Raw genomic sequence first — 274,507 nt, forward strand, 5'->3', positions numbered from 1 at the left:
CTCTTGAACTCTCTACCACAACATATCAGACTCTCGCCTACCATCGAAACCTTCAAAAAGAACCTGAAGACCCACCTCTTCCGACAAGCCTATAACCTGCAGTAACCACCGATCAACCAAACCACTGCACGACCAGCTCTATCCTCACCTACTGTATCCTCATCCATCCCTTGTAGATTGTGAGCCCTCGCGGGCAGGGTCCCCTCTCCTCCTGTACCAGTTATGACTTGTATTGTTCAAGATTATTGTACTTATTTTTATTATGTATACCAGTGGCATATCTAGGGGGGCAGCCGGGGCATGTGCCCCGGGCGCAGCCGGCAGGGGGGCGCAGTCGGGCCACCTAATGTGGCGGTCCGCAATGTCTTCCCCTTGTGGCTGCATTCTGCTGCCCCAGTCTGGAAGTCAGCTGTTCTCTGTGCCGACTGTCAAGTTGACAGCCAGCACAGAGAAGCTGCAGAGCGCTGGCTCCCAACATGTGCGGAGATGGAGGGGGCCCCCTGCAGGCAGGCAGGGAGCTGCAGTGATCTGTCTTCCTGCCTCCTGCCTCTTCCTCTCACACAGACGAGCCACTGGATGATGTCATCATTCAGCGGCCGGCCGTGTCAGAGGAAGGCGATGGAGATGCTGCAGAAGAGCATGAGGAGAGGTGAGAGGGGTGTGTGTGTGTGTGTGCATGCGTGCGTGCATGCTTGTGTGTGGCGCGCTGCAGGGGAATGTGCAGAGAAGTTAATGGTGTGTGTGTGTAAGGGGAGGAGAGGGCCATGATGGGGCTGACGGGGAGAGGGCAATGATGGGAATGGTGGGGAGGAGAGGGCAATGATGGGGCTGATGGGGAGAGGGCAATGATGGGGATGTGGGGGAGGAGAGGGCAATGATGGGGCTGACAGGGGGAGAGCAATGTTGGGGATGGTGGGGGAGGAGGAAATGATGGAAGTGGTGGAATGGGCAAGGATGGGAATGGTGGGGGAGGAGGAAATGATGGAAGTGGTGGAATGGGCAAGGATGGGATTGGGGAGGAAATGCTGGAGGTGGTGAAATGAGCAATGATGGGCATGACGGAGAAGGCAATGATGGAGGTGGTGAAGAGAGCAATGATGGGGTGGGGTAGAGGACAATAATATGTGTGTGGACAATTTGAGTGGGGATAGGAGGATTTATGTGTGGGGAGAATTTGGGGATGGGGGAATATTTTATGTATGGGGTGAGATTTCGAGGGGATGGGGGATTTAATGTGCGGGGGAGATTTAGGGACACAAAATGAGGAGCAAAAGGGGAGATGGGGGCATATATGAGGAAACAGTACAGGGGAATGAGGGCATGTATGAGGAAACAGTATGAGGGAATTAGGGCATGTATGAGGAAACAGTACGGGGAATGGGGGGCATGTTTGAGGAAACAGTATGGGGGAATGGGGGGCATGTTTCAGGAAACAGTATGGGGGAATTGGGGGCATGTTTGAGGAAACAGTATGGGGGAATAGGGGGCATGTATGAGGAAACAGTATGAGGGAATGGGGGCATGTATGAGGAAACAATATGGGAGAATGAGGGCACAGTATGAGGAGCGATGTGAAAAATGTCTACTTTGAAATTATGTCTTATATTCTAGGTTCTTCAGTTGTTTCACACTTTTTTGTTAAGTATATAATTCCACATGTGTTCATTCATAGTTTTGATGCCTTCAGTCTGAATGTACAATTTTCATAGTCATGAAAATACAGAAAAATCTTTAAATGAGAAGGTGTGTTCAAACTTTTGGTCTTTACTGTATATGAGAAGACAGTATGGTGAACAGGTGGATGTGAGAGGAGACAGTATGAGGAGGGAGGGGAATAGTGTGAGGAGACAGTATGGGGGGACAAAAGTCAGTGGGCACGAAATAGAAACTGAATAGTGGGGGTGTAGCATGGAGGGACAGTGTGAGGGCACAGCCAGGAGGGGATACTATACCAAGGAGAGGGAGTGTGATGATAGAGTACAGTATAAATACTAGGCCCTATAGGGGGACACAGTATGAGAGGACAGTGTTAAGAGGGGGCCGGTATGGAAAGGAGAGGTCAGTGTGAAGAGCATGTACCATTAGAGGGACAGGGTGGGGGTCATATTTTGTGCAGACAATATAGTGAGGGGCAATTTTTTATTCAGGAGCATTTTAATGAAACTTGTATCTTTAAGGACATCACTGTGGAGAATGACTCCAGAGACGACGTCATCTATAAGGTACCTCGATGTAAATGTTATGTGTGATGCTAGCTAGCTCTCATGTTTTTATTTATGTTAGGAGCTTTAAAGAGGATGTCCAGGTTTGTAATGAGTCTGCAGTTATTCTTTGTGACTGCAGACTTCTGACTTCTCACAGTGCGCCCTGCACGCTGTCAGGATTCTCTCGTGCTGGCGATTTAGATACATGTGGTCACATGCTGACTAGATACGTGTAGCCTCACTCAATGAAAATGAACTGAGTGAGGCCGGGCACGTCTAGTAAGAATGTGGCCAGAAGTATACAAATCACATGCTTGTGCTGACATGACTGTCCACAGGCAAGGGAGAACCCTAAAAGTGTGCAGTGCATTCGTTGTGAGAATTCAGAAGCTGCGATGTCAGGATTCAGCTCTGCAGGTTCCAGCAGTCGTCACATGGACACTTCACTCATATGCGACTTTCATACTTGTGGTTCTGTGACAGCGAGCTTCTCGTCCTGTTTCTCTCTGTTTTTCACTGATCAATGAGAGCATTAGGGAGAGGAGTTCGTCTGTACTTGACTAAGTGTGAAGATCGCATATGTCCTTGGTGGGGGAGGGTGGGGCGTCAAAATGAATTCTTGCCCCGGGTGCCAGAAACCCTAGATACACCTCTGATGTATACCCCTCCTCACATGTAAAGCGCCATGGAATAAATGACGCTATAATAATAAATAGTAATAATGAATAATAAAATTCACCAGTGGGAAGTTTCTTTTTAAGATAGGCTGTGCGGCTGGATGAACAGTTCTTGTTGCTGTAGAAGTAAAAAAGGTTTTATTTAACTATGCGTTTCAATGTTGAACTGGCTTATTTTACAGGTTAGAAAAAACAAAACAACAATATGTGAATGTACCAGATGATTTTAACATTTTTAATGAGACCAGGATGAATTAGTAAACATGTATTTTAATGGACCAAACACAAAGCACTATTGAGTTTATTGGTTAGATATAAAGAAAAAGCAATTTTTGCCTCAAACTTCAAAAGCTCTGAACCATAAAGTTATAAAACCTGCTCAGACAGGATGTAGCGATGACCGAAAATGTATTGGCTGGGAGCCATCTTGCAGGTGTACACATTCCGTTAAATGCCTGCCAGCAACAGGCTGAGGGCATTTAGCAAAATGCGCGTGCTGCCTCTTTAAGAGCAGTGGAGCGCACGCACTTGTGCGCTAGGTGTGCCACCGGGAGCTGCAGCATGCACACACAGACCAGGGGGTAACAGGAAACAGGAGCACGCCAAGGGCCGGGGCGGTGAGTAAGCGGGCATCAATGCATGGAGAAGGAAGGAGACACACCATAGCGCTACAGTAACTCTGCAATATATTAACAGCGCTACTCATGTACAGTCGGTACAGAAAATATTCATACCATACCCCTTTAAATTTTTCACTCTTTGTTTCATTGCAGCCAATTGATAAATTCAAAAAAGTTCATTTTTTTCTCATTAAGGCTATGTGCACACATTCAGGATTTTTCGCGCTTTTTTCGCGTTTTTTTTCAGCTGTTTTCCACTGAAAAAATGTTTAAAAAGAGCTTACATTAAGCATCCCATCATTTTAATGCATTCTGCAATTTCTGTGCACATGCTGCGTTTTTTTCTGCGAAAAAAACACATCGCGGTAAAAAGCACAGCATGTTCATTAATTTTGTGGATTTTTCGTGTTTTTGCTGCTATATTATTGTATTGGGAAGCTCCTGAAAAAAACGTGGAAAATCTGCAAAAAAAACACGATACAAACGCGAAAAAAAACGTGAGCCGATTTCCTGCAGAAAAAGTCCGGTTTTGGTCAGGAAAATTCTGCTGACTTTCCTGAATGTGTGCACATAGCCTAAGGTTCACTCTGCACCCCATGTTGACAGAAGCAAAACAGAAATGTAGACATTTTTGCAAATTTAATAAAAAAGGAAAACTTAAATATCACACGGTCATAAGTATTCAGACCCTTTGATCAGTATTGAGTAGAAGCACCCTTTTGAGCTAGTACAGCCATAAGTATTGGGAATGATGCAACAAGTTTTTCACAACTGGATTTGCCATTCTTCCTCTCCAGTTCCGTCAGGTTGGATGGTGAATGTTGGTGGACAGCCAATGTCTCTCCAGAGATGCTCAATTGGGATTAGGTCAGGGCTCTGGCTGGGCCAGTCAAGAATGGTCACAGTTCTGAAGCCACTGCTTTATTGCTGTGTGCTTATGGTCATTGTCTTGTTGGAAGGTGAACCTTTGGCCAAGTCTGAGGTCCAGAGCACTCTGGAAGAGGTTTTCATCCAGGATATCTCTGTACTTGGCCGCATTCATATTTACTTCGATGACAACCAGTCATCCTGTCCCTGCAGATGAAAAACACCCCCATAACATGATGCTGCCACCACCATGTTTCACTGTTGGGATTGTATTGGGCAGGTGACGAGCAGTGCCTGGTTTTCTCCACACATACCACTTAGAATTATCACCAAAAAGGTCTATCTTCTACTCATCAGACCAGAGAATCTTTTTTCTCATAGTCTGAGTGTCCTTCATGTGTTTTTTTTAGCAAACTCGATGCGGGCTTTGATATGTCTTGCACTGAGTAGAGGCTTCCATCGGGCCACTCTGCCATAATAGCCCAACTGGTGCAGGGCTGCAGTGATAGTTGACTTTGTGGAACTTTCTCCCATCTCCCTACTGCATCTCTGGAGCTCAGCCACAGTGATCTTGGGGTTCTTCTTTACCTCTCTCACCAAGGCTCTTCTCCCACAATTGCTCAGTTAGACTGGACGGCCAGGTTTAGGAAGACTTCTGGTGGTCCCAAACTTCTTCCATTTAAGGATTATGGAGGTTACTGTGCTCTTAGGCACCTTGAGTACTGCAGAAATTCTGTTGTAGCGTAACCTTGGCCAGATCTGTGCCTTGACACATTTCTGTCTCTAAGCTCCTTGGCCATTTCCTTTGTCCTCATGATACTCATTTGGTCTGACATGCACTGTGAGCTGTGAGGTCTTATATAGTCAGGTATGTGCCTTTCCAAATCAAGTCCTATCAGTTTAATTAAACACTGCTGGACTCCAATGAAGGAGTAGAACCATCTCAAGGAGGATGACAAGGAAATGGACAGCATGTGACTTAAATATGAGGGTCTGAGCAAAGAGTCTGAATACTTATGACCATGTGATATTTCAGTTTTTCTTTTTTAATAAATTTGCAAAAATTTCTACATTTGTTTTTTTTCAGTCAAGATGGGGTGCAGAGCATACGTTAATGAGAAAAAAATGAACTTCTTTGAATTTACCAAATGGCTGCAATGAAACAAATAGTGAAAATTTTAAAGGGGTATGAATACTTTCCATACCTACTGTACTTTTACAGACTTTATATGAAAAATGTAGACATGTCCAAAAGTTTAACCAACAGTTTCCTTTGCATAAAATTATGAAACCCGTCTTCAGGAATCCTGGGATTTATTATTATAAAACTATATTATCATATCATATCCAAGACTTCTCTCGTGCTGCGCCAATCCTCTGGAATGCTCTACCCCAAGATATTAGGACCATCTGCAATTTGCATAGTTTTAGGCGCTCCCTCAAAACACATTTGTTCAGAGCGGCCTATCACGTTCACTGATCAAAGTCATTTTATGTTTGTGTGTAGGTGTGTGTAGCCCATTCGCTATCCCCATCTATCCCCCACCCCCTGAAGATGACAGGACCATCAATGCAAATACATCATTGTAAATACACACCTGTACTTTGTATCTCCCCTACCTCATTGTAGATTGTAAGCGCTCATGAGCAGGTTCGTCTTATTTTGCTTTAATTATTGTTTTGTTAACGTTGTTACTTATGACTGTTGTGTTTGAAACTGTTAAACTGTAAAGCGCTGCAGAATATGTTGACGTTATATAAATAAAGATTATTGTTACATCTGAAATAATGTAAAAGAGACTTGTGGTTAAAATATTTGATGAAAGATTGGAAACGTGTTCGGTGAAGGTGGGAATGACATAATACAAGTTATTATGAGCAAAAAGGTAAATTACTCATGGACTTTGCTAGCAGCTTGTGAGCATAAATTGCGTGCTTTCATACCAGAGATCGGTCTTAGCTTCTACTTTGCATGAATGACAAGTCACGCAAATATACGTGGCAGTACACATTAGTCTGGTAAAAACAGAGGTGTTGTCTGTTTACATACTTATTTTCTCTTTAAAGGCTAGGTACACTTTTGGAACAATTTTTATTGCTCCAATGCATCTACAATAAATAATGAAACAATTTTTGAAATGGTATTAATGCTAAATTTCCGCCCTATTTGTAATCAGATAAAAAATTGGATACTGTCGCGCTAGACACTGATACAGTTTCAGATTGTAAACTGCATACATACAGTTATGCTCGAAAGTTTACATACCTTTTGCTTTCTTGGCCTTTTTTCTGAGAACATTAATGATGCTAAAACTTTTTTGATGCTAAAACTTTTTCTTCACTCATGGTTAATGGTTGGGTGACGCCATTTATTGCCAAACTGCTGTTTTCTTTTTTTAAATCATAATGACAACCCAAAATATCCAAATGACCCTGATCAAAAGTCAACATACCCTGGTGATTTGGGCCTGATAATATGCACAGAAGTTGACACAAGTTGGTATGAATGGCTACTAAAGATAACATCCTCACCTGAGACATGTTAGCTTGTAATCAGTGTGTGCATAAAAGCTGAATGAGTTTCCGAGATCCAGACAGACAGGGCCGTATTTAGAGTTTCTGCTGCCCTAGGCACTTTTAGTGCTGCCTCCCACTTTGGTGAGTAAGACACTATCGGCAGTCGCCTTTTGCATCAGATCGGCAGTTTTTCCTCATCTGCCGCGTACCGGATCACTTACGGCAACACTGCTTTCAACCTCATTCATTCCCTATGGGATTTGCGGCACTTGCCATGATCTGGCAAATGCGGTACCATACCTCCCAACTTTTGAAAAAGGGAAGGAGTTATGAAGTTTGCGGCGCACGTAGTGCGCCGCGGCAAATTATAGGCCACGCCTCTGACCACACCCATTTCACAACTAGTCACACCCATATCCACGTCCCAACCACAGCCATTTAGCACTGCTGATCACACTGTTTTATATACAATAATTATAAACAAAAAAAATATGGCCACACATGATGCTCAATACTGTATAATGGCCATTGGCCACACATGATGCTCCATCCTGTATAACGGCCACACATGATGCTCCATCCTGTATAACGGCCACACATGATGCTCCATCCTGTATAACGGCCACACATGATGCTCCACACTGTATAATGGTCACACATGCTCCATACTGTATAATGACCGCACATGATGCTCCATACTGTATATAGGCAGCACATGATGCTCCATACTGTATAACGGCCACACATGATGCTCCATACTGTATAACGGCCACACATGATGCTCCATACTGTATAACGGCCACACATGATGCTCCATACTGTATAACGGCCACACATGATGCTCCATACTGTATAACGGCCACACATGATGCTCCATACTGTATAACGGCCACACATGATGCTCCATACTGTATAATGGCCACACACTGCTCCATACTGTATAATGGCCGCACAAGATGCTCCATACTGTATAATGGCCACACAATGCTCCATACTGTATAACGGCCACACATGATGCTCCATACTGTATAATGGCCACACATGATGCTCCATCCTGTATAATGGCCACACATGATGCTCCATCCTGTATAATGGCCACACAATGCTCCATACTGTATAATGGCTCCACATGATGCTCAATACTGTATAATGGCCACACAATGCTCCATACTGTATAACGGCCACACATGATGCTCCATACTGTATAATGGCCACACATGATGCTCAATACTGTATTATGGCCACACACAGTTCTCCATACTGTATAATGACCCCCCCTCTGGTATGCATGGCTCATATTCCCCACCCCCCTGTATGCATGGCTCATATTCCCCACCCCCCTGTATGAATGGCTCATATTCCACCCCCCCCTGTATGCATGGCTCATATTCCACCCCCCCCCTGTATGCATGGCTCATATTCCACCCCCCCTGTATGCATGGCTCATATTCCACTCCCCCCCCGTATGCATGGCTCACATTCCACCCCCCCCTGTATGCATGGCTCATATTCCTCAGCTCCCCCCCCCGTGTGCATGGCTCATATTCCTCCACCCCCCACACCTGTATGCATGGCTCATATTCCTCCACCCCCCATCTTGAATGGCGCGGCTTACCGTCCTCCTTCTTCCCCCCTCCCCTGTCCCCCCATCCCTCATACTCACCTGCTCCTCACCACGCGGCCGCGACGTCCCTCTGGCTGTCCCGACTCCCGGCGCGCTGCACCTTCTTCCTGCGTGAGCGGTCAGGTGATACCGCTCTGCTCATTAAGGTCATTAATATGCGCATATTCATGACCTTAATTAGCTGTACCACGTGACCGCTCATTAAGGACGAGCTCCAGACGCCGAGACCAGGCATCACTGGAGCAGCAGGGTGAGTATTGTCTTCAAGGAGGGCGGGTGGGAGGCGGGAGGGAGGGAGGGAGGGTGGGCGGCCAGTTGGGGCGGGGGGGTGGGGTCGTTCGGGAGGTGACCCAGCTTTAAAAAAAAAAAAACCTTGCTCAGGTGCCGCCCCCTGCATTGTCCCCGCCCTAGGCACGTGCCCTCACGTGCCTAGTGGCAAATACGGCCCTGCAGACAGATTATTGCATCTTTCATCCAGCCACAGATATTTCTGGATTGTGAGTCATGGGGAAAGCAAAAGAATTGTCAACAGATCTACGGGAAAAGGTAGTTGAATTGTATAAAACAGGAAAGGGATACAAAAAGATATCCAAGGAATTGATATTGGCAGTCAGCAGCATTCAAACTGTGGATAACTAATGGAAAATCAGGGGCTCTGTAAAAACAAAACCATGGTCAGGTAAACCAACAAAAATGTTGTCCACAACTGCCAGGAAAATTGTTTGGGATGCAAAGAAAACCCCACAAATAACATCACCTGAAATACAGGACTCTCTGTAAACTAGCGGTTTGGCTGTTTCAACATGCACAATAAGGAGGCACTTGAAGAAAAATGGGATGCATGGTCAAGTCGCCAGAGAAGCCATTACTGCACAAATGCCACAAAAGTTACGTTACCATAAATAAAACCATAAATGTTTGAAGGACGTAGATCTGGGGATTTATTTTGATGGAATATAGACTGAACTGGATGTACAAATGTATTTTTTCCACCTTGCTAACTATGGTACTATGTTACATTTGCAGAGAGGTCAACAAGGCTTATGATGAAAGAAACACCATTTCGGCTATAAAGCACGGAGGTGGATCGCTGATGTTTTAGGGATGTGTAAAGCAGGTAAATGGATGCAGTAACGCAGAGGTGCAGAGCAAGGGTTAACAAGAGTGCGCTATAATGACCAATAATAAACTCCTTGCAGGGAGATTACAGCAAGGGAGGAAACAGGTGGCAACAGTGTAATTATTATTCAATGGAACAGTCTATCAAATGTAACTTATCGTGACTCCGCTGTCCTTTAGTCGCTTGCAGTCCGATGAATGATGAAATGATGGCGGAGAACAACACTGTGTCTTCAGGCTTTCCCGCCCAACACATGGTCTCGCTTCTGGCCGCAGCGGGCGGTCACAGGTTTTGCCCGCTTAACCCGTACTCCATTAATCTGCAGAGCGAAGTGTGGAGCTCTTCATAAGTCTCTGCTCAGCGTGTGCCCCACTGCGCACCCGTCGATAACTGAATGCACGCACCACAATAGTTCTTTTGGTGCTCGTCCCTCGATGTACCCGCTGGCTCCTGGATACTCGCGCCATGCTGTTTCCCTTGGCGCTTGTCTCTTTGCGCACCCACCAGTACTCGGGAGCCCTCACTGAACCCTTCTCAGGTCCCTGCTCCACACCTCAGCTCCCCTCGCAGAGCGCAGCTGATCCCTGCCTTCTCTCTCCTCCGGCGGGAACTCTCTGGCTTTTCCCATACTAGACTCTCTGTCTTCCTCTTGCTTACCACGCCCCCACTCTCCAGATTGTGGGTCCTGTCCGGTTCCCATAATCTTCCCCCCTGCAACATTGGACACAGCCTCAGCAGTTATGGACCTGGTGTCTCAGAGGTGCCCACAGCCTGGTCTGCTTCCTTACACCCCCGTTCTCCTTTATCTCATCATTTCACGGGCAAGATCTTCTTCACTAGATGTTCGCATTCTTTCACTCCTTGAATGATTCCCTACCAGATGAATTGATGTTGTTCATAATGGGTGGGGGGCACTCCAGCTGTTGTCTGCTCCGATCGGCATAATCCTGGTTGACTGGTAAAAGTCAAGGAGATATTTTGGCATTTGATGAGTCTGCTGGTTCTGTTGCTTCGAGCATTGGCACTTCGGTGCTCACTTCCCTGGGGGTCTGGGGGCAAGGCTGGTATCTCTTCTTTGTCACAGTCGAGAACTGTTGAAGTAGGCGTATTGGTGATGTTCGGCACTCCTTTTCCTTTTTCAGGACTCTGGGACAAACAGGGCCGCAACATGCTACGATGAACTATCCGGGTAGTCGCTCCGTCTTCTCGTTCAGGCTGGACTTCATATGCTGGCCTGTCAGAAACAACTCAGCTTGTCACCCAATGTGGGGGTCTTCTTCCATCGGTGTTCCAGTTTTCCCTGAGGCCGCTTGTTCAAGATCAACACCTGATCTCCTGCTCTCAGAGCTGTCCCTCGAGTAGGCGTCGTTTCATGGTGCTGGAGTTCTCGGAACTTCGTCTGCACCAGCCAGTGAAGAGTCTCTAGTCGATGTCGGTGTTCCTGAACCCAGAAAGACACCCCCGTCGGTAGTCTTCTTCTGGGTTTAACTCGAGCTTGGTGATTTCTCATCCCTTTCGCCTGAACAGCAAGGTATATGGGGTGTATCCTGTTGTACTGAACTCAGACCACCGTGTCTTCTGATCTTCCTCCAATGTTTGGAGCATCTAGGTCAACATCCGATTGAAGTGCTCACGAGCTCCATTCCCCTGAAAATGATAGGGTGAAGTCCTTGACTTCTCCAACCGGTTCAAATGATGTAACTCCTCCATCACTCGACCGTGGAAGCAAGCACCTTGGTCTTAATGGATCATTTTCGGGCAACTGTACACCCAGATGAAGTCTCGGCAAATGGCCTATGGAGCTGACTCAGTATTCTGGTCCTGGGTCAGAGTCACTACAGCGAACTTGGTGAAGTGGTCGGTTATCACCAGACAATGTTCATAACCAAGATGTGCCGCTCCTACGGCTAAGTAGTCAATCATCAATAGCTCTAAGGGGGTAGAAGTCATGATGGTCTTGTAAGATTGCTCTCACTAAGTGTATTGGGGGACACTCGCTTGGCACGGGATTAACGTAGTCAGGCACGATTTTTGAACACAAAACAGTCCATGCGGTTTATTAAAGTGTCATAAACGGGTTATGCACAGTTCATATTATACATTCCATAGAACACAATAGGCACCAACTGGTGATATTAACTTGCAGCTTTGTCTTAACACTTCATTTACGGCTTTGTCTCACAGACACTAAACATGCTGGGCCTCTCACTTCGCCCAGTTACCATGGGTGTCTGTACGCTGTACACATCACCAATGTCCCAAGTCACATACAGCGCATATGACACTGGGTCGCGGTCTCTAAACACGCCGAACCTCACTCCGTTCAGTCACCGTGGGAGACCACACAGTTCATGGAACATCACAAGCACCAACAGTCCATGGTACCTTATGGGAGCTCCTGCTCCACCTGCTGACTCCTCGTCAGTCCACTCCTCCAGGAAAGCTGCCTCACAGGGATCACCAACTTGCCTGGGCGGCATATCTTAGTCAATCCAGACCCACCGAAGGACGGTAGCTTCCCCACATGAACCGCACATGTGACCTGCACAGGTGCTATTCAGGACCACTGTCCAACACCCCAGGCTACCAGGTCCAAAGCCCCACCATGTGCTATTCAGGACTCCTACTCCCAGGAGATCCAACACAGATGGTTCAGTGTGCTATTCAGGGATCCGGTTCTACTTCCAGGACCTCCCAACACACAGGCTCTCCAGGACCTTCCACTGGAACCATACAGAAACCCACAGGTCACTCACAGCGACCATACACAGGAACCATGTGACCCACACCCTGGTCACATTATATACCCTTAACCACTCCCTTGAATGGGAGTGTGGATGTGTGGCTAGTTTGTCCCACCCATCTCACACAACTAGCCTAGTAAGTCTCCCTTACAGCTACACCATACATATACACACTTGAGGGACTACAGGTCCCAGAACAACAACATTGCATCAGACTTACTACGCAGACTCCCTCTGCGACACATATTGGCCATTCACAACACAGCCAGTCACTGTTTCACCACGATTATCACAATAGATATGCCTCCATGCACATACCAAAGAGCACTCACAGTGCCCCCTAGCTGTCACAGGGGTCACTGCATCACAGTCTGTATCGGGACCCTCTGCTCTGGAGCTAGTTCACAGCTCCGACATCTTTGACCGGCCTCCGCTAATGCAGTCCTCAATCGGTGGTGATACACCAGCTTCTGTAACCACTGGAATGTCTTCTCCGGACCAAAGTGAGCCCCTCTCTCATGGGCCTCCATAGCCATCACACGGATCAACTTTTCTGGGATCACTACTGGAGCCTCTCCCAGTCTCAGAATCGGCAGAGCCCCTGGGGACAGAGATTTTCAGAGGTACTCCATGTTCTTGGTAATTGCCCTGCTATTTAGGTGAGCTGTCTGGCCCAGATCATTGCCAGTCTAAAGCTTGTTCTAAGCTTGTGCTCTCTGGTCTGTTCGCCTGTATCCTGTGCTGTAAGTTCTGATCTTCTTCTGCTGCTGACCTTTGGACCGTGTTCAGACTGCCCATTTGTTAGTGCCCCTTTGCATCTGATATTCCATTGCAGACCTTTGGACCATGTTCAGACTACCTGTTTGTTATTGCCCCTTTGCATATCCGCTACTTCTCTGGTATTCTGACCCTGGCATGTGATCTGACTTACAACTTTGTGTTTTCCCTTGGTTTACTACGTGATCTTTTGGTATAGACCCTGAAACGTCTGACTGCGCTGATTCACGACATAGCCATTGGTTGTGACTAGCGTCACATCACCTTTCCTAAAACCTTCCCTTCTCTTGATTCTTCCTGATCCTGGGCAGCTCTAATCAGTTAATGAAATACCTTTCTTTGAGGAGTTTGCAGGCTCCAATGGTCCATAAAGGCCTCTTGCGGCTCACTGATCTGGAGAGATCCGATTTCTTTCAGTACGTTCATCCTGAGAGTCACCACAGGCCCACAGCCAACATGCCCGGTTACCAACATGACCCATTTTCGGCCTCCATTCTTTCCACACACTCTAATCACCATCCAGACCACCCCTGCGACCAGGATGGGTAACTGGTTGGCTGCCGTCAGTCTGATCACCGGGCCCCACTCCGGTAGCCCAACTTCTGGAAAATGATGCCTAAAGTAAGCGGTCACTTGCAATCCGTGGTCACTTGCAATCTGGTATCAATTAAACAATGAACTGCTCATCCATTCACTTCAGCTAAGATGGTAGAGCTTCTCCGAGATGACCACTGTTTCCAGTCCCCTTTGAGTTAACAACCTTGGTTCCGGATGACGAGGTTCCTCCTCTTGGCACTGCAACGCTGGCTCCGCACACAAAGACTCCAACCTCCGGGAAGAAGATGACTCCTCCAACCTCCGACTCTGTGCCTGGAACTTCACCAAGAGAGGGTGAGTGGGGATCTCCTCGGTGTCTTCCCACGGTCTACCGGACTGTGTTCTTTCATCTTCCTGCCGCCACCTCCATTCAATGTGGCCTAGGCTGCCGCAGTTACACACAACATTTTCTTCCAGGCCCCACCTGTTCTAAGGTGGGGTCGCTTCCAGCCGCTAAACCCATTTCACTTTTCATCCGAGCCCACATGGGCAGACCAGGGGGCGTTGCCAGGCAGATTTTCACGCCATACCTTGATCAGAATGCCCACGAAGGGTGTCATCATGGTTGTTGTTCTTCTTTTTGACGCCAAACTCCACCATCTTCATGGCCGCCATCTTGGCCATCACACTGTCAGTATCTTTCACAATATAAGACAAGTCCAGTTTGCCAGTCACCTCTGACACTTCAAAGGCACCTTCAAAATCTTAATCACTGTTTTCTCCAGTTACAACAGTGACACTCAAATCATCATCAACATCTTTCTTCGTGGGTCCTCCACATTGTGAAGTAGTCGCATCCTGCCGACTGCGCCAAATGTAAGGTTCGACCAGGGCAGTAATCATGGCCGAGGACACCTGAGTTTCTGTGCCCTGGCCTCCCTTCACAGGAAAATTATCACCATTAGTCAGCATACCTGTGTCTTCTGGTCCAGCTTCTTCTGGGTCTCCCCTAAGCTTCGGGGAGCCCCCTCTAGGCAAATTTGCATTAATTGAGACACCACCCATTTTAACTTCAACAAGAACATCTTTACTGGGTTCTGTAAACAGCACAGCATCAATAGACTTCACAGCAATTACAACAGGCTTCATAAAACAAAGTTCTTTTCCTTTCCCTGCACTTCTCTCATGGTCACATTGCATGGACTCGGACCGGACCATCTCATATGGTCCCTCAGCATCTTCCCTGGCCAATTCTGCTATGGTTAGGCTCTCTTGAGTCTGTTTCGTCCCAGACACCAGAACTTCAGCCCCCAACGGCAGCTTCCACCTTGTGAGCAACCTGCCCTCTTGCACTGTTCTGTATTCTCCTGCAGTACTTCCTACGGCCTCCAGTACATTATGGGGATATACAGCCTCCTTTAACGGTAACACAGCATCCTCTCTGCTTTAACTCACTGTGGTTGGGGGATACCTCAGCCGTTTCGCCCCGGATATGAGGGTATCGGCCCATACAATAAGTTGCCACATCATGGAGTCTCCTGCATCCCTGTACTCTCCTGGCCTTTCCTTCAGCCCTTCTGTTCCAATGCTGCTGTAGACCGCTGCTTTTCTAGCCTGCTGCTGTGGATGGCTGGGCTCCTGCTTTAGAACGTTACGTGGTCACTGTGTAGTCCTGGGCATTAAGCCCGTCTGGACTGTCAGGGCACTCCAGCCCCCCTGAGCTCGCAGACCACACTATACTCAAAAACAGGAAGCTCTCTATTTTATCCCACAGTGGCCCCTCCTATCATGACTATGCACAATGCTATGACTAACAGTATACTGTACTCCATCTTGTGGCTAAATTTAGGTACTATGCTTTCCTTATGAAAACTATACACATAGCAGCAATAATGAATAATACGCATAACATGAAGCATACATAGTATAACATTACACATAAATATCTATAGATATATAGCAAGTTGGAAAACTGCTGGCACTGGGCCCCGTCGCCTGCTCAGGGGCCCCATAGCGGCCGTGCGGCAGTGCAGGGAGATTGAGATGTGTTCACCCTTTGCCGTGTTCCCACGTGTGGAAACCCTGTGCTTTTTCCACTGCATTTTCTCTGCATGATTTTCTAAATTGTACCAAAATATGCAATAGAAGTCTGCATAGTTTATTTCATTTTGTTGCTTAATTTTTTTCACTAATTTTGTTTTTATTATTTGTTAATGGTGTTGACCGACACAATAGTTTTATTACATTTTTAACTGCAGAAACTTTTCTATTCCACACTTAGAAAATTAAGTATGACTTTACTTTTTGTTTTTCTGGCTCCCAAGACAAGTCTTTGGAGAAACAAATGCAGACAAAATAAAGCACAGCGTAGGTAGGCTCGGTTCACAAGTTGGAAACCGAAAAAAACATTGGAGATGGATTCTAGCGAAAGAAATAAAAAAATATATATTATAAAATTAATAAAAAGTAGGAACATGGATACTAGCATAAGTAATATAAATTGTATTTATTACAAGTGAATTGGCAAAATATTGGCACTATGTACAAGAGTGCCCGCACAGATAGTGAAAAAAAAGAACAATTAAAAGTAGGGTTGAGCGACTTTTGTTTTTATAGGATCGGGTCGGATTTCACGAAACCCGACTTTTTCAAAAGTTGGGTCGAGTGAAATCGGCTGATCCTATAGAAAAGTCGGGGTCGGCCGAAACACGAAACCCAATGCAGTGCATTGGGTTTCTAATGGTTCCCAGGGTCTGAAGGAGAGAAAACTCGGACGCGCCCTATTGCTATCCTCACCCTCGGACGCGCCCTGGTTGTAACCGGGAGCCTTCCTTCCTAAGAATCAGCGCTTGTAGGACCTTTCGATGACGTCGCGGCTTGTGATTGGTCGCGTGAGCGGTCACATGGGCGTCACGCGACCAATCAGAAGCCGTGACGTCATCGAAAGGTCTTTCAAGCGCTGATTCTTAGGAAGGAAGGCTGCGGGTTACAACCAGGGCGCGTCCGAGGGTGAGTATATTCCTAATAGGTATATACTCACCCTCGGACGCGCCCTGGTTGTAACCCGCAGACTTCCTTCCTAAGAATCAGCGCTTGAAGGACCTTTCGATGACGTCACGGCTTCTGATTGGTCGCGTGAGCGGTCACATGGGCGTCACGCGACCAATCAGAAGCCGTGATGTCATCGAAAGGTCCTTCAAGCGCTGATTCTTAGGAAGGAAGGCTCCCGGTTACAACCAGGGCGCGTCCGAGGGTGAGTATAGCAATATTTTTTATTTTTATTCTTTATTTTACACTTAAATCTGAATTCCGATACCAATTCCCGATATCTTAAACATATCGGGAATCGGTATCGGAATTCTGATTCCAGATTCAGAAGATCGCCGACTTCATGGCCGACCCCACACAGGGGTCGGGTTTCATGAAACCCGACTTTGCCAAAAGTCGGCGACTTCTGAAAATGGCCGACCCGTTTCGCTCAACCCTAATTAAAAGAGAAAAAAAGTTATGTACAACATACAATTAATATAATCGAAACAGGGACCACGTAGAAGTCCTGGGTTCAAATCCCACCAAGGACAATATCTGCAAGGAGTTTGCACGTTCTCCCCATGTTTGCGTGGGTTTCCTCCGGGTACTCCGGCTTCCTCCCACATTCCAAAGACATACAGATAGGGAATATAGATTGTGAGACCAATCAGGGACATCGATGATAATGTGTGCAAATTATAAAGCGCTGCGGAATATGTTAGCGCTATTCAAAAATATGAGATTATTATTATTATGTTATTAAAGACATGCTGGTTTTGAAATGTAAATTGACTCTATTCCCATAAGAATAAATCCAACTATAATAATAATAATAATAATTTTTATTTATATAGCGCCAACATATTCCGCAGCACTTTACAATTAAGAAGAAACAGAATAAACAAAAATTCATAACAATGTGCCCAACATAGTCTGCATCTCAACCAGTTAAAGCAGTGATAATGCTACTCAGCAATAATCCCCATGTCACCAAAAAGCGTGCTTTAATAAGAAATATTGATTGTCATAGTATATATAGCAATAAAGACATGGATAAGGATGGTATATAGGGAAGATAAATATTACCAGGTCGTGGTCTAAATTCACAGAATGTCCATTTCTGTTGCAGAAATGCCATAAGTTTTTGGAGAGGACTTTATTTAATAATTTCAATAGGGATCCTAAATCAGTAAGTTAATTGACCGTCCTGGCATTGTTTTGTTGTATTTTTTGGGGGGGTTAGCTTTCATAGGAAAAAAACACACATAAAATACATGAATAAGTGCAGAATACACAATGCATTACATCGTGTTGTCACATCTCCACCAGGCCCTTCTCCTACGACATCTTCTTCTGTGACCAAGAGCTGCTGTGTTCATTTTTGCGGGCTGCGTTGATGTGAGGAGAAACATTGGAACCAGAAGCTCAGGATGACACAGGCTCTGTCCAGCCATTTAGATTTGAGTGGCTGGGACCTGCAATGCCGTCTGAAAGTATGGGTGTGTGTGCTGTCCAACTGGAATTATCATCTCCCTACTCCAGCCAATTGGAGAGCACCACACTCTACTTAAACTTCCAGCTTACTGCTGGAAGCTGCCAGATATAGTTTTGTGCGTCCCTGGTTCAGTCCTGGCTAGTTAGCGCCTTGTTCTTATCATTGGTCATTTTTTTTACCTTGGCTTGTGTTCTTGACTATTCTTACAGATTCTGATTTTGTACTTTTCATGGTTTTGACCTGGCTATCTGACAAACTTTTGCCAGCCTACACCACGGAACAGCAGCTTTTTCCTGGTCCCAGCCCAGGAGCCCCTGTTTAGATTCAGATACCTGTACAGGAGTTAAAGGATGAAGGCCAAGGCAACTCCTGGGACATGGTAAGCGCAATGGCTTGCACTAAGCTTCTCTGTGGTAGCCATCTTAGAGATGCCAAGCGACCACTGACAGAACATCCTTACATGTGAAAAGTGCAAATATAAGGAGAGGAGATTATTGTTTTGCATCTAAACTGACACCTCTTCAGAGGAGGCGCCACTCTAGATGCAAAACATCCGTTGCCTAGTACGCCTCTCCCTAAATTTGCGCATTACATAATGTACACAATGGCATTTTTAGGTCTCAAACTCTGTTCAAATGAATTTATCTATTAATTTAACTTAATCGGATGCGCAAAGATACCAGTGGTAGAGAAATATTCCACTCCATGGAACCCCATACACAATAGATAGCTGTCTGCCAATGTTAGTCTAATGTGTATATGGGCCTTTAGGGTCCCATGGGGTAGTTGGTCTATCCAGTTCTAGAGATCAAGGGGCCTGCTCACTTTTCTTAACTAAGGAGTTTGCTCCTTTTTTCCCTATCCAGTAAAAGAATTGCCTGTTCCTAAGAGATATAAATGTAAAATATGCCAACTAAACAATTATGACATATAACTATGTCAGCTGTGTGGACAAAGTACACAAGTGTCTGATACTTTGTTTGCTAGACATAGTTCAGTTTCCCAACAGCAATATTTGGTATTAATATAATGAGATAACAGCGGACAATGAATTTCAGAGTAGAGACTTGCTTGTTGTGGGCTAGGCAGTTACTGTGTTAATGGTTTCCACACTAGAGACATTGAGGGCAATGAAACAAAGCCCCATGGGGGAATCATGCACACATAAACCTTTCCTAGGTTTAGTACTGTAGTGTTAAAGGGAAGGTGCCATAAAAAAATAACAAACATTTTTTTTACAACTATTGAAAAAATGTAAAGTATTAATGTTTTAGCTTTTAAAAAATATTATCACTTGTTTTTAATGAAGTAGAATCTGAAAAATATTTTTAAAACATTTGGCATTTCTTCTTTTGAACACTAGGGGGAGCAGTTGCTAAAATTTGTGTGTGTGTGTGTGTGTGTGTGTGTGTGTGTGTGTGTGTGTGTGTGTGTGTGTGTGTGTGTGATGTCACCCCCTCCCCTTCTGGGTGTTTGTAAAAGGATGAGAGAGGATGAAGTTTAGAATCACAGTCAGGAGCCATTTTGTTGGGGACTGCCAGTGATGCTGACAAGTTCAGTGTCACTGAGGAAGGCTGGCAGCACCGATTCTGTTAGTGCTGCTCGCTGTATCGTAAGCTTTGGTTAGATACGTGGAGTGTAGCACGTGCACTTTTAGATAGGCTTAGAGTAACACGTGCTGAGATTAGATACAGGACTAAGTGCATTATACTATATGGAGGCCTATGGGGAGTGAATTTTACTGAATGGAGGTCTATGGTTATACAATATGGAGGTCTATGGGGAGTGCATTATACTATATGTAGACCTATGGGGTGCATTATACTATATGTAGACCTATGGGGTGCACATTTTACCGTATGGAGGCCTATGTGGAGTGCACTATATTACATGGAGGCCTATGGGAAGTGCATTATACTGCATGGAGGCCTATGTAGAGTGCATTATACTGTATGGAGGCCTATGTGGAGTGCACTATATTACATGGAGGCCTATGGGAAGTGCATTATACTGCATGGAGGCCTATGTAGAGTGCATTATACTATATGGAGGCCTATGGTGTGTACATTTTAATGTATGAAGGCCTATGGGGAGTGCATTATACTGTATGGAGGCCTATGGTGAGTACATAATACTATATGGAGACCTATGGGGAGTGCATTATACTGCATGGACGTCTGTGGGGAGTACATTATACTGCATGGACGCCAAAGGAGATTGCTCTATACTGCATGGAGGCCTATGGGGAGTGCATTATATTGCATGGAGGCCTATGGGGAGTGCATTATACTGTATGGAGGCATGTGACAAGGTACAACAACATTTTGGGTGAATATTTGCGGCACAAAGTAAGCTAACTAATGGTATAAAGTTAGAATGGGCAGTCTCAAGGTGTGCTAGATTCATCAAACAGCATAAACTTTCTATAATAACTCCAGTTAATTCTTAAGTCTGTTAAGTGCATGTTTGCACTTTCTGACAATTAAAGGATTATTCTCTAAACATCAAGCTATATCCTTCCTATAGGAAAGGGGATACATTGCTGAACGCTGTGGGTCCAACCGCTGGGACCCCCAACAATCCTGAGAACAGGGACTCCAACAATCCTGAAAACAGGGTTCCAGAACTCTTAAAAAGGGACTCATCAACATTCTCCTGAATGGAGTGTAGGTGCACATACTTGACCGCTGCTCCATTCTTTGCCTATGGGACTGCCAAACACAATGTTTGGCTATTTCCCTCAGTTTTATAGACATTGAACAGAGTAGAGATGTGCACCTCAACTCCATTCTGGACAAACCTGTTGAGCCTCATTCTAGGGGAAACTGAGGATCCCAGTGTTTTGTCCCCCAGCAATCAGTAATTTATATCTTGTCCTATGGATAGGTGATAACTTGATTTTTTGGGAATAACCATTTAAATGATAGTAATAAAAATGACCTGTTGTATATAAGCAGTTTCAGAATAGAACATCTTCAGGGAAAACATGAAGCCATGGTCCCCTGGCTGTTGCAGTACTCCCCACTGACCAAGACAGTAGAAGGGCTGAAAACAGTGTCCCATGGGCTATACCATGCCCACGGCCACACATATTCTGCTTTCAGATATCACCGCTATCTGCATGTGCAGATAACGTGAATACATTGGTGGAGGATGGAACCTCCAATTGCATCTTCTGTGTGGAGAGTCAGTGCATTGGAGACCGGAGCAGAGCGCTGGAGGAACGAAAGCAAGGTGAGTATGTGTTGGGGTTTTTTCTACACTCATCCTTAGCGCCCATCTCCTCCTTCTTCTGTTCAGACTTAGCACTGTCACACTACAGTAATACATTACAGAGTACCCTGGATGAAGCAGCACCTGCTACATTCAGAAATACCTGCCACAGATGACAGCAACTCTGGCACACAATATAAACACGTTTTGATGCGCTTAGCATCAGTGGAGAAAATCACATTTAGCAGAGGGTTTCATCCACAAGAAGTTCATGCTCAAAACTTAGCACTTTGCCCTTCATCTGGCCAATCAATCATACTTCCCTTCACTAGCTAACAAACAGAATCAACTTTTCGAAACCTTACCCTCCCTCCTGAGCCCTTAAGACAGGCCCTGCTCACCAACCTCAGTGGTGAGGATCTGGTAGCTTATTTCCTAGAAAAAGTAAACCAGATCCATCAGGACATTTCTGCCCAATCTCCTCAGTGCCTGAATCCCCTTCCCTCTCACACTTCAAGCTCACTTGGTAACTTTGAGCCTGTTATGGAAGAAGTTACCTGGCTCCTCACTTCTTCTTGGGCTACAACTTGCACCAGTGACCCTATTCCCTCACATCTCCTTCAATCTCTTTCGTTTGTCAATACTCACCAAACTAAAATATTTAACCTCTCTTTCTTCTGGTATCATTATCTCCTCATTTAAACACACCATTATAACCATAACCCCTTTACATTAAAAAAAATCCCTCAACCAGAAATGCACTGCTAACTATAGACCTGTCTCTAATCTTCCATCTCTAAACTCCTGGAACACTTGGTCTACTCACGTCTAATCCGCCATCTCTCGGATCATTCTCTTCTTGACCCCCTACAATCTGGTTTCCACTCTTTACTCAAACTGCCCTCACTACAGACTCTAACAATCTATTAATAGTTAAATCTAATGGTCACTGCTCCCTGCTGATTCTCCTGGATCTCTCTGCAGCATTTGTCACTGTGGATTACCAGCTCCTCCTCACTATACTCTGCTCTATGGGTCTCAAAGACACCACGCTCTTCTGATTCTCCTCCTAACTCTCTGAACTCTGTCACTTTATCGTTTGTCGGCTCTTACTCCTCTCATCTTCCCCTTACTATCTTTGCACATCATGGCTCAGTCCTAGGCCCCCTCCTCTTCTCTCTATACACTGCCCCTATTGGACAAACAATAAGATTTGGGTTCCAGTATCATCCCTATGCTGACGACACTCAATTATACACTTTTTCCCCTGACATCACCCTCACCCTAATATAAAATATCATGGATTGTTTGTCCGCTATGTCTAACGACATGTTCTTCCAACCTGAAACGGTATCTCTTAAAAACTGACCTTCTTGTGTTTCCCCCCTCTCCTAACCTAACTCTACCTGACAATGAACTTACTTTGGAGGGTTCAACCATAACTCCCAAGCAGCACACCCGCTGTCTGGGGGTTATATTTGTCACAGAACTTTCTTTTATTCCCTATATCCAATCGCTCACTCACTCATGTCACCTGCATCTTAAAAACATCTCCAGAATCCGACCGTTTCTCACCTTTCAAACTGCTTAAACTCTTACTGTCACTTTTATTCATTCTCGTCTAGACTACTGCAACTCTCCATTGATCAGTTTCCCTCTAATGAAACTTTCTCCTCTCCAATCAGTTCTGAAAGAAGCAGTGCCCGATCATTTTTGTGTCTAGCCGCTTCACCAATGCCTCCACCTTGTGCCAGTCATTACACTGGTTGCCCATTCACTACAGAATACAATATAAACTTACCTCTCTCACCCACAAAGCTCTCAAAAGTGCTGCAGAATATGTTGGCGCTAGATAAATAAAATTATTATAAATACATTGTGTGGCTGTATATAGGGGGCTACGTGGGGGTTCATACTGCATATAGAGGCTATGTAAGTGCTCATACTGTATATAGGGAGCTATTTGAGGTCTTATACTGTATATAGGGTGCTATGTGGGGGTTATGTGAGGGTTCATTCATATGTATGGGCTTTATAGGCACCTATATGGGGACTATGTTGGGGACTATGTGGGGATCACACTGTATATAGGGGGCTATGTGTGGGCTCATACTGTATATAGGTGCTATATGGGGACTGATAATCTATATAGGGGCTAATATTGTATACAGGGGGACTGTGCGGGGACTCATACTGTATATAGGGGGACTGTGTGGGAGCTCATATTGTATATAGATGGTGTTGACATACTTATTTATTTTCAACATTAAGTGATACAATTAATATAAAATAATGATAACTAATATGTTTATATTATTATTGAGCAGAATTCATTTCAGCCTATTGGTTCAGCAACAGTCAGTCTCTCATGTGACCCCTCTGGAAAATTAATTGCCCGCCCCTGGCTAAAACTTTGGTCATACAAAAACACTTTCAAGGCCCCTTTACAGCTATTTAAATATGGAATTCTGTGATCCAAAAGAGCTACCAATAAATATCTGCGGTTCTGTTTAATGCAAATTTGGGCATGTGGTGAGTGGTGTGAAAATTTCTGAACAAAGCTACCACATGTGGCATGAGCAGGCAACTTCAACCTTTGTCAAAGTGAAAAATAAAATGTTTTCATGTCAATGACAACTTAGCAAGAAATTAATGGTTTTGACACACTAATTAATATCAGAATACAATTTAGCCAAATTCTAACAAAAAAATGTCAGTGTTGTTCATGGTAAACATCCAGGTGATTCTTTCAATTCTGAAGCTGGAATCTGTTTGCTTGCGGTGGGTAACAATTATGCTTAATAAAGCAGATTGATTGCTTGAAGCCAATGTTTAATCAGGAGATAAATATCTGGACACTAAACCAAACAGTGCCAGTCAGCAGTCAAATATTTATATGTGGCAACCGAACAAAAACAATACCAAGCTACACAAAAAGGTACCATGTCTGGACAGGTGGGGTTGGGATCTGGAAATTATTTACATTCTCATGACTCATGATAGCTCATTACCATTATAAACCATTGTTAGGGTATGTGCACACGTTAAGTATTTGCTGCAGATATTTCTCACAAATGTCTCCTGGCAGGAAAAACGTTAGATTAAAAAATGCATTTTCAATGCCTTTCTTGCCCATTCATTAGAATAGTTGAAAACACTGTAAAAACGCTGAAAGAATTGACATGCTGCAGATAGGAAACTACTTCAAATATGCAAGGAAAAAAAATAAGCAACATGTGCATTGTTAGGAGTCGAGTTTCCTCTGCTGCACATGGGGAATCTCGATCCGTGTCTGCTGCGATCTCCCATTCTGCATCGGCCGCAGTGGAGCCTGCTCAGCAGAGACGACGGTCCCAGCGTCTTGCTGGGACTGATACTGTGCAAAGGGTTACTACTGCCTCTCCAGGCTCTGCTATTGTACCCTGCACTGATCTGCGGCGAGCAGGCTTTTCTGGGACTAAGTCCTGCTTTGCACACACTGAGCATGCCCAGGGTAAGATCTCTCAGTGGAGATCAAGGGTCACATGCTCAGGTACTGCAGCCACTTCCATTGGTCCTTCTTGGAAGGTCCTGTAGGTGCTAGGACTAAGTCCTGCTGTGCACACACTGAGCATGCCCAGGGCAAGATCTCTCAGTGGAGATCTAGGGTCACATGCTCAGTACTGCAGCAACTTCCATTGGTCCTTCTAGGAAGGTCCTGTACGTGCTGCAACTATTTAAGGCTTGCATGGCCGCACGGCCAAGCGCTAGTATCTTCCTAAGTTATGTGCTTTGCGCCAGTGTGGTCATGTGTTTGTATGTGTTCAGGGACCCGGCTGAAATAAGCCCCTAGAATGCTGGCACCTCCGGCGAGGAGATTGTGTTTGTGTGTATTCAGGGACCTGGCTGAAATAAGCCCCTATAATGCTGGCATCTCCGGCGAGGAGTTTCGTGTGCATGCATGACCACTGACTGCTCTCGTTTGGGTAGTTAGCCTGTGCCTCTGTGAAAGTCTAACAGGGCACAGAGCTTTCCTTTCTTGGCTGCTCTGTGAAGCTAACAGAGCTGGTTCTTACCGCCATATAGTGCAGCCATTTACTTAGCAGCAGGTTCTTTCCTGCACGGTGGATCCCGGGTTGCGAACGCACCAATCCCATCTAATAAATATTTTCAGTGCGTTCCGACAACCCTAACATGCATAAGATTTGATTTCAGAAATCTTCACTTTCATGGGACAGTAAATTGCTGCATTTTTTGTGTCAAAAAGAGGTGGAAAACACATGGGAAAATATAGGTTATGTTCACACGTTTCATTTTTGCTAAGGGCAAATGCTCACCAGTTATAATGAGACATAATATGACGGTAATCTTATCCTAAGGGATTTACTATATCGCAATTTGACACTCTATGCTGTCGCCCAGAAACAAATTAAAAATGGTGCCATATGCCAATTTTCCACTGTCTGAATGGAGCCAGAAAATATTGGATTCCATACAAAGTACCCTTTTCTTCAATAAATTACTGCTTAGGAGGACTGTTTATAAAGATGAAACTTTTATATACCTCTTCCTGTGATGAACCTTCTTAGGCTATATGCACACGCTGCGGATTTTGCTGCGGATCCGCAGCATTTCCGCAGCCGTTTCCCATGCGCTTACAGGACAATGTAAACCTATGGGAAACGCAATCCGCAGTGCACGTTGCGGAAAAAAAGCGCGGAAACGCAGTGGTTTACATTCCGCAGCATGTCAATTCTTTGTGTGGAATCCGCAGCGGTTTTACACCTGCTCCATAATAGAAAACTGCAGGTGTAAAACCGCAGTGGAATCCGAACAAAAAATGCAGTAAATCCGCGGTAATTCCGCAGGAAATCCGCAGGTAAAATGCAGTGCCTTTTACCTGCGGTTTTCACAAATCCGCTGCGGAAAAATCCACAGACCTCAAGAATACGTGTGCACATACCCTTAGGTCTCTGTGGCTCATGTTGACAGGAAGATGCCTCCTCTATCAACTGGCTCCATCATGAGCAACTGTTCTCATTTACTGGGCCATAGTATAATAGCTATGTCATCACAGCAGCAATGGATGCTGAATTAACTGACACCCAAAGATTGTGTGAGCCCCTGGTGCTTATTTGAAGGGTACTCCAGTTTTCTGCCCTCGACTGTGTAAGGCATTATCCTTGACAGGTTATTTGTTCCAGCAATATTGTTTCGGTTCCTGACTCCTGATCTTCAGCTTAGCTGTGTTTCCGTCTCTTCCTCCAGTCCTAACTCCTGGTTCTTGTGATTCTTCTCTTTGTATGCCTCCTGGCAATGATTCAGTCTCATTCTCTGACTTATTGCATCTCGCTATTCTTTTATGACTATTGGCTATGTAGTTGACTAATCAGAAACTATTCTGGCGACCACAACCTGCCACAATCTCGGAATCCAACCAGGAAAACCCATCCCCTCTGCTGGGGCTACGAAGAAAGAAATTCCTCTTCACCCTAATCTATCTATTCTCAAACAAATTGTGGTTTAGAAGATCCACTTCTTTTGTAAAAAGCATAATTTCAACTACAACTGTACACATTCAGTACTGCGCAAAAGTTTTCGTAAGGTTGCAAAGACTACTGCCAAGTAAGAATACTTTTAAAAATACAAGTTTATATGTATCAATTAACCCCTTCCTGACATTTGCAATATATACAGCTCTGGCAAAAATTAAAAGACCACCACATCAAAACCCTGTCATGGGCAGCCCAATCTGCAGACCTGAACCCCATTGAAAACCTCTGGAATGTAATCAAGAGGATGATGGATAGTCACAAGCCATCAAACAAAGAAGAACTGCTTACATATTTGCTCCAGTAGCAGTGTGAAAGACTGGTGGAAAGCATGCCAAGACACATGAAAGCTGTGATTAAAAATCATGGTCATTCCACAAAATATTGATTTCTGAACTCTTCCTGAGTTAAAACATTAGTATTATTTGAGGTCTGAAAGCACTGGTAATTTTTTTTAATTTTGACCATTTCTCCTTTTCGGAAAAAAAATGCAAATGTTATTGCTTGGAAATTCGGAGACATGTTGTTAGAAGTTTATAGAATAAAAGAACAATGTACAATTTACTCAAAAATATGCATTTAAAGAGAAAAATCAGACTCGCGGAATTGCATTAAATCCGCAGTGTAGTGCACAAGCAATGTTAATCAATGTGAAATTGACATTTGGTGTGCACATTCTGCCGAAAAAAAAGTGCGGAATTGCAGTGTTTTTTTTTCTGCAGCATGTCAATTATTTTTGCGGATCTGCAGCGTTTTTGCACCCATTGACTTCCATTGTTTCATGCCAATACACAGCAAAACCGCAGGTTTAAAAAATATGCGGATGTGCCTTCGAGAAATGCTGCAGATCGGGAGACAAGATCTGAATCTGAGCATGCGCCGCTTCCAGCGGCCATTTTCCCAGAGGCCACTGCATCGCAGCAATGAAACTGCGGGGGCCTCCGAGCTTTGACAAAATGCCAGTGGAGCACCGCCGCTAAGGCACAGCTAGTCGCTGCCACAGCACAGAGCACCACCGTCGCCCCAGCACAGAGCACCACCGTCGCCCCAGCACAGAGCACCGCTGCAGCCCCAGCACAGAGTGCCGTTGCCATAACAGCACAGAGCACTGCTGCCACACTGGCCAGGGATGAGATTTCCCAGAGTCCACCTCACCAGCCTAGACCACCGAACAATCCCTGTGACCACTCCTGCACCTGTGCCTATCCCCCCCGGTAAGCAGAATTCAGACTGTAAGACAGACCCCCATTTGACACATTATTTATTTATTTCCCTATTTTCCTTTTGAAAATTTGGGGTGTGTCTTATGGTCCGCTGCATCTTATAGTCCGAAAAATATGGTAAATTAAATTATAAGAACAAAAACATGACAAAAGGTGGGAAAGAAGGAGAAGCAGATACTGGAGGACTAAGGCTGGTTTCACGTTTGCGTTTTTTGCCGCAGCGTTTGTACCGCATATAAACGCATGCGTCGTGTTTTTCTATATTTAACATTAAAAACGCATGCATTTTTTTTGTTTGCGTTTTGCCGCGTTTGACAACGCATGCGTCTTTTTGTCGCTTGCAGCTTGGCGTGGAAATGCAACATGTAGTAATTTTAAAGGCGTCTATTTGCCGCCAGGAAACCCATGCGTTCGATTGCGCATGGTTTGCATAACAAAAAAGCATTGCTGTCTATGTAAACGCATGCGTTTTTAAGCACATGCGTTCGGTTGAGTTTTTGAACACATGCGTTTCAATAGAGAAAAACAAGTCTGGACACTTATAAGCCTCACCCCACCATCAAGGTGATAAAGGGATCCAAACCCTAATCCTAAGCCACCATCAAGGTGATAAAGGGATCCAAACCCTAACCCTAACCCTAACCCTAGCCCTAACCCTCACCCTAACCCTAGCCCTAACCTAACCCTAGTCCTAACCCTAAACCTAACCCTAGCCCTTATGGGAAAATGGAAATAAATACTTTTTTTAATTTTTTAATTTTTCCCTAACTAAGGAGTTGATGAAGGGGGTTTTATTTCTATTTATAAGGGGTTTTCTAGTGGATTTTTATGATTGACAGCTGTCACACACTGAAAGACGCTTTTTATTTCAAAAAATATTTTTTGCGTTACCACATTTTGAGAGCTACAATTTTTCCATATTTTGGTCCACAGAGTCATGTGAGGTCTTGTTTTTTGCGGGACGAGTTGACATTTTTCTTGGTAACATTTTCGGGCACGTGACATTTTTGATTGCTTGTTATTCCGATTTTTGTGAAGCAGAATGAACAAAAACCAGCTTGTGAAATTTCTCATCATGCGTACCAAAAGCGCAAACGCAGGAAAAAACGCATGTAAACGCGTACAAACGCGGCGTTTTTTTAACCGCATGCGACAACGCATGCATCTAAAAAACGCAGCGTTTGTACGTGTTTACATGCGTTTTTTTCACCACTTGCAGATGCGTTTTAAACGCTGCGGATTTAAACGCAAATGTGAAACCAGCCTAAGAGTTTTACAGCTTGAAATGCGGAGACCTACAGTTAGGGCCAGAAATATTTGGACAGTGACACAAGTTTTGTTATTTTAGCTGTTTACAAAAACATGTTCAGAAATACAATTATATATAATATGGGCTGAAAGTGCACACTCCCAGCTGCAATATGATAGTTTCCACATCCAAATCGGAGAAAGGGTTTAGGAATCATAGCTCTGTAATGCATAGCGTCCTCTTTTTCAAGGGACCAAAAGTAATTGGACAATGGACTCTAAGGGCTGCAATTAACTCTGAAGGCGTCTCCCTCGTTAACCTGTAATCAATGAAGTAGTTAAAAGGTCAGGGGTGGATTCCAGGTGTGTGGTTTTGCATTTAGAAGCTGTTGCTGTGAGCAGACAACATGCGGTCAAAGGAACACTCAATTGAGGTGAAGCAGAACATCCTGAGGCTGAAAAAAAGAAAAAATCCGTCAGAGAGATAGCAGACATGCTTGGAGTAGCTAAATCAACAGTTGGGTACATTCTGAGAAAAAAGGAATTGACTGGTGAGCTTGGGAACTCAAAAAGGCCTGGGCGTCCACGGATGACAACAGTGGTGGATGATCGCCGCATACTTAATTTGGTGAAGAAGAACCCGTTCACAACATCAACTGAAGTCCAGAACACTCTCAGTGAAGTAGGTGTATCTGTCTCTATGTCAACAGTAAATAGAAGACTCCATGACAGTAAATACAAAGGGTTCACATCTAGATGCAAACCATTCATCAATACCAAAAATAGACAGGCCAGAGTTAAATTTGCAGAAAAACACCTCAAGAAGCCAGCTCAGTTCTGGAAAAGTATTCTATGGACAGATGAGACAAAGATCAACCTGTACCAGAATGATGGGAAGAAAAAAGTTTGGAGAAGAAAGGTAACGGCACATGATCCAAGGCACACCACATCCTCTGTAAAACATGGTGGAGGCAACGTGATGGCATGGGCATGCATGGCTTTCAATGGCACTGGGTCACTTGTGTTTATTGATGACATAAGAGCAGACAAGAGTAGCCGGATGAATTCTGAAGTGTACCGGGATATACTTTCAGCCCAGATTCAGCCAAATGCTGCAAAGTTGATTGGACGGCGCTTCATAGTACAGATGGACAATGACCCCAAGCATACAGCCAAAGCTACCCAGGAGTTCATGAGTGCCAAAAAGTGGAACATTCTGCAATGGCCAAGTCAATCTCCAGATCTAAACCCAATTGAGCATGCATTTCACTTGCTGAAATCCAGACTTAAGACGGAAAGACCCACAAACAAGCAAGACCTGAAGGCTGCGGCTGTAAAGGCCTGGCAAAGCATTAAGGAGGAGGAAACCCAGCGTTTGGTGATGTCCATGGGTTCCAGACTTAAGGCAGTGATTGCCTCCAAAGGATTTGCAACAAAATATTGAAAATAAAAATATTTTGTTTGGGTTATGTTTATTTGTCCAATTACTTTTGACCTCCTAAAATGTGGAGTGTTTGTAAAGAAATGTGTACAATTCCTACATTTTCTATCAGATATTTTTGTTCAACCCTTCAAATTAAACGTTACAATCTGCACTTGAATTCTGTTGTAGAGGTTTCATTTCAAATCCAATGTGGTGGCATGCAGAGCCCAACTCGCGAAAATTGTGTCACTGTCCAAATATTTCTGGCCCTAACTGTATGTCCTTTTATCTTTCACCACAAATCTAGAGAAATTCATTGAGGGGTCTAATTTCCAAAATGGGGTCACGTTTGGGTTGAATTTCCACTATTTAGGCACATCAGAAGCTTTCCAAAAACAAGACTCCCGCAGACCATTCCATTAAAGTCTACATTCCAAAACGACACTCCTTCGCTTCTGAGCCCTGCCATGCACCCAAACAGTAGTTTTCCCACATATATAGGGTATTGATGTACTTAAGAGAAATTGCATAACAAAATGTATGGTGCAATATCTCCTTTTACCCTTGCAAAAATAAAAAAAACTGGGGCTAAAAACATTTTTGTGGGAAAAATATGATTTTTTTTATTTTCACAGCTCTATGTTATAAACTTCTGTGAAGCACCTGGGGGTTCAAGGTGCTCACCACACATCTAGATACATTCCTTAATGGGTCTAGTTTCCAAAATAGGGTCACTTGTGAAGCGCTTCCACTGTTTAGCCACATCAGAGGATTGCCAAATTCGACTTGGCATCCACTAATTATTCCAGCAAATTTTGTGCTCAAAAAGTCAATTGGCACTCCCTCGTTTCCAAGCCCTGGAATGCACCCAAACAGTAGTTTTCCCCCAGCGTATTGGCGTGCTCAGGAGAAATGGCTCAACAAATTTTGGTGTCCATTTTTTCCTGTTGTCTTTCTGAATATAAAAAAAGCCACCACACACTGACGTATCGAAGATATGGGCTACAAGTGTCGCATTCCTTGTATCAAGCCACACATGACCAATAGACAGCGCCAGAAGCATCTTACCTGGGCCAAGGAGAAAAAGAACTGGACTGTTGGTCAGTGGTCCAAGGTGTTGTTTTCAGATGAAAGTAAATTTTGCATTTCATTTGGAAATCGAGGTCCCAGAGACTGATGGAAGAGTGGAGAGGCTCACAATCTAAGCTGCTTGAGGTCTAGTGTGAAGTTTCCACAATCAGTGATGGTTTGGGGAGGTATGTCATCTGCTGGTGTAGGTACACACTGTGTTTTAGCAAGACCAAAGTCAGCACAGCCGTCAACCAGAAAATGTTGGAGCACTTAATGCTTCCCTCTGCTGACAATATTTTTGGAGATGTAAATTTCATTCTCCAACATGACTTGGCACCAATACCTGGTTTAAAAACAACATTATCACTGTGCTTGATTGGGCAGCAAACTCACCTGACCATAGATTCTCTATGGGGTATTGTCAAGAGTAAGATGAGAGACAATAGACCCAACAAAGAAGATGAGCTGAAGGCTGCTATCAAAGCAACCTGGGTTTCCATAACACCTCAGCAGTGCCACCGGCAGAACGCCTCCATACCACGCCACATTGATGCAGTTATTGATGCAAAATGAGCTTCAACCAAGTATTGAGTGCATTTATGGAACATACATTTGAGTAGGCCAACATTTCAGATTTTAAAATCCCTTTTCAAGCTGGTGTTTTGAAGTATTCTAATCTACTGAGATAATGACTTTTGAGGTTGCATTGGCTGTAAGCTATAATCATCAACATTAAAAGAAATAAACAGTTGAAATAGATCATGCTGTTTGTTATAGCTCTATATAATACATGAGTTGCACTTTTTGTATTGAAAAAATGAAATAAATTAACTTTATGATGATATTCTAATTTTGTGAGAAGCGCCTGTAACTCGCTGACTTGAGGGCATAAAAATTAAAACTTTGAAAACTGCGAAATTTTCAAAATGTTTGCCATACTACTGTCATGAATAGTGTTGAGCGATACCTTCCGATATTTGAAAGTATCGGTATCGGATGGTATCGGCTGATACCGTCAAAATATCGGATCTCGCCGATACCGATACCCGATACCAATACAAGTCAATGGGACACAAATATCGGAATGTATCCTGGATGGTTCCCAGGGTCTGAAGGAGAGGAAACTCTCCTTCAGACCCTGGGATCCATATTAATGTAAAAAATAAAGAATAAAAATAAAAAATATGGCTATACTCACCCCTCCGAAGAACCCTGGATGTCACCGCTGCAAGCGTCCGCCTCCGTTCCTGAGAATTGCAGAGAGTGAAGGACCTTCGATGACGTCGCTGACCGCTCACGTGACCGCTCACCTGACCGTGACGTCACCGAAGGTCCTTCACTCACTACAGTCTCAGAAACGGAGGCAGACGCTCGCAGCAGTGACAGCCAGGGTTCTTCGGATGGGTGAGTATAGCCATATTTTTTATTTGTATTCTTTATTTTTTACATTAATATGGATCCCAGGGCCTGAAGGAGTTTCCTCTCCTCCAGACCCTTGGAACCATATGCACCGCACACTCCGATACCGATTTCCGATATCACAAAAATATCGGAACTCGGTATCGGAATTCCAATACAGCAAATATCGGCCGATACCCGATACTTGCAGTATCGGAATGCTCAACACTAGTCATGAATTGTAATATGTCCCAAAAAACAATCTCAGAATCAATAGGATCCGTTCAAGTGTTCCAGAGTTGTGGCCAAATAAAGTGACAATGGTCAGAATTGTAAAATTTGGCCTGGTCATGAAGGTGAAAACAGGCTCATGGGTGAAGGAGCTAACAAAACGCAAAGTGAATGAACAGAAGAGAAATCTTAATCAATATTTGGTGTGACCACCCATTGACAAAACAGCCTTACATTTATCTTGGTACAGGTGTATACAGGTTTTTATGGAGGTTGTTGGTAGGTTGTTCCAAACATCTTGGGGAACTAACCAGACCTGAACCCAATAGAAAATCTTTGGTGAGAGCTGATGCTCAATGTTGCCCAGCAGCAGCCCCAAAACCTGAAAGATCTGGAGAAGATCTGTATAGATGACTGGGCCAAAATCCTTGCTGCAGTGTGTGCAAGCCTGGTCAAGAACTACAGGAAATGTCTGACAAACAAAGGTGTCAGTACCAAATATTAAGTTCTGTTTTTCTATTGTATGAAATACATATTTCATTCAATAAAATGCAAATTAATTATCTAAAAATCATCCAATGTGATTTTCTGGTTTTTATTTTCAGAATCTGTCTCTCTCAGCTGAAGTGTACCAAAGATAAAAATTACAGACCAGAGTTACAGTGGAAATTATCACCGGCAGATAACCAAAGCACTATTCCATACATTTCAATGGGTTGCAGTCAACTAACTGCAGTGAGTCATCGACTAATCACAGTGCAGATTAGCAGATCAGACAATATGGCTGCCCCAGCAATCATAATCAGAAGTAAAATTAAAAAATATATAATATTTTCATATGAAAACAGATGACTAATTTCTGTTCAACAGAAATTAGTAGAACAAACATTAAAAATTAGTATAGCCAAACACTTTATACTAATAGATTTAATAAATTTACACATTTCATTTCCTTCATAAACTGTTATACATAGATAAATATTGGTTTACTCGGATACAGTACATTAGATAATTTGAAGGCGTGTGCTTCTCTGGGCTGATTTCTTGTTACAGCACAATCATAGGAAATATGGTCGCAATTTCAGTGATTTGCCTTTAATTTTAATGTAGTCACATACAAGACATGGAGTAGCCTCATACAAGGATGGGTAAAAATTCAGGAGCTGTTCAGCACGTTGTCATACAGAAGATAAACAGATGATCTTATACTATCATAGTTATTAAGGGTCACAGTACAAACCGTTTTCAGCCTAGTTCATTACATTATGGATGTCCCGGTTTGGGGCCAAAAACCCATTTTGCCCTATGATCTCGGATAACTAAGAATAAAGGAATACTTTGTTTATCACATTCGTGAAGGATCATCTCTTTATCCTTCCGATGACAACATTTTGAACTCCTGAATTTTTACCCATCCCTGTATTAGCTATCTCATGGTCAACGGAACACGAGACCAGTAAAGGAGTATCTGCAACAAGATGGCTAGATCTGGGATGCTTTTGTGAGTTCTGTTTTTGGGCTCCCTCTGGTGGTTACTGATGGTACTGGGTGACTTGTCTTTCCTGGGTCTCTGGGTTCCACCTGTTCCATCAGGATATGGGAGTTTCCTATTTAACCTGGCTTTGCTGGCATTTCCTCGCCGGTTATCAATGTATCCAGTGTGTCTTGTTACCTCTGCTCCCTGCTCCTAGAATCTTCTGGTCAAGCTAAGTTTGGATTTTCCTGTTTTGGTGTTTTGCTTTATTTGGTTTTTAGTCCAGCCTGCAGATATGTGATTATTGCTGCTGGTTGCTCTAGTGGGCTGAAATTGCTCCTCATGTACCATGAGTTGGCACATGAGTTCAAGTAATTTCAGGATGGTTTTTTGAAGGGTTTTTCGCTGACCGCGCAGTTCACTTTTGTATCCTCTGCTATCTAGCTTTAGCGGGCCTCATTTTGCTGAAACTGTTTTCATACTGCGTATGTGCTTTCCTCTCATTTCACCGTCATTATATGTGGGGGGCTGCTATTTCTGTGGGGTATTTCTCTGGAGGCAAGAGAGGTCTGTGTTTCTTCTAATAGGGGAAGTTAGATCTTCGGCTGGAGCGAGACGTCTAGGATCATCGTAGGCACGTTCCCCGGCTACTTTTATTTGTGTGTTAGGTTCAGGGTCGCGGTCAGCTCAGGTTCCATCGCCCTAGAGCTTGTTTGTATCTGTGCTTGTCCTTTAGTGATCCCCTGCCATTGGGATCATGACAGGATGCTTCGAAAGCAGGAAGTGGTGCGTTTCTGAAGATTCATGTTGAGAAAACCCCTTTTTTTTTCAAAAACCTGACCGTCACATCCAAACATAGACTAAGTGTGAACAGGTGCTGAACCTAGAGTCACCAACTCGTATGCAGTCAAGTAAATAAGGCAGCACACTGCAGCGCTAAAACATGCAGACATGAAACACGAAAATTGAGCTGCATTACTGCACTGGAAATATGAAAAATGAGAGTGTTTAGCGCATAAAAATGGCCAATTTTATGTGTACCTGGTAGCCACTTTACGGCATCTCTCTTATACCAGGTCCTACACTTGCCTTTCCTCGCTGAGAATAAACGTCTCCATCTGAATGGGTACCTGTGAAACCTCTTCTTAGACTAAAATTCTCTCTCTCTGTGGAGGGGTATTGGACCTGCTGTAATTAAAACACCTGTGGCTAGGAGGCGGAGTGCTCGATCAGAAGGCTAAAGAATACATTTTCAAAAACCTGACCATCACATCCAAACATAGACTAAGTGTGAACAGGTGCTGAACCTAGAGTCGCCAACTCGTATACAGTCAAGTAAATAAGGCAGCACACTGCAGTGCTAAAACATGCAGACATGAAACACGAAAATTGAATAAAGGAATACTTTGTTTATCACATTCGTGAAGGATCATCTCTTTATCCTTCTGATAACAACATTTTGAACTCCTGAATTTTTACCCATCCCTGTATTAGCTATCTCATGGTCAACGGAACACGAGACCAGTCAAGGAGTATCTGCAACAGGATGGCTAGATCTGGGATGCTTCGAAAGCAGGAAGTGGTGCGTTTCTGAAGATTCATGTTGAAAAAAGCCCTTTTTTTTTTCAAAAACCTGACCGTCACATCCAAACATAGACTAAGTGTGAACAGGTGCTGAACCTAGAGTCGCCAACTCGTATACAGTCAAGTAAATAAAGCAGCACACTGCAGCGCTAAAACATGCAGACATGAAACACGAAAATTGAACTGCATTACTGCACTGGAAATATGAAAAATGAGAGCGTTTAGCGCATAAAAATGGCCAATTTTATGTGTACCTGCAGTAATGCAGTTCAATTTTCGTGTTTCATGTCTGCATGTTTTAGCGCTGCAGTGTGCTGCCTTATTTAATTGACTGTATCTCTCCACAGAGAGAGAGAATTTTAGTCTAAGAAGAGGTTTCACAGGTACCCATTCAGATGGAGACGTTTATTCTCAGCGAGGAAAGGCAAGTGTAGGACCTGGTATAAGAGAGATGCCGTAAAGTGGCTACCAGGTACACATAAAATTGGCCATTTTTATGCGCTAAACGCTCTCATTTTTCATATTTTCAGTGCAGTAATGCAGTTCAATTTTCGTGTTTCATGTCTGCATGTTTTAGCGCTGCAGTGTGCTGCCTTATTTACTTGACTGTATACGAGTTGGCAACTCTGGGTTCAGCACCTGTTCACACTTAGTCTATGTTTGGATGTGACGGTCAGGTTTTTGAAAATGTATTCTTTAGCCTTCTGATCGTGCACTCCGCCTCCTAGCCACAGGTGTTTTAATTACAGCAGGTCCAATACCCCTCCACAGAGAGAGAGAATTTTAGTCTAAGAAGAGGTTTCACAGGTACCCATTCAGATGGAGACGTTTATTCTCAGCGAGGAAAGGCAAGTGTAGGACCTGGTATAAGAGAGATGCCGTAAAGTGGCTACCAGGTACACATAAAATTGGCCATTTTTATGCGCTAAACGCTCTCATTTTTCATATTTCCAGTGCAGTAATGCAGTTCAATTTTCGTGTTTCATATCTGCATGTTTTAGCGCTGCAGTGTGCTGCCTTATTTACTTGAGAAAACCCCTTTAACTTCTTAATAACGAGGCTTTTAGTTTTGCTTTTGCGATTTTGTTTTCTACTCTCCTTCTTCCAGTCATCGGGTTTCTTTATATTTCAGTAAACATCGATGAATCACTGCTTGGTTTATTTTTTTCAGAATGAGCTATAGTTTTGAATTACACCATTCATTTAACCATATAATGTCTGTCCTGAAAATTTCAAAATAGGTTGAATTTGTGAATGAAACGCAATTCTGCCATTGTTTTTTTGGTTTTAGTTTTTTCTACATTCATGGTCGCTTGGAGCCCCCGATAGTCGTCAGAAGTAACACTCACCCTTCTGAAGCCTGTTAAATACTTCACAGTAACATTTAGGAGGGTAAACTGATGCTATAGGTGCTAGCTATGGTCAAATCAGTTTCTGTTCAGTCACATAATGTTATACTGCATAGAGTGGGCTTAGCTCATGAGCCCGAGCGATATACATGAATGGTGGCCATGATTAAAGGATTACTCCCAAATAGTGATTGTCTCTGGGACCAACTTCTACTGTATGTAGAGATAGGGGGATGTCCGATTTATCCTTGGTGAGATGCACTGCACCCAAGTGGAGCATGAGTGGGAGAATCGGCCATACGTTAGCTCTTTCTCCATTAACTTCTATGGAATTTATGGAAACATCAGACAACCATCACATATTTATGGCATATCTTGTAGGACAAAGCATGCGATTCTCCGCTCCATTCATTGTCAATGGGACTACAGGAGATACGGTGTAGTGCTTGTCCTCTTTGAATATTTTATTTTGTTAGCATGGTCCCTGACAATAAACGGGTCACAAGATGTCCCACTGCAGCAAAAATTCCCTGTAGCGCCATGGTTGAAATAAACTATTATAAAAGTTCATACATGGGCTGTGTAATATACAAATTTGCAGGGTTCCTCAAAAGAAGAGATGTTTTTGTCCATTTTTTGCTCTGTATTATAAATAAGGGTTTGGAAACAGAATATCTTCCACAATTCACTATGAGTTCTCCCGGATATAGATTAGAAAGTAAATTCTGGGTGTAATTTCCTCTATAAATTAAAGTGATATATCATAACATTGATCCTTTCAGCGGATACAACCTTAGGTGTTACCGTATTTGAAAGAACAACTATGGTTTGTTGCTTCACTTCCTAAAATCGGGACAAATTTGTGAAACAGAACTTACTAGGTTGATTCTATATGCTAAATTGATGTTGAGTGGAAATGTGTGAACGTTGGTGCGAAAACCTTTAGATCTATATCATAAAAATAGAAACAAAGCAGAAAAAAAGGGGCAAAAAGGACAAATGGCCAATAAATAGCACTCGTATGAAAGGCTGCCTGCTAATCCAAGTCTCAGTGGGGCTTGGAGAATGAGAGATTCCTTTCAGTGTAGGAAGAATACAGTCCTCGAATTATCACCTAGCAACTCCTGGAAGCCACGGTCCTCCCTATGAAGAAAGGGGAGAGGGGATGCCGTGCAAAAAGAATGACGCCCCTGTAAAAGTTGGACTGTGTTAACACTTTAATTGCCAAAAATAACCCTTGCTTACCCCGCTACTTGTTTAACCCCTTAAGAACATGCCCTTTTTGGTCTTTTAAGATGAAAACTTTTTTTTGCTTTTTCATTATCACTTTCCAGGACCATAGTGTTTTAATTTTTTGGTCGACGTAGCTGTATGTCAGATTTTTTTTTTTTGGGGGGGATGAGTTGCATTGGTCTGTGGTAGAATTTTGGGGTAGATATAACTTGTTCTGAAAATTTTATTACCTCGTTATGAGGAGAAATAGAAAACAAACAAAAGAACAGCTGCTTTTTTCTGTTTTATATTTTCTGCTATTCACAAGCTGAGCAAATAAGGTATTAACTTAATTCTATGAGTCAGCCAGATTATGGCGATACCAAATTTATACAGTTTTACGTTTTACTATGTTTGTACAATAAATAGTGTTTGAAAAAAAATAATCATTTGTTTTTGTGTTTACATAGTCCTATAGCCAGAAGTTTTACAATTTTCTGTCGATAGAACTGAAGCAGTGCTTATTTTTTGTGTGCCATTTTGTATTAGATACCACTTTTTGATTACTTTTTATTACACTTTTTTGAGGTAGAGTGTACAGAAGAATCAAAAATTCTGGATTTAAAAAAAAAAAAACATTGTTCACTATAAAGTTTAATTTATATAATAATTTTATTTTGCAGGTCGATTCATCAATCCCAATACAAATTTATATATTTTATGTTATTTGTTTTACTACTCCCTTAAAAAAATCAATATTGAAAAAAAAATATTTTGGGGGGTAATCACCATATTTAAAGACCAATATTTCTTTTCATTTTTCAGTAGTCAAAGCTGTACGAGGGATAATTTTTTGCAGGACAAACTGTAGTTTTCACTGGTGCCATTTTTGGGTACGTACATTTTGTTGTCACTTTTTCATTCATTTTTATGTGATGTTGCATGTGCAAAATGCAGCAATTCTGTTATTGTATTTTTTATATTTTGTGATATAGTATGCTCCATACAGGATGAATAATTATATCTTTTTATAATGTTGGTCAATATATTTACAGTGATATTCAACTTATAGCATTTTTATTGGGTGGCGAGCATTTTTATTGGTACATTTCCGGTGCCATTTTTTTAAAAACACTGTGTCTGCGAATACAGTGTCTTCAATAAAATATTATGTATCAAAAAGCTTGGCACTCAAAATTGCTTGTAGAAAATAGTCATTTATTTTACATCTGGACAAACAGATCACCGGTAGCTCGTTTCTTGTTTCAATAAAATAGTGCCAGAGATGGCAGTATGTGCACGCGGTGACTCCAGCGCCATTTTATTGAAGTAATGTATTACAATGTCAACATAACAGTGCGCACGCACCGCCTATTGCCAGTATCCGTATGTCCGACGCATGCGTACTGCTATGTTGACATTGTAGTACATTACTTCAAAAAAATGGCCGTGGAGTCAGCGCGAGTGCATACAGCAATCTCCAGCGCCATGTTATTGAAGTATTGTACTATAAAATTAAAAAGAACCTCCCCGCCAGCATTTGGTTTCAGTCATGGGTGCGGGGGCACCACGGTTTCAATCACTGTTGAGTACACTGGCTCCACATTGAGGCCAGCTATCAGTCAGAGCAGGGCCGGCGTCAGCACCCAGCATACCCAGGCAAGTGCCGGGGCCCTGGCAAGACAGGGGGGCCCATTCAGGGCCGGTGTTAGGGGCAGGCAGCTGCCAGTGCCTAGGACCACCGGGAGGGGGAGCGGCTGGGGGCTGTCTAATTATACTCACCTACCTACTCCTGGCGGCTGGCGTGGTCCCTGCAGGTCCCGGCTCCCCAGCTTCTTCCTGTACTGAGCGGTCACATGGTACCGCTCATTACAGTAATGAATATGCGGCTCCACCACCCATAAGGGTAACGGTGACCGCTCAATACAGGAAGAAGTTGCCGCGCCGAGAAGAAGGAAATGCACAGTGCCAGGAGCAGGTAAGTATAACGGGGAGGGGAGCACTGCGCTGCGTGATAGTCACCTGCTCCTCGTTCCAGCCGCTGCTCTGCCTCCGTCTTCAGCGTCTCCTGCAGTGACGCTGAGGTCAGAGGGCGTGGTGACGTGGTTAGTGCGTGCCCTCTGCCTGGCGTCAGTGCAGAAGACGCTGAAGAAGATGGAGCGGTGGCTGGAACAAGAACAGGTGAATATTGAAAGTGCCGGGGGCCTGAGCAACGGAGAGGTGAGTATGTGATTTTTTTTATCGCAGCAACAGCAAATGGGGCAAGTGTCTGTATGGAGAATCTTATGGGGCCATAACGTTTGTGCAGCATTATATGGGGCAAGTGTCTGTATGGGGCCTGTTGTGAATTCTGTGGCAGAGCTCCCTCCTGTGGTCACAAGTGGTACTTCGGCTGATTCTCTCTGTGAGCTTCCGTTGGTGGAGGAGAGTGGTACTGCGGCTTCTGAGTTTCCTTCCTCAGGTGATGTGGTGAAGTCGTTAGGTGCTGCTCTATTTAACTCCACCTAGTGCTTTGATCCTGGCCTCCAGTCAATGTTCTAGTATTGGACCTGTTTCCTCCTGGATCATTCCTGTGGCCTGCTGCTCTGCATAGCTAAGTTCCGCTTTTGCTATTTGTTTGCTGTTTTTTTCTGTCCAGCTTGCTTATTTATTTTTTTCTTGCTTGCTGGAAGATCTGGGACGCAGAGGGTGTACCTCCGTGCCGTTAGTTCGGTACGGAGGGTCTTTTTGCCCCCTTTGCGTGGTTGTTTGTAGGGTTTTGTGTTGACCGCATAGTTACCTTTCCTATCCTCGCTCTGTTCAGAAAGTCGGGCCTCACTTTGCTAAATCTATTTCATCTCTACGTTTGTCTTTTCATCTTAACTCACAGTCATTATATGTGGGGGCTGCCTTTTCCTTTGGGGTATTTCTCTGAGGCAAGGTAGGCTTATTTTCTATCTTCAGGCTAGCTAGTTTCTCAGGCTGTGCCGAGTTGCATAGGGAGCGTTAGGCACAATCCACGGCTGCCTCTAGTGTGGTTGGAGAGGATTAGGGATTGCGGTCGGCAGAGTTCCCACGTCTCAGAGCTCATTCTATGTTTTTGGGTTATTGTCAGGTCACTGTATGTGCTCTGACTTCTATGTCCATTGCGGTACTGAATTACCAGATCATAACAGGGGCCATAATGTTTGTGCTTCATTATATGGGGCAAGTGTCTATATGGGGCCATAACGTTTGTGCAGCACTATATGGGGCAAGTGTCTGTATGGGGCCATAACGTTTGTGCAGCATTATATGGGGCAATTGTCTATATTGGGCCATAACGTTTGTGCAGCACTATATGGGGCAAATGTCTATATGGTGCCATAACGTTTGTGCAGCACTATATGGGGCAAATGTCTATATGGTGCCATAACGTTTGTGCAGCATTATATGGGGCAAGTGTCTATATGGTGCCATAACGTTTGTGCAGCATTATATGGGGCAAGTGTCTATATGGGGCCATAACGTTTGTACAGCACTATATAGGGCAAGTGTCTGTATGGGGCCATAATGATTGTGCAGCACTATATGGGGCAAGTGTCTATATGGGGCCATAACGTTTGTGCAGCACTATATGGGGCAAATGTCTCTATATACTACATGGCTGTTCTATATACTACGTGGGCTGTTATATGCTACGTAGGCCGTGTTATATACTATGTGGCTGTGCTATATACTATATGGGCTGTTATATGCTATGTGGGCTGTGCTATATACTACGTGGCTGTGTTTATATGCGATCATGAATCGTGGTATGTGTTAAAGGGGGGGCCCACTGAGACTCTTTCGCCCAGGGCCCTCAAAAACCTGGAGCCGGCCCTGAGTCAGAGCCAGGAGCGCGGTTACAGTGGTCGCTCTTTATGTTCAGAGCAGTGAATGAATCTGTGGCATGACTGAAATTGACAGGTTCCCTTTAATTTTGTAGTATATTACTTCCATAAAATGGCACCAGAGTCAGCACATGGGTATACCGCGATCTCCGGTGCCATTTTATTGAATACATTGTATATTTGAATACACACACCACACACACTACTTCCTGGTGCTTGTGCTATCCGGTGTGAACCGTGACTGGAGGCCAGGAGATACAGTCTCGATATCTCGCTGGCACTGCAGCACACACTGGTCTCCTCATCGCTGCTGGTGAAGCATCTGCCACAGAGCCGACATCATGGAGATGGCCCCAATCACATCAGACATGATTTGCTTTGCATCATGTCCTGGGAGCCTTAAAGGGAATCTGTCACCCCCTCCAGCCATTATAAACTAAAAGAGTTTTTGGTGCAGTTATTGCCAAAATAAAGCGTTTTATAATTTCACCAAAATACCTTTCTTTAGACAGCGAGGCAGGTCTTAACCCCCCTGCTGGAAATGCCACACTGCCGTCACTCAAATCTTCTGGGGCGCCAGGCGCCGCCCCCTCTGCGCTGTTTTCCCATGAAATCCGGCGCCTGCGCTGTTTAGTACTGGCTAGGGCAGGCGCAGTGAGCTCTGGCCGTTTGACGTCACATGCAGTCTTGCAGACTGCGCCTGTGCGGCCAGTACTAAGCAGCGCAGGCGCCGAATTTCATGGGAAAACAGCGCAGAGGGGGCGGCGCCCGGCGCCCCAGAAGTTTTGAGTGATGGCAGTGTGGCATGTGCAGCAGGGGGGTTAAGACCTGCCTCCCTGTCTAAAGAAAGGTATTTTGGCGAAATTATAAAACGCTTTATTTTGGCAATAACTGCACCAAAAACTAAAAGAGCCACCTTGTTAGAATGCAGCATTACTGCTGCATAAGGTGGCTCTTTTAGTTTATAACGGCTGGAGGGGGTGACAGAGTCCCTTTAACCTCTGTATTTTTCATAGGCCTGCGTGGGGGCTTGTTTTTTTGCATACCAATTTGTAGTATTTATTGGTATCTTTTTTAATGCAACTTTTGATTAATTTTCTTTGTTTAGTTTTCAGCAAGCATCAAACTTGGCAGTTTTAGCATAGATTTGTCCCTCTATATTTTTTGAGGGGAGGGTGTTATTCCTTTTTTTTTTTAACTTAATTTTTTTCAACAATAATTATTGGTCCCCAAGAGGACTTTAACATTCAATCTCATGATCACATTATAAATATATAGCACTACCTTAGTGATGTTGTGTATTACTCTACACTGTCAGTGCTTGACTGATAGTTGGACTAACAGGCACCACCATGGTAAGATCTGATTGGCTATAGTGTATAGAAGACCCAGAGGCATTGTGACATGTACTCATGACTGATATATACATCATATAGTTCTAAATAGTTACAATATTTAAATAGAATATGAAATATATGAATAATAGCTCCAAAACTGTGAAAAGATTCGCCTGTCACTAGGATGAAGTTAGCGTTTTTCTTGGTCACACAGAGGTCAGTGTCATGATTTCTCGATGTGGTCCAAATCCTATAGTCCTTTGGTTCTCTTGAAAAGTTTGATGATATTTTCCTCATGTAGACGAGCCCATAAGTCTTTCTCCAACATAAAATCATGATTTATATAAAAATCAACTTTCGTCTTCATCTTGTCATAATAATGATTGGCATATTCTTTGAAATCATCTGTCATGAAACCATAGGCATTGATCTTCAAGGTAAGAAAACAGAGGTTAAAGAGGCATACTAATGTATTAAAGGCAGTTACAGTGTATAATAGGTGATCGCAGGGATTTTAAGGTCAGCATGCTGATGTATTTTGACTTACCCGTATATACTCGAGTATAAGCCGACCCGAGTATAAGCCGACCCCCCTAATTTTGCCACAAAAAACTGCGAAAACTTATTGACTCGAGTATAAGCCTAGGGTAGAAAATGCAGCAGCTACCGGTGAATTTCAAAAATAAAAATAGATGCTCCATACCGTTCATTATTGCCCCATAGATGCTCCATATACAACTGTGCTATATAGAATGCTCTGCACCTTTGATTATGGCCCCATAAATGCTCCTTATAATGTTGTGCCATATATGCTCTGCACCTTTGATTATGGCCCCATAGGTGCTCCTTATAATGCTGTGCCCCATATATGCTCTGCACCTTTGATTATGGCCCCATAGATGCTCCTTATAATGCTGTGCCCCATATATGCTCTGCACCTTTATAGCCCCATAGATGCTCCTTATAATGCTGTGCCCCATATATTGCTCTGCACCTTTATAGCCCCATAGATGCTCCTTATAATGCTGTGCCCCATATATGCTCTGCACCTTTATGGCCCCATAGGTGCTCCTTATAATGCTGTGCCCCATATATGCTCTGCACCTTTATGGCCCCATAGGTGCTCCTTATAATGCTGTGCCCCATATATGCTCTGCACCTTTATGGCCCCATAGGTGCTCCTTATAATGCTGTGCCCCATATATGCTCTGCACCTTTGATTATGGCCCCATAGGTGCTCCTTATAATGCTGTGCCCCATATATGCTCTGCACCTTTATGGCCCCATAGGTGCTCCTTATAATGCTGTGCCCCATATATGCTCTGCACCTTTATGGCCCCATAGGTGCTCCTTATAATGCTGTGCCCCATATATGCTCTGCACCTTTGATTATGGCCCCATAGGTGCTCCTTATAATGCTGTGCCCCATATATGCTCTGCACCTTTATGGCCCCATAGGTGCTCCTTATAATGCTGTGCCCCATATATGCTCTGCACCTTTATGGCCCCATAGATGCTCCTTATAATGCTGTGCCCCATATATGCTCTGCACCTTTATGGCCCCATAGGTGCTCCTTATAATGCTGTGCCCCATATATGCTCTGCACCTTTATGGCCCCATAGGTGCTCCTTATAATGCTGTGCCCCATATATGCTCTGCACCTTTATGGCCCCATAGGTGCTCCTTATAATGCTGTGCCCCATATATGCTCTGCACCTTTATGGCCCCATAGATGCTCCTTATAATGCTGTGCCCCATATATGCTCTGCACCTTTATGGCCCCATAGGTGCTCCTTATAATGCTGTGCCCCTTATATGCTCTGCACCTTTATGGCCCCATAGGTGCTCCTTATAATGCTGTGCCCCTTATATGCTCTGCACCTTTATGGCCCCATAGGTGCTCCTTATAATGCTGTGCCCCATATATGCTCTGCACCTTTATGGCCCCATAGATGCTCCTTATAATGCTGTGCCCCTTATATGCTCTGCACCTTTATGGCCCCATAGATGCTCCTTATAATGCTGTGCCCCATATATGCTCTGCACCTTTATGGCCCCATAGATGCTCCTTATAATGCTGTGCCCCTTATATGCTCTGCACCTTTATGGCCCCATAGGTGCTCCTTATAATGCTGTGCCCCATATATGCTCTGCACCTTTATGGCCCCATAGGTGCTCCTTATAATGCTGTGCCCCATATATGCTCTGCACCTTTATGGCCCCATAGATGCTCCTTATAATGCTGTGCCCCATATATGCTCTGCACCTTTATGGCCCCATAGATGCTCCTTATAATGCTGTGCCCCTTATATGCTCTGCACCTTTATGGCCCCATAGGTGCTCCTTATAATGCTGTGCCCCATATATGCTCTGCACCTTTATGGCCCCATAGGTGCTCCTTATAATGCTGTGCCCCATATATGCTCTGCACCTTTATGGCCCCATAGGTGCTCCTTATAATGCTGTGCCCCATATATGCTCTGCACCTTTATGGCCCCATAGATGTTCCTTATAATGCTGTGCCCCATATATGCTCTGCACCTTTATGGCCCCATAGGTGCTCCTTATAATGCTGTGCCCCATATATGCTCTGCACCTTTATGGCCCCATAGGTGCTCCTTATAATGCTGTGCCCCATATATGCTCTGCACCTTTATGGCCCCATAGGTGCTCCTTATAATGCTGTGCCCCATATATGCTCTGCACCTTTATGGCCACATAGGTGCTCCTTATAATGCTGTGCCCCTTATATGCTCTGCACCTTTATGGCCCCATAGGTGCTCCTTATAATGCTGTGCCCCATTTATGCTCTGCACCTTTATGGCCCCATAGATGCTCCTTATAATGCTGTGCCCCATATATGCTCTGCACCTTTATGGCCCCATAGGTGCTCCTTATAATGCTGTGCCCCTTATATGCTCTGCACCTTTATGGCCCCATAGGTGCTCCTTATAATGCTGTGCCCCATATATGCTCTGCACCTTTATGGCCCCATAGGTGCTCCTTATAATGCTGTGCCCCATATATGCTCTGCACCTTTATGGCCCCATAGGTGCTCCTTAGAATGCTGCTGGTGCTGCCATAAAAAAAAAAAAAATCACATACTCACCTCTCTTCTCAGGACGCCGGCGCTTTCAATAATTACCTGCTCCTCTGCGGCTCCGTCTCCAGCACTGACGCTCAGCAGAGGGCGCGCACTGACTACGTCACAGCGCCCTCTAACCTGAGCGTCACTGCTAGAGGACGCTGCAGACGGAGCCGGAGCGAGGAGCAGGTAATTATAGCGCTGCGCTCCCCTTACCTGCTGCGGCGCGGTCCCTGCAGTCCCTGGCTTCTCCGCCGCTGCAGCTTCTTCCTGTAATTGAGCGGTCACATGGCACCGATCATTACAGAAATGAAGATGCGGCTCCTCCCCTATGGGGGTGGAGCTGCCTATTCATTTCTGTAATGAGCGGTGCCATGTGACCGCTCAGTACAGGAAGAATCTGCAGCGCCGGAGAAGCCAGGGACTGCAGGGACCGCGCTGGGAGCAGGTAAGTATGATTACACAGCCCCCGCTCCCCCTCCCCTGCCGACACCCGGGTATATGACTCGAGTATAAGCCGAGAGGGGGACTTTCAGCCCAAAAAAATGGGCTGAAAATCTCGGCTTATACTCGAGTATATACGGTATATAAGAATGAGAGTCCACATTAATATGTTCAGTATTTGATCAGTATTTGACATCAGTATGTGTAAGCCAAAATCAGGAATGGAATCAGGAATACTTCTGTATTTTTCACTAACTCCTGGTTTTCATTTACAAATACTCATGCAAAATATTAACCAAATACTGAATGTGTGAACATGGTCAAAATGTCTTTGCAGGAATAGACAGCCTAGCTTGGTCTCTAGTCTGTATAATAAGCATTGATGGAGACAAAGGAAAAATTAGCTGTAATTCAGTGTAAAACTGCAGCCAAATGAATGCAGAAGAACACATATGTGTATATTACATAATAGCCTCTCTGTTGGGCCACATGGGCAGGGAGCACAGGATGGAAGGTAAGCAAAGTAAGTGGGTGTAGGAAAGAAGCAGTATGTAGATGAGTTTCTGGAGCCCAGCAATATACTGCTAACTGCCCATATGGGACCATGTCTAGAAAGTTATCACACTCACCTGGTCACAGAGGTGTAGTGCTGTAAGTAGAACCAAGGCCCCTGTGCTTGGCCTGTAAAATTTCCAATATTTCCCATCAAGTGTGGTTGATCTCAAGAACCTATAAAATACACAGGAAAATGTTAAGAACCCGATCTCAGTTCTATTCTCACAAATATTGGGAAATGTAACATATTATGAGCACAGGTTTACCTCTATACAGATGACTAATTAGGCTACATACTTGGATTATTGAGTATATTCTTGCATACCAGTGAATATTATGAGAAAGACATGGCAGAGTTTCTGCGATAACAGAGCGGGAACAAACTAATAAATAACGTGAGTGTGCTACAGTACACAAAAAGATTCATCAATGTTAAGGTTATTTTTTTGGAAAAGATGGCTGAGGGGTGACTGAATTTCTTTGGATAAATATAAGTATATATGTGCCTTTTATGAGCTAACTAAACGGGTTGTCCAGTCTTCTGGTGAAAGTCTGCAGTCACTTTACTTGATTGCAGACTTTTAAATCCTTACAGTGTGTGCAGAGCAGGCTGCCAGAATTCCCGAATATTGCTGGTGAGAGCAGGCGATCACGTGACAAGTACAGGAGCATCTCACAAAATTAGAATATTATCAAAAACTTAATTTATTTCATCTTCAGTACTGAAAGTGAAACTCATATATTATATAGACATTACAAACAGAGTGATGTATTTAAAGTGTTTATTTCTGTTAATGTTGATGATTATGGCTTACTGCCAATGAAAATCCAGTGTAGGTCCACTGTGTTTTATCAAGACCAAAGTCAGCACAGCCATCTACCAGGAAATTTGAGAGCACTTCATGATTCCCTCTGCCAATAAGCTTTTTGGAGATGGAAATTTCATTCTCCAGCAGGACTTGGCACCTGTCCCCACTGCCAAAAGTACCAATACCTGGTTTACAAACAACAATATCACTGAGCTTGATTGACCAGCAAACTCGTCTGACCTTAACCCCATAGAGAATCTATGGGGTATTGTCAAGAAGAAGATAAGAGGCACCAGACCCAACAATGTAGATGAGCTGAAGGCTGCTATCCAAGCAACCTGGGCTTCCATAACACCTCAGCAGTGCCGCAGACTGATCGCCTCCAAGCCACGCCGCATTGATGCAGTAATTGATGCAAAAGAAGCCCAGACCAAGTATTGAGTGCATATACTGAATATGCATTACAGGAGGCCAACATTTTGGATGTTAAAATCATTTTTTTCAAGCTGGTGTTATAAAGTATTCGAATTTAATGAGATAATGACTTTTGGGTTTTCATTGGCTGTAAGCCATAATCATCAACATTAACAGAAATAAACACTTGAAATACATCACTCTATTTGTATTGACTCTATCTAATATATGAGTTTCACTTTTTGTATTGAAGAACTGAAATTAACTTTTGATGATATTCTAATTTTGTGAGATTCACCTGTATATGGTCACATGCGGACCAGACATGCTTGGCCTTGTTCACCTGAATTGAGCAAGGCTGAGAAGACTAGTCGAAATGGGGCTGGAAGTATGCAAATTGCATAATTGCGATAACGTGACCACCTGCTCTCACCGGCAATACCAGAGAATCCTGACAACATTTAGATTCAGAAATCTACAGTGACATAAGGTGACTGCAGTGACTTTTATTAGAACGATAATCTTAAAAGATTTTCTCAACTGCTGGACTACACATCTAATATCCTACAGTATTTATACTCAGGAGTATAACTACACTGCTCAAAAAAATAAAGGGAACACTTAGAATATAATTCCAAGTAAATCAAACTTCTGTGAAATCAAACTGTTCACTTAGTAAGCAACACTGTTTGACAATCAAATTCACATGCTGTTGTGCAAATGGAATATACAACAGATGGAAATTATTGGCAATTATCAAGACACCCTCAATAAAGGAGTGGTTCTGCAGGTGGAGACCACAGACCACACATCTCAGTACCAATGCTTTCTGGCTGATGTTTTGGTCACTTTTGAATGTTGGTTGTGCTTTCACACTCATGGTAGCATGAGATGGACTCTACAACTCACACAAGTGGCTCAGGTAGTGCAGCTCATCCAGGATGGCACATCAATGTGAGCTGTGGCAAGAAGGTTTGCTGTGTCTGTCAGCGTAGTGTCCAGAGGCTAGAGGCGCTACCAGGAGACAGGCCAGTACACCAGGAGATGTGGAGGAGGCGGTAGGAGGACAATAACTCAGCAGCAGGACCGCTACCTCAGCCTTTGTGCAAGGAGGAACAGGAGGAGCACTGCCAGAGCCCTGCAAAAAGACCTCCAGCAGGTCTCAAATGTGCATGTGTCTGCACAAATGGTTAGAAACCGACTCCATGAGGATGTCTGAGTGCCCGACGTCCACAGATGGGGGTTGTGCTCACAGCCCAACACCGTGCAGGACGCTTGGCATTTGCCACAGAACGCCAAGATTGGCAAATTTGCCACTGGCGCCCTGTGCTCTTGACAGGTGAAAGCAGGTTCACCCTGAGCACATGTGACAGACGTGACAGAGTCTGGAAACTTCGTGGAGAGTGATCTGCTGCCTGCAACATCCTTCAGCATGACCGGTTAGGCAGTGGGTCAGTAATGGTGTGGGGTGGTATTTCTTTGGAGGGCCGAAACAGCCCTCCATGTGCTTGCCAGAGGTAGCCTGACTGCCATTAGGTACCGAGATGAGATCCTCAGACCCCTTGTGAGACCATATTCTGGTGCGGTTGGCCCTGAGTTTCTCCTAATGCAGGACAATGCCAGACCTCATGTGGATGGAGTGTGTAAGCAGTTCCTGCAAGATGAAGGCATTGAAGCTATGGACTGGCCCGCCCATTCCCCAGACCTGAATCCGAGTGAACACATCTGGGACATCATGTCTCGCACCATCCACCAATGTCACATTGCACCACAGACTGCCCAGGAGTTGACGGATGCTTTCGTCCAGGTCTGGGAGGAGATCCCTCAGAAGACCATCCGCCGCCTCATCAGGAGCATGCCCAGGCATTGTAGGGAGGTCATACAGGCACGTGGAGGCCACACACACTACTGAGCATCATTTCCTTGTCTTGAGGCATTTCCACTGAAGTTGGATCAGCCTGTAACTTCATTTTTTACTTTGATTTTGAGCTTCCTTCCAACTCCAGACCTCCGTGGGATATTAGTTGTGATTTACGTTGACAATTTTTAGGTTTTATTGTTCTCAACGCATTCTACTATATACCGTATTTTTCGTACTATAAGACGCACCGGACCATAAGACGCACCCCAAATTTGGGGTGAAAATTGCAGAAAAAGAGATTTTTTATAAGATGGGGGTCCGTCTTATTGTCCGAATGTACAGTATCTTACCTGATGGATGGCGGTGGCAGAGCAGGGTCACAGGAGGCATGGTGTCGGCAGAGATAGGGTGATGCGGTGTGGCGTGCACCTGAGCAGGGTCCCTTCCTGCTTAGGTGGGCGATGCCACGGCCTGGTGTCCATGGGAGGGTTGCAGCAGTGATTACCGGCAGAGGTGCTGGGCTGAGGAGGTGCTGGGCTGAGGAGGTGCTGGGCTGAGGAGGTGCTGTGAGAGGGGTTCCGGGCTGAGGAGGTGCTGGTCTGAGGAGGTGCTGGGCTGAGGAGATGCTGTGAGAGGGGTCCCAGGCTGAGGAGGTGCTGGGCTGAGGAGGTGCTGAGCAGAGGAGGTGCTGTGAGAGGGGTCCCGGGCTGAGGAGGTGCTGTGAGAGGGGTCCCTTTCCCCGGTGAGGTGATGCAGCAGCCCGGTAAGCAGCAGAGCCGGGTGAATCCTGTTGTTATCAGTGGGGGCGGCCATCTTCCTGAAGCCGCGCGTGCGCAGATGAAGCGCTCTGCTTCCCGGGGCTTCAGGAAAATGGCCACGGGAGGCCGCGCGTGCGCAGATGGAGATTGCGGCGGCCATTTTCCTGAAGCCCCGGGAAGCAGAGCGCTTCATCTGCGCACGCGCGGCTTCAGGAAGATGGCCGCCCCCACCGATAACAACAGGATTCACCCGGCTCTGCTGCTTACCGGGCTGCTACATCACCTCACCGGAGAAAGGGACCCCGCTTACTGCGCCTCTTCATCCCCGCACCTCTGCCGCCATGGTAAGCCTGCATTGCGATTATTTGACGCACCCCCAATTTCCCCCCCTTTTTTTTGGGGAAAAAAAGTGCGTCTTGTAGTCCGAAAAATACGGTAATGAATAAAGATTTACAACTGGAATATTTCATTCAGTGATATCTATGATGTGGGATTTTAGTGTTCCCTTTACTTTTTTGAGCAGCGTATAATATGTGCACATGCACTAGGACTAGATGAAGCAAGATTTCAAAGTAATTTTCGGCAATAGAATGTCATGATAGATAATTTCATGAAAGTGTTCTGGATGCTTTACCAAAGGCTAAGTTCACGTGAGCATATAAAAAACTGTACAATTTTCATTCAGATAAAAACAGACAATACATCATCTGTATCGTCAACTTTATGGCATCCGTTAACTTCAGTAGGGTATGGAATTTCCAAGACCAAATACAGTAGATTAGGTTAATGATAGCATTTGGATGCTATTCAGTTGACCCAGGTGGGATTTGATTTTGTCTCTTTGCGCCCCCATAGACATCAATAGTCAAGCCTTATCCAAAATATGGAAGAAACTAGTGCATGCTGTAATTTTTTTTTATTCTGATTAAAAAAAAAAAAATCATCTGGATAGCTCTATTGAATAACATTGGTTCAAGCACTGTCAGTTTTTTTTCACAGACAGCACTCGGACCAAAGATAAAATCGTATGAACTTATCCTTATATTATAAGTTACATAAACTCAATTACCCTGGAGGGTACATTAATTGATTGTTTCTGCCTCATAGTGTGTTTTTTAAACATTTTTCTGAAAACATTTTTTTTAATAAAATGTTGGTGAGTCTTATAGTCCACTTTTGCGGACCACTGGTGTGGGTGGGGCGGGTGCGGTGGAGCAGGGTTCGCTGCCTCAAGAAGCTGGCGGCAACGGCAGGAGTTTGGCAATGCTATGAGCCCTGGGCAGGGAGGCTGTGGCAGGCTCCAGGCTTTCATAAAATCCCGTCGGAATCCCCACACGTCCCATAGTTTTCACTGCGGTGGGCTTTGGGAAAATGGCTGCCGAAGGAGGTGCATAATTTTTTTTTTATATATCTCAGGTTTCTGTGGTCTTGATTGTCTAGTACATACAGTTATGTCCAGAAATATTTCGACAGTGACCCAAGTTTGAGTATTTTAGTTGTTTACTAAAACATATTCAAGATACAGTTATATAATCAATACAGACTTAAAGTGCAGACTATCAGCAATAATTTGAGGGTATTCACATCGTAACTAGAGCAAGTGTTTAAAAATTATAGTTCTTTACCATGTAGGTGACTCCTTTTAAATGGACCAAAAGTAATAGGACAATTATCTAAAAAGTTCTTTAATTTGCTTGGTTATTCCCTCATTAATCTATGAGAGGCAGGACCAAGGCTGTAGTCATGATTGAGCATTGCGATGTCTCTATGCTCTGGCCTCCTGTCACATGTAAATAATGTCCATAGATCAACGTACTTGTGTCTTCATGTTCTGCACTATCAGGATCTTCTCTACTTTGCTGAAGATTCTCTCCACACGGTTTTGCACAGAATGACACACAGTCCATTTCAACCTTTATAAGAACATCTTTACTAACTTTGTTACACATTGTTACCACATTTGTAGCAGGTTTCTCAAAGCACTTTCCTTTACTTTTCTCTGTAATCCTTTCTCTGTCAGACAGCATGATACTGGGATCACACAGTTCCTCAGCATCCTTCCTGTACAGCTTTGCTTTGATTTGGCGTACCTTCGTCTGTTTCGCAGACTTAAGGTCTTTAGCCCCCGAAGTCAGCTGCCCCAAGGTGAGCGAACTACCCGGCTGCACTATCCCTTGCGGTAACACACAGATCTCTTTTTTCATACTCACTATGTATGGGGTCCTCCTCAGCCATTTCACCCCGGATGTGAATATATCGGCCCATGGAATGAGCTGCCACATACTGGAGCCACCTGTGTGTCTGTTTTGTCCTGTCTATGTCCTCAATCTGCATTACAAAGCTGCTGAGGCCTAAGGCTGTCCAGGCCTGCTTCTATGGATGGCTGGGCTCCCACTTGCACAGCGTTGCGAGGCCACTGGGGAACTTGGGCTCAGACTCCCACCCAAGCTGTATGGGCACCCTGGCCCCAACTATCTCAATTCAGGAAGCTACTCCTGCCTTATACCAGTAAACCCCTCCTATGTTTTATCTATCTATAGTGTGGAAATCATCTAGTGGCCAAAAATGGGCTCTCCCTCACACAAATATTAATACAATACATTACATACAATATACTGTATATATACATATAGCAGCCTAGAAACTTAAAGGAGTGGACTTTACATCCCCTTACACTCCCCCTCCCTTTAAGAATGGGACCATTAATCTGATCATTTACCCTTAAACTTTATTATTTAAAGTGCATACTCCACACAGGGAGGCACAATAAATATACATATATTGCTCAACGTGAGGAAAGTCCTTTTTAACGTAAATGTCCACATCTTATGCCAGGTGCCTGACACAGTCTTTCAGGTAACACCCACAATATGTACAATAAAGTGTCCACAGGTACATGACCTCTTTACAAGGTCAGCAGTCCCGCAGTCCATTATTTTCAGTTTCTAGAGGAAGGGGTCCCTGCACCATTTAAGGATGCCACTGCTTTCAGAGACTAAATAGCCCATAGGCCAGTCCTCCTTAATGAAAGAGACCCAGTCCCCTTCGAATAAAGGTCTCCTATGTTTCACAGAGGCAGCATTTATGTAGATCTTGTCATCAGTGCCTACCTCCCATATAAAGCCGTACCCATGTTCGACCTTGGTGTAAGCAAACTGTCCATGAGAGCGGCACCCGGTCATAACGCCCTTTCCGTGCTGATGTAGCTGAGCCCAAATCTCCTTTTTGCACTGCATCTTTTTGACAATGATGAACGCTATCCATATCCATACGGACTGCACAGGGGTTGGAGATGGGCCCCGTGCTCTTTGGTGGGCCTGAGGAGAACCCAGAGCTGCACCCGCGCCTTGCATGGGCCCGACCTTCTGTTCCTGAGAACTGTGGGACAACTTATGTAGCTCGCTTCCTGGAACAGAGAGCCGCGAGGGAGTATGGCCCGGCGGGGTAGAAGGCCGCGGCAAGGCCCAACCTTCCGGTGTTAAGGGTCGTGGTTGACTCACCGCTGATGATGCCCATCTTGAAAGTGTTGGATCTTTCCACGGACGCCGCTGTGCACTCCAGCTCCCGATGTTGAAGTTCCTGCTTGGCCTTCACATCCGGTGTGGGCTTTTCTGAAGCTGTCGCTGTTTTGGGTCCCCGATAGCGTGAAAACACTGGTTCCGAATGAAGAGGTTCCATCTCCAGGTGCTGATGTTCAAGCTCTGGCAGCCGCCGGCAGCTCTTCTTCGCATGTGGAGTCTTGACGTGCCCGCCGACCACACTGGAAATGCAAAAAGTTGCTTTCCCGTGCGGTCGATGGGCATGTCAAAATACGCATCCGCATACAACGCATGTCCCTGTGTACCCAATGTTAAGATAGGTACGCAGAACGACGCAGGATGCATGCGGAAGTAGGCGCAGCATAGGCAGAGCTTAAGGGAGGATGTACGCAGCCATTTGCAGACCAGCCAAATGCAAGTGTGAAACCAGCCTTATACCAGTAAACCCTTCCTATGTTTTAACCATCTATAGTGTGGAAACCTATCTTTACTAAACATACTAGTGGCCAAAAATGGGTATGACGCTCTCCCTAACACAAAAATTAATACATTACATACAAATTTATATATATTATTATATTATATATATATATATATATATATATATATATATATATATATATATATATATATATATATAAAGCAGCCTAGAAAGCTTAAAGGGGTAGACTTTACATCCCCTTACAAATCCATCATCAATTAAGTGGGTAAAAGGCCTGGAGCTGATTCGAGGTGTGGCATGCGCATTTTTAAGCTGTTGCTGCAAACCCACAAAATGAGGTCAAAGAAGCTGTCAATGGAAGAGAAACAAACCATAATTAGACTGAAAAAAAATCAATCAGAGAGATAATAGAAATGTTATGAGTGGCCAAATCAACAGTTTGGTACATTCTACAAAAAAAGAGCAAAGAGTGCAGTGGGAAGTTTGGGAACACAAAAATGCCGGGACATCCACAGAAGACACAACATTCACCCTAGTGAAAAACACTCTCCAAGAAGTAGATGTCTCAACATCTAAATCTGTAAAAAAGAGAAAAATTCATGAAAGCAAATACACCACAAAGTACTAACCATTGCTAAGCCTTGAAATTGGAAAGGCCAGATTAGACTTTGACAAAAAAATATATAAAGAAGCCTGCCCAGTTCTGGAAGAACATTCATTGGACAGATAAAACCAATATCATCCTGTGCCATAATGATGGCAAGAAGAAAATATGGAGAAGGCTTGGAACAGCTCATGTTCCAAAGCACACCACATCCTCTGTAAAACATGGTGGAAGCAGTGTGATGGCATGGGAATGCATGGCTTCCAATGGCACTGGGTCAATAGTGTTTATTGATGATGTGACTGAACACAGAAGCAGCGGGATGAATTCTGAAGTGTACAGGGCTATACGTCTGCTCAGATTCGACCAAATGCAGCAAGGTTGATTGGACGGCGCTTCACAGTACAGATGGTCACTGTAAACATTTTGCAGATACAACCCAGGAGTTTAAGGCAAAGAAGTGTGATATTCTGCAGTGGCTGAGGCAATCACCAGATCTAACCCCATCGAGCAAGCATTTCACATGCTTAAGACAAAACTTAAGGCAGAAAGATCCACAAACAAGCTGCAACTGAATTTAACTGCAGGAAAGGCTTCAAGATGTCCATGGCTTCAAGATTACAAAGTATTAAAAATGAGCATTTTATTTATGGTAAAGTTAATTTGTCAAATTACTTTTGAGCCCCTGAAATTAAGGAGGCTTTTTAGAAAAATGGTTGCTGTTCCTAAACATTTCTCCGGATATTAGTGAGATGCCAATCCCAAATTAAGAAAATTTGGTCACTGTCCAAATATTTCTGGACCTAACTGTAACTGATAATTGATAGTCTTCAGAGGTTGATACCTTTTTTAATAGTTAAATAAAAAGGTGATTAATATAAAGCAAGATTTCAAGACTAGTTTAAAGGAAATTATTATTATTGTCAATAGGATTTTATGCCCCAAACTATTGATGGTGTATAACCATGTAGCTCTTTCAAAAATAAGTCCAGCAATATCTTTACAGAGCCAGTCCATTCCTCCGTTACTGAGAATTCAGCGTTTGAATTGATATGCAAATAAGACTGAAATATTGTGGTAGCTTTTTCACTCCAGCTCTATTTCCCGCCCAGCACCTTCTTCTCCTGCGTGACTGACAACTTTTTTGCTGTGTGACTTTAGGCAAAGGAGCAGTCAGTTAAGCAGGAGGAGGCGGCGCTGGGTGGGGAATAGAGATGGACTGACAAAGCTGCCACAAACGTTCAGCCTCATTTGCATATCAATTCAAACACTGAATTTTAGTAATGGAGGCGCAGACTGGCCATATAAAGGTGTTGGACTTAGCTTTAAAATAGCTACAGTACATGTATTATTATTATTATTATTATTATATAAATATATTGGGGTGTGAAATCCTGCTGACAGATTCCCTTTAAAGTATTTTTTTATTTCAGCACCATACTGACATCCTTAATATCCGTTTCCTATATGTAGTACAATACTTACCAGTTGCCATCTTCTACTGGTGCCAGCACTGCTTCGATCCCTGTCCGTCAGTTGCGATTGTCCAGAAGTCAGCGGTAACAGTCATTAGCTCTCCAAGTAAAAGTGTATGAGAGCCTCGCTCTGAATCTCAGACTTACATTGAAAAATGGCTCCGGGTCTCCCAGCCAACATGGGAGCAGAAGACCGTGACCAGTAAGTATTTTACTACACATTGGCATCACTATTGTCTGTTCCCTTTCTAATGCTGAATATAAAAAAGGTGGTGCTTTAATACAACATCTGAATAGTCTGATATTTATATTCAACAGTAAATAGCAATGGCCAAGTAAATGAGACAAAATATGGGAAGCAGTAACATTTACATAATTCTCTATGCCACATTTTCAAAAATAAATTTCTTGACTACAGTATGTATATGATAAGAGCAACAATAAAACTAATCTAGAGGCTAATCTAGAGAGATTACAATATAAGTGATCTTTATTTCTTGTTCGCCAGGTTTTTGCATTACAAATGGAGAACATGGTGTAAGAACCGGATTGTAACTTTATGTAGATTTACTGTAACCTTAATATTTGAGCTGATCTTACCTGTTTTTCAAGTACCGTGAAAAATCTGGATGTACAACTAATAAATTCTTCAAGTCGAAGCTGTTACCAAAGTCATCGCGGGGACGAAGTCTAAAGAAATATATGACACATAATTACTTTACAAAAAAAATACATAAGTACTCTGTCCCCTCTACACATGATACTAAGGTTGCTGTAGCATGTACTGTACTATAAAGCAATTCATGTTTTATCTCGAGTTGCCTACAAGAGGGCTTCTCCATCTAGAACACGGTAATGCATGACTTAACTTTTGGTAAGAATCGCTGGCAAAATAAAAAGCTAATTTCAGTTTTTTTTTGGCTCATTTCATTGAGATTTTCATTGTGTCGCCAGTCTGAATGATCGGGCTTAATGGAGCATCTTGTGCCTTACTCATTAAGCGATGCACATCGCATAATGCATTAATTGAATAAAATTATGCTTGAAAAATATGCCTGAGGAAGGGGCTGGACCAGTTGCGAAACATGTAGCTTTAATAAAATTCAGTTAATTTTTATCCTCGTTTCTCTTTTTCATCTGCATTGCTTTTATGGAGCCCAAAGAATTATTATTATTATTATTTATTGTTATAGCGCCATTTATTCCATGGCGCTTTACATGTAAGGAGGGGTATACATAATAAAAACAAGTACAATAATCTTAAACAATACAAGTCATAACTGGTACAGGAGGAAAGAGGGCCCTGCCCACGAAGGCTCACAATCTACAAGGGATGGGTGAGAATACAGTAGGCAAGGGAATGTTGTAAGAATGTTTTCTTACACAGATATGGGCTTAATGCATTAGGCATGTCTCTTAACTGGTGCGTGCCCCTGCAAGACATATAGTCCAGTTAGTTACTGGAGTAAATTTCTGGAAGAAGATACATCACTAAAGTGGCATCATTTTTCATGTATTTCAAAGGCAGGTATAACCACATCCTGTTCCACCCATATCGGCATAGCTGGCCGAGAAGAGAGAGTAAACACCAGATGTCACAATATATTTGAGCAATTTCCAAGTTGCGCAAATACATTGCAACTTATTAAGGTGTTTTAAGCCATAATTGTAACGCAAACACCTTAATGAAAAAGCTCCTGTCCTATTTTGATCTAAAGGCACCTTCACACATAACGATATTGTTAACGATATCGTTGCTTTTTCTGACGTAGCAACGATATCGTTAATAAAATCGTTATGTGTGACAGCGACCAACGATCAGGCCCCTGCTGGGAGATCGTTGGTCGCTGAAGAAAGTCCAGAACTTTATTTCGTCGCTGGATCTCCCGTGGACATCGCTGGATCGGCGTGTGTGACACCGATCCAGCGATGTCTTCACTGGTAACCAGGGTAAACATCGGGTAACTAAGCGCAGGGCCGCGCTTAGTAACCCGATGTTTACCCTGGTTACCATCCTAAAAGTAAAAAAAACAAACAGTACATACTTACCTAACGCTGTCTGTCCTCCAGCGCTGTGCTCTGCACTCCTCCTGTACTGGCTGCGAGCGTCGGTCAGCCGGAAAGCAGAGCGGTGATGTCACCGCTCTGCTTTCCGGCCGCTGTGCTCACACAGACAGTACAGGAGGAGTGCAGAGCACAGCGCTGGAGGACAGACAGCGGTAGGTAAGTATGTACTGTTTGTTTTTTTTACTTTTAGGATGGTAACCAGGGTAAACATCGGGTTACTAAGCGCGGCCCTGCGCTTAGTTACCCGATGTTTACCATGGTTACCGGCATCGTTGGTCGCTGGAGAGCGGTCTGTGTGACAGCTCTCCAGCGACCAAACAGCGACGCTGCAGCGATCCGGATCGTTGTCGGTATCGCTGCAGCGTCGCTTACTGTGAAGGGGCCTTAAGTCATGGACCAAACTCACCAATGCAAATCTAAATCAAACAGCACTCAAAGCCATCTATGTTTTACAGACTTTTTCATAAGAAAAGCTTGAGAAACCTTCATGTTCTTTTTATTGTATGAGAAAATCTGATGAAACTCTGATGGAAAAACTGACATATTGACCGAACACTGATGAAAATATGATTAAAATCAGTGATGAAACTCGGGTCACTTTTTGCATATGAGAAAAATCACTGTCATCTGAATGAGCCCTTTTGTTGCCTTTCTTCCTAGCTGATCCACAGAATCAACTTTTTGGAAACCCTCTTGGTATTGGCGCTTTCAGTGTCCCAATACCCCAAGGAAAGTTAAAGAAAAAATGTGGTCCTATTGGTAAATTCTGTCATCCATTTTGTGTATCTCTATGACCTTGAAACTTACATATTATACAGAAATTAGATCATAAAAAGACCACTGTTAATATTTCTGGCACATGGCAAAAAAATCAGCGCGTCCTAAAGAAGAAAATTGAATGTTTTTGTAAAGTATGTCTACAGTTGTGCTCAAAAGTTTACATACTATGCTTTCTTAGCTTTTTTTCAGAGAATATGAATGATAACACCAAAACTTTTTGTCCGCTCATGGTTAGTGGTTAGGTGAAGCCATTTATTGTCAAACTACTGTGTTTTCTCTTTTAAATCATAATGACAACCCAAAACATCCAAATGACCCTGATCAAAAGTTCACATACCCTATTTCTTAATACTGTGTACTGCTTGATGTCTTTTGTGGCAGTTGTGAATAAGGTTCTTTATTTTCTCAGATGGTAAAGCTGCCGACTTTTCTTGGCAAAAGGTCTCCAGTTCCTGTAAATTCCTGGGCTGTCTAGCATGAACTGCACACTTGAGATCTCCCCAGAGTGGCTCAAAGATATTGAGGTTAAGAGACTGAGATGGCCACTCCAGAACCTTCACTTTTTTCTGCTGTAACCAATGACAGGTCGACTTGGCCTTGTGTTTTGGATCAATGTCATGTTGGAACGTCCAAGTACATCCCATGTGCAGTTTATGGGCTGATGAGTGCAAATTTGCTTTCAGTATTTGCTGATAACGTGCTGCACTCATCTTTCCTTCAATTTTGACCAAGTTTCCTGTGCCTTTGTAGCTCACACATTTCCAAAACATCAACGATCCACCTCCGTGCTTTACAGTAGGAATGGTGTTCCATTCATAATAGGCCTTGTTGTTGTGTTTCCAAATGTAACATTTATGGTTGTGGCCAAAAAGTTCAATTTTGGTCTCATCACTCCAAACTACCTTGTTCCAGAAGTTTTGAGTCTTGTCTTTGTGCTGTTTTGTGCACTTTAGGCAAGATACTTTGTGGCATTTGCACAGCAATGGCTTTCTTCTGGAGACTCGACCATGCAGACCATTTTTCTTCAAGTGCCTCCTTACTGTGCATCTTGAAACAGCCACATCGCTAGTTTTCAGAGAGTCCTGTATTTCAGCTGATGTTATTTGGGGATTTTTCTTTGCATCCCGAACAATTTTCCTGGCAGTTGTAGACGACATTTTTGTTGGTCTACCTGTTAGGGCTAGCGGAACGCACCAAATAATAGGACAGATAGAGTATGGTGCGTTCGCAGCCCGGTGTCCACCGTGCAGAGATGGAACCTGCTGCCAAGTAATGACGGACTATATGGCGGTACTCATAAGTGTACACACGTGGGTTAAACTTCACCCAGCGTGAAGGAAGCGATCCTGTTGCGTCACAGATTCGCGGTACCGCACATAGAGCGCGAGCAAGTAGTCAGCGAACTCAACCCCAACTAGGATTGAAGTCCGATTAGACCCTTGCTGGCACAACACCGCAACTGGTTGCGTAAGGAAGCTGAATAACAGTATTAAAGCACAAGAGTGCAAGCGGTGCCGCACTGATGAACGCCACTAACCACCCAGGCTTGGGTAAGGAAAGCACAGAGGAAGTGCACGGCGCCGTACTGGCGGTCACAGCAACTGGACGCTGTAATGTGTGATTCGTGCTGTAGGCTAAGTCGGGCGCTAGATAGCAACCATACACCTTCCGCGAACAGACATTCAATAGGGTAGGGGTATCCAAGGACGACTTGCACTCACAACATACACACATTAACAATTGTACACTAGCGCATGGCCGTGCGGTCATGCGCAGTTTATATAGTTGCAGCACAGGAAGTGGCCACAGAAACTTTGCCCTTCCAAGACCTGCCAAGAGGACCAATGGAATGTGCTGCAGAGCCTGAGCACATGACCCTCGATCTCCAACGGGAGATCTTGCCCTGGGCATGCTCAGTGTGTGCAGACAAGGACTTAGTCCCAGAGAAGTCCGCTCGCTGCTGACCAGCACTGGCTTTAATGGCAGAAGCTGAAGAAGCAGCAGTAACTCTCTGTACAGAGTGAGACTGAGCAAGACCCTGGGACCGACGTCCCTGCTGAGCAGACTCCACTGCGGCTGGATAAGAATGGGAGACCGCAGCGGAGATGGCTCGAGATTCCCCCTGTGCAGAAGCGGGAACTCGAGACCTAACATTACCCCCCCTCCTAGGGCCCCCCCCCCTCCTTGGGCCTCGCTACGCTCGAAGGCAGCAATGAGCTGTGGGGCCCGAATGTTTTCAGCAGGCTCCCATGACCTGTCCTCTGGGCCATAACCCTTCCAATCCACCAGATAGAACTTTTTGGCGCGTACCACCTTGCACCCCAAAATAGCGTTCACCTCGTAATCGTCCGTAGATGAACCCGATGTCCCGGCAGATGACTCGGAAAACCGGGACATGTATACGGGTTTCAAGAGGGACACATGAAAGGTGTCGGTGATACCCAAGCGTGGAGGAAGAGCCAAACGGTAGACCACAGGATTAACCCGTTCGAGAACCTTGAAGGGACCCAAGTAGCGAGGAGCAAACTTAGTGGACTCAACTCGCAGCCTGATGTTACGGGCGGAGAGCCACACCAAGTCGCCAGGAGCAAAGGACGGAGCGGGGCGCCGATGAACATCGGCGGAGGACCTCATTCTCTCCTTGGAGGCCCGAATGGCATCCTGCATGCGGTCCCAAATGTCCCGTGCCTCCACAGCCCAGTCTGCCACCCTGGAGTCAGCAGAAGACACAGGCATGAGCACAGGAACACGCGGATGCTGGCCGTAATTCAGGAGGAATGGAGTCTGACCGGTGGAGTCGGCTACGGCATTGTTAAGTGCAAACTCTGCCCATGGTAGCAAGGATGCCCAGTCATCCTGCCTGGCAGAAACAAAATGTCGTAAATATGTGACCAAGGTCTGGTTGGCCCTCTCTACCAACCCATTCGTCTCGGGATGATATGCCGAAGAGAGATTCAACTCAATACTGAGTAGACGACAAAGCTCTCTCCATAATCGAGACGCAAACTGGGGACCCCGGTCACTAACAATTTTGTCTGGCATACCGTGTAGGCGAAAGATATGCTTGACGAACAAGGCAGCCAACGCCCGTGCAGAAGGTAGCCATGGAAGAGGCACCAAGTGCACCATTTTGGAAAAATGGTCGGTGATCACCCAGATAATGGTGCAGTTACGAGACTTGGGTAAGCCCACCACAAAGTCCATCCCGACCATCTCCCAGGGCCTGTCCGCCACCGGCAGAGGATAAAGCAAACCAGCTGGCCGTTGCCGAGGAGTCTTGTTCTTGGCGCAAGAGACACACGCCCGAACATACTCTGCGACATTACGAGCCATATGCGGCCACCAGTATGTCCTCGCCAGTAACTCAGATGTCCTTTTGGTACCAAAATGTCCACCCACCCTGGACGAGTGTGCCCAAGAGAGAACCTCCGGTCGCAAACTGGATGGTACAAAAGTCTTGCCCGGAGGCACAGACTCTAGCGAAAGCGGGGCCACAGTTCTCAAGCTCTCGGTGGGGACAATAAGCCGGGGCTCCTCCTCTTCCTCCGCAGATGACACAACGGAGCGAGAGAGAGCGTCGGCCCGAATGTTCTTCTCCCCAGAAAGAAAATGGAGGGTGAAATGAAACCGGGAGAAGAATAAGGACCATCTGGCCTGGCGAGAATTCAACCGCTGGGCTGTCTGCAGGTAGACCAAATTTTTATGGTCTGTGAAGACTTGGAAGGGAAAACGTGCTCCCTCCAAGAGATGTCTCCACTCCGAGAAAGCCAACTTCATGGCTAGCAACTCCCTGTCCCCGATGGAATAATTCCTCTCTGCTGGTGAGAAGGTCTTGGAGAAAAAGAAGCAAGGATGCTTCCGACCTTGAGCATCCTTTTGGAAGAGGACTGCTCCAACACCAACAGAAGAGGCATCCACCTCCATGATAAATGGCTTATCAACATCGGGGCGATGTAGGATGGGAGCGCTAGCGAAGTGTGACTTTATAGAGTTAAAGGCCTTGGAGACCTCCTCAGACCACAATTTGGGATACGCCCCCTTCTTGGTGAGGGCAACCAAGGGAGCTACCAAAGTTGAGAAGTGCGGAATGAACTGGCGATAATAATTAATGAACCCCATAAAGCGCTGCACCACTTTAAGAGAATGGGGTTCCTGCCAGTCCATCACAGCCTGTAGTTTGGCAGGATCCATAGCCAATCCCTGGGCAGAGATGATGTAGCCTAGGAAAGGTAAGGACTCCTGCTCAAACATACACTTCTCCAACTTGGCATAGAGGGAGTTTGCCCGTAGGAGGTCGAAGACTTTGCAAACATCTCTCCGGTGGGAGTCAATATCTGGAGAGTAGATGAGAATATCATCCAGATAGACTACGACCGAGGTGGAAAGCATATCCCGGAAGATATCGTTCACAAAGTCTTGGAAAACGGCTGGGGCATTACAGAGCCCAAAGGGCATCACCAGATATTCATAGTGCCCATCCCTGGTGTTAAAAGCCGTCTTCCATTCGTCCCCCTCACGGATGCGAATCAGGTTGTAAGCACCCCGCAGATCTAGTTTAGTAAATACCCTTGCTCCCCGAAGCCTATCGAAGAGCTCAGATATCAAGGGCAAAGGATACTTATTTTTGACGGTGATGGCATTAAGACCCCTGTAGTCTATGCATGGACGCAATTCCCCATTCTTCTTCTGCACGAAGAAGAACCCTGCCCCAGCAGGTGACACTGACTTCCCAATGAATCCTCTTGCCAGATATTCCTGGATGTACTGTGACATTGCCTCCGTCTCCGGGAGAGATAGCGGATAGACTCGACCCCGGGGAGGCTCAGCACCAGGCAAGAGATCAATAGGACAGTCATAGGGGCGATGGGGCGGAAGGATCTCCGCCGCCTTTTTGGAGAACACGTCTGCATAAGACCAATACTGCTTGGGGAGAGAGGAAAGATCTGCGGGTACCTCTGTAGTAGCAACCTGAACGCACTCCCTCTGACACCTACCCCCACAAGATTCGCCCCATCCCAGGATTCTGCCAGAGGACCACTCGATATGAGGAGAGTGGTACCGTAGCCAAGGTATTCCCAACAGGACCTCATCAATTCCCTCAGGAATGACGAGCAGAGATATAATCTCCTGATGAGATGGCGACATGGACAGAGTAAAAGGGATGGTCTGGTGTGTTATCTGTGAGGGCAGTGTCGACCCATTCACCACTCGTACCGTTACTGGTGGAGCTAGCATAACCAGGGGTATTGCGTGACGTTGGGCGTAGGCAGAAGACATAAAATTGCCCTCCGCCCCAGAATCCACGCAGAGCTCTACCGAGTGGGAGAATGAGCCTATAGTAATTGTCCCCTTAAAGGACAATTTAGAGGCAAACGTCGCCGTGTCTAGTGTACCTCCACCTACTACCACTAGATGCTGACGTTTCCTCGACCGCTGAGAACATCTGGTGGCTAGATGTCCTGACTGCTGGCAAACATGACAGACCTTGAGTGCACAAGCGGTCTGGGACTTAGATCCCGCTTGTGACACTTCCCTGGCCTCATGTGACTCGGGAACCAGGACCGGAGATTCCAGAGGTTTGGCGAAGGTAGGAGCCAGCCGAAACCTCTGCCTACACTGGGCTCGCTCTAACCTCCGCTCGTTAAAACGGAGGTCAATTCGAGTGGAGACAGTTATTAACTCCTCCAGTGTGGCAGGAATCTCCCTAGTGGCCAGAGCGTCCTTAACGTGGTCAGCCAGGCCCCTCCAAAATATGGGGATAAGAGCTTTATCCGACCAATCCAGCTCAGAAGCTAAAGTGCGGAATTGGATGGCAAAATGACTGACCAAGGACTCACCCTGAGTTAATGCCAGCAGTTGGAGCGCAGTATCATGGGTGACTTGAGGTCCTAAAAAGACCTGTTTCAGAGCGCTCAGAAACAGCGGAGCACTCTGCACCACATGATCGCCACGCTCCCACAGCGGCGTAGCCCATTCCAACGCCCTGTCCGACAAGAGAGACACTATAAATCCCACCTTAGCCCGCTCTGTGGGAAAACGTGCAGCCAGGAGCTCGAGGTGAATAGAGCACTGACTCACGAATCCCCTACAAAATTTGCTATCACCAGAAAATTTTTCTGGCAGCGGGAGGCGAGAAAATGTCGGAGCAGGGGTGGCAATGGACAGGGTTGCTGCAGCCACGCTAGCAGCCTGTACAGCAACTGCGGTAACATCCACAGCTGAGGTTGCGCTCTCAAGAGCCGCCAACCTACCCTCCAGCTGCTGGATATACCGCAAGGATTGCTGTTTGTCCGTCATTACTAGCCAGACCCGGGCGCTAGTGTAATGTTAGGGCTAGCGGAACGCACCAAATAATAGGACAGATAGAGTATGGTGCGTTCGCAGCCCTGGGTCCACCGTGCAGAGATGGAACCTGCTGCCAAGTAATGACGGACTATATGGCGGTACTCATAAGTGTACACACGTGGGTTAAACTTCACCCAGCGTGAAGGAAGCGATCCTGTTGCGTCACAGGATCGCGGTACCGCACATAGAGCGCGAGCAAGTAGTCAGCGAACTCAACCCCAACTAGGATTGAAGTCCGATTAGACCCTTGCTGGCACAACACCGCAACTGGGTGTGTAAGGAAGCTGAATAACAGTATTAAGGCACAAGAGTGCATGCGGTGCCGCACTGACGAACGCCACTAACCACCCAGGCTTGGGTAAGGAAAGCACAGAGGAAGTGCACGGCGCCGTACTGGCGGTCACAGCAACTGGACGCTGTAATGTGTGATTCGTGCTGTAGGCTAAGTCGGGCGCTAGATAGCAACCATACACCTTCCGCGAACAGACATTCAATAGGGTAGGGGTATCCAAGGACGACTTGCACTCACAACATACACACATTAACAATTGTACACTAGCGCATGGCCGTGCGGTCATGCGCAGTTTATATAGTTGCAGCACAGGAAGTGGCCACAGAAACTTTGCCCTTCCAAGACCTGCCAAGAGGACCAATGGAATGTGCTGCAGAGCCTGAGCACATGACCCTCGATCTCCAACGGGAGATCTTGCCCTGGGCATGCTCAGTGTGTGCAGACAAGGACTTAGTCCCAGAGAAGTCCGCTCGCTGCTGACCAGCACTGGCTTTAATGGCAGAAGCTGAAGAAGCAGCAGTAACTCTCTGTACAGAGTGAGACTGAGCAAGACGCTGGGACCGACGTCCCTGCTGAGCAGACTCCACTGCGGCTGGATAAGAATGGGAGACCGCAGCGGAGATGGCTCGAGATTCCCCCTGTGCAGAAGCGGGAACTCGAGACCTAACACTACCTGACCGTGGTTTTGTTTTTACAGAGCCCCTGATTTTTCATTTGTTAATCACAATTTGAATACTGCTGACGGGCATTATCAATTCCTTGGATATCTTTTTGTATCCCTTTCCTGTTTTATACAGTTCAACTACCTTTTCCCGTAGATCCATTGACAATTCTTTTGCTTTCCCCATGACTAACAATGCAGAAATGTCAGTGACTGGATAAAAGATGCAAGAGTCTGTCTGGATCCCAGAAACTCACTCAGCTTTTATGCACATACACTGATTACAAGCACAGGTTACCTTTAGTAGCCATTCAAACCCATTTTTGTCAACTTCTGTGCATGTTATCAGGCCAAAATCACCAGGGTATGTAAACTTTTGATCATTGTCATTTGGATGTTTTGGGTTGTCATTATGATTTAAAAAAGAAAAAACATACCGTAGTAGTTTGACAATAAATAGCTGCACACAATCACTAACCATGAGTGGAGAAAAAATGTTGGTGCTATCCTTCAAATGCTCTGAAAAAAGGCCAAAAAAGCAAAAATTATGCCGGGGTATATAAACTTTTGAGCACAACTGTAAGTATCAGATCTAAGGGGTGACGTTTCTCCTTGTGGAGAGTGGCATGCTCCTCTGGGAAATTAAATATGCAAATTGTCTCTTCAGAGAGGAAGAATATTTGATCTCTAATGCCACCTATTGGAAACAACAATCCTAAAAGTCAATATGGATTCTCTTTACCGAGCCTTGCCACATGACTTGGCATAAAAGCCAAACCAGAAACTCAAATAAAGACACAGTGTTTTGTGGTGTGGCCCCTCATTAGTGCAAAGCATGAGAGGTGATTTGACTAGGTGATTTGGCTATGTTTCTACTTGTGGAAAGTGATATGCCTGGCCTGACAAACTGATATTCTGGTTTTGCTTTTCCCCTAAGCCATATGGCAAGGCAATTTGCATATTTAAGCACCAGGAGAATTCTGCTGCATTTCAGTGTTTGTTTTCCAGTGGGCACCACGGGCAATTTTAGTAAAACTACCTTGGATAGTTAAAAATAATAATAATAATAATTTTTTTCTCGCTATGCCGTTCAGCGATCAGGTTAATCCTTTTCTTTTATTGATAGATCGGGCGGCGATACCAAATATGTGTAGGTTTGATTTTTTTTTTTTATTGTTTTATTTTGAATGGGGCGAAAGGGGGGGTCATTTAAACTTTTATATTTTTTTTTATTTTTTTCATATTTTTTAAAACATTTTTTTTTACTTTTTCCATGCTGCAATAGCCTCCATGGGAAGCTAGAAGCTGGCACCACTCAATCGCCTCTGCTGCATAGCAGCGATCATCAGATCGCTGCTATGCAGCAGAAATGCAGGTGTGCTATGAGCGCCGACCACAGGGTGGTGACAACAGCTAGCCGGGATCAGTAACCAAAGAGGTCTCAAGGACCTCTATGGTTACTTTGCAGTAGCATCGCTGACCCCCGATCATGTGACGGGGGTCAGCGATGCGATCATTTCCGGCCGCACGGCCGGAAGCACCGGTTAAATGCTGCTGTCAGCTTTTGACAGCGGCATTTAACTGTTCAAAACAGCTGACATGTCCCGGCTTTGATGCGGGCTCAGCGCCGGAGGCCACATCAAAGCAAGGGACCCGACCTCCACAGTAATAGTACAGTAAAAAAAATAATAAATTCCCAATTTTTCAAAGTGATCCTTTGAGTAATGTTGCCATGTTTTTCTCTGGCCATCTCATCAGCAATCCTTAACATACATGACATATAAGATACACACCAGGCTATTTCTATACGTTTGTGCAAGCACTGATATCTAGTTTCAGTCGCAGTTAAATTAATGTGGGAAGCTGAAACTGCAGATTTTCAGAAAACGTAACCATATCCATGTATCGTAGGTGATAGATCAGACATTCTATTGTACAGAGTAGGGGATGAATACGATCACTGGGAGAATGTTGTATGGATGGCTAGTCCCACAGAAAGCATTTGATGGGTAACAAGCTATATACCTGTATTGCTTCAGAATACTGTTGGTGATCTCTTTGTTCTGCTGTAATGCTTTCAGCCACTCAAAGTCTCTTTGTCCTTCGGTGAAAAGGATGTACTTTGTCTCCTGGGAAACTCACAAAGGAACATGTTATTATCCAATCTACCTAATTGCCCTCATTAAGTATGTATTAGGGCAGGTGGTATTCCTAATAAATGTGCCATTGATTGTATAAGTCTGGGAGTTTTGAACACAGCAGGTTCTTGAGAATTTAGTTAAAGATTACTGACAAGTTATTCTGACAGCCTGATGCTAAGTGGTTAAATATAAATCATTGAATTATTCTGTTCTCTTATTATTATTAGTATTATTGATTATTATTATTATTATAGCACCATTTATTCCATGGCGTTTTACATATTAAAAAAAAGTACAATAATAAGTACAATAATCAGGAACAATACAAGTTACTGACTGGTACAGGAAGAGAGAGGGCTCACAATTCACAAGGGCTGGGTTAAATTACAGTAGGTGAGGGCAGAGCTGGTAATGCAGTGGTAAAGTGGAGCAAGGGTTACTGCAGGTTGTAAGCTTGTTGGCAGAGGTGAGTCTTCAAGTTCCCTTTGAAGATTTCCACAGTAGGCAAGAGTCTGATATGTTGGGGTAGAGAGTTCCAGAGTAGGGGGATGCACAGGAAAAATTTTGTATGAGGAGATAAGAGGAGATTAGAGAAGGAGATCTTGTGAGGATCAGAGGTTGCGTGTAGGTAAGTATCGGGAGACTAGGCCACAGATGTATGGAGGAGACAAGTTGCGGATGGCTTTGTATGTCATGGATAGGGTTTTGGACTGGAGTCTCAGAGTAATGGGGAGCCAATGAAGGGATTGGCAGAGAGGAGAGGCTGGGGAATAGTGGGGAACAGGTGGATTAATTGGGTAGCAGAGTTTAGGATAAATTGGAGGGGTGTGAGAGCGTTAGTAGGGAGGCAATAGAGCAAGAGGTTGCTTTAGTCAATGCGTGAGATAATGAGGGCATGCACAAGTGTTTTTGCAGATTCTAGGTTAAGAAATGTACTGATCTAGGAAATGTTTTTTAGTTAGAGTCGTCAGGAAGTGGAAAGGGCTTGGATATGTGGTCTATCACAATAAAGTTGCTTCAATACTTTTATGTTAGCTACTTATCTTTAACCCCTTCATGGCCTTGGATGTCCTGGTTGGGAAGGAGTTCATGACTTGGATGTATGGATATGTCCTGACGATTGTGCAAGCACATAAGCTGTGCCAGCACAATTGCTGCTGAGAGTTCAGCTAACGTCACAGCTGACACACAGCTCTCACAGCCAGGTCCGATGCCCCCCCCTCCCCGAGCTATTTAAGCCCTTAAATGCCATGACCGATATTGATCGCAACATTTCAGAGGCTAGGAGAGGTAGAGAGCCCTATGACTGCAATGGTGATCCAAGGTCATCTTGATGACATCTGGGTCACCAGGCTACAAAAATCTTCAGAGCATGGTCTAAGAGGCAATCTGTCAGTGCAGCACTGACAGGTATAAAACATTGCAATGTTAGTGCATTGCACTGCATTATACCAGCAATCAAAGTGATAAAAGTTAAAGCTCCAAAGAGGGACTAAGTAAGAAAGTAAAAAAAAGGAAAACAAGAATTGAAAAAATATTTAAAAAAAAAAGACATTTCAGTAGTGATGAGAGCCCACCTAATTTACAGGTGCGTGTCTCTAGAAGCACAAGCTGGGCATAATGTTCTGGGCACTATAACGTACTGGGCACAACAACGTACAGACACTGCAATGTATGGGCTGCAATAGCAGATTTGCAATTTTCACTCAGCAACATCCCCCGCTGAGAAAACACACATGGAGTCAAATCATCACTACATTTGTAAATAAATTGTCAAAGGGCTATAATTTCTAAAATGGGGTCAATTGAGGTGGAGTATTCTCTGTTCTTCTAGCACTTAGACTTTGAATATGGAGTCTACTCGAGCCTGGGAACTTTTCAGAATATTTTCCCACGCTCAAGTTCATATGAGGACATCCAGCAGAGGGTGCATCACCGCGACTGAAGGTAACTACAGGTCATAGACCTACATTCCATTCATTCCACGGGGTTTTACAGGCAGGAGCACAGCTGCATTAGCAGAGCTTCTGCTTGTAAAATTAGTTAACCCCTTCAGAAGGATTTACAGCGTGGGACGAGACTGATCATCGGAAGCTATGGGATATTGTTGTTTTTTTATTTTACCTTTTTTACAGAACGAGGGTCTTCAGGTGGATTACCAGGATAATAAAATATTACAAAAACCTGTGTCTTTATTTCATTAAAATACTTTGTAATAATGTGTGTGTGTGTGTGTTTTTTAACCATTTCATACAATTGGATTAATAATGGATAGGTGTCATAATTGACGCCTCTCCATTATTAATCTGGCTTAATGTCACCTTACAATAGCAAGGTTACATTAACCCTTCAATACCCCATATGCCACCACTACATGGGAATGGGAAGAGAGTGGCCAAATGCCAGAATAGGCGCATCTTCCAGATGTGCCATTTCTGAGGTGGCTGGGGGCAGATGTTTTTAGCCGGGGGGGGAGCAAAAACCATGGACCCTCTCCAGGCTATTAATATCTGCCCTCAGTCACTGGCTTTACCACTCTGGCGAAGAAAATTGCGCGGGAGCCCACGCCATTTTTTTCCGCGATTTAACCCTTAAATATAATAGCTAGAGCGCCCAAATTTTGCACATACACACTACTAACATTAGTAGTGTGGAATATGCAAAAAAAGGGGGATATGACATGGTTTATTGTATGTAAACCATGTCACAAATCATGTCGGGTTTAGGAAGGAGAGAGCAAAAGCCGGTAATTGAATTACCGGCTTTTAAGCTATCTAGCGCTGTATTAAATATAAATATATATATATAGGTGTCTCCCTGACAAATATATATATATATATATATATATGTATATATACCTATTCTATGTGTATATATCTACTCTAATCTAACCTGTCAGTGTGATTTTACTGTACACTGTGCTGAATTGCCGGCTTTTCAAAGGACACCGGTGCGTAAAAATCGGACAGCACTCGCATGGTGCGAATGCTGTGCGTTTTTTTCTCGCACCCATTGACTTGCATTGGCGAGTCTCGTCCGAGAATCGCAGCAATACGCAGCATGCTGCGATTTTTTTCTCAGTCCGATTTCGGCTGAGAAAAAAATTGCAAATGGAATGTCACCTATTGAATAACATTGGTCCGAGTGCAATCCGATTTTTTATCGGATTGCACTCATCCGTTTTCCTCGCAAGTGGAAAGGAGCCCTAACTTTCTATAAAAAAAATTAGGTTTAAAAAATGATGCTTATGTAAAGTAGACATGTGGTAAATGTCATTTCTTTATTATTTTGCGTGATACAACTCTGGTTTAAGGGTATAAAGGTTAAAAGTTTGAAAATTGTAACATTTTCAATAATTTCACCAAAATTCTGATATTTGCACAAATAAACACACAAAATATTGGCCTAAATTTACCACTAACATGAAGTACAATGTGCCATGAAAAAAAGAGTGTCAGAATCTCTGAGATATATTGAAGCATTCCAGAGTTATTACCACTAGTGTTGAGCATTCCGATACCGCAAGTATCGGGTATCGGCCGATACTTGCGGTATCGGAATTCCGATACCGAGTTCCGATATTTTTGTGATATCGGGAATCGGTATCGGATCCATATTAATGTGTAAAATAAAGAATTAAAATAAAAAATATTGACATACTTACCTCTCCGGAGGCCCCTGGACATCACCGCTGGTAACCGGCAGCCTTCTTTGTTTAAAATGAGCGCGTTTAGGGACTTCCATGACGTCACGGCTTCTGATTGGTCGCGTGCTGCTCATGTGACCGCCACGCAACCAATCACAAGCCGCGACGTCATTCTCAGGCCCTAAACTCCTCATTCTAGGAATTTAGGACCTGAGAATGACGTTGCGGCTTCTGATTGGTCGCGTGGCGGTCACATGAGCGGCACGCGACCAATCAGAAGCCGCGACGTCATTCCCAGGTCCTAAACGCGCTCATTTTAAGCAAAGAAGGCTGCCGGTTACCAGCGGTGATGTCCAGGGGCCTCCGGAGAGGTAAGTATATCAATATTTTTTTATTTTAATTCTTTATTTTACACATTAATATGGATCCCAGGGCCTGAAGGAGAGTTTTCTCTCCTTCAGACCCTGGGAACCATCAGGATACCTTCCGATACTTGGTGTCCCATTGACTTGTATTGGTATCGGGTATCGGTATCGGCGATATCCGATACTTTTCGGGTATCGGCCGATACTATCCGATACCGATACTTTCAAGTATCGGACGGTATCGCTCAACACTAATTACCACATAAAGTGACAGTGGTTAGAATTGTTAAATTTGGCCTAGTCAGGAAGGTGAAAACAGTCTCAGGAGTGAAGGTGTTAAATATTACACTATTCTACAAGTCATACAAATATAGTGTTAAATTAATTCTGTGGGTCAGTATGATCCACTAATACTAAATACTAAATTTAGATAGTTATATTATTTGTAAGCAATTTGTCATGATTGCTTGACATGTTATCTTTATTCTTGGGGCTAAATATGATGATAAAAAAATTATGTATTTTTCTACTCCTTTTTTTTTACCCATTTACCCCCAAGGTGGTTTGCACGTTAATAACCAGGCCACTTTTTACAATTCTGACCATTGTCACTTTATGAGGTAATAACTCTGGAACACTTCAATGGATACCACTGATTCTGAGAATGTTTTTTATGACATATTGTACTTCATGATAATAGTAAAATTATTTGTGAAAAAAATGGAAACTTGGCAAAAATTTGTAAAATTTAGCAATTTTCAAACTTTGAATTCTTATGCCTTCAAATCAGAGAGATATATCACAAAAAATAGTTAATAAATAACATTTCCCACATGTCTACGTTACATCACCACAATTGTTGAAACAAACATTTTTTTGTTTGTTTGTTTGGAAGTTATAAGGGTTAAAAGTTGGCCAGCAAATTCTCATTTTTCCAACCAAATTTACAAACCCATTTTTTTAAGGACCACCTCACATTGGAAGTGACTTTAAGGGGTCTATATGATAGAAAATACCCAAAAATGACATCATTCTAAAAATTACACCCCTCAAGCTGCTGAAAACCACATTTAAGAAGTTTATTAACCCTTCAAGTGATTCACAGGAATTTTTGGAATGTGGAAAAAAAGAACATTTATTTTTTTTTCACAAGAAATGTACTTTAGACCCCAAGTTTTGTATTTTCACACGGGTAAGGGTAGGGTTCCACGTTGCAGATTGCCGGCGCTTTGGACGGAGCGGAAAACTCGCTCAGCCCAAAGCGCCATCCCCTTCTGTTCATTGCACACATCCGGAACCTCTGCACCTCATACATAGGGCCCTGTGATTTACCTTGCAGCGACGCAGCGTCGCCGCAAGGTAAACGGACATGTTGCATTCTAAAAAGACGCGCCACATGTCCGGAAACGCAGGGCCGCCGGATGCGTGTTTGCACGCATAGTGGAGACGGGATTTCATAAAATCTCCTCCACTATGCTGTAACATCTGGATGCTGCGGATTGAACGCTGTGGTTGTACGCAGCATTCAATCCGCACCTAATCCGGATGTAATCCGGTACGTGGACACGCACCCTAACAGTAAAAAATGGACCACAAAATTTGTTGTGAAATTTCTTCTGAGCATGCCGATACCCTATATGTGGGGGAAAACTACTGTTTTGGCGTACGGCAGAGCTCAAAATGTAAGGAATGCCATTTGACTTTTTTAATGCAAATTTTGCTGGAACGACTAGAGGACACCATGTCATATTTGGAGAGCCCCTGATGTGCCTAAACAGTAAAAATCCCCCACAAGCGACACAATTTTGGAAATTAGACCCCTCAGGAAACTTATCTAGATGTATGGTAAGCACATTGAACCTCCAGGTGCTTCACAGAAATTTATAACGTTAAAGAAGTTGTCCAATACAATAAAAAAAAATTTTCATAACTCTTGCTATTATGTGCCACTGAAAACATCCACTGTGTTTATTTTAGCAATATTACCTGTTATCATGCTGTAGCAGCACATCTTCAGTGCTCGATCCACCTCTCATGGGGTTAATCGACAACTTCCTTTCTCCTGAGTTATTGTGCTCTAATACGACATGTTCCATGATGCATTGCACTGGCCACTAAGCCCGAACCTACCACACCCACTCCAAAACACACCCAAACCCATCCCTCCTCTCCCTCCTCTCTCTTCAAAAAGATTTGTGATGTCATTTCTGTCCAACCTCCTCTTTTACATTTGTCCAACCCACATTCCATTACACACAGATAGATGGATGGATGGATGGATAGATAGATAGATACAGTAGATAGATAGATAGATAGATAGATAGATAGATAGATAGATATGTATCTATGTCTATTTACACAGATATGTCCATATCCATGTTTCTAAACCCCTTCACCCCTGGAGCTTTTTTCGTTTATCGCTCCCCTTCTTTCCAGAACCATAATTTTTCTGTCAATATGGCCATGTGAGGGCTTGTCTTTTGCGGGACAAGTTCTACATTTGAACAACACCATTGGATTTACCATGTCGTGTAACAGAAAATGTTAAAAAAAATTCTAAGTGCGATGAAATTGCAAAAAAAGTGCAATCCCACACTTGTTTTTTGCTTGGCTTTTTTGCTAGGTTCACTAAATGCTAAGGCTGTGTGCACACGTTGCAGATTTGATTGCAGATCCACAGGGTTTTTTGCTGCACCGAATTGCATCAAATCCGCAGTGTAGTGCACAACCAATGTAAGTGGGAGCCGCAGACTTGTTGTGCACATGCTGCGGAAAAAGCCGCACCGAAACGCAGCTTTTTTTCTGCAGCATGTCACTTCTTTTGTGCTGAACTGCAGCGGTTCTGCACCCTTAGGCGTTCACATCCACAGCAAAACTGCAGATGTGAAAAAGATCTGCAGTTTTGCTGCAGATGTGGGTCCGAGAAACGCTGCAGTTCGGGAGGAGGGAAGTGTGTGGGCGGTGACTGTGTGTGTGTATGTGTGTTCGGGGTCTGCGGGCTGTTCGGATGTGTGCCGGACTGTTCAGGTGTGTGCGGGTGGGGTCTGCGGGCTGTTCAGATGTGTGCGGTGCTGTGCGGGACTGTTTAGGTGTGTGTGGGGTCTGCGGGCTATTCGGATGTGTGCGGGTGTGTGCGGGACTGTTCGGATGTGTGTGGGGCTGTGCGGGTGTGTGCCTGGCTGCTCGGGTGTGTGCGGGACTGTTCGGGTGTGTGCGGGGCTGTTCGGATGTGTGCGGGGCTGTGTGGGTGTGTGCCTGGCTGTTCGGGTGTGTGCGGGACTGTTCGGGTGTGTGCGTGACTGTTCGGGTGTGTGCGGGGGGTCTTTTGGGGTATGTGTGTACGCAGTATCCAATCTGCAGCTAATTCGGATGTAATCCGGACAGTGGACACACACCCTACACTAGCAATACATCTATCAACAGATATATCTATCCAGATATATCTATAGATAGATATATGAATAGATAGATTTATGCATCTATAGATCTAACTATATGTAGATCTGTCTATTCATTTCATTTATCATCTGTCTGTGTGTAATTGAGTGTGGGTTGGACAAATGTAAAAGAGGAGGTTGGACAATAATGACATCACAAATCTTTTTTTTTGTTGTTCAATAATACATCTTTATTTAGATTTCAAAAACGCATGCAAAAACGCACAAAACCTGCATCAAAAAATAAAAAATGCATCAAAACCGTGCAAAAAATGCATCAAAAACGCACCACAAACTGCATCAAAACTGCACCAAAAACTGCATCAAAACCGAACCAAAAACTGCACCAAAAATTGCATCAAAACTGCACCAAAATCGCTGCAAAAACTGCATCAAAAACGAATTAAAACCGCACCAAAAACTGCATTAAAACTGCACCAAAAACTGCATCAAAGCCGCACCAAAAACTGCATCAAAACCGCACCAAAAACTGCATCAAAACTACACCAAAAACTGCATCAAAACCACACCATAAATTGCATCAAAACAGCACCAAAAACTGCATCAAAACTGCACCAAAAATGCATCAAAACTGCACCAAAAACTGCATCAAAACCACGCAAAAATGCACCAAAAACCGCACCAAGAACTGCATCAAAACCGCACAAAAAACCCTGCATCAAAACCATGAAAAAAAAAAAACGTGAAAAAAATGCATCAAAAACGCAGCTGCGTTTTCTGTAAGGAGATGCAGATTTTGTGCAGAAAATTCTGCACCCAAATCTGCAACGTGTGCACACAGCATAAAACTGACCTACCATTATGATTCTCCAGGTCACTACGAGTTCATAGACACCAAACACATCTAGGTTTTTTTTATCTAAGTGGTGAAAAAACATTCCAAACTTTGCTAAAAATAAATAAAATAATTGCACCATTTTCCGATACCCGTAGCGTCTATATTTTCTGAGATATTGGGTCGGGTGAGCGCTAATTTTTTGTGTGCTGACGTTTTTAATGATACCACTTTTGTGCAGATATGTTCTTTTGATCCAAAAAAACATAATTTTGGCTTTTGATTTTTTTTTCTCGCTACGCCGTTTAGCGAACATGCAAATTTTTTTTGTATTGAAAACAGCTGACATGTTGCGGCTTTGAAGTGGGCTCACTGCCGAAGCCCACCTCAAAGCGGGGTATACTGCCAGCTGACGTACTATTCCGTCAGCTGTCAGAAAGGGGTTAATGAACAATATGTTTCAGTAAAAAAAAAAAAACTTAAAAAAAATGTCGTGGGCTCCCGGGCAATTTTCTGCGCCAGTGACTGCTGTCTGTGGAGGCTGGTCACGCCTGCTGCTGATGTCACGTCAATTTCCAGAGTCTGGAAATTGACGTGATGTCGGCGGAAGTTAGCGGCGGCTGCAGCCTGGGGGTCACGTGACCCGGACTCAGCCGCTGCCATAGCGCCGCTCACAGGCGAATCCGGCAACAGAAGGTTTTTATAAATTCATTAGGGGCCCTGGGGGGATACATTGGGGGGGTTAACTGAAAGTAGTGGACAACCTCTTTAAGCCGTGAAAATATTTGAAAAAAAAAAATCACATTTTCCCCACAAAAATGTATTTTAGCCCCAAAGTTAGCACTTTCATAAGGGTAGCAGGACAAATTGCATCATACAATTTGTCGTGCCTCATATGTGTGAGAAAATTACTGTTTGGGCGCACCGCAGGGTTCGGAAGGGAAGGAGCATTAATTGACTTTTTGAATGTAAAATTTGCTGGAATCATGAGCGGACGCCATATCCCGTGCCATGTCCCGTTTGGAGAGCCCCTGATGTACTTAAACAATGAAAACCCCCCATTTTGGAAACTAGGCCACTCAAGGAATGTATTTAGATGGGTGGTAAGCACATTAAACCTCTAGGTGCTTCAAAGAATTTTATAACGTTGACCTGTGAAAATAAAAAAAAATCACATTTTCCCCACAAATATGTTATTCTAGCCTTAATTTCTTTTATTTTCACAAGTGTGATAGGAGAAATTGCACCATACAATTTGTTGTGCAATTTCTCGCTGATACCTCATATGTGGGGAAATACTACTTTTGAGGCCCAGCGCAAAGCTCAGAAGGGAAGAAGCACCATATTGCAGTTTAGATTTTGCTGGAATGGTTTGAGGAGCTCCCCCATATGTGAACTAATTTTACAAACTACATTCACCAATTAATTCCACTAGGGGTGTGGTGTAGTGATCATATTGACACCACAGAATGCGTGCCTCACAGAATTTTATACCATTGAGCGGTGAAGAAAGAATAAATTACATTTTTACTACTAAAATTTTGTTTTAGCCCCAAGATTTTAATTTTTCTAGGAGCTAATTGGAATTTTTTTTTACAACACACTAAGGTCCATTTTATCCCAATACCCTACATGTAATTGGGAAATATTTTTTAGACACAGTGCAAAGCTCAGAGAGCCCCTGAGTTGCCAGAACAACAGAAACCCCCATAAGTGACCACAAACTACACCTCTCAACATATTCATCTAGGCATGCAGTGTTCAAATTGACACCAAAGATGTGTCACAGAATTCTATACCATTGGGCATTGAAGAAAAATTAATTACATTTTTACCACCAAAATTTAGTTTTAGCCCCAGATTTTGCATTTTCACACAAGAAGTGGGTAAAAAGGACACCGTAATTTTTCCCACAATTTCTACTGAACGTGAAAATACGTGACTGTACAGTACTACTTAGCCATATGGAGAGACTTGGGAGGGTCGGAGCGCTCATTGCCTCCTGGAGCACAGATTTTCCTATAATAGTTTGCAGACTCCATATACAGAGCCCCTAAGTGCTATAAGAGGAGAATCCCTCCTTTCCATTTTGGAACCTATACACCTTCGGGAATTTATCTACAGTTGTAGTGAGGATTTTGACTTCATGGGTGTTAACCAGAAACAAGCAGCAAATACCAAACATGTGAACACTAAATGTGGTTTACATACACTGTGGGGCTCAGAAGGTGGGGCATTTAGATTTGGGAGCGCAGAATTTGCTGAATTGTTTTGAGGAGTGAGGCGCCATTTCGCTTTTCCACAGCCTTTTTGTTACCAGTAACATGGAAGTCACTATATTTCCATTAGCAGATGACAGACCTGAGCGGGGACTTGCTTTTTTTTGTGGATTGAGTTGAAGCTTTTGTTAGGAATATTTTACATAACGTTTGAGATCACATTTATCCAGCACTCTACGTTGAGCACTTACATCGGGGTTTCCATCTAAATCTCTGGGTGACGTGATTGAGATGAAAGCCCCGAGGGATCCATTCACTATAATGAGACAGTGGAGTTACGCTGGACTCCGTCTGACCGCTGTTGAGCAGTGTCTTCTTTTCAGAAGTGCACAAAACTGTGGCTGACGGCACTTTTAGGCACTCCTAAAAAGACGGACACCGCCAGATCTTGGGTCAGATTGCGTTCACAGGGCCTCTATCTGCCTCACTATAGGAAATCTTCCAACGACGGTTTCATCTGAATCTCATATTTCATAGCTTTGCACGGAAACCCCGAGGTAAGCGCTCAGTGCAGAGCACAGGATAAATGTGCGTCGGGCCTTACTACAATCTTTAGTATGTAGTATAACAAACACATGTAGTATAAGTGATATGGCAAATTTATTCTTCGGGTTGGGGGATTACAACGATTCCAGATTTATATATTTTTTATATTTGGCTGCTGTCGCACAGTAAAATACGCTTTTTATTGCAAAATCTATTTTTTGGGTCGCCATATTTTGAGAGCTATACAGTGGGTACGGAAAGTATTCATACCTCTTTTAAAAAAATCACTCTTTGTTTCATTGCAGCCATTTGGTAAGTTCAAAAAAGTTCATTTTTTTTCATTAATGTACACTCTGCTCCCCATCTTGACTGAAAAAAAACAAAAATGTAGTAATTTTTGCAAATTTATTAAAAAAGAAAAACTGAAATATAAACAGCGCCCCAGGGTCCTGGTCATTGCTGTAATGTCATTTCCCTCTAGGGGAGTGATGGTACGTTTGGAGGCAAAGAAGGACAACTGAAATCCAGGTATCACAAACATGCAACACATTTCGCCCTCCAGGCCACCAGGGGGAGCTTTGCTCCTATTTATTAGGGCACTCTTCACACTTTGGTAAAACTGGTGACCTGGGGAGGAAGTTAGGCAGATGCTGGTTGAGCTTCGCTCAGGCAGTTGGTCACTGACAGGGGTGGGAGCCTGTCAGAGGCGGAGACAGAAGGATACAGGGCTGTGCCTGCCCTAAGTGCAGCAGTTCCTAAGAAAGGACATGAAAAGAGAACTGTATTGTAGAGAGGGTGAAGAAGTCATAGCAAAGGAGTGGATACCAGGAGGAGTTCTGCCCTACACAGGCTGCCTCCTTCTGAGGCGCAGGAACCCAGTAGCCAGAACACTGAGGGAGCAACAGTCTTTTATGCCTTGCTCCAGAGACCGGTAGGATGGCTAATTTCACGTTACTGATCCACCCCTACACCCAGGAGGCAAGGTGGCACTGCTTAGAGGCTGGGGCATGATAGAGTCCCTGTAAAACGCCTCAAGCCACCGGTCATACGGGTTTGTCCTATCCATCTGGGGAACAGAGAGAGAGAGACATAACATCTACAACATCTGTGAGGACCTTATGAGAGGCTTAACAGCAAGGTACTACAACACCTCGGTGCTAGAGGAAGGCTACTGATTTCTATCTGGACAAGGGGACTCTTGATTTGCCTCCAAAGTGGCCAGACCCTGCCAGCCCTGTGATCTGTTCTTTGGACTGTGGATGCTGAAGCCTTCAGTAAAAGGTAAAGAGACTGCAACCTTGTGTCCTCGTTCTTCACTGCGCCTCACACCATCCACCATTTACACACCGGGAAGCCCTGGGGACATACTTCACCTGTGGGAAGGTCTACCCTCTAGCTGCCATAACATCACCCCAGTGGACCCTTTAAAGCAGCGTCGGTCACCCTGACCAAATACCACAGGTGGCTTCATGAACATATCCCTTTAAAGACCTTTTCCTTTAACTCGGATGTCCCGAGGGCCACGGACCGGGTCAGCCACCGTGACATTCCCCCTGAGAACCGGGGGGCGCTCCAATCAAATGGTCATAAGTAGTCAGACCTTTTGCTCAGTATTGAGTAGAAGCACCCTTTTGAGCTAGTACAGCCATGAGTCTTCTTGGGAATGATGCAACAAGTTTGTCTCACCTGGATTTGGGGACCCTCTGCAATTCTTCCTTGCAGATCCTCTCCAGTTCCGTCAGGTTGGATGGTGAACGCTGGTGGACAGCCATTTTCAGGTCTCTCCAGAGATGCTCAATTGGGTTTAGGTCAAGGCTCTGGCCGGGCCAGTCAAGAAAGGTCACAGAGTTGTTCTGAAGCCACTCCTTTGCTATTTTAGCTGTGAGCTTAGGGTCATTGTCTTGATGGAAAGTGAAACTTTGGCCAAGTCTAAGGTCCAGAGCACTCTGGAAGAGATTTTCATCCAGGATATCTCTGTACTCGGCCACATTCATGTTTCCTTCAATGACAACCAGTCGTCCTGTCCCTGCAGCTGAAAAACATCCCCATAGTATGATGCTGCCACCACTATATTTCACTGTTGGGATTGTATTGGACAGGTGATGAGCAATGCCTGTTTTTTCCACCTCTCGCTTTGAATTATCACTAAAAAGATCTATCTTCATCTCATCAAACCAGAGAATCTTATTTCTCATTGCCTGGGTGCCCTCCATGTAAATTTTAGCAAATTTTATGCGGGCTTTCATATGTCTTGCACTGAGAAGAAGCTTCCATTGGGCCACTCTGCCATAAAGGCAAAACTGGTGGAGGGCTGCAGTGATAGTTGACTTTGTGGAACTTTATCCCATCTCCCTACTGCATCTCTGGAGCTCAGCCACAGTGATCTTGGGGTTCTTCTTTACCTCTCTCACCAAGGCTCTTCTCCCACGATTGCTCAGTTTGGCTGGACGGTCAGGTCTAGGAAGTCTTCTGGTGGTCCCAAACTTCTTTCATTTAAGGATTCTGGAGGCCACTGTGCTCTTAGGAACCTTGAGTACTGCAGAAATTCTTTTGTAACCTTGGCCAGATCTGTGCCTTGCCACAATTCTGTCTCTGAGCTCCTTGGCTAGTCCCTTTGACCTCATGATTCTCATTTGGTTTGACATGCACTGTGAGCTGTGAGGTCTTATATAGACAGGTGTATACCTTTCCAAATCAAGTCCTTTCAGTTTAATTAAACACAGCTGGACTCCAATGAAGGAGTAGAACCATCTAAAGGAGGTTCACAAGGAAATGGACAACATGCGACTTTAATAAGAGTGTCTGAGCAAAGGGTCTGAATACTTATGACCATATGATATTTCAGTTTTTCTTTTTTATTAAATTTGCAAAAATTTCTACATTTCTGTTTCTTTCAGTCAAGATGGGGTGCAGAGTGTACATTAATGTGAAAAAAATGAACTTTTTAAAATTTACCAATTTGCTGCAATGAAACAAAGAGTGAAAAATGTAAATGGGTCTGAATACTTTCTGCACCTAATGTATACATAAAACTCTCAGTATATGCTATGTGGTGTATAGTCATCTGTCTCAATGTCTCCTATGTGAAGTATACTGCAGAATTCCAGTGTCTCCTGCATGAATTAGACACCAGTTTCTTAAACTATCCTATATGATGGATACAACAGTTTCAGTGTATTCTACGTGATATTCAATATATACAGGAGAGTCTCAGTGAATCCTATGTGATGCAGCTTTATCCTGTCTAACCAACTATATATATGCTCTATTATATAAACCCAGATTTATGAAATTGTATAACAATAAAAAGGGTCTTTGCAATCACGGCACAGGTTTCATTTTTCAATAGCAGATTACAAGAGACACATATCCAGTCACCACTGTAAGGCCTCTTTCTCACTTCCGTCTTTTAGCTCCTGTTGAAATCCGTCGATTTTTGAAAAAACAGGATCCAGCAATTTTTTCTGCTGGATCCTATTTTTTCCCATAGACTTGTATTAGCGACGGATTGTGACGGATAGCCTCACGTTTCATCCGTCGTGCACTGCATCTGTCGGAAAATTGCTGTCCGTCGGGCGGAGAAAACGTTCAGAGGAACGTTTTTTCTGCACGTCGGAAAATCGCTCAGCGAAGGATCCTGCTCTGCCCGTCGTTGGCTATAATGGAAGCCTATGGGTGCAGGATCCGTCGCTGACTGTGAAAAGCAGGAATCCAGCGACGGATGCCGTCTTTTCAAACTGAGTATGAGCAGAAGAATTTCCCATCAGGGAAATTCTCTCTTGCTTGCTCTCTCTCTCTTTTTACTATTGATGCTGCCTAGGCAGCATCAATAGTAACGAGATATAATGTTAAAAATAATTAAAAAAAATAAAAAAATTGCAATATTCTTATTTTCCGGCGTCCGGCGCAGCGTTACCGATGCTCGCGATGATCCCCACAGCTAGCGTTCCCAGTAATGCATTGTGAAATGACCCGATGACGTCGCGGTCTCGCGAGACCACTACGTCATCAGAGGTCATTGCACACAAGGCATTACTGGGAAAACCAGCTGCCGGGATCATCGCGAGCATCGATAACGCTGCGCGGGATGCCGGAAGGTAAAAATATTGAGATTTTTTCATTTTTTTATTATTTTTAACCTGTGTTGTGTTGTGTATGCGTTTTTGCAGCGGAAAACTGTTGCGAAGACGCATACACAACAGGTGCACATAGCCTCGATGGGTCCGTTAGAAAAAAGAGTCCAGTGCACCCGTTTTTTTACAATCTGCACAGGATCCGTCATTTCAACATTTTGATGGATCCTGTGCAGATTGTAAAAACGGAAGTGTGAATGAAGCCTTACAGAAACAGCTGATCAGCGGGGTGCTACATGTGGCACAGATCGGAAATTAATGACCTATCCTAAGGATAGGCTCTCAGTATAAGGCCGGCGTCACACACAGCGTATAAAAATACGGTCCGTAATTTACAGCCGTAATACGCAGAAAAGTCCCGAAAATAGTGGTCCGTATCTCATCCGTAGGCAGGGTGTGTCAGCGTATTTTGCGCATGGCATCCTCCGTATGTAATCCGTATGGTATCCGTACTGCGAGATTTTCTCGCAGGCTTGCAAAACCGACATACGGACATACAATGGATCCATGTGCTCCCAAACACATAAAAACATATGTACTGTCTATATATATATATATATATATATATATATATATATATATATATATAAAAAAACAGGAACAGCATCTAGTACTACCTCAATGGTGTGCAAAGCTCTCCCAACCAGCAGTCCAAACGACCTCCAGTAATAATATCAAAAAAAGAAGAAAAGCAGCACAAAAAATGATACAATTGTATCATTTTTTGTGCTGCTTTTCTTCTTTTTTTATATATATATATATATATATATATGTATATATATATATATATATGTCAGTGAGACACATATATATATATATATATATTAATATTTCATCCAGCGCGAGACAGCTTAAAAGACTCCTTCCTAAACCCGACATGAAAATATTCAGAAAAGTTCCCACGCTCGAGGTGATATGAGGACATCCAGCAGAGGGCGCATCACCGCGACTGAAGGTAACTACAGGTCATTGACCTACATTCCATTCATTCCCCGGGGTTTTACAGTCACTAGCACAGCTGCATTATAGCAGAGCTCCTGCCTGTAAAATAATTTAACCCCTTCAGATGGATTTACATCGTGGGACATATCAACGGAAGGTATGAGATATTGTTGGTTTATTATTTTTAATTTGTTACAGGTCGAGGGTCTTCAGGTGGATTGAGAGTGGAATAAAATATTACAACAACCTGTGTGTTTATTTCATTAAAATACTTTGCAATAATGTGTGTGTTTTTTTTAACCATTTCATGCTATTGGATTAATAATGGATAGGTGTCATAATTGACGCCTCTCCATTATTAATCTGGCTTAATGTCACCTTACAATAGCAAGGTGACATTACTCCTTCATTACCCCATATCCCACCGCTACACGGGAATGGGAAGAGAGTGGCCAAGTGCCAGAATAGGTGCATCTTCCAGATGTGCCTTTTCTGGGGTGGCTGGGGGCAGATGTTTTTAGCCGGGGGGGGGGCAATAACCATGGACCCTCTCCAGGCTATTAATATCTGCCCTCAGTCACTGGCTTTACTACTCTGGCGGAGAAAATTGCACGGGAGCCCACGCCAATTTTTTCCACCCTTTAATTTAATAGCTAGACAGCCCAAATTTTGCACATACACACTACTAACATTAGTAGTGTGGATTATGCAAAAAAAAAATGGGGATATGAGATGGTTTACTGTATGTAAACCATGTCACATATCATGTCGGGTTTGTGAAGGAGATAGCAAAAGCCGGTAATTGAATTACCGGCTTTTAAGCAATCTTGCGTTGGATGAAATATTAATATATATATATATATATATATATATATATATATATATATATATATGTGTCTCAATTACATATATATATATATATACCTACCTATTCTATGTGTAGACATTTATTCTACCTATTCTATTGTAAGCTGTCAGTGTGATTTTACTGTACACCGCACTGAATTGCCGGCTTTTTTCCCTAACACCGCTGCGTACTTCTCGCAAGTCACACGCATGGTCCGTGTGTAATCCGTATTTTTCTCGCCCCCATAGACTTTCATTGGCGTATTTTTTGCGCTATACGGTGACAAACGCAGCATGCTGCGATTTTCTACGGCCGTAGAAGACCGTATAATACGGATCAGTAAAATACGGCTGATAGGAGCTGGGGCACAGAGAAGCATTGTACCGTATGCAATCCGTATTTTCAGCACCTCTCTTATGTCCGTAAAACACGGTGGTGTGACGCCGGCCTAAAAGTCCTGCACAAACCCTTTAAAGTAGGAATGTATAAATCTCTACTGGCCGGGTTTGCCTTTACCTTGTCATGGGGAATAGTAGAAAATCCTTTTCTCTTTAGCAACATGAGGGAAGCAAGCATGGTGTAAGCAGTAAAGCCATAGAACGAGGTCCGGTTTCCGACATCATCCTCATATCCTTTTGTTACAGCTCCATTAACTCTAAAAATATTAAAATGTAAAACGATGTTAGAAATGAAAGCTATGGTACCCTTTTTTTCCTTCGATACATGCAGTTAATGGGTTCTTCCCATCTCATCCTTTCATCTGTCTAGGCTCTGACCACTAAGGTGGAGCTAAGAGAACAGGTGAGAGCGGCTGATCTGCGCTGTTTCTACAACTTTCATAGAAATGAACTGGAGTAAAGGAAACCGTGTAGACAGTCTCTCTCTGTTGTTTCCGTAGCTCCATCTTAATGGTCAAAGCTTTGACAGAGTTATTCCCATCTCAGCCATAAAATGATAACCCTTGAATATAGAAACTGATAAATGCGATTGGATTTATCTCATAGATGAAAATCAATCTTACCAAGTTCTTATATATAAACTAAAGCTTTATGACGTTGATAGTCACAACTTAAAATGCGTTCATAGGCTGATGTTATAAAGGAATAGTTTAGTCTTCCCTTCAGTTTTTGGAATTTGTACAATTTTTTTTAGGCTAAACGTACAGGCAACCATTTGTCTGATGGTTTAAATCTCAGGAGCCATTACTTGCTGTAGCAGCACCACCTGGTGGTAGTGCGCAACACATCACGTATATATCTACTGCAGCAAGGCATGTTAGTAAACATGCCGCCATCTAGTGTACATTTTTAGAAGTTGTTCTAAATACTCATGATCTAGCCAAAACACAGTTTCTTTATAGCTTATTTTTGTGTTTTAGACCAGATGCACACATTGCGGATTCAATGTGGTTTTTCCTCTGTGTATCTACAGCGTTTTCATAGCATTTCTGCTGCGTTTCCACATCAAAATCCTCACGTTACATGCAGATTTTGTTGTGAATTTCACTATACAGTATGTATTGCAAGAGTGAAGACAGCGATAAAATATGCTCGAAAAATTGACATACTGTGGATCTAAACATTTGCACAGCAAGTGAATTTATTTAACTGCTCTGCTTTCAACGTATTTTATATAGCCCAGCTACCCTCCTGTATATAGACCTTCTGTATATAGCCTAGGTACCTCCTGTGTATAGTCCTGATGTATATAGCCCAGCTACCTTCCTGTATATAGACCTTCTGTATATAGCCTAGGTACCTCCTGTGTATAGTCCTGATGTATATAGCCCAGCTACCCTCCTGTATATAGCCCTACCGTATGTAACCCAGGGCCTACTGTATATGCGGCGCCCCAGGGTCCTGGTCATCGCAGTGGTATTGCTTTCCTCTCGGGGAGAGTGATGCTACGTTTGAAGGCAAAGAAGGATAACTGCATCCAGGTATCACAAACATGCAACATATTTTACACTCCAGACCACCAGGGGGAGCTTCTGCTCCTATTTATTAGGTCACTCCCCGTATATATATATATATAACTGGTAGTCTGTAAGGAAAGTTAGTCAGTTCCTGGCAGAGCTCCAGACAGGAGTTCTGTTAATTCCAGACCACAGTCAGAGGAGGACAGAAGGTTAAAGGAGCTGTGCATGCCCTCAGAGCTGCAGCTCCCGGAAAGAGACATTGAAAGACAGAATTGCATTGCAGCGAGCGTCAAGGAAGTCGAAGCAAAGGAGAGGAGAAGAGGATACCAGAAAGGGACCAGCCCCGCTCAAGCTGTCTCCTTCTGAGGCGCAAAATCCCAGTAGCCGGAACACCAAGGGAGTAAGGACCTCTACGCCTTATTTCGGAGACCGGCAGGACAGCTAATTGCAGGTTACCGGTCTGCACCTACACCCAGGAGGCACGGTGACACCTACAGAGCCGGGTTATCTAAGAGACCCTATAAACAGGCTCAAGTCACCAGTCATACAGGTATTGTCCTATCCTATATGGGGGACATAGAGAGCGAAACATTGCATCTGTGAGACCCTTATGTGAAGCTATAGGCAGTAAGGGACTACACCACTACAGCGCAAAGGAAGGCTACTGATTTCCACCTGGATAAGGGAACTCTGGACTTGCCTCCAAACCGGCCGGACTCTCCCTGCCCTGTGATCTGGTGCCCTGGACTGTGGATGCTAAAGTCTTCAGTAAAGGTAAAGAGACTGCAACCCTGTGTCTTCGTTCTTCACTGCGCCATTCGCCATCCACCGTCTACACACTGGGACACCCTTGGGACATACTTCACCTGTGGGAAGGTATACCATCTATCTGCCATAACATCACCCCAGCGGACCCCTTAAAGCAGCGTCGGTCACCCTGACCGAATACCACAGGTGGCATCACGAACATAAACTCTATCCCTTTAAAGACCTTTCGCCTTTTACACGGACATCCCAGGGCCACGGACCGGGTCGCCACCGTGACATGCCCCTGTGAACTGCAGGACTCGGTACCGAGTATCCCGCTGCCCTGATGGGGCGATCCATATATAGCTCAGCTACCCTCCTGTATATAGTCCTTCTGTGTATACCCCAGGCACCATTCTGTATATAATCCTGATGTATATAACCTAGGTACCTTACTGTATATAGCCCGGCTACTCACCTGTATATAGCCCAGGTGCCCTACTGAATATAGCCCAGGTATCCTCCTGTATATAGCCTTACCGTATGTAACCCAGGGGCCTACTGTATATAGCTCAGCTACCCTCTTGTATATAGCACTACTGAATATAGCTCGGGTAGCCTCCTATACATAGACCTACTGTATATAACCCAGGTACCCTACTGTATATAGTCAGGTAACCACTTGCATATAGCCCTAATGTGTATGGCCAGGTAAAATAACAATGGAAGATGATCCAGCTGTTTCTTCTGCACTTCTGATCATGCGCATTGCATCTCTCTGAAGCCGGCACACGTACACCCCCAAAAATGGAGATGCTTAGCATCTCCATTTTTTCTTATTATCTAGAGCAGTAATGCAATTCAAATTTCAAATATTTCATGTTTACATGCTATAGCACTACAGAGTGCAACTTTCTTTATCTGTTATGTATAGAGATGTACTTCTGCAGTTACTGGCAGATACCGGCATGGTAACAGCTGGCATCTGCTGGGTAAGGCTACTTTCACACTAGCGTTAACTGCAATCCGTCACAATGCGTCGTTTTGCAGAAAAAACGCATCCTGCAAAAGTGTTTGCAGGATGCGTTTTTTCTCCATTGACTAACATTACGCGACGCATTGCGACGGATTGCCACACGTCGCAACCGTCGCGCGACGGTTGCGCCGTTTTTCGGCCGACCGTCGGCCGCAAAAAACGTTCCATGTAACATTTTTTGCAGCCGACGGACCGTCTTTTCCGACCGCGCATGCGCGGCCGGAACTCCTCCCCCACCTCCCCGCACCTCACAATGGGGCAGCGGATGCGCTGAAAAGCAGCATCCGCTGCACCCGTTGTGCGGCGGAGGCAACGCTAGCGTCGGTAACCTCGGCCCGACGCACTGCGACGGGCCGGGCCCGACGCTAGTGTGAAAGAAGCCTAAGAAGCACAATCAGCTCCTGAGCGGCTTCACACTGTCATTCTAGCACTCATTGTGTCCTGGACGCATTGACAGCTCCGTCGCCCTATAGAATCAGGGTTGTGCTGAGTAGTCAGTATTGTGAGTGAGAGCTCAGCTGTCCAATGTCTCAGGTTTCTTTTTCCGCAACAACAAAAAAAGTGAAAAAGCATATTCACAGTAATGAGTCCATGATCTGCCTACAAAAATTATGGATAGCACACATAGCAAAAAATCTGATGTGTAAAAGGGCCCTTATTGACGGATATGGGGAAATGGGAGCGAGCCCTTAACTGCTTATAGCTTTATAAATATTGAAAGATAATTTTCTCTAAGGCTCCTTTCACACTAGCGTCGGAATCTCCCCGTCGCAACATTAAAACATAAAAACATAAATTAACTGTGGTTAATCACATATTTGGGAAGCTGAGTTCAAATTCCACACACAGGTCTGATTGAGAACAGGTGTGGCAGTAATCAAGAAATCACTTAAATAGAACCTGCCTGACAAAGTGAAGTAGACCAAAAGATTCTGAATATCTAGACATCATGCAGCAAATCAATGATATTCTGGAACAAATTAGAAACAAAGTAATTGAAATCTATCAGTCTGAAAAAGGTTATAAAGCTATTTCTCAAGCTTTTAGATTCCAGCGAACCACAGTAAGAGCCATTATGCACAAATGACAAAAACATGGAACACTGTTGAACCTTACCAGGAGTGGCTGGCTGACCAAAATGACCCCAGAGCGCAGTGACAACTCAGGATATGAAGCGCGATACAAAGGAAACATGAGTTCTTGTTGGAATCCTGGGGAAATCTTACTCAGGGTGACCATTAATTATATTATAATTATTCACAGTAGAGGGGAGGTATAGTTGATCACAACGGATTTATTCAAGCTTCTTTTCATCACACAGAATAATTTATATTCATGCAATGCTTCATCTACATATATGAAAGTCTCTTTACAGATAATTTGTCTTCACACACAGTGTCTTCCAAAAACATACTGATAGGGATTTTAGATTGTGAGTAGTGTTGAGCGATACCTTCCGATATCGGAAAGTATCGGTATCGGATAGGATCGGCCGATATTCAAAAAATATCGGATATCGCCGATACCGATACCCGATCCCAATGCAAGTCAATGGGACCAAAATATCGGAATTAAAATAAACCCTTTCTTTCCTTGTAGGTTCATTCTACATGAAGGAAAACAACTAAGAATAATGCAGGATGTATTTGGGGAGGTGGCGGAGACATTAAAGTCATAGAGGTTTAGCCCAATCAAATAGAATAGCATGTTTTGTTTTTTGTTTTTAAAGATGTTCGGAGTGACAAAGATATTGACTATGTAATTTTTTTTTTTATTTTGTCAGATATTGATGTTTCACTATTCCACGCCCTTCCCCTTCTTTTTTTTTTACTTTTCCCACACTTTCATCTTCATCATCATCAGCATCTTTGACATCAACTTCTTCTTCACCTTATTCATCTTCTTCTTCATCCTTTACCTTTTTTTTTTTTTGATTACATTCTTCATATTCATTTTATTCAACTATTATTATTCTTCCTATTCTACATATTCATTTTATTCAACTGTTATTATTCTTCCTATTCTACTTCTTCATCATATTCTCATTTGTGACAGGCATTCCCGTGGTTGTTATCTATTAAAGTTGGAAGATTACACCGTCCGTTCTGCCAGTCACAAAAGTTACATTTGTCCGCGTTCAGTTTGGCCTGCAGCATCAGGCTTTATCCAGGGGCACCACGAGGAGGAACGGACTCACCCCCATACACTGCTTAGTCTTCTTCTGCATATAATTTAGATAATATCTTTTGCTCTGATATTAAGTGTTATGCTTAATGTTCTTCTGCTCTTTGTTCTGCAGCCTCTTGTTCTTCTGCTTCTCGGTCTTCCATGTCGTCGTCTCCAGGGTCGTCGTCTCCAGTGTCGTCGTCTCCGCCGTCGTCGTCTCCGCCGTCGTCGTCTCCGCCGTCGTCGTCGTCATCGGGGTGGTCTTCCGGGTCGTCGACGTTAGGGTCTTCAACTTGGAAATGTAGCAGAAGGTACAAGAAGGCTGAGAAAATGCCAAGAACCAGCTGATGGAACTGGAACTCGGATGGCTACCCGAAGGTTCAAGAGCCTATGGAACTGCCGAGGACCAGCTGACGTTACTGGAACCCGGTTACTAAGCAGGAGGTACCCGTGCTAAAAAGCACTACCAAGGACCGCCTGAGGTTGGCGGAACTCGGATACCCAGAAGGAGGCACCTAAGCCAAAGGCTCTGCCCGGAACCAGCTGACGGTACTGGAACCAGGATGGGGAGCAGAAGGTACAAGAGCAAAAGACACTGCCGAGAACCAGCTGACGGTACTGGAACCCGGATGGGTAGCCGAAGGTCCAAGAGCCAATGGAACTACCGAGGACCAGCTGACGTTACTGGAACCCGGTTACTAAGCAGGAGGTACCCGTGCCTGAAAGCACTACCAAGGACCACCTGACGTTGGTGGAACTTGGATACCCAGAAGGAGGCACCTAAGCCAAAGGCTCTGCCCGGAACCAGCTGACGGTACTGGAACCAGGATGGGGAGCAGAAGGTACAAGAGCAAAAGACACGGCCTGGAACCAGCTGACGGTGCTGGAACCAGGTGGTGGACCCAAAGGCCCACAGGAGAGGAGAGAACAGCTAGGCCGCGAGGCAGCCGCAGTTACCGAACCCCAACAGTCCTACAGGGGGAGCTGGGCCTACTGGCACTACAGAACCAGCCTTGACTACCAATTCATGCAGCCCACATAGGAAGCTCCTAAACTGGAGGCACCCTGGAGTTGGCTAACCCGACCGCAACACGACGGGGCAAGCATAGGCGTCTCAGCGAGCTTGACACAACCCGGAAACAGCTGACGGTGCTGAAACCAGGTTTGGCACGAGGGAGTACCTGTGACAAAAACACTGCCGAGAACCAGCTGGCGGTGCTGGAACCCGGATGCGTTGCCCCAGTGTGCAAGAGCCAATGGCATGACCGAGGACCATCCGACGGTGCTGGAACCCGGTTACTAAGCTGTAGGTGCCTGCGCTTAAAAGCACTACCAAGGACCGCCTGACGTTGGCGGAACTCGGATACCCAGGAGGAGGCACCTAAGCCAAAGGCTCTGCCCGGAACCAGCTGACGGTGCTGGAACCAGGTGGTGGACCCGAAGGTCCACAGGAGAGGAGAGAACAGCTAGGCCGCGAGGCAGCCGCAGTTACCGAACCCCAACAGTCCTACAGGGGGAGCTGGGCCTACTGGCACTACAGAACCAGCCTTGACTACCAATTCATGCAGCCCACATAGGAAGCTCCTAAACTGGAGGCACCCTGGAGTTGGCTAACCCGACCGCAACACAACGGGGCAAGCATAGGTGTCTCAGTGAGTTTGACAGTACCCAGAAACAGCTGACGGTGCTGGAACCAGGCTGGGCACGAGGGAGTACCCGTGACAAAAACACTGCCGAGAACCAGCTAGCGGTGCTGGAACCCAGATGCGTTGCCCCAGTGTGCACGAGCCAATGGCACGACCGAGGACCAGCTGACGGTGCTGGAACCCGGTTACTAAGCTGTAGGTGCCCGCGCTTAAAAGCACTACCAAGGACCGCCTGGCGTTGGCGGAACTCGGATACCCAGGAGGAGGCACCTAAGCCAAAGGCTCGGCCCGGAACCAGCTGACGGTGCTGGAACCAGGTGGTGGACCCGAAGGTCCACAGGAGAGGAGAGAACAGCTAGGCCGCGAGGCAGCCGCAGTTACCGAACCCCAACAGTCCTACAGGGGGAGCTGGGCCTACTGGCACTACAGAACCAGCCTTGACTACCAATTCATGCAGCCCACATAGGAAGCTCCTAAACTAGAGGCACCCTGGAGTTGGCTAACCCGACCGCAACACGACGGGGCAAGCATAGGTGTCTCAGTGAGTTTGACAGTACCCGGAAACAGCTGACGGTGCTGGAACCAGGCTGGGCACGAGGGAGTACCCGTGACAAAAACACTGCCGAGAACCAGCTAGCGGTGCTGGAACCCAGATGCGTTGCCCCAGTGTGCAAGAGCCAATGGCACGACCGAGGACCAGCTGACGGTGCTGGAACCCGGTTACTAAGCTGTAGGTGCCCGCGCTTAAAAGCACTACCAAGGACCGCCTGGCATTGGCGGAACTCGGATACCCAGGAGGAGGCACCTAAGCCAAAGGCTCGGCCCGGAACCAGCTGACGGTGCTGGAACCAGGTAGTGGACCCGAAGGTCCACAGGAGAGGAGAGAACAGCTAGGCCGCGAGGCAGCCGCAGTTACCGAACCCCAACAGTCCTACAGGGGGAGCTGGGCCTACTGGCACTACAGAACCAGCCTTGACTACCAATTCATGCAGCCCACATAGGAAGCTCCTAAACTGGAGGCACCCTGGAGTTGGCTAACCCGACCGCAACACGACGGGGCAAGCATAGGTGTCTCAGTGAGTTTGACAGTACCCGGAAACAGCTGACGGTGCTGGAACCAGGCTGGGCACGAGGGAGTACCCGTGACAAAAACACTGCCGAGAACCAGCTAGCGGTGCTGGAACCCAGATGCGTTGCCCCAGTGTGCAAGAGCCAATGGCACGACCGAGGACCAGCTAACGGTGCTGGAACCTGGTTACTAAGCTGTAGGTGCCCGCGCTTAAAAGCACTACCAAGGACCGCCTGGCGTTGGCGGAACTCATATACCCAGGAGGAGGCACCTAAGCCAAAGGCTCGGCCCGGAACCAGCTGACGGTGCTGGAACCAGGTGGTGGACCCGAAGGTCCACAGGAGAGGAGAGAACAGCTAGGCCGCGAGGCAGCCGCAGTTACCGAACCCCAACAGTCCTACAGGGGGAGCTGGGCCTACTGGCACTACAGAACCAGCCTTGACTACCAATTCATGCAGCCCACATAGGAAGCTCCTAAACTGGAGGCACCCTGGAGTTGGCTAACCCGACCGCAACACGACGGGGCAAGCATAGGTGTCTCAGTGAGTTTGACAGTACCCGGAAACAGCTGACGGTGCTGGAACCAGGCTGGGCACGAGGGAGTACCCGTGACAAAAACACTGCCGATAACCAGCTGGCGATGCTGGAACCCAGATGCGTTGCCTATTAAAGATTGTCTTCCTAAAGCCCCAACTAGCGGTGTTGGAGCAAAGGGTAAGCAGGGGGAGCAGAGTGTAGGCCGAAGCCTGCACTGGAGGCAGCTTTGTGTCTGCGTTGCGTTTGCAGGACACTTTGCCGGCTACACAGTGGGGGAACAGCTGGCGTTGCTGAACCCCACTAACACAATGGCGGGTGTTTTTCTCTGTGCAGCTAGCACTTGCGGGCAAAAACTAGCGATGTTAGAGCCCGTGGTGAAGCAGGAGGAGGAGGAGAGGAGCAGAGTGTAGGCCGAAGCCTAGTTGAACCAATTTCAAAGGAAACCTTTAACCCCCCCTCAGGTGTTACAAAGTACAAGAGACACACCTTGTGCAGTATTAATGCTGCACAAGTGAAAGGTTGCTCTATTAATTTGTCTACTTGCACATGCTGAATGAAAGACGTACACAATTTAGCCCATTGTACAGTCAAACTGTAGTGGATGCGTGACTTGGCTTTTTAAGGAGACGCAGCACAGGTGTCCCAAATAACGCCTTGGTGCTTGGCGCAGCTTCCTGAGCGTTGTTATTTGCTGTACAGGAGTCTGCGCTCTTGTGTTATCCCTTGGCAATGCCCTGTTAGCGCTGCCCGTCTTATGACCTCATTTCATCTTGGCCAATGCGGTTAACGATGGCCATAAATCCCAGACCCACAGTGCCTTTTCATAAAGTCACACTGCGGTGCTGGGGTTCGTGGCCTTGAGCAGTAAATATTTTCGCCGCTCACACACGTCCTTACACCTGCTTCAGACTGGGCGGCCTCTGCTGATCCCTTCTCGCATGCCGCGGCCATGAGGCTGCACAGTCTGAAGAAGGCGGAAGGAGATGAGTGACGACAGGCGAACATATGCACTGCTCGTGCCCATAAACCACACCCTCGCTGACAAAATAAATAAGAAACCGAGGGGCGTTGTTTGGAGCAGGGCGGACGCACAGGCGCAGCCAGCTAACCAATGATGTCAAAAGACGGGAAGCGCTACCAAGGCTGGTGCTGCGTATCATTAGAAAGGAAAGTCACACCTCAGGGACAGTGGAATGGTCTCAATGAGACACATTTTGTACGTGTTGAGTTCCACGTGGGCAAGTAGAAAAAGTCAGCCACCTTGTACAAATGCAGCAGTACTGCTGTACAAGGTACCTGTTATACATAGAAACACCTGGGGGTGGTGGGCAGGCTTCCTTCAATTTCAGTTCATGTGCCTGCGTGGCGTTTGCAGGTCACGTTGCCGGCTACACAGCAGGGGAACAGCTGGCGGTGCTGAACCCCACTAACACATTGGCTGGTGTTTTTCTCTGTGCAGCTAGCACTTCCGAGCCAAAACTAGCGGTGTTTGAGCCCAGGGGCAGCAGCAGGAGGAGAGGAGCAGAGTGTAGGCCGAAGCCTGCACTGGTGGCAGCTTTTGGTCGGTTGTGCCAGCGTGGCTTGTGCTGGACACGATGCCGGCTACACAGCAGGGGAACAGCTGGCGGTGCTGAACCCCACTAACACATTGGCTGGTGTTTTTCTCTGTGCAGCTAGCACTTCCAGGCAAAAACTAGCAGTGTTAGAGCCCAGGGTCAGCAGGAGGAGGAGAGGAGCAGAGTGTAGGCCGAAGCCTAGTTGAACCAATTTCAAAGGTAACCTTTAACCCCCCTCAGGTGTTGCAAGGTACAAGAGCCACACCTTGAACAGCATTAATGCTGCACAAGTCAAAGGTTGCTCTATTAATTTTGCTCCTTGCACACGCAGAATAAAACACGTACACTATTTAGCCCATTATACTGTCAAACAGTAGTGGAGGCGTGACTTTTCTTTTTAAGAAGACGCAGCACAGGTGTCAAAATTTACACCTAAGTGCTGGGCGCAGATTCCTTAGCGTTCTTATTTGCAGTACAGGAGACTGCGCTCTTGTGTTATCCCTTGGCAATACCCTGTTAGTGCAGGCCGTCTTATGACCTCATTTCATGTTGGCCGGTGCGGTTAACGATGGCCATAAATCCCAGAACCACAGTGCCTTTTCATAAAGTCACACTGCGGTGCTGGGATTCGTGGCCTTGTGCAGTAAATATGTTCGCCGCTCACACATGTCCTTACACCTGCTTCAGACTGGGCGGCCTCAGCTGATCCCTTATCGCCTGCCACGGCCATGAGGCCGCACAGTCTGAAGAAGGCGGAAGGAGGGGAGTGAAGACAGGCGAATATATGCACTGCTCGTGCCCATCTATCACACCCTCGCAGTCATAATATATGAGACAATGAGGGGCGTTGTGTCGGGCAGGGCGGATGCACAGGCACAGCCAGCCAACCAATGATGTCAGAAGACGGGCAGCGCTAACAATGGGGGTGATGCGTGTCATTAAAAAGGAAAGTCACACCTCAGGGACAGTGGAATGGTCTCAATGAGACACATTTAGTACGTGTTTACTTAAACGTGGGCAAGGAGAAAAAGTCAGCCACCTTGTACAAATGCAGCAGTACTGCTGTACAAGGTGGCTATTATACATAGAAACACCTGGGGGTGGGGGGCAGGCTCCCTTCAATTTCAGTACACAGAGAAAAAGTCAGCCACCTTGTACAAATGCAGCAGTACTGCTGTACAAGGTGGCTGTTATACATAGAAACACCAGGGGGGGTGGGGGCTGGTTCCCTTTAATTTCAGTTCAGGTGCCTGCATGGCATTTGCAGGACACGTTGCCAGCTACACAGCAGGGGAACAGCTGGCGGTGCTGAACCCCACTGACACATTGACTGGTGTTTTTCTCTGTGCAGCTAGCACGTCCGGGCAAAAACTGGCGGTGTTAGAGCCCAGCGTCAGCAGGAGGAGGAGAGGAGCAAAGTGTAGGCCGAAGCCTGCACTGGTGGCAGCTTTTGGTCTGTTGTGCCAGCGTGGCTTGTGCTGGACACGATGCCGGCTACACAGCAGGGGAACAGCTGGCGTTGCTGAACCCCACTAACACATTGGCTGGTGTTTTTCTCTGTGCAGCTAGCACTTCCGGGCCAAAACTAGCGGTGTTTGAGCCCAGGGGCAGCAGGAGGAGGAGAGGAGCAGAGTGTAGGCCGAGGCCTGCACTGGTGGCAGCTTTTGGTCAGTTGTGCCAGCGTGGCTTGTGCTGGACACGATGCCGGCTACACAGCAGGGGAACAGCTGGCGGTGCTGAACCCCACTAACACATTGGCTGGTGTTTTTCTCTGTGCAGCTAGCACTTCAGGGCAAAAACTAGCGGTGTTAGAGCCCAGGGTCAGCAGGAGGAGAAGAGGAGCCGAGTGTAGGCCGAAGCCTAGTTGAACCAATTTCAAAAGTTACCTTTAACCCCCCCCCTCAGGTGTTGCAAGGTACAAGAGCCACACCTTGTGCAGCATTAATGCTGCACAGGTCAAAGGTTGCTCTATTAATTTTGCTCCTTGCACACGCTGAATAAAACACGTACACTATTTAGCCCATTATACTGTCAAACAGTAGTGGAGGCGTGACTTGTCTTTTTAAGGAGACGCAGCACAGATGTCAAAATTTACACCTAGGTGCTGGGCGCAGATTCCTGAGCGTTATTTGCTGTACAGGAGTCTGCGCTATTTTGATCCCTTGGCCATGCGCTGTGAGCGCTGCCTGTCTTCTCACCTCATTTCATGTTGGCCGGTGCGGTTAGCAATGGCCATGAATCCCAGGCCCGCAGTGGGTTTTCAAAAAATCACACTGCGTGTCTGGGATTCGTGGCCTTGTGCAGTAAATATGTTTGCCGCTCACACATGTCCTTACACCTGCTTCAGACTGGGCGGCCTCAGCTGATCCCTTATCGCCTACCACGGCCATGAGGCCGCACAGTCTGAAGAAGGCGGAAGGAGTTGAGTTAAGACAGGCGAACATATGCACTGCACATGCCCATCAATCACACCCTCGCAGCCAAAATATTTGAGACAACGAGGGGGGTTGTGTCGGGCATGGCGGACGCACAGGCACAGGCAGCCAACCAATGATGTCAGAAGACGGGCAGCGCTACCAAGGGGGGTGGTGCGTGTCATTAAAAAGGAAAGTCACACCTCAGGGACATTGTAATGGTCTGTAATGAGACACATATTTTACGTGTTTAATTCAACGTGGGCAATGAGAAAAAAATCAGCCACCTTGTACAAATGCAGCAGTACTGCTGTACTAGGTGGCTGTTATACATAGAAAGACCTGGGGGGGTGGGGCCAGGTTCCCTTTAATTTCAGTTCAGGTGCCTGCATGGCGTTTGCAGGACACGTTGCCAGCTACACAGCAGGGGAACAGCTGGCGTTGCTGAACCCCACTAACACATTGGCTGTTGTTTTTCTCTGTGCAGCTAGCACTTCCGGGCAAAAACTAGCGGTGTTTGAGCCCAGGGGCAGCAGGAGGAGGAGAGGAGCAGAGTGTAGGCCGAAGCCTGCACTGGTGGCAGCTTTTGGTCTGTTGTGCCAGCGTGGCTTGTGCTGGACACGATGCCGGCTACACAGCAGGGGAACAGCTGGCGGTGCTGAACCCCACTGACACAATGGTGGGTGTTTTTCTCTGTGCAGCCAGCACTTCCGGGCCCCAACTGGCGTAGTTAGAGCCCAGGGTCTGCAGGAGGAGCAGAGTGTAGGCGGAAGCCTACTTGAACCAATTTCAAAGGTAACCTTTAACCCACCCTCAGGTGTTACAATGTTGAAGAGCCACACCTTGTGCAGCAGTAAAGCTCCACAAGTTAAAGGTTGCTCTTTAAGTTTTGCTCATTGCACACGCAGAATGAAAGACGTACACAATTTAGCCCATTGAACAGTAGTTCAGTTCTGTATTGGAGGCGTGACTTGTCTTTTTAAGGAGATGCAGCACAGGTGCACATAAATAACGCCTTGTTGCTGGGCGCAGCCTCCTGAGCGTTGTTATTTGCTGTACAGGAGTCTGCGCTATTGTGATCCCTTGGCCATGCGCTGTGAGCGCTGCCTGTCTTCTCACCTTATTTCATGTTTGCCGGTGCGGTTAGCAATGGCCATGAATCCCAGACCCGCAGTGTGTTTTCAACAAATCACACTGCGTGGCTGGGATTCATGGCCTTGTGCAGTAAATATGTTTGCCGCTCACACATGTCCTTACACCTGCTTCAGACTGGGCGGCCTCAGCTGATCCCTTATCGCCTACCACGGCCATGAGGCCGCACAGTCTGAAGAAGGCGGAAGGAGATGAGTTAAGACAGGCGAACATATGCACTGCACATGCCCATCAATCACACCCTCGCAGCCAAAATATATGAGACAACGAGGGGGGTTGTGTCGGGCAGGGCGGACGCACAGGCACAGGCAGCCAACCAATGATGTCAGAAGACGGGCAGCGCTACCAAGGGGGGTGGTGCGTGTCATTAGAAAGGAAAGTCACACCTCAGGGACAGTGGAATGGTCTCAATGAGACACATTTTGTACGTGTTGAGTTCCACGTTGGCAAGGATAAAAAGTCAGCCACCTTGTACAAATGCAGCATTACTGCTGTACAAGGTAGCTGTTATACATAGAAACACCTTGGGGTGGGTGCCAGGGTCCCTTTAATTACAGTTCATGTGACTGCGTGGCGTTTGCAGGTCACGTTGCCGGCTACACAGCAGGGGAACAGCTGGCGTTGCTGAACCCCACTAACACATTGGCTGGTGTTTTTCTCTGTGCAGCTAGCACTTCCGGGCCAAAACTAGCGGTGTTTGAGCCCAGGGGCAGCAGCAGGAGGAGAGGAGCAGAGTGTAGGCCGAAGCCTGCACTGGTGGCAGCTTTTGTTCTGTTGTGCCAGCGTGGCTTGTGCTGGACACGTTGCCGACTACACAGCAGGGGAACAGCTGTCTGTGCTGAACCCCACTGACACATCAGCTAGTGTTTTTTCTGTGTAGACAACACTTCCAGGTGGCAACTGACAGTGTTGAAACCCAGGGAATCAAAGAGGAGCAGAGTGTAGGCCGAAGCCTGCAGTGGAGCAAGTTGAAAGGGAACCTTTTTTCCCCCCCCACCCCCCCAGGCATTTGTTGCTGAAAGAGCCATCTTGTACAGCATGGAAAATGGTGGCTCCGAAAATTATGCTCCTTGCAAACGCTGAAGTACACACTCATATAATGTGTCCCCTCACACCGTCAAACTGTCCCGGAAGTGGGACTTTCCTTTGTAATGTGACACAGCACAGCCGTCATTCCAACCCCCTTGGTGCCGTGCGCCACCTCCTCAACGTTGTTTGGTTCTGTCACGGAGCCCGCGCTGTAATGTTATCCCTTGGCCATGCACAGTTAGCGGTGCCCGTCTTCTGACATCATTTAGGTGTCAGGCTGGCAGTGCCTGTGCGTCCAAGCTGCCCGAGATCCAACCTCGCAGTGTCATCTATTGTAATCCCACTGCGGGCCAGGGATCCATGGGCATGCGCAGTGCATATCGTCGCCTCTCACTCACCTCCTTCCTGCTTCTTCAGACTGTGCGGCGTCACGGCCGTGGCATGCTATTAGGGATCAGCTGACGCCGCCTAGTCTGAAGAAGCGTGAAGAAGGGGAGTGAGAGGCTAGTATATGCACTGCGCATGGCCATGGATACCAGGCCCACTGTGGGATCACATTCGACGACACTGCGAGGTGGGATTTCGGGCAGCGTGGACGCACAGGCGCAGCCAGGACGACAACAAATGATGTCAGAGGACGGGCAGCGCAAACTGTGCATGGCCAAGGGATAACATAACAGCGCAGGGTCCATGACGGAATCAAACAACGCTAAGGAGGCAGCGCACGGTGCCAAGGGGGTAGCAATGACGGCTGTGCTGAGTCACATTACAAAGGAAAGTCCCACCTCCGGGACGGTTGGACGGTGTGAGGGGACACATTACATGAGTGTGTAGTTCAGCGTTTGCAAGGAGCATAATTTCAAGAGCGACCTTTTCCTTCTGCAGTATTAGTGCTGCACAAGGTGGCTCTTTCAGTAACAAACGCCTAGGGGGGGGGGGGGGACAGGTCCCCTTACATTTTAGTTGTGCTAGCGTGGCGGTCGCATGACACGTTGCCGGATACACAGCTGGGGATCAGCTGACGTTACTGAACCCCAATAACAGAGGAGCGACTGTTGACTGTGCAGACAGCACTTCCAGGCACCAACTGGCGGTGTTAGAGCCCAGGGACAGCAGGAGGAGCAGATTGGAGGTATTGCCGCACACACAGCTGGGGATCAGCTGACGTTACTGAACCCCAATAACAGAGGAACGACTGTTGACTGTGCAGACAGCACTTCCAGGCACCAACTGGTGGTGTTAGAGCCCAGGGACAGCAGGAGGAGCAGATTGGAGGTATTGCCGCACACACAGCTGGGGATCAGCTGACGTTACTGAACCCCAATAACAGAGGAGCGACTGTTGACTGTGCAGACAGCACTTCCAGGCACCAACTGGCGGTGTTAGAGCCCAGGGACAGCAGGAGGAGCAGAGGAACAGAGTGTAGGCCGAAGCCTGATTGGAGCAAGTTGAAAGGGAACCTTTAACCCCCCCCCCCAAGACGTTTGTAGCTGAAAGAGCCATCTTGTGCAGCACTAAGGATGCAAAAGGAAAAGGTTGCTCTTTTAATTATGCTCCTTGCAAACACAGAAGTAAACACTAAAAATGTGTCCCCTTATACCGTAAAACCGTCCTGGAGGTGCAAATTTCCTTCGTAATGGGACACAGCACAGCTGTCATTCCTATCCCCTTGGTGCCGTGCGCTGCCTCCTCAGCGTTGTTTTAAGCTGTCACGGAGCCTGCGCTGTTCTGTTATCCCTTGGCCATGCCCAATTAGCGCTGCCTGTCTTCTGACATAATTTGGTGTCAGGCTGTCAGTGACTGTGCGTCCACGCTGCTCCAGATCCCACCTCGCAGTGTCGTCTAACGTAATCCCACTGCGGGCCTTGGATCCATGGGCATGCACAGTGCATATCCTCGACTCTCACTCCCCTCCTTCCCTCTTCTTCAGACTGTGCGGTGTCACGGCCGTGGCATGCTATTAGGGATCAGCTGACGGCGCACAGTCTAAAGAAGGCGGAGGGAGATGAGCGAGAGCCCGAGGGGAAGATATGCACTGCGCATGCCCATGGATCCCAGGCCCGCAGTGTGACTCAATCAGAAGACACTGCGAGGCGGGATCTCGGGCAGCGCGGCCGCACAGGCGCAGCCAGCCTGACACCAAATTATGTCAGAAGACAGGCAGCGCAAATAGGGCATGCCCAAGGGATAACAGAACAGCGCAGGCTCCGTGACAGCTTAAAACAACGCTGAGGAGGCAGCGCATGGCACCAAGGGGGTAGGAATGACGGCTGTGCTGCGTCACATTACGAAGGAAAGTCCCAGCTCCGGGACGGTATAACGGTATCAGTGAACACATTTTATAAGTGTTAAGTTCGGCGTGTGCAAGGAGCTAAACTAAAAGAGCTACCTTTTCCTTGTGCAGCATTACTGCTGCACAAGATGGCTCTTTCAGTAATAAACGACGGGGGGGGGGGACAGGTTCCCTTACATTTAGGTTGTTGTGCCAGCGTGGCGGTCGCAGGACACATTGCCGGCTACACAGCTGGGGATCAGTTGACGTTACTGAAACCCAATAACACTGGGTCGTATGTTTTTACTGTGCAGCCTGCACTTCTGAGCCGCAACTGGCGGTGTTGGAGCCCAGGAATAGCAGTTCAGGTGGTAGAAAGATGAACACAGCAGGAGACCTGGATGACACCCAATTACTTAATCAGGCAGAGGAGTGGCAAATTCCTGCGAGATCCAGGCCTGGTTCATTTTCAGGAAAGTAAGCCGGTCAACGTTATCGGAGGATAGTCGCATGCGACGGTCTGTTAGTACACCACCTGCGGCACTAAAGACACGTTCCGATAAGACACTAGCCGCAGGGCAAGCCAGCACCTCCAATGCATACTGGCTTAGCTCTGGCCATGTATCCAGCTTAGAGACCCAAAACTTGAACGGGGAAGAGCCGTCTGGAAGTACAGTAAGAGGGCAAGCCATGTAGTCTGTCACCATCTGACGGAACCGTTGCCTCCTGCTGACTGGAGCCGCCGGTGATGGTGTAGACATTTGGGGCGGGCACACAAAAGTGTGCCAGAGTTGTGCCATACTGGGCTTGCCTTGGGCAGAGGCACTGCTTCTGCTCCCTCTTTGGGCAGAGCCTCCCCCACTGCCTCGACGCACTGAGCTGCTTTGTAAAACACTAGCAGCACTCCTCTCAGTTGGACTGGAGAAGATGATGGAATTCACCAGTGTGTCGTGGTACTCCCGCAATTTACGCTCCCGGGTCAACGCTGGGATGAGGTTTTGGACGTTGTCCCGGTAGCGAGGATCGAGGAGGGTGAACACCCAATAATCAGGCATGTTGAGAATGTGGTCGATGCGGCGGTCGTTTCTCAGGCACTGCAGCATGAAATCCACCATGTGCTGCAGACTGCCAACTGGCCCAGAAACGCTGTCCCCTGCTTGAGACATGGTTTCTGCCCGCTCGTCATCACCCCACCCTCGCTGTACACACTGACCACTGGACAATTGTGTCGCTCCCTCCTCTGGACGGAGCTCTTCCTCCTCCATTAACTCCTCCTCATCCTCCTCACAAAGTGGCCCCTGCGTACCCCTTTGTGAGGAACCACGTGGCGCTGACTCTCCAGAAGCTGATGGAAAAGGTGACTCCTCATCCTCCACCTCTTCCACAACATCATCCCTTAACCCTTGCAAAGTTTGCTGAAGCAGGCAGATAAGGGGGACAGTCATGCTGACTAGTGCATCATCTGCACTTGCCATCCGCGTGGAATAATCAAAAGGACGCAAAACCTGGCAGACGTCCTTCATAGTGGCCCACTCTGTGGTTGTGAAGTCTGATCGGCGCTGACTGCGACTTCTTTGCGCCTGATGCAGCTGGTACTCCATAACTGCTTGCTGCTGCTCACACAACCGCTCCATCATATGTAACGTGGAATTCCACCGGGTAGGTAGGTCACATATGATGCGGTGTTCCGGAAGGCGGAATCGGCGCTGCAGAGCAGCAATGCGGGATCTGGCCAAGCTGGAACGCCGCAAGTGAGCACACTCTAGGCGGACCTTGTGCAGCAGGGCATCAAGATCCGGATAGTCCCTCAGAAAACTCTGCACAACCAAATTGAGCACATGTGCCAGACATGGGATGTGAGTGAGGTTGCCAAGGGCCAAAGCTGCCACCAGATTTCGGCCATTGTCACACACTACCATGCCTGGCTGGAGATTCGCTGGCAGTAACCACACATCGCTCTCCTGCTTGATGGCATTCCAGAGCTCCTGCGCTGTGTGGCTTCGATTCCCCAATGAAACTAGTTTCAAGACGGCCTGCTGACGTTTGGCCACGGCTGTGCTCATGTCGGTCATAGGTAAACGTTCACGGGTCCATGTGGAGGTGGACTGTGACGGCTCCTGCAGAGATGATTCTGAGGAACTTGTGTAAGAGGAGGAGTCAATGCGTACAGACTGGATTCCTGCAATCCTTGGAGTGGGCAGGACACGTCTTGCGCCACTCGCACGATCTGTACCTGGCTCAACAACATTAACCCAATGGGCAGTGAGGGAAACGTATCGCCCCTGTCCATGCTGACTGGTCCACGCATCAGTGGTGAGGTGGACCTTGCTACTGACGGCGTTCAGTAGCGCATGTTTTATGTTTCCCTCAACATGCCTGTGCAGGGCAGGGACAGCTTGCCTGCTGAAGTAAAAGCGGCTGGGCACCTTGTACTGTGGGACTGCCAATGCCATCAAGTCACGGAAGCTGTCAGTCTCCACCAGCCTGAATGAGAGCATTTCCAGGGACAGTTTGGCAATGCCTGCATTCAGAGCCTGTGCTCGGGGGTGGTTGGCCGAGAATGCCCGAGAATGCCCGCCTTTTCTCCCATGCCTGTACTACCGATGGCTGTAGAGTAGACTGGGAGTGTGAGGATGACTGGGAAGGTGGTGCTGTGGGTGGAATTACACAAGGTCTCTGGACAACAGTGCCAGAGGTTCTTCCATGGCGATCCTGGGAGGAAGCCAAACCAGCTGTGCGTGAGCTGGAGGAAGAGGCAACACGAGCTGAAGAGGTGGTAGCTGCCGCTGTTGGTTGGCCTACATCTTCAGTGTGTTTCTGTAACTCCACCGCGTGCCTGGTCCGCACATGTTTCCACATATTTGTGGTATTGAGGTTGCTGACATTTTTCCCTCTTTTTACTTTCTGATGACACAGCTTGCATTTGACAAAACAAATGTCATCTGCAACTGTGTCAAAAAAGGACCAGGCACTGCAAGTCTTGGGAGCGCCCTTTTTGGCTTTGGAAAGAGACAGGCTCCTAACGGGTGCCAAAGTGGAGGCTACAGGCTCCGCAGTCTTCCCCCTCCCTCTCCCTCTTTGGCCCGTTAGGGGAATCTCTTCCTCAGAGCTGCTCCCACCATCTTCCTGTTCCTCACGCCACGATGGGTCAACGACCTCATCATCTCCACTACCCTCTGCCACCAACTGCTCCTCCTGGGTAGTCTCGGCAGCACAGTACGCACCAAAAAGCGGCACCTGAGTTTCATCATCAGATGCGTACTGCGCTGTGGTCACCGGAGCCACTGGCCCACCCGCCTCTTCAGAGTCAGAGAGACAAAGCTGTTGGGCATCACTGCACACTGCCTCTTCTTCCATTTCTCCAATGCTGCTTGGCTGGCCCCCTGTTTCCAAGCCAAGAGATTCAGAGGACAGAAGTAGAGACGGCTCCTGTCCTGGGCTCTCTGACTGCCTGGCCAATTTGGCAGGTGGTGAAGAGACAGATGGCTGCTCTCCAGTGCGCTGTGCCTGAGAGGATGTGGCACTAACTGAAGTCGATGCCGAGGCGTTAGCTGCCATCCACCCGACAACGGCTTCAATTTGGTCTTCACGCAGCAGCGGTGCACGGCGCTCTCTGACAAAGCTGCGCATGAAGGACTGTTCCCTGCTGAAACTGAGTGACGACGAGTCACCGGTGCCCGCAGCAGGCACAGAATCACCACGTCCTCTCCCTGCTCCTCTCCCTGCTCCGCGCCCACGCCCACGTGCCTTACTTCCTGCCCTCTTCATCTTGGTTGACAGATAAAGATAAGCAGAAAAGTACTAAGGCCTTAGTGTGCTTATTCCTGAAATGCTCCTCCTAACAGGTGTAAGAAACACTAATGTTGTAAAGTGTGGACTAAACTTTATTATTTTTCAAATGTGGCCTACACAAGTGTTAAGTTGTGTTTGGTGAACTTTCCTTTTTTTTTTTCTGCAGATCGGACTACAGAGCAAGTTTAACTCACACGGGGACCGTGCAGACAGCCGTAAACGACGCTGCAAGGCCCAAAAACCCTCCTCTAGGTTATCCTATGTAGTGTTTTTCCACTATTTAGCTGGAGACGGGTGGAAAGACACTAATAGGAAATTTTTTTTTTAAAATTTTAAACAGGCTGCACTATTTGAAAAAAAGGAAAAAATTTTTCAAGGTATGAGGCAGTAACGCACCCTGAGCTGAATCCAACCGGCTATGGCTGCACACAGACTACAGGGCGAGCTGCGCTCACACAGAGACCGTGCAGACAGCCGTAAACGGCGCTGCAAGGCCCAAAAAAAACCCTCTAGGTTATCCTATGTAGTGTTTTTCCACAATTTAGCTGGAGACGGGTGGAAAAACACTAATAGGAAATTTTTTAAAAAAATTTTAAACAGGCTGCACTATTTGAAAAAAAGGAAAAATTTTTTCAAGGTATGAGGCAGTAACGCACCCTGAGCTGAATCCAACCGGCTATGGCTGCACACAGACTACAGGGCGAGCTGCGCTCACACAGAGATCGTGCAGACAGCCGTAAACGGCGCTGCAAGGCCCAAAAAAAACCCTCTAGGTTATCCTATGTAGTGTTTTTCCACAATTTAGCTGGAGACGGGTGGAAAAACACTAATAGGAAAATTTTTTTTAAATTTTAAACAGGCTGCACTATTTGAAAAAAAGGAAAATTTTTTTCAAGGTATGAGGCAGTAACGAACCCTGAGCTGAATCCAACCGGCTATGGCTGCACACAGACTACAGGGCGAGCTGTGCTCACACGGAGACCGTGCAGACAGCCGTAAACGGCACTGCAAGGCCCAAAAAAACCCCTCTAGGTTATCCTATGTAGTGTTTTTCCACAATTTAGCTGGAGACGGGTGGAAAAACACTAATAGGAAATTTTTTTTGAAATTTTAAACAGGCTGCACTATTTGAAAAAAAGGAAAAATTTTTTCAAGGTATGAGGCAGTAATGAACCCTGAGCTGAATCCAACCGGCTGTGGCTGCACACAGACTACAGGGCGAGCTGCGCTCACACGGAGACCGTGCAGACAGCCGTAAACGGCGCTGCAAGGCCCAAAAACCCCCCTCTAGGTTATCCTATGTAGTGTTTTTCCACAATTTAGCTGGAGACGGGTGGAAAAACACTAATAGGAAATTTGAGAAAAAATGTGCAGCAGGCTGCAGTATGAGCAAAAAAGGACAACTGTGTGAGGCAGTGTGAACCCCCCCTGAGCTGAATACAACCGGGTATATGGCTGCACACAGACTACAGAGTGAGCTGCACACACACACACAGAGACCTTGCAGAACGCTGTTAAAACAGCGCTGCAAGGCAAGAGCAAGGTGAACAGTGAAGAACACACAGCGTTTTGCTAAATTAGCTTTGGGAAAGGAAAATAAAGCAATTAGCTATCTCAACTGGCCCTCAGTTAGAACACAGCATCCTGTCCCTAACTGAAATCACAGCAGAGTGAGTGCAAAATGGCGGCAGCGTTTTTTATAGTGCAGAGTGACATCATTTCAGCAGCCAATCACAGCCTTGCCAGTACTTACATGCCCACCATGCTAAACAGGATGTGCCCACACTTCCATTCATTCCTCATTGGCTGCTGCGTTCAGTTTGAATTCTGGGAACTTCCGATTCCGGTATTCGATACGCGGGAAGTATCGGAATTCGGTATCGGAATTCCGATACCGCAAATATCGGCCGATACCCGATACTTGCGGTATCGGAATGCTCAACACTAATTGTGAGCCCAATTGGGGACAGCGATGATAATGTGTGCAAACTGTAAAGCGCTGCGGAATAGGTTAGCGCTATATAAAAATAAAGATTATTATTATTATTATGATCCCAAGCAGAACTGTACCTTTTTCGAGCAGTTAGTTGGGAGGGGGATGAGTTCGATGCTGTAGCTCTCTCACTTATATCTTGAGGTAATAAAGATGCTCCTGGCTGTCCTGAGTGCTTGTATGATTACGGCAATTATTTCCCAGGAAGATCTGGTCTATACAGCTTGTCTGATTTCAGTCTGGCAGGAGACTCTCTAGCACACGCCTTGCTCTTGGATGTCCAGGACACAATAACAACTTTCCCAGTATCCCATAGGGCTGAGCTAGCCACTCCATGTCTGCTATAACCATTTTAACCCCTATAGTTGCTGGATTATTTTAAATGAACAATGCAGCTTCTATTTGTCACACTCTTCCCTCCTAATTTAATGTCGTCCCTTACATTTGTTTTCTTTGTAGTTGGTCTTACCAACCCTAGTAACTATTCTCCCTTAATTGTACTTTTGAAAGACGTGGTGAAAGTCATGTAACACTGTGTGTATGTTAAACATTGCTCATTTAGCATTCAATTTAAAATATTAACAACAATCTTACCCTAACTAAGGGTACCGTCACACTATACCATTTCGATCGCTACGACGGTACGATTCGTGATGTTCCAGCGATATCGTTATGATATCGCTGTGTCTGACACGCAGCAGCGATCAGGGATCCTGCTGAGAATCGTACGTCGTAGCAGATCGTTTAGAACTTTCTTTCATCGCTGGATCTCCCGCTGTCATCGCTAGATCGGTGTGTGTGACACCGATCTAGCGATCTAGCGATGCGTTCGCTTGTAACCAGGGTAAACATCGGGTAACTAAGCGCAGGACCGCGCTTAGTAACCCGATGTTTACCCTGGTTACAAGCATAAAACTAAAAAAAAAAAAAAAAAGCACATACTTACATTCTGGTGTCCGTCAGGTCCCTTGCCGTCTGCTTCCCGCACTGTGACTGCCGGCCGTAAAGTGAAAGCAGAGCACAGCGGCTGTGCTTTCACTTTCACTTTACGGCCGGCAGTCACAGTGCGGGAAGCAGACGGCAAGGGACCTGACGGACACCAGAATGTAAGTATGTGCTCTTTGTTTTTTTTTAGTTTTACGCTTGTAACCAGGGTAAACATCGGGTTACTAAGCGCGGTCCTGCGCTTAGTTACCCGATGTTTACCCTGGTTACCCTGGGACCTCGGCATCGTTGGTCGCTGGAGAGCGGTCTGTGTGACAGCTCTCCAGCGACCACACTACGATTTACCTACGATCTCGGCCAGGTCATATCGCTGGTCGTGATCGTAGGTAAATCGTATAGTGTGACGGTACCCTTACTCTTGGTTGTAGATCTCCTGCAAGAAGTAAAACAACTTAATCAACCAGCATCTCTTCAGCTGAAACTTTACATCTGTCTTCAACCAGTTAAGGCTTAAGGCCCCTTCACATTAAGCGACGCTGCAGCGATACCGACAACGATCCGGATCGCTGCAGCGTCGCTGTTTGGTCACTGGAGAGCTGTCACACTGACAGCTCTCCAGCGACCAACGATGCCGGTAACCAGGGTAAACATCGGGTAACTAAGCGCAGGGCCGCGCTTAGTAACCCGATGTTTACCCTGGTTACCATCCTAAAAGTAAAAAAAAACAAACGCTACATACTTACCTACCGCTGTCTGTCCTCCAGCGCTGTGCTCTGCTCTCCTCCTGCTCTGGCTGTGAGCGTCGGTCAGCCGGAAAGCAGAGCGGTGACGTCACCGCTCTGCTTTCCGGCCGCTGTGCTCACAGCCAGTACAGGAGGAGTGCAGAGCACAGCGCTGGAGGACAGACAGCGGTAGGTAAGTATGTAGCGTTTGTTTTTTTTTACTTTTAGGATGGTAACCAGGGTAAACATCGGGTTAATAAGCGTGGCCCTGCGCTTAGTTACCCGATGTTTACCCTGGTTACCAGTGAAGACATCGCTGGATCGGTGTCACACACGCCGATCCAGCAATGTCAGGAGGAGTCCAGCGACGAAATAAAGTTCTGGACTTTATTCAGCGACCAACGATCTCCCAGCAGGGGCCTGATCGTTGGTCGCTGTCACACATAACGATTTCATTAACGATATCGTTGCTACGTCACAAAAAGCAACGATATCGTTAACAATATCGTTATGTGTGAAGGTACCTTTACTAGTATCAAGTACTTTAATCCTTTTTTGTTATTGCAAAGCCTTTTAGTTTAAGTTAAGGCAAAGAGTGTATTCACTCAGGTAAAGTCTTTTGTAAAGTACATCACTGGGAGATACCACTCAGGTTGGCTTACCTGGCCCATAGGCAGCAATACCTGATTCAATTCGACAGTACTTGGTACTCTACTTGGTTCACCAAGTGCATCATAGGTCAGTGTCACGGTCTTCTTACATCTTGGGTCGAAGTCCTTCTGTAGGGTTCTTCCTCGGATACTACTGATTCTTCCATTACAACGGCTTCTTCCTCCGCATTCATTTCGAGTACTCCATCAGATGCTCTTGGAACTACATCCATAGGTTCTTGTTCTTCTGTTGTATCATCCATCTCTGTATGGTCTAGTGATTCCTCTAACCCTAGGTTCCTATCGATATCTTCGTCAAGTGGTGTTTAATCCATCAGTTCTGAAATTAACCTTAATTTTGTTTCTTGATACGAACTATGAAGCTTCAGGGCTTAGTTCACTTTCATGAGGATGGTCATTTTCACTTGTCAGCATGCAAAGTACAAATGTCTGGTCTTCTCTTCATCTGGACTCTCAAAGTCACTGTCCACCTCAAAAGCTTCAGTCTGTGGTAGTCTCTCAGTTGGTCTTGGTCAACGTTGATCCACATGTGGAATGTCTTGTTGTGGTGGGAGGTAATCACATGGTAGTAGCAAGTTCCGATGGATTATTCTTGTTTTGTTGTCTCGGTCTCCAGTCTGATTTCATAAACTGGGCTTTCGTTGGACTTCCTCTTTTTGACCACATACACCTTGTGCTCCCAGTAAGAACAAAGTTTTCCTGGACCACCTTTCTCATGTACATTTTTGACTAGCACGCAACTTCCAGGTATCATTTCCGCTCCATGACATTTTCGATCATAGTATTCTTTGCTCTTGTTTTACCCTTCCGTGACCACTTTTGATGCTATGTTGTATGCTTCTGCCATACGTTCTTTCCATTTCCGAACATAGTCAGGGTACTTTTTTTAAGTCTCTGAAATTGGAGTATCGAACATTATATCGATTGGTAGTCTTGGAGATAGACCAAACAACAGCATGACTGGTGAATTACCTGTTGCTTCGCTATTGGTACAATTGTAGAAATGTACCACTTCTGATACAAAATTCTTCCAATCCTTCTTCTCATCGGCTGTTAAAGTTCTCAACATCGAGAGGTTGAAACGTTCCACTTGTCAATTGCCTTCAGAATGATAAGGTGTAGTGTGAGATCTCTGGATCCTACAGTATTTTCCTAACATGACAAAGAGCTGGTTCTCAAATACCCTTCCCTGGCCATGGTGTAGGCTTGATGGGAATACAAACTTCAGAACGAAGTGATTGAAAATCTTCTCTGCCACTGTTTTACCAGAATTACTAGTGGTAGCATATGCTTGAGCAAATTGAGTAAAATGGTCCATCACCACTAAGATATATTCATATCCGCCTTTTCATGTCTCGAGATGCAGGAAGACTGTTGAAACGATCTCAAATGGGTATGTAATTTGGATGTTGCCCATAGGTACTCGGGTTGGTGTGTTAGGTTGCTTATTTTTCAAGCAACCACACTCTCTGGTCACAAACCTCTCGATATCTTTGCATGTGAGGTGAGGGGGAGGGGGGTGAGTCTGGTGTTCTAGTTCTCTCAATTCTATCTTGGGGTAATAAAGATGCTCCTGACTGTCCTGACTGCTTCTATGAATATACTAATTGCTTCCCAGGAAGAACTGGTCTATGCAGCTTGTCTGATTTCAGTCTGGCAGGAGACTCTCTAGCACACACCTTACTCTTGGATATCCAGGACACAATAACAACTTTCCCAGTATCCTCTGGGGCTGAGCTAACCACTCCATGTCTGCTATAACCATTTTAGCCCCTAGTTTCTGGATAAATCAACAGTGCAGCTTCTACCTATCACACTAAAAAACTACAGGCATCACTTACCTTAATTAAGGTAAGTGTTCATGATTCCACCATAAGAAAGAAACTGGGCAAAATGACCTACATGGCAGAATTCCAAGATGAAAACCACTGCTGAGCAAAAAGAATGTAAACACTCATCTCAGTTTTGCCAGAAAACATCTTGATGATCGCCAAGACTTTTGGGAGAATACTCTGTGGACTGAGGAGCCAAAAGTTAAACTTTTTGGAAGGTGTATGTCCCATTGGCATAGAAGTAACACAGCATTTCAGAAAAGGAACATGATATCTATAGTAAAATATAGTGGCGGTAGCGGTAGTGTGATGGCCTGAGGCTGTTTTGTTGCTTCAGGACCTGGAAGACTTGCGGTTGTAAATGGAACCATGAATTCTGCTGTCTACCAAAAAACCCTAAATTAGAATGTCTGGCCATCTATTTGTGACTTCAAGCTGAACCACACTTGGGTTATGCAGCAGAACAATAATCCAAAACACACCAGCAAGTCCACCTCTGAATGGCTTAAGTAAAACAAAATTAAGACTTTGGAGTGGCCTTGTCAAAGTCCTGACCTTCATCTGATTGAGGTGCTGTGACATGACCTTAAAAAGGCGGTTCATGTTCAGAAACCCTTCAATGTGGCTAAATGACAAGAATTCTGCAGAGATGAGTGGACCAAAATTCCTCCAGAGCATTGTAAAAGACTCATTGCCGGTTATCACAAGCGCTTGATTGCAGTTGTTGCTGCCAAGGGTAGCCCAACCAATTGCTGCTAAGGGTGGGGCAAACACTTTTTCACACAGGGCCCTGTAGGTTTTGATTTATTTTTCCTTTAATAAAAAAGACATTCATTTATAAACTGCATTTTATGTTTACTTGTGTTATCTGTCTAATATTTAAATTTGTTTGGTGATCTGAAAATTTAAGTGTGACAAACATGCAAAAGAACAGGAAATCAGGAAGGGGGCAAACACTTTTTCACACAACTGTATATCCAATAACTATACACACTTTACGCACAAGAAAACTTTATTATACAGCTGAGTTGCTGAGTGCTGGAAAAAAGCTTAATTTATTTTCATGCTTCATTTATTTCATGGAACTTACCGAAAAACATAGTCATGTGAATCAATCTCTTTTCCCATTCGAGATCCATTGAGAATGCCTCCATTTCCAACCACGGCACAGTTAACGCAGTGTGGAACCTTTCCACTCTTTTCTGCAAGGAGCAGTTGCTGATCAGCTATAACAGGTAGAACAGACACAACTTCTTTCACCACTAAGCCAAACAGAGAGAGATAATGGTTAAAAATTCATGATGTATAGATAGATTTTATTGTATGAAAGTTATGACTGATGCTGACCCTTTAAGAAATTGGCTCACTACCATAGAATGCTATTTCATTAAAGGGAATCTGTCAGTATGATCAATCCTCCTAAGCCATTTATATATGGGCATGTAGGTCATAAGAAGGTGAATAAAATGATACCTTGATATCTGCATTCAAATGTCTTATTTCAGAGCTATCCATGTGTTTCTTATATGTAAATGAGCTGTTCAGAACTATGGGCAGGTCACTGATCTGCATGAGAATCTGCCTCCAGAGATAATTTTTAATAAGAAGGGGCGTTCCTAGTGAGACATGTAAAGCAGAACAGTAAAAGTGAACTTTGTTTCCTTACAAACTTATTTGCTGCAGCTCTCACAGCTCTGCTGTAGTGCAACAGTATTATAACACTGTCTGCCTGTGAGAAGGAAGCTGAGAGGAACCTACAGATGTGTCAGTTATAGCTGTAGGAAGGAGAGCCAGGCTAACGGTCTCTCCTGCGTGTCTGGGCCAGAGCCGACAGGGCTGTCATCAGTGTTGCAGGGGGAAGAGATTGCTGACTGGAGCAGTTCAGGGCTCCTGACTGATGGTGGTGGGTCTGACATAAATAGCAGTTTGAGCGGGAAGATGGAACACTTGGCGGGGACCGAGCTTGTGAGTAGTAAGATGGTTAACTCCCTGTTCATAGACCCACGCCCGCTAACTGTGCCTATACCCCCAGCTAGCCACACTGCCGACACATCCTACCCTCAGCCCAGAGAGACTTCTGCACCAGATAGTGACCAGAATAGAGTACGTACCTTGCCTCCGCTCACCACCATGGAGTCCCATCCTTGCAGTGCCTGCTAAGGACCGGCCTGTGCCTGTGACTGTGTGCTTTTACTGCGGCCTTGCCTACTGAACTTTCTGCTTCTTCTTCTGTGCCGCCGACCATCACCCCTGCCTCACCGTGCGCACGGATCAGGAGCTCGTGTGCCAAAAAACCCGAAGGATTAGTCGTCGCCAGGAGAAAGTGCATCTCTCATCTGCGGGACCGGATCGGAAACATCGGCGCCGCCTGTGGCGCCGCCTAGGGATCTTCCAGCCACCTTCCTCCAGCGCACAGAGACTGATAATTTAACCTGTTATATTCTAGTGCATTTGACTTTCCTCTATCCTCCAATCACATCCTTTACCCCTCTGCTTGTATAATTACTGTTCGTATAGATAAAGAACCTGTTAACTCTTGCTCTGCCTCCTGTGTGTCACTGCATCCTACGCACCTGCTAGCATCCTACATAGCCACACACAACTCCGCAGTGAGATCAGGAGAGCAGAGAGCGGTCATTACATATCACACTCATTTACATATTAGGAAACCTTGGATTTCTCTGCAATAAGACATTGGATAGCAGATATTAATGTATCATTTTATTCACCTTCCTATGATTTACATGTCCATTTAGATGGCTTACGAGGTTTGATCCTACCGACAGATTCCCTTTAACGATGTACATTTAATAAATGCAACAACAGTAGGCTGTGGAGATACAGATAGAAATGTATGACAACTGGCACAGGCTTCCATTTAGTGTATACGTCCGTGTCCCGGTAGTATGCCTTAAACCTAGTGCACAAATTTAGTCTGCCCTTAGCCTAACAATAAATATGCCCACACTGCACTTAAACTAGGTGTTCAGTGCCGTAAACATATTGTAACCTGCTCATTTCACCTGTATGTTCTAAAACCCTTTCATTCCTGTTTTACAGCTGTGACATGTTGATTGAATATGTTGTTCATCTATGACCTATTAAAGAGAATCTGTCACAAGGTTTTTGCTACTCATATGAGAGCAACATAATATAGGAAAAGAGACCCTGATTCCAGCGATGTATCATTTAGTTTACTGGGGGCAGTGTTTATTATACAATCAGAGTTTTTAGATGTAGTATGAAGCAGAGTTCAGAAAGCTAACCCCGCCCACACCAGGCTCTGTATGTACATTGTCTAATGACAGTGAGTCGCTTATCACAGGAGTGGGAGTGGTCAGTCTAGCATTTGCGGTGAAACCTATTCCAGGCAGTTATAATCTCCTTGTGATAAAACCTTCATTGTAAGTTAACAACAGCACACTGCCAAAAAAGTGACACACCGCTGAAATCTGTGTTTCAAGCCTCTATCTCCTGTTGTCTTCAGATTACATAGCAAAAACCTGCTGACATATTCTCTGTAATCTGAATGTCTGGCTGTATAATATAGTATAATATATGGTAGTTTATTTTTATTTAATACAGTATATTGGCTGCTCTATGTAGGAGCTTTCCATTGTAGTTAATAAAGAAAAATCCTGCTCTAAAGGGATATACAGTAAATGGTCACTTTATGAGGCTACGTTCACACTAGCGTTGTGCGCGACGCGACGCACAACGCACCGAAAAACGCGTGCAAACGCACGCAAAAACGCTGCGTTTTTCGACGCGTGCGTCGTTTTTTGACGAAAATCGGACGCAAGAAAAATGCAACTTGCTGCGTTTTCTTGGTCCGACGCTAGCGTAAAAAAAAACGCACGTGTCGGAAAACGCAACAAGCAAAAACGCATGCGTCCCCCATGTTAAACATAGGGGCGCATGACGCGTGCGTCGCCGCTGCGTCGCCCGACGCTAGCGCGACGCACACTAGCCGAACGCTAGTGTGAACGTAGCCTGAGAGATACCCACCTAGTAGCTTGTTGGACCCTCGCTCTCTTTCTCTCTCTCTCCTTGGTTAATAACTTTTTGCTGGATGTCACGAGGATATTATGTTCAGAATCTTCTGCATGTGTCCTTTTTCTATCAACACGATATTGTTTCCTGAGTTCTGTGAAAAATCTGTCACTTGCCATGTAACTTGTTGAAAGCACCATCCTTGTCTGATTATGTGTCTCTTTAAAGACGCCAAGCCAATTATCTGCGCGTGCATCAGAGATTAGGAGTTTTGACCTTTTGTTCAATCACTTTTGGAAATTGTTTCTGCTGTTCTGCTTTCCATATTGTTAAAGTCTTTAAGTGACCGTGTTTGTGGCCTTTGAAACATACTCTAGTGACCTTTTTGCATGACCTTGTACTTGTCACTTTAAAGGGAATGTATAAACTGACCTATTGTTTAAATCAAATTTTTGTGCTGATTGTACATTTTTTTATTAATTAGCTTTTTTTCATAGCATAATAAAAAATGCTAATCTTACAATTTTAATACTGGCTGCTAATGCTATTTTAGACTCAGACTTTCTATTTTTTTTTACAGAATACGTTTCAGCAACCTTGCTATCATCACAGGCAGTATTACAAATAACACCTCTATACACAGAAGATAATCCATCATTTACATCAACACCATTCACCCTGCTTCCTCTGCTCCCCTTCCTTCACAATGCACCTGCTCAATACAATAGAGAGGGCCTGAGTCAGTCTATTGCTGCTAATGTACATGCAGATTTCTTGACAGAACAGGGAATAACATAAAAATCTGATTTAAACAGTAGGCCATTTTCTGATGACACATTCCCTTTAAGAGCTACTCTGCTGTCAATATCGGTGGAGTCCTGCACTGTTTGTTTTTCTTCATCTACTGCCCTAATCTTTACAACTTCTTCAGTCTTTACAAAATCTCAGTCTTCGTCTCCAGTGTATTAATCAGTGCACTGTACGTGTCAAGGAAACTGCGTAACAATATGTTTGTAACATGGCTATCTTTTATATCCTCACCCACTGACTTCAGTTGTGTGATTACTCCCATTATTACATCTATATTGTCCCGCGCACTTTGCTGTGTTTACAGTTTCCTTGGCAGAAATAACTTGCTGTTTAGAGCGGATTCCACATGCCTTAAGCTGTGTTCTTATGAAGATTAGCTTGTCTTTAGGGATGAGAGAACCTGCTGGGATAAGGTGTTATCTGAGCATGCTCACATGCAAACCAAGTGACTTCGGCGTCCTCGAAAAATATGTTTGAGTCCCCGCTCCTGCATGTCTCACGGCTGTTCAACAGCCGTAACATATGCAGGGATTGGCTGTTTGTTAGCCATCGATATTGATTGCAACATTTAGGAGGCTGTGAGAATGAACGGCGCCCTCGAGACATCATTGTGAGGGCCCCGATCGTTGTCATGGCAACCTGAGGTCATCATGACGAACCCGGGGTCGCCCAGCTACTAAAAGCCTGTTAAACTATGCTTAGAGCATAACCAAGAGGCTTCTGCTAGTCACAGCGCAAAGCAATGCATTATACCAGCGACAAGAGAAACGTTAAAGTCCCATAGAGGGACTAAGTAAAAAAATACAATTTTTTTTTTTTAAATTGTAAAAATATTTTTAAAAAATTGTAAAAAAAAAATCACAAAATAATTATAAAAAATATATGTATTAAACTGTTAAATAAGTTTTGTTTTTTTTAACCCCTTTCTGACATCGGACGTACTATCCCGTCCATGTGGGGTGGGCCCCTATGACCATGGATGGGATAGTACGTCCAGCGCGATCGGCGGCGCTCACCTATCGCAGCTGACATCCGGCACTATGTGCCAGGAGCGGTCACGGACCGCCCCCGGCACATTAACCCCTGGCACACCGCGATCAAAGATGATCGCGATGTGCCGGCGGTGCAGGGAAGCATCGCGCAGGGAGGGGGCTCCCTGCGTGCTTCCCTGAGCCCCCCGCAGCAACGCGATGTGATCGCGTTGCTGCAAGGGTCTTACCTCCCTCCCTCCCTGCTCCAGGCCCGGATCCAAGATGGCCGCGGATCCGGGTCCTGCAGGGAGGGAGGTGGCTTCACAGAGCCTGCTCAGAGCAGGCACTGTGAAGCAGCCTGCACTGCTATCAGATCGGTGATCTGACAGAGTGCTGTGCAAACTGTCAGATCACCGATCTGTGATGTCCCCCCCTGGGACAAAGTAAAAAAGTTAAAAAAAAATTTTTCAAATGTGTAAAAAAAAATAAAAAAAAATATTCCAAAATAATGAAAAAAAAAAAAATATTATTCCCATAAATACATTTCTTTATCTAAATAAAAAAAAAAAAAACAATAAAAGTACACATATTTAGTATCGCCGCGTCCGTAACGGCCCGACCTATAAAACTGGCCCACTAGTTAACCCCTTCAGTAAACACCGTAAGGGAAAAAAAAAAAACGAGGCAGAAAACAACGCTTTATTATCATACCGCCGAACAAAAAGTGGAATAACACGCGATCAAAAAGACAGATATAAATAATCATGGTACCGCTGAAAACGTCATCTTGTCCCTCAAAAAACGAGCTGCCATATTGCATCATCAGCAAAAAAATAAAAAGTTATAGTCCTGAGAATAAAGCGATGCAAAAATAATTATTTTTTCTATAAAATAGTTTTTATCGTATAAAAGCGCCAAAACATAAAAAAATGATATAAATGAGGTGTCGCTGTAATGGTACTGACCCGAAGAATAAAACTGCTTTATCAATTTTACCAAACGCGGAACGGTATAAACCCCTCCCCCAAAAGAAATTCACAAATAGCTGGTTTTTGGTCATTCTGCCTCACAAAAATCGGAATAAAAAGCGATCAAAAAATGTCACGTGCCCGAAAATGTTACCAATAAAAACGTCAACTCGTCCCGCAAAAAACAAGACCTCACATGACTCTGTGGACAAAAATATGGAAAAATTATAGCTCTCAAAATGTGGTAACGCAAAAAATATTTTTTGCAATAAAAAGCGTCTTTCAGTGTGTGACGGCTGCCAATCATAAAAATCCGCTAAAAAACCCGCTATAAAAGTAAATCAAACCCCCCTTCATCACCCCCTTAGTTAGGGAAAAATTAAAAAAATGTATTTATTTCCATTTTCCCATTAGGGCTAGGGTTAGGGTTAGGGCTAAGGTTAGGGCTAGGGTTAGGGCTAGGGTTAGGGCTAGGGTTAGGGCTAGGGTTAGGGTTAGGGCTAGGGTTAGGGCTAGGGCTAGGGTTAGGGCTAGGGTTAGGGTTAGGGCTAGGGTTAGGGCTAGGGTTAGGGCTAGGGTTAGGGCTACAGTTTGGGTTGGGGCTAAAGTTATGGTTCGGGTTGGGGCTAAAGTTACAGTTAGGGTTTAGATTACATTTACAGTTGGGAATAGGGTTGGGATTGGGGTTAGGGGTGTGTCAGGGTTAGGGGTGTGGTTAGGGTTACCGTTGGAATTAGGGTTAGGGGTGTGTTTGGATTAGGGTTTCAGTTATAATTGTGGGGTTTCCACTGTTTAGGCACATCAGGGGCTCTCCAAACGCGACATGGCGTCCGATCTCAATTCCAGCCAATTCTGCGCTGCGTTGAAAAAGTAAAACAGTGCTTCTTCCCTTCCGAGCTCTCCCGTGTGCCCAAACAGGGGTTTACCCCAACATATGGGGTATCAGCGTACTCAGGACAAATAGGACAACAACTTTTGGGGTCCAATTTCTCCTGTTACCCTTGGGAAAATACAAAACTGGGGGCTAAAAAATATTTTTTGTGGGAAAAAAAAGGATTTTTTATTTTCACGGCTCTGCGTTATAAACTGTAGTGAAACACTTGGGGGTTCAAAGTTCTCACAACACATCTAGATTAGTTCCCTGGGGGGTCTAGTTTCCAATATGGGGTCACTTGTGGGGGGTTTCTACTGTTTAGGTACATTAGGGGTTCTGCAAACGCAATGTGACGCCTGCAGACCATTCCATCTAAGTCTGCATTCCAAATGGGGCTCCTTCCCTTCCGAGCTCTGCCATGCGCTCAAACGGTGGTTCCCCCCAACATACGGGGTATCAGCGTACTCAGGACAAATTGGACAACAACTTTTGTGGTCGAATTTCTCCTCTTACCCTCGGGAAAATACAAAACTGGGGGCTAAAAAATAATTTTGGGGGGAAAGATTTTTTTTTTTAATTTTCACGGCTCTGCATTACAAACTGTAGTGAAACACTTGGGGGTTCAAAGCTATCACAACACATCTAGATGAGTTCCTTAGGGGGTCTAGTTTCCAAAATGGTGTCACTTGTGGGAGGTTTCTACTGTTTAGGTACATTAGGGGCTCTGCAAATGCAATGTGACACCTGCAGACCATTCCATCTAAGTCCTCATTCCAAATGGAGCTCCTTCCCTTGCGAGCCCTCCCATGCGCCCAAACAGTGGTTCCCCCCCACATATTGGGTATCAGCGCACTCAGGACAAATTGGACAACAAATTGTGGGGTCGAATTTCTCCTGTTACCCTCGGGAAAATACAAAACTGGGGGCTAAAAAATAATTTTTGTGGGAAAAAATTTTTGTTTTATTTTTACGGCTCTCCATTATAAACTTCTGTGAAGCCCTTGGTGGGTCAAAGCGCTCAGCACACATCTAGATAAGTTCCTAAGGGGGTCTACTTTCCAAAATGGTGTCACTTGTCGGGGGTTTCTACTGTTTAGGTACATTAGGGGCTCTGCAAACGCAATGTGACACCTGCAGACCATTCCATCTAAGTCTGCATTCAAATGGCACTCCTTCCCTTCCGAGCCCTCCCATGTGCCCAAACAGTGGTTCCCCCCACATATGGTGTATCATCGCACTCAGGACAAATTGGGCAACAAATTTTGGGGTCCAATTTCTCCTGTTACCCTCTGGAAAATACAAAACTGGGGGCTAAAAAAATAATTTTTGTGGGAAAAAATTTTTATTTTATTTTTACGGCTCTGCATTATAAACTTCTGTGAAGCACTTGGTGGGTCAAAGTGCTCACCACACATCTAGATAAGTTCCTTAGGGGGTCTACTTTCCAAAATGGTGTCACTTGTGGGGGGTTTCAATGTTTAGGCACATCAGTGGCTCTTCAAACGCAACATGGCGTCCCATCTCAATTCCTGTCAATTTTGCATTGAAAAGTCAAACGGCGCTCCTTCCCTTCCGAGCTCTCCCATCCGCCCAAACAGTGGCTTACCCCCACATATGGGCTATCAGCGTACTCAGGACAAATTGTACAACAACTTTTGGGGTCCAATTTCTTCTCTTACCCTTGGGAAAATAAAAATTGGGGGCGAAAAGATAATTTTTGTGAAAAAATATGATTTTTTATTTTTACGGTTCTACATTATAAACTTCTGTGAAGCACTTGGTGGGTCAAAGTGCTCACCACACCTCTAGATAAGTTCCTTAGGGGGTCTACTTTCCAAAATGGTGTCACTTGTGGGAGGTTTCAATGTTTAGGCACATCAGGGGCTCTCCAAACGAAACATGGCGTCCCATCTCAATTCCAGTCAATTTTGCATTGAAAAGTCAAATGGCGCTCCTTCGCTTCCGAGCTCTGCCATGCGCCCAAACAGTGGTTTACCCCCACATATGGGGTATCAGCATACTCAGGACAAATTGTACAACAACTTTTGGGGTCCAATTTCTCCTGTTACCCTTGGTAAAATAAAACAAATTGGAGCTGAATTACATTTTTTGTGAAAAAAAGTTAAATGTTCATTTTTATTTAAACATTCAAAAAATTCCTGTGAAGCACCAGAAGGGTTGATAAACTTCTTGAATATGGTTTTGAGCACCTTGAGGGGTGTAGTTTTTAGAATGGTGTCACACTTGGGTATTTTCTATCATATAGACCCCTCAAAATGACTTCAAATGAGATGTGGTCCCTAAAAAAAAATGGTGTTGTAGAAATGAGAAATTGCTGGTCAACTTTTAACCCTTATAACTCCCTTACAAAAAAAAATTTTGTTTCCAAAATTGTGCTGATGTAAAGTAGACATGTGGGAAATGTTATTTATTAAGTATTTTGTGTGACATATCTCTGTGATTTAATTGCATAAAAATTCAAAGTTGGAAAATTGCGAAATTTTCATAATTTTCGCCAAATTTCCGTTTTTTTCACAAATAAACGCAGGTACTATCAAAGAATTTTTACCATTGTCATGAAGTACAATATGTCACGAGAAAACAATGTCAGAATCACTGGGATCCGTTGAAGTGTTCCAGAGTTATAACCTCATAAAGGGACAGTGGTCAGAATTGTAAAAATTGGCCCAGTCATTAACGTGCAAACCACCCTTGGGGGTAAAGGGGTTAAAGCACATATATTTGATATCGCAACATCCGGAGCAACCCAACCTAAAAAACAATCACACTAGTTAACCCCTTCAGTGAACCCCGTAAAAAAATAAATAAAAAATGAAGTAAAAAACTATGCTTTTTAATCATTCCGCTAAACAAAAAGTGGAATAAAACGCAATCAAAAAGACGAATGTAAATAAAAATTTAATCTTGTCGCCATTGTCATCTTGTCCCACCTAAAAAACGAGCCGCCATACAGTTCGATCAGTGTAAAGATAAAAAAGCTATAGCTCTCAGAATGCAGCGATACAAAAATAACATTTTTTCTATAAAATAGTTTATATTGTGTAAAAGCATAAACATAAAAAAGCTATGAATGTGAAATCACTGTAATCCTACTGACTCAAAGAATAAAGCTGCCTTATCAGTTTTACAACTAGCAGAACATCATGAAAAAATAATAAAATTCCTGAATTTCTGTTTTTTATTTTTGTTCATTATGCCTTCCAAATATCGGAATAGAAAGCAATCAAAAAACGCTCTCAAATATGGTCATGCAAAAACTTGTTTTTGCAATGCAAAAAGTCTTTTAGCCTGTGACAGCAGCCAAACATAAAAACCCCATATAAATCTGGTATCACTGTAATTGCACCATTCAAAGAATAAAGTCATCTAACTACTTATACCACACGAGGAATGATGAACAAAATAATTAAAACAAATTCTTGACCTACTATTGATTTGTTCATTCTTCTTCTCAAAGATCGCAGTAATGGTTGGCTTACATTTACCTGCGCTCTACACTGAGCGCTTACAACAGGGTTTCCGTGTAAATCTCTGAAATATGTAACTCAGACAGAACCCTCGACAGAAGATTCACTATAATGAGGCAGATGGAGGCACTGTGGACGCTATCCATCTTTATTCATGCATAAAAGTGCGGTCGACCACAGTTTTGTGCACTTCTGAAAATGACACTGCTGAACAGAGGCCAGAAGGAGTCCAGAGTAAGCCTTATTTGTTATGATCAGGCAATTCAGCACCACAATGGACATAGAAGTCAGAGCACATACAGTGGTGTGAAGAAACGAAAGATTTATTATCCCAAATCAGAAAACGTTTCGGTCCCACAACTGGACCTTCATCAGTAACGTTTACTGGGACAATATATAGATTCAAGTGGCTATATGGCCTGCCCGGAGGTAGCTACCAATATAGTATTGGATATCCAGAGAGAAAAGTTACAGCCTATATGGGTGCTGTCATCGCGGCGTCCACCGCTGAATAGCTATTCAGCGGTGGACGCCGCGATGACAGCACCCATATAGGCTGTAACTTTTCTCTCTGGATATCCAATACTATATTGGTAGCTACCTCCGGGCAGGCCATATAGCCACTTGAATCTATATATTGTCCCAGTAAACGTTACTGATGAAGGTCCAGTTGTGGGACCGAAATGTTTTCTGATTTGGGATAATAAATCTTTCGTTTCTTCACACCACAAAGTTGAGTGCCGGGTTTTGTATTATTTGCTGATTACGGTTTGGGAACCTACCCGTGCACCTCATACGGTTGTGCACACGTGTTTCTAACTACAGAGCACATACAGTGACCTGACAATAACCCAAAAACATAGAACGAGCTCTGAGACGTGGGAACTCTGCTGACCGCAATCCCTAATCCTCTCCAACCACACTAGAAGCAGCCGTGGATTGTGCCTAACGCTCCCTATGCAACTCGGCACAGCCTGAGAAACTAGCTAGCCTGAAGATAGAAAATAAGCCTACCTTGCCTCAGAGAAATACCCCAAAGGAAAAGGCAGCCCCCCACATATAATGACTGTGAGATAAGATGAAAAGACAAACGTAGAGATGAAATAGATTTAGCAAAGTGAGGCCCGACTTTCTGAACAGAGCGAGGATAGGAAAGGTAACTTTGCGGTCAACACAAAACCCTACAAATAACCACGCAAAGGGGGCAAAAAGACCCTCCGTACCAACTAACGGCAAGGAGGTACACCCTCTGCGTCCCAGAGCTTCCAGCAAGCAAGAAAAATCAAACAAGCAAGCTGGACAGAAAAAAACAGCAAACAAAAATAACAAAAGCGGAACTTAGCTATGCAGAGCAGCAGGCCACAGGAATGATCCAGGAGGAAGCAAGTCTTATACTAGAACATTGACTGGAGGCCAGGATCAAAGCACTAGGTGGAGTTAAATAGAGCAGCACCTAACGACTTCACCACATCACCTGCGGAAGGAAACTCAGAAGCCGCAGTACCACTTGTGACCACAGGAGGGAGCTCTGCCACAGAATTCACAACACTTATTATAGTGAATGGATCCCTCAGGGGTTTCATCTGAACCACATAATTTGGAGATTTAGATGGATACCTTGATTTAAGTGCTCAGCATAGAGCGCTGGATAAATGTATTCCAAAATGTTATGTAAAATGTTCCCAATAAAAGCTTCATCTTCATCCACAATAAAAACAAGTCCCCACTCAGGTCCATCATCTGTTAACGAAAATATAGGAGCCTTCAACGTTACTAGTAGCACAAAGGCTCTGGAAAAGCAAAATGGCTCCATGGTTGCTTGATCCCCAAAGAAAGTCAGCGAGTTCTGCGCTCCCAAATCCTAATGCCCTCCTCACTTCTGAGCCCCACATGTGTGGCATTTCTATAGCAATAGTAGATTCTTAATTTTTATTCAACAAGATCCACTGCTGTTTATTTCTGGAAAACACCCATGGAGTCAAATTGCCACTACATGTGTAGATAAGGTCCCATAGGGATGTAATTTCCAAAATGGGGTTACTTGAGGTGGATATTCTGCTTTTCTAGCACTTAGAGGCTCTGTATATGGAGTCCACAAACTATTCTACCATAATTTGTTCTCCAATAGTCAAATAGCACTCCATCCTTTCCAAGTCTCGCCGTATGGCTAAGCAGTACTGTACAGCCACATAAGGGGTATTTCTATGTTCAGCAGAAAAAGTGTGACAAATTTTGGTGCCATTTTTACCCATTTCCCTGTGTGAAAATGTAAAATCTGGAACTAAAACAAAAGTGTTGTGGTAAAAATGTAATTGTTCTTCACTGCCCAACGGTATAAAATTTGGTGACACACCTGTAGTGTCAATATGATCACAGCACCCCAATTGTTGTGAATTCTGTGGCAGAGCTCCCTCCTGTGGTCACAAGTGGTACTGCGGCTTCTGAGTTTCCTTCCGCAGGTGATGTGGTGAAGTCGTTAGGTGCTGCTCTATTTAACTCCACCTAGTGCTTTGAGTCTGGCCTCCTGTCAATGTTCTAGTATAGGACTTGTTTCCTCCTGGATCGTTCCTGTGGCCTGCTGCTCTGCATAGCTAAGTTCCGCTTTTGTTATTTTTGTTTGCTGTTTTTTTCTGTCCAGCTTGCTTGTTTGATTTTTCTTGCTTGCTGGAAGCTCTGGGACGCAGAGGGTGTACCTCCGTGCCGTTAGTCGGTACGGAGGGTCTTTTTGCCCCCCTTTGCGTGGTTATTTGTAGGGTTTTGCGTTGACCGCAAAGTTACCTTTCCTATCCTCGCTCTGTTCAGAAAGTCGGGCCTCACTTTGCTAAATCTATTTCATCTCTACGTTTGTCTTTTCATCTTATCTCACAGTCATTATATGTGGGGGGCTGCCTTTTCCTTTGGGGTATTTCTCTGAGGCAAGGTAGGCTTATTTTCTATCTTCAGGCTAGCTAGTTTGTCAGGCTGTGCCGAGTTGCATAGGGAGCGTTAGGCGCAATCCACGGCTGCTTCTAGTGTGGTTGGAGAGGATTAGGGATTGCGGTCAGCAGAGTTCCCACGTCTCAGAGCTCGTTCTATGTTTTTGGGTTATTGTCAGGTCACTGTATGTGCCCTGACTTCTATGTCCATTGTGGTGCTGAATTGCCTGATCATAACAGTACAGGAGGCCCAAAGTACTAATGATTCTCAATAGAGGGAAAAAAGAAGTTCTGAGGCCATTTTTTTTCTCTGCACTGTGTTTTGCCCTTTTTTTCCCCTAGACATTTGGGTGGTTCAGGACACAGGTGTAGCGATGGACATTAAAGGTCTGTCTTCATATGTGGATCAGCTCACGGCAAGAGTACAAAATATTCAAGACTTTGTGGTTCAGAATTCTATGTTAGAACCAAGAATTCCTATTCCTGATTTGTTTTTTGGAGATAGAACTAAATTTCTGAGTTTCAAAAATAATTGTAAACTATTTCTGGCTTTGAAACCTCTCTCCTCTGGTGACCCATTTCAACAAGTTAGGATCGTTATTTCTTTTTTACGTGGCGACCCTCAGGACTGGGCATTTTCTCTTGCGCCAGGAGATCCTGCATTAAGTAATATTGATGCGTTTTTCCTGGCACTCGGATTGCTGTACGATGAACCTAATTCAGTGGATCAGGCAGAGAAAAATTTGCTGGCTCTGTGTCAGGGTCAGGATGAGATAGAGGTATATTGTCAGAAATTTAGAAAGTGGTCCGTACTCACTCAATGGAATGAAGGTGCGCTCGCAGCTATTTTCAGAAAGGGTCTCTCTGAAGCCCTTAAGGATGTCATGGTGGGATTTCCTATGCCTGCTGGTCTGAATGAGTCTATGTCTTTGGCCATTCAGATCGGTCGACGCTTGCGTGAGCGTAAATCTGTGCACCATTTGGCGGTATTATCTGAGCATAAACCTGAGCCTATGCAGTGCGATAGGACTTTGACCAGAGTTGAACAGCAAGAACACAGACGTCAGAATGGGCTGTGTTTCTACTGTGGTGATTCCACTCATGCTATCTCTGATTGTCCTAAGCGCACTAAGCGGCTCGCTAGCTCTGCCACCATTGGTACGGTACAGTCAAAATTTCTTTTGTCCGTAACCTTGATTTGCTCTTTGTCATCTTATTCTGTCATGGCATTTGTGGATTCAGGCGCTGCCCTGAATTTGATGGACTTGGAGTATGCTAGGCGTTGTGGGTTTTTCTTGGAGCCCTTGCAGTGTCCTATTCCATTGAGAGGAATTGATGCTACGCCTTTGGCCAAGAATAAGCCTCAGTACTGGACCCAGCTGACCATGTGCATGGCTCCTGCACATCAGGAGGTTATTCGCTTTCTGGTGTTTCATAATCTGCATGATGTGGTCGTGTTGGGGTTGCCATGGCTACAAGTCCATAATCCAGTATTAGATTGGAAATCCATGTCTGTGTCCAGCTGGGGTTGTCAGGGGGTACATGGTGATGTCCCATTTCTGTCTATTTCGTCATCCACCCCTTCTGAGGTCCCAGAGTTCTTGTCTGATTACCGGGATGTATTTGATGAGCCCAAGTCCGATACCCTACCTCCGCATAGGGATTGTGATTGTGCTATCGATTTGATTCCTGGTAGTAAATTCCCAAAAGGTCGACTGTTTAATTTATCTGTGCCTGAGCACGCCGCTATGCGGAGTTTCGTGAAGGAGTCCTTGGAGAAGGGGCATATTCGCCCGTCATCGTCGCCATTAGGAGTGGGGTTCTTTTTTGTGGCCAAGAAGGATGGTTCGCTGAGACCTTGTATAGATTACCGCCTTCTAAATAAGATCACGGTTAAATTTCAGTACCCCTTGCCGCTGTTATCTGATTTGTTTGCTCGGATTAAGGGGGCTAGTTGGTTCACCAAGATAGATCTTCGTGGTGCGTATAATCTAGTGCGTATTAAGCGAGGCGATGAATGGAAAACTGCATTTAATACGCCCGAGGGCCATTTTGAGTACCTAGTTATGCCATTCGGACTTGCCAATGCTCCATCAGTGTTTCAGTCCTTTATGCATGACATCTTCCGAGAGTACCTGGATAAATTCCTGATTGTATACTTGGATGACATTTTGGTCTTCTCGGATGATTGGGAGTCGCATGTGAAGCAGGTCAGAATGGTGTTTCAGGTCCTGCGTGCTAATTCTTTGTTTGTGAAGGGATCAAAATGTCTCTTTGGTGTACAGAAGGTTTCATTTTTGGGGTTCATTTTTTCCCCTTCTACTATCGAGATGGACCCTGTTAAGGTCCAAGCCATCCATGATTGGACTCAGCCGACATCTCTGAAAAGTCTGCAAAAGTTCCTGGGCTTTGCTAATTTTTATCGTCGCTTCATCTGCAATTTTTCTAGTATTGATAAACCATTGACCGATTTGACCAAGAAGGGTGCTGATGTGGTCAATTGGTCTTCTGCTGCTGTGGAAGCTTTTCAAGAGTTGAAGCGTCGTTTTACTTCTGCCCCTGTGTTGTGTCAACCAGATGTTTCGCTTCCATTCCAGGTCGAGGTTGATGCTTCTGAGATTGGAGCAGGGGCTGTTTTGTCGCAGAGAAGTTCTGGTTGCTCGGTGATGAAACCATGCGCCTTCTTTTCCAGGAAGTTTTTGCCTGCTGAGCGAAATTATGATGTTGGCAATCGAGAGTTGCTGGCCATGAAGTGGGCATTCGAGGAGTGGCGTCATTGGCTTGAAGGAGCTAAGCATCGCGTGGTGGTCTTGACTGATCATAAGAACTTGACTTATCTCGAGTCTGCCAAGTGGTTGAATCCTAGACAGGCTCGTTGGTCACTGTTTTTTGCCCGTTTTGACTTTGTGGTTTCATACCTTCCGGGCTCTAAAAATGTGAAGGCGGATGCCCTGTCTAGGAGTTTTGTGCCCGACTCTCCGGGTTTATCTGAGCCGGCGGGTATTCTCAAAGAGGGAGTAATTGTGTCTGCCATCTCCCCTGATTTGCGGCGGGTGCTGCAAAAATTTCAGGCTAATAAACCTGATCGTTGCCCAGCGGAGAAACTGTTTTTCCCTGATAGGTGGACGAATAAAGTTATCTCTGAGGTTCATTGTTCGGTGTTGGCTGGTCATCCTGGTATCTTTGGTACCAGAGAGTTAGTGGCTAGATCCTTTTGGTGGCCATCTCTGTCGCGGGATGTGCGTTCTTTTGTTCAGTCCTGTGAGATTTGTGCTCGGGCTAAGCCCTGCTGTTCTCGTGCCAGTGGGTTGCTTTTGCCCTTGCCGGTCCCGAAGAGGCCTTGGACACATATCTCTATGGATTTTATTTCAGATCTTCCCGTCTCTCAAAAAATGTCAGTCATTTGGGTGGTTTGTGATCGTTTCTCTAAGATGGTCCATTTGGTACCCTTGTCTAAATTACCTTCCTCCTCTGATTTGGTGCCATTGTTCTTCCAGCATGTGGTTCGTTTACATGGCATTCCAGAGAATATCGTTTCTGACAGAGGTTCCCAGTTTGTTTCGAGGTTTTGGCGAGCCTTTTGTGCTAGGATGGGCATTGACTTGTCTTTTTCCTCGGCTTTCCATCCTCAGACTAATGGCCAGACCGAACGAACCAATCAGACCTTGGAAACATATCTGAGATGCTTTGTTTCTGCTGATCAGGATGACTGGGTGTCCTTTTTGCCTTTGGCTGAGTTCGCTCTTAATAATCGGGCCAGCTCGGCTACCTTGGTTTCGCCGTTTTTCTGCAACTCTGGGTTCCATCCTCGTTTCTCTTCAGGGCAGGTTGAGTCTTCGGACTGTCCTGGTGTGGATACTGTGGTGGACAGGTTGCAGCAGATTTGGACTCATGTAGTGGACAGTTTGACCTTGTCCCAGGAGAAGGCTCAACGTTTCGCTAATCGCAGACGCTGTGTGGGTCCCCGACTTCGTGTTGGGGATTTGGTTTGGTTATCTTCTCGTCATATTCCTATGAAGGTTTCCTCTCCTAAGTTTAAACCTCGTTTCATTGGTCCGTATAGGATTTCTGAGGTTCTTAATCCTGTGTCTTTTCGTTTGACCCTTCCTGATTCTTTCTCCATCCATAACGTATTCCATAGGTCATTGTTGCGGAGATACGTGGCACCTATGGTTCCATCTGTTGATCCTCCTGCCCCGGTTTTGGTGGAGGGGGAGTTGGAGTATATTGTGGAGAAGATTTTGGATTCTCGTGTTTCAAGACGGAAACTCCAGTATCTCGTTAAGTGGAAGGGTTATGCTCAGGAAGATAATTCCTGGGTCTTTGCCTCTGATGTCCATGCTCCCGATCTTGTTCGTGCCTTTCATATGGCTCATCCTTGTCATCCTGGGGGCTCTGGTGAGGGTTCGGTGACCCCTCCTCAAGGGGGGGGTACTGTTGTGAATTCTGTGGCAGAGCTCCCTCCTGTGGTCACAAGTGGTACTGCGGCTTCTGAGTTTCCTTCCGCAGGTGATGTGGTGAAGTCGTTAGGTGCTGCTCTATTTAACTCCACCTAGTGCTTTGATCCTGGCCTCCAGTCAATGTTCTAGTATAGGACTTGCTTCCTCCTGGATCGTTCCTGTGGCCTGCTGCTCTGCATAGCTAAGTTCCGCTTTTGTTATTTTTGTTTGCTGTTTTTTTCTGTCCAGCTTGCTTGTTTAATTTTTCTTGCTTGCTGGAAGCTCTGGGACGCAGAGGGTGTACCTCCGTGCCGTTAGTCGGTACGGAGGGTCTTTTTGCCCCCTTTTCGTGGTTATTTGTAGGGTTTTGTGTTGACCGCAAAGTTACCTTTCCTATCCTCGCTCTGTTCAGAAAGTCGGGCCTCACTTTGCTAAATCTATTTCATCTCTACGTTTGTCTTTTCATCTTATCTCACAGTCATTATATGTGGGGGGCTGCCTTTACCTTTGGGGTATTTCTCTGAGGCAAGGTAGGCTTATTTTCTATCTTCAGGCTAGCTAGTTTCTCAGGCTGTGCCAAGTTGCATAGGGAGCGTTAGGCGCAATCCACGGCTGCTTCTAGTGTGGTTGGAGAGGATTAGGGATTGCGGTCAGCAGAGTTCCCACGTCTCAGAGCTCGTTCTATGTTTTTGGGTTATTGTCAGGTCACTGTATGTGCCCTGACTTCTATGTCCATTGTGGTGCTGAATTGCCTGATCATAACACCCAATATGAATTCACTGAGAAGTGTACTGTGTAAAATGGGGTCACTTATGGGGGGTTCTGCTGTTCTGGCATCTCAGGGACTCTTCCAGTGGTTTATGGCACCTACACACCATAACAGCAAAATCTGCACTTAATTATGGCTCTCCTTCTCTTCTGTGTTTTGCACTGTGCCTTTCACTGACCTCTCAGTTTGTTGTGCAATTTCTCCTATTAGCCCTTATAAAAATTAAAAGATCACGGTCACAGAGGGTACGACCACAACCAGGCATGTGCTCAGGTAGTGCCCGCTGATGCCAGCAACCAATTCAGCTGGATGTGTGTCTAAGGCTCCCTGAGCTGCAATACATGCTGCCAGGCAATCAGAGGTTGGCATCTCATGTCGGTGTGCCAGTGACAAGCGGTGCATGGCAGTGACATCATGTGCTGCCATTGCCGTCATACTTAAGTCAGCTACCAGCTGCAGTAGAGGATGTCGCATGTCGTGGGAGCGGAAGAAGGAAAGAAGAATTGTAATTTTTTTATGTTTTGGAAAATAGTGCAAGAATTATACCAGGAGAGGGGTCATTATGCGAGGTTGGGGGTCATTATACAAGGAAGGAGCCCAGTATTGATGCCTTTATACCAGAATAGGATCCAGGACAGTCGGTCATTATACAAGGAAGGGACCCAGGATAGGCGTCATTATACAAGGAAGGGGTTCAGATGGAGGTCTTTATACAAGAAAGTGGCACAAGATGGTGGTCATTATACCAGAATGAGGTCCAAGATGGGGGACATTATACCAGGAAGGAGCCCACGATGGTGGACATTATTAGAGGATTGGGGTTTTATACCAGGAAGGGGCCCATGATGAAGGTCATTATAACAGAATGGGGTCAAGGATAGGAATAACTGTACCAGGAAGGGGCCCAAGATGGGGGACATTATGCAAGGATGGGGGACATTTTTACAGTAAGGGGTCCAGAATGCTAGACATTAATACTAGAAGGTGCTCAGGATTGGGGACTTTATTACAGGAAGGGGCCCATTAGGGAGGGCATTATTCCAGGAAGCCAGATATTATACCAGGGTGGGTGGCATTATTACAGAAAGGGGCCAAGGTGGGGGACATTATTGCAGAAAGGTTCCATGATGGGGACACTATTACTTGTATGTCTCTATAGTATCTAAAAAGCTACAAAGGCTCTTACATCTAATCAACAATGGAGGTGGGGACCCAGGTCCAAATTTTGTACCAGGGCCGATGCGACTCTAGTTACGTCACTGTATAGGGGCCAAGTATAGAGAAAATGTATAATTGGATAGTTAGTATTTTCCTGGTGGTTGTTCTGTCGGTAACAGCAGGAAGATCAGGCATATTAGTTAACTTTTTGGCACCTGTGTTAGTTGAACTACAAGAAAAACATGTCAGCACCACATGGCTTACCTGGATACTGTAACTCCATCCAGCCAAATGGAGGAATAAAGTGCCCCAGTCTTTTCCACTCCTTATCAGTGAAATGGCGGGCATCCATAAATATGGTGATATCACGTAGGAACTTTTGTTGCAGCCATGAAACATTACGAGATTTAATTTTTATAGACATTGGACACGTCTGGGAAAATAAATAAGATGCACATTTAAAAATCAACCCACCAAAGTGTGACCATTCAAGGTCTGGTCTAGAGTTGGGCACCCCAGACTTTATTGACCTTCATCTTGATAGAGACTTCTTTTATCACTTGTCTCTCCCTATCCGACTCCTTATTATCCCACCAACAATCTAATATTGAGCACAGTGGAACAATGTTTAACTTTATTGCAAATCTCTAAACTCAAATTTGGCTAGACCAACATCTGTATGGAGTTTATGTTTTTAAGAAATTAGTCCTAGTATATCATCAGGGCTGGATGACAGATTTGGAGGACGCTATGGGCTCCCATTCATGTGAGTGGGCTTATTAGAGCTGAGATGGCATTAACGGATAGTGAGCATTACTAACAGGGACTATGGAGCAGTGACATTTTGTATATAGCACTATTGACAATGTTGGCACAACAAAAAATGTAATGAATTATACCGCATTTGATTTTTTTTTATCATATTCACAATATTTTGAGATCATCTATATATACATACAAATAAGCCCCAAATGTATCCACTTTCATCAAAATCTGGGTTTTTCCACTCGGGTCTTGATGAGGGGGCGGGCTGGATTCAGATAATCCTGATTCATTAGGATGCAGTGGCATTCCTTATACTGCAAATTATATTCTAGTCCTTGACTGGAGTAAAATTTGTGGCACGGCGCACAACAAACAGGCGGACGCCACCTTTCAGACTTGTCGATTCATTAAGAGGCATGCACCTGCTTATTGTGAACCTTACCACAGATTTTACTCCAGTCAAGGACTAGAACATAATTTATGTCATAAGGAACGCAGCCGCTCCTGAATTTGACATGCTGTGCCCACTTTTTTCGAGCTGTGTGAAAATGGCAAAAGTCGCTAGTTTATAGCACAGCCTTGCAATGCAACAAAATTTTGCAACACTTCAAAGCTTTGTACGACAGAATTCTGGCATAAAAGCTTTGCTGAATCAGGCCCACATTGTTTTGCCACTTATTTTCCTCCAAGTATATGCAGCAAAATTTGTAACATAAGGAATACTTTTAACCAAATGAGGCCCAACAATTTTAGATAGTGGTCCTGAGTGCTCAGGCAAACCAACCCCCATTGACATAGCTAGCGTGAAGGTTGGCAGGGCAAGTGCTCTCAGTGCTGCATACCAGGGTGGTACTAACTTGTCACTCTTCATCAACCAGGTAATTCAGCTACAGAGTTACATCAGCAATTAAATCCTTGCTGTAGAATTAAAAGTGGATAATACTGGTCCATAAAGGCTCATTAGGCACCAAGATGCTACCTGGAAAGAAACTAGAACTGGTATAGCTTGGCTGCTATGACACTTCTACAAGCGATGTACATTGGACTATATAGCACTAGATATTTGACAAGCACTTACAGTCTGATGGGAGGAAGGAACCAGAATATAATGCTCTTCAGTTTTCCACTGTGGCTCAGCAGTAAAGTCAGCTACCCTCAGAGATTTCCAAGTGGTTTGTTCAAAAGTTGTTGACCGAACATCCAACCGTGTTTGGTTTGATTTGGATTCAGATTGATAGCGAATATCCAGCCGTGTTTGGTTTGATTTGGATTCAGATTGATAGATCAGCTTATGGTTTGCTATCGTAGATCTACTGGATTTTGCTGTATCTCTTAGCTGAATTTCCAAGCCCATATTCCCAGGTTGTCCACTGCTTTTTGCAGTGACAGATAACGTATCTTCAGTGGGCTTTACATGATCCTGGAACTGTGGAGTGGCTCCGTTTTCCAAATAAACTTCAGTTGCCTCTACACTAAATACAATACAAATACACAACATATCAACAACATATAAATTATGGTTTGTGTTAGATAGTGATAGAATTATCTATCTACCTATCTATTTATCTATCTATCTATCTATATATCTATCTATCTATCTATCTATCTATCCCATATCTATCTATCTATCTATCTATCCCATATCTATCTATCTATCTATCTATCTATCTATCTATCCCATATCTATCTATCTATCTATCTATCTATCTATCTATCTATCTATCTCGTATCTATCTATCTATCTATCTATCTATCTATCTCGTATCTATCTATCTATCTATCTATCTATCGCATATCTATCTATCTATCTATCTATCTATCTATCTATCTATCTATCTATCTATCTATCTATCTCATATCTATGTATCTAATCCAAAAATAAGCAGCTCTTCCAAAATGTAAAAATTATATTTTCATTCCATGTTAGCTGGTTTACTAGTCCTCTAGTGATACCATTGTGTGCATAAAACAGTTATTTTATTAAAACTACAGTAAACAGCCCAGTAAGTGACATATCGCTGGAATCAGCGTCTCTGCCCCTACATTATGCTGCTTTCAGATAAGGTCCAGTGTAAAAGAGAGCAGCCGACAGTACATCAATATTCAGATACACGCTCCAGTCCAACGACCCAATTGGAGTTAAACAGTCCAAACACAAAAGGAACAGCATCCAGTCCGGGTGAGGGAAAAAATCAATACATTTATTCTGCCATGATGCAACGTTTCAACCTAAAAAGGTCTTTGTCAACGACAAAGACCTTTTTAGGTCGAAACGCAAAGACCTTTTTAGGTCGAAACGTTGCTTCATGGCAGAATAACTGTATTGATTTTTTTCCTCACCCGGACTGGATGCTGTTCCTTTTGTGTTTGGGGCTTTCAGATAAGGTGGCAAAAACCTGGTGACGGAATAGTTTTAAGGGTTTATTTTCATCTGCGTTTCGAAAAGCGGTCCAATGTTGGCCCCAAAAGGTCGGACAAATGTCCTGCGAGTGTCATGCCAATACAGTGTGATTTTTCTCATCTAGTATCCATGTGAAATCCATATGCAATGTGTTTTTAACATCAGCTTTCACATGCTGGAATTCTCTCTGTCATTTCAATCTAGTTTAGTGACTAATAAAACAATCTTAGCTATAGATAGATATAATTGAGATATATAATCAGTGCAGTGAAGCTTACTGTACATGTATTTAGCTCAGAATTACATACGTAAAAAAAATGGCATGTGGTTCCCTGAATTTTTAATAACCAGCTGAGCGAAAGCCGACAGCTGGGGCTAATGTTTATAGCCTGGGAAGAGGGTAATAAACATGGAGCTTCCCGGGCTGTTAATATCAGGTCACAGATGTCTACTTATCCTTTTATTGGTTATTAAAATGGGACCCTCTCCAAAAAAATTATGTGGGATTCCCCCTTATAATTAATTACCAGCAAAGGCTAGACAAACAGCTGCAGGCTAAGATCAATAGGCTACAAAGGGGCAATGGATATTGGCTCCTTCCTAACCTATATTAATAAGGCTAAGAACATCAGCAATCAGCCATCCCAGCTAAATACCGCTGTCAGTGTTTGGGCAAGACCAACATGGGCAAGACCAAAGAGCTTTATAAGGATGTCAGGGACATGGTTCATTATAATTAATGCAACACATAAACACTCTGTATAGAATAAACAGACTACCACAGTAAAACATATTAAATGGTATCTGTCACCCCACTTGAGAATTGTTAGCTAATAATATGGACATACAGGTTGTATAGAGCTGAAACTTTTCATACCTTTATGCCTCTTTGATGATGCCTTGCTCAATAAAAATAATTTTTTTTGTTTTGATCTTCCAGGCTATGTGGGCTAGATTTCTCCTTCCGCCTTTTCCCTGCTTGCCTTTGACTTCAGGTGCATTATTGGAAATCCAGCGCCTTCGCATTTCCATGGCAAGCACCTGACTTGCAACTTTTCAGAGCACTGGAGAACACTGGGATAGGAAGTGACAGTCACTCTGCCTCGCCTGCGCACAGGAAATTTGAAGTCAATCCCCTGAGAAGGGTGGAACAGTGCATAGGAGAGATGGCAGGAAGAATGAATAAATGAATGAGGTCAAAGGCAACCAGAGAAGAGGGGGGAGGGGAAATATAGTATAATGAGAGTGGAGGCAATCTTCCGGGCAGCATATGTCTCATAGCCTGCAAGATCAAAATGAAAAAAAGATTTTTAATGAACAAGGCATCAACAAGGAGGCATAAAGGTGAGGCTAGTTTCAGCTTTATACAACCTGTGTACCCATAATATTAGCTAAAAATGCTCTTATGGGTTGACAGAAACCCTTTTACAACCTGCTCAGAGGGCCCACTATATATATATATATATATATATATATATATATATATATATATATATTAGAGGTCAGTGGTCAGATACACTGTACCTGGTCTTATGGCAATCATGCTAGCCCCCATGGACACAAGGGGCCAACACATACGCCGTGGGAGTACACAGGGTTTTTCAACATAACAACATCATACTGAATATTGCTCATGCTACTGAGTGTAGCCTGCGTGGCCTAAATATGCCACCATGACCTGCAGTATCTATAAACTTGTCTCCCATTGAGCACATCTGGGACGTCATTGGTTGTCAACTGCAACGAGACCTGCCAGCAGAGGATCTTGATGGTTTGCATGCCCAAGTGTATTCAGCATGGCAGAATATTCCTCAGATAATCATTGATAGTAGCCAAGGTAAGTGCAGGAATTTCTGCACGTCGTGCTCATACTCATTTCTGAATAAATCAAGATGTTTTGAAAATTTTGTTTCCATTTTTTCATCATTTGCATATCATTAACATGTCTATCCATTTCGGTGATTTCCATAATTCCACTTATTCTTGGTTTTGCAATTTCAAGGTTGAGGGTTCTATCTATCTATCTATCTATCTATCTATCTATCTATCTATCTATCTATCTATCTATCTATCTATCTATCTATCTATCAAATCTATCTATCTATCTGTTCATCCAGTGTCTATCTATCTAGAAGAAAAAAATGGAACAGCAGGGTGCAGGGCCCTTCATAGAAATATCCATTTGTATAAACAATAAAAAATAAAACAGGAGGCAGCACTCCAATAAATGATGAAAAAAGTGGACTTTATTAGCCCATATGGTGATGTTTTGGCTTGAGGAAGGCTGGTCACACCATATGGGCTAATAAAGCCTCGTTTTTTTCTTTTTTTATCTATCTATCTATCTATCTATCTATCTATCTATCTATCTATCTATCTATCTATCTATCTCATATATATCACATAGCTATCTATCACATATCTTTCTATCTATCACATATCTATGTATCTATCTACTAGCTGAAGAGCCCGGCGTTGCCTGGGCATAGTAAATATCTGTGGTTAGTTATAGCACCTCACTTCTCTTATTTTCCCATCACACCTCTCATTTTCCCAATCACATCTTTCACTTTCCCCCTCACATCTCTCATTTTCTCCCTCACACCTCTCATTTTCTCCCTCACTCCTCTCATTCCCCCCTAACACTTGTCATTTCGACCTCACATCTGTCATTTTCCGATCACTTCACTATTTTCCCTCACTCCTCTCATTTTGCACTCACACCTTTTCATTTTCACCTCACACCTCTCATTTTCACCTCAGTATATACATGTTTGTCATCTCCCTTATATGTAGTATACACCTGTATGTCATCTCCTGTATATAGTATATACCTGTATGTCATCTCCCCTGTATATAGTATATACCTGCTGTGTGTCATCTCCCCTGTATATAGTATATACCTGTATGTCATCTCCTCCTATATACAGAATATACCTGTATGTCATCTCCTATATATAGTTTATACCTGTATGTCATCTCCTCCTGTATATAGTATATACCTGTGTGTTATCTCACCTGTATATAGTATATATCTGTGTGTCATCTCCTCCTGTATATAGTATATACCTGTATGTCATCTATATATAGCATATACCTGTATGTCATCTCCTCCTGTATATAGTATGTACCTGTATGTCATCTCCTCCTCTATATAGTATATACCTGTGTGTCATCTCTCCTGTATATAGTATATATCTGTGTGTCATCTCCCCTGTATATAGTATATATCTGTGTGTCATCTCCTCCTGTATATAGTATATACGTGTGTCATCTCCCCTGTATATAGTATATACCTGTGTGTCATCTCCTCCTGTATATAGTATATACCTGTATGTCATCTCCTCCTGTATATAGTATATACCTGTGTGTCATCTGCTCCTGTATATATATATATATACCTGCTGTGTGTCATCTCCCCTGTATATAGTATATACCTGCATGTCATCTCCTCCTATATATAGTATATACCTGTATGTCATCTCCTCTGTTATGATCTGGTGGTTTAGGAGCAACATGAGACGAGCTCTGAAGGAGGTGGTACCTGTACTGACCGCAGTCCCTAAGCTCAACACAACACTAGAAGTAGCCGTGGGATGCTCCTAACACTCCCTAGGCACCTCGTCACAGCCTGAGAACTAACTACCCCTAAAGAGAGAAACAGGAAAACTATCTTGCCTCAGAGAAAATCCCCAAAGGATAGATAGCCCCCAACAAGTAATGACTGTGAGTGGAGAGGGAAAAGACATACACAGAATGAAACCAGGATGAGCACAGGAGGCCAGTCTAGCTAAATAGATAGGACAGGATGGAATACTGTGTGGTCAGTATAAAACACTACAAAAAATCCACACAGAGTTTACAAAAATCTTCATACCTGACTAAAGGTGTGGAGGGTAAATCTGCTTCCCAGAGCTTCCAGCATAACTGAATTAATTCATACTGACAAGCTGGACAAACATAGAAAGCACAGAACGGATAAGTCCACAACCTGTGGACAGAAAAGAGCAAGCAAGGACTTAGCTTTGCTAAACTGGTCAGGAAAACAGGGAAATCCAAAGAGATGTGAATCCAACCAGGAACCATTGACAAGTGGCACAAGCTGAAGGAAAGAGCCAGGCTACGTAGCCGAGCAGAATAGACAATCAGTGGAAGCAGCTGCTGACAGCTAAATCCAAGGAGCAGCCACTCCACTTAAAACCACTGGAGGGAGCCCAAGAGCAGAACTCACAAAAGTGCCACTTACAACCACCGGAGGGAGCCCAAGAGCGGAATTCACAACAGTACCCCCCCCCCTTGAGGAGGGGTCACCGAACCCTCACCAGAGCCCTCAGGCCGATCAGGACGAGCCAAGTGAAAAGCACGAACCAAATCAGTGGCATGGACATCGGAGGCAACAACCCAAGAATTATCCTCCTGGCCATAACCCTTCCACTTGACAAGATACTGAAGCCTCCGCCTCGAAAAACGAGAATCCAAAATTTTCTCAACCTCATATTCCAACTCTCCCTCAACCAACACCAGGGCAGGAGGATCAACTGAGGGAACAACAGGCACCACATATCTCCGCAACAAAGATCTATGGAAAACATTATGAATGGCAAAAGAGGCTGGAAGAGCCAAATGAAAAGACAACGGATTAATAATTTCAGAAATTTTATAAGGACCAATAAACCGAGGCTTAAACTTAGGGGAAGAAACCTTCATAGGAACATGACGAGAAGACAACCAAACCAAATCCCCCACACGAAGCCGGGGACCAACACACCGACGGCGGTTAGCAAAACGTTGAGCCCTTTCCTGAGACAACGTCAAATTGTCCACCACATGAGTCCAAATCTGCTGCAGCCTGTTCACCACAGAATCCACACCAGGACAATCAGAAGGCTCAACCTGCCGAGAAGAAAAACTTCCCACTCCCACATTCCCACTGAATGGTAAACCACTGGGTAAATCTGACAGGGAGAAGGACTTGGGGATCCTAGTTAATGATAAACTTACCTGGAGCAGCCAGTGCCAGGCAGCAGCTGCCAAGGCAAACAGGATCATGGGGTGCATTAAAAGAGGTCTGGATACACATGATGAGAGCATTATACTGCCTCTGTACAAATCCCTAGTTAGACAGCACATGGAGTACTGTGTCCAGTTTTGGGCACCGGTGCTCAGGAAGGATATAATGGAACTAGAGAGAGTACAAAGGAGGGCAACAAAATTAATAAAGGGGATGGGAGAACTACAATACCCAGATAGATTAGCGAAATTAGGATTATTTAGTCTAGAAAAAAGACGACTGAGGGGCGATCTAATAACCATGTATAAGTATATAAGGGGACAATACAAATATCTCGCTGAGGATCTGTTTATACCAAGGAAGGTGACGGGCACAAGGGGGCATTCTTTGCGTCTGGAGGAGAAAAGGTTTTTCCACCAACATAGAAGAGGATTCTTTACTGTTAGGGCAGTGAGAATCTGGAATTGCTTGCCTGAGGAGGTGGTGATGGCAAACTCAGTCGAGGGGTTCAAGAGAGGCCTGGATGTCTTCCTGGAGCAGAACAATATTGTATCATACAATTAGGTTCTGTAGAAGGACGTAGATCTGGGGATTTATTATGATGGAATATAGGCTGAACTGGATGGACAAATGTCTTTTTTCGGCCTTACTAACTATGTTACTATGTTACTATGTTATGAGGATGAAAACCAAAATTACAAAAGAAAGGTGAAACCAAAGTAGCCGAACTAGCCCGATTATTAAGGGCAAACTCGGCCAACGGCAAGAAAGCCACCCAATCATCCTGATCAGCTGATCAGCAGACACAAAGCATCTCAAATAGGTCTCCAAGGTCTGATTAGTTCGCTCAGTTTGGCCATTAGTCTGAGGATGAAATGCCGAAGAAAAAGACAAATCAATGCCCATCCTAGCACAAAAGGCCCGCCAAAACCTAGAGACAAACTGAGAACCTCTGTCAGACACAATATTCTCCGGAATGCCATGCAAACGAACCACATGCTGAAAAAACAATGGAACCAAATCTGAGGAGGAAGGCAACTTAGGCAAAGGTACCAGATGGACCATTTTAGAGAACCGGTCACAAACAACCCAGATAACAGACATCTTCTGGGAAACAGGAAGATCCGAAATAAAATCCATGGAAATATGCGTCCAGGGCCTCTCAGGGACCGGCAAAGGCAAAAGCAACCCACTAGCGCGGGAACAGCAAGGCTTGGCTCGGGCGCAAGTCCCACAGGACTGCACAAAAGCACGCACATCGCGCGACAAGGAAGGCCACCAAAAGGACCTAGCAACTAAATCTCTGGTACCAAAAATCGCAGGATGACCAGCCAACACTGAACAATGAACCTCAGAAATCACATTACTTGTCCATCCATCCGGAACAAACAGCTTCCCCACTGGACAGCGGTCAGGCCTATCAGCCTGAAATTCCCGAAGCACCCGCCACAAATCAGGGGAGATGGCAGAAAGAATCACCCCTTCCTTAAGAATGCCAACCGGCTCAAGGACTCCAGGAGAATCAGGCGAAAAACTCCTAGAGAGGGCATCAGCCTTAACATTCTTAGATCCCGGAAGATACGAGACCACAAAATCAAAACGGGAGAAAAACAGAGACCATCGAGCCTGTCTAGGATTCAGCCGCTTGGCCGACTCGAGTTAAATCAGATTCTTATGATCAGTCAAAACCACAACGCGGTGCTTAGCTCCCTCAAGCCAAAGTCGCCACTCCTCAAACGCCCACTTCATAGCCAACAACTCCCGATTGCCGACATCATAATTGCGTTCCGCAGGTGAAAGCTTTCTGGAAAAAAAAGCACAAGGTTTCATCAAAGAACCATCAGAATCCCTCTGAGACAAAACGGCCCCTGCCCCAATCTCAGAAGCGTCAACCTCAACCTGAAAAGGAAGAGAAACATCTGGCTGACGCAACACAGGCGCAGAAGTAAATCGGCGTTTAAGCTCCCGAAAGGCCTCAACAGCCGCAGAGGAACAATTCATCACATCAGCGCCTTTCTTCGTCAAATCAGTAAGGGGCTTAACCACACTGGAAAAGTTGGCAATGAAACGGCGATAGAAATTAGCAAAGCCCAAAAATTTTTGAAGGCTCTTCACAGATGTGGGTTGAATCCAGTCATGAATAGCTTGGACCTTAACAGGATCCATTTCCATAGACGAGGGAGAAAAAATAAAACCCAAAAAAGAGACCTTCTGAACTCCGAATAGGCACTTAGACCCCTTCACAAATAAAGCATTATCACGAAGGATCTGGAACACCATCCTGACCTGCTTCACATGAGACTCCCAATCATCGGAAAAAATCAAAATATCATCCAAATATACAACCATGAATTTATCAAGATAATTGCGGAAAATATCATGCATGAAGGATTGGAACACAGATGGAGCATTAGAGAGCCCGAATGGCATCACAAGGTATTCAAAATGGCCTTCGGCGTATTAAATGCAGTTTTCCATTCGTCACCCTGTTTAATACGAACAAGATTATATGCCCCTCGGAGGTCAATCTTAGTAAACCAACTAGCCCCCTTAATCTGAGCAAACAAATCAGAAAGCAAAGGCAAGGGGTATTGGAATTTGACCATGATCTTATTAAGAAGACGATAATCTATACAGGGTCTCAAGGAGCCATCCTTCTTAGCAACAAAAGAGAAACCCGCTCCCAATGGTGACGAAGACGGCCGAATATGCCCTTTCGCCAAAGATTCCTTAACATAGCTCCGCATGGCAGCATGCTCTGGCACAGACAGATTGAAAAGTCGGCCCTTAGGGAACTTACAACCTGGAATCAAGTTAATAGCACAATCACAGTCCCTATGTGGAGGAAGGGAACTGGACTTGGGCTCATCAAATACATCATGTAAATCCGACAAAAACTCGGACCTCAGAAGAGGGGGAAGAGGAAATTGACATCAAAGGAACATGACCATGTACCCCTTGACAACCCCAACTAGTCACAGACATAGTTTTCCAATCCAGCACCGGATTATGTTCCTGTAACCATGGAAAACCCAGTACAACAACATCATGCAGGTTATGCAACACCAGAAAACGGCAATTTTCCTGATGTGCAGGAGCCATGTACATGGTCATCTGCGTCCAGTACTGAGGTTTATCCTTGGCCAATGGAGTAGCATCAATGCCCCTCAAAGGAATAGGGCTCTGCAAAGGCTGCAAGGAAAAACCACAGCGCCTGGCGAATTCTAAGTCCATCAAGTTCAGGGCAGCGCCCGAATCCACAAACGCCATGACAGAAAAGGACGACAATGAGCAAATCAGGGTCACAGATAAAAGAAATTTAGGCTGTACAGTACTAATGGTAACAGACCTAGCGACCCTCCTAGTACGTTTAGGGCAATCAGAAATAACATGAGCAGAATCACCACAGTAAAAACACAGCCTATTCTGACGTCTGAATTCCTGCCGTTCTGTTCTAGTCAAAATCCTATCACATTGCATAGGTTCAGGACTCTGCTCAGAGGACACTGCCATATGGTGCATAGCTTTGCGCTCGCGCAAACGCCGATCAATCTGAATGGCTAGAGACATAGATTCGTTCAAAGCAGTAGGCGTAGGGAAGCCCACCATAACATCTTTAAGGGCTTCAGAAAGACCTTTTCTGAAAATAGCAGCCAGAGCATCCTCATTCCATTTAGTGAGCACAGACCATTTCCTAAATTTCTGGCAGTATAATTCTGCCGCTTCCTGACCTTGACACAAGGCCAACAGGGTTTTTTCTGCATGATCCACAGAATTAGGTTCGTCATACAATAATCCGAGCGCTTGAAAAAATGCGTCTACATTCAGCAATGCCGGATCCCCTGATTCAAGGGAGAATGCCCAGTCCTGAGGGTCACCACACAGCAAGGATATGATGATTTTAACTTGCTGAATGGGATCACCAGAAGAACGGAATTTCAAAGCAAAAAACAATTTGCAGTTATTTTTAAAGTTCAAAAACTTGGATCTGTCTCCAAAAAACAAATCAGGAGTAGGAATTCTAGGCTCCAAAGCCGGAGTCTGGACAACATAATCTTGGATACTCTGTACTCTTGCAGCAAGTTGATCCACACGAGAAAACAAACCCTGAACATCCATGCCAGAGCATAAATCCTGAACCACACAAAGATCAAGAGGAAAAAAAAGACAAAAGAGAGCACAGAAAAAAAAATGGCTCAGAATTTTTTCCTTCTTTTGAGATGCATTTAATTCATTTTTGGCCACTTGTACTGTTATGATCTGGTGGTTTAGGAGCAACATGGGACGAGCTCTGAAGGAGGTGGTACCTGTACTGACCGCAGTCCCTAAGCTCAACACAACACTAGAAGTAGCCGTGGGATGCTCCTAACACTCCCTAGGCACCTCGTCACAGCCTGAGAACTAACTACCCCTAAAGAGAGAAACAGGAAAACTATCTTGCCTCAGAGAAAATCCCCAAAGGATAGATAGCCCCCCCACAAGTAATGACTGTGAGTGGAGAGGGAAAAGACATACACAGAATGAAACCAGGATGAGCACAGGAGGCCAGTCTAGCTAAATAGATAGGACAGGATGGAATACTGTGCGGTCAGTATAAAACACTACAAAAAATCCACACAGAGTTTACAAAAATCTCCACACCTGACTAAAGGTGTGGAGGGTAAATCTGCTTCCCAGAGCTTCCAGCATAACTGAATTAATTCATACTGACAAGCTGGACAAACATAGAAAGCACAGAAGAGATAAGTCCACAACCTGTGGACAGAAAAGAGCAAGCAAGGACTTAGCTTTGCTGAAATGGTCAGGAAAACAGGGAAATCCAAAGAGATGTGAATCCAACCAGGAACCATTGACAAGTGGCACAAGCTGAAGGAAAGAGCCAGGCTAAGTAGCCGAGCAGAATAGACAATCAGTGGAAGCAGCTGCTGACAGCTAAATCCAAGGAGCAGCCACTCCATTTAAAACCACCGGAGGGAGCCCAAGAGCAGAACTCACAAAAGTGCCACTTACAACCACCGGAGGGAGCCCAAGAGCGGAATTCACAACACTCCTCCTGTATATAGTATATACCTGTGTGTTATCTCCCCTGTATATAGTATATATCTGTGTGTCATCGCCTCCTGTATATAGTATATACCTGTATGTCATCTCTTCCTGTATATAGTATGTACCTGTATGTCATCTCCTCCTCTATAAAGTATATACCTGTGTGTCATCTCTCCTGTATATAGTATATACCTGTGTGTCATCTCCCCGTATATAGTATATATCTATATGTCATCTCCTCCTGTATTAGACCTTGTTCACACGTTATTATCTCAGTATTTTTACCTCAGTATTTGTAAGCTAAATTGGCAGCCTGATAAATCCCCAGCCAACAGGAAGCCCTCCCCCTGGCAGTATATATTAGCTCACACATACCCATAATAGACAGGTCATGTGACTGACAGCTGCCGTATTTCCTATATGGTACATTTGTTGCTCTTGTAGTTTGTCTGCTTATTAATGAGATTTTTATTTTTGAAGGATAATACCAGACTTGTGTGTGTTTTAGGGCGAGTTTCGTTTGTCACGTTGTGTGTGTTGAGTTGCGTGTGGTGACATGCATGTAGCGACTTTTGTGAGATGAGTTTTGTGGCAACATGCGTGTAGCAACTTTTTGTGTGTCGAGTTGCATGTGACAGGTTAGTGTAGCAAGTTGTGTGCAGCAAGTTTCGCGCATGGCGAGTTTTGCTCGTGGTGAGTTTTATGTGTGGTGCCTTTTGAGTATGTGCAAGTTTTGTGTGAGGCAACTTTTGCATGTGTTGCAACTTTTGTGCATGTGGCAATTTTTCCGCGTGTGCAAGTTTTGCGTGTGGCGAGTTTTCCATGAGGTGAGTTTTGCACTTGTGGCGAGTTTTGCGTGAGCCTAGTTTTTGCATGTGGCGAGTTTTGCGCGTGGCGAGTTTTGAGCGGCGACTTTTGTGTTTCGACTTTTATGTGGCGAGGTTGATGTATGTGTGGTGTAATGTGTACTGAGGGTAATATGTGTTCAAGCACGTGGTAGTGTGTGGCGCATTTTGTGTGTGTGTTCATATCCCCGTATGTGGTGAGTATCCCATGTCGGGGCCCCACCTTAGCAACTGATCGGTATATACTCTTTGGCGCCATCGCTCTCACTCTTTAAGTCCCGCTTGTTCACATCTGGCAGCTGTCAATTTGCCTCCAACACTTTTCCTTTCACTTTTCCCCATTATGTAGATAGGGGCAAAATTGTTTGGTGAATTGGAAAGCGCGGGGTTAAAATTTCACCTCACAATATAGCCTATGACGCTCTCAGGGTCCAGACGTGTGACTGCAAAATTATGTGGCTGTAGCTGCGACGCCTCCAACACTTTTCCTTTCACTTTTTCCCCATTATGTAGATAGGGGCAAAATTGTTTGGTGAATTGGAAAGCGCGGGGTTAAAATTTCACCTCACAACATAGCCTATGACGCTCTCGGAGTCCAGACGTGTGACTGTGCAAAATTTTGTGGCTGTAGCTGCGACGCCTCCAACACTTTTCCTTTCACTTTTTTCCCCATTATGTAGATAGGGGCAAAATTGTTTGGTGAATTGGAACGCGCGTGGTTAAAATTTCGCCTCACAACATAGCCTATGACGCTCTCGGGGTCCAGACGTGTGACTGTGCAAAATTTTGTGGCTGTAGCTGCAACAGTACAGATGCCAATCCCGGACATACATACACACACACACACATACACACACACATTTAGCTTTATATATTAGATCTATCTATCTATCACATATCTATCTATTTATCTATCTATCACATATCTATCTATCCATCTATCACATATCTATCTATCTATCTATCTATCTATCTATCACGTATCTATCTATCAATCCCATATCTATCTATCTATCTATCCCATATCTATCTATCTATCTATCTATCTATCACATATCTATTTATCTATTTATCTATCTATCTATCTACCTATCTATCTATCTATCACATATCTATCTATCTATCTATCTATCCTATATCTATCTATCTATCTATCTATCTATCTATCTATCTATCTATCCCATATCTATCTATCTATCTATCTATCTATCTATCTATCTATCTATCTATCACATATCTATGTATATACCACATATCTATCCATCTCATATCTATCTATCTATCTATCTATCTATCTATCTATCTATCTATCTATCCCATATCTATCTATCTATCTATCTATCTATCTATCTATCTATCTATCTATCTATCTATCTATCAATCTATTATCTATCTATCTATCTATCCCATATCTATCTATCTATCTATCTAGCACATATCTATTTATCTATTTATCTATCTATCTATCACATATCTATCTATCACATATCTATCTATCTATCTATCTATCTATCTATCTATCGCATATCTATCTATCTATCTATCTATCTATCTATCTATCTATCTATCTATCTATCTATCCTATATCTATCTATCCTATATCTATCTATCTATCTATCTATCTATCTATCCCATATCTATCTATCTATCTATCTATCTATCTATCTATCTATCTATCTATCTATCTATCACATATCTATGTATATACCACATATCTATCCATCACATATCTATCTATCCCATATCTATCTATCTATCTATCTATCTATCTATCTATCTATCTATCTATCTATCTATCTATCTATCTATCTATCTATCTATCACATATCTATCCAATACCATTCTATCTATCTTGTGTCCGTATATTGCCATATTTGCACTATTCAATTTACTTTTACATAAATCAGTAGTGTAAATTTCTTTTCTTTAAAGCTAAAAAAATAAAGCACTTCTATTTGTTTGAGAATGAAAACTCAATAATATATTTATTTAGGTCTTTGAGTTTCCAGTGTTTAGCTGGAGTCCACAAAGTCGGCAAATAAACTGTTTTCTTATAGCGTGACCATTTGTATTCCACACCCTAGAGTTAAATGGGTATTCCCTTCTCCAACATCCTATCCTAATATGTAGTAGGTCTAATAATAATAATATTAGCAAATACCTCCATGGATACCTAAACTTCTGCAATGCCTGCACATGAGGAAAGAGACATAGCGAATCAGAAGAACTATACTACATTTCTAATTGGAGATATTTGCTAATATTATTATTATTATTATTATTATTATTATTTTTACACCTACCAGGGGTGCACACTGACAGCTTGGGGCCTCTGTGCAAGAAATATGTCTGTGTGAGCCCCCCTCCTTGCCAGTCATGCTGCTTATGATGAGGACAATCTGGACATGGGACCCCCGTTGCCTTGGGCTGTGTATAACAGGCCAGATTGCCCTCATTATCACCGCAAGCAGCGGTGTACATAAAGTTCACAGGGCACCATAGCAAAAGTTCTGTTTGGGCCTCCCCATACCTCTAATAATATATATATTTACTTTTTTTTTTTACTGAGAACGAGATATTTACAGTTGTGCTCAAAAATTTACATACCCCGGCAGAATTTTTGTTTTCTTGGCCTTTTTACAGAGAATATGAATGATAGCATCAAAACTTTTTCACCACTCATGGTTAGTGGTTGGGTGAAGCCATTTATTGTCAAACTACTGTGTTTTCTCTTTTTAAATCATAATGACAACCCAAAACATCCAAATGACTCTGATGAAAAGTTCACATACCCTGGTGATTTTGGCCTGATAACATGCACAGAAGTTGACACAAATTGGTTTGAATGGCTACTAAAGGTAGCATCCTCAACTGTGATCTGTTTGCTTGTAATCAGTGTGTGCATAAAAGCTGAGTGATTTTCTAGGATCCAGACAGACTCTTGCATCTTTCATCCAGCCACTGACATTTCTGGATTGTGAGTCATGGGGAAAGCAAAAGAATTGTCAACGGATCTACGGAAAAAGGTAGTTGAACTGTATAAAACAAGTAAGGAATACAAAAAGATATCCAAGGAATTGATAATGCCAGTCAGCAGCATTCAAACTGTGATTAACAAATAGAAAATCAGGGCTCTGTAAAAACAAAACCACGGTCAGGTAGACCAACAAAAATGTCGTCCACAACTCCCAGGAAAATTGTTCGGGATGCAAGCAAAAACCCACAAATACCATCAGCTGAAATACATGACTCTCTGAAAACTAGCGGTGTGGCTGTTTCAAGATGCACAATAAGGAGGCACTTGAAGAAAAATGGGCTGTATGGTTGAGATGCAAAATGAAAGCCATTACTGTGCAAATGCCACAAAGTATCTTGTCTACAAAATGCAAAACAGCACAGAGATAAGCCTAAAAACTTCTGGAACAAGGTTATTTGGAGTGATGAGACCAAAATTGAGCTTTTTGGCCACAACCATAAATGTTACATTTGGCGAGAGGTCAACAAGGACTATGATGAAAGGAACACCATTCCTACTGTAAAGCACGGAGGTGGATCGCTGATGTTTTGGGGATGTGTGAGCTACAAAGGCACAGGAAACTTGGTCAAAGTTGAAGGAAAGATGAATGCAGCATGTTATCAGCAAATACTGGAGGCAAATTTGCAATCTTCATCCCGGAAGCTGCGCATGGGATGTACTTGGATGTTCCAATATGACAACGATCCAAAACGCAAGGCCAAGTCGACCTATCATTGGCTACAGCAGAACAAATTGGTACTTTGAATACAGTCAGGCATTGCCTAAGAATCCATAAAACCTAAATTTGTCTGCCAACCTAGTAAATGGAGACGTAGAGAACTTATTTAATTCTAAAGCCTGACATACACAAGAGATAGCTGTAGGTTGAATTGCTATTTTTGCTTTCATGAACTCCACTATAAAACATACCCAACTGTTTCACCTGCAAGAGATATGCCACTGCCAAAAACATCCACTCTACTCCAATATATGATGTATGTAAGCCCCCTTACATATAAGCCTCATAAGCCCAGCAAGTCCGTTTGGCAGGTTCAACCCACATCTCATGTATGCCTATACATGGCATGGCCATGCCATCGCCTGTGACTTTTTATTTTAGTCTAACCTATTCTACTTCCCCCCAATTACTATTTTGACTAATTTTTCTTTAAATAATACAACCAAAATATACAGGGTTAATGGTATAGTAAATTGCTGACAGTATGCGGGAACATTTGTTATCAGCAAAACTCAGAATTTTGCTAACCTTAGCAGGTAAAGAGATGACAGGCCAAGTCATCCATACAGTGCAGAGCAATCTTCTAACCAAGAATACCTGAATAACCTTTACGGTCCACTGGAAATGTAGACTAAACCAAAGTTACCCAAATCTAAGGGCTGTGTTCTGTTAACAATTTGTGGCAAGGTTGTAGGATTGGACTCATCAATAGAGATGGGCGAACTGAACAGTAAAGTTTGGCATCGGTACCAAACACCTACTGTTTGGGCACGGACACCGAACATGGACTTCACCAGGACTTCACCATGGCGGGTTTTTTTTTAAATAATTTCTTTACAGCGCAGGTGGATCACCCCATGGGCCATGGGGTACTCGGTACCGGGTCCTTCGGTTCATGGGGGAATGTCACGGTGGCTTACCCGGGAAATGTCTTTAAAGGGATAGAGTTTGTGTTCGTGACGCCACCTGTGGTATTCGGTCAGGGTGACCGACGCTGCTTTAAGGGGTCCGCTGGGGTGATGTTATGGCAGCTAGATGGTATACCTTCCCACAGGTGAAGCATATCCCCAGGGCTTCCTGGTGTGTAGATGGTGAATGATGAATGGCGCAGTGAAGAACGAGGACACAAGGTTGCAGTCTCTTTACCTTTACTGAAGGCTTCAGCATCCACAGTCCAGAGCACCAGATCACAGGGCAGGCAGAGTCCAGCCGGTTTGGAGGCAAGTCCAGAGTCCCCTTGTCCAGGTAGAAATCAGTAGCCTTCCTCTAGCGCTGTGGTGTTGTAGTCCCTTACTGCTAAGCTTCTCATAAGGTCCTCACAGATGCTATACATGTTATGTCTCTCTCTCTGTCCCCCAAATGGATAGGACAAACCCGTATGACCAGTGGCTTGAGGTGTTTTACAGGGACTCTATCATGCCCCAGCCTCTAAGGGGTGCCACCTTGTCTCCTGGGTATAGGGCGGGCAGGTAACGTGAAATTAGCTGTCCTGCCGGTCTCTGGAGCAAGGCATAAAGGATCGTTGCTCCCTCGGTGTTCCGGCTACCGGGATCCTGCGCCTCAGAAGGAGGCAGCCTGTGTAGGGCTGGGCTCCCTCTGGTATCCACTCCTTTGCTACGATTTCTCTCACCTTCTCTGCAACACAGTTCTCCTTTGGTGTCTCTTTCTAGAAGCTGCAGCTCTCAGGGCATGCACAGCTCCGTGTCCTTCTGTCTCGATCTCTGACAGGATCCCACCCCTGTCAGGGACCAACTACCTGAGCGAAGCTCAGCCAGCAACTAACTCACTTCCTCCCCAGGCAACCAGTTTTTACGTAAGTGTGAGGAGTGCCCCAATAAATAGGAGCAGAGCTCCCCCTGGCGGCCTGGAGTGTGAAATGTGATGCGTCCCTTTTTGAGAGGAGAGAACACTTGAACGTTGCATAACAAAAACATTTGTTCATGGTAGGCCTACTTTGGGAAATAGAACAATTTAGCATAACAGTACATTAACTGACTATGAAACGCAATTACCCATACAGGTATACTATCTTAAAACCTTAAAGTGCAAACTATCATATTAACTCTCTAATATACTCTTTCAAATACAACAGTTTAAACATTCCCTTTAAGGGCGAACTCAAGTCTTTCCTGAGGTAGTGCAAATAATTAATACTCAAATCGCTAATAACATTATAACAGCAGGAACGAAGCGAGGGACCTGTCATCAACCCCCAACATTGGATTGGGTGGGCTACAAGGCATGTATTCTGACCCGGAATTCTGCCACACCAACAGGTTTTCCTTCAGGTCTCTGAAAACAAAGCAGTTCTCACAACAAGATCAGCAACAGGCTCTGTTGGAGGCAGTCTGTGTAAAAGCCTCCATTATAAAACCAGTAGGAAGCACCCTTAAGAAGGTGTAAACTATTTACAGCAAAGTTTGTGAGCCACTCACTGTCCATGACTCCAGGAAGGCAACTGTGTAAACTAAGGATCCCTTTAACACGGGACCCCTTTAAGAAATAACCCTGTTCAGGTTATATAAACTTGAAAACAGCAACAGTCAATTCAGGAACTTGCAGCAGTTAACTTTTAACTTTGTACAGTCAGTCACATTCTTTCTTTTTATTTTCTCTTATGCTTGTCTGGCCATGGATGGTTGCCTTCCCTGCTTCTCCTGACATTTACAGCGCTCTTGCCAGGTTATCATGGGGATTTCCCCTTGGAGCAGGATTATGTCCTCCTCTGTGCTCACCTCCAGCGGTGTGCCTGTGAGTTTTAGCAGTGCTCTCATGTGCTTCTCTATCTCAGATCCCTGGTCCCAGGGAACACTGTAACGGCCCCAACCAGGTTGGGGAGCTGATGGTGCTGGGAGCGGGCCTATCAGTGATTTGTCGGTCTGCAGCGTGGCACAGTCGGTGGCTGTGGTAAGGTCAGTCACTGGAACGGGGTCAGTAGCTGTGGCACGAGCAGTCGCTGGAGTGGGGTCAGTCACCGGGGCAGGGTCATTCTTCATACCTGCTTCAGATGCAGTCCCTCCGGTGCTGGTCTGCTCCGCTTCCGCTGGGGTCTGGAACGCTGGCTGCAGGGCCTTGTGCTGCGGCGTTGTCATCTCTGTTTGCAGCATCTCGCTTTCCGGCAGGGCCTTGCTTTCTGGCTTCGGAGCGCCGGAACTTCTTTCTTGCTCCGGACCAGACGAGGCTGCCGACAGACGTCTGGGGAGGCTCCCGATGAAGGTCTCCTTCCACTCGGCCACGGTACTCAGCCGCAGGAGTTGGTCGCTGAGCTCTTCCACCTCCTCTTTCGGGAACTCCAGGACCTCTGGTGATGGCTTGCTGCGGCTTCCATCCCAGTAGCTGGGGGAGTCCTCGGCTTCCACCCCACGCTCCGAGTCCTGGCCGCTCACCATCTTGCCAACCAGGGTAGTGTCTGCTTCCTCCTCCGATTCCTGCTCCTCCTCTTCTGGAGGGTGGTTCCTTCTTCCTCCACCATCCCAGACTAGGAGGCGGATCCCTTTCGTTGATGGGCATATTTTTCTGACATAGTAGTATCTGTGAGGGGCTGGTTCCATTTTCGTGTTGTTCTTCCAGGCTACGCCCACGATGACATGCCCCACTCCTCCTGCACGTCGCATGGCGTGGTAATGGCGGCGGTTTTGGTGGGAATTTTTGGCGGTCTTTTCCAATACACAATCCTTCAATAAATCACAGTTCAAGTACAATTCTGGCACAGTCTCTAGGTGCACATGACCCGATTTTTCAGGCTTAAGTAGATACTGTTCGTGACACCAAAAGATGGATCGCCCCCATGGGCAGCGGGGTACTCGGTACCGGGTCCTTCGGTTCACGGGGGAATGTCACGGTGGCTGACCCGGTCTGTGGCCCTGGGACGTCCGTATTAAAGGGTAAAGTCTTAAAGGGATAGAGTTTGTATTCATGACGCCACCTGTGGTATTCGGGCAGTTGTCCCAATTACTCCACTGGGAACAGGAAAGTGGTATCCTGGATAGGATGGCAACCCCACTAACACCAACGAGTGGGCCTCAGGAGGTGCATGCTGAGCCGGTGGTAATTAAAGGGGGACCCCAGGGGGCTGATATGATCGAGCTCCAGGGGGAAACCCGGCCATCACGCGGGAAGAATATCGCAGGCAGCGGGCAGCAAAATATGCTGCAGGAAGCAGGGCTCGGCAGGAGGCCTGTGAAAAATGGAATCTGCAGGCTAAGGCCCAGGCTTGAAAGACCAAATGTGCTGACAGGGGATCACAGCGGCAGGGAATGGTGGTCACCTTCCACTAGGAAAAAGGATGGGGCATCATTGCGGAGCCTGGAATGATTAACGATGTCTTTGTCACCCGTCGGGATGCCAAATCCTACTTGATAGATGGTCATGCACACAGAGAGATATACCCATGGGATTGGGTAACCTACAGTACAGACCAAAAGTTTGGACACACCTTCTCATTTAAAGATTTTTCTGCATTTTCATGACTATGAAAATTGTACATTCACATTGAAGGCATCAAAACTATGAATTAACACATGTAGAATTATATACTTAACAAAAAAGTTTGAAACAACTGAAATTATGTCTTATATTCTAGGTTCTTCAAAGTAGCCACCTTTTCCTTGGATGACTGCTTTGCACACTCTTGGCATTCTCTTGATGAGCTTCAAGAGGTAGTCACCGGGAATGGTCTTCCAACAATCTTGAAGGAGTTCCCAGAGATGCTTAGCACTTGTTGGCCCTTTTGCCTTCACTCTGCAGTCCAGCTCACCCCAAACCATCTAGATTGGGTTCAGGTCTGGTGACTGTGGAGACCAGGTCATCTGGCGTAGCACCCCATCACTCTCCTTCTTGGTCAAATAGCCCTTACTAAACCTGGAGGTGTGTTTGGAGTCATTGTCCTGTTGAAAAATAAATGATGGGCCAACTAAACGCAAACCGGATGAAATAGCATGCCGCTGCAAGATGCTGTGGTAGCCATGCTGGTTCAGTATGCCTTCAACTTTGAATAAATCTCCAACAGTGTCACCAGCAAAGCATCCCCACACCATCACACCTCCTCCTCCATGCTTCACAGTGGGAACCAGGCATGCAGAGTCCATCCGTTCACCTTTTCTGCGTCGCACAAAGACACGGTGGTTGGAACCAAAGATCTCAAATTTGGACTCATCAGACCAAAGCACAGATTTCCACTGGTCTAATGTCCATTCCTTGTGTTCTTTGGTCCAAACAAGTCTCTTCTGCTTGTTTCCTGCCCTTAGCAGTGGTTTCCTAGCAGCTATTTTACCATGAAGGCCTGCTGCACAAAGTCTCCTCTTAACCGTTGTTGTAGAGATATGTCCGCTGCTAGAACTCTGTGTGGCATTGACCTGGTCTCTAATCTAAGCTGCTGTTAACCTGCGATTTCTAAGGCTGGTGACTCAGATAAACTTATTCTCAGAAGCAGAAGTTACTCTTAGTCTTCCTTTCCGGGGGTGATCCTCATGTGAGCCAGTTTCTTTGTAGCGCTTGAGGGTTTTTGCCACTGCACTTGGGGACACTTTCAAAGTTTTCCCAATTTTTCGGACTGACTGACCTTCATTTCTTAAAGTAATGATGGCCACTCGTTTTTCTTTACTTAGCTGCTTTTTTCTTGCCATAATACAAATTCTAACAGTCTATTCAGTAGGACTATCAGCTGTGTATCCACCAGACTTCTGCACAACACAACTGATGGTCCCAACCCCATTTATAAGGCAAGAAATCACACTTATTAAACCTGACAGGGCACACCTGTGAAGTGAAAACCATTCCTGGTGACTACCTCTTGAAGCTCATCAAGAGAATGCCAAGAGTGTGCAAAACAGTCATCAAAGCAAAAGGTGGCTACTTTGAGGAACCTAGAATATAAGACAAAATTTCAGTTGTTTCACACTTTTTTGTTAAGTATATAATTCCAGATGTGTTAATTCATAGTTTTGATACCTTCAGTGTGAATGTACAATTTTAATAGCCATGAAAATACAGAAAAATCTTTAAATGAGAAGGCGTGTCCAAACTTTTGGTCTGTACTGTACACCCGCCACATCGGTGATAAGGGGTGGTATGCCCTGGATATCAGAAAGTGTATACCTGCGCCAAGAAAATCAGCAGCTGCAGATCCCTGCAGGTGTGGCCCAATCAGTCACTCAGTGCACACAAGCCACCCAGACACCTATGGTGGAATCAACCATTCTGGCATTGTATGATGTACCTGTGGAAAGCTGTGATCTTGAACTTCCCCGGCCAGGGAGCGGCTGTCACCAAGTGCAGCCTTGGAAAAAGAAGTAAATTGTTCCAGAGATTAATGAGCAAAATGTAAAAAGTTTGAACGTTGCCTTTATTGCTAACCAGTTTAAAGGACAATAGGATCATGAACGATGAGTAACCCAGAAACTATTATTGTACATAGTTAGCACTTCTTAAAGTGCCCCTTATTGGTTTTACTATACCTGTTTAGTGTTGGTGGAACCTTCCTTGTTTAACTTTGTACCACAGAACTAAACCTGTCTGGCAAGACGCAGTCCTATGTGGAGGTTTGGGACGTTTCCCCCATAGTAAACTGACTGGAGGGATGCCACGGCTGGGGATCTCACTAAAGCTTGTTGAACTCATTTAAGACTGTGGGAATTGCACTTGATATAAAGATGTTTTAATTGCACTTTGAAAATCTTTTACTGATGTTGTCCTGTCTTTGACCGGGAATGGACTGGTGAACTTAAAGGAAAGTTTAGTATGTTGCTATTTTACTGAAAGGATGCTAATGTTTTGTACTTTGCTAAATGGTTATGTTATTTAAAATGCAACGTTTAAATTTGGAGAGCCTTCCATAAAGGGAAGAATTGTTTTTTTTTACTTGTTTTACCTGTTGACCAAAATGCATGTCCAAAATTATTGACAGTTTCCTAGTTAACACCTGTTAATTAATGTGTTCCAGCTCGCGGACGTGATGTATTTAACGGGGGGGGGGGGGGGGACAATGTGGCACCCCTGGGGTCCAGTCGCCACAAAGATATGGCACCTCATCCAGAGGTGTGGTATCGCACTTTCAGGTAAGGAGGGAGCACTTACCAAGGACTCTAACATTCACATCCAACACACACCAGATCAGTCGGGGCACCTGGGCGTACCCTTAAGGATTAAGGCCTATTCCCAGGCTGGATAGGAATGGGTGTTGGGAGTGGGTGGAGTTGGTAGAGTAGGGGAGGAGCTAATTAGGAGGAAAAGTGAGGAGAAGGAGGGAGGAAGTGGAGCTGAGCAGACGTGTAGGTCTGCAGCTCCTGACAGACAGAACGGAAGAAGAGTGAAATAGAGACAGAAAGAAGCTCCTGAAGGACAGAAGGGTTCCTAGGGGCACGGGAAGTGCAGAAACCACCTGTGGGGACCTATCCAAACGTGGAGGGATCAAGTCGCTTTAAGCAAACCGGCCCCAACTTAGTGAGAAACTGCAATTCTAGCTAAGAAACCAAAGGCTGTGGCTTCTGCAAGAGTTACAGCCACATCCACACCCATACTTCGCCAAAAAAGGCAGCCGGAGAGAATTCAGGGGATGCAGCAGACGTCACCCAATCAGGTTCGTAGCTGCTGGCTTGGGACACTGTGGGCAAGGCGCTGGGCTGGAGAAGTGGAAGCCAGCATAGAGAGATGGCTAGAGAAAGGCATATGAAAGGAGTCCGGGAAAGGTGCATTCCAATCTACCTGGGAGTTTTCTGGTCAGCAGACCCAGAGGACACAGCAGACCCAGTTGGATGCCTTAAAGAACTGTAAGTAAAAGTCTGGAAACTGCACCTTGCTGTGTCCTTTGCATTATTCCAATCGCACCTGTCTGGCATAGCCACCACTGCCATCTTATATCCACTACACAACATCTGCCATGGGGTTAGCTCCACCCGTGGAGAGCTGCACCAACTCTGCTGCATCACCATCTGCCCCAGAGGATCTGAACTGCAGCATCGGCCACCACCTCATTGCTGAACACCACGGTTGGCATCACAAACATTTCCCCTTCTCCCCATAAAATTGATTCCCATTTTCCATTTACCACAAATACATTGCTTTATTCCGGGGCCACGAGCCTGGTCACTACTGCTGCTGTGACCTTCATTTTTGATGATAAAAAAGATGATGGTCTCAAGCCATGCATTGACTCTTGGGCCCTTAACATCTTTACTGTGAAGAATCAGTATCCTCTGCCACTCATCCCTGGTTTCCGTAATTAGCTGTTGGAAGCCCATTGGTCTTCCAACATTGATCTCAGTTGTGCTTATCACCCAATTCATATAGGAGAAGGAGATGAGTGGAAGACGGTATTTACCACACCTGAAGGTCACTATGAGAATATTGTGATACCTTTTAGGCTAAGCAGTGTGCCTGCCATTTTTAAAAATGTTTTTAATTACACATTCTGAGATATTAATAGTCAATATGTGGTTGTCTATCTGTATGACATCTTGGTGTATTCTACTGATATTAATTCACACGTTCGACACGTATTTACTGTACTCCAAAGACTCAGAGACAATTCCTTATTTGATAAACTTTCAGTCGGAGCAATGCTATGGCTGGGTACCCCGTCTCTCACTCAACTGCATCCATGCTCCAACTTTTCATGAAAATTTGCATCTGCCAAGAGAAATTTTGAGTTCAGTGATCGCGAATTGTTGACAATTAAAAAAAAAAATAATGCCACTTCTTCGAAGGTGGCAAACATAAAATTACTGTTATCGACCACAAAATTCTATCTTATTTAGAATGAACTAAAGGAGTCAACCCCAGGCAAGCTAGATGGGTGTTGTTCTTTTCTAGATTTGATTTTTTTGTGATGTTCAGACCTTGTACTTAAACATAAAGGCAGGTACACTCTCTCAAAGTTTTTGCTCGTGTCATTCTGAAAACTCTGAACCACCTCCTAGTCTAGCTGAAGGTATAGTTTAGCCTTTTGTTTCCTTAGATCTTGTAGAAGAGAACCCAATAGCTAGTCCCTGACAAAACTCCTACCCAAAAGCTATTTGTTCCTCCCTAGTTTTGCCTACACATTCTCCATGAGGCTCATGATTCTCTGCTTGCTTTTCACCCTGGTATTAATAATAACATCAGACTGGTAATCAGGAATTTTTGCGCAACCATAGTTAAGGAATGTAGGGAATGCATGCGCATTTGAAATTTGTGCCCAACACCGTGAACCTGTCTCAGCAGTTTTCTCGTGGTGCTACATGCTCCCAGGAGTCCTTGGACCCACCTCTCAATGGAATTCATTTCTGACTTCCCATCCTTAGAAGGGAAGACTGTTATCTTGGTGGTGGTTTTAGGTTCAGTTTACAGCGTTATTTTGTCCTTCTGTCTGGATTGCATAACACCGAAACCCTAAGGGTACCGTCACACTATACGATTTACCTACGATCACGACCAGCGATATGACCTGGCCGTGATCGTAGGTAAATCGTAGTGTGGTCGCTGGGGAGCTGTCACACAGACAGCTCTCCAGCGACCAACGATGCCGAGGTCCCTGGGTAACCAGGGTAAACATCGGGTAACTAACCGCAGGACCGAGCTTAGTAACCCGATGTTTACCCTGGTTACAAGCGTAAAACTAAAAAAAAAACAAACAGCACATACTTACATTCTGGTGTCCGTCAGGTCCCTTGCCGTCTGCTTCCCGCACTGTGACTGCCGGCCGTAAAGTGAAAGTGAAAGCACAGCCGCTGTGCTCTGCTTTCACTTTACGGCCGGCAGTCACAGTGCGGGAAGCAGACGGCAAGGGACCTGACGGACACCAGAATGTAAGTATGTGCTGTTTGTTTTTTTTTAGTTTTACGCTTGTAACCAGGGTAAACATCGGGTTACTAAGCGCGGTCCTGCGCTTAGTTACCCGATGTTTACCCTGGTTACAAGCGAACGCATCGCTGGATCGCATCGCTAGATCGCTAGATCGGCGTCACACACACCGATCTAGCGATGACAGCGGGAGATCCAGCGATGAAAGAAAGTTCTAAACGATCTGCTACGACGTACGATTCTCAGCAGGATCTCTGATCGCTGCTGCGTGTCAGACACAGCGATATCGTAACGATATCGCTGGAACGTCACGAATCGTGCCGTCGTAGCGATCGAAATGGTATAGTGTGACGATACCCTAAGTAAGTTGTTCAATAATCATATTGTGCATTTACATTCTATTCTGGAAAATATTGTTTCCGACCGGGGAACTCAGTTCATCTCCAAATTTTGGAGGGGATTATGTTAAAAGGTCAAAATTGAGTTGTCTTTTTCCTCTGCCTACCATCCAGAGACTAATGGTCAGATAGAAGGTACTAATCAAACACTCGAGCAGTATTTTCATGTTGTGTGTCTAATCATTAGTCTGACTGTGTGGAACATCTTTTGTTAGCTGAATTTGCTATTGATAATCAACATCAATGATCCATTAAAACTTCTCAATTTTTCTGGAATCTTGGATTTCATCCTAGTTTTGGTTCCTTTTCAACCACTGTGATGAATACTCCAGAGATTGAAAAATCTGTGAATAAATAAAATGTTATCTCGTCTGAAATTAGTGAGAACTTGAGGAAGGCGCCGGGTGGTCAGATCCCTGCTGCTAATAAAAGAGATGTTCTAGAGACCCAAGCTTTGGAGCTGGAGACATGGCATGGTTGTACATGAAAAATATCAAGCTTAAGATCTTCTGCCAAGCTGGGTCGCTGATTTATTAGTCCTTATTAGTGATGAGCAAGCATACTCTGATAAGGTGTTATCAAAGCATGCTCAGGTGCTAACCGAGTGACTTCGACATGCTCGAATAATATGTTCAAGTCCCAGAGCCTGCATGGCTATTCGACAGCTGCAACACATGAAGGGACTGCCTAACGAACAGGCAATCCCTGTATGTGTTGTAGCTGTTGAACAGCTTCAAGTCATGCAGCCAAAGGGACTTGAACATATTTTTCAAGCACACCGAAGGCACTCGGTTAGCACCAGAGCGTGTTCACATAACACCTTATCCGAGTACTTTTGCTTATCACTAGTCCTTATGGAATAATTGAGGCCATTAACCCCAATGCTTTCCGCCTGAAACTTTCTTCTTTTAAGGTACCCAATGCATTTTATGTGTCTCTGTAACACCTGCTAGGGACGTGGGGTACTCGGAACCGGGTCAGACGATTCTTAAAGGGGTGGTCATGGCAGCAGTGACCCAGTCCGAGGCCCTGGGCACGCAATAAAAGTGATGAGGGAATATTGGTAGGGGATTTCATGTGATGCCACCTGTGGTGTTCGGCAATAGGTAGCTGATGCTGCTTAAGGGGACTGCTGGGGCCAATGGTGTCGCAGCTGAGATGGTTCTGCTTCCCAGAGGTGGAGCAAGGCCCCAGGGTTACAAGTACAGTCTATTAAGGATCGTGGACATTGGGGTGCAGGATTGAGGGTGTGGGAAAAGGACCAGAGGACCCAAGACTGTAGTTTCTTTTACCTTTAATGGCAGCTGCTGTCCGAGGCACTAGTGACAGGTGGTCATGGAGATCTGGGCAGCCTGGAAGCATTTCACTGTCCACCTAACCAGGTAGATTTGGAGGCCTACCCTCTGCGCTGCTCCCTAGGTCCTTGGTGCCTTAAGCTCCTCACAAGTCCCTGTTACAGTCTGTCCATGAAATGGAACATTTCCCTCATGGCAGGCAGCTTGAGCCTGTTCCAGGTGTCACTCCCTCGAGGTGACTCCAGGCTCTCATATGCTTCTGTGCCCCAGGGCGTAAGCTGAGGCCAGGAGACCTGCAATCTCCTGCCCTCCGGTTTTAGTTGCTGGGCCTGCAGTTGCCACACAACCACGGACTCCGGTGTCCGGTCTTTCATTTCGGAAAGAACGCTTTCCTTCATCAGGGTTCCCTGATGAAGGAAAGCATTGTTTCCGAAAAGTGTAGGATATTGGTCCTTTTTGCTATCCGTACCTTCTGAATCCACAGACTATACTGCGGTCCCATGTGACCGATTATGTCACGGCAGGTCCTGCTCCATTCATCGCGCACCGCGAGGAAGCAGTGAACACAGCCAGAAGCCGGGACTCTCGACGCATCACAGGACACCGGACAACCTCACCGCTTGCATCACCAAGGAAGAAGAAGTGGCCTGATCAAGACAAGAGCTCCAACAAAGGTAACAAGCGGCGTGCACCCAGTAGATTTCCGACCCGGTTAATCTGTCTGAAGCACGTCGCATCACCTCATCAATAGAAGTTTTGCTACCACTTTTCCTCCTACAAATACATGCATGTCTTACAACTGACAATACAAGCTTTCTACTAGATCCAGAGGAACTTATACCCAACAAGGATTGTGAACTCTTTTTGGTTTTTTTACCCAGACTGTGAACCCTCAAGGAACTATTTTTAAATACTCAGTATTTATTTAACCCACTTGCGATTGTTTCATATGCATGGTGTAATCAATCACCTTATATTGTAGGTATTTAACTTATCATATTGCTTTCAGGTGGCCATCTTTCGGGCAAAGTGCATTTTAGGGTCTGCACTAGCAGTCTGTCTGTGTTTTACCATAATCTTGCACTGAATGTATTGATAATCTTTTAGATTGCTACCATCCACACAGGGCTACGCAAAGCCCAGTAAGATGCTAAGTGCAATATATATTCATGTATATTTTTTTTCAGTGTGTCCATGCTCTATCTATTACCTCCAGTAAATGTGTGTGCTGTTTCCTAAGTCTCAATTTGCGCGAGTTTATCTATAACATTATAAAATAATTGGTATCTATATGTCCTCAACATACAATATTTAAAAAGCCAAAATAGCAAACCGGTGTAGTACAGTTATTCTGAGTAGGTCCACAGATGCCACCCCAGCCATCGTTCCCATATATTTATGAACTTTGTTCTTGAGTTCCTTTTAATGTAAGTACCTCTGTCCAAGCATATGATATTATTAATTTTAGCTTTCAATTCCTCCAATGTTGGGGAATTGATAGCCCCTTTTAAAAGGAACAGTACTGTCACATCTCCAACAGGACCTGATCTTGCGACATCTGCTTTTGTTGCCAGGCGCCACCGCATTCATTCTGTTGGTGATGATGCCAGTGATTGAAGAGATATTGGAACCAGAAGCTCTGGATGGTACAGGCTTTGTCCAGCCACTAAGTTTAGGGAGGCGTGGACCTGTAGTGCCATCAATTCTGACAGTATGGTTGTGTGAGATGTCCATCTGGAGTTATCAGCTCCCTGTTGCAGCCAATTGGAAAGCACCACACCCTACTTAAGCTTCAAGTTTACTGCTGGAAGCTGCCAGATATAGCCTTGTGCTCTTCTGGTTCAGTCCTGTTAGTTCAGCTCCAGTTTAGTGTGTTTGTTTTCTGTTTTTGACCTCAGCTTGTTTTATTGACTATTCTTGTGTATTTTGATTTTGTACCTTTCCTGCCCTCTTGATTAAAAAAAAATAGTCCGCTCACCTTCCAGGGTGTGGAGCATTAGCCACCTGGCATGGATCAAGTCAGAGCAGCTTAAATTAACACAGGAAAAGACAGGTGGCGATCCAGCGAAGAAAAGGGCTTAGGTATACAAATGTAAAACTTAGCTTTTAATTAACCATTATAAAGAGTGCTCCAAATACATCTGGCAAGTAGTGCAGATTAAAGTTAGGACCAACGCGTTTCGACATATGTCTTAATAATGGTGTTCCTCAAGGCTCTGTTCTAGGACCCCTACTCTTCTCCATCTACACTTTCGGCCTGGGACAGCTCATAGAATCCCACGGTTTGCAGTACCATCTCTACGCTGATGACACGCAGATCTACCTCTCCGGACCTGACCTCTCCTCCTTGCTTACCAAAATCCCGCACTGTCTGTCTGCCATTTCAGCCTTCTTTTCTGCTCGCTTTCTACAACTGAACATGGACAAAACAGAATTCATCATCTTTCCCCCATCTCACTCTACCCCTCCACCAGACCTATCCATCAATGTCAATGGCTGCTCACTATCCCCAGTCCCACACGCCCGGTGCCTCGGGGTGATCCTCGACTCTGCACTCTCTTTCAAGCCACATATCCAAGCCCTTGCCTCCTCCTGTCGTCTCAAACTCAAAAATATTTCCCGGATCCGTGCTTTCCTTGACCGCAACACTGCAAAAACGCTAGTGCATGCCCTTATCATCTCCCACCTCGACTATTGCAACCTCCTACTCTCTGGACTCCCCTCTAGCACTCTGGCACCGCTCCAATCCATCCTACACTCTGCTGCCCGACTAATCTACCTGTCCCCCCGCTATTCCCCAGCCTCTCCCCTGTGTCAAGCCCTTCACTGGCTTCCTATCGCCCAGAGACTCCAGTTCAAAACCCTCACACTGACATACAAAGCCATCCACAACCTGTCTCCTCCATACATCTGTGACATGGTCTCCCGGTACCTACCTACACGCAACCTCCGATCCTCCCAAGACCTCCTTCTCTACTCCCCTCTCATCTCTTCTTCCCATAACCGCATCCAAGACTTCTCCCGTGCTTCCCCCATACTCTGGAACTCTCTACCCCAACACATCAGACTCGCGCCTACCATAGAAACCTTCAAAAAGAACCTGAAGACTCATCTCTTCCGACAAGCCTAAAGGCTGCAGTGCTCCTCAACCTACTGAACAGCCGCACAGCCAGCTCTTCCCTCTCCTAGTGTATCCTCACCCACCCCCTGCAGACTGTGAGCCCTCGCGGGCAGGGTCCTCCCTCCTTATGTACTCGTGTGCCTTGTTATCTGCTCATGTTTAATGTATTTGTCTATATTTGCCCCGTATTCACATGTAAAGCGCCATGGAATAAATGGCGCTATAAAAATGTATAATAATAATAAATAATAATAATAAATAATAATAATCTTTATTTTTATATAGCATTATAGCATTTTATATAGTCTTATTCATGTTCTGTTCCTGCCCTCTTGGTTCTGACTTGGCTACCTGAGCACTCCTGCCAACCTGCACCCCGTACAGCTGCTTATTCATCCCAGGGGCACTGTTTAAGTCCAGATTCATGTACAAGGCTTGAACGGTAAAGGTCAGGGCAACCCTTGGGATCTGGTAAGGTGAGTGGCTTCTGCTAAGACTGTGCATAGCAGCCATTTTAGAGCTGCCTGGTGACCACTGACAGAGACACAATACACTAAATGGAGTGGTTGATAATGTGTGCACATTCATGGGGTACTGATGGGTTACCACCATTAAAATCGGGGTCTTCTAGAGGTCCCTATTGCTGACATTTTGGCTCCCCTGTAAAGCTTCATAGGTGACTGTGATTTGTCCTATATGTTGTAATACTCCAATATTGTAGTATATAGCCTAAGCAATCAGTTTATTGCAAGTTAACCCCTTCATGACCCAGCCTATTTTGACCCTAAAGACCTTGCCGTTTTTTGCAATTCTGACCAGTGTCCCTTTATGAGGTAATAACTCAGGAACGCTTTAACGGATCCTAGCGATTCTGAGATTGTTTTCTCGGAAAATATTGGGCTTCATGATAGTGGTAAATTTAGGTCAATAAATTCTGTGTTTATTTGTGATAAAAATGGAAATTTGGCGAAAATTTTGAAAATTTAGCAATTTTCACATTTTGAATTTTTATTCTGTTAAACCAGAGAGTTATGTGACACAAAATAGTTAATAAATAACATTTCCCACACGTCTACTTTACATCAGCACAATTTTGGAAACAAATTTTTTTTTTGCTAGGAAGTTATAAGGGTTAAAATTTGACCAGCGATTTCTCATTTTTACAACGAAATTTACAAAACCATTTTTTTTAGGGACCACCTCACATTTGAAGTCAGTTTGAGGGGTCTATATGGCTGAAAATACCCAAAAGTGACACCATTCTAAAAACTTCACCCCTCAAGGTGCACAAAACCACATTCCAGAAGTTTATTAACCCTTCAGGTGCTTCACAGCAGCAGAAGCAACATGGAAGTAAAAAATGAACATTTAACTTTTTAGTCACAAAAATGATCTTTCAGCAACAATTTTTTTATTTTCCCAATGGTAAAAGGAGAAACTGAACCACGAAAGTTGTTGTCCAATTTGTCCTGAGTACGCTGATACCTCATATGTGGGGGTAAACCACTGTTTGGGCGCATGGCAGGGCTTGGAAGGGAAGGAGCGCCATTTGACTTTTTGAATGAAAAATTGGCTGCACTCTTTAGCGGACACCATGTCACATTTGGAAAGCCCCCGTGTGCCTAAAAATTGGAGCTCCCCCACAAGTGACCCCATTTTGGAAACTAGACGCCCCAAGGAACTTATCTAGATGCATAGTGAGCACTTTAAACCCCCAGGTGCTTCACAAATTGATCCGTAAAAATGAAAAAGTACTTTTTTTTCACAAAAAAATTCTTTTAGCCTCAATTTTTTCATTTTCACATGGGCAACAGGATAAATGGATCCTAAAATTTGTTGGGCAATTTCTCCTGAGTACACCGATACCTCACATGTGGGGGTACCACTGTTTGGGCACATGGTAAGGCTCGAGAGGGAAGGAGTGCCATTTGACTTTTTGAATGAAAAATTATCTCCATCGTTAGCGGACACCATGTCGCGTTTGGAAAGACCCTGTGTGCCTAAACATTGGAGCTCCCCCACAAGTGACCCCATTTTGGAAACTGGACCCCCCAAGGAACTTATCTAGATGCCTAGTGAGCACTTTAAACTCTCAGGTGCTTCACAAATTGATCCGTAAAAATGAAAAAGTACTTTTTTTTCACAAAAAATTTATTTTCACCTCAATTTTTTCATTTTCACATGGGCAATAGGATTAAATAGATCCTAAAATTTGTTGGGCAATTTCTCCCGAGTACGCCGATACCTGATATGTGGGGGTAAACCACTGTTTGGTCACACGGCAGGGCTCAGAAGGGAAGGCGCGGCTTTTGACTTTTTGAATGGAAAATTAGCTCCAATTGTTAGCGGACACCATGTCGCGTTTGGAGAGCCCCTGTGTGCCTATGCATTGGAGCTCCCCCACAAGTGACCCCATTTTGGAAACTAGACCCCCCAAGGAACTTATCTAGATGCATACTGAGCACTTTAAACCCCCAGGTGCTTCACAGAAGTTTATAACGCAGAGCCATTAAAATAAAAAATAATTTTTCTTTCCTCAAAAATGATTTTTTAGCCTGGAATTTCCTATTTTGCCAACGGTAATAGGAAAAATTGGACCACAAATTTTGTTGTCCAGTTTGTCCTGAGTACGCAGACACCCCATATGTGGGGGTAAACCACTGTTTGGGCACACGGCAGGGCTCAGAAGGGAAGGCACGCCATTTGGCTTTTTTAAATTTAAAATTAGTTCCAATCATTAGCGGACACCATGTCGCGTTTGGAAAGCCCCTGTGTGCCTAAACATTGGAGATCCCCCACAAATGACCCCATTTTGGAAACTAGACCCCCAAAGGAACTAATCTAGATGTATGGTGAGCACTTTGAACCCTCAAGTGCTTCACAGAAGTTTATAACGCAGAGCCATGAAAATAAAATAAAAAAATTTCTTTTCTCAAAAATGATTTTTTAGCCCACAATTTTTTATTTTCCCAAGGGTAACAGGAGAAATTTGACCCTAAAAGTTGTTGTCCAGTTTCTCCTGAGTACGCTGATACCCCATATGTGGGGGTAAAACACTGTTTGGGCACATGCTGGGGCTCGGAAGTGAAGTAGTGACGTTTTGAAATGCAGACTTTGATGGAATGCTCTGCGGGCGTCACGTTGCGTTTGCAGAGCCCCTGATGTGGCTGAACAGTAGAAACCCCCCACAAGTGACCCCATTTTGGAAACTAGACCCCGAAAGGAACTTATCTAGATGTGAGGTGATCACTTTGAACCCCCAAGTGCTTCACAGAAGTTTATAACACAGAGCAGTGAAAATAATAAATACGTTTTCTTTCCTCAAAAATAATTTTTTAGCCCAGAATTTTTTAATTTTCCCAAGGGTAACAGGAGAAATTTGACCCCAATATTTGTTGTCCAGTGTCTCCTGAGTATGGTGATACCCCATATGTGGGGGTAAACTACTGTTTGGGCACATGCCGGGGCTCGGAAGCAAAGTAGTGACGTTTTGAAATGCAGACTTTGATGGAATGCTCTACGGGCGCCACGTTGCGTTTGCAGAGCCCCTGATGTGGCTAAACAGTAGAAACCCCCCACAAGTGACCCCATTTTGGAAAATAGACCCCGAAAGGAACTTATCTAGGTATGTGGTGAGCACTTTCAACCCCCAAGTGCTTCACAGAAGTTTATAACGCAGAGCCGTGAAAATAATAAATACAGTTAGGGCCAGAAATATTTGGACAGTGACACAAGTTTTGTTATTTTAGCTGTTTACAAAAACATGTTCAGAAATACAATTATATATATAATATGGGCTGAAAGTGCACACTCCCAGCTGCAATATGATAGTTTCCACATCCAAATCGGAGAAAGGGTTTAGGAATCATAGCTCTGTAATGCATAGCGTCCTCTTTTTCAAGGGACCAAAAGTAATTGGACAATGGACTCTAAGGGCTGCAATTAACTCTGAAGACGTCTCCCTCGTTAACCTGTAATCAATGAAGTAGTTAAAAGGTCAGGGGTGGATTCCAGGGTGTGTGGTTTTGCATTTGGAAGCTGTTGCTGTGAGCAGACAACATGCGGTCAAAGGAACTCTCAATTGAGGTGAAGCAGAACATCCTGAGGCTGAAAAAAAAGAAAAAATCCATCAGAGAGATAGCAGACATGCTTGGAGTAGCAAAATCAACAGCTGGGTACATTCTGAGAAAAAAGGAATTGACTGGTGAGCTTGGGAACTCAAAAAGGCCTGGGCGTCCACGGATGACAACAGTGGTGGATGATCGCCGCATACTTAATTTGGTGAAGAAGAACCCGTTCACAACATCAACTGAAGTCCAGAACACTCTCAGTGAAGTAGGTGTATCTGTCTCTAAGTCAACAGTAAAGAGAAGACTCCATGACAGTAAATACAAAGGGTTCACATCTAGATGCAAACCATTCATCAATACCAAAAATAGACAGGCCAGAGTTAAATTTGCAGAAAAACACCTCAAGAAGCCAGCTCAGTTCTGGAAAAGTATTCTATGGACAGATGAAACAAAGATCAACCTGTACCAGAATGATGGGAAGAAAAAAGTTTGGAGAAGAAAGGGAACAGCACATGATCCAAGGCACACCACATCCTCTGTAAAACATGGTGGAGGCAACGTGATGGCATGGGCATGCATGGCTTTCAATGGCACTGGGTCACTTGTGTTTATTGATGACATAAGAGCAGACAAGAGTAGCTGGATGAATTCTGAAGTGTACCGGGATATACTTTCAGGCCAGATTCAGCCAAATGCTGCAAAGTTGATTGGACGGCGCTTCATAGTACAGATGGACAATGACCCCAAGCATACAGCCAAAGCTACCCAGGAGTTCATGAGTGCCAAAAAGTGGAACATTCTGCAATGGCCAAGTCAATCTCCAGATCTAAACCCAATTGAGCATGCATTTCACTTGCTCAAATCCAGACTTAAGACGGAAAGACCCACAAACAAGCAAGACCTGAAGGCTGCGGCTGTAAAGGCCTGGCAAAGCATTAAGAAGGAGGAAACCCAGCGTTTGGTGATGTCCATGGGTTCCAGACTTAAGGCAGTGATTGCCTCCAAAGGATTTGCAACAAAATATTGAAAATAAAAATATTTTGTTTGGGTTATGTTTATTTGTCCAATTACTTTTGACCTCCTAAAATGTGGAGTGTTTGTAAAGAAATGTGTACAATTCCTACATTTTCTATCAGATATTTTTGTTCAACCCTTCAAATTAAACGTTACAATCTGCACTTGAATTCTGTTGTAGAGGTTTCATTTCAAATCCAATGTGGTGGCATGCAGAGCCCAACTCGCGAAAATTGTGTCACTGTCCAAATATTTCTGGCCCTAACTGTACGTTTTCTTTCCTCAAAAATAATTTTTTAGCCCAGAAATTTTTATTTTCCCAAGGGTTACAGGAGAAATTGGACCCCAAAAGTTGTTGTCCAGTTTCTCCTGAGTACGCTGATACCCCATGTGTGGGGGTAAACCACTGTTTGGGCACACGTCGGGGCTCAGAAGGGAAGTAGTGACGTTTTGAAATGCAGACTTTGATGGAATGGTCTGCGGGCGTCACGTTGCGTTTGCAGAGCCCCTGGTGTGCCTAAACAGTGAAAACCCCTCAATTCTAACTCCAACACACCCCTGACCCTTATCTCAACTGTAGCCGTAACCCTAATCACAACCCTAACCCCAACACACCCCTAACCACAACCCTAACCCCAACACACCCCTAACCCTAACCACAACCCTAATTCCAACCCAACCCTAACCCTAAGGCTATGTGCCCACGTTGCGGATTCGTGTGAGATTTTTCAGCACCATTTTTGAAAAATCCACGGGTAAAAGGCACTGTGTTTTACCTGTGGATTTACCGAGGATTGCCAGTGTTTTTTGTGCGGCTTTCACCTGCGGATTCCTATTGAGGAACAGGTGTAAAACGCTGCGGAATCCGCACAAAGAATTGACATGCTGCGGAATATACAACGCAGCGTTTCCGCGTGGTATTTTCCGCACCATGGGCACAGCGGATTTGGTTTTCCATATGTTTACATGGTACTGTAAACCTGATGGAACTCTGCTGCGGATCCGCAGCGGCCAATCCGCTGCGGATCCGCAGCCAAATCCGCACCATGTGCACGTAGCCTAATTCTAAAGGTATGTGCACACGCTGCGGAAAACGCTGCGGATCCGCAGCAGTTTCCCATGAGTTTACAGTTCAATGTAAACCTATGGGAAACAAAAATCGCTGTACACATGCTGCGGAAAAACTGAACGGAAACGCAGCGGTTTACATTCCACAGCTTGTCGCTTCTCTCTGCGGATTCCGCAGCGGTTTTACAACTGCTCCAATAGAAAATCGCAGTTGTAAAACCGCAGTGAAATGCGCAGAAAAACCGCGGTAAATCCGCGATAAATCCACAGCAGTTTAGCACTGCGGATTTTTGAAATCTGCTGCGGAAAAATCCGCAGAGGACCAGAATACGTGTGCACATTCCTAACCCTAACCCTATCCCTACCCCTAACCCTACCCCTAACCCTAACCCTACCCCTAACCCTAACCCTAACCCTACCCCTAACCCTACCCCTAACCCTACCCCTAACTCCAACCTTAGTGTGGAAAAAAAAAATTCTTTATTTTATTATTGTCCCTACCTATGGGGGTGACAAAGGGGGGGGGTCATTTACTGTTTTTTTTATTTTGATTACTGTGAGGTTTTATCACAGTCATCAAAATTCACTCTGGAACGAATCTGCCGGCCGGCAGATTCGGCGGGCGCACTGCGCATGCGCCCGCCATTTTGGAAGATGGCGGCGCCCAGGAAAGAAGACGGACGGACCCCGGGAGGCTCGGTAAGTATAAGGGGGGGAGATCAGGGCATGGGGGGGCGTCGGAGCACAGGGGGTGGATCAGAGCATGGGGGGATCGTAACACGGGGGGGTGGATCGGAGAACGGGGGGTGGATCGCAGTGCAGGGGGGTGGATCGGAGTGCAGGGGGGTGGGATTGGAGCACGGGGGGTGGGATTGGAGCACGGGGGGTGGGATTGGAGCACGGGGGGAGCGGACAGGAGGACGGGGGAGCGGAGCACAGGACGGAGGGGAGCGGACCACAGATTGGAGGGCTGGGGGGGCGATTGGTGGGGTGGGGTGGGGGCACATTAGTGTTTCCAGCCATGGCCGATGATATTGCAGCATCGGCCATGGCTGGATTGTAATATTTCACCAGTTTTTTAGGTGAAATATTACAAATCGCTCTGATTGGCAGTTTCACTTTCAACAGCCAATCAGAGCGATCGTAGCCACGGTGGGGTGAAGCCACCCCCCCTGGGCTAAACTACCACTCCCCCTGTCCCTGCAGGCCGGGTGAAATGGGAGTTAACCCTTTCACCGGATCTGCAGGGACGCGATCTTTCCATGACGCATATGCTGCATCATGGGTCGGAATGGCACCGACTTTCATGACGCAGCGTATGCGTCAAAGGTCGGGAAGGGGTTAAAGTCCCCTAGGGTAACTAAAAAATCAATAACAAAATAAAAAGTTTTTAAAAATATACAAAAATATAAAAAATGTAGACCACCTTTTCCTTGCTAGAAATAAAGAAAAAAAATAAACATTTGGCATTCCGGGATCCATAAACGTCCAGTTTAGAAAAAATATAAAATGATTTAACCAGTACAGTAAATGCTGTGACGAGAAAACAAATAGACACACCAGAATTGTGTAATTTTTTTTGTCACTTTTACCTCCTTTAAAAAATGCAATAAGAAGTCATTAAAATGTAGTATATGTATGATATGTTGGTATTGATAAACCTGAGCTTGCCATGCAAAAACAAACCTTCTCCCAGCTCTAAGGACAGAAAAGTAAAAACGTTACTGGTTTTAGAAAAAGGACAACACAAACAAAAATGTTTCATTATTTAATTATATTTTAACAAACTTCTGAATCTTTGTTGAGGTGCTGGCATGTGCCGCTAGCCTTAACAACTGGATAGTCCTGCTTTTCCTGCCCCCTCTACAAGTGAACCACCATTCTTCATAAGTGGAGCAATATTTCATATTTTTACTCATAACTTTTCAAAAGACATAGGATGTTACTAAGGCTAAGTTCACATTTGCGTATGTGTCCGCAGCGTATTGTCTGCATGCGCAAATGCATGCCAAAACGCATGCAAAAGCATGCTTACGCCTGCACATCATATTGCGCATTACGCAAGCAAAAACACTGCGTGTGCATGCATTTACATGCCTGATTGACGTAGGGCTCGCAATCCTCGGCATCGGGAGGATGTGTTCCATCCCAAGGTTTGACTGGGTCCTGGCTTCCACTATGTTAACCCAGTGTGCCGTCAGTGAGATGTGCCGTCCCTGCCCACAAGCACTTTTCCAAGTGTCCATGGTTAGGTGAACTTTCCGAGTAACAGCATTGTTGAGGACACGGGTACTGTTGTGGGACACGTGCTGGTGTAATGCCGGTACGGCACAGCGGGAGAAGTAGTGGCGACTGGGGACCGAGTATCTGGGTCGGCTGCCACCATCATGTTGCGGAAAGCTTCCGTCTCAACGAGCCTAAGAGGCAACATTTCAAGCACAAGCAGATGAGGAATGTGAGAATCTAGTACTGTGGCCTGTGGGGCGTTGGCTGCGCTGGTGGTGGCTAAGTGACTGGAAGCATTATCCGCTATAACCAACAAATGTTTCATACTGCTCTGGCTTCAATAGTGGTGTGCTGTGGTCCCCTAGAAACTGGGACAGGAAAGTCGAGCAAGAAGATGTGGGTCTTTGTTGTGGCCCAATTTCAGCTTGGCCACAGCCTCGTCCTCTGTATGCGCCATCAGCATCACGCTCACTTCCCCGTCCCTTGCCTTGCCCATTTTAAATAGACTACTGAAATATTTTCAAAGTTCAATACAAATGGATTAATTTTGACAAAACTAATATGTGGCCAGTGTGCCGACACACACTTTTAATTCAATGGAATGTTGGTAATTTTTTTTTATTTTGTTTTTAATAAATTCTATTAATAACTAGGGTAAGACACACAAAAACCAGTTCAAAGGAGCACTCAAATGCAACAATTTTAAAACCACAGATATAGGAGGCGTCTGACAGAGAAACCATTTTTTATAAAGAAAATTACTGTGATGAAGTAGGCTAACACAATGCCAAAAAAGTGAAATGTATGCCTGAAAAACAAGTATTTGGAGACCACAGATAGACCAGGCGTCTGACAGAGATAACAGACTGTTTCAATATGTGGCCTGGATTTTTTTTTTAACCACAAAATATTATATAGACCAAGGGTAGCAGACAATAAAGTGGAATGTATGCCTGAAAAGCAAGTATTTGTACAACACAGATAGACCAGGCTTTGGACGTAGATAATAGACTGTTGTAATATGTGGCATGGATTTTTTTACATTTTTTTAACCACAAAATACTGTATAGAACAAGGGTAGCAGACAGACAAAAAAGCTGAATGTATGACTGAAAAGCAAGTATTTGCAGACCTCAGATAGACCAGGCATCGGACGGAGATAACAGACTGATCAAAATGTGGCCTTTTTTTGGGTCCGCCAAAATTATGTCGATAAGTAGGCTATGACACTAAAAAAACAAATTGGAGTAATAAAGTTGCAAAATATCTAGCGCAATTATATGCGATGTGTGTGGCATACAAATCACAGTGATAAATATAAGAACTGTAGCTAAATATTTTTGGGCCAGCTACAGATTTTTTGGTCAGCAAAATGGTGTCCAAAAATGTTGTAAGACACTCGAAAAACTACTATAGTACCAAAAAAAGGAGGCCACTCACATCTGATGCCTGGGATAAAAAAACCTTTTAAAATTGTTAGATTTTCACGTTCTTGTATTGAAATGACCTGGCTGTAGTCTGCAGTGTGACCAAGCAAATAAATGTAGAAAAAAGGGGGCTATGAATTGCATTGTAAAAAAATTAGCAGGTATAAGGTGAAATAAAAAAAAATCCTAGCCACGGATACCTGCAGCTACGTATATATAAAATACACAGCAGCAGACAGTAGTAGAGCCTTTTTATGTATGCAGTGAGATCTATATACTCACATACAGTGCCTGCATGCCTTGCACTGATATGGATATGTGCACATAGACTCCCCTGTCTACCTAGCAGTGCAATCTATGTGCCACCGAATGAGCCCTAAAAAGTACTGTTGGTTTATCAGGATTTGTGGTTTGAACACTAGTAGACCCACACTAACTAATAAAAGACAAATCTGACCCTATCTCAGCGGTAGCTCTCCCTACACTAGCTCAGTCCGGAGAAGAATGCGCCAAGCAGGGCAGCGCCAGGTCTCTTATAGACCTGATGATGCTGTGCAGCCAGCCAATCACTGAAATACCCCAACAAAGATGACTGCGGTATTACTGTGCATAGCAGACAATCCCTGCATGTTTACTGGTGCTCTAAAAAGCGCCAAAATTAAAAGGAGGAGACCTGAGCTCCCTCCGAATAATCCCGGAAATGCTCGGTGCTCGCTGAGTACACCGAGCACAGTGATACTCGGGTGAGTAACGAGTAGTGGCGAGCACGTTCATTCATCACTAGTATTTACCCCTTTTTATGTGAGTGAGTAATTAATACATTTTCTATTACACTTATACGATTGTGTCTCATCTCACTTGGTATCCTGAGGCGTAATGCTCCATTTTTTTGTAGGAATCTAGCAGTAAGGGAGTTGCCTGTCTTTTGAACATTGTTCATGTTCACCTTGGCTGGGACTTTGTTGACATGTGTATCTGACATGTCAGTTTTTGTTATATCTGTACTTTTGATTGCATAGACTACTGGCCACTTCTTCAGCCTATCAAAGGTGGTCAGTTTCTTAGGCAAGGAGCATGCACTTGCTTTGAACAGCTGATTTGAAGATAGCAAGATTGATGAATTGGACAAGCTTCAGTGCCCCTGTATTCTTCTAAAGCTGCATAGGCAAAGCTGACTCATAACAGAATAGACATGGCTATATATATATATTTTTTTTTTTTTATTTATTTTTTTTTTTGCATATACCTGGTCGTCAAAATATACAGAAATGTGAACAGCCCCACTGACTATAATATGTATGTGTCCTATCTGTAAAAAAAACATGAACAAGACATGTATAAGAAAACACCTGAAAGAGGCTTTATACTGTTACATAGTTATTAAGGTTGAAGGAAGACTATAAGTCCATCTAGTTCAACCCATAGCCTAACCTAACATGCTCTAACATGTTTATTATTTTTAGGCTGCCGTCACACTAGCAGTATTTGGTCAGTATTTTACATCAGTATCTGTAAGCCAAAACCAGGAGTGGGTGATAAATGCAGAAGTGGTGCATATGTTTCTATTATACTTTTCCTCTAATTGTTCCACTCCTGGTTTTGGCTTACAAATACTGATGTAAAATACTGACCAAATACTGCTAGTGTGACGGCAGCGTTACACTGCACTTCTAATTAAAAAATACATGCAGATAAAATTGCATAAAAATTGCAAGCCTTGAGGCAGTGTCCTTGTGCACACTTCTCAATACATGAGACGTTTATTAAGTATCAAGGGTTGGACAACAATCTGTGAGATAAAGAAAACTTTCCCAAAACCCCCTCCTTCTCCAATATTTAAAGGGATATACTTATTTTATAATGCTATGGGAAATCACTAGGCTGTTCCATTACATTATGTATAGGGGGACTTGGATTCTGGTATCTCTGAAGAGATCATTGCCAAATCAGCATTTTTTTCTGCACACATTGCTCTTCACTGACTGAGTGGGGAACATTCTAACAATAGCATTCTAACAATATATCATCATTGTGTTAGTTGCATAGTTATTATGTAGTTTGAAAAAAGACCTAGGTGCATCATGTTCAACCTTGAAGTTGAAACATTCATTTAACTTAACCCCTTAGCGACCGCCGATACGCCTTTTAACGGCGGCCGCTAAGGGTACTTAAACCACAGCGCCGTTAATTAACGGCGCTGTGGAAAAAGTGAATAGCGCCCCCCAGAGGCCGAATTTCTCCAGGGTCTCGGCTGCCGGGGGTAGCCGAGACCCCAGAGAACATGATTTGGGGGGGTTTTAACCCACCCCGCATTTGCGATCGCCGGTAATTAACCGTTTACCGGCGATCGCAAAAAAAAACGCGATTTCTTTTTAATTTCTCTATCCTCCGATGTGATCGCACATCGGAGGATAGAGAAAAGGGGTCCTAGGTAGCCCCCCAATACTTACCTATCTCCCCCGATGCTCCTCGTGGCTCCCGGTGGGCGCCGCCATCTTGAAAATGGCGGGCGCATGCGCAGTGCGCCCGCCGGCCGGCCCCGCGAGAATCTTTGGGGTCTCGGCTGCCGGGGGTAGCCGAGACCCCAAAGAGCATGATCGGGTTTTAGCGACCCCTGTTTTGCGATCGCCAGTAATTAACTGTTTACCCGCGACCGCAAAAAAAAAAAAAAAGTAAAGTGTAATTCTCTGTCCTCTGATGTGATCGCACATCAGAGGACAGAGAAATAGGGGGATTCGGGGACCCTACAATACTCACCTGTGTCCCTGGATCCTCTTGCTGCTCCTCCTGGCCGCCGGCAGAAGAAAATGGCGGGCGCATGCGCAGTGCGCCCGCCATCTGTCTCCATCTGCCGGCCGGCAGGAGAACAGCAGTTGGGGCTAAAATTAGGGGTAGGGTTAGGGTTAGGGGTAGGGTTAGGGCTAGGGTTAGGGGTACGGTTAGGGTTAAGGGTAGGGTTAGGGTTAGGGGTAGGGGTAGGGTTAGGGTTAGGGGTAGGCTTAGGGGTAGGGTTAGGGTTAGGGGTAGGGTTAGGGTTAGGGGTAGTGGTAGGGGTAGGGTTAGGGGTAGGGTTAGGGGTAGGGGTAGGGTTAGGGCTAGGGTTAGGGCTAGGGTTAGGGCTAGGGTTGGGGCTAAATTTAGGGTTAGGGTTGGGGCTAAATTTAGGGTTAGGGTTGGGGCTAAATTTAGGGTTAGGCTTCTTTCACACTTACGTCGGTACGGGGCCGTCGCAATGCGTCGGCCCGACATACCGACGCACGTTGTGAAAATTGTGCACAACGTGGGCAGCAGCTGTAGTTTTTCAACGCATCCTCTGCCCAATCTATGTCCTGGGGAGGAGGGGGCGGAGTTACGGCCACGCATGCGCGGTCAGAAATGGCGGATGCGACGTAGAAAAAAAGTTTCATTGAACGTTTTTTTGTGCCGACGGTCCGCCAAAACACAACTGATCCAGTGCACGACGGACGCGACGTGTGGCCATCCGTCACGATCCGTCGGCAATACAAGTCTATGGGCAAAAAACGCATCCTGCGGGCACATTTGCAGGATCCGTTTCTTGTCCAAAACGACGGATTGCGACGGAATGCCAAACGATGCAAGTGTGAAAGTAGCCTTAGGGCTAGGGTTAGGGTTGGGGCTAAAGTTAGGGCTAGGGTTGGGGCTAAAGTTAGGGTTAGATTTGGGGTTAGGGTTTGGATTAGAGTTGGTATTAGGGCTAGGGTTGGCATTAGGGTTACGCTTGGGATTAGGGTTAGGTTTGGGATTAGGGTTAAGGTTAGGGTTGTGATTAGGGGTGTATTGGGATTAGGGTTAGGTTTGAGGTTAGGGTTGAGATTAGGATTAGGGGTGTGTTGGATTTAGGGTTTTGATTAGGGTTATGGTTAGGGTTGACATTAGGGTTGTTTTGGGGTAAGGGTTGTGATTATGGTTAGGGTTAGTGATTAGGATTATAAATCAGGTTGGGATTAGGGTTAGGGGTGTGTTGGGGTTAGGGTTGGAGCTAGAATTGGGGGGTTTCCACTGTTTAGGTACATCAGGGGGTCTCCAAACACGACAGCCAATTTTGCGCTCAAAAAGTCAAATGGTGCTCCCTCCCTTCTGAGCTCTGCCGTGCGCCCAAACAGTGGGTTACCCCCACATATGGGGCATCAGCGTACTCGGGATAAATTGGACAACAACTTCTGGGGTCCAATTTCTCTTGTTACCCTTGTGAAAATAAAAACTTGGGGGCTACAATATCTTTTTTTGTGAAAAAAAAATATTTTTTATTTTCACGACTCTGCATTCTAAACTTCTGTGAAGCACTTGGGCATTCAAAGTTCTCACCACACATCTAGATAAGTTCCTTGGGGGGTCTAGTTTCCAAAATGGGGTCACTTGTGGGGGGTTACTACAGTTTAGGTACATCAGGGGCTCTGCAATCGCAACATAATGCCCACAGACCATTCTATCAAAGTCTGCATTCCAAAAAGGCGCTCCTTCCCTTCCGAGCTCTGCCGTGCGCCCAAACAGTGGTTTACCCCCACATATGGCGCATCAGCGTACTCGGGATAAACTGGACAACAACTATTGCAGTCCAATTTCTCCTGTTACCCTTGTGAAAATAAAAACTTGGGGGCTACAATATCTTTTTTGTGGAAAAAAAAATATTTTTTATTTTCACGACTCTGCATTCTAAACTTCTGTGAAGCACTTGGGCATTCAAAGTTCTCACCACACATCTAGATAAGTTCCTTGGGGGGTCTAGTTTCCAAAATGGGGTCACTTGTGGAGGGTTTCTACTGGTTAGGTACATCAGGGGCTCTGCAAACGCAACATAATACCCGCAGACCATTCTATCAAAGTCTGCATTCCAAAACGGCGCTCCTTCCTTCCGAGCTCTGCTGTGCGCCCAAACAGTGGTTTACCCCCACATATGGGGTACCAGCATACTCAGGACAAATTGGACAACAACTTTTGGGGTCCAATTTCTCTTGTTACCCTTGTGAAAATAAAAACTTGGGGGCTAAAAAATCTTTTTTGTGGAAAAAAAAAATATTTTTTATTTTCACGGCTCTGCATTATAAACTTCTGTGAAGCACTTGGGCATTCAAGGTTCTCAGCACACATCTAGATAAGTTCCATGGGGGGTCTAGTTTCCAAAATGGGGTCACTTGTGGGGGATTTCTACTGTTTAGGCACATCAGGGGCTCTCCAAACGCGACATGGCGTCCGATCTCAATTCCAGCCAATTCTACATTGAAAAAGTAAAACGGCACTCTTTCTCTTCCAAGCTCTGCGGTGCGCCCAAACAGTGGTTTACCCCCACATATTGGGTATCGACGTACTCAGGAGAAATTGCACAACAACTTTAGTGGTCTAATTTCTCCTGTTACCCTTGTGAAAATAAAAATTTGTGGGCAAAAATATCATTTTTGTAGAAAAAATGCAAATTTTTTTTTTCACGGCTCTACGTTATAAACTTCTGTGAAGCACATGGGGGTTCAAAGTGCTCACCACACATCTAGATATGTTCCTTAAGGGGTCTAGTTTCCAAAATGGGGTCACTTGTGGGGGGTTTCTACTGTTTAGGCACATCGGAGGCTCTCCAAACGCGACATGGCATCCAATCTCAATTCCAGCCAATTCTACATTGAAAAAGTAAAACCGCGCTCCTTCACTTCCAAGCTCTGCGGTGCGCCCAAACAGTGGTTTACCCTCACATATGGGGTATCGACGTATTCAGAAGAAATCGCACAACAACTTTTGTGGTCTAATTTCTCCTGTTACCCTTGTGAAAATAAGAATTTGTGGGCGAAAAGATCATTTTTGTGTATACAAAAGCGATTTTTTATTTTCACGGCTCTACGTTATAAACTTCTGTGAAGCACTTGGGGGTTCAAAGTGCTCACCACACATCTAGATAAGTTCCTTAAGGGGTCTAGTTTCCAAAATGGAGTCACTTGTGGGGAGTTTCCACTGTTTAGGCACATCAGGGGCTCTCTAAACGTGACATGGCGTCCGATCTCAATTCCAGCCAATTCTGCATTGAAAAAGTCAAACGGCGCTCCTTCACTTCTAAGTTCTGCGGTGCGCCCAAAAAGTGGTTTACCCCCACATATGAGGTATTGGCGTATTCAGGAGAAATTGCATAACACAATTTATGGTTACATTTCTGTTTTTACACTTGTGAAAATAAAAAAAATGGTTCTGAATTAAGATGTTTGCAAAAAAAAGTTAAATGTTCATTTTTTCCTTCCACATTGTTTCAGTTCCTGTGAAGCACGTAAAGGGTTAATAAACTTCTTGAATGTGGTTTTGAGAACCTTGAGGGGTGTAGTTTTTAGAATGGTGTCACACTTCATTATTTTCTATCATATAGACCCCTCAAAATGACTTCAAATGTGATGTGGTCCCTAAAAAAAAATGGTGTTGTAAAAATGAGAAATTGCTGGTCAACTTTTAACCCTTATAATTCCCTAACAAAAAAAATTTTGTTTCCAAAATTGTGCTGATGTAAAGTAGACATGTGGGAAATGTTATTTGTTAACTATTTTTCGTGACATATCTCTCTGATTTAATGGCATAAAAATACAAATTTTGAAAATTGCAAAATTTTAAAATTTTTTGCCATATTTCCGTTTTTTTCATAAATAATCGCAAGTAATATCGAAGAAATGTTACCACTAACATGAAGTACAATATATCACGACAAAACAATCTCAGAATCACCAGGATCCGTTGAAGCGTTCCAGAGTTATAACCTCATAAAGTGACAGTGGTCAGAATTGCAAAAATTGGCCTGGTCATTAAGTACCAAATTGGCTCTGTCACTAAGGGGTTAAACGGGTTATCCACTTTTGAGGACTTTTTTTTTTACTTAAATGCATCTATTTGGGCCTGAAAATTTTTATATTTTTTATTAATAATTTTGTGCCATTTTGCTATTACATACTCTTTGTTTCTGTGGACAATCAACTTTGATGTGGTCTATTGTCACAAATCAGCTTAGAGCTGGGTAATAGACTTAAAAACACTCCCATCAGCCCTTCAGAACAAGCGGTTTCACATCTCATGACTTCTGGATATGGGACGGACCCCCACTCCATTTTAAAACAACCATAACTACAGTAAACCTAGACACTGGAATAAATACACAAAACACATTATATTGGTTGTCAAAATGGACACAGCTTTATTTAATCCACAGGATTAAAACAATCACATCAGGTATCAGATGAAGTGCTAGTACATTGGGATTCATAAGTACTGTGATATTCCCAGCAGTCTGAAATACAGCACCTGGACAGACAGCCATAAAGGAGCAACACACTGGCTTGCCATTCAAGCAGAGCCAGTAAACTTTCAGGACACCAATGACCCTATTATCTTCAGTCCTGTGACTGTGCAGCCCCTGATTGATGTTACTATTACAACGTCTTTGACGCTGGCCACCAAAGTCGAGCCTGTTCACCACCATGAGGTTTGACATCCTCAATTAGTTAAATGAATTCACCTTAACTTGTCTGCAAATTCCACCTGACTCCTTAACCGCCAGGAAAGAGACCATTTGACACCTTAAATAGACTTGACCACCATCAACCATGCTTAATAAAGCCATCAACCTGTTCTACATGCTACGGAAAGACTGTGCATGCAAGTAACAAAATTCTAGGGCAACAAAAGATTAATTTGAATAATGCAAATTGCGATTGATTGTACGGTAACTAAAGCAAAATAACAGTCACTAAACATCCTTGTGACGACACCACATTTTATCTTAACTAACCAGATGTCTATTTTCAGTAAGACAGGAGGAATAAACTTTTATCTACTTGTTGACTTTTGAATTTATTTGCTTCTTTCTTTGGTTGGTCAAGAGTCTGAAATGTTGACTCTTCTTGTAGGTTAAATTGATATATATAAATTGATAAATGGTTGTTATTTACCTCTTATATCAGCTTCTATAGTTTATTGTACTGTTATCTTTGTAAAACAGGGATGCAGGGTCAGTGAACAATTATATTTGCTACTTAGATTGCACATTATACAAGGCCATGCAGTTTGTTGACTTGCAAGCATTGAAGGATAAATTAAATAATCAAACAATGCAAGTTAATCTCATCACCACTTCCCCTTGACCTGTGAATAATGGCTTAAAGAACAGTTGTGAATTATAAAAATGGATATGCTTCTGTAACAATAACATCTAGACATCCAAGAGATCAAGAGATCCAGAGAAGCAGAGACTCTTTACAAAACCACAGTCAGGAACACTCTACAGGATAGCTGCCAGATCATGACTCCATCATGAGGGACACAGATTTGACATTCTACAGGATGCCAGCTTAGGGGACCACGGCCCAGACTGAAAGAACACAGATCTGCTCCAATGACCATCACTGAACCTATGGATATGTTTGGAGCAGTCAGGATTTGGAGCCACATGGATACATTTGGGAAATACAGGATTGGGACCCTCCGGTCACATGGCTCCATGAAGATGTTCGGAGAATACAGGTTGTGACCCGCCTATCACCTGGCCTTGTATCTCAATGCACTGTCAGGTTCCTAAGCTTGTCATTACCTTCTTGCTGTGCGTGCCACAGGTGGGGTTGTCAGCCCTGGAAGCTCTGAACTCACAGCTGCTCTTATCCTGGTGAGTCAGAGGATATGTGAGACTATATCATTTTGCATCATCTTGGGTATTTTGATGGGTCTGTTCTATGTTGTATTTGCCTGTTTTGTGGTTCAATAAATTATTACCACACTGTTTTACCCTCACCCTGTGTTGTTTGAGTAGAATTATTCCTACAGAAAAAGGAGAGCGGGCGTTCAGTGGGACGAGCCCTGATCCATGCTGTTTCAGGCTAGCGGACTAGAGAACACCCGCTGATTCCCATGTCTCCACAGTCCTGTAATGGGGAATGTGAAAAGTAAACCATAATAAGAGGTAGCCACAGTGTGAATACCTGTATAATGACATCTGTCATGACAAAAAACTATAATACTGCATGCATTTTAGCCAGTTCTAATAATTCAGTTTTTGGTTCTAGAAACCACTATTATGTACAGTAGCTGTGCTGTGCAGTAATCATTTCTTAAACCCACTTACTAGTAACCAAAAAGTGATGAGAATATATAAAGAGAAAGATATTATAAAAAGTAAGTACTCAAAAGCTATATACATATAACATCAATATTAATAACTGACCATTAAATAACTTTCATAATATTTGGACATAGTAATTGAAATAAACCCACAGCTCCTCTATATACAATATGATATCCACACAGCCCCCTATATAAAGTATGATGGGCCTACAGCTCTCCTATACACAATATAATTCCCCACAGCTTCCCTGTACACAGTATGATGGACCCAAAGCTCCCCTATACAGTACATGGAAAAATGGCCCAACAGCTCCCCTGTACACAGTATGATGGGTCCACGCGTTCCTTATACAGTAAGATGTCCCCACTGCTCCCCCAAAACACAGTATAATGACCCCCTGAGTAACCCTTACACTGCTTAATGGTCCCCACACTTTATGATGGGCCCCACAGTAGCCCTCAAACTGTATAATGGTCCCTGCATTAGCTCCCACAGTGGTCCACATACTATAATATTGCCTCCACAGTATGCCCCCAAACTGTATAATGGAACTCAAATTAGTTCCCATGCTGTATAATGGCTCCCACACTTTATGAGAATCCCACAGAGATGTCCCTACAACGCATGATGGATCCACCCACTACATGAGAGCCCCCCACACTCTATGATTGCCCCAGTGGTAGGCCCCAAACTATATAACGGTTCCCACATTAGCCCCCAAACTGTATAATGGCCCTTGTATTAGCCCCCAAACTGTTATGGAACTGGTGGTTAGGAGCACCCGGAATGACCTGATGGTTAAACTCACACAGGACAAGCTCTGGGAAGTGGGAGCTCTGCTGACCGCAACCCCTAATCCTATCACAACAACTAGAAATAGCCGTGGAGCGTACCTGACTCTGCCTAGACGCCTCTTCACAGCCTAAGAGCTAACTAGCCCTAAAGATAGAAAATAAAGCCTACCTTGCCTCAGAGAAATTCCCCAAAGGAAAAGGCAGCCCCCCACATATATTGACTGTGAGTTAAGATGAAAGTCACAAACGCAGAAATGAAACAGGTTTTAGCAAAGGGAGGCCCGACTTACTAAACAGACTGGGGATAGGAAAGGTATCTTTGCGGTCAGCACAAAAAACTACAAAAAGACCACGCAGAGTGTGCAAAAAGACCTCCGCACCGACTCACGGTGCGGAGATGCCACTCTGCATCCCAGAGCTTCCAGCTAGCAAGGCAAAATCATGATAGCAAGCTGGACAAGGAAACAATGAACAAATAATAAACTAGTAGGGACTTAGCTTCTGCTGGAGTAGACAGGTCACCAGAAAGATCCAAGAGCGAACTGAACCAGTACAAGAACATTGACAGCTGGCATGGAGTAACGATCTGAGTGGAGTTAAATAGAGCAGCCAGCCAAAGAATAAACTACTTCACCTGTGGAAGGAACCTCAGAAGCAGCAGCTCCACTCACAGCCACCAGAGGGAGTCCATGGACAGAACTCGCCGAAGTACCATTCATGACCACAGGAGGGAGTTCGATAACAGAATTCACAACAGTACCCCCCCTTGAGGAGGGGTCGCCGAACCCTCACCAGAGCCCCCAGGCCGATCAGGACGAGCCAAATGAAAGGCACAAACTAGATCGGCAGCATGAACATCAGAGGCAAAAACCCAGGAATTATCTTCCTGACCATAACCCTTCCACTTGACCAGGTACTGGAGTTTCCGTCTCGAAATATGAGAATCCAAAATCTTCTCCACCACATACTCCAACTCCCCCTCGACCAACACCAGGGCAGGAGGATCAACGGGGGGAACCATAGACACCACATATCTCCGCAATAACGACCTATGGAACACATTATGGATGGCAAAAGAAGCTGGAAGGGCCAAACGAAATGACACAGGATTGAGAACTTCAGAAATCTTATACGGACCAATGAAACGAGGCTTAAACTTAGGAGAGGAAACCTTCATAGGAACATAACGAGACGACAACCAAACCAAATCCCCAACACGAAGTCGGGGACCAACACAGCGCCGGCGGTTAGCGAAACGTTGAGCCTTCTCCTGGGACAATGTCAAATTGTCCACCACATGAGTCCAAATCTGCTGCAACCTGTCCACCACAGTATCCACACCAGGACAGTCCGAAGGCTCAACCTGCCCTGAAGAGAAACGAGGATGGAAACCAGAATTACAGAAAAAAGGCGAAACCAAAGTAGCCGAGCTGGCCCGATTATTAAGGGCGAACTCAGCCAAAGGCAAGAAGGACACCCAATCATCCTGATCAGCAGAAACAAAGCATCTCAGATATGTTTCCAAAGTCTGATTAGTTCGTTCGGTTTGGCCGTTTGTCTGAGGATGGAAAGCCGAAGAAAAAGACAAATCAATGCCCATCTTAGCACAAAAGGACCGCCAAAACCTCGAAACAAACTGGGAACCTCTGTCCGAGACGATGTTCTCCGGAATGCCATGCAAACGAACCACATGCTGGAAAAACAATGGCACCAAATCAGAGGAGGAAGGCAATTTAGACAAGGGTACCAAATGGACCATCTTAGAGAAGCGATCACAAACCACCCAAATGACCGACATCCTTTGAGAGACAGGGAGATCTGAAATAAAATCCATGGAAATATGCGTCCAGGGCCTCTTCGGGACTGGCAAGGGCAAAAGCAACCCATTGGCACGAGAACAGCAGGGCTTAGCCCGAGCACAAGTCCCACAGGACTGCACAAAAGAACGCACATCCCGTGACAAAGAAGGCCACCAAAAGGATCTAGCCACCAAATCTCTGGTACCGAAGATTCCAGGATGACCCGCCAACACCGAACAATGAACCTCAGAGATAACTCTACTAGTCCATCTATCAGGGACAAACAGTTTCTCCGCTGGACAACGGTCAGGTCTATCAGCCTGAAACTTCTGCAGCACACGCCGCAAATCAGGGGAGATGGCAGACAAAATTACCCCCTCTTTGAGAATATCCGCCGGCTCCAGAACACCCGAAGAGTCAGGCACAAAACTCCTTGACAGGGCATCAGCCTTCACATTCTTAGATCCCGGAAGGTACGAAACCACAAAATCAAAATGGGAGAAAAACAGCGACCATCGAGCCTGTCTAGGATTCAACCGTTTGGCAGACTCGAGATAAGTCAAATTCTTGTGATCCGTCAAGACCACCACGCGATGTTTAGCTCCTTCAAGTCAATGTCACCACTCCTCGAATGCCCACTTCATGGCCAACAACTCTCGATTGCCAACATCATAATTGCGCTCAGCAGGCGGGAATTTTCTAGAAAAGAAGGCACATGGTTTCATCACCGAGCCATCAGAACTTCTTTGCGACAAAACAGCCCCTGCTCCAATCTCAGAAGCATCAACCTTGACCTGAAACGGGAGCGAAACATCTGGCTGGCACAACACAGGGGCAGAAAAAAAACAATGCTTCAACTCCTGAAAAGCCTCTACAGCCGCAGAGGACCAATTGACCACATCAGCACCTTTCTTGGTCAAATCAGTCAACGGTTTAGCAACACTAGAAAAATTAGCGATGAAGCGACGGTAAAAATTAGCAAAGCCCAGGAACTTCTGCAGGCTCTTCACAGATGTCGGCTGAGTCCAATCATAAATGGCCTGAACTTTAACAGGGTCCATCTCGATAGTAGAAGGGGAAAAAATGAAACCCAAAAATGAAACCTTCTGAACTTCAAAGAGACATTTTGACCCCTTCACAAACAAGGAATTCGCACGAAGGACCTGGAACACCATTCTGACCTGCTTCACATGAGACTCCCAATCATCCGAAAAGACCAAAATATCATCCAAATATACAATCATGAATCTATCCAGGTACTTTCGGAAGATGTCATACATAAAGGACTGAAACACAGATGGAGCATTAGAAAGCCCGAATGGCATAACCAGGTACTCAAAATGGCCCTCGGGCGTATTAAATGCTGTTTTCCATTCATCGCCCTGTTTAATTCGCACAAGATTATACGCCCCTCGAAGATCTATCTTGGTGAACCAACTAGCCCCCTTAATCTGAGCAAACAAATCAGACAGCAGCGGCAAAGGGTACTGAAATTTGACTGTGATCTTATTAAGAAGGCGGTAATCAATACAAGGTCTCAAAGAGCCATCCTTCTTGGCCACAAAAAAGAACCCTGCTCCCAACGGTGATGACGACGGGCGAATATGACCTTTCTCCAAGGATTCCTTTATATAACTCCGCATAGCGGCGTGCTCTGGCACAGATAAATTAAACAGTCGGCCCTTAGGAAACTTACTACCAGGAATCAAATTAATAGCACAATCGCAATCCCTATGAGGAGGTAGGGCACCGGATTTGGGCTCTTCAAATACATCCCGGTGGGGGCGTGGCCTAGCGAGCGATGTGAGCGGACGTGCGACGGGTCTCTCTCCCCGCACCGCTCCTAAGTTCTTACCTTTGAAGGCGTCGCCGAGTGCCGAAAACCGGACGGAGACGCTCCGCAAGACCCCTGGGCACGGGGGAGAGGGCCGGAGGCAGGGAGAGGAGTAAAGCGGCGATGCCGCGCCGAAAACAGTCGGCGCCCGCGACTGGCGCGAAAATCCAAGATGGCGCCGTGGCAGAGGAGGAGGCGGCCAGAGCCAGTACTGAATACCGCCGGAGGCTGGAGGTAATCGCCCGGCTGGAAAGGTTTGCTCGAACGGAGGAGGGGGGTGCCCTGCTGCTGGGCCCAGAAGGGCCGGAAGAGAGGGAACCCCTGCAGAGGCAGAAGAGAGGGGGGGAAGATACCCTCAGTGTGGTGGAGGAGCAGCTTTCTCCAGGGAGGATGCAGGAGATGCATGGTGCAAATAACATGACACCTGCCGCCAGCCCAGTACAGGCTAAGGACTCTGAGGGTGCGCAGCAATCAAATGTGGGGGAGCCTACACTGCAGGACATTTTCTCAGTCGTTATACACTGTAAATCTGCCCTGGCCGCACTGAATCTAAGAGTGGACGATTTAACAGTTGAAATGAAGTCCCTTAATTCTGCTATGCGTAAAGTGGAGAAAAGAGTGGAGGTGGTGGAGGAGCGCGTGGGCAGTGTGGAGGATCAGACAAATGAACTGTTAAAAAGAGAAAAGAGATACATTCAGCGCATTGCGGAACTGGAATTTAAAACAGATGACCTGGAAAACCGTTCCCGAAGGAACAATCTAAGAATAATTGGGGTGCCAGAGAAGGTGGAGGGGAATAATCCTGCTGAATACATTGAGGCATGGCTTAAAAACTCGGTGGGAGGAGCAGATCTTACTAACCACTTCTCCGTGGAAAGGGCCCATAGAGTCCCCACCCGACCCCTGCCGCCTGGATCCCCCCCTCGAGCCTTGATGGCAAAAATTTTGGACTATCGGGATCGGGAAACCCTACTAAGGAAGGCCAGGATCAGTGATGGACTGAGTATAGACGGAAATCGGATCTCCATTTATCCGGACTATTCGACATCGGTGCAAAAACTGAGAATGAAGTTCGGGGAAGTCAAGCGGCGGCTCCGAGACCTGGATCTAAAATATTCAATGCTATACCCGGCTAAGCTCAGGGTGGTAGCGCTGGACCGGGTTCATTTTTTCCAGAACCCGGAGGAGGCTATGCAGTGGCTGGATACCAATACCAAGAAAACTGGCGTGGATCGGAACCGATGAGACTGACGCTGTGACTTCGCCACTCATCTGGTTATACCCCATGACTGTGATTTTTGAAATTGTCTTGTGTCTTTAGACAGAATGTTCTCAAAAGGATAAAACAGTGTGCTCGGCGGCGCAAAGAATACTTCATGCTGTTAGCGGTGGGAGGGGGAGAGATGGACTGCAAAGGGCTTAGTTCTAGGTTGTATCAAGAGCTCTCAGTTCTCATACAGAGAAAGAAAGTTTGTTCTAGTTGAACTCCATTGAGTTTTAGATGGGGGAGTCGAGGAAAGGGGCGGGGAGGGGGGAGGTGGGTATCGGGGGAGACCTGAAGGAGACTGCTCTAACTAATCATTTTGTTTCTAGGAAATGGGAGGGGATGTTAACATTATAAGCTGGAATGTTAGGGGATTAGCGGACGCCACTAAACGCGCAGCAATATTTCAGTATTTACTGAAACAGAGGCCCTCGGTGATTTGCCTGCAAGAGACCCATCTAGTGAAGGAAAAAGTTGATATGTTACAGAAAAGATGGGTGCGCAAGGCGTATCATTCGACGTTCTCTAGTTATGCGAGAGGTGTGTCAGTATTGATTCATACTAATACCCCATTTGAGGAAGTTGAGGTCAAAATTGACACGGATGGTCAATATGTTTTGTTGGTGTGTAAACTCTTTAATCGTTTAATATGCATAGTATCATTGTATATACCTCCGCCATACTCTGGAAGGAAGATCCAGGACATATTGGAGTCTATAAGAGGTTGGGATGGGATCCCTCTTTTGGTGGTGGGGGATGTAAATAATATAGCAAATGACCACTGGGACAGGAGTAACCATGCACCTAAGCGTAGGGACGGTGATGACACTCCCTTTGGTAATTATCTCAGAGAAATAGGCTGGACTGATCTGTGGAGGGTCCGCAATGTCAACACATATTCCTATTCCTGTTACTCGACTACATATGGCTCGATGTCAAGAATTGATGTCGCTTTGGGAAACGATAGGATGAACGAACTGTTAAACGGGGTGGAATATAATCCTAGGATTTTATCAGATCACAGCCCTGTTCAGGTCTCTTTAAAGTTGTCAAGTCAGGATGGTTTGGGGAAGGCGGGATGGAAAATTCACCCAGTTTGGTTACAAATTTTGGACATGGAAAAGGTGGGGGCAGAGATAGAGGAGTTTTTTAAGATCAATGAAGGGAGCGCAGAATGCCATGTAGTGTGGGACACCATGAAAGCGTATCTAAGGGGAATTTTGTTTAGGGACATCTCAAGACATAAGACAAGGACCAGAGAGCGGGATCAGGGTGTCCTAGAGGAATTGAAGGCAGCAGAGGCGGCATTGGGGGAACATCGTACTGTGGAATCTCGGAATCGTATGAGGGCAGCTCAGAGGGAGGTTGACCAGCTATTTTTGAAAAAGGCGGAGAGGTTGAGGGCCTTCCAGAAAGAAACCTTTTACTCAGAGGGGGAAAAAGTGGGGCACTTGCTCTCGGTAGTGGCGTCCGCGCAAAGAGAATCTTCACATGTCTACTCTATTAAGACGGAGGAGGGAACGGTGGTCACTCAGGGGGTGCAGATCTTGGAAGTGTTCAGGAAATTCTATGACAAATTATACGTGTCCAGTGTGGAGAGGGGACCCGAAGATATGGCAAAATATTTGGAAGAAATTGATTTGCCCCGGTTGAGTAGAGAGGAGTGTGAATTGTTGGAAGAACCGATTGGGGAGGAAGAATTGGGGGCTGCATTGGCGGGCGTTGCGGGGGGTAAGGCTCCGGGAGCGGACGGCATTCCAGCTGAGATTTATAAGACCCTGAAAGAAACTCTGTTGGCCAAATTGGTAGGGGTGTATAATAGCTCGTTGGAAAGAGGGGAGTTGCCTTTGTCGATGAGAGAGGCTATTGTGGTGGTTATCCCTAAGGCCGACAAAGATCCACTGATGCCAGAATCCTATAGACCAATTTCACTCCTGACTGCCGATATTAAGATTTTGGCAAAAACCTTGGCAAATAGGTTAAGTAGGGTGATAGACAAATTGGTACACCCTGATCAGTCAGGCTTCATGCCAAACAAATCAACGGCACTCAATCTGAGAAGGCTGTTTTTAAATTTACAAATCCCTTCGGACAATGTTGGCAAAAGGGTTGTGGTATCATTGGACGCCCACAAGGCCTTTGACTGTGTGGAGTGGGGCTATTTGTGGTCAGTGTTGGAACGTTTGGGATTTGGACCTAAATTCATCTCATGGGTGCGGCTGTTGTACTCTTCCCCAGTGGCCAAAATTAGAGTGAATAATGTCCTTTCTGAGACTTTCTCTCTGTCTAGGGGAACTAGACAGGGATGTCCTTTGTCCCCACTGCTATTTGCCCTGGCGGTGGAGCCCCTTGCTGCGAAAATTAGAGGCTCCCGGGAGGTGAAAGGATTTATGTATGGGGTTTCGGAAGAAAAGATTGCGTTATACGCAGATGATATTTTGCTATTCTTGGAGGATTCGGGGGAGACCCTGGCAGGGGCGGAGGCCATTATTGAGGAATTTGGGAGTTACTCTGGTTTGAGAATCAACTGGGAAAAGTCCAATATGATGTTAGTAGATGGGGACTATGAGAATAGTGAAATACGGGACTCTCCTACAAAGCTGAGGTTAGTAGATAAATTTAAATACCTGGGGATCCAGATCGCGTTGCCTCTGACTAGCTTTGAGGAACTAAATTTGGCGCCACTTTTGCGGAAGATACGCACTAAGGTTCAGGCGTGGAAAAAGCTACATTTATCGGTTATTGGTAGAATAAATCTAATAAAGATGATTGTGATGCCGCAACTTCTCTACGTGCTACACAACTCCCCTATGTGGATATCGCAGAATAGATTTAGGAGGATTAAATCTCTATTTGGCGAGCTGATTTGGGATGGGAAAAGTTCTAGATTTAAACAAGAAATTCTACAAAGACCATAGACGGAAGGAGGAGTGGCATTGCCCAACCCATGGTTATACTTTTTGGCTGCACAATGTCAACATTTTAGGGGATGGGGTGAGGAATCGGGTTGGGAGCGGACACCCTGCAGTCTGAGGAATTTGATTGGGTCAAGGGTACTGAGTGAGGGCCTGGAGGGTGGGCATTTTCGAGAGAAGGGTACTAAATTCTGCACTATTAGGCTTATCCAAAAGGTTTGGGACAAAGTTAAGGGAATTAGGGGAGTGAGGGCACTTACTAGGTTCTCGCCCTTGTGGAATAATTGTCTCCTACAGGAGTTTAGACAGATGGAGGGATTTCAGGTTTGGAAGGGAGCGGGAATCTCTCGGATGAGCCAGGTTTTGCACCAAGGTAGAATTAAGGATTTCAAGACATTACAGGAGGAATTTCTGCTGCCAAGCTCTGAACTGTATCAGTATAATCGCATCTCTCATGCATATCGGGCACAATGTAGGAGGGGGCCTATAGAGATTCAGGTGGACCTGATGCTAGACTTTATCCTTATGGGGGAAAGCACAAGGGGGGTGATCTCGGGAATATATGAGTTCCTGCTACTTTCCTTTTTAGAGAAACATCCTATCAGAGCCAGGGCGAAGTGGGAGGCCGATTTGGGGGCGATTGACGGCGATCGGTGGGACTCAATATTGGAATACGTGCCCAAGATCTCGATGAGTGAGCCTGGGAGGTTGTCACAATTGTTTGTTATTCATAGGGCCTATAGAACTCCGGATATGCTGTTCAGGGCAGGTTTAAGACCTAATTCTGAGTGCCCTAGGTGCTCGCAATCCGAGGCGGGTATCTTCCATATGATGTGGCAGTGCCCTAGGCTGGCCTCGTTTTGGATTGTAGTGATAAACAAAGTGGGACTAACATACAATTGTTCGGTACCACGGGACCCTCTGGTATGCATATTAGGTTACGTGGAGGAAATTGTAACTGATAACTTGTATAAAACAGTTATTGCTAGATTGCTGTTTATTGCACGAAAGTTGATCGCTAAGTTCTGGATTAGGGTTGAGCCACCAACGAGAAGAGATTTCATGATGCAAGTAGACCATATTGTTGCATTGGAGAGGAGCATCTATTCTAAAAGAAACAAGATGGACCTTTTCAACAGGTTATGGAATCCCTGGATCGAGTCGACGTGATCTGGAGACCTTGCTCGTGCTTTTGGAACATATATCCCCGTGGGAGCAGTATTGATACGACGCCTTCTTGTTCCTGGTTAATAATGGACATTCGGGTAGATCGGAGTGGTTCTTGTTAGGTCTCCAGGGGTGGGGGTGAGGGGGGGGAGGGAGGTTGCTTTGGGGCTGAAAGTTTATTGAAAATGCAAAACATAGATGTGTACTGTTTGCAGTAATGTAATCTGCATATATTTTTCTCACTGTTTAATAAAAACATTTGATTAAAAAAAAAAAAATACATCCCGGTAATCTGACAAAAACTCAGGGACTTCAGAAGGAGTGGAAGGCAAAATTGACAGCAATGGAACATCACCATGTACCCCCTGACAACCCCAGCCGGACACAGACATAGATTTCCAATCCAATACTGGATTATGGACCTGTAGCCATGGCAACCCCAAAACGACCACATCATGCAGATTATGCAACACCAAAAAGTGAATATCCTCCTGATGTGCAGGAATTGAGTCCAGTACTGAGGCTTATTCTTGGCCAAAGGCGTAGCATCAATTCCTCTCAATGGAATAGGATACTGCAAGGGCTCCAAGAAAAAACCACAGCACCTGGCAAACTCCAAGTCCATCAAATTCAGGGCAGCGCCTGAATCCACAAATGCCATAACAGAATAGGACAACAGAGAGCAAATCAGAGTAACGGACAAAAGAAATTTAGACTGTACCGTACCATTGGTGGCAGACCTAGCGAACCGCTTAGTGCGCTTAGGACAATCTGAGATAGCATGAGTGGAATCACCACAGTAAAAACACAGCCCATTCCGACGTCTGTGTTCTTGCCGTTCAGCTCTGGTCAAAGTCCTATCACATTGCATAGGCTCAGGCCTATGCTCAGAGAATACCGCCAAATGGTGCACAGCTTTGCGCTCACGCAAGCACCGATCGATCTGAATGGCCAAGGACATAGACTCATTCAGACCAGCAGGCGTGGGAAATCCCACCATGACATCCTTAAGGGCTTCAGAAAGACCTTTTCTGAAAATAGCCGCCAGGGCACACTCATTCCACTGAGTAAGCACAGACCACTTTCTAAACTTCTGACAGTACACCTCCGCTTCATCCTGACCCTGACACAAAGCCAGCAAGATTTTCTCTGCCCGATCCACTGAATTTGGTTCATGATAAAGCAATCCAAGCGCCAGAAAAAACACATCTACATCACGCAATGCAGGATCTCCTGGCGCAAGGGGAAATGCCCAGTCTTGAGGGTCACCATGCAACAAAGAAATAATGATTTTCACTTGTTGAACGGGGTCACCAGAGGAGCGGGGTTTCAAAGCTAGAAACAGTTTACAATTATTTTTGAAATTCAGGAACTTAGATCTATCCCCAGAAAACAAATCAGGAATTGGAATTCTAGGCTCTAACATCGTATTCTGAACCACAAAATCTTGAATGTTTTGTACCCTTGCAGTGAGATGATCCACACAAGAGGACAGACCTTGAATGTCCATATCTACACCTGTGTCCTGAACCACCCAGAGGTTAAGGGGAAAAGAAAGACAAAACACACTGCAGAGAAAAAAAAATCGTCTCAGAACTTCTCTTATCCCTCTATTGAGATGCATTAATACTTTGGGCCAGCTGTACTGTTATGGACCTGGTGGTTAGGAGCACCCGGAATGACCTGATGGTTAAACTCACACAGGACAAGCTCTGGGAAGTGGGAGCTCTGCTGACCGCAACCCCTAATCCTATCACAACAACTAGAAATAGCCGTGGAGCGTACCTGACTCTGCCTAGATGCCTCTTCACAGCCTAAGAGCTAACTAGCCCTAAAGATAGAAAATAAAGCCTACCTTGCCTCAGAGAAATTCCCCAAAGGAAAAGGCAGCCCCCCACATATATTGACTGTGAGTTAAGATGAAAGTCACAAACGCAGAAATGAAACAGGTTTTAGCAAAGGGAGGCCTGACTTACTAAACAGACTGAGGATAGGAAAGGTATCTTTGCGGTCAGCACAAAAAACTACAAAAAGACCACGCAGAGTGTGCAAAAAGACCTCCGCACCGACTCACGGTGCGGAGATGCCACTCTGCATCCCAGAGCTTCCAGCTAGCAAGGCAAAATCATGATAGCAAGCTGGACAAGGAAACAATGAACAAATAATAAACTAGCAGGGACTTAGCTTCTGCTGGAGTAGACAGGTCACCAGAAAGATCCAAGAGCGAACTGAACCAGTACAAGAACATTGACAGCTGGCATGGAGTAACGATCTGAGTGGAGTTAAATAGAGCAGCCAGCCAAAGAATAAACTACTTCACCTGTGGAAGGAACCTCAGAAGCAGCATCTCCACTCACAGCCACCAGAGGGAGTCCATGGACAGAACTCGCCGAAGTACCATTCATGACCACAGGAGGGAGTTCGATAACAGAATTAACAACATTAAACTGTATAATAGCCCCTGTATTAGCCCCCTAACTGTATAATGGTCCCAGCATTAGCTCTGAAACTATATTATGGCCCCTGCATCAGTCCCCAAACTATATAATTGCCCCGCATTAGCTCCCACATTGACTCACATGCTATAGAGCGGCCTCCAGACTTTGAGCGGCCCAAACACACTGCTACAGGGTTGCCCTCACTGTATGATGGTCACTCATTGTTTATGATGCCCCCATAGTCACACCACAAGTTTTAATAAAAAAGATTGTATACTCAGGTAATCCAGGATTCTGATGAATCCATAGGCGAGGCTCAGGCAGACCAATGCGCCGATGTCATAGCGCCAATGCACATACAGAACATCAGATGGTGACCCTATGCTTCCAAAATAGAGCAATCAAACATTTTGAAGCTGTCAAAAAATGTGACGGGCAGTCTGTAGCTAGACTTTCTAAAAGTCTTGGATGGGACATTTAAAAGATAGGTAACAGGGTGAAGAGGTAACTGAGTGCTGAAGACTCCTTCCAGTAGGCCTCTCAACAGCCTTCAATAAGGACGAACTAAAGGGCCAATAGATATGGTTGAGTGATGCACCAAAAAAGTCACGATGCCAGCAGACATCGGGAATGGTGTGATTCAGTTAATGCATACCTTTATTGATTTATTTATCCTTTTTGTAAAAAAAAATTTTTAACTTCAGGATACACTTTTTATATACTGATACCCAGAACTGAAATGCATATTCCAATGAGGCTACTCTGGTGCTGCGTAAGATGGTAGTATTATGTCAGTCTTTAGTTTTCATGCCTAATTTAATACATTACAATATCCCACCGGCCAGGAACCACAGACTGATTTTACGTAGCGTTATTTATTTGTATTGTTTACTATGATCTATTATTTACACTGCATTACCGTTACCAACATTTCAAAGACAACATTTAGGACCTTTCCGGACCGCTCTCCGTTGGTGATACAATGGCAGAGGAGCACGTACAGGACATCAGTATATTTCTATTGCAGCACAGTTAAGTTAGTGTAAACTACAGTATATACAACTAGGGTATACCGTACATATTAGTCCATAGATAAATCACAAGAACACATTTGTATATGATAAACACAATTACCTCCCCCCAAAATTAAAGACAGGCCACAATGAATGTATAGTTCAAAAAACATATAATTTATTCAAGTTACAACAATAAAATGCCATAAGGCTATTATACACAATTAAGACAGAATGAAAACCAAGTGCCTCCGATCAAGAATAACAAAGTCACGTGCAAACCATTAATAGAAGATATGCCAAAAAGTTGGCTCCATATAATCTATATCCACATTAGTGGTAGTGGGTATATGTATGAGAATATCAAAAGAAGAAATCTCCCATGTGGGTAGTACTAAATATATAAATACAATCTGCATGAATAAAGACGATTTGAAAAAGCTGCAGGTAATAGTACCAGGGGCTCAACCCTGCACTGTGTACTTAAAACCTGGCAAAACACCCAGATAGTATTCCTATAACAATGCGGATTAATAAAGTACTCAATACATATTTACCCCAGGAGAGCACGAGACCTATTTAGTACTACCCACATGGGAGATTTCTTCTTTTGATATTCTCATACATATACCCATTCCCACTAATGTGGATATAGATTATATGGAGCCAACTTTTTGACATATCTTCTATTAATGGTTTGCACGTGACTTGGTTATTCTTGATCGGAGGCACTTGGTTTTCATTCTGTCTTAATTGTGTATAATAGCCTTATGGCTTTTTATTGTTGTAACTTGAATAAATTATATGTTTTTTGAACTATACATTCATTGTGGCCTGTCTTGAATTTTTTGGGGAGGTAATTGTGTTTAGTATATACAACTAAACCACCAGTGATATTATTTAATTTACTAATATTATTCCATTACTTGAGACAGCTGGAGTCATAGGGATGAGGAACATGCTTGTTTTTTGTTTCTAATTCTTTTATACATGAACAGTTCCTATGCAAGACTACAATCAGAATTAGTTTACAGCCTAATTTCCAACTCCTAAACTTACACAACAGTATTACCATATGAGGGCCAGCCACACAAGGACCCAAGAGGTGATAGGGTCACATGTACAGTACATCCAAAGCAGGTGGAATTGTGCATTATGATGAGCGATTGAAGCCATACAATGTTTTGACACAAGGGTCCACTTCTGTCTGTGTCTGCCCCTGTGTCTATCTACATATATTATATATATCATATCAGTTCATACATTAGACTACAATAAAAAAAATCCTGTGATTGTTGTATTCCATTAGGAGATAATCTCTGTACAGTTCTGCAGATTATATTGGAATCATATATACAAACTATAACAAGCAATGTATAAAGGACTTACCTTTTCGGATATATGTGCTCACTTATTGGATTGGAAAACAAGAAAATTAGCAGAATGGCCAGAATAATATGAGCCAAGATAAAGAATAAAACTCTAATTCGACTAAACATCATTGTGTCAAACAGATGAAGAACAGAGCATGTTGGAGGTGGATGGACGGTGAGGGTGCAGCGTGCTGGATGCGACCAGTGCACCTGACTGCTCCGTAATGTACAGACAGCAGTGTGACTTTACACTCAGACCACTTTGCAGTTCCCATCGGTGCCTTCCTGTTTGTACTCTTGGTATCCACCCATTGGTTAAACAGACTGTATTTTTTTTGTATCACAGGTAAAGACTGATTGCTGGAAAAAAAATTTGAGAAAGTGCTGTTCTCACGAGAGACAAGAAGTGAATAACAAGAGTCAGGTAGCCAGGAGGGAAATATAAGTTTGCGGAATGTTTAACATCTACTGTTCACGCTCCCCATGAAACTGGGCTCAAGTCATGCTACATATGTAATACTTTATGTAAGCAAATAAACATATTCATTATCCAGTAAACTTTATGGATTAAATATTTGTGCTTTCCAGATCTTTGTTTGCAATCTAATATATAAAGCTGAATGTGTGTGTGTGTGTGTGTGTGTGTGTATGTATGTATGTATGTATGTATGTATGTCCGTTATTGGCATCTGCACCGTCGCAGCTACAGCCACAAAATTTTGCACAGTCACACGTCTGGACCCTGAGAGCGTCATAGGCTATGTTGTGAGGTGAAATTTTAACCCTGCACATTCCAATTCACCAAACAATTTTACCCCTATCTACATAATGGGGAAAAAAGTGAAAGGAAAAGTGTTGGAGGCGTCGCAGCTACAGCCACAAAATTTTTCACAGTCACACGTCTGGACCCCGAGAGCGTCATAGGCTATGTTGTGAGGTGAAATTTTAACCCCGCGCTTTCCAATTCACCAAACAATTTTGCCCCTATCTACATAATGGGGAAAAGTGAAAGGAAAAGTGTTGGAGGCAAATTGACAGCTGTGAACAAGGGGGACTTAAAGAATGAGAGCGATGGCGCCAAAGAATATATACCGTACATTTGCTAAGGTGGGGCCCCGACATGGGATACTCACCACACACGGGGATATGAACACACACACAAAATGCGCCACACACTACCACGTGCTCGAACACATATTACCCTCAGCACACATTTCACCACACATACACCAACCTCGCCACATAAAAGTCGAAACACAAAAGTCGCCGCTCAAAACTCGCCACACGCAAAACTCGCCACATGCAAAAACTAGGCTCACGCAAAATTCGCCACAAGTGCAAAACTCACCTCATGGAAAACTCGCCACACGCAAAACTTGCACACGTGGAAAAATTGCCACATGCACAAAAGTTGCAACACATGCAAAAGTTGCCTCACACAAAACTTGCACATACTCAAAAGGCACCACACATAAAACTCACCACGCGCAAAACTCGCCATGCGCAAAACTTGCTAAAAAAAGAAAGGAATGTCCAGCTTCACCGATTCCGTAAAAAAGAGTTTTCTTTATTCACATACTTTAAACTTGGAGGATACAGACTTCAGCACAACCATATGGGTAAGAATCTCAACGCGTTTCTGGAGACTAGGCTCCCTTAATCTTGCTGCATACAACTTGCTACACTAACCTGTCACATGCAACTCAACACACAAAAAGTTGCTACACGCATGTTGCCACACAAAACTCATCTCACAAAAGTCGCTACATGCATGTCGCCACACGCAACTCAACACACACAACTTGACAAACGAAACTCGCCCTAAAACACACACAAGTCTGGTATTATCCTTCAAAAATAAAAATCTGATTAATAAGCAGACAAACTACAAGAGCAACAAATGTACCATATAGGAAATACGGCAGCTGTCAGTCACATGACCTGTCTATTATGTGTATGTGTGAGCTAATATATACTGCCAGGAGGGAGGGCTTCCTGTTGGCTGGGTGTTGTGAATTCTGTGGCAGAGCTCCCTCCTGTGGTCACAAGTGGTACTTCGGCTGATTCTCTCTGGGAGCTTCCGTTTGTGGAGGAAAGTGGTACTGCGGCTTCTGAGTTTCCTCCCTCAGGTGATCTGGTGAGGTCGTTAGGTGCTTCTCTACTTAACTCCACCTAATGCTTTGATCCTGGCTTCTTGTCAATGTTCCAGTGTTGGACTTGTTTTTCCCTGGATCATTCCTGTGGCCTGCTGCTCTGCATAGCTAAGTTCTTCTTTGCTATTTGTTTGCTATTTTTTCTGTCCAGCTTGTCTAATTTGTTGCTGGAAGCTCTGGGACGCAAAGGGTGTACCTCCGTGCCGTTAGTTCGGTACGGAGGGTCTTTTTGCCCCCTTTGCGTGGTTTTCTTTAGGGTTTTGTGTAGACCGCAAAGTTATCTTTCCTATCCTCGCTCTGTTAAGAAAGTCGGGCCTCACTTTGCTGAATCTATTTCATATCTACGTTTGTCTTTTCATCTTAACTCACAGTAATTATATGTGGGGGGCTGCCTTTTCCTTTGGGGTATTTCTCTGAGGCAAGGTAGGCTTATTTTCTATCTTCAGGCTAGTTAGTTTCTCAGGCTGTGCCGAGTTGCATAGGCAGAGTTAGGCGCAATCCACGGCTGCCTCTAGTGTTGTTTGGAGAGGATTAGGGATTGCGGTCTGCAGAGTTCCCACGTCTCAGAGCTCGTTCTATGATTTTGGGTTATTGTCAGATCACTGTATGTGCTCTGACCGCTATGTTCATTGTGGTACTGAATTGCCTCTCATAACAGTACAGGAAGCCAAAAGTACTAATGATTCTCAATAGAGGGAAAAAAGAAGTTCTGAGACCATTTTTTTTTTCTTTGCACTGTGTTTTGCCTTTTTTTTCCCCTAGACATTAGGGTGGTTCAGTACACAGGTGTAGCGATGGACATTAGAAGTCTGTCTTCATTTGTGGATCAGCTCTCGGCAAGAGTACAAAAGATTCAAGACACTATTGATCAGAAATCTATGTTAGAACCAAGAATTCCTATTCCTGATTTGTTTTTTGGAGATAGAACTAAGTTTCTGAGTTTCAAAAATAATTGTAAGCTATTTCTGGCCTTGAAACCTCGCTCCTCTGGTGATCCAGTTCAACAGGTTTTGATTATTATTTCTTTTTTGCGCGGCGACCCTCAGGACTGGGCATTTTCTCTTGCGCCAGGAGATCCTGCATTAAGTAATATCGATGCGTTTTTCCTGGCGCTCGGATTGCTGTACGATGAGCCTAATTCAGTGGATCAGGCAGAAAAGAATTTGCTGGCTCTTTGTCAGGGTCAGGATGAGATAGAGGTATATTGTCAGAAATTTAGGAAGTGGTCTGTGCTCACTCAATGGAATGAATCTGCACTGGCAGCTATGTTCAGAAAGGGTCTCTCTGAAGCCCTTAAGGATGTCATGGTGGGATTTCCTATGCCTGCTGGTTTGAATGAGTCTATGTCTTTGGCCATTCAGATCGGTCGACGCTTGCGTGAGCGTAAATCTGTGCACCATTTGGCGGTATTACCTGAGCTTAAACCTGAGCCTATGCAGTGCAATAGGACTTTGACCAGAGTTAAACGGCAAGAACACAGACGTCTGAATGGGCTGTGTTTCTACTGTGGTGATTCCACTCATGCTATCTCTGATTGTCCTAAGCGCACTAAGCGGTTCGCTAGGTCTGCCACCATTGGTACGGTACAGTCAAAATTTCTTCTGTCCGTTACCTTGATCTGCTCTTTGTCATCGTATTCTGTCATGGCATTTGTGGATTCAGGCGCTGCCCTGAATTTGATGGACTTGGAGTATGCTAAGCGTTGTGGGTTTCTCTTGGAGCCCTTGCAGTGTCCTATTCCATTGAGAGGAATTGATGCCACGCCTTTGGCCAAGAATAAGCCTCAATACTGGACCCAGCTGACCATGTGCATGGCTCCTGCACATCAGGAGGTTATTCGCTTTCTGGTGTTGCATAATCTGCATGATGTGGTCGTGTTGGGGTTGCCATGGCTACAAGCCCATAATCCAGTATTAGATTGGAAATTCATGTCAGTGTCCAGCTGGGGTTGTCAGGGGGTACATGGTGATGTTCCATTTCTGTCAATTTCGTCATCCACCCCTTCTGAGGTTCCAGAGTTCTTGTCTGATTACCGGGATGTATTTGATGAGCCCAAGTCCGATATCCTACCTCCACATAGGGATTGTGATTGTGCTATCAATTTGATTCCTGGTAGTAAATTCCCAAAAGGTCGACTGTTTAATTTATCCGTGCCTGAGCACACCGCTATGCGCAGTTATGTGAAGGAATCCCTGGAGAAGGGGCATATTCGCCCGTCATCGTCACCATTAGGAGCAGGGTTCTTTTTTGTAGCCAAGAAGGATGGTTCGCTGAGACCTTGTATAGATTACCGCCTTCTAAATAAGATCACGGTTAAATTTCAGTACCCCTTGCCATTGTTATCTGATTTGTTTGCTAGGATTAAGGGGGCTAGTTGGTTCACCAAGATAGATCTTCGTGGTGCGTATAATCTGGTGCGAATCAGGCGAGGCGATGAATGGAAAACTGCATTTAATACGCCCAAGGGTCATTTTGAGTATCTAGTGATGCCATTCGGACTTGCCAATGCTCCATCAGTGTTTCAGTCCTTTATGCATGACATCTTCCGAGAGTACCTGGATAAATTCCTGATTGTGTACTTGGATGACATTTTGATCTTCTCGGATGATTGGGAGTCTCATGTGAAGCAGGTCAGAACGGTTTTTCAGGTCCTGCGTGCTAATTCTTTGTTTGTGAAGGGATCAAAGTGTCTCTTTGGTGTGCAGAAGGTTTAATTTTTGGGGTTCATCTTTTCCCCTTCTACTATCGAGATGGATCCTGTTAAGGTCCAAGCCATCCATGATTGGACTCAGCCGACATCTCTGAAAAGTCTGCAAAAGTTTCTGGGCTTTGCTAATTTTTATCGTCGCTTCATCTGCAATTTTTCTAGTATTGCCAAACCATTGGCCGATTTGACCAAGAAGGGTGCGGATTTGGTCAATTGGTCTTCTGCTGCTGTGGAAGCTTTTCAGGAGTTGAAGCGTCGTTTTTCTTCTGCCTCTGTGTTGTGTCAACCAGATGTTTCTCTTCCGTTCCAGGTCGAGGTTGATGCTTCTGAGATTGGAGCAGGGGCTGTTTTGTCGCAGAGAGGTTCTGATTGCTCAGTGATGAAACCATGCGCTTTTTTTCCCAGGAAGTTTTCGCCTGCTGAGCGAAATTATGATGTGGGCAACCGAGAGTTGCTGGCCATGAAGTGGGCATTCGAGGAGTGGCGTCATTGGCTTGAAGGAGCTAAGCATCGCGTGGTGGTATTGACTGATCATAAGAACTTGACTTATCTCGAGTCTGCTAAGCGGTTGAATCCTAGACAGGCTCATTGGTCGCTGTTTTTTGCCCGTTTTGACTTTGTGGTTTCGTACCTTCCGGGCTCTAAAAATGTGAAGGCGGATGCTCTGTCTAGGAGTTTTGTGCCCGACTCTCCGGGTTTGTCTGAGCCGGCGGGTATCCTCAAGGAAGGAGTAATTGTGTCTGCCATCTCCCCTGATTTGCGGCGAGTGCTGCAAAAATTTCAGGCTAATAAACCTGATCGTTGTCCAGCGGAGAGACTGTTTGTCCCTGATAGGTGGACCAATAAAGTTATCTCTGAGGTTCATTGTTCGGTGTTGGCTGGTCATCCTGGAATCTTTGGTACCAGAGAGTTAGTGGCTAGATCCTTTTGGTGGCCGTCTCTGTCGCGGGATGTGCGTGCTTTTGTGCAGTCCTGTGGGACTTGTGCTCGGGCTAAGCCCTGCTGTTCTCGTGCCAGTGGGTTGCTTTTGCCCTTGCCGGTCCCGAAGAGGCCTTGGACACATATCTCTATGGATTTTATTTCAGATCTTCCCGTTTCTCAAAAGATGTCAGTAATTTGGGTGGTCTGTGATCGCTTTTCTAAGATGGTCCATCTGGTACCCTTGTCTAAATTGCCTTCCTCCTCTGATTTGGTGCCATTGTTCTTCCAGCATGTGGTTCGTTTACATGGCATTCCAGAGAATATCGTTTCTGACAGAGGTTCCCAGTTTGTTTCGAGGTTTTGGCGAGCCTTTTGTGGTAGGATGGGCATTGACTTGTCTTTTTCCTCGGCTTTCCATCCTCAGACTAATGGCCAGACCGAACGAACCAATCAGACCTTGGAAACATATCTGAGATGCTTTGTTTCTGCCGATCAGGATGACTGTGTGTCCTTTTTGCCTTTGGCTGAGTTCGCCCTTAATAATCGGGCCAGCTCGGCTACCTTGGTTTCGCCATTTTTTTGCAATTCTGGGTTCCATCCTCGTTTCTCTTCAGGACAGGTTGAGTCTTCGGACTGTCCTGGTGTGGATACTGTGGTGGACAGGTTGCAGCAGATTTGGACTCATGTAGTGGACAATTTGACCTTGTCCCAGGAGAAGGCTCAACGTTTCGCTAATCGCAGACGCTGTGTGGGTCCCCGACTTCGTGTTGGGGATCTGGTTTGGTTATCTTCTCGTCATATTCCTATGAAGGTTTCCTCTCCTAAGTTTAAACCTCATTTTATTGGTCCGTATAGGATTTCTGAGGTTGTTAATCCTGTGTCTTTTCGTCTGACCCTCCCAGATTCTTTTTCCATACATAACGTTTTCCATAGGTCATTGTTGCGGAGATACGTGGCACCTATGGTTCCATCTGTTGACCCTCCTGCCCCGGTTTTGGTGGAGGGGGAATTGGAGTATATTGTGGAGAAGATTTTGGATTCTCGTGTTTCAAGACGGAAACTCCAGTATCTGGTTAAATGGAAGGGTTATGCTCAGGAAGATAATTCCTGGGTTTTTGCCTCTGATGTCCATGCTCCCGATCTTGTTCGTGCCTTTCATGTGGCTCATCCTGGTTGGCCTGGGGACTCTGGTGAGGGTTCGGTGACCCCTCCTCAAGGGGGGGGTACTGTTGTGAATTCTGTGGCAGAGCTCCCTCCTGTGGTCACAAGTGGTACTTCGGCTGATTCTCTCTGGGAGCTTCCGTTTGTGGAGGAAAGTGGTACTGCGGCTTCTGAGTTTCCTCCCTCAGGTGATCTGGTGAGGTCGTTAGGTGCTTCTCTACTTAACTCCACCTAATGCTTTGATCCTGGCTTCTTGTCAATGTTCCAGTGTTGGACTTGTTTTTCCCTGGATCATTCCTGTGGCCTGCTGCTCTGCATAGCTAAGTTCTTCTTTGCTATTTGTTTGCTATTTTTTCTGTCCAGCTTGTCTAATTTGTTGCTGGAAGCTCTGGGACGCAAAGGGTGTACCTCCGTGCCGTTAGTTCGGTACGGAGGGTCTTTTTGCCCCCTTTGCGTGGTTTTCTTTAGGGTTTTGTGTAGACCGCAAAGTTATCTTTCCTATCCTCGGTCTGTTAAGAAAGTCGGGCCTCACTTTGCTGAATCTATTTCATATCTACGTTTGTCTTTTCATCTTAACTCACAGTCATTATATGTGGGGGGCTGCCTTTTCCTTTGGGGTATTTCTCTGAGGCAAGGTAGGCTTATTTTCTCTCTTCAGGCTAGTTAGTTTCTCAGGCTGTGCCGAGTTGCATAGGCAGAGTTAGGCGCAATCCACGGCTGCCTCTAGTGTTGTTTGGAGAGGATTAGGGATTGCGGTCTGCAGAGTTCCCACGTCTCAGAGCTCGTTCTATGATTTTGGGTTATTGTCAGATTACTGTATGTGCTCTGACCGCTATGTTCATTGTGGTACTGAATTGCCTCTCATAACAGCTGGGGATTTATCAGGCTGCCAATTTAGCTTACAATTACTGAGGTAAAAATACTGAGCAAATAATGTGTGAATGAGGTCTAATACAGGAGGAGATGACACACAGGTATATACTATATAGAGGAGGAGATGACATACAGGTACATACTATATACAGGAGGAGATGACATACAGGTATATACTATATACAGGAGGAGATGACACACAGGTATATACAATATACAGGAGCAGATGACCTACAGGTATATACTATATACAGGAGGAGATGACATACAGGTATATGCTATATATAGAAGATGACATACAGGTATATACAATATACAGGAGGAGATGACACACAGATATATACTATATACAGGGGAGATGACACACAGGTATATACTATATACAGTGGGGCAAAAAAGTATTTAGTCAGTCAGCAATAGTGCAAGTTCCACCACTTAAAAAGATGAGAGGCGTCTGTAATTTACATCATAGGTAGACCTCAACTATGGGAGACAAACTGAGAAAAAAAAATCCAGAAAATCACATTGTCTGTTTTTTTAACATTTTATTTGCATATTATGGTGGAAAATAAGTATTTGGTCAGAAACAAAATTTCATCTCAATACTTTGTAATATATCCTTTGTTGGCAATGACAGAGGTCAAACGTTTTCTGTAAGTCTTCACAAGGTTGCCACACACTGTTGTTGGTATGTTGGCCCATTCTTCCATGCAGATCTCCTCTAGAGCAGTGATGTTTTTGGCTTTTCGCTTGGCAACACGGACTTTCAACTCCCTCCAATGGTTTTCTATAGGGTTGAGATCTGGAGACTGGCTAGGCCACTCCAGGACCTTGAAATGCTTCTTACGAAGCCACTCCTTCGTTGCCCTGGCGGTGTGCTTTGGATCATTGTCATGTTGAAAGACCGAGCCACGTTTCATCTTCAATGCCCTTGCTGATGGAAGGAGGTTTGCACTCAAAATCTCACGATACATGGCCCCATTCATTCTTTCATGTACCCGGATCAGTCGTCCTGGCCCCTTTGCAGAGAAACAGCCCCAAAGCATGATGTTTCCACCACCATGCTTTACAGTAGGTATGGTGTTTGATGGATGCAACTCAGTATTCTTTTTCCTCCAAACACGACAAGTTGTGTTTCTACCAAACAGTTCCAGTTTGGTTTCATCAGACCATAGGACATTCTCCTAAAACTCCTCTGGATCATCCAAATGCTCTCTAGCAAACTTCAGACGGGCCCGAACATGTACTGGCTTAAGCAGTGGGACACGTCTGGCACTGCAGGATCTGAGTCCATGGTGGCGTAGTGTGTTACTTATGGTAAGCCTTGTTTCATTGGTCCCAGCTCTCTGCAGTTCATTCACTAGGTCCCCCCACGTGGTTCTGGGATTTTTGCTCACCGTTCTTGTGATCATTCTGACCCCACGGGGTGGGATTTTGCGTGGAGCCCCAGATCGAGGGAGATTATCAGTGGTCTTGTATGTCTTCCATTTTCTAATTATTGCTCCCACTGTTGATTTCTTCACTCCAAGCTGGTTGGCTATTGCAGATTCAGTCTTCCCAGCCTGGTGCAGGGCTACAATTTTGTTTCTGGTGTCCTTTGACGACAGCTCTTTGGTCTTCACCATAGTGGAGTCTGGAGTCAGACTGTTTGAGGGTGTGCACAGGTGTCTTTTTATACTGATAACAAGTTTAAACAGGTGCCATTACTACAGGTAATGAGTGGAGGAAAGAGGAGACTCTTAAAGAAGAAGTTACAGGTCTGTGAGAGCCAGAAATCTTGATTGTTTGTTTCTGACCAAATACTTATTTTCCACCATAATATGCAAAAAAAATGATAAAAAAACAGACAATGTGATTTTCTGGATTTTTTTTTCTCAGTTTATCTCCCATAGTTGAGGTCTACCTATGATGTAAATTACAGACGCCTCTCATCTTTTTAAGTGGTGGAACTTGCACTATTGCTGACTGACTAAATACTTTTTTGCCCCACTGTATATACTGAGGTGAAAATGAGAGGTGTGAGGTGAAAATGAAAATTTGTGAGTGCAAAATGAGAGGAGTGAGGGAAAATAGTGGAGTGATCGGAAAATGATAGATGTGAGGTCAAAATGACAAATTTTAGGGGGGAATGAGAGGAGTCAGGGAGAAAATGAGAGGTGTGAGGGAGAAAATGAGAGATGTGAGGGGGAAAATGAAAGATGTGATTGGGAAAATGAGAGGCGTGATGGGAAAATAAGAGAAGAGAGGTGCTATAACTAACCATAGATATTTACTATGCCCAGGCAACGCCGGGCTCTTCAGCTAGTCATTAGATAAAGACACAGTGCTGATCAATAAGCTATAACTCTAAGGCCTTATTCACATGACCATATATTTTACAGTTTTTGTTAGGGTCACATTCACAAACCAACTGTTGGGATATTGACCTGAGCTAATAGTCTCACAGACATATATGACACGGTTACTTCAAATTAGTAGACTCTCGGTCAGGTCATAAATTGCTGCTGTAATAAGAACCATAGTATAAATTTCGTGTTTCAAGTTTGCATGTTGTAGCGCTGCAGTGTGCTGCCTTATTTACTTAACTATATACGAGTTGGCGACTCTAGGTTCAGCACCTGTTCACACTTAGTCTATGTTTGGATGTGCCGGTCAGGTTTTTGAAATGTATTCTTTAGCCTTCTGATCGTGCACTCCGCCTCTTAGCCACAGGTGTTTTATTACAGCAGGTCCAATACCCCTCCACAGAGAGAGAGAATTTTAGTCTAGGAAGAGGTTTCACATGTACCCATTCAGATGGAGACGTTTATTCTCAGCGAGGTAAGGCAAGTGTAGGACCTGGTATAAGAGAGATGCCGTAAAGGGGCTACCAGGTACACATAAAATTGGCCATTTTTATGCGCTAAACGCTCTCATTTTTCATATTTCTAGTGCAATTTCGTGTTTCAAGTTTGCATGTTCTAGCGCTGCAGTGTGCTGCCTTATTTACTTAACTATATATGAGTTGGCGACTCTAGGTTCAGCACCTGTTCACACTTAGTCTATGTTTGGATGTGCCGGTCAGGTTTTTGAAATGTATTCTTTAGCCTTCTGATTGTGCACTCCGCCTCCTAGCCACAGGTGTTTTATTACAGCAGGTCCAATACCCCTCCACAGAGAGAGAGAATTTTAGTCTAGGAAGAGGTTTCACATGTACCCATTCAGATGGAGACGTTTATTCTCAGCGAGGTAAGGCAAGTGTAGGACCTGGTATAAGAGAGATGCCGTAAAGGGGCTACCAGGTACACATAAAATTGGCCATTTTTATGCGCTAAACGCTCTCATTTTTCATATTTCTAGTGCAATTTCGTGTTTCAAGTTTGCATGTTTTAGCGCTGCAGTGTGCTGCCTTATTTACTTAACTATATACGAGTTGGCGACTCTAGGTTCAGCACCTGTTCACACTTAGTCTATGTTTGGATGTGCCGGTCAGGTTTTTGAAATGTATTCTTTAGCCTTCTGATCGTGCACTCCGCCTCCTAGCCACAGGTGTTTTATTACAGCAGGTCCAATACCCCTCCACAGAGAGAGAGAATTTTAGTCTAGGAAGAGGTTTCACATGTACCCATTCAGATGGAGACGTTTATTCTCAGCGAGGTAAGGCAAGTGTAGGACCTGGTATAAGAGAGATGCCGTAAAGGGGCTACCAGGTACACATAAAATTAGCCATTTTTATGCGCTAAACGCTCTCATTTTTCATATTTCTAGTGCAATTTCGTGTTTCAAGTTTGCATGTTTTAGCGCTGCAGTGTGCTGCCTTATTTACTTAACTATATACGAGTTGGCGACTCTAGGTTCAGCACCTGTTCACACTTAGTCTATGTTTGGATGTGCCGGTCAGGTTTTTGAAATGTATTCTTTAGCCTTCTGATCGTGCACTCCGCCTCCTAGCCACAGGTGTTTTATTACAGCAGGTCCAATACCCCTCCACAGAGAGAGAGAATTTTAGTCTAGGAAGAGGTTTCACATGTACCCATTCAGATGGAGACGTTTATTCTCAGCGAGGTAAGGCAAGTGTAGGACCTGGTATAAGAGAGATGCCGTAAAGGGGCTACCAGGTACACATAAAATTGGCCATTTTTATGCGCTAAACGCTCTCATTTTTCATATTTCTAGTGCAATTTCGTGTTTCAAGTTTGCATGTTTTAGCGCTGCAGTGTGCTGCCTTATTCACTTAACTATATACGAGTTGGCGACTCTAGGTTCAGCACCTGTTCACACTTAGTCTATGTTTGGATGTGCCGGTCAGGTTTTTGAAATGTATTCTTTAGTCTTCTGATCGTGCACTCCGCCTCCTAGCCACAGGTGTTTTATTACAGCAGGTCCAATACCCCTCCACAGAGAGAGAGAATTTTAGTCTAGGAAGAGGTTTCACATGTACCCATTCAGATGGAGACGTTTATTCTCAGCGAGGTAAGGCAAGTGTAGGACCTGGTATAAGTGAGATGCCGTAAAGGGGCTACCAGGTACACATAAAATTGGCCATTTTTATGCGCTAAACGCTCTCATTTTTCATATTTCTAGTGCAATTTCGTGTTTCAAGTTTGCATGTTCTAGCGCTGTAGTGGTCATTAGTCTGTCAGGCCAGAAAAGGATGTACAGAGCATGGTTCCATACATAAGTAAAATCTGCAGCCTATCAGTGGCAGCAGCAGTTGTGTTGGTCAGGTGTCAGTTTTAACATTCTTGGGGTTCTTTTGTTTGTTTTTGTTTTTCAAACTCAGAGATAGAGATGAGGAGTTATATTTGTCATCTAACTTCTAATTTAAACACTTTATTTTTGTCATTTTGTGTGTTAAAGGGCTTTTTTACAGAATTTTAATATTGATGATGTATATTTATCTACTAGTGTTGAGCATTCCGATACCGCAAGTATCAGGTATCGGCCGATACTTGCGGTATCGGAATTCCGATACCGAGTTCTGATACTTTTGTGGTATCGGGAATCGGTATCGGATCCATATTAATGTGTAAAATAAAGAATTAAAATAAAAAGTATTGACATACTCACCTCTCCGGAGGCACCTGGACATCACCGCTGGTAACCGGCAGCCTTCTGTGCTTAAAATGCGCGCGTTTAGGGACTTCCATGATGTCACGGCTTCTGATTGGTCGCGTGCCGCTCCCGTGACCGCCACGCGACCAATCAGAAGCCGCGACGTCATTCTCAGGTCCTAAATTCCTAGAATGAGGAGTTTAGGGCCTGAAAAAGACGTCGCGGCTTGTGATTGGTCGCGTGGCGGTCACATGAGCGGCACGCGACCAATCAGAAGCCGTGACGTCATGGAAGTCCCTAAACGCGCGCATTTTAAGCACAGAAGGCTGCCGGTTACCAGCGGTGATGTCCAGGGGCCTCCGGAGAGGTAAGTATATCAATATTTTTTATTTTAATTCTTTATTTTACACATTAATATGGGTCCCAGGGCCTGAAGGAGAGTTTCCTCTCCTTCAGACCCTGGGAACCATCAGGATACCTTCCGATACTTGGTGTCCCATTGACTTGTATTGGTATCGGGTATCGGTATCGGCGATATCCGATACTTTTCGGGTATCGGCCGATACTATCCGATACCGATACTTTCAAGTATCGGACGGTATCGCTCAAAACTATTATCTACATATACAGTAAATTAGTGCAGGTCCAACTCTCTGTAGTCCACCGATAAACTGAGTAAGACAAAGCTGTAACACCTAATACAGCTGTTGCTATTTTTATGGCTTTTAGCATAATGAATCAATATTAGAATTCAGAAAACCCCTTTGTTGTCACCACAGTGTATCACGAAGGTGCCAAGGTCTTATAAGGGGTTAAATAAAGGATTAGGATGACTGTATGGTTTAGAATTTGTAACATGCAGGTCAGTAACACCCCAGGTTCCTGGTTATTACAGTGGCATTGCTTTCCTCACGGGGTATTTCCTCTTAACAGGTATTCACAAACATGCAACATGTTCACACTCCAGGCCATAAGGGGGATCTCTGATCCAGCTTGTGGGTGGCTCCCCTATATATATATTCTGGTCTGGAGGGAAAGTTAGGCAGTTCCTATCAGAGAGACAGAGGAGAAGAAAGCAGAGTGACCGTGCAGCCACGAGAAACTGCTGCAGCTCCTGGAAAGAAAGAGTGGAAAGCAGAACAGATTGTAGAGAGCATAAAGGAGGAATGAAGCGCAGGCGAAGTGAAGAACTAGGGGGTTAGCTGCAACTGAGCTGCCACCTTACTGAGTGCATGAAATCGGTAGCTGGAAGCAGAAACCAGCAGGACAGCTGTGTCACGATCAGCTGCAGCCGCAGATGCGGCCCAGCCCATAGACGCCCCAAGCCAACCAACCTTAGAAGGCGTGGGGTGTGCGTCCCCCGGAAACGAAATATGGACCCTTTAAACCGCAGAGGGGGACCCGGGCCTACCCGAACTAGGGGAGGGCAGCGACCGGGGTTCTGTGGCAGCTGAGCATGTGGACAAGGAAAGAGACACGTAGGACTTGATTACACTGATACTTCAGGTATAAAGTAAAGTTTACTAAAGTAAAGTCACACAGTACATAAACAAAACATGACGATGTCAGGCTCCCGATTCCACACCTCAGAAGGGTACCACCCAGTGGACCCCAAGGCACCAACGGATCACCAAGGCACACATAGGCGGGACATCAGGACACAGGCAGGACATCAGGATACACGAGGACATCAGGGCGCAGGCAAGACATCAGGATACAGACAGGACATCAGGACTCAGGAAAGACCTCAGGACATCAGGACACAGGCAGGGCATCAGGACACAGGAGTATGGGACAGACATCCGGGACACTGGCGTGGCAGCCCAGGTCATCAGCAGGGACACTGGCGTGTCAGCCCAGGGCATCAGGTACATCAGGATATGAGACACAGGGAGCACATCAGGGAACATACAGGAAAGACCTCAGGACATCAGGACACAGGCAGGGCATCAGGAAAGACAGGATATCAGGACATCAGGGTCCATGAGGTCATCAAGACACAGGCAGGACATCAGGGCACAGACAGGACATCAGGACATCTGGACCCAGGGTCACTGGCAGACATCAGACAGGAGTCGTTCAGTTCCAGACATCCGAGACGACCTACAGGCACCACCAGTGACATCAGGCTCCAAGCTCCAGACAGAGGTCATCAGGTTCCAGACTGCGGTTGTCAGGCTCCGGGCATCGGACCTAGGAAGGAACTCAAGCGTGATGGTGCAAACACCGCCGTACTGGACATGAGCCAGATGGGGTTAACACCGAATGGTAGTCAGAGAATAGAGTAGTAGATGCTCAGCAGAAACACCGGTTTGAAGAGACTCAAAATCACTGGGATGAGGCTCCAGATGCAAAGAGATTCCAGGAACATAATCACAGCAGACACAGTTCAGACTTGTTCAGGTACAGGACAGGTACAGGATCAAGGATTCAAGCCTGGATTTACCACCTCCAGGACAGGCGCCAGAACAGGACAAAACAGGAATTAAGGCAAGGACTTTGGTACCAAAACATAGACAGGGGAGGTGCAGGAACAGAAACACACATAGCAAAGTTCAGGAGCTTTGTGAGTGTAGCTCAGCCCCTGCCCATAGAGCAGGGGAACTTTATATATGAGCTTCCCCTCAGCAATTGGCTGGGGACAGCATTTGAAGTACACACCCTAACCCTGATAAAAGCAGGGGAGGTGTGGCCGCGCACGCCCTAAGCACACACAGAAACCATTACAGCACCATCATTGCAGGATCTGAGACTCAGGGCACCTGACTGAAACTGCAAGCACTGAGCCACGTGGAAAGTCATGCACCAGCCGCAAATGACCTCTCAACCCGCGGACAGCTTCACAGCAGCAACCAGGGACCGCACATGAGGAAGGTATGCAGCAGGGCAAATACCTAAATGCCCATGTACGACTGCGCAGCAGAGCAGGGAGCTGAGAAGGCTCATTTCAGGTAAAAGCCAACAGTATCCTAGCTCAAATTAAGGGGAAAAGAGTAAAGGGTTAAAGCAAACATATGCATTGTCATGCCAAAAACCAGAAACAGACAGAACGGCATGACAAGCTGATTGCAAGTTACCTGTTCATCCCACACCTGAAGACACAGTAACATATAGAGCACGAGTCATGATAGAGATCCTGTAAAAAGGCTCGAGTTACCTGTCATACAGGTATTGTCCTACCTAAAGGGGGACAGAGAGAACATGTGAGGACTTTTTGTGAGGCCTTAGGCAGCAAAGAACTACACCACAGCGCTAGAAGGAAGACTTACGACTCCACCTGGTAAGGGGGATTCCAGATTATCTTCCAAGCCGGCCGGACCATCAACACTTGTGATTCGGTACCCTGGACTGCGGCTGCCTGAACCTTCAGTAAAAAGGTAAAGAGACAGCAACCCTGTGTCCTCCGTTTCTTTCTACAACACCTACTACCTGTCCCTACTACATCGGGAGCCCTGGGGACCCAGCTTCACCGGTGGGAAGTCATACCATCATTGCTGCCATAACATCACCCCAGAGGACCCCTTTAAGCAGCATCGGTCATCACTGACCAAGAACCACAGGTGGCGTCACGGACACAAACTTTATTCACAAAATCCCTTTAAAGACTTTTCCTTTTACTTGGGCGCCCAGGGCCATGGACCGGGTCGCCACCACCGTGACATCCCCTTTAAGTACCGGCACCAATTTTGCTTTTCTGGATTCCATGTTCTGTGGTGTAGCTCTATTAGATACTCGCATGCTCAAGGAAACAAAGGAACAAAATATAAAACACAAATTTGTGGATATTTGGTCTCTTGTTCCCATGGATAATGTCACAGTTGAGGTGTTTTGGATAAGAAAACCAAGGTGGCAAAAATGTTTTCTATCCTAGGTTGGCTTTGTCTACCTTGATAGAGTAGGTGGCCAAGGCAAACAACATATGGATACATATAAAAAAGGAGAACAATCCGGAGCATCGATGAACCAAATATAAATAGCGTTTATTATATAATTTACCATATAAGCAAAAACATACAGTTCAATAGCAACGTAGCATATATAAGTAACAGGAGCAACATGAGTATCTATGAAATGCTGAAAAAAGCCCCCATCCCAACCCCACAGGTGCTACTCCACAATAATGGGAGCATACACGCCCATCCCCCCCAGCAGTAAAGCCTAATAAGGTGTCCTAATAAGGTCCACCTCCTGACCGTCTCCCCACCCTCCCTCCGCTATCGGTAAGCTCTGCACCAGTACCAGCCACCTTACTTGTGGTAATGTTACGGGGTCTGTTGTTTGGACATTGGTCTGGGAACTGGGTGCTCCGTTTGGGCTAGGCCCTTTTGTGGCCGGTTATTTGCTCTAAGCACCTTATTAGGCTTTACTGCTGTGGGGGATGGGCGTGTATGCTCCCATTATTGTGGAGTAGCACATGTGGGGTTGGGATGGGGGCTTTTTTCAGCATTTCATAGACACTCATGTTGCTCCTGTTACTTATATATGCTACATTGCTATTGAACTGTATGTTTTTGCTTATATGGTAAATTATATAATAAACGCTATTTATATTTGGTTCATCGATGCTCCGGTTTGTTCTCCTTTTTTATATGGTCTTTTTGGAGCTGATTTAGTGAGTTTAGGGGGTGCATGGTAAACTTATTCCCAATGGTCCTCCTTTCTCACGATATGCATTTGGGATTTTTGTTGTCAACATATGGATACAGTAGATTTTGTTGAGAGCCACTGCAGAGCATCCTCAGCTCTCGTGGCAGCACAATGCTCCATGGGGGCCTGCTGGCTCTTCAACAAAGGGCATTGTAGGTTTTTTGCAAAATGTATATTCTGGCATCACTGTTCCATATACAAGGGACTTCAGTCCTCCTCGGCTTTGGGGAAGTTAAACAATCTGAGAAAACTTCAGTACCAGAACAGATAAAAATGCCAGTGCATATATGAGTCGCCCCACGGGCAAGGGGGTACTCGGTACCGGGTCCTGCGGTTTACAGGGGGACGTCACGGTGGCTGTGACCGGGTCCGTGGCCCTGGGCGCTCATGTAAAAGGGGAAGGTCTTTAAAGGGATAAAGTTTATGTTCGTGACGCCACTTGTGGTATTTGGTCAGTGGGGACCGATGCTGCTTTAAGGGGTCCACTGGGGTGATGTTATGGCAGCTGGATGGTATACCTTCCTACAGGTGAAGTATATCCCCAGGGCTTACCAGTGTGTAGAAGGTAGAATGGTAAGAGGTGCAGTAAGGAACGAGGACACAGGTTAACAGTCTCTTTACCTCGTTTAATGAAGCCTTCAGCAGCCACAGTCCATGGGCACCAGATCACAGGGAAGGTAGAGTCCGGCCGGTTTGGAGGCAAGTCCAAAGTCCCCTTGTCCAGGTGGAAATCAATAGCCTTCCCTTGCATTGTAGTGGTGTAGTCCCTTACTGCTAAGCCTTTCGTAAGGTCCTCACAGATGTGGTGTTTCTCTCTCTCTCTCTGTCCCCTGTATAGGATAGGACAAAACCCGTATGACTGGTGACTTGAGCCTGTTTATAGGGTCTCTTAGATAACCCGGCTCTGTGGGGTGTCACTGTGCCTCCTGGGTGTAGGTGCGGACAGGTAACGTGCAATTAGCTGTCCTGCCGGTCTCTGAAGTAAGGCATAGAGGTCGTTACTACCTCGGTGTTCCGGCTACCGGTGTTCTGCTCCTCAGAAGGAGGCAGCCTGCTCAAGCCTGGTCCCCTTCTGGTATCCTCTCCTGTGCTTTGCTTTCCATCACGCTCACTGCAATCAATTCTGCTTTCAAAATGTCTCTGGAGCGCCCCCAGACACATGGCCACAGGTTCTTGGTACCGGTCCTCTCTGTCTCGGTGCTGGGGTTGTCACGGTGGCTGGACCCGGTCCGTGACCCTGCTAAGGGGCGTCCAATAAAAAGGGTGATGGTAGTTTGTCAAGGGTTCGTGACGCCACCTGTGGTATTCAGTCAGGGTGACCGACGCTGCTTAGGGGTCCGCTGGGGTGATGGAATGGCAGCTAGATGGTATACCTTCCCACAGGTGAAGTGTGTCCCCAGGGCTTCCCAGTAGTGTAGGTGGCGATGATGTGAGGCACAGTTGATAACTAGGACACAGGGTTGCAGTCTCTTTACCTTTTACTGAAGACTTCGGGATCCTCAATCCAGAGCACTGTTAACAGGGCTGTCTGAGACCGGCCGGTCCGAAGGCACATCCAGAGTTCCCTTTGCAGGTGAAAATCAGTGCCTACCACTAGCGCCTGTGTGTTGTAGTTCTTCCCTGCTGAGCATTCGGGATAGTCCTCACAACTCTCGTGTTCGTTCTTTCTCTCTCTCGCTCTCTCTCTCTCCGTCCCCCAAGTTTATGTGGATAGGATGCACCCGTTTGACGGGAAGGCTCGGAGCTATTCTGGGACCCTAGAGATGCCCCTCTCCACACTTGCCCCTTATGTCTTCTTAGGTGATGTACGGTAGACAGCCAACCTATAATCAACTGTCCTGCGGTATTTGAAGTAATGCTTGAAGTCATAGTAACATAGTAACATAGTAACATAGTTAGTAAGGCCGAAAAAAGACATTTGTCCATCCAGTTCAGCCTATATTCCATCATAATAAATACCCAGATCTACGTCCTTCTACAGAACCTAATAATTGTATGATACAATATTGTTCTGCTCCAGGAAGACATCCAGGCCTCTCTTGAACCCCTCGACTGAGTTCGCCATCACCACCTCCTCAGGCAAGCAATTCCAGATTCTCACTGCCCTAACAGTAAAGAATCCTCTTCTATGTTGGTGGAAAAACCTTCTCTCCTCCAGACGCAAAGAATGCCCCCTTGTGCCCGTCACCTTCCTTGGTATAAACAGATCCTCAGCGAGATATTTGTATTGTCCCCTTATATACTTATACATGGTTATTAGATCGCCCCTCAGTCGTCTTTTTTCTAGACTAAATAATCCTAATTTCGCTAATCTATCTGGGTATTGTAGTTCTCCCATCCCCTTTATTAATTTTGTTGCCCTCCTTTGTACTCTCTCTAGTTCCATTATATCCTTCCTGAGCACCGGTGCCCAAAACTGGACACAGTACTCCATGTGCGGTCTAACTAGGGATTTGTACAGAGGCAGTATAATGCTCTCATCATGTGTATCCAGACCTCTTTTAATGCACCCCATGATCCTGTTTGCCTTGGCAGCTGCTGCCTGGCACTGGCTGCTCCAGGTAAGTTTATCATTAACTAGGATCCCCAAGTCCTTCTCCCTGTCAGATTTACCCAGTGGTTTCCCGTTCAGTGTGTAATGGTGATATTGATTCCCTCTTCCCATGTGTATAACCTTACATTTATCATTGTTAAGTCAGTTACTCCCTCGGTGTTCCGGTCACCGGCTACGCGCCTCAGTAGGATGTTGCCGTTCTCGGGGCACGACTCCTACTGGCTCTCCTTTGTGCTTTGTGCTTTGATCTCGTTTCTCACTTTTCCACAATATCCTTCTCTTCGTGTCCTTCCTTGGGATACCGCCGCAAGGTAGTGCAGGCGCGGTTCCGTCACTCTCTATCCTCTCTGCTAGGCCCCTGTCAGGAACCCACCCCTGACAGGTCCTCCCTGGAGCTCTCCCAGGCTGCGTTCTGTCCTAACTTCCTATCCGACCCCCAGTTTTACCAGTGTGAGGAGTGGCCTAATACATAGTGCCTTTTGCTCCCCCTGGTGGCCGGAGTGTGAAGTGTAATGTGTGCTTGTGATACCTGGTCAGGTGAACTCCTTTAGTGCAATCAGACATAACATCACTCCCCTTAGTGGCAGAGCGACATTACTGCAACGACCAGGACTCTGGGGTGCTGCACTCCCCCCCCGGTTAAATCCAGTACTCCCGGCCTGGGAAAAGAAGAACAACAATACATGTTAGAAAAAGACATACAAAATTTTGAAATGCTATGAACAATGTAAACATTATAATGCTTCCCTTTATGGGAGGTGAGGTCACTTGAACGTTACAAATGGAAACATGTTTAAATATTTTAAATAACATTCTATGAACTATAAATAATTCCTATTACCCAGCTGGGTATTCTACTAAGTGCAAATCTTTGAACAATAATTTAACTTCTCCTTTAAGGGCGTATAAGCTGAACCCACTAAAGGCTTACTATAAAACATTACAGTACAAATCTAACATTTTCTTTATTTCTTCTAACTTCACACAGATGCAGGACCGCCTGGCTATTCGTCCGGGCCTACTGCCTCTCTTCTTCTTGGTTCACAGCAACCATCTCTCTATGGTTCTCAGACTCACTAACCCCTGCGGGTTCACTTTCTAGCTCTCTAGCTACATGGCATCTACTATGCAAACATTATCACTATCTTACTACTTAAGGCATCATTATCAAAAAGCAACAAATAACATTCCCTTTTAAGAGGGTAAAATCAGTCTTCTCTGAGGTAGTGCAACAATCATCAAGTCACTAAGGAACTGCAAGACTCAAGAAACTTCCACATCGTCATCAGGAATCATTTCTTTGCAAAGTCTTCTTTCCCTGTAAAACCAGTAAGGAGCACCTTTAAAAAGGTGCAAACTATTTACAAAACCAGTTCGGGAATCATTCACCGTCCATGATTCGGCAGTCTTTTGAAACACTGATAACTTTGTACAAAAGAAAACATAACACAATAGGGATCCCGGGTAAACGAAGGGATCCCTTTAAGGGTTATCCCTAGACGGGTTTAGCAGCCAAAAGAGCAGGAAACAAACAGTTAACTATTTACATCTGTCGGGGTTTCGAGGTTTATTCTTGCGACGGAAGGTTGCAAGGCATCAGTTGGTAGCGAACACTTCCTGGCCTGGGAAGATCTGTGTTCGACTTCTCATCCGATGCGGTATCAATGTCACTAATCGGTTTTTCAGGTATAATCTGGGTTCGAATGTCAATTTTGGTAGTAGGTTTATTAGCGGCAATAATGCCCACTGTGGTAGTAGTATTAGGATTTGTCAGTTCAGAGTTAGTCTTAGTCATGGCAGCAGGTGGCGCTGCTACGGGGTCTACCAGTAGGTCTTCTGTCACTGGGGCAGGGTTGTTCTTCATACCTGCTTCAGATGCGGTCCCTCCGGTGCCGGCCTGCTCCGTCTCCGTTGGGATCTGGAACGCTGACTGCGGGGCCTTGCGCTGTGGCGTTGTCATCTCTGTTTGCAGTGTCTCGCTTTCCGGCAGGGCCTTGCTTTCTGGCTTCGGAGCGCTGGAACTTCTTTCTTGCTCTGGACCAGACGAGGCTGCCAACAGACGTCTAGTAAGGCCCCCGATGACGGTCTCCTTCCACCCGGCCTCAATGCTCAGCTGCGTCCGCCGGAGTTGATCGCTGAGCTCGTCCACTCTGGCCTGCAGGAAGTCGGGGCCAACAGGTGACGCCTGGCCGCGGTATCTCTCTGGGTAGCTGGGGGAGTCCTCGTCTCCGACCCCACGCTCTGATCCCGGGCGGCTGGCCATGGCTTCTACCACGTGGCTCACTTCTTCTCCCTCCTTGTCCCGCTCTCTCCTCCGTGGGCGGTTTCGTTTCTTTGGTCAACGCCCCCCATTGAGGATCAGGAGGCGGATCTTGGCTGCTGACGGACATGTCCTCAAGGTACAGAAATATTTAGACTGGGCGGCCATTACTTTTCGCGCTTCTCATTTCGTTCATGCCCACAACTCCACGCCCTTCTTCTCCTGCGCTCCTCGTGGCGCAGCAATGGCGGCGGTTTTGGCGGGAATCTTGGCGGCAAATAGCAATACACAGTCTTTGCAATAAATCACAGTTCAAGCACAATTCAATCACAGTTCCAAGGCACACATGACCTGATTCTGCAGGCTTAAGTACATCCTGTTCGTGACACCAAGTTGGAGCGCCCCCAGACACAGGTCCACAGGTTCTCGGTACCGGTCCTCTCTGTCTCGGTGCTGGGGTTGTCACGGTGGCTGGACCCGGTCCGTGACCCTGCTAAGGGGCGTCCAATAAAAAGGGTGATGGTAGTTTGTCAAGGGTTCGTGACGCCACCTGTGGTATTCAGTCAGGGTGACCGACGCTGCTTAGGGGTCCGCTGGGGTGATGGAATGGCAGCTAGATGGTATACCTTCCCACAGGTGAAGTGTGTCCCCAGGGCTTCCCAGTAGTGTAGGTGGCGATGATGTGAGGCGCAGTTAATAACGAGGACACAGGGTTGCAGTCTCTTTACCTTTTACTGAAGACTTCGGGATCCTCAATCCAGAGCACTGTTAACAGGGCTGTCTGAGACCGGCCGGTCCGAAGGCACATCCAGAGTTCCCTTTGCAGGTGGAAATCAGTGCCTACCACTAGCGCCTGTGTGTTGTAGTTCTTCCCTGCTGAGCATTCGGGATAGTCCTCACAACTCTCGTGTTCGTTCTTTCTCTCTCTCTCTCTCTCCGTCTCCCAAGTTTATGTGGATAGGACGCACCCGTTTGACGGGAAGGCTCGGAGCTATTCTGGGACCCTAGAGACGCCCCTCTCCACGCTTTCCCCCTATGTCTTCTTAGGTGATGTATGGTAGACAGCCAACGTATAATCAACTGTCCTGCGGAATTTGAAGTAATGTTTGAAGTCAGTTACTCCCTCGGTGTTCCGGTCACCAGCTACGCGCCTCAGTAGGATGTTGCCGTTCTCGGGGTACGACTCCTACTGGCTCTCCTTTGTGCTTTGATCTCGTTTCTCACTTTTCCACAATATCCTTCTCTTCGTGTCCTTCCTTGGGATACCGCCGCAAGGTAGTGCAGGCGCGGTTCCGTCACTCTCTGCTAGGCCCCTGTCAGGAACCCACCCCTGACAGGTCCTCCCTGGAGCTCTCCCAGGCTGCGTTCTGTCCTAACTTCCTATCCAACCCCCAGTTTTACCAGTGTAAGGAGTGGCCTAATACATAGTGCCTTTTGCTCCCCCTGGTGGCCGGAGTGTGAAGTGTAATGTGTGCTTGTGATACCTGGTCAGGTGAACTCCTTTAGTGCAATCAGACATAACATCACTCCCCTTAGTGGCAGAGCGACATTACTGCAGCGACCAGGACTCTGGGGTGCTGCATCTCTTTTTAGGAGCTGCAGCTGTTAGGGCATGCACAGCTCAGTTGACCCTCTGTCCTCCTCAGGCGGATGTCTGGAACTTTCTAACTTTCCCTACAGACTACCAGTTATATATATATGGGGAGTAACCTAGTAAATAGGATCAAAACCTCCCACTTTTGTCCTGGAGTATGAATGTGTTGCATGTTTTGGTACTTGGATGCAGATATCCTTCCTTGCGTCCGAACGTAGCATCACTCTACCCTGGAGGAAAGCAATACCACTGTAACAACCAGGACCCTGGGGTGCCACATATACATGTTATGTTACACTGGCTAAAGCCTTCTAACTGAAAGCCTTTCCAAGGTCTTCCGGATTCATTTTCAGCCTTCGGCAGGTTTGCTCTTGTCCGGAAATTTAAAATCAGTACAGGAACGGTTGGCTGTAACCAGAGAGAAATTGTTTAAAGAAGTCATAAATTCATCCCGATTGTTCCACCTCCTAGGTTGCAGCGTAGACGGTTTTTATTTTGTGGACCTGTGTTTACCTGCTGTATGGGTTGTTCAATATCATGTTACTACTTTGAGATTTTGGCATCCTTTACAGAGTGTATGGACATATCATTGGTGCAACCTGTTGCAGAGGCCCAAGAGGTGAGGGGGCTCATTTCTACCTCCAAAGCAGGTGCAATTTTGCATCTTTAGGAGCCCTTGAGCTGCAAAGGACCCATATATTTTTCTTGCATAAAGGCCCTTTTCTGTCTGTGTCGGCCAGTGCCTTGAAGCATTTGCTTTTTTGAAGAAATGTTTAGTTTCTTCTCTGATCTTCATTCAGCCAGACATTAACCAACTGTTAATTGTGGAGGTAGATTCATTGGAAAAAAAGTCACATTGACGCGCCCACAGGGCAATGGGGTACTCGGTGCCGGATCCGGTCGGCTCAAAGGGGGATGTCACGGTGGCGACCCGGTTCGTGGCCCTGGGACATCAACGTTCATTTCATATTGAAGTTTTGAAAGGCATTTTGTGCTCATTTAGGGATTCAGCTCTCATTCTTGTCTGCCTTTCATCCACAATTTAATGGGCAGACTGAATGGGTGAATCAGAATCTTGCGACGTACCTAATGCGACCGTGTTTGTTTTAGAAAATCAGGAGGATTGCCTCTCTTATTTACCTTTTAGCTGAGTCCGCTGTGAACAACCGTTGTCATTAATCTAATGGCAAGTTCCCATTTTTGGGGGGTCCTATAGTTTTCTTCAGCAGTGCCTGAAGATGAATGGTTTTCTTTGCCTATTACCTCTGTGTGGTGGTAGGGGGGTTGGCTAAATGAAAGTACTTGTATGGTTCGGATCTGTGTGTTGGTGATTTGGTGTGGAAACTGGGACCCAGGTTCATTTGCCCCTATATGATAGTTCCCATAATCAATCCAGTAGCATTTCGCCTTACCTTGCCACCTGATGACAGTGGGGTACTCAGTACCGGGTCCAAACGCAAAAGGGGGATGTCACGGTGGCTGCGACCCAATCCGTGGCCCTGGGCATCAACATTAAAGGGGTTAATATTCAATGTTTGTCGTGACGCCACCTGTGGAGTTCGGTCAATAGGGGGGACTGACGCTACATTAAAGGGGTCCCCTGGGGGATGTTGCGGAAGACCAGATGTTACACTTCCCACAGGTGAATCGGGGTCCCCAGGGGTTCCTAAGGTGTGTGGCGTAGATCGTGTAGCCGGTGAATAAATGGAGGAGACAAGTGATAAGTCTTTACCTGGTTTACTTGTGGGTGACAGGCCACAGTCCAGTGTACCAGACACGGATTGATGGTGGTCTGGCCGACTCAGAGGCAAGTGAGAGTTCTCTTTTCCCAGTAGAGGTCCATGAGCCTTTCCTACTAGCGCCTTTCTAAGTGAGGTCCTTGCTGCTTTAAGCTTCCTACAAGGTCCTCCAGTTTCCCCCTGTCCTGGGACAGGTACCTGCACGACGGGCAGCTTGAGCCTTTTTACAGGGACTCTCACATGCCCCGGGCTCCTCAGGTGCTGCTGAATCTCAGGCGTGGTGCGGGCAGGTGACGTATAGTGTACTGCCCTTCGGTTCTGCTCCATTTCCTAGAGTCCACGAAAGCCTCGGGCTCCCGGTTCCCAGATTCTCTGTTCTTCAGCTCTGAGGGTGCCCTGACACAGTTCCCCTCTGAGCTCTGTCTCTTTCTGATGCTCCTTCCCTTCCAGCAACTCCACATACCACCCTTCAGGTTGTTGCTCCTTTCCAGTGGCTGCAGCTCCACGTGGCTGTCAGGCCTCTCATGTCTGCTCCAGACGTCCTTCCACTTCAGTGTCTCCCTACAAATAACCTAGCTCCTCCTCCAAACCAGGAAACATAAAGCCTAGGGAAGCTCCACTGAATCCGGGTCTTGAGCTCCCCATCCTGGCCTGGATTCAGAATGTGTTGCATGTAAATGCCTTACCTGGTAAAGAGAACTCCTTTGCCTCTGAGCATGACATCACCTTCCCCGAAGGAAAAGCAACATCACTGCAGCAATCGGTCACCTGGGGTGCTGCACCACCTACTTTCAAAATCCATGGTGTTTCACTTAGGCTAGGTTCACATTGCGTTAATGGGTTAACGCTAACGGACTGCTTTGCACGGCGAAAATGTCACAATTAATGCCGTGCAACGGGTCCGTTAGCACACCCATTAACAGCAATGTGATTTTTTGCTGTAGCGCATCGCTAGCGCATGCCATTTTCGGCACGCGCTAGCGATGTGCCGTTCTTTTGTGACGGACCTTGGACACTGCTTGCAGCGTCCGAGGTGCGTCCGAGGTCCATCCCTCGCTAGCGCAGATCGGGGATCTGCGCTAGCGGGGACGCCGAACGTGGACCCTAAACAAACATTGCATTAGCGCAATCCGCTAGCGCTATGCGCTTAACGGATTGCCCTAACGCAATGTGAACCTAGCCTAATCACTTTTCAAAAAATATAAAGCGTCCTCAAAACAGGCTCAACTGCCACCTTCCCCGATCATTATTAATGGGTCATTATTAATATAAATCTGGAGTTCCAGATAGCTAAGACTATTGATTCTCGCCTTGTTCACTCGTCACTTCAGTATTTGGTACATTGGAAAGGTAACGGTCCAGAGAAGAGAATGTGGGTACCAGCGTTCATGCAATTAGGCTAGTACGTGTCATGCCTTGAATCCAAATACACCTGGTCCTGAGGGTCCGAAGTCCCCTCTTAGGAGGCGGGTACTGTCACAGAGATACCGTAACAGAGAGTGGTCATAAGATTGCGACGTCTGGCTACACGTGCACCTACAAGGGTTGGATCTGCTTTGCCTTCCACTTAGCTGTGCAGATTTCCCTTATTTTGTTGTTGCAATGGTTAAAAAGTTTGGTTTGTCTCCTACACGTCTCTGTCCTGAGCTATCATAGCTGTTCTGATTTCTCCACTCTCCTCTGGTACAAAGACTCACCTCTTAGGACGTTTTCTCAGTCCGCCGGAAAACTGATTTTTCACGGATCCGGCAAAAAACGGATGAAACGTTGGGACATCAAGCGCAATCCGGCGATAATGGAAAAAATGGATCCGGCGGGAAAATAAAACGGATCAGTATTTTAATAAAATTCGCCGGATTGTGCCTGATGCAAAAAAACCTGATTTGTGAAAGTAGCCTTAGCTTGAGTAGTTGCCAGTGACAGTTTGCCATAACCAGGTTTGGAGCAGGAGGTGTGAGCTGTGTGAAGAGAGGCTGTCTTGAAGTCCTCTTTGAAGATATCTGTTTAAGGCTGAAGTCACACTAGCGAGTTTTATGGACGTATGAGTGCAGAAAATTCGTCCGTAAAACTCGCCTAACAAACGTCCCAATTATTCTCTATGCCCCTGCTCCTATCTGCCGTATTTTACTGATCAGTATTATACAGCTTTCTACGGACGTAGAAAATCGCAGCATGCTGCGTTTGTCACTGTATTGCGCAAAAAAAACGCCAATGAAAGTCTATGGAAGCCAGAAAAATACGGATTTCACACGGACCAGCAGTGTGACTTGCGAGAAATACGCAGCGGTGTTAGAGAGAAAAGCCGGCAATTCAGTGCGGTGTACAGTAAAATCCCACTGACAGCTTACAGTAGAATAGGTAGAATAAATATGTACACATAGAATAGGTATAGACAGTATATATGTTTTGTTTTTTTTTACACATGGATCCCTTGTATAGCCTTGTGTTGGTTTTGCAAGCCTGCGAGAAAAACACGCAGTACGGATGCCATACGGATTACATACGGAGGATGCCATGCGCAAAATATGCTGACACACCCTGCCTACGGAGGAGCTACGGACCACTTTATTGGGGACTTTTCAGCATATTACGGCCGTAATATACAGACCGTATTGTCTTAAGGTACCGTCACACTAAGCGACGCTGCAGCGATACCGACAACGATCCGGATCGCTGCAGCGTCGCTGTTTGGTCGCTGGAGAGCTGTCACACAGACAGCTCTCCAGCGACCAACGATCCCGAGGTCCCCGGTAACCAGGGTAAACATCGGGTTACTAAGCGCAGGGCCGCGCTTAGTAACCCGATGTTTACCCTGGTTACCATCCTAAAAAGTAAAAAAACAAACGCTACATACTTACCTACCGCTGTCTGTCCTCGGCGCTCTGCTTCTCTGGTCTGGCTGTGAGCGCCGGGCAGCCGGAAAGCAGAGCGGTGACGTCACCGCTCTGCTTTCCGGCTGACCGACGCTCACAGCCAGAGCAGGAGGAGTGCAGAGCACAGCGCTGGAGGACAGACAGCGATGGGTAAGTATGTAGTGTTTGTTTTTTTACTTTTAGGATGGTAACCAGGGTAAACATCGGGTTACTAAGCGCGGCCCTGCGCTTAGTTACCCGATGTTTACCCTGGTTACCAGCGAAGACATCGCTGAATCGGTGTCACACACGCCGATTCAGCGATGTCTACGGGGAGTCCAGCGACCAAATAAAGTTCTGGACTTTCTTCCCCGACCAGCGACAGCACAGCAGGGGCCTGATCGCTGCTGCCTGTCACACTGGACGATATCGCTAGCGAGGACGCTGCAACGTCACGGATCGCTAGCGATATCGTCTAGTGTGACAGTACCTTTACGCTGAGTGTGACTCCAGCCAAAGGGTCTTCCTTTACCTTATCTCCTATTTGGTTTATTTTCCCTTTCTGTAGTCTGGGAGCATGATAAGTGATTGCTGTTTCTTTCATTGTCTGTTTCCTTTTGTGTCTTTATGTTAAAGCAGGGCAAGCATTACTGCTGCCCTACACATTAGTCATTGTCGTGCACCGATTTGCTTCTGGCAAAAGTAGAACCAAAGTCTTCATGTTTTCAGCACCTATGTTAGTCCAAATTTGTTGTGAGATGTTATGGGACATTGGCATAAGTTTCATTTGTACTTTTACAGGTATAGCAGTGCCACACATCTGGGTTCTTGGGCACTTTTAGACCTCTTTCACACATCCTGGTGATTCCTGTACAGGAAAAAACGGTACTGGTGAGATCTGTGGTCCATGTCTGTGTGCCATACGAATGTATGTATGTGACATCTGTGTAACTGTTTACTTTCCGTGGTCCGTGTTTCACATGTTTGCCATCTATGTGACCATGTGACACGTACCGGCGCCTGGGAAAAGCAGTACAGTTTGCGTTGATCCCAAGCACCGGTGGCTGAAGGCAGCTCTCATCATTGCCTCCTGGTCATGCTAAGAGTTGTATTCAGCAGCCACTGTGTAACTTCTGTACAAAATAATGAATTATATAAAAAAAACTGCATGGGCTCCCGCGCACATTTCATATCCAGCTGAGGAAAGCCCACGGCTGGTGGCTGATGTTAATAATCTGGGACAAAGGACAATACCCCATAAGGTTCCCAGGCTATTAATAACAGCTCACAGCTGTTTGCTTAGCCTTTCCTGGTGAATTTACAGGGGACAGCAGAAAAAATGACATAGGGTATAATTTCAAACCAGCAAAGGCTAAACAGACAGCTGTAAGATGATATTAATAGCCTAGGAAGTGGTCAGAGATATTGCTTCCCCCTCAGGCTAACCATATCAGCCCTCAGCTTCCCCAGAAATGGCGCATCTATAAGATCCGCCAAATCTAGAACCTAGGCTTGCTCCTCCCACTTGCCCTGTGGCAGTGGCAAGTGGGGTAATAGGGTTGGGGTTTATGTCATCTATGTATTGTCAGGTGACATCAAGCCCAGAGGTTAGTAATGGAGAGGAGTCTATTAATCCCATAGTAAGTTTGTAAATAAACACACAGCAACAATAAAGTCCCTTATTTGAAATAATACAAAACACCCTGCTTTACACATTTATTTTTTTTTAAAATTCGGATATTAAACAACAACCAAAGAACAATGTACATGGAGCGCCCCCAAGGGGCATGGGGTACTCGGTACCAGGTCTCTCTGTAGTCGATGGGGATGTCACGGCGGCTGATCCGGTCCATGGCCCTCGGGAGGTCCGTTGATGAAATGGGGAAAGGTCTTTAAAGGGATAATATTCGTGACGCCACCTGTGGTATTCGGTCAGGGTGACCGACGCTGCTTAGGGGTCCACTGGGGTGATGTTATGGCAGCTAGATGGTATACCTTCCCACAGATGAAGTATGTCCCCAGGGCTTCCCAGAGTGTAGGTGGTGGATGGTGTAAGGCGCAGTGAATGACGAGGACACAAGGTTGCAGTCTCTTTACCTTTTACTTAAGGTTCGGCATCCACAGTCCAGAGTAGAGACCACAGGGTAGGCAGAGTCTAGCCGGTCTGAAGGCAAATCCAGAGTCCCCTTGTCCAGGAGGAATTCAATAGCCTTCCCCTTGCACCCAGGTAGTAGGTCCCTACTTGCATAAGCTACCATAAGGTCTTCACTGTTGTTACTTCTCTCTCTGTCCCCCAGATGGTGTGGATAGGACAAAACCCGTATGATTGATGGCCCTAGAGACGCCCCGACCTGTTGTGAATTCTGTGGTCAAGCTCCCTCCTGTGGTCATGAGTGGTACTTCGGCTGGTTCTGTCTATGAGCTTCCTCTGGTGGATGTGAGTGGGGCTGCGGCTTCTGAGTTTCCTTCCTCAGGTGACGAGGTTAAGTCGTTAGGTGCTGCTCTATTTAACTCCTCCTAGTTCTTTGTTCCTGGCCTCCAGTCAATGTTCCAGTATTGGTCTTGCTCTCTCCTGGATCGTTCTTGTGGCCTGTCTGCCCTGCATAAGCTAAGTTTTGCTTGTGTTACTTTTGTTTGCTATATTTTCTGTCCAGCTTGCTATATTGGTTTTTCTTGCTTTCTGGAAGCTCTGAGACGCAGAGGGAGTACCTCCGTACCGTTAGTCGGTGCGGAGGGTCTTTTTGCCCCCTCTGCGTGGTTGTTTGTAGGTTTTTGTGCTGACCGCAAAGCTATCTTTCCTATCCTCGGTCTATTCAGTAAGTCGGGCCTCACTTTGCTAAAATCTATTTCATCTCTGTGTTTGTATTTTCATCTTAATTCACAGTCATTATATGTGGGGGGCTGCCTTTTCCTTTGGGAAATTTCTCTGAGGCAAGGTAGGCTTATTTTTCTATCTTCAGGGCTAGCTAGTTTCTCAGGCTGTGCCGAGTTGCATAGGGAGCGTTAGGCGCAATCCACGGCTAACTCTAGTGTGGTATGATAGGATTAGGAATTACGGTCAGCAGAGTTCCCACGTCTCAGAGCTCGTCCTATGTTAGTAACTATCAGGTCACTTTGTGTGCTCTTAACCACTAGGTCCATTGTGGTTCTGAATCACCTGTTCATAACAGTACTGGAGGCCCAAAGTACTAATGCTTCTCAATAGAGGGAAAAGAGAAGTTCTGAGACCATTTTTTTTTCTCTGTACTGTGTTTTGTCTTTCTTTTCCCCCTAGACATTTGGGTGGTTCAGGACACAGGTGTAGTGATGGACATTAAAGATCTGTCTTCTTGTGTGATCATTATTTCTTTATTACGTGGCGACCCTCAAGATTGGGGATTTTCCCTTGCGCCAGGAGATCCTGCATTATGTAATATTGATGCGTTTTTTCTGGCGCTCGGATTGCTGTATGATGAACCTAATTCAGTGGATCAGGCAGAGAAAAATTTGCTGGCTCTGTGTCAGGGTCAGGATGAGGTAGAGATATATTGTCAGAAGTTTAGGAAGTGGTCTGTGCTCACTCAATGGAATGAATATGCGCTGGCAGCAATTTTCAGAAAAGGTCTCTCTGAAGCCCTTAAGGATGTCATGGTGGGATTTCCTATGCCTGCTGGTCTGAATGAGTCTATGTCTTTGGCCATTCAGATCGGTCGACGCTTGCGTGAGCGTAAAACTGTGCACCATTTGGCGGTATTATCTGAGCATGGACCTGAGCCTATGCAGTGCGATAGGACTTTGACCAGAGCTGAACGGCAAGAACACAGACGTCAGAATGGGCTGTGTTTCTACTGTGGTGATTCCACTCATGCTATCTCCGATTGTCCTAAGCGCACTAAGCGGTTCGCTAGGTCTGCCACCATTGGTACGGTACAGTCGAAATTTCTTTTGTCCGTTACTTTGATCTGCTCTTTGTCATCCTATTCTGTCATGGCATTTGTGGATTCAGGCGCTGCCCTGAATTTGATGGACTTGGAGTATGCTAGGCGCTGTGGGTTTTTCTTGGAGCCCTTGCAGTATCCTATTCCATTGAGAGGAATTGATGCTATGCCTTTGGCCAAGAATAAGCCTCAGTACTGGACCCAGCTGACCATGTGCATGGCTCCTGCGCATCAGGAGGATACTCGCTTTTTGGTGTTGCATAATCTGCATGATGTGGTCGTGTTGGGGTTGCCATGGCTACAAGTCCATAACCCAGTATTGGATTGGAAATCAATGTCTGTGTCCAGCTTGGGTTGTCAGGGGGTACATGGTGATGTTCCATTTCTGTCTATTTCATCATCCACCCCTTCTGAGGTCCCAGAGTTCTTGTCGGATTACCGGGATGTATTTGATGAGCCCAAGTCCAGTGCCCTACCTCCGCATAGGGATTGTGATTGTGCTATCGATTTGATTCCTGGTAGTAAGTTTCCTAAAGGTCGACTGTTTAATTTGTCTGTGCCTGAGCACGCCGCTATGCGGAGTTACGTAAAGGAATCCTTGGAGAAGGGTCATATTCGCCCGTCGTTGTCGCCATTGGGAGCAGGGTTCTTTTTTGTGGCCAAGAAGGATGGTTCGCTGAGACCTTGTATTGATTACCGCCTTCTAAATAAAATCACGGTCAAATTTCAGTACCCCTTGCCGCTGCTGTCTGATTTGTTTGCTCGGATTAAGGGGGCTAGTTGGTTCACCAAGATAGATCTTCGTGGTGCGTATAATCTTGTGCGTATTAAACAGGGCGATGAATGGAAAACAGCATTTAATACGCCCGAGGGCCATTTTGAGTACCTGGTTATGCCATTCGGGCTTTCTAATGCTCCATCAGTGTTTCAGTCCTTTATGCATGACATCTTCCGAGAGTACCTGGATAAATTCCTGATTGTATACTTGGATGATATTTTGGTCTTCTCGGATGATTGGGAGTCTCACGTGAAGCAGGTCAGAATGGTGTTCCAGGTCCTGCGTGCGAATTCTTTGTTTGTGAAGGGGTCAAAGTGTCTCTTTGGTGTTCAGAAGGTTTCATTTTTGGGTTTCATTTTTTCCCCTTCTACTATCGAGATGGACCCTGTTAAAGTTCAGGCCATTTATGATTGGACTCAGCTGACATCTCTGAAGAGTCTGCAAAAGTTCCTGGGCTTTGCTAATTTTTATCGTCGCTTCATCAATAATTTTTCTAGTATTGCTAAACCGTTGACTGATTTAACCAAGAAGGGTGCTGATGTGGTCAATTGGTCTTCTGCTGCTGTGGAAGCTTTTCAAGAGTTGAAGCGTCGTTTTTCTTCTGCCCCTGTGTTGTGCCAACCAGATGTTTCGCTCCCGTTCCAGGTCGAGGTTGATGCTTCTGAGATTGTAGCAGGGGCTGTTTTGTCGCAAAGAAGTTCTGATGGCTCGGTGATGAAACCATGCGCCTTCTTTTCCAGGAAGTTTTCGCCTGCTGAGCGTAATTATGATGTTGGCAATCGAGAGTTGCTGGCCATGAAGTGGGCATTCGAGGAGTGGCGTCATTGGCTTGAGGGAGCTAAGCATCGCGTGGTGGTCTTGACTGATCACAAGAACTTGACTTATCTCGAGTCTGCCAAACGGTTGAATCCTAGACAGGCTCGTTGGTCGCTGTTTTTCTCCCGTTTTGACTTTGTGGTTTCGTACCTTCCGGGCTCTAAAAATGTGAAGGCGGATGCCCTGTCTAGGAGTTTTGTGCCCGACTTTCCGGGTTTGTCTGAGCCGGCGGGTATTCTCAAAGAGGGGGTAATTTTGTCTGCCATCTCCCCTGATTTGCAGCGGGTGCTGCAAAAATTTCAGGCTAATAGACCTGACCGTTGCCCAGCGGAGAAACTGTTTGTCCCTGATAAATGGACGAGTAGAGTTATCTCTGAGGTTCATTGTTCAGTGTTGGCTGGTCATCCTGGAATCTTTGGTACCAGAGATTTGGTGGCTAGATCCTTTTGGTGGCCGTCTCTGTCACGGGATGTGCGTTCGTTTGTGCAGTCCTGTGGGATTTGTGCTCGGGCTAAGCCCTGCTGTTCTCATGCCAGTGGGTTGCTTTTGCCCTTGCCAGTCCCGAAGAGGCCATGGACACATATCTCTATGGATTTTATTTCGGATCTCCCCGTCTCTCAAAAAAGTCGGTCATTTGGGTTGTTTGTGATCGCTTCTCTAAGATGGTCCATTTGGTACCCTTGTCTAAATTGCCTTCCTCCTCTGATTTGGTGCCATTGTTCTTCCAGCATGTGGTTCGTTTACATGGCATTCCGGAGAACATCGTTTCTGACAGAGGTTCCCAGTTTGTTTCGAGGTTTTGGCGAGCCTTTTGTGCTAGGATGGGCATTGATTTGTCTTTTTCCTCGGCTTTCCATCTTCAGACAAATGGCCAGACTGAACGAACCAATCAGACCTTGGAAACATATCTGAGATGTTTTGTTTCTGCCGATCAGGATGATTGGGTGTCCTTTTTGCCTTTGGCTGAGTTCGCCCTTAATAATCGGGCCAGCTCGGCTACTTTGGTTTCGCCGTTTTTCTGCAATTCTGGTTTCCATCCTCATTTCTCTTCAGGGCAGGTTGAGTCTTCTGACTGTACTGGTGTGGATACTGTGGTGGATAGGTTGCAGCAGATTTGGACTCATGTGGTGGACAATTTGACATTGTCTCAGGAGAAGGCTCAACGTTTCGCTAACCGCAGGCGCTGTGTGGGTCCCCGACTTCGTGTTGGGGATTTGGTTTGGTTGTCATCTCGTTATATTCCTATGAAAGTTTCCTCTCCTAAGTTTAAGCCTTGTTTCATTGGTCCGTATAGGATTTCTGAGGTTCTTAATCCTGTGTCTTTTCGTTTGACCCATCCAGCTTCTTTTTCCATCCATAACGTATTCCATAGGTCATTGTTGCGGAGATACGTGGCACCTGTGGTTCCATCCGTTGATCCTCCTGCCCCGGTTTTGGTTTAGGGGGAGTTGGAGTATATAGTGGAGAAGATTTTGGATTCTCGTATTTCGAGACGGAAACTCCAGTACCTGGTTAAGTGGAAGGGTTATGGTCAGGAAGATAATTCCTGGGTCTTTGCCTCTGATGTTCATGCTGCCGATCTGGTTCGTGCCTTTCATTTGGCTCATCCTGGTCGGCCTGGGGGCTCTGGTGAGGGTTCGGTGACCCCTCCTCAAGGGGGGGTACTGTTGTGAATTCTGTGTTCAAGCTCCCTCCTGTGGACATGAGTGGTACTTCGGCTGGTTCTGTCTATGAGCTTCCTCTGGTGGATGTGAGTGGGGCTGCGGCTTCTGAGTTTCCTTCCTCAGGTGACGAGGTTAAGTCGTTAGGTGCTGCTCTATTTAACTCCACCTAGTTCTTTGTTCCTGGCCTCCAGTCAATGTTCCAGTATTGGTCTTGCTCTCTCCTGGATCGTTCTTGTGGCCTGTCTGCCCTGCATAAGCTAAGTTTTGCTTGTGTTACTTTTGTTTGCTATATTTTCTGTCCAGCTTGCTATATTGGTTTTTCTTGCTTGCTGGAAGCTCTGAGACGCAGAGGGAGTACCTCCGTACCGTTAGTCGGTGCGGAGGGTCTTTTTGCCCCCTCTGCGTGGTTGTTTGTAGGTTTTTGTGCTGACCGCAAAGCTATCTTTCCTATCCTCGGTCTATTCAGTAAGTCGGGCCTCACTTTGCTAAAATCTATTTCATCTCTGTGTTTGTATTTTCATCTTAACTCACAGTCATTATATGTGGGGGGCTGCCTTTTCCTTTGGGAAATTTCTCTGAGGCAAGGTAGGCTTATTTTTCTATCTTCAGGGCTAGCTAGTTTCTCAGGCTGTGCCGAGTTGCATAGGGAGCATTAGGTGCAATCCACGGCTACCTCTAGTGTGGTATGATAGGATTAGGAATTGCGGTCAGCAGAGTTCCCACGTCTCAGAGCTCGTCCTATGTTAGTAACTATCAGGTCACTTTGTGTGCTCTTAACCACTAGGTCCATTGAGGTTCTGAATCACCTGTTCATAACACCGACCCCCACAAGATGCCACTGTGTCTTGTTAGGTATAAAGGTCGGACAGCCAACTTGGAATTAACTGCCCTGCCAGTCTCTGAAGTAACGGCATAGAGCTCTTTACTCCCTCGGTATTCTGGCCACCAGATCTGCGCTTCAGATGGAGGCAGCCTGCTTGTAGCTGGTCTCCCATAACCATATCTTGCATACAAAGTCGTCATAAAGAAAGAAAAAAAAAGGAAAAATTAAAAGCATTATATAAGAAAACAGCAAGTCTGCAACATATACACTGCACAGTACCTCTCCCCCTGTCCTGTGTATTTACACTCCACAATACCACTCCCCCTGCCCTGTGTATATACACTGCACAGTACAATTCTTGTTGTTCTTTATATGTACACTGCACAGTACCACTCATCCTGTCCTGTATATATAAATATATATATACTGCACAGTATTACTCCTCCTGTCCTGTATATATATATAGTGCACAGTATTACTCCTCCTGTCCTGTATATCTACACTACCGTTCAAAAGTTTAGGGTCATTTAGAATTTTCCTTATCTTTGAAAGAAAAGCACAGTTTTTTCCAATGAAGCTAACATTAAATGATTCAGAAATACACTCTATACATTGTTAATGTGGTACATGACTATTCTAGCTGCAAACGTCTGGTTTGTAATGCAATTTCTTCATAGGGGTATAGTTGCCCATTTCCTACAACATCACTCCAGTGTTTTTATGGTACTTTGTGTTTGCTATCTGTGTAAGAAAGCTAATGCATGGTTAGAAAACCCTTGAAAACCCTTGTGCAAGTATGTTAGCTCAGCTGAAAACAGTTTGGCTGATTAGAGAACCTATAAACCTGACCTTCCTTTGAGCTAGTTGAGAATCTGGAGCATTATATTTGTTGGTTCCATTAAACTCTCAAAATGGCCAGAAAAAAAGAACTTTCATGTGAAACTCGACCGGCTGTTCTTGTTCTTTGAAATTAAGGCTATTCCATGCAAGAAATAGCCAAGAAATTGAAGATATCCTACAACGGTGTGTATTACTCCCTTCAGAGGAGAGCATAAACAGGCCCTAACCAGAGTAGAAAGAGAAGTGGGAGGCCCCGCTGCACAACTGAGCAACAAGACAAGTACATTAGAGTCTGTAGTTTGAGAAATCGATGCCTCACAGGTCCTCAACTGTCAGCTTCATTAAATAGTACATGCAAAACGCCAGTGTCAACATCTACAGTGAAGAGGCGACTCCGGGATGCTGGCCTTCAGGGTAGAGTGGCAAAGAAGACGCCATATCTGAGACTGGCTAATAAAAGGAAAATATTAATATGGGCACAAGAAGACAGACATGGAACAGAGGAAGATTGGAAAAAAGTGTTATGGACAAACGAATCGAAGTTTAAGGTGTTTGAATCAAACAGAAGAACATTTGTGAGAACAACTGAACAGATGCTGGAAGAGTGCCTGACGCCATCTGTCAAGCATGATGGAGATAATGTGATGGTCTGGGGTTGCTTGGGTGCTGGTAAAGTGGGAAATTTGTACAAGGTAAAAGGGATATTGAATAAGGAAGGCTATCACTCCATTTTGCAACGCCATGCCATACCCTGTGGGCGGTGCTTGATTGGAGCCAATTTCATCCTACAACAGGACAATGAACCAAAAGCACACACCTCCAAATTATGCAAGAACTATTTAGGGAAGAAGCAGGCAGCTAGTATTCTATCTGTAATGGAGTGGCCAGCGCAGTCACCAGATCTCAACCCCATTGAGCTGCTATGGGAGCAGCTTGACCGTATGGTACGCAAAAAGTGCCCATCAAACCAAACCAACTTGTGGGAGGGGCTTCTGGAAGCAAGTGAAATTTCTCCAGATTACCTCAGCAAATTAACTGCTAGAATGCCAAAGGTCTGCAATGCTGTAATTGCTGCAAAGGGAGCATTCTTTGACGAAAGCAAAGTTTGAAGGAGAAAATTATTATTTCAAATAAAAATCTTTTTTTCAAACCTTGTCAGTTCATTTTGTAACTCATTTGATTAATAAAAGTATGAGTTTTCATGGAAAACACAAAATTGTCTGGGTGACCCTAAACCTTTGAACGGTAGTGTACACTGCCCAGTACCACTTCTCCAGTCCTGAATATATACACTGCACAGTACCACTTCTCCTGTGTTCTTGTCAAAGAGGAGACATTGGACTTTAGGAGGATCAATATTGGTTTAGTATTTTCAATATTACTCTGGCCAAATAAAAATAAACTAGATGGGCATTTCCTGAAGGAAATACATGGTGCTTGAATAGCGCTGCTAGCTTTACAGCAGTGTATCAGGTGTCGACTGTAGGAAAGTAAAGTTAGAATATGAATGTTGTATATAGCGATGGCACAATCTGGGATGCCAATGGGAGTGATGTAGTGATGTCACCATCATATAATATTGGGTGCAGGCTAAAGGACCTGTGTGATGTCACCACCATTTGCTTCAAGGGGACGCTGGGACCCACAATGATGAAATGAACGGGGTCCGGACACTTGTGAAGAACAGGCAGACCGTCCTAGGCAGAGTCTGTATGTAAGAACTTGTGGCTGCTCAGTTTGATTTATTGATTTCACTTGAAATTCTGATTGCAACGAATAATCTCTCTAGCAGCAAGTTCTCACAGGTAGACTCTGCTAATGTAAACTCTGTCTGCTTGTAGCAGATTTTAATAGGGATGGCCATAATGGAAACAAACTATTTTTATGTAGCTAATGAAGTCACATTTAGGGCTAGCACACATAGTCAGAATAATTCGGATGTAAAAATCGGACTGTGTGTACTAGCCCTTATAAAGCAGTGTATAATTATATAAGTGTACACATACTACAGTATGATTACTTACATATAGCTTTAAAATCAAAGGAAAGCGAATTAGAATGTTTTATGCCAAGTCAGAGAACAGGACGCCTGTGCTAGTACTGCACCACACACACCAGATGCTCTTACGCTTCATGCCCCTTTGACAATATGAAGTAAAAACACAAACAACTTTGTAAATTGTAAATGGCTGGTGATGGCAACAGCTTTTAACTAGCAGATTAGGAAGAACAGGCCTCATACAGTGAAACTGCATGACAGACAGCTCTCATTGCCCTGACAACCAATCAGAGGTCAGCTTTCATTTTACCTCAGCACTTTCAAATATGAAAGCTGATCTCTGGTTGCTATGGACAACCAAAATGGTTTTACTCTGAGGGAATTTTCATTAATCAGGCCCAGGGCCGTATTTAGACTTTATGCTGCCCTAGGCACTTTTCGTGCTGCCTCCCCCATTGGTATGACTAATGCAGATACTGTCGATGGTGACTTAGGCTACTTTGACATCAGCAATTTTTGCCATTTGCGGATGATCCGGCAGTTTTTCTGCATCTGCCACGTAACGGATCACTTACGGCAACACTGTGTTCGGCCTCATTCATTCAATATGGGACTTGCGGACATGTGTGGCACTTGCCACGATCCGGTTAGCAGTGTTTTTTTGTCTCACCACAAGTGCAAAACTGCAAGTGCCGCACATGTCCGCAAGTAGCCATAACTACCTGTCCCTGCACCTTGCTAGCTCATCCCTAACAACCCCTCTGATCTAAAACTGCACTATAAAGCTTCAGAAAAACAATTTAACTGACATATTCCTCTGATAATGAGGCTCCAGGTTACGGTGTAGAATGGGACGGGTAGTCTCCGGGTCTCCAATCTCTCCCCCTTGCTGCTCTTATCACGCCCCGCTGGGCGTCATCATTCATTCTTTTCTCGCCCCCTATGTTAAAATTCCTGCTTCCTCCTCATAGTATGACGTGCAGCCGGACATCAGTTTTGATCCGGTGCATTGTGGGGGCTTATCAGGTGTACGGCCAGCACGGGCCAGCTTCAATATGAGGACTGTGCGTGCACATGGACCCAGACCGTACAGCCCATACACCTGCTGTATTTTTGATGAATTTGTATGGCATAACTGAGTTTAGCTAGGAGAGTCTCCCTTATTATTAAAACATAACTTTTTATACAACACTAAAATCATGGGCAAAAAAGACACAAAGAAAACCACGTGTATAAAGTGCTCGTGCATACCAGTGCTCAAGATAAAAAATGGTTTGGTCTCACCATTGTAGTAGACATATTTTCATTGAGGGTCCATTTTTTCATAAGGGGAGGGACTGAAATAATTCTCTGACTCCCTGTCGTGCCGCTGGCTCCTGACACTGTGGGAACCGCGGCTCTCTGACCGGCTGGGACGATTTCACCGCCGATCAGAAGCGGTGTTTGCTGCGCTGTCATGCACATGACAGCGTGTCAAAGGCTAGGTTCACAACACGTTATGTGAACCCGTTTAACTGACTACGTTACACCGTGGCATAACGCGGTGTAACGTAGTCCATTAACGCCGCCATTGTGTGAACTTACCCTAAAACATTACTAATAAGACTGTGTTCATGTGTTGTATTTTTGCAGGGTTTTTTGCTGCTTTTTTATGCAAGTTGTAAGCTGCGTTTTACAGTATCGGGAAAGTGTATGAGATTTAAGAAACCTCATGCACACACTTTGGTTTTATTTCCCTGACTGATTTGGAAAACTACTGTGTTTTTAAAAACTGCAACATGTCACTTTCAGCAGTTTTTATGCCTTTGTTTAAAAAAAAAAAAAAAAAAAAAAGCATGAAAAATGCTGAAAGTGACATGCTGCACTTTTTAAAAACGCAGCAGAAATCGCAAGTAGCAGTTTTTGGTGCAAAAACCTTAGAGTTAAATCAGACTTTTTTGGGGAGGTGGAGGGGCACTAAACTTTATCAACATGCACGAAAGACAACAAAACACAGCAAAAACTGCTTTTTGTAAGCAGCTTAAATGCAGCTTTAAATTTGCATTAAAAAAAATGCAACATGTGAACATAGACGAAAGGTACCGTCACACTGAACGATATCGCTAGCGATCCGTGACGTTGTAGCGTCCTGGATAGCGATATCGTTGAGTTTGACACGCAGCAGTGATCTGGATCCTGCTGTGCCATCGTTGGTCAGAGCAGAAAGGCCAGAACTTTATTTCGTCGCTGGACTCCCGCAGACATCGCTGAATCGGCGTGTATGACGCCGATTCAGCGATGTCTTCACTGGTAACCAGGGTAAACATCGGGTTACTAAGCGTAGGGCCGCGCTTAGTAACCCGATGTTTACCCTGGTTACCAGCGTAAACGTAAAAAAACAAACACTACATACTTACATTCCGGTGTCTGTCCCCCGGCGCTGTGCTTTCCTGCACTGGCTGTCAGCGCCAGCCGGCCGTAAAGCACAGCGGTGACGTCACCGCTGTGCTTTACGGCTGGCCGGCGCTGACAGTGCAGAGAAGCACAGCGCCGGAGGACAGACACCGGAACGTAAGTATGTAGTGTTTGTTTTTTTACGTTTACGCTGGTAACCAGGGTAAACATCGGGTTACTAAGCGCGGCCCTGCGCTTAGTAACCCGATGTTTACCCTGGTTACCAGGGGACTTCGCATAGTTGGTCACTGGAGAGCTGTCTGTGTGACAGCTCTCCAGCGACCACACAGCGACGCTGCAGCGATCGGGATCGTTGTCTGCATCGCTGCAACGTCGCTTAATGTGACGGTACCTTAACAGTTCCATATATCCCGTCCCCAATATGTACTGCGCTGCCTAAAAGAAAATAGTGGACAAGCTGCTAAATATCAGAAATGTCACAATAACAATCAGTCATAAATGCTGACAACCCCACAGTCGTAGTGACAACCCCAGGGTAGTGTCATTATGGATAGCAGTGCTCATATTGGACCTATGACCTTCTAGGGACCACCTAGTATTTTCCCCCATAGTCATCCTTAGGCTAAGTGCACACGCTGCGGATTCCATTGCGGAATTTTCCACAGTGGAGTTGCAAAATCCGCAGTGAAAAACCGCTGCGGTTTTTACTGCGGATTTACCGCGGTTTCTTTTGCGGTTTCCTCTGCGGGTTTTCACCTATAGTTTTCTATTGGAGCAGGAGCAAACCCACAGCGGAATCCGCAGAAAGAATTGACATGCTGCGGAAAATAAACCGCTGCGTTTCCGCACATTCTTTTCCGCAGCATGTGCACTGCAGATTTCATTTCCCATTGCTTTACATGGTACTGTAAATGCATGGGAAATGCTGTGGATCCGCAGCAAAATCTGAAGCGTGTGCACATACCCTTACATGACAGGCGACTGCAGACCATCTGCTGACGGTACAGTGACATGATGAAGGTGCCAGGACTTGCAGGCATTGTTGGGAACATGGCATCCCCTGGAGGTGCACAGATCAGTATCAGCCCCCATTCCTCCCCCAAGACCTTTCACACATCATTAGCATTCTCTCCAACACACAGACTCCTTTGATCAGTGCTCCCCGGCTATACCGCCCAGGGGCGGATTATCAGAGGGTCAATATGGGCGGTAGCCCAGGGCCCAGTGGTCTGGGGGGGCCCTGGGCTACCGCACAGATTAACCCTCTGAAAATCATCTGTGAATGCCCGCCGGGCGGCGTTTATGTGCCCCCGGACCCGGTGGGCAGAGAGAGGGGGCCCGCATCGGGCCCCTTCTCATCTGCTCACCGGGCCCCTTCTGGCGCTGCGGCGGTTTCCTATTGATGTGCGGGCGTGCGCCCGCACGTCAATAGTTAACAACAACAGCCGCCAGCCAATTGGAGGCTGGCGGCTGAAGTCGGCCGCGCGCACACGTCGCCGGCGTCTGACGTAATTGTCAGTCGCCGGCGAGTGTGCGCTGCAGAAGGAAGCTCGCCGCCGGGAGCGTGGACAGGTGAGGAGACTGTTTTTTTTTTTTTTATCAGTTAAACGGTGGACTGTGGACACACTGGGGGGCAATGCTGGAGGGAGGACACACTGGGGGGCAATGCTGGAGACACTGGGGCAGGTTGGAGGACACACTGGGGGGCAATGCTGGAGGACACACTGGGGGGCAATGCTGGAGGACACACTGGGGGGCAATGCTGGACACACTGGGGCAGGTTGGAGGACACACTGAGGGCAATGCTGGAGGACACACTGGGGCAGATTGCTGGAGGACACACTGGGGGCAATGCTGGAGACAGTGGGGCAGATTGCTGGAGACAGTGGGGCAATGCTAGAGACAGTGGGGCAATGCTGGAGACTGTGGGGCAATGCTGGAGACAGTGGGGCAATGCTGGAGACAGTGGGGCAATGCTGGAGACAGTGGGGCAATGCTGGAGACTGTGGGGCAATGCTGGACACTGTGGGGCAATGCTGGAGACTGTGGGGCAATGCTGGAGACAGTGGGGCAATGCTGGAGACAGTGGGGCAGATTGCTGGAGGACACACTGGGGGGCAATGCTGGAGGACACACTGGGGGGAAATGCTGGAGATACTGGGGCAGATTGGAGGACACACTGGGGGCAGATTGCTGGAGACAGTGGGGCAGATTGCTGGAGACAGTGGGGCAGATTGCTGGAGACAGTGGGGCAGATTGCTGGAGACAGTGGGGCAATGCTGGGGACAGTGGGGCAATGCTGGGGACAGTGGGGCAATGCTGGAGACAGTGGGGCAATGCTGGAGACAGTGGGGCAATGCTGGAGACATTGGGGCAGATTGCTGGAGGACACACTGGGGGGCAATGCTGGAGGACACAGTGGGGCAGATTGCTGGAGGACACACTGGCGGGCAATGCTGGATGACACACTGGCGGGCAATGCTGGAGGACACACTGGGGGGCAATGCTGGAGACAGTGGGGCAGATTGCTGGAGACAGTGGGGCAGATTGCTGGAGACAGTGGGGCAGATTGCTGGAGACAGTGGGGCAGATTGCTGGAGACAGTGGGGCAGATTGCTGGAGACACTGGGGCAGATTGCTGGACACACTGGGGGCAGGACTGGAGGCATGGGCAGAATGTAGACACGGGGCATGATTGGAGACACGGGGTAGAATGAAAGACATGGGGCAGGATTGGATCATGGGGCAGGATGGATACGATGGAGACAGATGGGGCAGGATGCGGAGATCATATGGGGCAGGATGGATACTCATGAGTGCAGGATGGGAGAACATATGGCTGGAGCCAGGAATGAGATACATGGGGTAGGGAATAGTATTACCATAGGGGCTAATTAAGGGATATTATTACTGCAGTGATGTATTTATTTTATTTTTTGAGTATACTGTTTTAAATGGGGGGGCGGTCCTGTTACTGTGCAGAGTGACACTATATCGCCTTTTTCTCTTCATGTGGTGTAATGTAGAAGTTGTGAAAAATTAAGTAATGTGTTCTACAAGCGGAGCTCGAGATAACTGTTATTTCCTGCAGAAACGAGTCCTGGCTGGAAGAAATGATGGCGTTCTGTGCTGGATGAAAGATGAAGGACTTCACCTAGAGACGTCACTGGTGAGTCAGTGTTACCTATACACTGACACTATACACTGTATACTATATACAGAGGTCCTGTGTACAATGTCACCAGTGATCTCTGTATTACCTCTACACAGACACTGCATACTAAGTACAGATCTCCTGTGAATACTGGCACTTATGGTGATAGTATTGTGGTGTTTTTTTTTTTTTTTACTGATCAGTATTGTAGTATTCAGTCACTATGTGGTGGTAATATGTGGTCTGGAAAGGGTGTTGTGGTATTTGTCCCTTGTATGTGCTATTTGGTCACCAAGTGGTAATATGTGGTCTTGACATGGTGCGGTGGTATTTGTTCCTTGTATGTGATATTATTCGATCACTGTGGTTGTAATTTGTGGTCTGGTCATGGTACGGTGGTATTTGTTCCTTGTATGTGATATTATTAGTCAAGATATACCTAAATTGTATTGCAGATTTTAACAAATATTGAATAGGTTACAGTAGAGTAGGGCCCGGCCATTTTTCTGGAATAATCTGGTTCGGGTATATCATGACCCCCGTCACATGACCCCCGTCACATGACCCCCGTCACATGACCCCCGTCACATGACCCCCGTCACATGACCCCCGTCACATGACCGGGGGGGCCCACAGTGTGTGAACAGCCCGGGGCCCTGGCTACCCTTAATCCACCCCTGATACCGCCCCCATCACAGAGCAGCCCCGAGCCCCTGCCATGCACTTACACTATCCACGTCCCGGTAAAGAGAATGCTGGCAGCGTGATGGGCAGGATCACCCAGCCTGGATTCCTGGAGAGACGCATGCTGGTGCCAGGTCTGTGCTGCCCTGTTGACCGCTGTCCTGGGCTTCAGCACTTCACAGGAAATTGCCAGGATCCGGGTGGAGGCTTCTCCTACTAACTCCAGAGGTTTCAGCTGCTCTTCTCCCACAGCCCAGGATGGCGCTCCCCACCACCAGCGCCCCCCACTGCCAGCCGCTCACAGGTCCTGCTGGGCAGAGCGGGCTTTAGCCTTTCCAATCCCCGGGACAAGGCACCAGCAGTCCGGCCAGGTTACAGCAGAGGTACTTGATACCCAGCAGCCAGGACACCGAGGTGGGCGGGTGGACTGTCAGGCAGCTACTGAATTTGGCGCCTTAGCGAGGAGGGGGCGGGGCCTATGATGTGACGTGTTTCCGCTTCTGGCTCCCTGTGCAGTACATTTAACTGCGCGTGATCTGAGACCTGCCGCAACAAGAAGACGTAGGTGGATGGAGGGAGCAGGGCGGAGGTGGGCGGGCAAGCCCCGGACTATTGAAGAAAAAAAAAAAAGAAAAAAGAAACAAAACCTTGTTCAGGTGCCACCCCCCCCCCCCCCCCCCCCGCATCCTGCCGCCCTAGGCACGTGCCCTCAAGTGCCTAGTGGTAAATACGGCCCTGATCAGGCCACTAACATTTGTTATAGAAATCAGGGAACCTTGTCATATTCATTTCTTACAGCAGTGCAGTGGTCCCTATTTACTCAATAAAATTGTACAATTAGTGGACTAGTAAGTCCTTAAGGTCCTTTCACACTGAATGATACCATTGACGATTGCGACGCTGCAACATCGCAAACCCAACATTGCAGCGTTGCAAGCTCAGCGGTCACAGTGAACAATTTTCCTCACTGGGAGTGTATGATGCATGACACCCCAGCGATGAAAACAGCCGGGACTGGGATCTGCCATGCTCAGGAATGTTGTACCCTACTGTCACACTCAGCAATTGCCGCAGTCGCAGCGGGGTATCGCTGAAACGTTATGGATCGGATGCTCGTTCAGTGTGATGGAGACCTTAGTAATGATAGCAACCATTTAATTGCAGCTGTACCCCTGAAAAATAAAAATGGACAAAAGCGCATATCGCATTTTCATGGAAATATTTTGTGGACATTCTTGTGGTGTGAATCATCTTAGGTTGGTAAAAGCCAGAGCGACTGCATAGTGCAGCCCCTCACAAGCCACTTTGGTATGGTGTGGACCCTAAACAGCCACTATGATGTCGGGGCCTTTTAGGAGCCAGTCTGGCATGCAAGGCCTCTCAGGGGCCACTTTAGTATGTGAAGTCCAAGACCCACTTTGTTGTGCAGGCCCCCTCAGGAGCCAGTCTGGTTCCCAGGGCCCCTCAGAAACCACTTTGGTGCCAATGAACCTCAGGAGCAAGTCTGGCATGCAGGGCCCTGCCACTGGGTAGCCATTTTGGCCCCTTGATAGCCACTTTGATGTGCGGGTGTTGGGTGCTGAGATCCCACCTCTGCAGAGGGGGAATATCGAACCATCTCTGCTGCAGTCTCCCATTCTTCTCCAGCCGCAGTGGAGTCTGCTCAGCGGAGACGTCAGTCCCAGCGTTTAGCTCAGGCTGATACTGGACGACTGGATACTACTGCCCTTCCAGGCTCTGTCCTTGTAGCCAACAATGTTCAGCAGCGAGCAGGTTTTTCTGGGACTAAGTCCTGCTTTTCCCTTACTGAGCATGCCCACGGGACGACCTCCCATTGGAGGTCGGGGGTCACATGCTCAGGTCCTGTTGCGGCTCCTATTGGACCATCTAGAAGGTTTTGTAGCACTGCCACTATAAAAGGTTCGCATGGCCGCTCGGCCATGCACTAGTGTACACTTGTAAATGTGTGTGTGTTGATGTGTGAAAGTCGCTCATTAATTATCCCCTCCCTTGTGTATGACTGCTCGCGTAAGGTGGATGATTGCTATCTAGCGCCTGACTTGCTATCAGCACGTGACGCACAAAACAGCGTCAAATTGCTGTGACCACCACTGCGGCGCCGTGCGCTTTCACAGCGCTTTCCTTACCCAAGCCTGGGTGATTAGTGGTGTCTGCCAGAGCAGCACCGCACGCACTCCCGTGCATTTAAATTATTATTTCGGTTACGCTGACACCCCAGTTTCGGTGTAGAGCGCAAGAGGTCTAGTTGTACTCTAATCCCAAGACTAGGGGTAGAGTTCTGCGACTCTTGTGCTCTTTGTGCGGTACCACGGGCCTGTGATGTAACAGGGTTCACTTTCTTCATACTGGGTAAAGTTAACCCGTGTGTGAATCCATATTGTATCGCCATATAGTCCGTCATTACTTAGCAGCAGGTTCCATCTCTGCACGGTGGACCCCGGACTGTGAGCACACTTTACTCTATCTTTTTAATTATTTGGTGCATTCCACTAGCCCTAACATTACACTAGTGCCAGGGTTTGGCTAGTGATGACGGACAAACAGCAATCCTTGCGGTACATCCAGCAGCTGGAAGGTAGGTTGGCGGCTCTCGAGCACGCAACCTCAGCTGTGGATGTAACCGCAGTTGCTGTTCAGGCTGCTAGCAAGGCTGCAGCAACCTTGTCCACTGCCACCCCTGTTCCGACTCTATCTCGCCTCCCCTTGACAGAAAAATTTTCTGGTGATAGTAAATCTTGTAGGGGTTTCGTGAGCCAGTGCTCTATACATCTTGTAACAACTCTGCTGGCATCATGGCATGGCCTCTCATCTCTCACACTATCTTACCCACTGTTCCAGGTCATGATGTGGTTTCTGTTTCTTGCCAGCTCCATATTCTATGCCTCTGCTCTCTGCATGCTTCCTGGCTGTGTGCATAGTGGGGCGGCGCCTGAACTCTCTGGTTCTTATAGGAATCAGGTGCACCTGTCTAATCTGTTCCTCACCAATTACCAAGAGGCCTCCAGTATTTAGTGCAGCTCCACCCAGTGGACTGGGCCTGTGCAATGTGTTAGCTCAGTTTGTGTTTAGCTTCTGAGTTTGCCAGGCCTTGCTCTGTGTTACTCCCTCTCTAGAGGCTTTTCTCAGTGTTCTTGCCTTGATTTTGTTGTCCGCACTCCAGGAGGCAGAATATCCTGGTCCCTGTGTCTTTGTTCTTGTTCCTTGTCTTGTTCCATTACCTTGTCTGAACTTAGTCCTATCTCTGACTCCTTGTCTGTGGCTTCCTTTCCTGCTGTGCCTTTCCTTGTGTTCTCAGTCTGCTTATGCTCCGCACTCTTGCGGCTCTGCCTGCTCTGTACCTTTGTGGCTTTACCTCTGCTCCGCACTCCTGCGGTTCTGCTCTGTTCTACTCTGCTCCTCTCCTGTTGCTGCAGGACAGGAATCTCTTGCTGCAGCTCCTCTCTGCATTCCTTGTGGTTCCGCTCTGCTTAGCTTCTGCTGCTGCAGTAATCTCTTGCTGCAGCTCCACTCCGCATTTCTTGCAGTTCGCTCTGCTTTGCTTTTGTTGCTGCACTATCTCTTGCTGCTCTACTGCTCCTATCCGCAGCCTTGTGGTTCTCTTCCTGTGTGAACAGGTCCCAACCTGTTCCTTCACACTCCATTCCTTCCTGCTTGTTTCCGTACCTGCATCTCCTGTGTGAACAGGTCCCAACCTGTTCCTTCAGACTTCATTCCTTCCTGCTTGTTTCCGTACCTGCATCTCCTGTGTGAACAGGTCCCAACCTGTTCCTTCACACTTCATTCCTTCCTGCTTGTTTTCGTACCTGCATCTTCTGTGTGAACAGGTCCCTACCTGTTCCTTCATACACCATGCCAACCAGCCCTGTGTTCTCTGCCGTGCCTGCCAGCCCTGTGTTCTCTACCATGCCTGCCAGCCCTGTGTTCTCTGCCGTGCCTGCCAGCCCTGTGTTCTCTGCTGAGCCTGCCAGCCCTGTGTTCTCTGCCGTGCCTGCTAGCCCTGTGTTCTCTGCTGTGCCTGCCAGCCCTGTGTTCTCTGCCGTGCCTTCCAGCCCTGTGTTCTCTGCCATGCCTGCCAGCCTACTTGCCAAGTTTCAGCAGTGCTCATCTGCCAGTCGCCCACACCAATCCTGGTGTTCCTGGTTCCCAAGTGGGATCAGCAGCCATAGCCAGACACCACCCTGGAGTAGCACCTGGCAGCTGCCTGCTGCACAAGCCTGACCTCACCATCAGAGGCTCCAGTGAAGACCAAGGCAGCTGTCATAGTCACGCCCTTTCCAGGGTAGTCTGGTTCGTGGCACAGTGGGGCCACAAACCCCCCGAGCTCATGCCCACCAGTCAGAGCGTGAGCGTGACAGTTTGCACAGACCATGGTCCCCGCTGAGTCCCATGTGCCTTCGCTCTTGGAGCAAGATGAACTCTTCTTGCCAGTATTGGCCTCCGAGGAAAATGTTTACCCAGTCTGACAGCCAGTCCTTCACTGCTCCATCCTCTATTGTCATCTCTAATGAGCTGCTTGATCGACTTCAAGCCTGCGCTCCTAATGACGAATCCATGCCAGCAGATCCTCCATGCTACTATGGGGATCCAAAGCAATGTCGTGTGTTCTTGGAGGGGTGCTTGCGTTATTTCAAGTGGCATGCTCCCCAATTCCCCACAGACTGGTTGAAAGTAGGTTTCTTAATGACCTACCTAAGAGGAGATGCTTTGATGTGGCTCGACCCCCTCTGGGAAGCAGGGGACTCCATCATCTCGAATCTGCCAGCCTTCCTGGTGGCCTTCTGTAAAGCATTCGATAAATCTAGTACTGCAACTCCTGAAACATCTTCCCCACCTAGATCCTAGAGGCGCTCCAGATGGGCGAAACCTGTGAAGAATCCTCCACGTCAAGCCACGACCGTCTGTGACCCTCCAGTTCCTCTACTCGCTAAAGCAGCTACCCGAGTGAAGCCTAAAAAGGTTGAGAGTGGGCTGGCAAAGCAGCAGCCTGAAATCAGCCATAAGAAGGGCATATAATGTTGCTGCTGTTGTGAGGAACACCTGGATGGCCTCTGTCCAGGGGATCTAAAGCTCCAAAACCTCGGGCCAGTAGGAGAGACTGCCCTTGGTGAGAATAACTCCCTTCCGTTCAAGTCTGTGTCTGTTACGGTGCCATGTGGGAGCTTCGGTCCTGCAGATGTGTTCAAGCTGCAAACCAGATGGAGTCTATGTGTGGTTCCTGTTCCACAGCTCCAGAATCATGTGAAGGTGTTTGGTGAATGCCGAGTCCTACTTATGAACAGTCCAGTGTCGAAGGGACTACTACAGCTCCAAATCGGAGCTTTATATTCAAAGAAATTTGTTTTTCACTTGCTGACCAGTTTGCCCATCAGTCGTTCTGTGCCAGGTACTCTACTGCTCATTCCGGTCCGAAGACCCAGCATGGTACTGCATTTTGAACTACCTAGTCTCCAGAGGTCTCTAGTTCCTATAATGCAAGGTCAGTCTACTGTGTTGTTAACTTCTCCACCTGATCTGCTCGTTAAGTCATGGTGTGCTGACGCCACTGAAGAAAAGGAAGCAGTGGCGCCCTCTCCACACACCTCCGGCAACAATACCAGTGACCAGTTCCCAGGAACATCCCTGTCACTTGAAAGTTTTTCTCTGAACTATGGGCAGAAGATGCTTTCTGTAAAGATACCTTCAGATTCCATGTGGCAGGTGGATGAAGAAGTTGAAGCAGAAGCTCTTGTATCTCTGTTCTTCACCAATCCAGAAGAGGAGGTGGTCCAGTTTCTCCAGAGTAACAGGCTGATGGGGCTTCCTAAATGTATGCCTTCTGCTTCCAAGTGGCTACTTGGTGATAATACCAAGACAGAGACTTACTCATCATCTAATCTAGAAGAGGAGGTCCAGTTTTCTCAGGGTACCAGGCTGAAGATGTTTCCTGTACGTATGCCTCCAGCTTCCATGTGGCCATTGGGTGAAGATCCCAAGACAGAAGTGTTCTCATCTCTGCTTTCCACGAGTATAAAGGAGGAGGTTCAATTTTCTTGTGATGATGGGCTTAAGTTGGATCCAGTGAAGGTGTCTTCTGTTATGGCTGGCAATCAGGCAACACAGCGTGCAGTAATCAGCGCACATACAGAGATCTGGCAAAAACCCAAAACAATAGGACGAGCTCTGAGACGTGGAATCTCTGTAGACTGCAGTACCTGAACTGTCCTCACACAACTGGAAGCAGCAGTGGATTGCGCCTATCACTACCTATGCAACTCGGCACTGCCTGAGGAGCTGACTAGCCTGAAGATAGAAATACAAGCCTGACTTACCTCAGAGAAATCCCCCAAAGGAATAGGCAGCCCCCACATATAATGACTGTTAGCAAGATGAAAAGACAAACGCAGGAATGAAATAGATTCAGCAAAGTGAGGCCCGATATTCTAGACAGAGCGAGGATAGCAAAGAGAACTATGCAGTCTACAAAAAACCCTAAAACGAAAACCACGCAAAGGGGCAAAAAAGACCCACCGTGCCGAACTAACAGCACGGCGGTGCACCCCTTTGCTTCTCAGAGCTTCCAGCAAAAGATAATAACAAGCTGGACAGAAAAAACAGAAAACAAACTAGAAGCACTTATCTAGCAGAGCAGCAGGCCCAAGGAAAGATGCAGTAGCTCAGATCCAACACTGGAACATTGACAAGGAGCAAGGAAGACAGACTCAGGTGGAGCTAAATAGCAAGGCAGCCAACGAGCTCACCAAAACACCTGAGGGAGGACGCCCAGAGACTGCAATACCACTTGTGACCACAGAATTCACAACAGTCTTCAGTCTCCAAAGAATCGGATTATGTTGAGGTCAAATCAGAAGCTTCCAAGTCCCTGCATTCAGTCAACCTGGTGAAAGAAGTTCTGGCCCTTGTATCTTCAGTGTGGGAAGCTGATCTTGCTGGACTCAAAGAGACTGGGCATCCTGAGATCTCTAATGTCTCATCTACCTCATTCTACCAGAGGAATATTGTGATGGCTCTGACTATGTGTAATCCTATCCTTCTTCTACAAGTTATTCTGGCGGGCTTGAAGAAGAGGGGCTGTAAAGGGGGGGTACTGTAACAACTCTGCTGGCATCACGGCATGGCCTCTCATCTCTCACATTATCTTACCCACTGCTCCAGGTCATGATGTGGTTTCTGTTTCTTGCCAGCTCCATATGTGCCTCTGCTCTATGCATGCTTCCTGGCTGTGTGCATAGGGAGGCGGCGCCTGAACTCTGTGGTTCTTATAGGAATCAGGTGCACCTGTCTAATCTGTTCCTGACCAATTACCAAGCGGCCTCCAGTATTTAGTGCAGCTCCACCCAGTGGACTGGGCCTGTGCAATGTGTTAGCTCAGTTTGTGTTTAGCTTCTGAGTTTGCCAGGCTTTGCTCTGTGTTACTCCCTCTCTAGAGGCTTTTCTCAGTGTTCTTGCCTTGATCTTGTTGTCCGCCCTCCAGGAGGCAGAATATCCTGGTCCATGTGTCTTTGTTCTTGTTCCTTGTCTTGTTCCATTACCTTGTCTGAACTTAGTCCTATCTCTGTCTCCTTGTCTGTGGCTTCCTTCCCTGCTGTGTCTTTCCTTGTGTTCTCAGTCTGCTTATGCTCCGCACTCTTGTGGCTCTGCCTGCTTCGAACCCTTGTGACTTTGCCTGGGCTCTGTTCTCTTGCAGCTTTACCTCTGCTCCACACTTCTGCGGTTCTACTCCGTTCTACTCTGCTCTGCTCCTGCTGCTGCAGATATCTCTTGCTGCAGCTCCTCTCCGCATTCCTTGCGGTTCCACTCTGCTTAGCTTCTTCTGCTGCAGTAATCTCTTGCTGCAGCTCCTCTCCACATTTCTTGCGGTTCTGCTCTGCTTAGCTTTTGTTGCTGCACTATCTCTTGCTGCTCTACCGCTCCTATGCGCAGCCTTGTGGTTCTCTTCCTGTGTGAACAGGTCCCAACATGTTTCTTCCCAATCTATTCCTTCCTACTTGTTTCTGTACCTGCATCTCCTGTGTGAACAGGTCCCAACCTGTTCCTTCACACTCCATTCCTTCCTGCTAGATTCCGTACCTGCATCTTCTGTGTGAACAGGTCCCTACCTGTTCCTTCATACACCACACTGTTATGTTTGCTAATGACAGGTGTTATGAAGGCAATCCAGAAACACAGTGTGCTTAGCGATCAGAGCGCACACAGTGATCTGACAAATACCCAAAAATACAAGAACGAGCTCTGAGACGTGGAAACTCTGTAGACTGCACACCTGATCCTATCCTAAACACAACTAAAAGCGGCTGTGGATTGCGCCTAACAACTACCTAGGCAACTCGGCACAGCCTAAGAAACTAGCTAGCCTGAAGATAGAAAAATAGGCCTGACTTGCCCCAGAGAAATTCCCCAAAGGAAAAGGCAGCCCCCCACATATAATGACTGTGAGTAAGATGAAAAGACAAAACGTAGGGATGAAATAGATTCAGCAAAGTGGGGCCCGATATTCTAGGACAGAGCGAGGACAGTAAAGCGAACTTTGCAGTCTACAAAAAACCCTAAAGCAAAACCACGCAAAGGGGGCAAAAAAACCCACCGTGCCGAACTAACGGCACGGCGGTACACCCTTTGCATCTCAGAGCTTCCAGCAAAACAAAAGACAAGCTGGACAGAAAAAAAGCAACAAAAAAACAAAAGGCACTTAGCTATACAGAGCAGCAGGTCACAGGAACAATCAGGAGAAGCTCAGATCCAACACTGAAACATTGACAAGGAGCAAGGATAGCAGCATCAGGCGGAGTTAAGTAATGAAGCAGTTAACGAGCTCACCAGAACACCTGAGGGAGGAAGCTCAGAAGCTGCAGTACCACTTGTGACCACAGGAGTGAATTCAGCCACAGAATTCACAACAGTACCCCCCCCTTGAGGAGGGGTCACCGAACCCTCACCAGAGCCCCCAGGCCGACCAGGATGAGCCGCATGAAAGGCACGAACAAGATCAGAAGCATGAACATCAGAGGCAAAAACCCAGGAATTATCTTCCTGAGCATAACCCTTCCATTTAACCAGATACTGGAGTTTCCGTCTAGAAACACGAGAATCCAAAATCTTCTCCACAATATACTCAAATTCCCCCTCCACCAAAACCGGGGCAGGAGGCTCAACAGATGGAACCATAGGTGCCACGTATCTCCGCAACAACGACCTATGGAATACATTATGTATGGAAAAGGAGTCTGGGAGGGTCAAACGAAAAGACACAGGATTGAGAACCTCAGAAATCCTATACGGACCAATAAAACGAGGTTTAAATTTAGGAGAGGAAACCTTCATAGGAATATGACGAGAAGATAACCAAACCAGATCCCCAACACGAAGTCGGGGACCCACACGGCGTCTGCGATTAGCGAAAAGTTGAGCTTTCTCCTGGGACAAGATCAAATTGTCCACTACCTGAGTCCAGATCTGCTGCAACCTATCCACCACAGAATCCACACCAGGACAGTCCAAAGACTCAACCTGTCCTGAAGAGAAACGAGGATGGAACCCAGAATTGCAAAAAAATGGAGAAACCAAGGTAGCCGAGCTGGCCCGATTATTAAGGGCGAACTCAGCCAACGGCAAAAAGGACACCCAATCATCCTGGTCTGCAGAAACAAAACATCTCAGATATGTTTCCAAGGTCTGATTGGTTAGTTCGGTCTGGCCATTAGTCTGAGGATGGAAAGCCGAGGAAAAGGATAGGTCAATGCCCATCCTACCACAAAAGGCTCGCCAAAACCTTGAAACAAACTGGGAACCTCTGTCAGAAACAATATTCTCAGGAATGCCATGCAACCGAACCACATGCTGAAAGAACAAAGGTACCAAATCAGAGGAGGAAGGCAATTTAGCCAAGGGCACCAGATGGACCATTTTAGAAAAGCGATCACAGACCACCCAAATGACTGACATCTTTTGAGAAACGGGAAGGTCAGAAATGAAATCCATCGAAATATGTGTCCAAGGCCTCTTTGGGACCGGCAAGGGCAAAAGCAACCCACTGGCACGAGAACAGCAGGGCTTAGCCCTAGCACAAATCCCACAGGACTGCACAAAAGTACGTACATCCCGTGACAGAGATGGCCACCAGAAGGATCTAGCCACTAACTCTCTGGTACCAAAGATTCCAGGATGACCAGCCAACACCGAACAATGAAGTTCAGAGATAAGTTTATTAGTCCACCTATCAGGGACGAACAGTTTCTCTGCTGGACAACGATCAGGTTTATTCGCCTGAAATTTTTGCAGCACCCGCCGCAAATCAGGGGAGATGGCAGACACAATGACTCCTTCCTTGAGGATACCCGCTGGCTCAGATAAACCCGGAGAGTCGGGCACAAAACTCCTAGACAGAGCATCCGCCTTCACATTTTTAGAGCCCGGAAGGTACGAAATCACAAAGTCGAAGCGGGCAAAAAATAACGACCAACGGGCCTGTCTAGGATTCAAGCGCTTGGCAGACTCGAGATAAGTCAAGTTCTTATGATCAGTCAATACCACCACGCGATGCTTAGCTCCTTCAAGCCAATGACGCCACTCCTCGAATGCCCACTTCATGGCCAGCAACTCTCGATTGCCCACATCATAATTACGCTCAGCGGGCGAAAACTTCCTGGAAAAGAAAGCACATGGTTTCATCACTGAGCAATCAGAACCTCTCTGTGACAAAACCGCCCCTGCTCCAATCTCAGAAGCATCAACCTCGACCTGGAACGGAAGAGAAACATCTGGCTGACACAACACAGGGGCAGAACAAAAACGACGCTTCAACTCCTGAAAAGCTTCCACAGCAGCAGAAGACCAATTAACCAAATCAGCACCCTTCTTGGTCAAATCGGTCAATGGTTTGGCAATGCTAGAAAAATTACAGATGAAGCGACGATAAAAATTAGCAAAGCCCAGGAACTTTTGCAGACTTTTCAGAGATGGCGGCTGAATCTAATCCTGGATGGCTTGGACCTTAACTGGATCCATCTCGAAAGTAGAAGGGGTAAAGATGAACCCTAAAAATGAAACTTTCTGCACACCGAAGAGACACTTTGATCCCTTCACAAACAAAGAGTTAGCACGCAGGACCTGAAAAATCATTCTGACCTGCTTCACATGAGACTCCCAATCATCTGAGAAGATCAAAATGTCATCCAAGTAAACAATCAGGAATTTATCCAGATACTCACGGAAGATGTCATGCATAAAAGACTGAAACACAGATGGAGCATTGGCAAGTCCGAACGGCATCACTAGATACTCAAAATGACCCTCGGGCATATTGAATGCAGTTTTCCATTCATCTCCTTGCCTGATTCTCACCAGATTATACGCACCACGAAGATCTATCTTAGTGAACCAACTAGCCCCCTTAATCCGCGCAAACAAGTCAGATAACAATGGCAAGGGATACTGAAATTTAACAGTGATCTTATTAAGAAGGCGGTAATCAATACACGGTCTCAGCGAACCATCCTTCTTGGCTACAAAGAAGAACCCTGCTCCCAGTGGTGATGACGATGGGCGAATATGTCCCTTCTCCAGGGATTCCTTCACATAACTGCGCATAGCGGCGTGTTCGGGCACGGATAAATTAAATAATCGACCTTTAGGGAATTTACTACCAGGAATCAAATTGATAGCACAATCACAATCCCTATGCGGAGGTAGAGCATCGGACTTGGGCTCTTCAAATACATCCTGATAATCAGACAAGAACTCTGGGATCTCAGAAGGGGTGGATGACGAAATCGACAAAAATGGAACATCACCATGTACCCCCTGACAACCCCAGCTGGATACCGACATGGAATTCCAATCCAATACTGGATTATGGGTTTGTAGCCATGGCAACCCCAACACGACCACATCATGCAGATTATGCAACACCAGAAAGCGAATAACTTCCTGATGTGCAGGAGCCATGCACATGGTCAGCTGGGCCCAGTATTGAGGTTTATTCTTGGCCAAAGGTGTAGCATCAATTCCTCTCAATGGAATAGGACACCGCAAAGGCTCCAAGAAAAACCCACAACGTTTAGCATAATCCAAATCCATCAGATTCAGGGCAGCGCCCGAATCCACAAACGCCATGACAGAAAACGACGACAAAGAGCATATCAAGGTAATGGACAGAAGGAATTTGGACTGTACAGTACCAATGACGGCAGACCTAGCAGACCGCTTAGTGCGCTTAGGACAATCAGAAATAGCATGAGTGGAATCACCACAGTAGAAACACAGACCATTCAGACGTCTGTATTCCTGCCGTTCAACTCTAGTCATAGTCCTATCGCACTGCATAGGCTCAGGTTTAACCTCAGGCAGTACCGCCAAATGGTGCACAGATTTACGCTCGCGCAAGCGTCGACCGATCTGAATGGCCAAAGACAAAGACTCATTCAAACCAGCAGGCATAGGAAATCCCACCATGACATCCTTAAGAGCCTCAGAGAGACCCTTTCTGAACAAAGCTGCCAGCGCAGATTCATTCCACTGAGTGAGTACTGACCATTTCCTAAATTTCTGACAATATACTTCTATATCATCCTGACCCTGGCACAAAGCCAGCAAATTTTTCTCAGCCTGATCCACTGAATTAGGCTCATCGTACAGCAATCCGAGCGCCAGGAAAAACGCATCGACACTACTCAATGCAGGGTCTCCTGGCGCAAGAGAAAATGCCCAGTCTTGAGGGTCGCCGCGCAAAAAAGAAATAATAATCAAAACCTGTTGAATAGGATTACCAGAAGAATGAGGTTTCAAGGCCAGAAATAGCTTACAATTATTTTTGAAACTTAGAAACTTAGTTCTATCTCCAAAAAACAAATCAGGAATAGGAATTCTTGGTTCTAACATAGATTTCTGATCAATAGTATCTTGAATTTTTTGTACATTTATAACGAGATTATCTATTGAAGAGCACAGACCCTGAATATCCATGTCCACACCTGTGTCCAGAATCACCCAAATGTCTAGGGGAAAAAAAAAAAATGAACACAGAGCAGAAAAAAAAAAAAATGATGTCAGAACTTTTTCTTTCCCTCTATTGAGAATCATTAGTTTGGCTCCTTGTACTGTTATGTTTGCTAATGACAGGTGTTGTGAAGGCAATCCAGAAACACAGTGTGCTTAGCGATCAGAGCGCACACAGTGATCTGACAAATACCCAAAAATACAAGAACGAGCTCTGAGACGTGGAAACTCTGTAGACTGCACACCTGATCCTATCCTAAACACAACTAAAAGCGGCTGTGGATTGCGCCTAACAACTACCTAGGCAACTCGGCACAGCCTAAGAAACTAGCTAGCCTGAAGATAGAAAAATAGGCCTGACTTGCCCCAGAGAAATTCCCCAAAGGAAAAGGCAGCCCCCCACATATAATGACTGTGAGTAAGATGAAAAGACAAAACGTAGGGATGAAATAGATTCAGCAAAGTGGGGCCCGATATTCTAGGACAGAGCGAGGACAGTAAAGCGAACTTTGCAGTCTACAAAAAACCCTAAAGCAAAACCACGCAAAGGGGGCAAAAAAAACCACCATGCCGAACTAACGGCACGGCGGTACACCCTTTGCGTCTCAGAGCTTCCAGCAAAACAAAAGACAAGCTGGACAGAAAAAAAGCAACAAAAAAACAAAAGGCACTTAGCTATACAGAGCAGCAGGTCACAGGAACAATCAGGAGAAGCTCAGATCCAACACTGAAACATTGACAAGGAGCAAGGATAGCAGCATCAGGCGGAGTTAAGTAATGAAGCAGTTAACGAGCTCACCAGAACACCTGAGGGAGGAAGCTCAGAAGCTGCAGTACCACTTGTGACCACAGGAGTGAATTCAGCCACAGAATTCACAACACCACACCAACCAGCCCTGTGTTCTCAGCCGTGCCTGCCAGCCCTTTGTTCTCTGCCGTGCCTGCCAGCCCTGTGTTCTCTGCCGTGCCTGCCAGCCCTGTGTTCTCTGCCATGCCTGCCAGCCTACTCGTCCAAGTTTCAGCAGTGCTCATCTGCCAGTCGCCCGCACCAATCCTTGTGTTCCTGTTTCCCAAGTGGGATCAGCAGCCACAGCCAGACACCACCCTGGAGAAGCACCTGGCAGTTGCCTGCCTCACAAGCCTGACCTCACCATCAGAGGCTCCAGTGAAGACCAAGGCAGCTGTCATAGTCACGCCCCTGCCAGGGTAGTCTGGTTTGTGGCACAGTGGGGTCACAAACCCTCCGAGCTCACGCCCACCAGTCAGGGTGTGAGCGTGACACATCTCGAGCTTCTGGCCGCACGTTTCCCCACAGAGCGGGCTAAGGTGGGATTTATTGTGTCTCTCCTGTCCTGTTGGAGTGGGCTACGCAGCTGTGGGAGCATGGCGATTATGTGGTGCAGAGTGCTCCGTTATTCCTGAGCACTCTGAAGCAGGTCTTTTTAGGACCTCGTGTCACCCATGATACGGCGCTCCAACTGTTGGCATTGACTCAGGGCTCGTCCTTGCTCAGCCATTTTGCCGTCCACTTTCGCACCCTAGTATCTGAGCTGGAGTGGTCAGATAAAGCCCTTATTCTGATATTTTGGAGGGGGCTGGCTGACCACGTGAAGGACGCTCTGGCCACTAGGGAGATTCCCGCCACACTGGAAGAGTTAATAGCTGTGTCCACTCGTATTGACCTCCATTTTCACGAGCGGAGGTTAGAGCGAGCCCAGTGTAGGCAGAGGTTTTGGCTGGCTCCTACCTTCACCAAACCTTTGGGATCTCCAGGCCAGGCCCCTGAGTCACATGAGTCTATGGTAGTGTCACGAGGGGGATCTAAGTCCCGGACTGCTCATGTACTCCAGGTCTGTCATGTTTGCCAGCAGTCAGGACATCTTGCCACCAGATGTCCCCAGTGGTCGAGGAAACGTCAGCGTCTAGTGCTAGTAGGTGGAGGTACACTAGACACGGCGACGTTTGCCTCCAAATTGTCCTTTAAGGGGACAATTACTATAGGCTTATTAACCCACTCGGTAGAGCTCTGCGTAGATTCTGGGGAGGAGGGCAATTTTATGTCTTCTGCCTTCACCCAACGTCACACAATTCCCCTGGTAATGTTAGCTCAACCAGTAACCGTACGAGTGGTAAATGGGTCGACACTGCCCTCACAGATAACACACCAGACCATCCCTTTTTCTCTGTTCATGTCGCCATCTCATCAGGAAATTATATCTCTGCTCGTCATTCCTGAGGGAATTGATGAGGTCCTGTTAGGGATACCTTGGCTACGGTACCACTCTCCTCATATTGAGTGGTCCACAGGCAGAATCTTGGGATGGGGTGAATCTTGTGGGGGTAGATGTCAGAGGGAATGTGTTCAGGTTGCTACTACTGAGGTACCTGCAGATCTATCATCCCTCCCCAAGCAATATTGGCCCTATGCAGACGTGTTCTCCAAAAGAGCTGCGGAGACCCTTCCGCCTCACTGCCGCTACGATTGTCCTATTGACCTCTTGCCTGGTGCTGAGCCTCCCCGGGGTCAAGTCTATGCGTTATCTCTCCCGGAGACGGAGGCAATGTCACAGTGCATCCAGGAAAATCTGGCAAGAGGATTCATTAGGAAGTCAGTGTCACCTGCAGGGGCTGGGTTCTTCTTCGTGCAGAAGAAGAACAGGGAACTACGTCCATGCATAGATTACAGGGGTCTTAACGCCATCACCATTAAGAATAAGTATCCTCTGCCCCTGATATCTGAGCTATTTGATAGGCTTCAGGGAGCAAGGGTATTTACAAAATTAGATCTGCGGGGTGCTTACAACCTGATTCGCATCCGTGAGGGGGACGAATGGAAGACGGCTTTTAACACCAGGGATGGGCACTATGAATATCTGGTGATGCCCTTCGGGCTCTGTAATGCCCCTGCCATTTTCCAAGACTTTGTGAACGACATCTTCCGGGATATGCTCTCCACCTCGGTTGTAGTCTATCTGGATGATATTCTCATCTACTCTCCAGATATTGACTCCCACCGGAGAGATGTTTGCAGAGTCTTCGACCTCTTACGGGCAAATTCCCTCTATGCAAAGTTGGAGAAATGTGTGTTTGAGCAGGAGACTTTACCTTTCCTGGGCTATATTATCTCCGCCCAGGGATTGGCTATGGATCCTGCCAAACTACAGGCTGTGATGGACTGGCAGGAACCCTATTCTCTTAAAGCGGTGCAGTGCTTTATGGGGTTCATTAATTACTATCGTCAGTTCATTCCACACTTCTCAACTTTGGTAGCTCCCTTGGTTGCCCTCACCAAGAAGGGAGCAAATCCCAAATTGTGGTCTCATGAGGTCTCCAAGGCCTTTCACTCCATTAAGTCACACTTCGCTAGCACTCCCATCCTACATCGCCCCGATGTAGATAAGCCATTTATATTGAAGGTGGATGCCTCATCCGTTGGTGCTGGAGCAGTCCTTTTCCAAAAGGATGCTCAAGGTTGGAAGCATCCTTGCTTCTTCTTTTCTAAGACCTTCTCACCAGCGGAGAGGAACTATTCCATTGGGGACAGGGAGTTGCTTGCCATGAAGTAGGCCTTCTCAGAGTGGAGACATCTCTTGGAGGGAGCTCATTTTCCCTTCCAAGTCTTCACAGGCAACAAGAATTTGGTGTACTTGCAGACAGCCCAGCGGTTAAATTCTCGCCAGGCCAGATGGTCCTTGTTCTTCTCCCGCTTTCATTTCACCCTCCATTTTTTTTCCGGGGAGAAGAACATTCGTGCCGACTCTCTCTCTCGCTCTGTTGTATCATCTGAGGAGGAGGAAGAGGAGCCTCAGCTTATTGTCCCCACTGAGAGCCTGAGAACTGTGGCCCCGGTTTCTCTAGAGTCTGTGCTTCCGGGCAAGACTTTTGTACCTGCGTCCGGAGGTTCTCTCTTGGGCTCACTCGTCCAGGGTGGGTGGACATTTTGGGTCCAAAAGGACATCTGAGCTACAGGCGAGGACACACTGGTGGCCGCATATGGCTCGTGATGTCACAGACTATGTTCAGGCGTGTTTCTCTTGCGCCAAGAACAAGTCTCCTCGGCAATGGCCAGCTGAGTTGCTTTACCCCCTGCCGGAGGCGGACAGGCCCTGGGAGATGGTTGGGATGGATTTTGTGGTGGGCTTACCCAAGTCTCTTAGCTGCACCATTATCTGGGTGATCACCGACCATTTTTCCAAAATGGTGCACTTGGTGCCTCTTCCACAGCTACCTTCTGCATGGGCTCTGGCAGCGTTGTTCATCAAGCATATCTTTTGCTTACACGGTATGCCGGACAAAATTGTCAGTGACCGGGGTCCCCAGTTTGCGTCTCGATTCTGGAGAGAGCTTTGTCGTCTACTCAGTATTGAGTTGAATATCTCCTCGGTATATCATCCCGAGATGAATGGGTTGGTTGAGAAGGCCAACCAGACCCTGGTCACATATTTACGACATTTTGTTTCTGCCAGGCAGGATGACTGGGCATCCTTGCTACCGTGGGCAGAGTTTGCACTTAACAACGCCGTAGCCGACTCCACCGGTCAGACTCCATTCCTCCTGAATTACGGCCAGCATCCGCGTGTCCCTGTGCCCATGCCCGTGTCTTCTGCCGACATTTGCATTGTTTATACGCATGCGTACGATATTTCCAGTAGGGAGTGTCTCAATCAGTTCCTGGACATGAGCAGTCCAAAGTACACAAGCACATAGAACGCATGCCCTTGCATACCAATGCGTTCCCATAGACAGTAATGTGTTGATTATATGCACTCATCTGCATGTGTATGCCTGCACATATTTGACACCTCAAAAAATGCAGCATGTTGCGTTCGCCGGACACCGCGAATCGACACATGCGGTCGCATCCACATTCAAACTGATGTCCCTGCGCACACAGTGTTAAAGATAGGTACGCTAGACGCATGCGGACAGTACGCAGGCCTATGCTGCGCAAAAAACGCTAATGTGAAACCGGCCTAAAGGGGAAATCATAGCTGCACTAATCCTCCGACATGCTTTAGGGCTGTGGACATGTTCAAAAAGTCCTTTAACTACTCATAAAATTATCTTCCTTATCCCAGATCTCCACCTTAATTTAACAGCATGCACATAAAACTCCAAATGACATGCGTGTGTCTTCATGCACTTATATGATAATCATCTATCTGCCTGGAGTCCCCACTAGGGGGCGCATAGTAAATCAATTTATACAGCTTGGACTGACCTCAAATAGAGCTTTTTTCTATACAGCGAGCTACCTCTAATGTTGGCGGCATCAAGCACTATGGGGAAGATATAATGTTACAGTCCTCCCATACATACATTCTGGGCTCTAATCACCAAAACAAATTTGCTATGCCTTTAGTTAGGTTATACCTTAGTAGAAATGATATGCATCCCCAACAGATTTTAACCCCTTTACCCCCAAGGGTGGTTTGCACGTTAATGACCAGGCCAATTTTTACAATTCTGACCACTGTCCCTTTATGAGGTTATAACTCCGAAACGCTTCAACGGATCCTGGTGATTCTGACATTGTTTTCTCGTGACATATTGTACATCATGATAGTGGTAAAATTTCTTTGATAGTACCTGCGTTTATTTGTGAAAAAAACGGAAATTTGGCGAAAATTTTGAAAATTTTGCAATTTTCAAACTTTGAATTTTTATGCAATTAAATCACAGAGATATGTCACACAAAATACTTAATAAGTAACATTTCCCACATGTCTCCTTTACATCAGCATAATTTTGGAACCAATTTTTTTTTTTGTTAGGGAGTTATAAGGGTTAAAAGTTGACCAGCAATTTCTCATTTTTACAACACCATTTTTTTTTAGGGACCACGTCTCATTTGAAGTCATTTTGAGGGGTCTATATGATAGAAAATGCCCAAGTGTGACACCATTCTAAAAACTGCACCCCTCAAGGTGCTCAAAACCACATTCAAGAAGTTTATTAACCCTTCAGGTGTTTAATAGGAATTTTTGGAATGTTTAAATAAAAATGAACATTTAACTTTTTTACACAAAAAATTTACTTCAGCTCCAATTTGTTTTATTTTACCAAGGGTAACAGGAGAAATTGGACCCAAAAAGTTGTTGTCCAATTTGTCCTGAGTACGCTGATACCCCATATGTGGCAGTAAACCACTGTTTGGGCGCATGGGAGAGCTCGGAAGGGAAGGAGCGCTATTTGACTTTTCAATGCAAACTTGACAGGAATTGAGATGGGACGCCATGTTGCGTTTGGAGAGCCACTGATGTGCCTAAACATTGAAACCCCCCACAAGTGACACCATTTTGGAAAGTAGACCCCCTAAGGAACTTATCTGGATGTGTGGTGAGCACTTTGACCCACCAAGTGCTTCACAGAAGTTTATAATGCAGAACCGTAAAAATAAAAAATCATATTTTTTCACAAAAATTATATTTTTGCCCCCAATTTTTTATTTTTCCAAGGGTAAGAGAAGAAATTGGACCTCAAAAGTTGTTGTCCAATTTGTCCTGAGTACGCTGATACCCCATATGTGGCAGTAAACCACTGTTTGGGCGCATGGGAGAGCTCGGAAGGGAAGGAGCGCAGTTTGACTTTTCAATGCAAAATTGACAGAAATTGAGATGGGACGCCATGTTGCGTTTGGAGAGCCACTGATGTGCCTAAACATTGAAACCCCCCACAAGTGACACCATTTTGGAAAGTAGACCCCCTAAGGAACTTATCTAGAGGTGTGGTGAGCACTTTGACCCACCAAGTGCTTCACAGAAGTTTATAATGCAGAACCGTAAAAATAAAAAATCATATTTTTTCACAAAAATTATATTTTTGCCCCCAATTTTTTATTTTTCCAAGGGTAAGAGAAGAAATTGGACCTCAAAAGTTGTTGTCCAATTTGTCCCGAGTACGCTGATACCCCATATGTGGCAGTAAACCACTGTTTGGGCGCATGGGAGAGCTCGGAAGGGAAGGAGCGCCGTTTGACTTTTCAATGCAAAATTGACAGGAATTGAGATGGGACGCCATGTTGCGTTTGGAGAGCCACTGATGTGCCTAAACATTGAAACCCCCCACAAGTGACACCATTTTGGAAAGTAGACCCCCTAAGGAACTTATCTGGATGTGTGGTGAGCACTTTGACCCACCAAGGGCTTCACAGAAGTTTATAATGCAGAGCCATAAAAATAAAACAAAATTTTTTTCCCACAAAAATTATTTTTTAGCCCCCAGTTTTGTATTTTCTCTAGGGTAAGAGGAGAAATTGGACCACAAAAGTTGTTGTCCAATTTGTCCTGAGTACGCTGATACCCCATATGTGGGGGGGAACCACCGTTTGGGCGCATGGGAGGGTTCGGAAGGGAAGGAGCGCCATTTGGAATGCAGACTTAGATGGAATGGTCTGCAGGCGTCACATTGCGTTTGCAGAGCCCCTAATGTACCTAAACAGTAGAAACCCCCCACAAGTGACACCATTTTGGAAAGTAGACCCCCTAAGGAACTCATCTTGATGTGTTGTGAGAGCTTTGAACCCCCAAGTATTTCACTACAGTTTATAACGCAGAGCCATGCAAATAAAAAATATTTTTTTTTCCACAAAAATTATATTTTAGCCCCCAGTTTTGTATTTTTCCAAGGTTAGCAGGAGAAATTGGACCCTAAATGTTGTTGTCCAATTTGTCCTGAGTACGCTGATACCCGATATGTGGGGGGGAACCACCGTTTGGGCGCATGGGAGGGCTCGGAAGGGAAGGAGCATCATTTGGAATGCAGACTTAGATGGATTGGTCTGCAGGCGTCACATTGCGTTTGCAGAGCCCCTAATGTACCTAAACAGTAGAAACCAACCACAAGTGACCCCATATTGGAAACTAGAGCCCTCAATGAACTTATCTAGATGTGTTGTGAGAACTTTGAACCCCCAAGTGTTTCACTACAGTTTATAACGCAGAGCCGTGAAAATAAAAAATCTTTTTGTTTTCCCACAAAAATTATTTTTTAGCCCCCAGTTTTGTATTTTCCCAAGGGTAACAGGAGAAATTGGTCCACAAAAGTTGTTGTCCAATTTGTCCTGAGTACGCTGATACCCGATATGTGGGGGGGAACCACCGTTTGGGCGCATGGGAGGGCTCGGAAGGGAAGGAGCATCATTTGGAATGCAGACTTAGATGGATTGGTCTGCAGGCGTCACATTGCGTTTGCAGAGCCCCTAATGTACCTAAACAGTAGAAACCCCCCACAAGTGACCCCATATTGGAAACTAGACCCCTCAATGAACTTATCTAGATGTGTTGTGAGAACTTTGAACCCCCAAGTGTTTCACTACAGTTTATAACGCAGAGCCGTGAAAATAAAAAATCTTTTTGTTTTCCCACAAAAATTATTTTTTAGCCCCCAGTTTTGTATTTTCCCAAGGGTAACAGGAGAAATTGGTCCACAAAAGTTGTTGTCCAATTTGTCCTGAGTACGCTGATACCCGATATGTGGGGGGGAACCACCGTTTGGGCGCATGGGAGGGCTCGGAAGGTAAGGAGCATCATTTGGAATGCAGACTTAGATGGATTGGTCTGCAGGCGTCACATTGCGTTTGCAGAGCCCCTAATGTACCTAAACAGTAGAAACCCCCCACAAGTGACCCCATATTGGAAACTAGACCCCTCAATGAACTTATCTAGATGTGTTGTGAGAACTTTGAACCCCCAAGTGTTTCACTACAGTTTATAACGCAGAGCCGTGAAAATAAAAAATCTTTTTGTTTTCCCACAAAAATTATTTTTTAGCCCCCAGTTTTGTATTTTCCCAAGGGTAACAGGAGAAATTGGTCCACAAAAGTTGTTGTCCAATTTGTCCTGAGTACGCTGATACCCCATATGTTGGGGTAAACCCCTGTTTGGGCACACAGGAGAGCTCGGAAGGGAAGGAGCACTGTTTTACTTTTTCAACGCAGAATTGGCTGGAATTGAGATCGGACGCCATGTCGTGTTTGGAGAGCCCCTGATGTGCCGAAACAGTGGAAACCCCCCAATTATAACTGAAACCCTAATCTAAACACACCCCTAACCCTAATTCCAACGGTAACCCTAACCACACCTCTAACCCTGACACACCCCTAACCCTAATCCCAACCCTATTCCCAACTGTAAATGTAATCTAAACCCTAACCCTAACTTTAGCCCCAACCCTAACTGTAGCCCCAACCCTAACCCTAATCCTAGCCCTAGCCCTAACCCTAACCCTAGCCCTAACCCTAGCCCTAACCCTAGCCCTAACCCTAGCCCTAACCCTAGCCCTAGCCCTAGCCCTAACCCTAGCCCTAACCCTAGCCCTAACCCTAGCCCTAACCCTAGCCCTAACCCTAACCCTAGCCCTAACCCTAGCCCTAACCCTAGCCCTAACCCTAGCCCTAGCCCTAACCCTAGCCCTAACCCTAGCCCTAATGGGAAAATGGAAATAAATACATTTTTTTTTATTTTTCCCTAACTAAGGGGGTGATGAAGGGGGGTTTGATTTACTTTTATAGCGAGTTTTTTAGCGGATTTTTATGATTGGCAGCCGTCACACACTGAAAGACCCTTTTTATTGCAAAAAATATTTTTTGCAATACCACATTTTGAGAGCTATAATTTTTCCATATTTTGGTCCACAGAGTCATGTGAGGTCTTGTTTTTTGCGGGACGAGTTGACATTTTTATTGAAAACATTTTTGGGCACGTGACATTTTTTTATCGCTTTTTATTCCGATTTTTGTGAGGAAGAATGACCAAAAGCCAGCTATTCATGAATTTCTATTGGGGGAGGCGTTTATACCGTTCCGCGTTTGGTAAAATTGATAAATCAGTTTTATTCTTCGGGTCAGTACGATTACAGCGATACCTCATTTATATCATTTTTTTATGGTTTGGTGCTTTTATACGATAAAAACTATTTTACAGAAAAAATAATTATTTTTGCATCGCTTTATTCTCAGGACTATAACTTTTTTATTTTTTTGCTGATGATGCTGTATGGCGGCTCTTTTTTTGCGGGACAATATGACGCTTTCAGCGGTACCATGGTTATTTATATCTGTCCTTTTGATCGCGTGTTATTCCACTTTTTGTTCGGCGGTATGATAATAAAGCGTTGTTTTTTGCCTCGTTTTTTTTTTTTTTTTCTTACGGTGTTTACTGAAGGGGTTAACTAGTGGGCCAGTTTTATAGGTCGGGCCGTTACGGACGCGGCGATACTAAATATGTGTACTTTTATTGGTTTTTTTTTTTTATTTAGATGAAGAAATGTATTTATGGGAATAATATTTTTTTTTTTTTTTCATTATTTTGGAATATTTTTTTTTATTTTTTTTACACATTTGGAAATTTTTTTTTTTACTTTTTTACTTTGTCCCAGGGGGGGACATCACAGATCAGTGATCTGACAGTTTGCACAGCACTCTGTCAGATCACTGATCTGATAGGAGTGCAGGCTGCTTCACAGTGCCTGCTCTGAGCAGGCTCTGTGAAGCCACCTCCCTCCCTGCAGGACCCGGATCCGCGGCCATCTTGGATCCGGGGCTCGAGCAGGGAGGGAGGTGAGGAGACCCTCGCAGCAACGCGATCACATCGCGTTGCTGCGGGGGGCTCAGGGAAGCCCGCAGGGAGCCCCCTCCCTGCGCGGTGCTTCCCTGCACCGCCGGCACATCGCGATCATCTTTGATCGCGGTGTGCCAGGGGTTAATGTGCCGGGGGCGGTCCGTGACCGCTCCTGGCACATAGTGCCGGATGTCAGCTGCGATAAGCAGCTGACACCCGGCCGCGATCGGCCGCGCTCCCCCCGTGAGCGCGGCCGATCGGCTATGACGTACTATCCCGTCCAGGGTCAGATAAGCCCAGGGCACCTCGACGGGATAGTACGTCTAAGGTCACAGAGGGGTTAAGCAAACTTTTTACTTTTGAATGTCTTTATATGTATTTCTGTATTTTTTCTCATTACAGGGTTTCTAAATATTCAGGTGTATGTTATTTTTTAGACTTATATATGATTTAAAATACAGGGATATATTACACATTTAAGAAAGTAAAACTGATTTTCAAGAATTGGCTTTGATCTAGCATTACTTTGTAGACCAAAGCATAAATGTAGAAGAAAAACTATCAACCCTAATGTACATGGATATTTTTATAAATTGCTGTTTGGCGTTCACAGCGGTGAAGGCCAGGACAACATGCTATGCAAGATGACAAGCAAGTGCACTAGGACACACAGAGGCCAGAAAATGCAGACATGATTGCAACATTGTGTGAATCTGGGGATGGCTGTTAAATTTTGGCCTGGACAGCCACCCATCTTCAGCCTACTTATCTCTGCATTAAACCATACCTCCCAACTTTTGAAGAACTGATAGAGGGACAAATTATGTGGCACGCTTAGAGTGCTGTGGCACATTTTGACCACACCCATGGCTATACCCCAAACCACACTCGTTTACCATTCCAGCACTCAGGTCAGCAGCACCAGGCAGCTGGACTGGAGACCCATGAATCTCTTACCTTCCGGCGTCCCAGCGCGGCTTTTGATTAGCTGTCGTAAGGTCATCTGTGTGTCATGTTCATCTCTAGTTGGGACCTATGGATTTATTTTTTTCTTAATTCATTCAGAATCGTAGCAGCCAAACCATTCTCATTTGTATGTAAGCTTTGCTATACGATATCTGGCTTTTTTGTGTCTGCAATACTGTGTTCACATATTGCATAAATCCTGTGTTTTTTATTATCTGCTGGTGTCCGCACCAAACTACACAACAACAGTCTTCTCTGATTATTGTTGCATTTTAATGCATTTTCCCCATTATTTTATGAATTTTTGATACAATGTTTTGTATAAAAAAATGTGACACTAGTCATTACACATGGGCAAGCCATGATGCTGGGTAGTCAAGAGGTCCGGGGTCAGATACCAAGAGAGCTCGTCATAAACAAAGGGGTTAGACAAAGGTGTAGTCAGATCTTGCTCCGAGTTCAGAACTCCAGGAAGGTAGCTGTTCAAGATAAAGGGGCTAGGCAAATGGATGGTCATAACGAAGGTCAAAGTATGGGTAACAATACATCTGAGACTGAGCACAGAATACAAGGCACATAGACCACCGAGCTTAAAGGGAACCTGTCACCCCGTTTTTTCAGATTGAGCTATAAATACTGTTAAATAGGGCCTGCGCTGTGCGTTACTATAGTGTATGTAGTGTACCCTGATTCCCCATGTATGCTGAGAAATACATTACCAAAGTCGCCGTTTTTGCCTGTCAATCAGGCTGGTCTGGTCAGGTGGGCGTGTTCACAGCGCTCTTTTCTTCCCCAGCTTTCCGTTGGTGGCGTAGTGGTGTGCGCATGTCCAAGGTCCGAATTCCCTGCGCCCACGTGAAGACACAGCGCGCGATCTGCGCTGTAATCCCTTGCATCGGTGGGGGCGGCCATCTTCCTGGGGCCGCGCGTGCGCAGATGGAGTGCTCTGCTGCACGGGGCTTCAGGAAAATGGCCGCGGGATGCCGCGCGTGTGCATTAGAGATCGCGGCGGCCATTTTCCCAAAGCCGAGTTTGGACAACAACTTTTGGGGTCCAATTTCTCCTGTTACCCTTGGGAAAATACAAAACTGGGGGCTAAAAAATAATTTTTGTGGGGAAAAAAGAGATTTTTTATTTTCACGGCTCTGCGTTATAAACTGTAGTGAAACACTTGGGAGCTCAAAGTTCTCACAACACATCTAGATAAGTTCGTGGGGGGTCTAGTTTCCAATATGGGGTCACTTGTGGGGGGTTTCTGCTGTTTAGATATATTAGGGGCTCTGCAAATGCAATGTGACGCCTGCAGACCATTCCATCTAAGTCTGCATTCCAAATGGCGCTCCTTCCCTTCCGAGCCCTCCCATGCGCCCAAACGCTGGTTCCCCTCCACATATGGGGTATCAACGCACTCAGGACAAATTGGACAACAACTTTTGGGGTCCAATTTCTCCTTTTACCCTCGAGAAAATACAAAACTGGGGGCTAAAAAATAATTTTGAGGGGAAATTTTTTTTTTTATTTTCACGGCTCTGCGTTATAAACTGTAGTGAAATACTTGGGGGCTCAAAGTTCTCACAACACATCTAGATAAGTTCCTTGGGGGGTCTAGTTTCCAATATGGGGTCACTTGTGGGGGGTTTCTACTGTTTAGGTACATTAGGGGCTCTGCAAACACAATGTGACGCCTGCAGACCATTCCATCTAAGTCTGTATTCCAAATGGCGCTCCTTCCCTTCCGAGCCCTCCCATGCGCCCAAACGCTGGTTCTCCCCCACATATAGGGTATCAGCGCACTCAGGACAAATTGCACAACAACTTTTGGGGTCCAATTTCTCCTGTTACCCTCGGGAAAATACAAAACTGGGGGCTAAAAAATTATTTTTGTGGGAAAAATTTTTTGTTTTATTTTTACGGCTCTGCATTATAAACTTCTGTGAAGCTCTTATTGGGTCAAAGTGCTCACCACACATCTAGATAAGTTCCTTAGGGGGTCTGCTTTTCAAAATGGTGTCACTTGTGGGGGGTTTTAATGTTTAGGCACATCAGTGGCTCTCCAAACGCAACATGGCGTCCCATCTCAATTCCTGTCAATTTTGCATTGAAAGGTCAAACGGCGCTCCTTCCCTTCCGAGCTCTGCCATGCGCCCAAACAATGGTTTACCCCCACATATGGGGTATCAGCGTACTCAGGACAAATTGTGCCACAACTTTTGTGGTCCAATTTCTTCTCTTACCATTGGGAAAATAAAAAATTGGGGGCGAAAAGATAATTTTTGTGAAAAAAAATGATTTTTTATTTTTACGGTTCTGCATTATAAACTTCTGTGAAGCACTTGGTGGGTCAAAGTGCTCACCACACCTCTAGATAAATTCCTTAGGGGGTCTACTTTCCAAAATGGTGTCACTTGTGGGGGGTTTCAATGTTTAGGCACATCAGTGGCTCTCCAAACGCAACATGGCGTCCCATCTCAATTCCTGTCAATTTTGCATTGAAAGGTCAAACGGCGCTCCTTCCCTTCCGAGCTCTCCCATGCGCCCAAACAGTGGTTTACCCCCACATATGTGGTATCAGAGTACTCAGGACAAATTGTGCAACAACTTTTGTGGTCCAATTTCTTCTCTTACCATTGGGAAAATAAAAAATTGGGGGCGAAAAGATAATTTTTGTGAAAAAAAAAGATTTTTTATTTTTACGGTTCTGCATTATAAACTTCTGTGAAGCACTTGGTTGGTCAAAGTGCTCACCACACCTCTAGATAAGTTCCTTAGGGGGTCTACTTTCCAAAATGGTGTCACTTGTGGGGGGTTTCAATGTTTAGGCAATCAGGGGCTCTCCAAACGCAACATGGCGTCCCATCTCAATTCCAGTCAATTTTGCATTGAAAAGTCAAATGGCGCTCCTTCCCTTCCGAGCTCTGCCATGCGCCCAAACTGTGGGTAACCCCCACATATGGAGTATCAGCGTACTCAGGACAAATTGTACAACAACGTTTGGGGTCATTTTCTCCTGTAACCCTTGGTAAAATAAAACAAATTGGAGCTGAAGTAAATTTT

General features: G+C 45.4%; 1 protein-coding gene across 1 annotated transcript; it reads right to left on the reverse strand.

The window, feature by feature from the left end:
* Positions 1-44,132: 44,132 nt before the first annotated feature.
* On the reverse strand, positions 44,133-201,589 carry ST6GALNAC1 (ST6 N-acetylgalactosaminide alpha-2,6-sialyltransferase 1). Its single transcript, XM_069755733.1, has 9 exons — positions 201,370-201,589; positions 137,287-137,680; positions 135,708-135,876; positions 116,149-116,320; positions 88,078-88,216; positions 70,515-70,618; positions 58,945-59,034; positions 48,517-48,616; positions 44,133-44,787 (listed from the first exon to the last, which is right to left on the reverse strand). The coding sequence occupies exons 1-9, from the start codon at positions 201,480-201,482 to the stop codon at positions 44,608-44,610; spliced, it is 1,461 nt and encodes a 486-aa protein (XP_069611834.1). The 5' UTR covers positions 201,483-201,589; the 3' UTR covers positions 44,133-44,607.
* Between the last annotated feature and the right edge of the window lie 72,918 nt (positions 201,590-274,507).

This window comes from Ranitomeya imitator, chromosome 2 (assembly GCF_032444005.1).
Source record: "Ranitomeya imitator isolate aRanImi1 chromosome 2, aRanImi1.pri, whole genome shotgun sequence".
NCBI lineage: Eukaryota > Metazoa > Chordata > Amphibia > Anura > Dendrobatidae > Ranitomeya > Ranitomeya imitator.

Coding starts and splice junctions, on each gene's coding strand:
- ST6GALNAC1 (XM_069755733.1), bottom strand. CDS start 201,482: ATGATGTTTAGTCGAATTAGAGTTTTATTCTTTATCTTGGCTCATATT. Junction 137,681..201,369: donor GAGCACATATATCCGAAAAG/GTAAGTCCTTTA, acceptor TATTGTATTTAG/TGTAGAGGCAACTGAAGTTT. Junction 70,619..88,077: donor CTACTATTCCCCATGACAAG/GTAAAGGCAAAC, acceptor TGAGTTTCCCAG/GAGACAAAGTACATCCTTTT.